This window comes from Erpetoichthys calabaricus, chromosome 12 (assembly GCF_900747795.2).
Source record: "Erpetoichthys calabaricus chromosome 12, fErpCal1.3, whole genome shotgun sequence".
Classification (NCBI taxonomy): domain Eukaryota; kingdom Metazoa; phylum Chordata; class Cladistia; order Polypteriformes; family Polypteridae; genus Erpetoichthys; species Erpetoichthys calabaricus.
The window spans coordinates 125,722,327-126,010,684 of NC_041405.2; the positions used below are offsets into that span (position 1 = coordinate 125,722,327).

The 288,358-nt window shown below is 37.9% G+C and overlaps 2 protein-coding genes across 5 annotated transcripts; both read right to left on the bottom strand.

Moving 5' to 3' along the window:
• Positions 1-5,304: 5,304 nt before the first annotated feature.
• ammecr1 (AMMECR nuclear protein 1) lies at positions 5,305-170,932 on the bottom strand. 2 transcript variants are annotated; one of them, XM_028816099.2, is made up of 6 exons: positions 169,660-170,932; positions 83,277-83,387; positions 62,451-62,565; positions 40,702-40,792; positions 25,561-25,657; positions 5,305-9,720 (listed from the first exon to the last, which is right to left on the bottom strand). In XM_028816099.2, exons 1-6 carry the CDS (start codon positions 170,475-170,477, stop codon positions 9,603-9,605), a joined length of 1,350 nt encoding a protein of 449 aa, XP_028671932.1. In that variant the 5' UTR covers positions 170,478-170,932; the 3' UTR covers positions 5,305-9,602. The 2 variants fall into 2 exon arrangements, with proteins under 2 accessions (XP_028671932.1, XP_028671933.1); XM_028816100.2 differs by lacking the exon at positions 83,277-83,387.
• A 27,343-nt stretch (positions 170,933-198,275) lies between these two features.
• kif4 (kinesin family member 4) lies at positions 198,276-267,970 on the bottom strand. Of its 3 annotated transcripts, none has more exons than XM_028816108.2 (31): positions 267,857-267,970; positions 264,180-264,312; positions 260,046-260,160; positions 258,176-258,366; positions 258,010-258,099; positions 257,377-257,543; positions 251,847-251,941; positions 251,638-251,757; positions 250,310-250,485; positions 248,637-248,698; positions 248,098-248,230; positions 247,491-247,549; positions 242,736-242,841; positions 241,552-241,680; positions 240,088-240,273; positions 239,698-239,801; positions 239,463-239,607; positions 235,038-235,148; positions 225,986-226,069; positions 225,058-225,171; positions 224,124-224,279; positions 223,260-223,357; positions 221,853-221,982; positions 220,960-221,130; positions 219,819-219,926; positions 210,165-210,242; positions 207,177-207,278; positions 205,086-205,244; positions 203,823-203,948; positions 200,497-200,625; positions 198,276-198,947 (listed from the first exon to the last, which is right to left on the bottom strand). In XM_028816108.2, the coding sequence occupies exons 2-31, from the start codon at positions 264,300-264,302 to the stop codon at positions 198,768-198,770; spliced, it is 3,747 nt and encodes a 1,248-aa protein (XP_028671941.1). In that variant the 5' UTR covers positions 264,303-264,312; positions 267,857-267,970; the 3' UTR covers positions 198,276-198,767. The 3 variants fall into 3 exon arrangements, with proteins under 3 accessions (XP_028671941.1, XP_028671940.1, XP_028671939.1); XM_028816107.2 differs by having other exon boundaries at positions 267,754-267,965; XM_028816106.2 differs by lacking the exon at positions 267,857-267,970 and adding an exon at positions 267,659-267,841.
• Between the last annotated feature and the right edge of the window lie 20,388 nt (positions 267,971-288,358).

The following is a 288,358-nucleotide window of genomic DNA, read 5'->3' on the forward strand; positions in this document are numbered from 1 at the left end:
CTGGTGAGGAAGGCTGGCTCTATTGTAGGCACGGAGTTGGACAGTTTGACATCCGTGGCAGAGCGACGGGCGCTGAGCAGGCTCCTGTCAATCATGGAGAATCCACTGCATCCATTAAACAGTATCATCTCCAGACAGAGGAGCAGCTTCAGTGACAGACTGCTGTCACTGTCCTGCTCCACTGACAGATTGAGGAGATCGTTCCTCCCCTACACTATGCGACTCTTTAATTCCACCCGGGGGGGGGGGGGGGGGAGGTGGGGGTAAATGTTAACACTATACAAAGTTATTGTCTGTTATACCTGCATATTTATTACTCTTTAATTTAATATTTTTTTTTTTATCAGTATGCTGCTGCTGGAGTATGTGAATATCCATCCATCCATCCAACCATTTTCCAACCCGCTGAATCCGAACACAGGGTCACGGGGGTCTGCTGGAGCCAATCCCAGCCAACACAGGGCACAAGGCAGGGAACCAATCCCGGGCAGGGCGCCAACCCACCGCAGGTCTCTCACACACACACACACTAGGGCCAATTTAGGATCGCCAATGCACCTAACCTGCATGTCTTTGGACTGTGGGGGGAAACCCACGCAGACACGGGGAGAACATGCAAACTCCACACAAGGAGGACCTGGGAAGTGAACCCAGGTCTCCTAACTGCGAGGCAGCAGCGCTACCACTGTGCCACTATGTGAATACCCCCTTAGATAGATAGATACTTCATTAATCCCATCTATCTCTTCTCTAGCACTGCTATGTCCTTTTTGTAGCTTGGAGACCAAAACTGCACCCACTACTCCAGATGAGGCCTCACCAGTATGCGAGTTTCACACTGACTGATAGTCTTCCTCGCCCTCTTACCATTCTAAGCTATAAAGGGTGTGCACGGTGGGAACTCGCTGCTCAGAACTTTGATGTAAGGTTCTCAGTCAGCATTAAAGATCTCCTTTTGTTAGATTAAAATATTGTGGCTTCTTTCGCTCCACCACCGGAGCTCGGTGTGTTTCTCTAGTCTATGTGCATATCTAGATTTATATTAGTGATGTAAGGCATACTGTTTCTGAAGAAGAACAGTGAAAAACAATTTTAAAGCAATGTGGTACCGACATTTCCTTAATTTTGGTAGAAGTGATAGTTTTCAATTACGTTGTGCTCAGTCATTTATTCGTTTGTTCACAACTCAAACCCACTTCGATGAAACGTACACACGACTTCTAGTCTGAATCAGCAGGGGGCCCACAAAACCCCAACCCAAGTCCTGATTTGTGGAATGCGGCAGGGGGGTCTGTTATCGGTCATTTGAGATCCAATAGCGGTTATCGATACCAAAAGGCCAAAGTTTTGTACCAATCCAACACTATATATGGCAACCGTCCCCGACCCCCCAAACTCCTGTTACCCCCTCACTCCTCGAGACGTGACTTCTGGTGACATTAAAACTTATCAGCCATGTACATTTTCAAAAGTGCCTCCCACAATTATTTTCAAATGCTCTCTTTTTTTGGAAAAATGTCTGGATTCAAAGAAGTGAAACGTGCGATAAGTTAGCCAAACTCCCCAGCACTCCTTACTGCACCCCCACACCCTCCTTTAAATGAGTTTTTTCATATCACATGTTAAAGGTCAATTTTGTGAAATGAAATACTGCTGGTTTGCTCATCGTTTAAAATCAAATAATTAACTCGCCAAAACACCTACAGCTATCATGAGGCGAAGTCCCACTGAGTCGACACAAAATGAATTCCTCTGATAAACACAGAGCCGTCATTTGGACAGACCGACTGTCTGACGGCACACTGAACCCTAAATTCACAACACTCCAGGCCTTCAGCTGGCGGACGTCTACCGGTTAAAAAATTCACACGGCTTTTGAAGACCCCCAGACCCCCCCAGCTCATGTAGACCCACATCACATACAGCCTCGGCCTGTGTGTTTCACGTCAATAGTTTGATTAGTAAACTAAACCTCAAGAAGTGAGTTTCTTGCAAAGGTTTCCATTACAAATGTCCAGAGATTTACCAAACTCAGGGAGTTTTGACTCTCCCTTACCCCAAATATTTAGGAGCAAAGAAAACTCGTGGAGTCACTCGGAGCTAAACGTGTGGACATGCAGTGGGTTCACAAAGACTTCTGACCCCTTCTTTTTTTAGAAGAATTAAGCAGCTAGGACTCGCGAGCTTTGCTGGGCTGAACGGCCCGTTCTTGTCTGGATTGTTCTACTCAACCTGCGACTGAACCTTCTACCTCAAAGTCAGTAAGACCAGTTTGCTGGTTCCTTCTTTTTGGAAGGCCTGTTCATCTGCTGCTACTTCACATTAGGTGAGAAGGTCTTGGACTCACCATCACATTAACTTCCATAATAATCAACTGCATCAGGTTTAATAACTGTACTGTTTAGGGAATCCATTCCCGGGAATTCAGGAATCCCGGGCATCTCACATGTGAACGGTTTTATAACGACCGACACTTATTTTTAATAAAACTACTGCAATAAAAGACTAACCTTAACTACAAGCAGTTCTTGCTGTCATATAAGTACACGTATCTAGTTATTTGCAGTAATAAGAGTGTAGAAAGCACAACGTGTCCAGCGTGCGGTCGTCCAGGCGAGAGCGCACCTTCATGCAGAGTACGCCAGCCGCTGAGAAAGCACGCTCTGCCTCCACTGAAGTAGGCGGCACAATCATCAGATACTGGTACACTTGTTCTAAACAATGCCCGCGCTTGCCGTTGCTCTGAAACACCGCCATTTCAGCTTTTACTGATGCATCCAGTTTCTTGTCATTATTCTGTGATGGCAAGTTTCTTGGCACAGATAATGCGGAAACAACAGACTGACGCATTGCAATTTCAAGTTGCTGTTCAAAGCTGTCAACAGCACAGACGTCAATGAACTCTGCCCCGTCCCGGCATTCGTGAGCTGCAGAGTGCAGACACCTCCCAGTCCACTGTGCTCAGTCTTAGTGGGAGCCGGGAGACTGACTGCTGCTGGTCTGTTGTTGACTGAATTAATGAGGAACACACTACACCGTGGGCCAAAAAACTGTGCCGCTTAATTATTTTCAACTATAACTGTTACTTCTTGATCGATTTTTACACGCTATACTGTATATGCAAGCTTGGCTGTTCCCATTTTCCTGGGAATTACAGCAGTTTCATTCCCGGGAATGCGAGAATGAAAGGGAATGGATTCAGTTTATATGAATCTTGTTCGTTATTATTCATATCACTACTATGGGATGTTCCAAGGTATTTATTGCATTAATATTTGATTCTACCTACTATACAATTTTACATATACTGTATAAATATTATTGTGAGCTTTTCTTGTTTTTTCTTTTACTTTGGAGACTTGTGTGTTATCTGCAGTGGTCCCTGATGGTGGATCATTTCAGGTGTTTGCTACAATATCATATATCAGAAGTGGAGATGCTCATGTCTATTATGACCAAGTATTTTGATTAACTATTAGGCTGACTTAGCCACTCGATGGACTCTCAAATGTGAAATAAATCCTCATGTTTAAATAAATAAAAAGGTGACACAAACTTCCCCAGAAAATAAACTGCACTTCACCTACAATGTTTGCTCTTTTTATTTTTATGTTTATATTGTTTATGTAGGAACTGTCTATACCAAACCAACAAGCGATAACGAATAAGACACCATGGGTTCCGTTTTCTGGACTTAAAGCCAGTGGCACAGCACATCACTTCTAGTTGGAGGGGATATCAAACTTGGTAAGTGCAGGTGCTGATCTTGTTTCCTGAAGATGTCAAATTACGTGATTAGAAATTGAAGGAGATGACAAATTACATGACTCCATGATGGCTTTTCAGCACAGTTTCACATTTCTAAAATATTGTGTGTTTGCCCCGTTTTTCTGACAGCCAATAAGATGCTGCCTGAAGAAACTGCTGCTGTACTAATGCCTTCCAGGAACAGTGACTTCAGCCACAGTCTCTGCCCATTTTCCCCATTCTGTTGTGGTACAAAAAACACAAAATATCAGACACACACAAACCTCTCTTCTATTTGTGAGTTCCAAAACACGTTACTTATTCCACGTCGATGCCTTATACGCACTGCACTTCCGCTAAACGCTCATTGGTTCGCTCAGCTCTCACACACCATTATGAACAGGAAGTCCACCTGAAGCTAAGCATGTTTTGATCTGGCCAATACTTGGATGGGAGACCAACCAGGAAAGCTTGGGATGCTGCTGGAAGAGGTGCTGGTGAGGTCACTGGGTGTACTTACCCTGTGGTCTGTGTGTGGATCCCAATGCCCCAGGTGCAGTAAAAATGGTGCCATCCTTCTGACGAGACGTAAAACAGAAGTCCTAGCTTTCTGTGGTCATAACATATTCCTAGGCTTTTTTTGGAAAGAGTAGGGTGTACCCTGATGTCCTGGCTAAACTGCCCATTACAGCCTCATCCATTTTGGTCTCTAACTGGCTTACTCTTTTCTCTCACCACTTCACCTCCAAAAAGGCAACAGGTGGCAAGTGTACTGTTGTCACTTCGTCATTTTGGTGGATGCTACACATCAGTGGTGATCCCTAGTGGCTCCCTACTGTCTATGTAATGCGCTTTGAGTAGGTTAGAAAACTTCTATATACAGTTGGGTCTTGCTTATTCGACATTCCGTATTATCCGACATCCCACCGCAAAAAAAAAAAAAAAACATCAATCGGCAACAAGAACTGCAAGTTGCGAGCGTGAGCGTAGTCTATTTTTTGTTGCCAAGTTCATTTTTTCAGTTAATTTTTTCTGTTGTTTTGTTGTAAAACATGATTATTAGGTTTGTAATGTGTAAAATTATAACATAGTTTGACGTTTAATAGGCTTTTTCTTAACACCTCCCATTATCCGACATCTTCGCATAGCCGGTATTCTGCCAGCCCGTTTATGTCGGATAAGCGAGACTCTACTGTACTGTATATGTACATTATTATTATCATCACTTAAGACAAAACGCAGACCCTTAACCTGACTTGGTACATAACAAATCAAAATGTCTTTTTTTGCTTGTTTTAGCAATCATAACCCCTTCTTTCCTTTGGCTATCAGCACTGACCTGTCTGTCTGAGTGACTCGTCCATCTCTGTGACTTTACTCCTCTTCTTTCTCCTTCTTCAAACGTAAAATAAACAAGTGACCTGATAGAAACCAAAGGTGTCTGAGAGGTTACTTGCCAACAACAACAAGAACCACCATTTCAGAGAAACTGAATACATCTTTGAATCCTTGACTGTGCAACATAAGCAGACAGAATAAAATAAGTAAACCCAAATGTTATCTTCCATTTTTGTTTTTCTTTTTTATTGGATAAATGGTTTTAGAAGGTAACAACAATAGTGTTTAAAATTACAATATCATTCGTACACACCCACTGATAACCTTTCATTATACGAGTTTTTCCATCATTTTTGAAGCATTTTTAATATCATAAAAACATCCATTCAGTTTTTTTTTTTTATATTTATTTTTTAACACTACCAGCATTTTAATGTGGAAGTAATAAGGATCTAGTTTTATAGGAAGTTCTTTTTTTTTGTTTCATTTCTATGTTTCGTTTAGGTTCAACTTACTATAAAGAAAAACAAAAGGCCAAAAGCTACACCAGGTAGCCTTGAACCCAAAGTATCACCACAGCTCCTTCTGTTGTGACTCATTCCAACATAGTTTAATTTTTCAAAATATAAAACCACTAAAATAACTTAGAAACTAGATCCAAAATATTCTGAAAAGAATCAGCTTGAATATAAAAACAGTCATATATTTAATAATTTCATGTATTTTTATTTTTTTTATACAAAAAAAGTTCCAAACAAGGTTATTTTGTAGGTTTTATTTCCTCTCAGTGCGATTGTGTATAGCTACTGGGTTTTTCCTTTAATGACAATAAAAATAATGATCAACACATCTTTAAATATAAAGTATCAATGCTGGTTTTTAGGAAAAAAAAAAAAAAAAAAGACATTAAGAAACCCATAATTCTAAGAGGCACACTATGGGGTTTTCTTTGTATATATATTTATATATAAAAAAAGAAAAAAGTAAAATAATTAAAAAATAAAAATAATCTAACAAATAAAACAGAATGCAACTTTTATTTAACTGCATGAAGCCAAGCATGATTTCGCCTGACTTTTAAAAAATTCTCTTCAGGTTGCTAGCAAAAAACAGTTGAAAATTGTACAAAATAACTCAATTTAAAGAAAAGTAAAACTTCTACTGTTTGACCCTGCAGGGCGTTTTGGAAGGACAGGAGGGCAGACTTGAAGAGCAGCATTTGGACATGGCTGGAGGCATCTTTGGTTCGATCTAACATGCAAAGGTATTGTAGCCTATATGCTCCAGACAAACCTGTCGAAGGGAACTTTAGGAATGTCAGTGTGAACCCTTTATTCTGTAAGGTTACGTAAACATTTCTTTTCTGCAGAAACTGCTTAAGCAAAGGATTGATGCATTTTTACAGAGCAGAAATTGCACAGCACTCTACATTTTCGATAAGACTAAAAGTCGCTCTGGGCTGGCGGTAGGCCTGGGATGGCCTGTGTGGGGCTTACAGCATAAACCCAACTCATTTCTGGGAATGATTCCATGCACTTGCTGTTCCGATGAGGAATTCTATCCACTTTAGGAAACCATTTTAAAGTCAGTTTTTAGGTATACCCCAACTCCAATGCAAATGGCAGGCTCACTACCATTCCAACTCTGTAAATGTAGAAAAACAACAAGGCACCATGCAAGAACACATCAGCTAAGATCCCACAAGGGGCAATCTGAAACTGTTCTGCTGCCATAATCAGCCTGAGCTGGAATTGCATATAGTAGCTTCACGCTCCTCCAGTGACTAAAGAATTCTGCTTTGCACGTGCAAGTTTTGACAAGACAGCTGGTAACTGTTGTGTAGGTTTGAACGATTCCTCGATCAGTACCTCAAGTCTCCTGATTTCATCTCATTCCCACTCATGTGCTTTGCATGGTTGTCTGAAGGTCTGGTGGGAAAATGAAAAGGGAAAAAAAAACCAAAACAAAATTCCCTCACACAAAACCTGCATGCTCCCTTATTTTGTAGTCAGCTTTAGTTAGAGCTAAACGTAAAAGTTAAGAACAAACTCGTTTGCTGCTATCCACAGTAGACAACTGGAAACTATGCCATTTCCCCCAGGCCATGGAGGGGAAGAACTGCTCTCCGTGTCCTTTCAAACCTGCAGGATTTTTTTCTGTCGTTTTTTTTTTCTCACACGATCATTGTTACACTGGTAAGAAACACCTGTAAAACAGATCTGCATATATCAAGGATTTTTTTTTTGATATGATTAATGAGTCCGCATGACCAGTCATGTGGGTCCCCCTCCCCACGCCCAACAGGAGGTCTATAGCACCATATAATTGTTTTCTATCATTTTTAGCAGAAGGATGAATATCCCGAGGCAAAACCAAAAAAAGTATACAAATTTGCTTTTAAAGGAATTAACCAAATACTAGTTATTTGATTTTTGCAGCAGACAAAATTGACTTTGTGCTAATTTTTGAAACGAGAACGGACCTATGCGTGAGTGCTTTATGACCATGAAAAACACAGTCTTTAAAGTCACCGTGTTTGGTACAAATCAAGTTATTAGACGTCAAAAGCATTCAGCATAGCCCTTCTGGCCTCAAAAGTATTTATTATTTCATGTTATATGAAAGATTAAGGCAAAACAACAGGTCCAAATTCAACTCTAGGATTGCTGTGGATGGAATCCCAAAAGCCCTTGCTACTTAAAAGACACTTTTTTGTTTAGAGGTGAATAAGCCATGTGCAAAGTGGTAAACATTTTAGGTGAGAATCTACTATGAGAACTGCCCTTTTGATAAAATCATTGTTCTCTAGGAATGGATTATTACTTTAAGTCTTCATCATTTGTTGTCAAGATGTTACAATGTTGACCGGACATATTCACCCCAAACCTAAATTCATGTGACGCATCAGTAACTGTTAAAAGCATTCTAGTTCTCTCTCTTGCCATATCTGGGTCACTGTGCCACTTGGTCTCTGGCCGACTTTCACTTGGAAAGTTTGTCAGGGCACACGTAATAGCTTACAGCGTGACAAGGATGCTCAAGGTAGCAGGACCACATTTTATTACTAGTGTTCATGTGGGGAAAAAAAGTTAAAAAAATATATATATATTTCTCATAATTTTGACAAAACAGTACATAGATGATCCAGTTTTCTCCAGTGATGTCAGTAATGTTCATCAAGTGCGTGTAGAAGCTGTCAAATGTCCTTAGCTTCTAGCATTCATTCCAGCTTATACACCTGCAGTCATTAAAGGTGGTGTATGTGCATAAAGACCTAAAACTTAAATGGGCTTTAAAATGCAGAACTAATTTAAACTGAATAACTATTAGCTTTCTAGTAAATGCCCGTCTGCAAATTCAATGACACAACTCAGTTGAAATTAAATCCTATGGTCCCAGATTCGGATGCTTACTCTGGTTGGTCACAATGTGGAAACAAATTTAAAATAAAACAAAGAACAAGATATTTGTTTTTAAAAAGGTGGAGGGATAAGACACTCACAGCCAACTCATGCTAACCGTAAACAGCAAACGCAAAAAGAAAATTGCTGGAAGCTCACACTTGTTTTGACAAATTCTGCACAACACAAAGAAATGTGTTGTTACATTGGTATTAGTAAAAGTATATCAGGATATTAAAAAGAAAAAAAATGAATGGAAATTATAACTATTTTCCCCCTTAAATATGATGTGGTGGGGTGGGGGGGGGGGAGAAGGCATAACGGTCCCATCATGTTTAAAATGTGACAAGATGGTATGAACAGTTCAAGCACTGGTGTTTTGAAGTAAAATGTTAAAGCTGGATAATCCAACCTGTGACAGACGGGCTTGTTAATTTGCTCTCCCGTAACATTATTTCTTGTTGGCAACCCTAAATGAAGATGGCATTTAAGCTTGGCTCATGCCATCTGGGTGAGGTTTTTTCTCCATCATGATGGATGAGGTACAGTGGGCAAACCTAGCACACAAAAACCAGACATTTACAATACGCTCCTAATTACACAGTAAGAGGAAATCAAATTTTAAATTGCAAAAACACACAAGAAAACAAGGCAAACTACATTGTTCTGCTAGGAGATTGCATATAGTATGGAAGATGGGTTAAAATTCCATGTGGTCAAGAAATAAAATTAAATGAGAGATCCTAACTAATACTTTCTAGCCTAAACTTACACACTAAAAACAAGTATTTTAACCTTATTCAACTTTCTTCCATCCACAGACATAATAACCTGATTCGGATTATAATAAATTTTTTTGTCTTTCCATGAAAGGGGATTATATATGCTGCAAAAACTCAGTACTTAAAAATAAAAAAAAGCAGCAACTTTTTTTTTCCATAATATATATGTCTGCGTTGCATCCGTTGCCATGCCGAGGTGCTGTAACTCATGCATGGCAACGGAAACAATCATCATAAAATTGTACAATAGTACAGATAACTAGACCAGGTAGGGGCAGGTTCTCCTGGAAAGAGGTCCGCGGAGAGGTCCAGTGATTGGTCATGCGGCTCACTGTCAGGAATAATGGTTGTAGGGTGGGAGAGGGTGCCCGATGCCATTCTGGTAGAGATGGTGGGGTTGGCGGTGTCCAAGATAATCGGAGTAGCTCATTGTCATCTTTTCGCTACGATATCTATAAAAAGAAACACAAAGGAAGGCATTAAGACTTTGTAGTATATTTTAAAGAATAAAAAAGCTGCAGCGTTAGGGGCAAACAGACAAGTTAAAGAGGGTATAAGAAAACCATTCCTTTAAAGCAAATCTGTCCAAAGCAAAAAATCTGTTTTGCCCTCTGCTTGTATTTTCTGATGTGATTAGCACCGACTATGATTCACCTAAAGTTGTTGTGCAAGAGCGGCCAAAAATACCATCACTGAGCAAACGCCAGTACAATGATTTAAATGAATAAAAGAGAACCGAACAATCAATCTCAAACCAAACTATTGTAACTCAAATTAAAATTGACTTTGTAAAATACATAACTGTATATAAAACACACACAGTAAAACTAGAAAAATTCTAAACCCAACTTTGAACATTAAACTCCTGAATATTTTCCAGTGTATACCTCAAGTATCTGAATATGAAGGATAGGTAGGCAAAGGTCAAGTATGGGGCAAACAGATTTCCTAGACCCCGGGGCACTGTTAACAAATTCAGGGTATTTAATCTGAAAAATGCAAGAGAAGTGTGTGAAAGGTAGTAGCTTGACAATGGAGAATCAAGGCTGAGATCAACTGGAGTCAATAGACCTGTCCAACTGCGCCTCATGACTCAGCATATGTAACAGCTATGTGGACACACTGGGTTATAAGGAACTCATTTTCTTGAACTTAATTTGCGTTCATTTTATTCTTTATTTTGGATGGGTACTTTCTCTTTAATAGTTTATACCTGTATTCCCTTTGTTTGATTCATCATTCAGCTCACTGATGACCCAGATTCTAATTTTAAAATTAACTAAGATGAAACAAAAATGTTTCTGAAGACAAATCTGTGTCAACCAGTTAATCATAATGACTCACAAATAACACTTGTTATTGTAGCCTGCATATAATCTAAATAAATAAATCCGAGATGGGTACACAGAGAAATTAGCACTTAAAACAAATTACGCTGCTAATAAGTTAACATTCAAAGTAGGGAAAATATTGCAATCACAATACAACTATTAAGCAAAGCAGCACATGTAGACTAGCACAGGTGCACTCCTACAGTTAACATTCATTGGCTAACTAGCTACATTAGGCCCACCCCATTTGGTCACAAAGTATCCATTTCCCTCTGTATCACAGAGGAACTCCAACTGGAACAAGCCTTCCCTCACTGCCACCATACCACCACCTCTTCTGCCCAACCAGACTAAAAGCAAAACCACCAAGCAAAAGAACAGCATCATTTAACCAGAAAAGCTTGAGGAATAAAGACTTGCAATTTCACAACTGACCAGAAGAGGGAGAAAAATTACCATTCATTAACCTTTTTTTATTTTTTTCTTGTGTTTCATGCATTAAACGGAGATCTCCTGGCCGGAGCCACAAACCTTTCTGTGACTAAAGGACTACTTAATTTACTGTACTGCCCAGTGGGGGCTGGGTGGTCTTGGAGCCCCAGCATTTTGGTTTTTTTTTTCTCCACCCCTATGGTGCTTTATTTGTTTTTTCAGTCCTCTAGGCCAGGGGTCCCCAACCCCCAGTCCGCGGCCCACTACCGGGCCGCAGCCGTCTGACAGCCGGGCCGCGAGAGAACTGCCGGCAACGGAGACTCACTCAGACTTTTCAGAACGCTTAGCGGGCGGGGCTTTGCAGCGGTGCAGAGAGAGGAGAGAGACCGAGGTGAGAGAGTATTACAACAAAGTATTGTTACAGTCCCGACAGTTTCCCCATATGACACGAGTCTATAGAAATCTCGTTACTACGAAGTACATTCAACAGATCCTTTCAGTACAACGAAGTGGCCTTGAAATGCTTGAATGAATCATCCACAGAGCAGTTAGTTCTGTGGTCGCAGCTCAGATGTGCACGTTTGTACAACGATCCCCAAACAGAAACAATGTAAAAAAAGTTCTTTCTTCGAACTTTCCTCGTACTGTTTTTTTTTTTTGCTGTTTTTGTTTTCTGTGGTTTTCAGTGATACCTTTTGCTTATTGCTTGTCAACATTTGAAAAACATCCATTGGAATTTAACTCAGTCACCCTCCTATAGAAACGGCAGACACGAAAAAAACGATAACAGTGTTAATGTTTGTGATGTGCAATCTGTTGGAATGACAAATGCAAAGCATATGTCTTTGTTATATGCAAAAAAAGAAGAAAAATCTCAGGTTGCAAATGTATGCGAACTGCTTAATAACTTAATAATAAAAGAAATGTTATGTAAATTGTGTATAAAATTGCCCCCCCACACCCACCACCCGCCCCCCCCCGACCGGTCCGTGGAAAAATTTGCATCTAATAAAGTGGTCCTTGCTGTCAAAAAGGTTGGGGACCACTGCTCTAGGCCATCAGACCTTACTTTATTCTTTGTTGTTAGTATTGCCTAATCTTATTTTTACTAGGGGGCTCCGCCCCCTGCTCGCTTCGCTCGCCAACCCCTGGCGTTGGGGCATGACAAAGAGTGAGATGTATGAATTAGATATAGAATAGTGTGCAGGTTTGGATGATGCCTATATAAATACAAAATAGAGTGTTTGGCATAGAGTAATGTTTTATTGGAATATTTCTCTGTATACAACATTAGTAGTAAAGATGGTGTCTTGTCTTTGAATGAGTCTTCCTTGGCATGGATCATTTTTAATTTTAACTTTATTGTGAGATGAACGTCGAACACATGAGAAGGCAAAATAAAGTTGTGCATGTCCAAAAACGGGTTCAGAGAGGTAGATGCCAACCTTGTCCATGGTTTGTTCTTGTGATTTTTTGCTGGTCATGGCAAATGCAGGTTTAATGGGGAACTGTCGGTGTTTCAATGTAAAAGGTAATTCTAGGTCAGAACTCGTAAGGTCAATTCCAAGAATGAGAACAGTATTGTTAGCATGTGAATCTGAAAGAACTGTTGCTTGAATAACATCGTGTGTTATGGTGTTGACGACTAACCGTGTGCCATTGCATAAACCCTGTTTAGTGTTAAGGTTTCTTAATAGCATGATTATTGTTCCGTTTTTAAGGGTAAGGTTGTGTTGTGGTCATCCATCCGGGTTAATAGTGTTCAAATATTCTAATGGGAAATTCAGATGTTCATTGTCGTCATCAGAGTCAACTTTGTCAGAGCTTAGAAAGAGCCGTATCTCTCCAGGAAGTAATGAAATGACCTGGTTAATAATGTGATTAATATTAATATTTTTTGGACATAATATAGTGCGTTGTGTTAACCACATATGCGAAAGCAGTATGGGCCATTGCCTTTTGGTGTCCTGTTATGTTCTCTGGTAGATGCAAAAGCAAATGAACTATTGTAGGATCTAATGTAGTTCATAAAGTTTTTACTTTCAGGCACATCCTTAGTTAGAAGCTTCTGTAGATATTCCGGATATGAATGTAAAGGAGGCAGTCTAATCTGCCCCTTTTGACAACAACGTGTAAATTCATTATTTGTATTGCCAGTTGTTTCTTCTGTGAAGTTAAGTGAATGACAATGATTGCAAATGACATTCATTAATCCCAATGAATTTTCCTCAATAGTGGACTCATTATTGAAAGCGTTGTCAGCCAACTGGCGTAAGAGTTTAGCAGACGTCTGGTGTTGATGTCTGCGACGGGCATGTTTTGCTTGTGGTGTTTGAGTGCCGCGTTGTTGCATGTCCATTATTTGTGACGCGCTATTTTTGAGTTTTAATTGATCCGCCTCCGCTTTGCGCAAAGTCCGTTTCACTCTACGTCGTGCATTGTTTGTATCGTGCCTTGTCCGTTTTTGTATGTCGGTCAGTTGAGCTTTCTGCTTTTTGAGTTCTGCTTGCTTGTTTTCTGGCCGGTCATATGCGCGTTGCTTTGCTCCCTTTTTTGTATGTCTGAGACGAAAGCTCTTTCTTTTGAAATCGTGCTTGTTTTGATGCAGCACTTTGAGACGCGCGCTGTATGCATCTACGTTCAATGTGTCTGTTCATTTGGGCACGTCTCTGTAACGGGGTTACTTGAGCTTTGCGTTTTTTGATCCGAGACATTTTTTCTCACGTATTTTCCGAAGCGCATTGTATGCGCCGCCGTGTACTCTTTTTGTTTCATTCGTGTTCGTGTGTTTTGTTCCGTTATCCGATCCGAATAGTTTTGTACCCGTGACCGTGTATGCATGACTTGTTTGTTCCTCAGCGTGCGAAACATGGATAAGTATTTAGTAGGATCGTACTCACTGTTAATATGGAGCCTTTTCTCCAGTTGAACGGTTAATAGTGCTTTATTTTAATGAGATCCACCTATGCTGCCTAGTGTGAAGGTTTTGAGATGACGTATGTTTAATATGGACGTTTCCTTTAGATATGTGGCTTTGGGTGTCACTTCTTATTGATTGGGGGGGGGGGTGTGTGGGTGAGGATTGTTGTTGAGCGAGCGTCTTCTTTCGTTTTGTGTTCCAGGGGCTTGTTGAATCCCCCTCTTTGTGTGTGTCCCGTCCGTTGCTTGTAGGGTGTGTGGGGCGGTTTTGTGTTCTTTTTTTTTTGTGTTCCAGGGGCTTGTTAAATCCCCCTCTTGGTGTGTATCCCGTCCGCCCTTTCTTGCGCCTGCGCAGTACGTCTTTTTGCAGCTACGGCCCATGGCCGGATGTGCCTGCGTCCATCATCCGGTTTAGCATTCTCGGTTAGTAATATGGATATTTTTCTTTTTTCTTTCTTCATCCTGTAAAGCACTTTGAGCTACATAATGTTTATAAAAACGTGCTATATAAATAAATGTTGTTGTTGTTGTTAATTTAGTGAATTGCATTCTCTGATGAGTACGGCTAACCACAACATAAAGAAGTCTCATCTATAAGCCTATTTTCAAATTGCTTGGGTTCTGCCAAAGCACAACCTTACCATATTGGAACTGACCTCATAATATAGTCAAACACTACTGTGAGCAGCAGATGTGGGGATAAGTGCGTGAAACAATGATACACGTAGGACTGGAACTGACTTCAGAAGAAAGGGTAGATTACAGTAAGGAGAAATAATGCAGCTGTGGATCTTGCAACAGCAGTACAGTACTTTAGTATGGTGGGAGAGATAAAGCAGCCACATTCCCAGTGCTTGTTTTTCTGGTCAAAAACAATGTCTGTATCTGCTATATCTGTACACAGTGATTGAGCGTGTTCAGCTGCAAGGAATATTGCAGAGAAGTCTCAGCTTCATACAGAGTGTCAATACTCATATTTTTCTAAAAAGGAAATATAACATTATAAACTTTTCATAGATCCAGTCAGCATCTGTAGTTAATGGATCAGCAAGGCATTCAAGCAGGAAATAAAAGGGCATTCATTGTTGAAGATTAATTTAAATTAATGGCTTTGCACTTGAGTAACTATATATTATAGGTTTAAAAGGGTTTTTACTGTAACATGTACAGTAGAATCCTTACTTGCGCGTGCTAATCAACATGCAACACATCTTACATTACTGCAGTGCAAATATTTTATGTTAATATTTGCTAGTATTTTAATAAAAAAAGCTTACAAAAAACATATGGTCAAATATTTGTATTTGTGCACTGATTTGAAGTTATTTTTTAATTTATGAATGTCTCTTAATAATGTTTTGTAAAGCCTGAATCAAAACATGAATTGCATTGTAGAATAAGTGTATTGTTCAATGCCTAATTCTCTGAGTCAAACAGGTGACGAATTAAACAAACCTTAGTGAAGATATCTGGGTCTGAAAATAAGCTGCAAAGATAGCAATACAAAAATCAAGTATGTATAAATGAAGTCAGAAAAGGAAGGATGAATGAAAAATATATTTCCCATAGGTAAAGCACACCCGAAATGTCACACCCTGTTGTAAGGTATTCATAGGAGACTATCATCATTTCTCAGTTCTCCATTCATAATGCATCAACAACATTCACAACATGTCCCTAGTCAGTCACCCCTTTATTTCCTTATCACGACTAACTTGGCATTTGCATTATTATTTACTCCTCACGTTATTTTAAACTGCATATCAATCCAAAACAATTGTCACTCAAACGATGCATTTGGGAATGTGTTTTATTACAGACTGCAATGTGTGTATCATTAATTCTTTCTGTCATTTCTAACTCACCACCAGACAAACTTTTAACATTTCCCATTCGCCCCTATTGTGTCTGTTGACAGGCCATGCTTATAAAGTCAGGAACAGGAGACAATTATGTGCCATCATTAGAGGCGCTGAGTCATCATTTAAGTAATGCATGTTATCAGTATATGCATAACAAAATCCATTCCAATAGATGTGTGCCACAAATCGTAGCACTGCTGTAAGCGGTTACCATGCCAAATGCTTTCATCATTTAAGTCGTTCATGTTCATTTGGATTTTCACAGTTACTACGAAGAAGAGCTTTGTATGAAACCTAAAATTTGTAAGCAGTGTCAAATTAAAATCAAATACTCCAAAAAAAAAAGTTAATACTAGTATGGCCTCTTCAGCTGCAGCTAGCAGAACTGGAAAAAAAAAAAAAAAAGACAGAAAAGAAGCTCAAAACCACCACTGAAATCTCTCCTTATATTCCATCTTCTGCAGACACTCTGCTTGCTCCTGTCCTGACTGGATAAAGCTCATCTCTGTGAGAGCTACAAGGGAGCTCTGAGAGCAAAACAGAAGGAATCAAACAGCCTTAAAACAAAAGTGGGGCATTACAAATCTAAATGTCCTGATGTTAGTTATTGCTTGACAGCTCTACTATACACCTAACAGCTCATCTAACTACTTACTTGTGCAGCATAAAGGACAGATTATGAATCTGTGTTTGTTCATAGTATGGTAACCAAATATTCCTCTGAAAAATGTGGAGATATTTAAAATTAATTTCTCCTATTTAAAGAAATATAAAGCAAGATGGTACGAGTCTAGGGTTTCTCTGATAAGGGTTTTCTCTAACAAACCAATTATTTTTTACCTTTAGTCAAACTATTACAATTCTAAACTGAGGTGATAAAGCAAACCCACCCAAAACTGCAATATATCACAAAATCAAATCACCATATTCTCTTATCATGACTCAGGTATCAAGTTATCATATTGTGTTGTCCCTAGCAATTCCCACCTGTATGACCTCTGAGCTACAGTAGCCTACTTATCTGACACCGAGTAAGGAGCTTGCATCTTTTCACATTTAAAAAGAAGACGACTACACTTGCTACACTGTTATTGGTACTAGCTAGCAAGCAAATGTCAACATCTAAGACGGCAGTAGTGTGCTGTAATTAATTTCTTGAACAGAAGGAGATTTCTATAATTTACTGATCTAGCTTGATCCAATTGTCTTTTGCCACTTTAGGCACACTCCAATAGAACTTAAAAAGATCTTGTAAGGAGCCTTTTTTCTCTGCTAAAAGAACTGCAGTCATGGTGTTACATAAAAAAAGATATTTCATCTCCCCTGGTGTTTTTCTTGCAGCTTTGTTGACGTAGTTTCCATAATAGGAGCTGGTTCACAGAACAGATGAAGGTGTAAATCACAAAGTGTCCTATACAGAAAACAATTGATTCACTGTCACACCTGTGCCTATTCACTGTAAAACGTCTATCCTTTTTCAACGTGTTATGAAAGAAAAAAAACAAAACACAAGAATGACTTTTAATGACCAAATATTACAACATTGCATATTTGATAAATTTCATAATGCTCCCTTGGCCTCACAAAAGTATCTGTATTTGGCAGAAACCACAAGCTGAAAGGTGCTGTTAGACAAGGGTTTAATTAAACCAGACATCCATAAAGACAGCACTGAGCATCTCATTTGCAGATTAGTTGTAGTCCCAAAGGTTTCTTCACTAGCCACCCTAAACATGCCAATCCCAGCTCAATAAGAACCATACAGACAACAAAAGGCCTATAATCAGTGGAAGGTACTAATTGATAATTGCACCTAATTAAAATGCAGAGAAGAGCACACAGAGCCTTCTGATTAGACAACTAAACAATTATAGTTTCAAACAGACAAGTCTGGCAGCATTCAAAGTCAGGCACTTAAGTAAAACTGTTTGATTTTTTTATATGCAATACTGAAATATGATGAGTATTTATAAAGTCTATATATTCCTAATGCTTTATACATGCATCTGTCTATCCATAATCAAACTCATTTATTCAGCTGAGGGCTGTGAAGGTGAAGGCCTTCTCTGGCAGCACTGAGCACGAGATACACTCCGGTCCATAGGTATTTGGACAGTGACACAATTTTCATAATTCTGGCTCTACACCACCACAATGGATTTTAAATAAAGCAATCCTTATACGATTTAAGTGTAGACCAAAACTATTGTATGAGCCATTTATTATTGACAAGATGTTTTCATACATGGCCCCCCTATTTTCAGGGGCTCAAAAGTATTTGGACATTTGACTGACAGGCTGTTCCATAGCCAGATGGGAGCAGTTCCCACATTATTTTATTAACTGTTAAGCAGGTAAAAGGTCTCAAATTGATTCCAAGTGTAGAATTTGCATTTGGAAGCTGTCACTGTGAACTGTCAATATGAGGTCCATGCAAGTAAAAACAATCCATCGTTAGGGAGAGAAAACAAAACAAACCCATTAGAAAGATAGCAGAAACACCAGGAGTGGTCAAATAAACCATCTTGAACATTCTTAAAAAGGAGGAATTCACTTATTAGCTAAGCAACTCGAGAAGGCCTGAATAGTCATGAAAGACAACTGTGCTGGATGACCGCAGATTTTTTTTCTTGGTGAAGAAAAATCCCTTCACAACATTTAGCCAAAAGAACACCACTCTCCAGGAGGTAGACTTATCATGGCCAAAGCCTACAATCAAGAGAAAACTTAATGAAAGTAAATATAGAGGGTTTAGCAGAAAGTGCAAATCACTGGTAAACGTCAAGCATAGGAAGGGCAGATTAGACTTTACTCGAAAACATTTTTTAAAACCTGTCCAGTTCTGGAACAATTTTCTTTGGACAAAGGAATCTTTGAGCAAAATATACCACAATGTTGGAATTAGAAGAGTACAGAGAAGAAACAGGTCATGATCCGATGAACACCACATCATCTGTGAAACATGGTTGAGGGAGATTTAGGGCATAATCATGCTTGGCTGGTAAATGGAAGTCAGTCACTAGTGTTTATTGATTACTGTATATGATTTCTGGCAGAAGTAACAGTATAGCTGTATACACTTCAGAATTCATTCTATCTGCTGAGATTCAGGCAAAAGCAGCAGAACTGATAGGATGATGCTTCACAGTACAGATGGACAATGAGCCAAAACATACTGTGAAAGCAAACCAAGTGCTTTTCAAAGCAAAGTAGTGGAAGATTCTTCTATGGCCAAGTCAATCAAATGACCTCAATCCATTAGGAATGCATTTCAATTGCTGAAGAAAAAACTGAATGCGGAAATTCTAACGAACAAGAAGCAACTGAAGCGAGCTGCAGTAAAGGCCTAGCAAAGCATCAGTGGGGTGGAAACCCAACACTTGGTGATGGTCATGTGTTCTAGACTTCGGCAGTCATTGAGTGTAAAGGATTTTCAACCAAACATTGAAAATGATCATTATATTTGATTATGTTAGTTTGTCCCAATACTTTTGAGCCCCTGAAAATAGGGGGACCATGTATAAAAATGGCCGTTACTCCTAAAATGCTCATATAATTTTGTTGGTAAACCCCTAAAATTAGGGCTGAAAGCTTACACTTCAATCACATAATGATTTATTTATTTCAAATCTATTGTGGTGATGTACAGAGTCAAAATTATGAAAATTGTGTCACTGTCCAAATACATATGGACCTGACTGTATATACCAATCTTAGACAAGAAACAAACCACTTAAAACGACAATTGCTCCAACTCCTCCTAAACCCCATACAAATGTTTTTTTGCAGGAACTTGTCTTGCATGGGATGGCAGCCTGTCGCAAACCACACATCCACTTATAAAAACACACATACACCCAAAAAGGAGGTCTCTAGGGCTATACAGTAAATATATATTTTTTTTTTTTTGGTTAAATAAGGCTTTGTTGTGCACTTTTAGGTTGTTTAATGGTATTACTATATGTGAACCTTTTACACTTTTCTCTCTCTCTCTCTCTATTAATATGACCAAACGTGATCAGATTTTGATGCAAGTCCTTAAATTAGACAGAACCTCGCAAAGCACAGAATTATTCAACTAAAAATTATATATCGAGCTCATCTGTCTCGCTTAAAACTGTCCAAAATGTTTCCAGGGCAGGATCCAACCTGCAAACGCTGCAATCAAGCTCCTGCCTCACTGGGTCTCATGTTCTGGGCCTTCACCAAACTAACATCATTTTGGACAAAAATTTTTAAGTGCCTTTCAGACAGCCTTGGGGTCACAATCCCTCCTAACCCATTAACAGCTGTGTTCGGTGTTCTTCCAGATGGACTTGAATTGGAGAAAGACAAGCAAGCGGTGATTGCATTCACTACACTTTTGGCACGCAGACTTATTTTGTTAAATTGGAAGAATCCTAACTCTCCTCTGATAAGTCAGTGGGAAACCGATGTTTTATATTATTTGAAATTGGAAAAAAATCAAATTCTCAGTTAGAGGATCTGTACAAAATTTTTTCAAAACCTGGCAGGATTTAATCAATATTATTTTAGAATAAGAGAAATAACTATTACTGCATTTAATTCTCTTCTCCATCTCTTATTTACATATATATTTACTTCTCCCTTTCTTTTGTTTAATGTTGCCTTATTAAAAAGCCTTAAGCAATTTTCCTTTAGCTAAGCTCTCCTTCTCAGGGGTGGGGTTTGATTTGTCTTCAATTTTGTTGGGTTATAAATTGATCTATTTGTATGGAATGATTACAATGAAAATTAATAAAATAAAAATATAAAAAAAAAAAAAAAAATTAGAACCCAATTAAACTAGTATTGCCAACATTTTATACTTGCTCATTTATTTATTGAGGAAAACAATTCAATGTTACATATTTGGGTATGAAGAAAGTATTTGAACCTGTAGGATTATCAGTTCATTGAAAGTGGAAATTCAAGTCAGGTGGTTCACACACTGAAATGACAATCAGATGTGAGTGTGGGAGGTCCTGTCCTATTTAACAAACATACATATGGGTCTTCACTTTCAAAGTCTGATTTTCACCACAAAGATTTGTGGAAGTTTGGCACGTCTAGATCAATGGAGATTTCTGAGGATCTCAGAAAAAAGATGGACAAGCTGGAAAAAGGTTACAAATCCATTTCTAAAGAGTTTGGACACCACCCGTTCACTGTCAGTGCAGAACATGTGCACATAGAGCAAAATAGCACCATTACCACCCACCTCAGGTGTGGTCAACCAACAAAGATCACTCTAGAGCAAGGGGTATAATATTCCAAGAGATCATAAAGAACTCAAGGGTAAAATATGACACACATCAATGGATCTTATGGTGTTCATCCATCTATAGCAGAGAAATATCAGATACTGTCACAAAGAATCTCCAATATCACTTTAAATGATCAGAACAATAACCTTTGCAGCCTGAATAAGGGATTATAGAAATTATAGCAGGAGAGGTACTACGTTCCAACAATTGTAGTAACCATAGAGTCTCTCTCTTAAAGAGGACTAAAAGAACATGGCAGCAACAAGATGCCGTTAAAGATGTGACACAGTGAGCTGTCAAGATCACCGGCTTGCAGATAGGCAAATCTTCCAGGCTTTCTAAGTTGCACAGAGCAGACTATTTATTCAATGAGACAGAAGGTTGTGGATTTGTGGGTTAGCCTCTCTCTGTTAAAACTCACTCTACACTCATTTGGATAATGTGTTGTCTGACATGCTACTTGAACACAAATGTAGGCTTAGTCAACCCAAAATGGATCACCAGGCCAAGGCTGACTGATGTTGAAAGGTATAGAATACTCACTGTCCACAGTGCTAAATGTGCCTGAAGATGCCTCAATGAGCAATTTCAAAATGAAACTAAGATTGTTCATTATGTATAATGCACACACACACATACACACACACACACGGGAACCCTCGTTACATTAAATAAAAAACTTTATTATACAACTTACAGAAATTCAATTTTAGTCACTGTCAAAATAATACCCTAGAGATGCAATACATTTGTCCCAGCACTTCATTCACATTTTGGAAACATTTCCTATTCTCATCTTATCTTACCATATCTACAGCCACTCTGCAATTATTTTACTGGATTTATTGCACAGTAGCAAATCATTTTCCCTTCAGTCTCAATTTTTTATTTCAGGAACCAAAAAAGTCACAAGAAGCAAGACGTGGTAAATTCAGAGGGGTACAAAGCAACTACAGATGCCTAAGCAGTTCAGTTTAATGTTGCTGATCAACAATTTGCTCACGGGGAACAGTTTATTAACATATCTGCCAATGCAGAAAAAAATGCAACCGTTGTTGTCTTGATGACATGCTTTTTATGTCTTGGAGAAGGTAAAAAAAATTGCCTAAAGCATGTTAAGAAAGAAAGAAAGAAAGAAAGAAAGAAAGAAAGAAAGAAAGAAAGAAAGAAAGAAAGAAAGAAAGAAAGAATGGTGGTCGGCTTTTATTATCACATAAAACAATCTGAGGCAAACAGGGGTAATTAGAGTTAACATAAGCTGTAAAGGATGAATCCCATGTAGACTCGCCTGGTAAAAATAATCTGTGAGGTTGTCTTTCTAAAATACTGTTCACATTTCTCAAAAAGAATTGAGCATAGTCACCTATATCTTAGCCTACTGCCTACATATTTTACTGAACTAAAGACAAGTCTGGCAATTAATTCAAGTGACTCGTAAGTAATAACAGAGCACATGTAAGGGGGTTTGGGGACGGACTCAAAACATCAAAAAGGGATTTCTCCCTGTCATTTGTGGTGTGACTGCTCTTGGAAAATCTATATAAATAAAAATGTAAATGTTCGTTTGTTCAAAACCTTAAATCTCCGAAACTTCTTCACTGATTGCTTTGAAATTTTGACACAACGTTGCATTTGAATACGCGCGTGTTTTTATATACCTATACAGTAATCCCTCGCTATATCGCACTTCGCCTTTCGTGGCTTCACTCCATCGCGGATTTTATATGTAAGCATATTTAAATATATAAATCGCAGATTTTTTGCTGGTTCGCGGATTTCTGCAGACAATGGGTCTTTTAATTTCTGGTACATGCTTCCTCAGTTGGTTTGCCCAGTTGATTTCATACAAGGGACGCTATTGGCAGATGGCTGAGAAGCTACCCAGCTTACTTTTCTCTCTCTCTTGCACTGACATTCTCTGATCCTGACGTAGGGGGATTGAGCAGGGGGGCTGTTCACACACCTAGACGATTCGGACACTCGTCTAAAAATGCTGAAAGATTATCTTCACGTTGCTATCTTTTGTGCAGCTGCTTCCTGAAACCGACATGCTGCATGCACGGTGCTTCGCATACTTAAAAAGCTCGAAGGGCACATATTGATTTTTGATTGAAAAACAAACTCTGTCTCTCTCTCTCTATCTCTGCTCCTGACGGAGGGGGGTGTGAGCTGCCGCCTTCAACAGCTTTGTGCCGCGGTGCTTCGCATACTTAAAAGCCAAACAGCCCTATTGATTTGTTTGCTTTTCTCTATCTCTGTGACATTATCTGCTCCTGACGCGCACTCCTTTGAAGAGGAAGATATGTTTGCATTCTTTTAATTGTGAGACGGAACTGTCATCTCTGTCTTGTCATGGAGCACAGTTTAAACTTTTTGAAAAAGACACAAATGTTTGTTTGCAGTGTTTTGAATAACGTTCCTGTCTCTCTACAACCTCCTGTGTTTCTGCGCAAATCTGTGACCCAAGCATGACAATATAAAAATAACCATATAAACAGATGGTTTCTGCTTCGCGGATTTTCTTATTTCGCGGGTGGCTCTGAAACGCAACCCCCGCGATGGAGGAGGGATTACTGTATTATATAGATGTCACACCTGTGACAGGTAAAAACATGCTTTTTTTGAAAAACAGCGCCATTTGTTGGACGTAAAAGCAACACACGCTATACTAAATATTTTACGATTCCATTTCAATGTTTCCGATTTACAATCCATTTACAATTTCCAAATTTCCAATTTTACGATTCCATTTCAATGTTTCCGATTCCATTGTTAAGCGCACATAAACGTGGAATACTGTAACTCCGTTAAATCGATCAAATACATTTGTAAGTACGTGAATAAAGTCAGCGACATGGCAGTTTTTGGCGTGCAACCAGAAAGAAGTGATAGGAATGCGGTCATACATATCAATGAAATCGCACAGTATTAGGCTGGAAGATACATTTCCCATACATGAACGAAGTCCAGCTGTTGTTCACTTAGCAGTACATCTAGAAAATGGACAACGCGTTTATTTCACAGCTGCAAATGTGCAACACATAGCCCTGAATCCACCGGCTACAACGTTAACGGCTTTCTTCACGTTATGTCAAAATGACGCGTTTGCGAAAACACTGCTGTATTCGGAAGTGCCTACGTATTACACATGGAATGCGAGTAGAAAATCATTTGAACGACGCTAACGAGGAGAGCGAGTCGACGGACAACCTGCCATATTCAAAGAAACTACGATAGGCAGACTGTACACCGTGCATCCCAATCAAGATGAATGCTTCTTTCTTCACATGCTGTTGGTAAATGTGCCCGGTCCAACGTCTTTCCAGCAATTCAGAATTGTCAACAGCGTTACACATGCCACTTTCCGCAGTACATGTCAAGCTCTGAATTTACTGGAGAACGACCGACACTGGGATGTATACATTAATGACGCGTGCAAACATGTCACATCCAAATTAAATTTGTGCATTGTTTGCAATCATATTGACCGCCTGCTCTCCTTCATCTCCAACACAGTTATGGGAGAAATATAAATCACACATGGCTGAAGATATTTTCCATTGAATACGCAAGTAAAATTCAAATATAAACATGGATTTCACAGCAGAAATCTACAACTAAGCATTAATAATGATTGAAGATTTGTGCTTAGAAATCGCAAACAAAGTTCTCAATCAATTGGGAATGCCACCACCGAATCGATCTGCTGCTGCCTTCGTTCGATGTAGAATTGCGTCGTGAACAAAATTACAACACAGGTGATCTTTTGTCGTATGTGCAATCAAATATTCCTAAGCTAACGCTTCAGCAAAAAGGCATTCATGATCAAATAATGCAAACTGTCAATAACGGGGTTGGAGATATCTGGAAATTGGGAACGGAAAGGGGCCAGTTGATCTAACCTCAGGACGAATTTCATTGCCTCATAACTTCTGCAATTTAGTGACGTCAAAAGAAGAATTGGTTGAAAAAGTATTTCCAAATATTCAAACCAATTATAAGAATCACGATTGGCTGAGTGAACAAGCTATTCTTGCAGCCAAAAACAAAGATGTCTACGAACTTAACAATATTATTCAGTCTAACATTCTGCACAGACAATGAAACAACAAAAAATATTGTATACCCACAAGCATTGTGAAATTAAACATATTAGAAACATGTGTTTTCTCTTTTCTTTCTTTTCCATTTAACCAGACTGAGCCACAGCAACGCGTGGCCGGGTACAGCTAGTGTATTAATAAATGAATTATTTGTTTATAGAAATAAAACTTTACATATTTTAGACAACAATAAATACAGTGGTGATCTTTCTATTTTGAAAAGACTGGTTTACGGTCCAAAGTCATTCTACTGACATTTTAAAGAGAAGCTACTGTATATTTCAAAAGCTCACTTAAGCACTTCTATATAAAGATGGATGGTACTGCTTTATGATGAAAACTGTATTTTCAAGTTTCACTTTTGCAGTCTTTTCCTACCTGGTCAGTTTAATGGTCTTCCTGAAATCGTTAGTGATGGGCGCTTTGTAACCTCCTTTTCTTAACAAAGAATCTATTGTCTGAATGTGGTCCCATCCTAGAAGGGAGAAAATAATTTGTTAATAATTAGGAAGAAGAAACTGCACATTTCACAAATAACCACCAATTCTTCCACCAATAAAATGACAACTTTTGTGATCACTTCTGAAAATAGTACACATGGTCAAAATGGATGTAAACCAGGTTTATATTGTTACAAGCTACTGCTATGCCTGACATTTTCTATAAAAAATGTCCAGTGTGAAAAAAAGATTACAGTTACAGGTTGTGTCTTTGGATATTTGCTAGATAGACTAACACCTTATTTAGCTAAAAAGTAGCATACTCTTGCCATCTCTATTTTAAAACCAACATGTCTTTGGAAGAGAGCATGAAATTCATATCTAGACTATCAATATCTTAATAACAACAGAGTCAAATGAAGTACTTTCAAGCACTGGAGAAAGAAGAGAAACATTATCAGAGATGCTGATGTCTACTTTATATTTCCTGGAGCTTGTTTCACTGAAATAATATTAAGATTCATTCATTTCCACTCTGTGCAATCAACATGAAATGAGAATGTCCATCTCACTAGTGTACCAAAATACCCTGCTCCCTTGTTTCCATGACTAAAATTAGCGCTTGTTAATACTACGATTTGACTGCTACACCAACAACATTGTTAGATAATTTCATTAAACTGATTCAGTCTACTTCTCAATTTTGTTAACATGCTTTACCCTTAAGAACCGATTCATGTAGGGCAAGATCACTCACATGCTCAGTAACAACTATTAATAATAATTCTTTACATTTCTAAAGTGCTTTTCTCACTACTCAGAACAGCTTTACATAATGAGTAGGAAGCCACTTCAACCACCAATGTACAGCTTTCACCAGAAAGATGGGACGGCAGCCATTCTTGCACAAGTACGCACACCACACCACTTCAGTAGCTGTTAGATACTGAAGGGGTGTGAGACAGTTAGCCAACTAGTGACCGGGGATAATTAGTGGGTTAGAATGACTAAGTCATGGTGGGCAATTTAGCCAGTACATCAGGATAGACCTTACTGTTTACAAAGGATGCCCAAGGATCTTAATTGATCAGAGAATCAGGACTTTGATTTTATATTTCTTCCTAAGGATGGGGCCATTTTGGTCATTGGAATCCACACTTGGACCACAGGATAAGTGCCCCCTGATGACATCATCAACACCTCTTCCAGCAGCAACCTCAGCTTTCTTAGATTGGTCTCCCACCTAAGTACTGGCCGGGCCAAAACATGCTTAGAGCTTTAGGTGGAAAGAGCATGTGGTATGGCTGCTGGAAATTAGATCAACAAGCTCTAGAGGCGAGAGGTTGGGAGTATGCACTGATATAAGCACGCACCACACAATGAACCATCTCAGGATCCCAGATTAGGGCGGAAGCACAGTTGTGCAACAGGTGACCCCTCAACACCACATTAGCTTGAACGGCGTGGAACAGTGCGAGTTTTTCTTTTTAACAGTTGCTGAAGTGCCAATCCTGCCACCAATCCCCGAGTTTTCCCTACATGTTGTAGGACATGTTTGTAGAGCAGGATGCAGGTTAACGTCATACCAGAACGGAGCAATTGCAGGTTAAGTGCCTTTCTCAAGGGCCCAACAGAGTGGAATTCTGGCATTTACGGGATTTGAAGCCTCAGAGCCACTACTCTGCCCAGCTTTAGAAATCGTCTTAAGTGTAGTTTGTTTTTGTCCTTGTTTTTGGCTAGAACTGACAAAGAGAATTTCAGTTTTTGGACAAAAATGAGAAATGCATGGATATTTCAGACCTTTCAATTGAAAATGTGCTTAAAGGATGTACACCTTATACAAATAAATCATGAGAATCAATTTTTTTTTTTGCCCCTTCCAGGGTGGTATAGTATTTTGAACTTGGTGATGTAATGCTGTCTAATAAAAGACTACTTGGAACTCCTGATCACCATTTGATTACTTGCGTGTCAGAATAACATCAGAAATAAATGGACAGAAATACTTAAATGACTGCAATGAGGTAAGGCCAACATTCAGAAACCACTAAGATGGGAAAGGACTAAAATAGTGGTAGCTGCTTCAAATCAATTGCATTTATACCACACTTCAAGTTAATATGGCAGGCATCTTAATGGTGTTTCAGCAGGGACTCTACAACATTCAGTCTAAAATGGTACAGCAATACACAAAAATCAACTAGATTTGATTATACAGCGGAATGAGATTGGATTCAAGGTCAGCACAATAATTTGGTCACTACACATATTTCTGCCAAGTTTAGATTTTGAAAATACTGGCAACCAGATTGTCTTTTTAATTTGATAAAAAAAATGAAAGAAAATGCCAGCTGAAACGTTTGCGTCTGATGCTGAATGACAGGAAGACAGTCCTTCACACACATACTGTCGTGTAATAAATGGCAAAATGACACTCCATAAACATTCTATTTTAAAAATGCAAACTTCAGCACTATATAAATCACAACAAGGTCAAGAGCAAAATTGCTAACAAAAGTAAAATATGCCACTTCTCTGGAAAACACATCTACAACTTTTTGAAGCCAAACACTGAGTGATGACTAGTATTAGTGCTGGGTGGTATGACCAGAATTCTATATCACGGTATTTTTCAAAATTATACCGGTTTCACTGTATTGGACGGTATTTTTTTTTCCCCATGCATGAGTGGATGTTAACCACATTTTCCACTGCAATTACTGGCTAAGAATAACCTATTCCACTTTCATGAGAATTTTACATTGTACAAAAAAACATTTTAATGTGCACACAAGTATTAATACAGGTTTGCATGGCCCCTTAAAGTAATGGGTTTTCAAGTGGGTGGCACTAATGAAGAGAAGGAATCACATTGCATGACAGATGCAGTTAAAATATAGAGCATTTTTATTGAACAAAGTTTGCAAACTTAAAATAAAATTTTGACAACATATTTTCAACCATCCAAAGAGGCATTTAGACTTAGTAAAATATCCAGAGGTGCTTGTGAAAAGTTGTATTGCAGTGAACATGTCTTGGAAAAGGAATAAAGAGTAAATATTTTTTGTAAACCAACTACACTTTGTTAATGTTAACAATCTCCGTCCACTGACAAGTTAAAGTGACTTTTTAAATAACTTTACCATCATTAAACTGCACAATATTTACACTAAAAAATAATAATAAAATAAATAATAGTGCAACTTCACCAAATTAAAATAAAATAAAACAAGTGCAACTTGGTGATGACATCTTTACCAACTGAACCATCATTAAGGCAAACTGCATTAATATGGACCTTGCTTCAAGCTAAGCTATATACAGTGCATCCGGAAAGTATTCACAGCACATCACTTTTTCCAAATTTTGTTATGTTACAGCCTTATTCCAAAATGGATTAAATTCATTTTTTTCCCCTCAGAATTCTACACACAACACCCCATAATGACAACGTGAAAAAAGTTTGAGATTTTTGCAAATTTATTAAAAATAAAAAAACTGAGAAATCACAAGTATTCACAGCCTTTGTTCAATACTTTGTTGATGCACCTTTGGCAGCAATTACTGCCTCAAGTCTTTTTGAATATGATGCCACAAGCTTGGCACACCTATCCTTGGCCAGTTTCACCCATTCCTCTTTGCAGCACCTCTCAAGCTCCATCAGGTTGGATGGGAAAGCATCGGTGCACAGCCATTTTAAGATCTCTCCAGAGATGTTCAATTGGATTCAAGTCTGGGCTATGGCTGGGCCACTCAAGGACATTCACAGAGTTGTCCTGAAGCCACTCCTTTGATATCTTGGCTGTGTGCTTAGGGTCGTTGTCCTGCTGAAAGATGAACCGTCGCCCCAGTCTGAGGTCAAGAGCGCTCTGGAGCAGGTTTTCATCCAGGATGTCTCTGTACATTGCTGCAGTCATCTTTCCCTTTATCCTGACTAGTCTCCCAGTCCCTGCCACTGAAAAACATCCCCACAGCATGATGCTGCCACCACCATGCCTTCACTGTAGGGATGGTATTGGTAATGAGCGGTGCCTGGTTTCCTCCAAACGTGACGCCTGGCATTCACACCAAAGAGTTCAATCTTTGTCTCATTAGAACAGAGAATTTTCTTTCTCATGCTCTGATAGTCCTTCAGGTGCCTGTTGGCAAACTCCAGGCAGGCTGCCATGTGCCTTTTACTAAGGAGTGGCTTCCGTCTGGCCACTCTACCATACAGGTCTGATTGGTGGATTGCTGCAGAGATGGTTGTCCTACTGGAAGGTTCTCCTCTCTCCACAGAGGACCTCTGGAGCTCTGACAGAGTGACCATCGGGTTCTTGGTCACCTCCCTGACTAAGGCCCTTCTCCCCCGATCGTTCAGTTTAGATGGCCGGCCAGCTATAGGAAGAGTCCTGGTGGTTTCAAACTTCTTCCACTTACGGATGATGGAGGCCACTGTGCTCATTGGGACCTTCAAAGCAGCAGAAATTTTTCTGTAACCTTCCCCAGATATGTGCCTCGAGACAATCCTGTCTTGGAGGTCTACAAACAATTCCTATGACTTCATGCTTGGTTTGTGCTCTGAAATGAACTGTCAACTGTGGGACCTTATATAGACAGGTGTGTGCCTTTCCAAATCATGTCCAATCAACTGAATTTATCACAGGTGGACTCCAATTAAGCTGCAGAAACATCTCAAGGATGATTAGGGGAAATAGGTTGCACCGGAGCTCAATTTTGAGCTTCATGGCAAAGACTGTGAATACTTATGTACATGTGCTTTCTCAATTTTTTTATTTTTAATAAATTTGCAAAAACCTCAACTAAACTTTTTTCACGTTGTCATTATGGGGTGTTGTGTGTAGAATTCTGAGGAAAAAAATGAATTTAATCTATTTTGGAATAAGGCTGTAACATAACAAAATGTGGAAAAAGTGATGCGCTGTGAATACTTTCCGGATGCACTGTACATAAATAATAAAACTGCAACTTGCATTTATAATGCTATTTGTGGTATAGCCCTACGGAAGCGTATTAGGGGCACGGTGAAGAAAAAAAAAATATGGACATATTAAAGAAAAAAAAAAAACTATATGTCGTGAATAAAGTCAACATGTTGACTTTATTCTCAACACTTCCACTTTAATCTCGACGTTTATGTTGAGATTAAAGTCGACATTTCTACTTTATTCTCGTAGTTTATTTTGTCATTAAAGTAGAATGTCGTAAACTAAACTTCATCCTAAAATCAATGTTTAATTTACTAGATTTTCTCAAACCCCATCATAAGTTAATGTAACACATTAAATGCTTTGTGTTAAGTATTCCCCAACCCAGTTGTTAATCGCTATGCGCTTCTTAAACTGACTTCCTCTTGCACTGAGAGGAGGCGCAGGCAGCGATTGCCGCACAGAATACATTCACTTCATGATATTCCTGCCCTCTGAAAATGTAGAATGCCAAGATAAATTTTCATGACGAAATGCATTAAAGCAGGTATTAAACATGCATTGTAGTGCTGCTCCCTTGTAGTAAGGGGTCCCCAAGTGTATGTTCAGTGTAGAGAACTTTATGGCAGGTGTGACGAGGCTCTAAAAAACTGGATGTATGGAATGGGTATCACACAGGTTTAACTTAAATATTGTGTAAATGTTGGATTCGTGATCTGGTGGTCGGAGACACGAACACAGAATTCAATGAATGTTCTTCTGAGCGGGCTTTCTTTATTGCTTGCATGCTGTCTCTGTCTGACGTACCAAACCCCCAGTTTTTATCCTTCTTTTTTCTTTCCCCACATAACCAATCACTACACGATAAACGTCTTTGTAAAATTAAAACTAGTTATAAACTTAGACCACGGAGTGTCAGAACTTTAAAAAAATCTTCATTATACATGTTTAATTATGCCATCCATTCAGGGTTGCACCCATCCCAGCAAGCATTGTGTGCGAGGCAGGAGCAAATCCTGAACAGGGCTCCAGCACATTGCAGGGTGAATACGAGCAATACATACACTAGCAGGGTCAATATAGCATAACAAAACTCCATATCCTACATGACTTTGAAAAAAAAAAAAAAAAAAGAAGAACGTCGAGTAAACTCATCAGAAAAACATGCAAATTCAAGGCAGGGAACACCTGGGACCCCCCTGCTGTGATGCAGCAGTGCACCATCCAAGCCACCGTGCCCCCACATGATTAATACACGCTTGATATCAAGTATTTATCTTAGCATTCTGAATGTTCAGGGAGCAGGAATATCATGAAATTAATGTATTCTGTATATAGTGCAAGAGGAAGTCAGTTTAAGAAGCACGTAGCGATTAACATGGCTCAGGGAACACTTAACACAAAGCATTTAATGTGCTACATAACTTATGACGGGGTTTAAGAAAATCTAGTAAAATATTCATTTTAAGATGAAGTTTAGTTTATGATGTTCTACTTTAATGACAAATTACGAGAATAAAGTCAACATGTCGTCACATTATTACACAGTACCCAGGTACATTACACAGTATTGAAAAGAAAAAAAAATGAAACAAGTACAGCTTGGCTTGCAGTATTATCCAGTAGTATAGAAACAGTATCGACACGTTTGAACATAATGGTCCATATCCAACCTTTTAAAACCAAAGTATATCCAGACAACAGACACGGCTCCTTTTTTCGGCAAAAGTTCTTCTGTGTCATCATGTTCAACTTTATCGTCTGCTACAGCTTCAGTTTCAGAATGTTCTCTGTCCATTTTCACCGTTCAATACCTCCATTAACGCATGTACTCCGTTGCATGCATGTTTAGCTGTGCAGCAGTGAAAAAGGTGCCCCCCTTAAACAGTTTCCCGCTGCGCCACGTTCTGAACATTGTTTAGGCTATTTAAACCAGTGTTGCAGTATAAGAAAAATCCATATCATAACAAAAATAAAAAACTTTTTGGTATGAACCAGAATACCGCCCAGCACTAACTAGTATTATAACCAATCGGCCCTAAAACTGAAAGCAAATCCAAAATGATTCAGTGGAAATATCTGGCAAATCAAAACCATCTACCAAAGAATTATGCTACCAATATTTTCTTCATCCTCAAGTGGAAATCTTTTAACATTTCATCCTTAGAGTTCTCTTACATTGTTATAAGGCTTTAGACTTTTCAAAGTTCCACATAATTAACCAAACACCTTCAGTGGACTCTCAAACAGAAGCTACAGCAATGGGAACCATTAGGACCCTTTTAATATTCCAAATCCATGTCAATGCTCCTACCAGTAGACCTCTAAAATAATAGTGCATGACTGTCAGCAGCCTCAAAAACATTGTGAAATTTGTTTTTTGCAACACTAAGTGCATCTGGAGAACCATAACATGTAGCATTCAAGAAGTACAATATGTTGATATACATAAAGGGGGCCAAGTGGCAACATCCGGTTTCGAAGTCTCAGGTATAGAGAGAACTAAACCATCCATCTAATTTCTGAAACTGTTTACAGTATTCAATAAAGTGCCTTAGGAAGTGAGGACATCAGGCACAATGTAGTCATAAACTTGATAGGATGACAGTACATTAACAAACACAGCCCTGCATACCTGCACACTATTCAGCAATCGAGCAAATGAAAATGGAAAAAGAAAAAAAAAAAAGCACAACTCTTCAAAAAATACAAATATACATGACAAAAGATTACCACAGTAATAGAATTTGACAGAATTTAAGACACTGCCTGCATGATGGAATCTCCCTCGCCAAAAAATCTACAATTAGCTGCCATTTCCAAGCTGAAAGGCTACTTGTAAAGGCATAGCTAGGGCAAAAAGAAAAAATCATGGAGAACAACTAACACAAGTCTTCACCTGGAGAATGCTAAGCAGTTAAGGGCAGATTACAGGAAAACTGTCCACACACACTAGAGGGGTTATCTAAAGTAATAAGTAAAAATATAAATGTTTTTGCATGACAATGAGGTAAAAATTCTAGAGTTTCACATTCTACTATGAAGTACTAATGTGCTGGTACTAAAATAACATAGTAGATTACTTACATTTGACAGGCTGTTGAACTGTGCTTAGACACATACAGTAGAACCTCTGGTCACGAACGTTTCTGAATACGTACAAATTGGGTTACGATCAAAAAGTTTGCCAAAACTTTGCATCTGTTCATGACCACACACTCTGGTGGCGAACAAAAACACTGGCGGCCAGTTTCCCTACATGCCAATGATTTCCCATTCTCCGTTTCCCATTTTCTTTTGTTTGCGTATACAGGGCCTAACAAAGCAGCTGATGTTGCAAAAGGAGTTATAATGTTAAACAAGCAGAGGCCTCAAGTACTGGAAGAGGTAGAAAAACTGTTGCTAGTGTGGTTGAACGAGAAGCAACTTGCAGGGGATAGCGTAAGTGACCTGATCATATGCGAGAAAACCAGGAAGATTAATGCAGATTTGCTGAAAAAAAAAAAAAATCCTTCTTCAAGTGGCGAAGGTGAAGAATTTAAAGCCAGTAGAGGATGGTTTGAAAAGTTTCACAAGTGGCATTTAATTTTTTTTCCCTGTGCTTAAAACTCATAAAAAAAGTGTTTACAGTGAGCGGTTCGTAAGGGTCTAGCGTGAACTCTTAACAATGTTAGTTTTCTCTGTTATTCAAGGTTTTCTCAGTGTTATTCAATGTTTTTACATTTAGTTTACTATTACACTGTGCATTCTATGGTATAATTAACTATTTTTGTGCTTAAGATATATTTACATGCAGTTCGTACAGTCTGGAATGGATTAATTGTATTTACATACAATCTTATGGGAAAATTACGTTCGGGTCACTTCCAGAGTTTTGGAACGAATTGTGGTCATGACCAGAGGTACCACTGTATAATGTGCTGAAGATGAAAGAACAAAAAACAAGCAACCTGTGACGGTCCAAATGCCTTTTTTCATGGATTTCACATTTACATTTTCTTGTGCTTTCAGATCACTGGGTCTTAGGCACCCGATTAGAAAGCACCATGTCATGCCAACAAGTTCCTTTAAATGACCGACAGAATGGCAAAATGTCACAACTGAACTATGCAAAGCAGCCTATATTGGAAATGGAAGAGGCTACTGCTCTTTGTCACAAACGTGATTGTTATAATGACAATGAAAGAGGCACATCAAAACAAAGTTATGTAAAGACTATTCCTCCAAGTCATTTGTGAATATGGCCACGTTAATTGTCAATGTGACAAACCCAATAATGTCACATTATCATGCTTCAAGTAAAATAAGGCAGCGTGAGATTGAAATGAATTTCAACTTTCAGAATATCCTTACTGTACAGTATATTCGACTAGCCGAAGTAGCCAGCTTTGCCTGGCTATAAATAAATGGCGAAAAAATGTTTTTTGGGAATTCAAAATATCTAAACACAACCTACAATGAGACAAAAAGATGTTCTCTTAGACAAATGCTGTAATCCACTGAGGCAACAAAACTGTTATAAGACAAGTATCTGCGGTCTTGGATTAGATTGTGCTTTAGCCACTTAAAAAACTTACGCATGCTGAAGGTGCTCCTCCCAAAGTTGACTGGTTAAGTTATACAGGCCTGTTTCTTCAAACACTGCACAGGCATAGGACTGCTTTTGTTTTAAAAATAAATCAATGAGCAGAAATGGAGAAGATGGGTTACTACAGCCTTTTGGAGCTATAAAACTTTGCTAAGCAAGGCAACAGTTAACTTACTGAATGTTAATTATGCCACACAGCATTAGTCCCATATCTCTCACTGCAACTAAATCACAATATTCAATTATTCCTATATTTAATAGGTGCAGGATTGTCTTTACTCAACAGTGTCTTAAACCAAGACTTGTATAATACAATCAAGATACACGTTTTTGAATACTTGACACAAGAAGTTTACATTACATGAAAACTAGATGACAAACGAACAACCAAAAAAACAAGAGTGCAGCTTGCCATCTTCTGCTAATCCTACAAAGACCCGAGTGGCTAAAAAGGGATGGGAGGCCCTATATACTTTTGTGTTCAGGAGGATATTAAAGAGGTTGCTGAAGGTTAGCCTGTAGACATAAAACAGTTCTGATTGTAAAAAGACGGTTGTTCCACCCTTATAAAGCTAGAGCACAGAATGAAAAGGTAGGGGTTGGTACGGGTGGTATGGGGCTCTGTAGAGATCTGACATACTGACAAGCAGCGCCATAAAAGCTGTAGGCCAGAGTAAAAGTTTTGAAATGGATCCTAGCAACAATAGGAAGCCAGTGGAGACAGCAGTCATCCAGAGAGCTTTGCCTCTGTGTGATTAGATTTACTTGCCACAAGCATATAAAGCCAAGGGTGACAAGGCTGACTGCGTTTATGGAAACTGGCTAGAAGCAGATAACTATTCGTGCTTTTTCCCCTACCTTGACAGCTGACTCTCATTATATAGCTATGCTTAATTCTGTGTGTTTGTAATTACATGTACCTTTTCTCTGGCTTTCACATACCCATCTTTTATTTGAATATGCTGTTCTTTGTTTAGAACATTTTAAAGACTTGTAAAACAAAATTATTTCCATTGAGCCCACTGTTACAGGAATATACTCTGGCACCCCCTCAGCAATCGCCAGGAAAAAGCGGATTAAAAAAAAAGATAGATGCAACTCTTGAAGTGATTCACTGTCGATAATACATAGTTACCATATGACAATTAATGCTCTACTACCCATTTTCTTTAAAGATTATTTATTTAAGGTGTCAAGTTGTGATTTAACTAATTTTTTGTTAGTTTTGCATGCATGTTTGTGCCTATCCTAAAAGCCCTCACTCATTAAATGGACATGTTATCTGTCCCTGCGGGACTTGCAGCAAGCAAGAACCAATCCTAAGCATGATGCCAGGCTAGCACATGGCATATTCTTGGGGTATAAAACAAAACACAATTTCAGTATGCCATTTAACTCTTGGAAGTTACGTTTATTGATTAAAGTTCTTTTTTGATAGCCAAATATTAATCACCAAGCACACACTTTAGTAAAACCAAGAAACTGTTAAGAGCTAAAAAGGCCACTGAACCCAGTGTATCTCCAGGCTTTAAAAATTAAAAAGTCCTCAATTGCAATAGTTGACACTACACTTACTGGGTAATTAGTTCCATGAAGCTATTATTGACTGTTGGCTTCTGGGAACTAAAATGTAAAGTAATTAAGCAGCAGGCAAAAAGCAACAACTCTAAGAAATAAAAAGTATGTTAAATGTGTCAACAACTGAACCACAGGAGGCAGATACTGAAAAAGTTACAGTGGAAGAATGTTCATGGAGGAGCCAAAAACCTGAAAAATACTTCAACTTAGAAACGACTGCCTCTGAAGAATAAAAAAGGCAAACATGGAGAGAGAGAGAGAGAGAGATGGAAACAGAATTTAAGAGGAGATAAATTTTAAAAAAGGAACAACATACAAATTAACAACTGCAGAGAGTGTTATCAGTTTAAAACAAATGCCCAGTAATTAAGGATGTGAAAAAACAATTACGATTGTTGGCCAAACAATAGTGGAAACTAGAAACACAGCTGAAAATGAGACTACCGATACTGAAAAGAACAAATGAAAAAATCCCCTAAAGAAAGGAAAGAGGAAATTTGTAAGAAAATTCTACAAGTGTATTCAAATAATTCACTTTAACAGACGTGACATATGTTAGCCTCTTTATAACAAACAAAGCATCTTAAGCACTGTATTTCAAACTCATAGGCATTTTCTCCTCTTCTGCAAAACAAAGGTGCAAACTAACTAATAATTACTTTGAAATCACTATATAATTTGGAATTTCCTAAGTAGTAAAGCTGGTAAAGGTGTCCCACTATATTACAAAATTAATCATCACAGGCCAGCTATCTTAAATGTACCACTGGCAATTTATTGAAAGTAATTAGAAAAGGTAAAATTAAGCATTCAGTGGTGTGGTCATGGACAGTAAGTGTTGATTTAGACCGAGTTTCACTAATATAACGGGGGTTATATAAAGAAGCAAGCAAAGTAGGGCTGCACGATTAATCTTTTTTTTCCTCATGATAACGATATTTATGACCCACGATCAGTTAATAAATATCGTCGCGATTTTACAGTATAAAGACAAAACTGTTTTTTATGGGCTGAGTTTACGGATTGGACTGCGTCACTATGACGTTACTGCGTCTAGATTGCAAGCGCTTTCTGAAGCAGTAGAAGTCAATAGCAGCAATAACAGTCAGTCAGAATAAACATATGATGACGGAGCAACGTGAGGAAGGTGCAGAAGTGCGATCGTTAGTTCCTAAAAAGGGGTCATACTCAGTTGTCTGGAACTATTTCGATTTCGAGGAATATGATGTTGATCAGGTACGAGTCTTGTGCAAACTTTGCTCAAGGTAACACAACAAACCTCATCAACCACCTTAAAAGCCACCACAAAGTACACTATCAAGAATTTCAACGACTGAAGGCACAAACAGCAACAACAAAAAATTACCAGCCATCCACAACACAGACAACAATATCAGGGACATTGTTCAACGCAATACCATATCTGCCTAGCTCGCAAAGACACCAGGAAATAACAGAGGCGATCACGTACCATATAGCCAAGGATATGTGTCCAATAACCACCGTGAGCAGTGAGGGGTTTAACAAAATGATCGCAACACTTGATAAAAGATATAGCATTCCCTCACGCAACCATTTTTCCAATGTTGCGCTGCCCTCGCTGTATGCGAAATGCCGAAAAGAAATAGAAAGAGAAATTCTCAGGCTCAGCCTTGAATATTTTGCTGCCACGACCGACTTATGGTCAAGCAGAACTGCGGAACCGTATTTGAGCTTGACAGTTCATTTTATTGACAGCGAGTTTGAGATGAAAAGCAAGCTTTTGCAAACTTCGTTTTTCCCACAAGACCATACAGCGGAGTTTATTGCAGTGGGCCTCAAAGAAGTGATGTCCGCTTGGGGCTTGGTGGAAGAAAGACTTGTGTGCATCACAATGGACAACGCAGCTAATATGATTAGGGCAGCATCTGTGAATAACTGGCCGAGGCTACACTGCTTTGGTCACAGACTTCATTTACCAAAGGAATAATCGTCATTATTAATCGTGATAAAAATTTTGAGCAAAATAATCGTGATAATCATTTTTTCTGTTATCGTGCAGCCCTAAAGCAAAGCATTTGACAGTTATGAGACACAAAATAATATTAATATTTCCATTTTCAAAAATCCTCTGATGAAACACTTCATAAAAGGCTGATTCTCCAACTACAAAAACCAAGGATTTAGGTCGCTGTGCGCACAAGCTTGCCCAACTGGCATAAGCACAGTGAACAACTTGTTAACAAATAAGGATCTGATGTCACAAGTGGCATTCAAGGTACACTGACTACCATATTTCATATAAATTATTTGGTTCAAAATTTAGCAGGACTTTTTCTTATATTTGAAGATTTCAAATTTTAAATTTGAATTGATTGAATTAATTTCCACATACTCTAGAATTAGTATAATTCCTTCTAGGGAACCTGGCAAAATTCAGAAAGGGGTAGTTAAATGTCAAATAATGTTTAATGTAAATAATTATCTACAGAAATTAAAAATAAATTTAATTGTGTAATGAGGTGGGGACAACTTGTATTGCACTAAGAAATAAGCCTTATGAAAGACATTTGGTAGTCCTAGTAGACTCATCCCAGAATGCTGGGTAATTTAATGCTCATTGAAGACCACAGTTTAAAGAAAAGTGTTATATATATAAGCTGTACAATGCATTTGTGGTGTTGTATCTGGAATAAAGTGTGCAGTTTGTTTTTTCCAACTACAGGGATGGCATGAAAACTCTAGAAAAAGCCCAGAGAAGAGCTAATAGAATTGTGGAGAATAAGCTATGAGGAAAGGCAAAAAGAGTATGTTCTCAGTTCACGCAAACAGACGATAAGGTGATATGACAGATGTAATTAAAGGAAGGACGGTTAATGCTAGAATGTACCTTAAAATCCGATGCTTCAATGAGAATGAGGTACTAAACCACCTAAGCAGCACAGTTAGCAGTAGCACCTTGGAGACTCTTCAGATCACGTTTTAATTATACTTTGTGTTGGGTTCACACGAACAGGCTAACGATGGATAGCTAAATGGTCTGGCATTGTCAAAACGTGTTTTCTTTTATAAGGACAGGAAAAATACTATGAAGCAGAATAAACTCAACATGTTCTGAAAGAATGCAATATTTTACAAGATTGGGTTTTATGTTGAAATATACAATCTATATTAAAATGAAAAATTCACATATCTTACTGTTTGTTATGATATCAAAATATATCATTAACCTGAATTCTAAGGAGTTCAGCTTACAATTCTATAAAAAACAAGTGGAACTATTAGAAGAGGTTGTTTTCAAGTTTATACCTGCATTTTTTCACTTAAAATTTAAATGCTTAATTTGATCTATCAGTGTTTCAATTTGATCCAAAAAAATGGGAGAAGCACAAGTTGGTAAAAGTGAAGCTGAAGACAAATATCAGTTTGATACAACAACAACATTTATTTATATAGCACATTTTCATACAAATAATGTAGCTCAAAGTGCTTTACGTGATGAAGAGAAAAAAGACAAAGGAAGAATTAAAATAAGACAACACTAACATAGAATAAGAGTAAGGTCCAATGGCCAGGGAGGACAGAAAAAACAAAAAACTCCAGACGGCTGGAGAAAAAAAATAAAATCTGCAGGGGTTCCAGGCCATGAGACCGCCCAGCCCCATCTGGGCATTCTACCTAACATAAATGATCAGTCCTCTTTGTATTTAGGGTTCTCTTGGAAGGAGACCAAGGGACAAACTTTCTTTATAGCTTTCTAGTTTCGTGTTAGATTTGTTGGGGTTGTATACACTAGATACTACTCTAATGGAAGGATAATTACCCAAATTAGCTCAACAATTAGTCAAAATTATAAAAGAATTAAACCAATACTCTTTCAAGCTATTTTAAAACTCAGTACAAAACTATGGCTCTGTTTATTCAGAAGATGAAACTTCAGAGTTGTAGCAAGTGATAAGTAACTGAAAACCTTTAAAACATTAAATGAGAAAATTAAAGGATAAACCTTGCTCTTTTGCAACCTCTGGCAGATAAGTGGCTGTGCGTTTTGATCCTTTTTCATTGAAAAATTCTATTCTAATGCCATGTACGCCAACCTGTAGAAAAATAAGAACAAACAACAAAGAATTATAGAGACCCAGATAAAGGTTTTGAGATTACTCTCAATGAAAAGATATAATGCAAATACAATATAAACCACTATCATTTAACTTTATATAAATCCATAATCTTAGAAATAACAAAAATACAATGATCAGAAGCAGCAATTATTGTCACCCGGCACATTTCTTTATGTTTAAAATAGAATTATAACAGAATTACAAATAGGTTAAATGGAGAAATAAAAATATTTATTAATATACAACAGAAAATGCACTCAAATAAGTGAACAGCAATAACACAAACTGAACAGACACATGATGTTGTAATAAAATGTCACCATGCCTCTGGGTTTTGACTGACAGATCCTGAGTGATTCCTGCTAAAAACCAAGTTAAGATCTGTTACTGCTTATCCAGAATTACATTGCCTAAACAAAGCATGTTGGGTAATTTGCCAACAAACGTCTCATCTGTGCTGGCATGTTAAATATTTGCAGCTGTTCTGCTTCAAGCAACCAAACCACATTTTAGTAATTAAGATTTTAAGTGACAAAGCATTGCCAAGAAAGAGTAATTAATGAAATTTAAGCACATAAAAAGCAGATGTCAAATGTTATGCTGTTGATGCAGCAATAGTCTAAATGCAACACAGTCCGATACTTTTTTGGCTCAAGTAAACTATGCATTCACTTCATATTAAGCAATAGAAGTTAAACAGATTTTACAACTTTAATAAAAAGTTACTTGGCCTAAATTAAGTTTTTGACAAGCAATGGATGATGTGATTGATGACTAGCATTCAAGTTGCTTTTACCCTTCGATTTACATTAAAACGTCAACTGGTAATGGATGATGTGATTGATAATTAATGGTAATGTAAATGACACCTTGGGAGATATATTAGAGAGATTGTTTGATTCATTCATATGGATTGTCATAAGTACTTAAGTACTCAATAAAAGATTTTAAGTTGAATAATTGAATGCTTTGTGCATATGGGGCTAGAGTGAATTCTGTGCATGGCTGCCTAACACTCCTTTTCTGAAATGTTGTGTGAGAGATCCTTTTCCCACTGTACTCTGGGATCTTTAAAAAGAAGGGACTTTAAAATGGTTTTATATATTATAGAAATACTGTCTGAGTCTTAAGTACTGGTCAATATTTCTTCTGGAATAGAAGTAGGTGGGAGGTGAGAAAAATTGGGCAGATCTTGTTTAGCAAAGTTCCTAATTTGGAGATAGTGGAAAAATTGTGTTGATGAGAAGCTAAATTTGGAGTGTAATTGTTCATAGGATGCAAATACATTATTTATATACAAATATCTGAATGATTTAATCCAAATACATTTTCCAAACATTAAAAACTGTTAGAGAAGGTGGAAAAAGGTGGTTATCACGTAGAGGTGCCACAGATAAAATATTCCCTAACTTGAAGTGCTTCCTACATTTTGTTCCATATTCTATGTGAATGAAGGACAATTAGGTTGTTAGTATACTGACAATACCTTGTATCACTGGTGTACAAAGCAGAGAATATAAAGTAGTACTGCAGGATTTCATTTCTATTGCGCTTCCTTCATAACCTAACAGGCCACAGTTCCACCGATATATTTCTTCACATGCAATTGATTTGCTTTTTGTTCAGCATTCATGAGATTTTATTTTCCCTGACAACTGTTTCCATATGAATTACTTTTATATGTCAACTTATTCATACTACAGTAGGTATATTACTCTGATTTTTCAAACGCAAAGTACACCAAGGGACAAACTTTCTTTTTAGCTTTCTAGTTTCGTGCTAGATTTGTTGAGGTTGCTGCATGTTATATATTCATACAGTACATATGTGCTGTCTTTTGGCAACTATTTGCATCAATAACTTACCTGCAGAAATCAGTCACAGGTGACTGACTTAAGTACGTAGGTACACAGAATTGTGCTGGGGCAATAAACAGGAGGTCCATGCTATGCCTTCAGACCAAGCAACCCTAAGACTGTATTAAGTTTGTTTTTTCTCTCTTTTTCAGATATACTAAATTATCACTTTTAGAACCATTTCCACATAAACCTGTCTAGAAGCCCTAAGTCAATTTCCTGTGTCCACAAAAGGACATTTCTAAGTAAGGTAACCAAAACAAAAATACTTGACCAAGGCCCACTGTATCTTAACTATAACCATTTTACTTTTTCTGGACTCTGCTAGACATATTTCTGCAGCTTGTGAACCACCAAGGAAATCTGAACTTGCTATGCATCACTGTGTTATTGAACTGTGCTGTGTTTCACACTCTGATCACGCCTGTGGTATTCACTGAAATAATGGCAAGTGTCTAACACTGTTTAACAAACAAACACTTTTTTTTGTTGTTTTGATGACCATAGAAATCCAGAAAAAAATAATCAAAATACATATGGGGATAAACTTAAGGTTTAGTGAAACAAATCACCATCTATATAGAGCCCAATGACCAATATTAAAATCCTATATATAATTTGTCAAGAATATTATACAAGAGCATGAACAGATCAAGCTAATCAAGAGACATTCAAACTCAATTCCTCTACTAAATGATCTTTAAAAATCTCAATGTATAGACAAAAACAAACAAGCTACAAGCTTTCCATCACATTACTTGAGGCAAAAGCTTCTAGTACTTTCAGTAGTGTCATTTTGTAAACCCAAACATGTGCTACTTACTGTAGTACATCAGCATAAAGCAATGTTTGGTGTCTGTCAGCAAAGGTGCAAAGCGTAGCAAGAATTTGTGAGTTCACCAGATGCAGAGCCATTTTTTATTTCTTGTTGACAAAGACTGATGGTGTTTCAGCACAGCCATCAATAGCTTAGCTCAGACATTTCTCACATGCTGCTGTCGCATGCGAGGGGAAAAAGGTAATTCCAGCTTTTTTAATGATGGTAAGCATGACTAGTTTTAAATTAGAAGCAGGCTCAGAAACCCAAAAATAAGGCCCAGAAACCCAAAATAAAATTGGGAAAGAATGTAATTTTTTACATCAAGAAGTATCAGTTAACACCATAAGACTCAAGGTTCACATACTGCAAGGTTTTAACATTTAATGTGTCACCCAAGCCATCTTTGTAATACAGACATTCATCAAGGCATTTTATTGTTTCCATACAGTTGTCGTCTTCTTCTTTCGGCTGCTCCTGTTAGGGGTTGCCACAGCGGATCATCTTCTTCCATATCTTTTGTTGGTCAGCAACACAGGAGCGCCGCAGGGGACTGTACTTTCTCCGGTCCTGTTCAGCCTATATACATCGGACTTCCAATATAACTCGGAGTCCTGCCACGTGCAAAAGTTTGCTGACGACACTGCTATCATGGGCTGCATCAGGAGTGGGCAGGAGGAGGAGTATAGTATAGTACAGAAACCTCATCAAGGACTTTGTTAAATGGTGCGACTTAAACCACCTACAACTGAACACCAGCAAAACCAAGGAACTGGTGGTGGATTTTAGGAGACCCAGGCCCCTCATGGACCCCGTGATCATCAGAGGTGACTGTGTGCAGAGGGTGCAGACCTATAAATACCTGGGAGTGAGTGCAGCTGGACGATAAATTGGACTGGACTGCCAATACTGATTCTCTGTGCAAGAAAGGACAGAGCCGCCTGTACTTCCTTAGAAGACTGGCATCCTTCAACATCTGCAGTAAGATGCTGCAGATGTTCTATCAGATGGTTGTGGTGAGTGCCCTCTTCTACTCAGTGGTGTGCTGGGGAGGCAGCATTAAGAAGAAGGATGCCTCACGCCTGGACAAACTGGTGAGGAAGGCAGGCTCTATTGTTGGCATAGAGCTGGACGGTTTGACATCCGTAGCAGAGCACTCAGCAGGCTCCTATCAATTATGGAGAATCCACTACATCCATTAAACAGTGTCATCTCCAGACAGAGGAGCAGTTTCAGCGACAGACTGCTGTCACTGTCCTGCTACACTGACAGACTGAGAAGATCATTCCTCCCCCAAACTATGCGACTCTTAAATTCCACCAGAGGGGGTAAACGTTGAAGATTATTCAAGTTATTGTCTGTTTTTTACCTGCATTTTTTATTACTCTTTAATATTTTTGCTGCTGGAGTATGTGAATTTCCCCCTGGGATTAATAAAGTATCTATCTATCTATCTATCTATCTATCTTGCTCTATTACACCCATCACCTGCATGTCCTCTCTCACCACATCCATAAACCTTCTCTTAGGACTTCCTCTTTTTCTCTTGCCTGGCAGTTCTATCCTTAGCCTCCTTCTCCCAATATACCCAGCATCTCTCCTCTGCACATGTCCAAACCAACGCAATCTCGCCTCTCTGACTTTGTCTCCCAACCATCCAACTTGAGCTGACCCTCTAATGTACTCATTTCTAATCCTATCCATCCTCGTTACACCCAGTGCAAATCTTAGCATCTTTAACTCTGCTACCTCCAGCTCTGTCTCCTGCTTTCTGGTCAGTGCCACCATCTCCAACTCATATAACATAGCTGGTCTCACTACCATCCTGTAGACCTTCCCTTTCACTCTTGCTGATACCTGTCTGTCACAAATTACTCCTGACACTCTTCTCCACCCATTCCACCCTGCCTGAACTCTTTTTCACCTCTCTTCCACAATCTCCATTACTCTGTACTATTGATCCCAAGTATTTAAACTCATCTACCTTCGCCAACTCTGCTCCCTGCATCCTCACCATTCCACTGACCTCCCTCTCATTTATACACATGTATTCTGTCTTGTTCCTACTGACCTTCATTCCTCTCCTCTCTAGAGCATATCTCTACCTCTCCAGGGTCTCCTCAACCTGCTCCCTACTATCGCTACAGATCACAATGTCTTCAGTAAACATCATAGTCCACGGGGACTCCTGTCTAATCTTGTCTGTCAACCTGTCCATCACCATTGCAAATAAGAAAGGGCTCAGAGCCGATCCCTGATGTAATCCCACCTCCAACTTGAATGCATCCATCACTCCTACCGCAGACCTCACCACTGTCACACTTCCCTCGTACATATCCTGTACAACTCTTACGTACTTCTCTGCCACTCCTGACTTCCTCATACAATACCACAGCTCCTCTCGAGGCAACCTGTCATATGCTTTCTCCAGGTCCACAATGACGCAATGCAACTCCTTCTGGCCTTCTCTAAACTTCTCCATCAACATCCTCAGAGCAAACATTGCATCTGTGGTGCTCTTTCTTGGCATGAAACCATACTGCTGTTCATAATCATCACCTCACTTCTTAACCTATCTTCCACTACTCTTTCCAATAACTTCATGTAGTGACTCATCGATTTTATTCCTCTGTAGTTACTGCAGTCCTGCACTTCCCCCTTATTCTTAAATATCGGCACCAGTACACTACTTCTCCACTCCTCAGGTATCCTCTCACTTAGATTCCATTAAACAATCTGGTTAAAAACTCCACTGCCATCTCTCCTAAACACTTCCATGCTTCCATAGGTATGTCATCTGGACCAACGGCCTTTCCATTGTTCATCCTCTTTATAGCTTTCCTTACTTCCTCCTTGCTAATCCGTTGCACTTTCTGATTCACTATCTCCACATCATCCAACCTCTTCTCTCTCTCATTCTCTTCATTCATCTGCCTCTCAAAGTAGTCTTTCCATCTGCTCAACACACTCTCCTTGCTTGCGAGTACATTTCCATCTTTATCCTTTATCATCCTAACCTGCTGCACATCTTTCCCAGCTCGGTCCCTCTGTCTAGCCAATTGGTACAGGTCCTTTTCTCCCTCCTTAGTGTCCAACCTCTCATACAACTCATCATACGCCTTTTCTTTAGCCTTCGCCACCTCTCTCTTCACCTTGCGCCTTATCTCCTTGTACTCTTGTCTACTTTCTGCATCTCTGACTATCCCACTTCTTCTTTGCCATCCTCTTCCTCTGTATACTCTCCTGTATTTCCTCATTCCACCACCAGGTTTCCTTTTCCTCCTCCCTCTTTCCAGATGTCACACCAAGCACCCTTCTTGCTGTCACCCTTACTACATCTGCTGTAGTTTCCCAGCTGTCTGATAACTCTTCACTGCCACCCAGTGCCTGTCTCACCTCCTCCCTAAAACTCAACCTTGCAGTCTTCCTTTTTCCAACTTTCACCATTTGATCCTTGGCTCTGCCCTCACTCTCTTCCTCTTCTTGATCTCCAACATCATCCTACAGACCACCATCCTTTGCTGCTTAACTACACTTTCCCCTGCCACCACTTTGCAGTCTTCAATCTCCTTCAGATCAACTCTTCTGCATAGGATGTAATCTACCTGTGTGCATCTTCCTCCACTCTTGTACGTAACCCTATGTTCCTCCCTAATCTTAATATACATATTCACTACAGCCATGTCCATCCTTTTGGCAAAATCCACTATCCTCTGACCTTCTTCATTCCTCTCCTTGACACCATACCTACCCATCACCTCCTCGTCTCCACTGTTCCCTTCACCAACATGCCCACTGAAATCCGCTCTAATCACCACTTTCTATCCCTTGATGACACTGTTCATCACTTCATCCAACTCACTCCAAAAATCTTCTTTCTCACCCACTGCACACCCAACTTGCGGTGCATATGCACTAACAACATTCATCATCACACTTCCAATTTCCAGCTTCATAATCATTACTCTGCCTAAAATTGTGACTTATAAATGCCTCTGCATACCCAAAAAACAAGTTACTGAACAAAGCTCTCAATCTATATATCAATTTTATGATAGTCAGTGCTAAGACAGTGAACTGTCAGGCAGGAAGCAGGGAACAACCACGTTCAAAAGACTGATGTACCAGGCAAACTTGGGTAGCCCCTCAGTACAGTTAAGACACATGACAAATCTATCATTGCATCAGGAAAACATTCTACTACGGTATGGTTCAAAAAGGCATTTAGCTTCTAAACAAAGATTACACTCTCTTTGCATGTCGAGTGTCCATGTTTACAAGGAAACAGTTACCCAACACTGTGCTACCCTGGCTTATGATAACTGATTAGGTGCCAAATGACAATGCCAGGTTGACTTTTAACATTTTGCCATGCTGCAATTTGGTCTGACTGCTGATGACTACAGTTTTTCCTTGATAGTGCTGCCAATATAGTAAGTTACCAACATTTCAATTCATAAGCAGTGGTGCACTCCTACAAGTACTAGGAGGTCCACATCAATGACAGGTTGGACTGATCTCATTACACAGCAAGCCCTTTTTTTTTTTTCTTACAAGACGGCATTTCTTTAATGTGGGTAGTGACAGGCTTTGCATCTTATAAAACTCGGGGATTGCCATTGTGAATTTCTATGCTGTGGTGTGCTGGGTTGGTAACATCACTTCAAGAGAGCTAGTTAAAAGGACAGGTTCGAATGCACTCTGGACCCCCAGAGGTAGCAGCAAAGGAGAGAATTAAAACAAAACTGTGTGTCACTATAAACAATGCTGCACATCCTCTCTCTGACACACTGAGACTGAGTACTTTCAGACAACGAATTATTCAGCAGAGGTGTCTCAAAATAATGCTACTGGGGCTCCTTTATACAAACAGTAAAATGCCTGCATAATGTCTCGCTGTGACTATGACTGGCAAGGCAGAAGTTTACTCTGTTGAATCTTCTCCCTTTTAATTAATTCTAGTACATGTGCAGACCATAATATGTGTGTGTGTGTGTGTGTGTGTGTATATAGTATATAAATTTATCTATTTATTAATTTATTTAATGCACTTCTATAAAAAGCCAAATTAACCCAGGAGACAAAAGAAGTTCTAGCTGTCTATCTACTTGTCTTGTATGTGGTTATGTACTGTCAGTGTTCTGGGTATGGCAAGGTTAGCAGCAATCTCTGCGCTTTTCTTTCCTTTCTCCATTCTGGCATTGCAACAGATACAAGAAAGATAATCCTCTTTTCTGTCTTTCCGCATTGTACTTAAAATGCTTGTCAAAAGTATAAAAATATAAAAAAGTACCAATTTTAACATTTTTAAAATGACTTTAGTACTTATTGTTCATGGTATCGATCCTACAAAATGCATTTCAAATGCACTTCTGGTTTGCTATGGCTACAGCTCCAGCCCTGTTTCTACTCACAGGTTTAGCAGAAAGGCTGACAAAGAGGGCAGCTGGAGTGTCGTTTGGAATTACTTCTGCTGTGAGGCAAATGGGGAAGGAAAACCACAAGATAGCATGCAAGCCTGTATGCAAGATTTGCTGCAGCACAATACCAACTAAAGGGCCTACTAAAATCAAATTAGCCAAACACTCAAATGTAGTGACAGTTGAAGCCAACATGGGGGCCTAGGTGGCAGCCAATATCACCTAATGGGTTGACTCTGTATAAATGACCATCACTCAAGTCAATTTACAAAGAATTTTGGGAGGTGTCTTATTTCTAAATTATGGACAAAAATAACAAGTATAAACCTATAAATGTTTATAAATGTTTGCATGTAAAGTAGGGATATGACATTTAATATAAAAAAAAAAGATAAAAGGTGTTTTTTGTAGTCAATTACGCATTTAACATATTAGAAAACAGATCTGCAATTATTTCTAATCTGCTGGCTAGTTTATTCTGTGATATTCATTCAGGGGCAACAATCTTTAGCACTTTTTAATGGTTGCCACGAAGTGTAATGTTGTAGCACTTTACTTGCTTTTATTGTATTACACATACTTTTAAAATTTAAGCCACTATAACTTTTCAGTACTCAATTGCATAATTGCAGTGGGACAATACCTTTGTGTGCTTTATAAGTTTTTAGCTGTGCTTCAGAGCGTGTATGTAGCAAGTACATCTCATGGAAGAATGTTGATATGCGTCTTTCTTGCAAAAAAATGTGGAAATTACAAAGACACTGTAGTTTATTTACACATAAATGAAAATTATGCAAACCCTTTAAACGTGTCCATCTGTTTATGTGTTACATTTCCAAACAATTGTTTACAAAAGGTAGCATTAATGCTCTTTTTACTTGAATGTTAAAAATATTAAAACAAATTTTGAATTAAGTATATTGTTTTAAAATACTTATTCAATTAACATTTAATGACAATTGTAACATTTCATTGCACTACCTCAGTAACAGCATTTGTTTTCATCAATGTAAAACAAAAAAAAAAAAAAAAAAAAAAGATTGCACTACTAGTAGTATTTGCATTTAATGCATAATTTACCATTATGTTTTCATAAATTTAAAGATTTTAATGCATACAGAATTGCAATTCTTTTAAAAAACATTTTTCATTGAGTTGCAAAATATACTTTATTAGGTATCGAAAAGAGTATCAAATGTCAATACTTAGTATTGTACCTTACGTGTGAGTGCTCATTGGTGGTCAGCAATCATACACACAAGAGTCTGTCTCCTGTGTCTTAAGACAAAATAATAAAACCTTTGGGATGCAGACAGGTCTGAGCGAGTCACTGGGGATGTCAAACTACATGAATGGTGGTCCAAGGAGTGCACTGTGACTGCCCCCTGACTGGCTATGATTAAGTAAATGAAGGCTATGACTGGAAATAGCTTGGAAAGATGTGTGAGTGTAATGGTGGCTTAAGTTATTCATACAATCGTTAATTAATGACATCTCTACTAACTAGAATGAATGCCTCAGAACTCGCCTGTAGAGTTCCCTCCCTCAGTCGGCCCATCTGCTAGTGCTGGAAACCACTGCCAGAGAAAGTAAAATCCATAGACCTATTAGCCTCTTAACAGTGTAACCCTCATGAGTAAAAGCTCACAAACAAACACATAAAAAAGATATTGTGTAAAATGGTCAGGGATTGTCTTCTTCTTTGCCTTTAGAAAGCTTAGAAGTATGAGAAGACAACATTTTTGAGGAAAACAGTTTAAAAGTATGGCTATATACCTTAAGTGTTTTCTTAAGCTTTAATTCTTATAGTACTATATACACACATTTACAGACACTTAAAGTACATTATTTAAAAAGCAAATAAAACACAGTATTGGGGCCTTTTTGTTCCATTGGTCAAAAGCCAAGGAGGAAGTGTTAGCTTCCCAACATAATCCGTTCACTGGTTATAGCATTTGTAAATATTACTGCTGGAGCTACATTAATATGAAACAAATGCAAATACTGTATAGGCTGCACTCGGTATTCATTCTCTTTCATGTTTATTTCATGGCAATATCAGTTCTCTCTTTATGCAAAAACATGCTCTTTTGCTTGTTACGGGCCAGGACTCCTGCAATTTGGTAAACTATTTGAGCATAAACATCAAATCTATATTGTAGTGACTTGTGCATTTATTATAATGCTAATGCATATTGAGTATTTTAATGTGTCTTGGTAAAAATAAATCATTTACGGATTCCACTTTACTATGTTCCACTATTCATTGTGATCTTACTTGAGCAAATACTTGGGTAAATAATACACCATTCACTATTATAATAAAACTTGCTTTTTTGGTACTATAGTTGTTTATCAACAGGGTTATGTCTTTACAGTAAGGTGGCACAGAACTCCCTATGTCAACCTTCACTCTCTGTTTTACTCATCTTTAATTGAAAAAATTGTAAAACAAACAAATAAATAAGGAGGTGGTGATTAGTTGGGCCCTGTTTGGTAGCTGTGCAATTTAACAAATACATTGAGTGTATTAAGTGATAGCTACAAATTCTCAGGTGTCCTGAGCTTTTTCAGGCTTTACAATTATCTATATAATGTCATGAGAACATGACAGTTCTCATTATTCTTTATTCCAAATACGAATGACTGCTTTTGAGTTGTTTTTTTTTTTTAAATCTGTTTTCGGCAGTCTGTGCTGGGCATTCTGTTGTGCTGCTGTCCGGTTAAAGTACACTGTAACTATGTTTAGTGTTTAAAAGGATGAAAGATACTAATGACTAACATGATACCTACTAAATCAAGTTTTCAAGACTGCTGCATCATACCTGGATATTAATAAATAACTCTGCCTCATTTAAGTACTACAGAATGCCGAGGTGGTGTGGTTAATTTCTTCCAGCATCAGTGCTACAGTTTGTTGCGCTCTCCTCCCTGGTCATATGACCACAGCATGCACTGTCAGATTGACCACTGACTTTAGCCATTATATAACCATCAGACTTTTTTCTATTCTAATTTGTCTTTTGTCATTTGTAAAGCAAACTAAGCTACACTTTTGAATAAAAATGTGTATATACTATGAATAAATGTGGTTGTTGATTCAAATGTAACCCATCTGAGTAAAATAGTAAGTACATTACATTTTGTCTCTAACTACGTACCAATGTTCAATAACTACAAGATACATTTATTTCTTCATAAATGTGTAAACTAGATTTCTTTCCTACACAGAGGGGTGAACTAAAAAGCATAACAGTAATCTCAAAATATAAAAAGGGGCAACAACAATAATTAGTACTGCTAAAACTTCAACAATGTCTTCCATATCCACAGCTTAGGATTGATGTAATTATTATACAATTAACACCTTTGTTAGTTACGGAAAACACCGGAAGGCAGGACACCAGTCTTTCTCTGTACATAAGTATCAGCAAAAACAAAAATAAAGAAGATGTTAACATTATTTTTTGCCACTATAGTAATCCCTCGCTATATCGCGCTTCGACTTTCGCGGCTTCCTTTTCTATAGTGGATTTTATATGTAAGCATATCTAAATATATAACGCGGATTTTTCGCTGCTTCGCGGGTTTCTGCGGACAATGGGTCTTTTTACTTCTGGTACTTGTTTCCTCAGTTGGTTTGCCCTGTTGATTTCATACAAGAGATGCTATTGGCGGATGGCTGAGAAGCTACCCAATCAGAGCACGCAGTTAAGTTCCTGTGTGCTACTGATTGGCTCAGCGACGGAGTGCTGCATTAACCAGGAAGTCTAATCTCACTCATTCAGCATTAACATGCTCCTGCTACTGCTTCAGGGGCCGTGTCCAAGCGCCAACAGAAGATGCAAATGATTGCAGAAAAGGTAAAAGTTTTGGATATGTTGAAGGAAGGGAACAGCTACACCGCTGCAGGACACCATTACAGCATCAATGAGTCCACGATTCTTTTTATTTAAAAAGGAGGAAAAGCATATAAGATCTATGGCCGCAGTGTCCTTTAACCAGGGCGCAAAACAAGTTGCAAGTGGACATGATACGGCAGTAGTCTGGATGGAATCTGCTTTAGGGATTTGGATTGAACAGTGCTGGAAGAAGAACAACGGCGGTGCTAAACAGTTGCCTGAAGAGGCTCCTTTAGAAGAGGTGTAACGCTATCCTTTGTTGTGCAGTAAAATTAAACTCATCGTTATCGGACAAGTCGTCGTGTCATTGTTGGTGAGTAACCATAATTAATTATCTACGTACAGTACTTATTACATGTACATAGTTTAGTGTCACTGTACACACATTTTATTGTATACAATTTTTCTTGCATTGTACGTATTTATTCCTGGTGGCCTGTCTGTCTTAATGGCTGTAACATATGTGATATCAGAGATGCTCGATATCTTTAAAATAATATTTAGGTTTTACTGTATGTAAACTGTGTTTACATACATAATTTCAACGAATCTTACCTAACATCTAAGAGAATACAAAGGGTTTATGCTGTATAATTGTGCGGGAAATGTTTATAATAGTGTGGGAGAGTTTATAAGGGCTTAAAATATATAAAAATAACCATATGAACATATGGTTTCTACTTCGCGGATTTTCACCTTTCACGGGGGGTTCTGGAATGCAACCCCCGCAATGGAGGAGGGATTACTGTAATATGTTCCTGTTCCATTACTCACATCACAAGGCTTTTATATTAATAACTACTGTAATATCTTGTTGGGCATTAACTACATTGGCACTGTGAAGTGTCACACTTGAGGACTGTGATGTGCAACAGATTTTTTTCCTGTTTTTATTTCTGGTTAGCTCAGTTCCTTTTGAGATATACAGGTGCTGGTCATAAAATCAGAATATCATGACAAAGTTGATTTATTTCAGTAATTCCATTCAAAAAGTGAAACTTGTATATTAGATTCATTCATTACACACAGACTGATGTATTTCAAATGTTTATTTCTTTTAATGTTGATGATTATAACTGACACACAGATCAAACTAAAAGAAAACAGTATGCTAGGAGAAAAACCTCTGCATAAATAAAAGTTTGACATCTATATATATAAAAATGGAATGGGTGGGTCGTCGGGTGGGCCTTTTTTTCATTCCGTCGTTTTTTCGACGTTTTGAAAATGTAGAATGATTATTTGATTTTTTTGTTTTTATTTGATCGTGTCTATGTAGCCGCCGTCGTAATAAAGTATCACTAAAATCGTCATTTATCGTAATTTATTTTTGACGTATAACGTCGCCGTCGTCAAGGTCAGTGATACCAGTGCAAAAAATCTGCTTACGGTTGAAAGACACGCCCTCCTCACTGGACAGTTAAAAACACCAATCAAACTAACGATGACATCAAGTATTACCCAATCAAAAGTAGGAAAGGAGGCATCTTCATAAAATGCGTGTGGGATGATTTGCATGAGACGCTGCTTTAAAAAAAAAATGATAAAAAAAAATACGGGATAAATCCCGTCCAGTATTGATTCAAAACGGGACGCGCAATTTCATTCTCAAACGCGGCACGATTCCGTATTTTAAAGGACGGGTGGCAACCCTACAGTGCCAGGTAACCACCCATACAATCACATTGTGATTCAGACTAGGAATGCAATGAATGTAATTACCCCGATCTACATACAAGGCGAAAGTCTTGCAACATTCAAAGATGATGGTTTGGGATAAGTACACCATACAACATAAAAGAGCTTATGAAGCCTTGAACCGAAAAAAGCAACATCTCAGAGATCGTAAAAAAAAAATAGGAGCTAATGTCGTTTTACTCGCTGTAGATTTTAGTCAAACATTACCAGTTATTTCACGAGGGAGACCAGCACATCAACTCAACGCGTGTTTAAAATCCATGCTTCTCCCACGCTTGGTTATATGTCGCGTGTTCTCGGGTAGGTGCACCAAAAAATGTATACATTTAAGCATGTAATGGGCAAACAAAAAATGAGGTATACCCGAAGGCACAGCAGTAGTACTTAATGTAACTTTACTTCTTAAATGTTAATGTTTTACTGTTTAATAATTTATACGCTTCTTATATGTTGTTCAAATTCTTTTATCAAAATACCACTGACAGCGCAATGCACGATAACATCGAGTGAATACACCATACGCATCCGCCCACGGCTGCCCTGCTGTGCGCAGATAGGACTTGATTGTACAATAAAATAAAATAAAGATAAAAAGACTAAAACAATCATCACCCATAAAGCGGATAGTAGACGTGACGTACTATATGTGTACCACATTTCAAGTGTATAGGTGCAACGGTTTGCGAGCTACAGGTCATTTAAAATCCTGGACAGAGACACAAATTGCCACGGTAGCAAATTACAGAAGAAGATTTTACTGTTTAATAATTTATATTTATATGAAATGTGCTTCTTATATATTACTTCATATTCTCATATGATAATGATGTTAATGTTTATATTGATTTCTGTGTTATTAAAACTGCATGTATGTGTGTATATATATATATATATATATATATATATATATATATATATATATATACTAGCAAAATACCCGCGCTTCGCAGCGGAGAAGTAGTGTGTTAAAGAGGTTATGAAAAAAAAAAGGAAACATTTTAAAAATAACGTAACATGATTGTCAATGAAAGCCCGTTTCACTCAGTAAGTCTTATGTGTGTGTTTATGTATGTGTGTGTATATATATGTACATGTGTATATGTAGATATGTATATATATGTATATGTATATAAATGTTTATGTGTGTGTGTATATTATATATATATATATATATATATATATATATATATATATATATATATATATATATATAAAAAGACAGCAACAGTTATAACAATGACAACACAATTACATTGACAATCATGTTACGTTATTTTTAAAATGTTTCCTTTTTTTTTCATAACCTCTTTAACACACTACTTCTCCGCTGCGAAGCGCGGGTATTTTGCTATATATATATACGAGCTGTATATACCCTGGCCTTGCCCGGGGCAGAAGTAACCTAATCGGTCAAACACTTACATATATACCAAAGTAAACCTAATCGGTCAAACAGCTTCATATATACAGAAGCGAACCTAATTGGTCAAACAGTTATGCATGTGCAGAATGATTTTACAAACATTATGTGTGTTAACAATCATTAAAAAGAAAAGATTGAGGAACTGTTCTTCTATATGTGATGAAGCCACTAAGACGACAGATTTTTTTCAGGACCCAGCTGTTTCATAACTAAACTACTGCCACCCCAAAGTAATGCCTAATAGTGGTTTTTGGGGTAGCTGTGGAATAAAAAGGGTGTTTTTTAGTCAGTAAGAATCTGACAGTACCCTTCAGTACGGGCTGAAGGGTGCCTATGTAAGGTTTTACATCCTTCCCGTATGGAAAAAAAAACATACTAAACTTTTTTTTCATCATTACAGATAATCTCAGTCAAATCGAAGTACGCATTCTCAATTTATTTTTATCTAATTTTTACTTTTTCACAAAGCCATCCCATGCCAATTTGTATGAATAAACTTTTGCTAGAGAGTTAGCAAAAGTTTATTCATGCACATATTTTAATACGGATAATCTATCTCTAATCAAGGTTCTCATTTTCATTCTAATTTAAAATAATAATAGATACTCATTTTTTTCTTCTGTTTTAGAAAAACCAATCTATGCCACCTACGTCTTCGTCAAGTCAGCTTCATCCAGCTTCATTACATATAGAAGAAGAGTTCCTCAATCTTTTCTTTTTAATGATTGTTAACACGCATAATCTTTGTAAAATTATTCTGCACATGCATAACTGTTTGACCAATTAGGTTCGCTTCTGTATATATGAAGCTGTTTCATCGATTAGGTTTGCTTTTGTATTTATGTAACTGTTTGACCAATTAGGTTTGCTTATGTATATAGATTAGCTGTTTGTCCGATTAGGTTCGCTTCTGTATATATGAAGCTGTTTATCCGATTAGGTTCGCTTTTTTTATATATGTAACTGTTTGACCGATTAGGTTTACTTTGGTATATATGTAAGTGTTTGACCGATTAGGTTACTTCTGCCCCGGGCAACGCCGGGTATATACAGCTCGTATTTAATAAAAGTAATGGCTGTTTTGAAATTTATGATTGAATCACTGTTGATTAATATCAGGGGTCTCCAATTGTTTAGGCTATCTTTAAACAAAAAACAGAAGTTTCAGAACTTACAGTATGTGTCAGACTACTACAATTATTTTAACAGTCTTACAGTGTAAGGTATTTACAGGGTGGAGGAATACTGTTGTCAGAGTTAATCATTATTCTCCTTATGCCACATGAAAATGTCAAGACAGTTACAAATTTTTATGCTAGCCTCCTTGTTCTTCCAAAAGGCTGTTAAACAAGTTTAAGTGTTTAATCTGTTACTCACTATAACCAGCAGACTAGGCTGACGTGTTCTTTATTAACATGATTATCTGGCAAGCTAGCCAATGCAGAGAGTGATAGATATGCACTTGGCACAGTACAGCATAGATATAAATAAAGCCATCTTTAAGAAAAATCCTTGCAGCATGTCCTGCAAGAGAGAATATTGTTATATGTCATTTATCTATGAATAGTTTACATTGTGCTTTTTATATCTAATATTGAGTGTTTCCACTCTTTCTACCATCTATTGTATGTTTATTTTCCTTAAAATAAAACTTCTAGAACGTGATTAAAAAAAAAAAAAAAAAAAAAAACAACAAGATGAAGGGGCAGAATATTTGCTTATTTGTCTGAGCCACACCCTAAATTCACAAAGACAATCCAGAATAGTCCAAATTTAACTAAAAGAAATGTATTTGCTGGTCAAGAATCCTGTCTTTAATTGAAAAGTTTGTCCTTGTGTGAATGTGTTTCCGCCATATGAACTGCTCTGATTTTCCAATTTAATATATAACAATATTTTAGTCAACAATGCAAACGTTGTGGGCATACAACTGAATAACTTGATGTGTGGATTATGTCACACAAATAACACTGGATTTTTTTTTTTTTATAAACATTTGTATATTGTTGGCTGTTATCCAGCATTGACATCAACAGACCCCCATTCTATTGTTATCTATGTTCTCCACGACAACATGAGATTAAAATTTTTTCTTGGCCACCACTACCAATGACCTGGAATGATATTAAAATATTGAAAAATATACTGTATATTTTTTATTTAATACAAGAAAAGCTTCTCTCCACCTCAAACACTTCTTACTTATACATAACTTTTTTCAATGTTGTTTGACAATCACTCTCTCAAAAAAAAAAAAAAAAAAAAAAAAAAACAGCAGCCTTGAAATTTTCTGAATAATTATTTACCAGTAATCAAAAAGGCATTTATAAATTACTTTTATAAATAACAGATGAAAATAGAATGTTTTTGAGTCACCTATATTAATAAAACTTTATGATGGACTGGTGTTATGTCCAAGCCCGTTTCCTGCCTAGATAGGCTCCAACAACAATCCCAAATTAGTCAGCTTCAGAATATTATAGAAAAAGTATAACTGAACACATTTTTTGCATGTTAATTGCAGGGAAACTGTTTGCAGTTGTGCCCATTATCAAATGTTCTGTGTATATAATTAGATTCATTATATTTCTTTGCTGAATCATAGCAAAATAACAGACCAGCTGCTACTCTCAGCCAGTGCTTACTTGGTTCTATACACAGATAGGGATGTAAATGTGGACTGCTTAAGAAACAACTGAAACTTAAAGCTGTGTCATACCAAGTGGTGAATCAAAACACAAATCATCCCTATAAAACCACACCTGAGATTTCATGAAAAGCAGCTGTGTGCATTTTTAAATGTACACTTAGAGGTGGACATAGCAATGCTAAAAATACACAAATTGAACTGTACCTGACAGATAGAATAACTTGGTGGATAAGGCTCTGAACTATACACCATGAATTTCTGCACGTATAAAAAGACCGTGAGATTTAGTCATTTTTTTTTTATTTTACCCAATCCTTACTTTAATTGTTTTTCTATAGTGATTAAACACACTACTATTTCATAGTCTCTATTATGGCAATCAAATAATTCACAAAATGTTTAGGAACTCCTTACAGAAATTTAACAAGTATAACTTCAGTTTAATTAGTAACTGTGGTGATCTGTGTGTATTAAAGTCCTTTGCTAGAACACTGCATAATCAGACAACAATTGTACAGAATAATTGTTCAATTACTGTATTATGTCTTGATATTCATAGTGATAGAAATACAAACAAATCTGAACGTAGATGTTGCACATTAATGCTTATTATAATCTTAAAACTTCAAAGTCAGAAACTTGCTTACAAATTTATAATTTATCACAGAATTCACTTACACGGCAGCTTTTTTTTTTTATGTTTTTACTCCATTAGGCGTATCTAAATAGTCTGAATTACCAAAAAAGTACACACAGGCATAAACTATGATAAATGACAAAAAGACATAGCTGCTTCACTCATACCTACATTTCTAACCACTGAACTAACCAAAGGCCCTTAACCTGAAAATTGCTCCAGGATGCTGTAGAATGACTGACCATGCATTCTGACCCTCAAAAGGTCATGCAAAAAGACAATTTCCCCTCGGGGATTTAGCGTATCAAATAAAAAATAAATAGATAAATACAAAATAAGTCCAGAAAATTTTAACAAAGCTTAATTAAGGGAAGAACCAATAATAGTTGTTTTCAGGCAAGTTATCTGTTCAGATAACAACAGGAGCTGGCTGGAATGAACACCTCCAACAAGTGTGACTCTACATCTAGATTATCTGCCAGGGTGTACAATATTCACGCATGTTGTAAATATGGGCAGACTAACAAAAAGTTTAAATGTCCCTTTTTGGTGTAACACCGAGTTAATGCTCATTCAGAGCACAGGGTTCTAGCAGTTACAGCTTACAGCTTAAAATAGTAACAGGAACAGAAAGTTTGGATAAAAGCGGAATACTTTATGGTGAAGTCTAAGATTAAAACATTGCTGTAGTAATTTAATCTATAAATATTGGTGATGCATTAAGGCTTAAAAGAAAAAGCCCATGTACATTATTAGCATGTACATTTTTCCTGAAAGGCAGCCATCCTAACACTGAATATTGAATATGTGTGTACATACTGTATCTTCCACTCCATACTTCAAGAGAATTTGGCAAAGTAGAAAACTGTTCTGTGGCCAGACAAATCAAAATTTGAAATTCTTTTTTGAAAACATGTAAACCATGTACACCGGTGTAAGGAGGAGAGGGACCATCCGGGTTGTTATCCACTGTGGCAGGCGGCCGGGATGACCCTGCACTCTAGCACTATATAAATGTAATGAATTATTATTATTATTATATTCAGGGGGAGCAGCCCTGGGTGGTGCAATACCTCCCCCTGGATGCTAGATGACCGCCAGGGCGTGCTGCAGCTGGGACTCCTGAGCCCGTATGGGCAGCATATTCACCATACCCGGAAGTGCAGCCAGAACTCAGCAATCAAGCACTTGGAGCACTTCCGGGTGAACTATAAAAGGGGCCAGCAGCCACCACTCCGGGAGACAGAATGAGGAGGAGGAGGTTGCCTGGGAGGAGTGGTGGAGGAAGAAAGGAATTAGTGTGGTTTTTATGTTGCTGTTTTTGGGACTGTGCTGTGGCTGCATTGGTGCCTATGGAATTGGCAATTTGCACATTTGGAAAGGCACCATCAATGCTGAAAGGTATATACAGGTTTTAGAGCAACATACACACATCGACGTCTTTTTCAGGGGTGGCCTTGCTTATTTCAGGAGGACAATGCTAAACCACATGCTGCATCTTTACAGCACGGTTTCGTAGTAGAAGAGTCCGGGTGCTGATGAACTAGCCTGCCTGCAGTCCAGGTTTTTCACCGATTGTAAACATTTGGTGCATCATGAAATGAAAAATAAGACAAAGATCATTCAGGACTGTTGAGCAACAGGAATCCAATGAATTTGTCGATTGTGATGGAGAATGGGATATAGCCACTGGTTCTTATAAACATCCCAAAACATGGAACAAGTTAAATGTGGATAAGTACAAATTACTAACACAAACAAATGTTCCTAGAATGTGAAAAATGTAACTGAGAATCTATTGTGTTAAAAACACAAGCTTCTACCAAGTACATGTTTTAATACTTGCAGAGAAAAGGCACATGTGCACATGCCCACCACAGCCTAGTTATTCTGGTCCCTATTCATTTCATCACTAAACTGGCTAACAATCTCTCACCCCTTCACCACCTAACAGCTAATGTGTAGTGAGTGGAATGGCACAAAATGGCTGCTGTCACATCATTCAGTGAGAAAAGTAGTGAGAAAAGCATGTGAAGAGTTCCCTCTGAGTGGACAGGGCAGAAGTGCAGTTGGAACACTACCCCTAAACACTGCAGTATTATGCAATCAAAGTGTATCAACTTCTACATTTAGGAATTCAAAATGTATGCAAGAAAGAGCACTCCAAAGTATGGCCTTACTCAAATGCAAAAACATGTTTCCATAATGACAATTACAACAAAACTGCAGAAGAGCCCTTAACAGCAATACTGATATGGTTTCTTTTTCATATAACACAAGCTGCAGGAATGTTCAGTGAAGGCTTGAAAATATGCATAATGAATACTATATGCATGTAAACATGCCTGTCTACTCTAATGTGGAAAACTCATTTTGCTTACTTGAAGAAAAAAGTTTAATGTTCAAGGAATTAAGTAATAATCAATGTGATGAAGAATTATGAACTGTCTTTCTGTTGGAAATGCTGCTCAGTGCACTAAAAACTTGGAAGCAGTACACAACAGAAATAAGACTAATGAATGTAACAAATATACACTTCAGCACATTCTAAAATTCCCTTTTTTTCCATTTCTTTCAATTCAAGTTGCTGGACCAGTTTTTGTTAACTCTTGATTTTCTTCTATAATAAATAATCATGGTTTTAAATTTTGAACAAATAACTATAAACATACAATGCATTGACTTATTTTGCTCACTTTTTGATAATGTGTTTAGTGGCAGGGCTTTCTCTTAAATGCACTCTGATAATTCAACTTTTTTCCAGTTTTCCTCCACAATTACAAAGCCTATTTGGTAGAACTGGTGAATGTAAATGTATCCAGGAAGATCAAGTGTTAAGAGTTGCTTCCTGCCTGGTCCCCAATGTTGCCAGAATAATACCATCTCTCCAGGACCACCAACTACAAGGATACATCTTTGGAGACTAAACTTTTTTTTTTTTTTTTTTAGCCATCTTAAACTGGAACCCACAAAGAATTTGCCACTACATCTCTAACCCTTTCACAAAACAAAACTGCCATAGTGTTGAGCTTAAAATCACAATGTTGGAGTTTCAAAACATAACTACTGAATTGCACATTTACCCTGTACAGGTCACTTAAACAGCCTGTATTCTACCATTAACATTGTCATTTGGTTTAAGTGATGTTGATTATAAAGCAAAATTAAAATCATTATCACATAACATATTTACATGGTTTTGATACAAGGCAGAAAATTACTTTTTCTTACCTCCCAGTCTAGATAATCAACGACATCTTCAAAGTTGGTGAGAAGAGACACTGAGCAGAAAAGCCGCGGCAACTCATCCCTCGTCATCGGAGGAAAGCGGCTGTCTTTAAGGGCACTGCAGAAACAAAAGTCTTCTTTTAATATACAACAGAAAACTCAATAGATTTAAATAAATATTAGTATCTTGTAAAGGGAAAAAGTTTGTTAAAACACCACATCCCATTCCTCAGTGAAAGCACTATTTATCTCTATTTCACTGGGATGCTAGCATGATTTTGATATGTTGAAGAGGCATTAAGGTGCTATATTCCTATGTGTAACATGTCCCTGTAGTTAATGTTGCTGCATTAGGTGTCTCTGTAGTTAATGTTGCAAATCCTAGCACAACCATCAAATGTATGAAATTTGGACATTCTTCTCATGTCATGTCAACATTGTCTTGTTCTTGGTACACAATTTTTCTCCCACACTCCAAAAATAGGTTGGATATACTGCTTGGGGACACCAGACTGTTGTTGTACTAGTGAAGATTTGTGTATGAGTGACTGTGCCCTATTATGCACTAACACCCAAACCATGGTGATGCCCAGTGGGGCCAGGACAGGCTTTCAGGACTATACTATCCTATACTAGAATAAGTAGAAAATGATTGAATGAATGCTGTAACATTTTTGTTGGAAGACAATTTTAGTGATGTGATGCAGCAAAATAATTTATTGCTATTAATGTTAAGGTATTGGTAACAATTAAAAATAAAAACCTCTTTGAAGCAACCTGACACGTGTTACTAACATACAAACTCTTCGGCTTCTGTCTAGTCCAGGCACTGACTGGACCGAAGCATAGGTATGAAGTAAAAGACACATTTAGCAAAGTGATGAAAGAGCTCAAGGTAACAAAAAGGTTTAAAACACTAATAGGCAAAATGAATAACAGTGATCCAAAGACTGAAATTTTGAATTCTAAGCTATGGGCCAGTTAACTATTTGATGAAATTAGGGAGTAATACCAGGCAATACAAATTAAAAGGCATAGCTAAAATGAAAACGACAACCATTTCATTTTATAACATTAAGGGAAAAACAAGCTACACAGCATAAGGCTGTCAAGAAACACTGATGATATCAGTAAATTATTGTAACACATCATTCCCCTTTCAAACCAATCAGGGTTGCCTATCCCAGCAGCAGTGGGCTCAAGTAACGAAACAGGTCCAGACAGAAGGCCATTGATCACCCCACTCGCACAAGGGACAATTTGGAATCCTGTTCATTATCTAGAATTTTATATCTTTGGAGATATGGGAGAAAAACTACACTGACATGCAACAGTTGGGCACAAGATTTTAATCCACAACATTAGGTTCAGCACTGTTAAGACTCAATAAAGTATTGGCAAATTGAAAATACTGGTTGAGACGGTCCAAATCCTAAATGGTCACACAAGGCCCAGAACTTGTATTTCAAAGGAAAAAAAGGCGAAGACATTTTGCAGCCCACATTAGAGCAAACATACTAACTCAAAAGGATTCAAGCTTTGAATCAGGATGCTGTAAGCCTGTGTAATGCAGCCAGCGGACAAACAGAGACATGAAGTATGAAGAAAACACAGTATGAAAGTTATGTAGGGGCAAACAAGTGCAAGGTAAATTACAGCATGAGCCGGAAGGAAGCTGTAGCTCAGAGACATTCAGCCATTTCAAAAGACCTCTATAACCCCCGCTGCCAGAAACCTTTGAGAATGATTAAAGAGATTCCAAAAGGACAGTTGTTTAGGTATTCATTGGTGATCTTTTATATAGGTTGAGCTCATATTACAATATGAAGCTATCTGACAATTACTGCATCTCCAAAAGTATATATGAGAACCTAAAAAGAAATACTTTGTTAACATTTTTTTTTGCCTTGTTTCAAACATGCATAATTGACACTGTGCTTCCTACTCATTCTGCACCACGGCTTAGCATCCATAATCTCTACATTTAATTAACTGCATCATTAAAAATGATGAGGCTAACCATTAAAAATGTGACTATGTCAACAGCATTGCTTTTTAATAAATATAAATTCCAACCCATTCAACCTAGAACTACAGGTTATTTATTTTGGGGCTTCACTCTTTAATAAAATATAATAAACATGTTTTTTCTGCATTTTTGTAGAACAGCTTCAGGAAACAGAATTGTATACAGATTGAAAATAGAACAGCAGTACCATCACAAGTTATTCTTTTTCTGCAAATCAGATAAACAGGAAAATCCTAAACTTGTGAATATAGTCTGCTTGGCTTTGGCTAAAGGTAATGGGATACAAAAATAATTTAGGAAGAGACATTCCATATTTATAAGCTGTAATGAATGTTGTTTATGGCTAAGCAATTTAGTAAAAACATTGCAATGCCCACTGGCCAAATCCTTTGTGAAATTTCATTACAATAAATCAACTACTAGAAAAATGACAGAGCATCAAGGCTGAGGTTGAATCTAATTAAGTTTAAAACAAAATTAAATGTAGAATGCACTAAAAAGTCAAATCTGACAGGGCTGAAATGGAGAAAAAACCAAAATAGTAAACCTAGACAAGAAAAGAAAACAATGTGCAGTCAGTCTTCACAACAGATGTAAACCAAGCAGACATTTATAATTCCAAAACCCTTAGCCTTCATTATAAGGCTTTAAAACTAAACAAATAAGAAGAGATCTATGTATCAATGCCACTCAAATTATGCAGGGTTGGATCATTAAATACAATAATAAGGCAACTTGTGTTAGTCTAAACATTTGAAAAACTAATGGATGAAAAGGCATTTTTAATTAATTGTCTCCATGGAGAAAAACACTCCTTCAAACTGTTTGTTATGATGATGTAAAGGTAATAAATACTGCAAGAATGGACCTTTCACAACAATACGCAAAATACTAAGGGGTAGCACTGGACCAAGAAAATTGTGCTTGCAAAATTAATCAACTGGAACAAAGGCTGCACAGCCACATATTCAAATTAAAAATAATACGGAAAGCTGGTGATGATATGGGTAAAATTCAAAACATGAAGGATTAATGACTTATATAATCCATATAACCAAAAATAAGGAAAGCTCTAACTCATTCAGCCAGCCAAAGTGTCAGCTATCACCAAAGAGGCCTTCAACACTGCTGCAAATTTTACACTGCTTAGAAATATTTTTTTCTTAATAAAAAATGCTAGTGGAATGAGCTCATGTTCTAAATATTTAGAATTGCAGAGAGAAAGTAAATCTCCACCATGTTTAATTACAAAAACATCAATAAAGCAACTGATTTTGCCAATTGGTGTGATGCGTATTTTCCGTGACTTAAAATGACAAAAAACAGAGATAATAATTGATTACAGAAGAAACAATTCACCACACGACTCAATAATCAAAGACGGGGGAGTAGACTGCTAAAAGTTATAAATACCTGGGGACAATCAGACTAAAGAATGACTTAATGAAAGCACGCAAGCAGTCGTCAAAAAAAAAAAAAAAAATGTGTCTACTGTCTAAGGAAGCGCATCCCTTTTAACAAGAATTCTAACATTATTTTATGATTTTTTTTTTCTTAACACAAATCTTGTATTGAGTCTCACTTATGGGGTCTTCTGCTTGCTTTGAAATATTAACATTAGTAACAAAAATGGTATAAAGTTAATTTTTAAATGGAGCAGTAAAATTGAGATCTCAACAGTCAAATCTGCCAGATCAGTTTAATAAGTAAATTTTGCAAAACACAGAGTGTATATTCTTAGAAATCTCTCACCCACTGCATTCACAATTCCAGTTGCTGCCATCAGGTTTCAGATTCCATTCCAGCTTGTAATAACTTTCTAAATATGTCTTACTTTATTAAACATCCTTAACTTGCTTGCTTGCTGAATAGTTATCATTCTTGTTTGTCACTGGCTGAGTCTCAATGGTGGTTTAATTTTTATATGTAATTGTGCCATCTGGTACTACTTCATAAGCATTATGTCTACTAATTTATTTGTTCACAGTTGTCTCTCTGTAAGAAATCTGCAGACAAACTAAATTTATCTTGTGGGACAATAAATGCGAATTGAACTTTATTAATGCAACAAAGAACTGCAAATAAACCACAGCCTTTAGCCTATTCTTTTAGAGCCAGTTAACCATTCTAACTAGACAAAATAGTCAATTCGGTGACTTCTTTAGTAGGTGTCCAGCTATTAAAATGGTTTAATAACAGAGTGCTATCTAATAAAAATGTGTCAACTTGTACCAGATTTGGACCTCTACCCAGAACAAGTCCCTCTGTTACAGCCAAGAACTGAACAATGGTCAAACTAACCCATACAGCTCTCTTTACCAGACACTCTTGCTCATGTTACTTTCATGACTTGAAAGCTCTTTGTTTCACTAAAAGTGGAGTGATGGCTTAGTCTATACTACAAAATCTGATCTTCCATTTTCTATCTTGTGGGAGTCAAAACACACTGATTTAACCAAAGTCTTGAAATGGCCATCACTTTGCAGGCAAAGACTTCTGCAAGATAAAATAACCGATTTTTCAGGTAGTGTACATTCTCTACAAAAAGTCATTGACATTTAGATTTGACTTTGAACATACTTATAGGAAAGCTTAGAAAGTTGTGTCTTTGTGGCGTGTGGATAAGAGTCAAAAGACACTGATTAACCAAAAAGTGTTGAAATAGCTATCACTTCACAGCTCAAGTGCCATGCCCATCTTTGGCACTACTGCAAATTTTTAAATGCTTTTAATGTAATGCAAATGGATTTTTAAGAGGACATTCAGGTAGAGGTAAGTCAAATTATTTCAAATTACAATCTGTCCTTTAATTTTAGATCACTGACTCAATATACCAACATCTCATTAATTTTGGATTAACTATCTCTTCATTGCTCAATATAGTTTAAATGCTTCCCTAAATGCAAGCGATGACTCTTGTAGTTTCTTTCTGTGAAAACTGCAAAATTACAGGTTTAGGAAACGCTTTCCAGTCAAATATTGTGAATACCCCATTGTTGTCAACAAAAAATAGCTATGTGAGTCACCAGAGCAACCTGAACAATGAAACAGACATGACGCTGCTTTTATTTTTGGTTGTTGTTCCTAAAAGTCTACAGCAAAATGTTATCCTATAATCTGAACAATTTTGTGGCAGACCCCATTCAAACTTCCAATAAACAAAATAGCAAACATAAAAAAGAAGTTAGGCTTTTATGGGCTTCATAGGAAAAATGATGTACATCAATGAAAAGGTAAGGGGTTATGAGTGTGGCAGGATGTACTCTAAAGGCGTGAAAATTAACTTTCAACCATTCTCCAGTTGTCCCTGGTGGCACAATCTGACAAGACAAAACACATATTGTAAAACATCTCCAGTATTCTCCTGCTTTATAAAGAGAAAAATTGAGGGGATTTTTTTTTCTGCTCTTCAAACAATGTCTTTACAGGGGCCAAATTCTGAAAATCAGGCTTAAATCAGTTGTGTGTGTCAATTCTAATGCAATACTCACAATAAGTGAACATACTGCTGTTTACAAATAAATTATTGATCCTCCACCTTTTGTTATTTGCTTAATCTAATCATAAGATAGACGCTCAAACCCAGTTAAAATAGCCTTGTGCTCATTTTGAAATGACTGAGAATTCTCAATTGACCTAACATACAGTATGTGAGGGATATATTTAAAATGTGAACTAAAAAGACATTAGCAGTGTAAACTTCACTCTGTAAAATGGCCTTTCTGGAGCTGTGAAGATCTCCAAACTTGCCACGCCCCTCAGTATCTCTTTGGTAATGGAAAATGCAAAAAGATGCAACTGCGCATCACCCCAGTAAGTTTCTTAATTAATCTGGTAACCATTTTATTTATTAAGGTCATGATTTAATTAACTTCTTTTCTATGGTTTCTGCACACTTAGGAAGAATTAAAATGCTGCAAGATTTCAAACAAAAGATTTGGACATCAAGAGCCAAGTTCAAAGCATATCATTAGCAGAACTTTATTGCAAGCCTTCACTGTGCTTGCTAAGCACTCTGTTTATGCCCAAGAGCTATAAGAAATATTGTTAGTAGCTCTGCAGAGGTGCTGCAAATGCAAATAAGCATGTCCTGCAGAGGAGGCACTAACTCGTCAGCATACATGTTCTTGTTTGTTATCTATCAATGGCTTCTTAAAAGCCATTTAACTGAATAAAGATCAGCTTATAACAGGCAGAATTAATGACAGTCTAGGAGTTCATATTCCCTAGACATGATCAGAGTTCACTTGAATACCTTTAGTTTGGTGACTTTGAATCTGGACCACTGTACCTTAGTCAATTTGTGAGGCTTCTAAATTAACTACAGTAATCCCTCGCTATAAAGCGCTTCGCCGTTCGCGGCTTCACTCCATCGCGGAATTTATATGTAAGCATATTTAAATATATATCGCGGATTTTTTGCTGGTTCGCGGATTTCTGCGGACAATGGATCTTTTAATTTCTGGTACATGCTTCCTCAGTTGGTTTGCCCAGTTGATTTCATACAAGGGACGCTATTGGCAGATGGCTGAGAAGCTACCCAACTTACTTTTCTCTCTCTCGTGCTGACTTTCTCTGATCCTGACGTAGGGGGATTGAGCAGGGGGGCTGTTCACACACCTAGACTATACGGACGCTCGTCTAAAAATGCTGAAAGATTATCTTCACGTTGCTACCTTCTGTGCAGCTGCTTCCTGAAGCGACATTCTGCAAGGTGTTTCGCATACTTAAAAGCTCGAAGGGCACGTATTGATTTTTGATTGAAAAACAAACTGTCTCTCTCTCTCTCTCTTTCTCTGCTCCTGACGGAGGGGGTGTGAGCTGCCGCCTTCAACAGCTTTGTGCCGCGGTGCTTCGCATACTTAAAAGCCAAACAGCCCTATTGATTTGTTTGCTTTTCTCTCTCTCTTTCTGACAGTCTGTGCTCCTGACGCACACTCCTTTGAAGAGGAAGATATGTTTGCATTCTTTAACTTGTGAGATGGAACTGTCATCTCTGTCTTGTCATGGAGCACAGTTTAAACTTTTGAAAAAGAGACAAATGTTTGTTTGCAGTGTTTGAATAACGCTCCTGTCTCTCTACAACCTCCTGTGTTTCGGCGCAAATCTGTGACCCAAGCATGACAATATAAAAATAACCATATAAACATATGGTTTCTACTTCGCGGATTTTCTTATTTCGCGGGAGTCTCTGGAAAGCAACCCCCGCGATGGAGGAGGGATTACTGTATTTCATTTAACAGGGAGACCCCATTTTTCTCTCACGTTAGAAACAAACTTCCTGCTTTACCTCTACAGTGCCTTGCTATTTGATCATTAAAATTACTTTGCCAGAACTAATTTACCAGATTTCAGAGTGCATTATTCTTTATTCTTTCATAGGACTCTCCTCATTACTGCAGTTTACATCCTACTTGTACTACATTCATTCCTAAATGTTATTCCATTTGCGAGTTTCCATCTGACAAAGTACAGTAATCCTGTTTGTTCTGTCAGACATTTTGTAAGGTGCAAGCTGTTAAATGAGCTAAATAATAATCTATTTACTGAACAAATAATACTGTAGGCCCTTCTCCAGTTAGACTTTAATCAGAAGTCTGATCTTGGATCTCAAGCCAGTGGTGTACTCAACCTTTCGTACTAATCCTTCTAAACAGAAATTGCCACAAACAGCCTTGCTGGGAAAATCACATTTCTGTAAGGAGCTTTACCATATATGCTTAAGAGCTTATTATTTTCAACTGTATATAACATATATTAACAAACAATACACAGCACATGCAAACATCTGAAGCCAAGACAAAAGGATAAAAATATGACCGGCAAGATCCAAACAATTAACAAAAGTAAAACCACACACATCTACATTTCTGGCATTAAGCAAACTGCCATGCATATCATCAAGCCTAATTTACTTATTAGCCATCATCAAGCCAAGCTGTATCTTAACTACAGTTCCAGGTATGGCCTGACGTCCTTACTGGTCAAATCTGTTTTCCATTATCACTGATAATATCTACACGCAGGGTTGTGACACGTGTAAAACATAGCGCAGGTTGAGAACTGGTACTGAAAGTGATACATATGGGCACCGAGAAGTTTTCCTTTGAGCAGGATGACCAAATTGTCTTCTAATCAACATGGGAAAGAGAGTTTGGGGTGGCTCACAGTAAAAGGGGCTACTGTTGCTGGACTGTGTGGCATGCAATGAAAATACAAAACAACACTCTCAAAACAGCTAACGTAATTTAGAGTTATGCTGGTTCAAAGACTACCCTGGCATCACTGGGCAAAAGGCAGAAACCAGTAATGGAGAGGGGATCATTTCATCAAGTTACCAATCAACCCATTGCAAAAACCTTTGAGAAGTGAGAGGAAAACTGGAATACCTGAAGAAAACTCGAGCGGTCCACAGGGAGAATGTGCAAACTTCACTTGGAGAACAAGTGGGCTGCACCCATGAGGCAACAGCACTAACTTCTAGGCCATCATGCTACTTTGGCTCAGAATGATGAATATATGTACGTTAAGTACAGTTTTTTCATGTTTATCAATTATATAATGACAGTAATTAGAATACATTTACTTACCTATTACATCATGCATTCAACAGTTCCAAATAACTAGGAGAGGGCCCTACAATAGCACTCAGATCACACAGTCTACATTATCAGCGCATTGCAGGCAAACTTTTTATGCACATTAACCTAACAGTGAGAATAAAAAAAAGTGGAAAAGGATTTAAATCACTACTCACAGTGTTTGATTTTAGAGCAAAACCAGGCAATGTTGTTGCTGCAATTTACTAAAGCAAAGGTGCTTGGCTGAATGTAGTCAGGTCAAAACGTGTTTTTCATGTATAATTTTTCAAGTTTGCATTCATGCACAGTGCACATTGTATGCACATTGTCATAGGTGTAAGCATCGCAACATAGACATCTCATTGATTGAATCAGGACTGTATTGAGTAGAACTGATGCAACTGGTGATCAAATGTATGATACAAATGCATCTACTGGAGCAGGGAACTACAGGTATATGCAAAAATCATGTACAGTCTAATCTCTACATAAGTTACACTAGTGAGAAACAGTAGTAGAAAAAGTAGTCAAGTCTAAAGTATGGAAAGAGTAAAGCTTTTAAAGAAAAATTTAGATTACCTAAGTTGCTGCTGAGATCTGGGTTTACCCCGGGAAATATGGGACATCTGGTTATTATACCTTATGGCTGCACATATTTTTTTTTTTAATATGCCTGAAGATAAAGGGAAAGAATCAAAACAAAAAATAGTGAATTCTGTTGGTCTCACATTCATTCACCTCAACCTGCAGTCTACAAAGAAACTGCAGTGCGAGATGGTTTCAGTATCCTACAAGTACAATGCAACGGCATGCAGTGTCAGCTCCACAGATGTGAGCTAGCATGACAAGCGGCAAAGAAGCGTATGTTTAATTATTTTCTTGGCAGCAAAAAAAAAAATTGCATTTGTCTTAAGGATATTCTTACTTATTTGGCCCGGCAAGCATCCATTTTTAATGTCAAAGTTAAAAGTTATACATCTAAGGAATTTACTAAAATTCATTAATTTATTTATACCAGAACCACCCCAGACTATTTCTTCTTGTTTGGTGAAAGAGAAAATATGTTGATATGTCATACATGGAAGAATTTCAAACTATTCTGTACATGTGGCAATACATATGAATTCTAACACTGTGTGCTGCCTTTGCTCTACTTATTTTTAACAATGTACTTGAAACACAGACATATTTGAGACTTAAAATACTACGGATGGGGCCACTGAACAATTCCCAGAGCTAAACACTTCGAAGATATAGTGATAAAGATATTATCTTTTTACTCCTCCTCCATAAAAGTCAATTTCCAACAAGCGGGCACCATGTGTCCAACTTCACCCACAGATGATCAGTGGATACTTGATGTTTGGTAGTAACCAAGATCAACATTATTCTCTTTGTGTCGAACGACTGTAGTTTCATATTTCAAAATATTTCCACTTTCTGGACACCTTCTTCATTAACTGAGCCTCTGAAGAATGGTTCATTCATACAGATGGGAGTGCGTTTCATACATGATGACTTAGTGAGGTTTGGTGTGCTTTACCAGATCTTTATTCACTCATACACGCTAACCTAAGGATTTTCCAAGAACTGTATCATGTCTTAACCAGGGAAAACTGCCAAGTCAATTTCTTGGGATTTTTTGACTCAAGCTTTTCACATAAGCACTCAAACCTCTCAATCTCTTGGCAAACTCCTGCAATAGCCTGTATTTGTGCAATACATACAACGGTTGCTACTTGCACAATTTAATCTTTTTTCAATAAAACAAATTATCATCACTCTGTTCTAAAAATGATACATTTAATAAAAAAAGAGCACTTACTGCAATAGTGGAAAAGGGCCTTTTGACAGTCTAAGAGCCACTTAAAGTAATAGGCCTTCTTAGAACAATGCATGTAGTACGTGTAGGGGGTTATTAATTACGAAAAGCAATATGCACAATAATTAAAAAGGGACTTTTATGTCTTAATCACAGAAATCAATGTGATCAGAGATTTTCATATGAAAATTAATAGGAGTTATGTAAGATTATTACTTGATGGTAAGTTACAATACAACCTTATTATTCCTCATGGGTCAGTGTGTTCCCAGCTATAGCACAGCACACAATGCTATAAACAAGCTAACGATAACTAATGGCAGTAGCATTATTCCAGCTATTATGAAACACATAACAAAATAATTGGGCCCCCTGGACTCAATAAATGGTTACTCGACTTTTACCATTAAAAAAAAAAAAAATAAAACAGCATTCAGACTTCTGTCATTACTAGGCAGCCACATAATACTGTGGAGAATTACTAGCCCACTGCTTTTTACAGAACTGCTTTAACTTAGACATTTGTGGGATTTCATGTATAAGCCACATGTTTGATGTGGTTCTGCCACATTATCACAATAGGAGTTGGATACAGACTTCCTTTCAGTTAATATACATTTTTTCCCTTAAATCATTTTATGTAGAATTGTTTTATTTAGGTCATTAATAAATGACCCAATAGACTTCTAAAGAATACTCTGATACATGTAATTCAAGTAATTCAAAGATTCTTAAAAGATGCCACATTACCCAAATCCCAAAGAAAAAAGCTCTTTCTTCTAACAGTATGGCCAAAATCTGAATTCTTGTACAGAAAATTTGCATCCTTCTTCAAAATATAAACAAAGACAAAACAGTATGTATAAAAGAACTAAACAGAACTTTTCAAAGTCCGTGTATTTTTATGAGGGTTAGCCAAAAATGGCCAAAAAACTGAACAATACAAATGATAAATAATTAAAGCAAAGCCAGATGCATAGCAAGAGCTACAAATGACAAGGCTAGCACTTAGAAAATTATGAAATAATGAAAATGCAAAGAAAAAAAATCCCTTGTTCAGCTTGACCACTGATGAGGAAAGCAAAAAAAACGTCTGTATGAGTAAGTGTGTGTGTGTGTGCAAGTGTGCTCTGTGACAAAACGGGTTCTTATTTTGTGTCCTGCGCTGCTGAGACAGACCACAACATCCCTGAACTGAACTAAGAGCTTGATAATGAGTGCATGGCTATTCATAGAAACTTTCTGTGGAGATGACATGGGGACTTTCCAAGTGCTTTCTCTAGAAACTCTGAATTAAACTGATTTACACACACTAGCACATTCAGCTTACATTCTAAAAATTTGAACAGTTTAATATTTTCACAGCTAAGACCTCCTCAAGTTTTTTTTTTTCCATTACCTAGACTCAAAAGATGGGGAGCGTTTATCCACTTTAAGCCACTGAAACTGGAAAACACACACACCATGTGCAATCAAACTTAATTGCCATATTCCCCAGTGCGTGTATCAGAAAGAAAAAAAAATCGTTTTTAAAAGGAAGAAACTCCTCTTAACTCATCTACATTTCAAATTTCAATCTACCTGTAAAGCTGCTAGAGAAGGAGCAATACATGAATTAGCCTGGTGTCAATTTAATGACATACAATACACTCAGCATAAGTTATTTAAAAACATTTGGGTTACTACTTTGAAAAACAGCCTTGTGTATAACAAACTGAAATGTATGTACTCGTTGGGACAGAAAAAAAAAAAAAAAAAAAAAAAAAGATTGGTTTTAAAAAGAGGGTAACGTTTACTGCCAAGTTTTAGTGGTTAGAGGTCAATGCCTTTAATTACATTTAAGTGGCGAATATTAGCTTTAAAAAATTGTCTTCAATTATAAATACTATAAGAAAATAATAAGGGCATAAGTGTTAAGATACAAGGTACAAGCTGCCAGTAGTAAAGACAAAAAAAAAAAAAAAAATTATTAATTTTTAAGCATACTATGTTTCAGCTTTTCATGCTAAACACAGAGAGGTGAGAATGTGAGCCAAACTGACCCAACATTATACCAACTTTCTCACATTTTGTCCACACCCTGGCTGGCTATCACTCTCTCATGCCATCTGTTACAATTATAGTTGACGGGGCAATTACAAAATTTATAAATAATAAATATGTTTACAGTACTACAGCACACATTTACTGTGCTCATTAGGTGGAAAAAACACTGTTCCTCATGGCTTTAAACTTCTATAGCAGACTAATATTCTTTTGAAAGTACTTTATCTATAAAGGCCACGACAATAACAGGGCCTTGGGTAAAACCAGATGATGCATAAAAGTCCAAAGATATTAACATATTTTAAATGTAACATTAATATAGTTGTGCTATTACATGAAATGAATGACAAAGCAATAAACTAAGTATCAAACCAATGTTTCATTAAAGGCATAGGAATAAAATATATATAGTCCAATTGTCGTTTTCAGTACTAAAATGCCATGGGGGAAAATCTAATGCAACACCTTATCCAGAAAATCTAAGTTAAAATAAATACCAAGATAATTAATTGAATAAAACACTTTGCCTGCATTAAAGGTAGTATCCAGACTGCTGTTTATTCTATAGTATGTGAGACAAAAGCTTTTGATATATCAAAAGGCAAAATGGAATCAAATATCTCAATTCTTCCATTTTCTGTCTGGGTTAAGATTTAAGGACGCCAGAGGCCCATAAACAAAACATCAATTATGCTATTAAGCATAACAAATTCTGCAAATATGAGTCAAAGGAAAAACTATACTTCATTCTAAGTGGCTTGTGATGTGGCTGTACTTCCACTGTTAAAACACACAGGGGCAGCAAAAACATCAAAATGAATTTAAAATTAAAATGAAACATTCATTTATTTGTATGCTGTGTTTCTTAAACTTATATTATTATGTTCTCTTTAACATAGAGATTACAGTTCACCTGTAAATACTACCCTAACACTGGAAAATCAATAAGAGATGGTTTAACACTCCCACCGCATTGTTGCTTCTAGAAAACTGCCAGCAAGTACTTCTACAATAGATTATCAATTACCTGAAAAAGAACACTACATTCATACTCATAAAATCTTTCAGTGGAAACAGGCTGCATTTAAACTATGACAAATAACTACAATGTAAGTGCACATATGCATTCACTATCTGGTGCCCAGCCCTTTTCCTCCCGAGAGATACAGACCTTATGGACCCATATGATTATGATGACTGAGAGCTATTAGCTGCCTCTGATAAGAGGAAACTGAAAAGTAACATGTTTTAAGATCGAAGCATTTCCCCATGCAGATCTGTAAATTTTGTGTAGATCTTGCAATTTTAAGTATAAGCAGACTATGAAAAAAGAAAATTCTGTTAAAATAGGGGCTGCACCTGTCTAGCATTGCCATAGACGTTAAGCCTTTCCCCGATTAAGAAGCAAAGGACCAAATACTAAAGTAACATGCTGGAGGAATCACAGAGAAAACAGTGACATTTACATAAATGGAGTAAATGAAAAAAAATTGTATCAAAGAACTGTACATTTCTGAACATCATAGCAGGATTTAAACAAGTGTTGAAACTGGAAGAAAAAGAAAACATGCCCACTGTATGACAATTTTTCCAACCTACAGCACAGACCAAGGTGTGCTAGAGGAAATGTTTTAACCGGAAATGGTAACAATGAAAAGAAGTTCTAATTTTTATTTTCAGGAAATACCAAGGGAGACAATGAAAGTATAGATGGCCAAAACCCAGAAAACAAAATAAATGAATCCCCCTTGCATTGTTTTGATCACACTAATTCAGAAACGCACAACCCAGGAAGGAAAACAAATGACTGCTATTTTCTTAATGAACAATCAAACACAACAAAAAATTAATTAACAATATGCCGTTATAGAATTTCAAACTACAACGTTGACTTGACGGAGGTCAGTCCCTTTCAACCATCACGTCACCATTAGGCCACCTTCATCTTAAAACAATTTCCAATGAAGCTATTAATAAGAAGAAAAGTCATATAATCAGAATGTTTCAGTGTTTCAATATGCTTAAAAAAGACAGCACACAGAATGGACAAAGCTTGCCAACACTTTATAACCCATTTGAATCGCATGAGCCATCCACTGGTGAAAGTTAAGCACTAAACACAAGGACACAGTACAAGCGACAGAATGTGTTATGTGATTGTTAAATGTAAACTACCATGTGGAGGCTTGTTTTTGAATCACAGCCCTACTGACCTCCCTTTAATTTCTATTATTATAGCTAACCTATTTAAAAGACTAAAAATTAACTTAACAATAAATGACCGCTATCAGCAACATTCAATTCTTAACAAGGCACATGAAATAAAAGACCTCAGCTTGATAATAAAGAGGACGGACTCATCAAAATGAGCAGAATTACACAAGCTACTTTACTCACAGACAATAATTCTAGTAATGAACTGCTTAAAATAAAACTTCTACCAGGATACTATTCTAGCTTTGTACAAATTTAGGTTGAATCCTCCTACTGGTTAATCACAGTCAGGCATATTCAATGTTTGGGAGTGATTAAAAGAGTAAAGGTTGCAGTTAATTATTACATGAGAACTAAAATCCAATAATATTCAAAATATTATTTATCCTGGATTTTGAGATTACAACTACTGATTTGCTGTTCAGAATACAATGTTTTTTATGCATTTCCACAAGCAACTGAGCCGTGTCAATCATTATGACCTGTTACTGACGTTTCTCTTCTCTTCTACTGATGTGGCACTAGATGCAACTACTACACTGAAAAGCTGCTACTCCTACCCATGTAAAGTGACACCAGAGCACATCTCTCCAGTTTTGATGTCACTACACTGGTTACCTGTGTCATTCAGAATTGACTTTAAAATTCTGCTTATGGTTTACAAAGCCTTAAATAATCTCATCCCATCTTATATATCGGAATGTCTGACGTCTTATATTCCAAATCGTAACCTCAGATCCTCAACTGAGTGTCTCCTTAGAATTCCAAGAGCAAAACTTAAAAGAAGTGGTGAGGCGGCCTTCTGCTGTTATGCACCTAAAATCTGGAAAAGCCTGCCAGTAGGAATTCGCCAGGCTAATATAGTGGAGCACTTTAAAAAACTGCTGAGAACACATTACTTTAACATGGTCTTTTCATAACTTTACTGTAATTTAAATCCTGATACTCTGTATATCCAATTCATTATAATAACTATTCATGGTGGCTCTAAAATCAGTACAAACCCCTACTCTCTCTTCTGTTTCCTTTTCCGGTGTCCTTTTGGTGGTGGCTTGCACCACCACCATCTACTCAAAGCACCATGATGTTCCAACATTGATGGATGGATGGATTAAAAGCCAGAAGTCTGTATGACCATCAGCATCAAGTGACTCCGTGAGAACCCTAACTACAAAGAGGACTATTTCATTTATGTTAGGTAGAATGCCCAGAGGGGACTGGGTGATCTCGTGGCCTGGAACACCTACAGATTTTATTTTTTTCTCCAGCTTTCTGGAGTTTTTTTTTTTTTTTTTTCCTGTCCACCCTGGCCATCGAACCTTACTCCTTTTCTATGTTAACTAATGTCTTATTTTAATGTCTTATTTTGTCTTTTATTTTTCATTTCTTCATTATGTAAAGCACTTTGAGCTACTTTATGTATGAAAATGTGCTATATAAATAAATGTTGTTGTTGTTGTTGTTGTTGCAGAGATATTTGGATCCAAAGGATTAAATGATTTAATCTTATTAGTCTGTTCAGCATCTGTGTCTAATATTGTAGACTAGGTTAGCAGAAAGCTAGCCTCAGTCATCTAAACTGTGACTGACTGTTAGGACAGATGGTGGATCCATACAAAGCTTCAACTTCTCCAGGAACTCTGATGAATGGAGATTTGTCTCCCTCTCCTCTGTGGTCAAATGATCTTGTCGCAATTAAAATGCAATGGACTTGTACGGTTATGGGAACCATTCTAGGGATATTATCTTGCCAAAGAAAAGAAAAGAAAGTCAGAGATACAGTTTTTTGGTTGTGTAACTGTGTCACCAAAGGAGTATGACAGACTGGTCACCACTTGTTTGTCAGACTTATTATGAAGGTTATGCTGCCAAAAATAGGGTCTCTAATAATTTTTTTTTCTTTGCCCTAGAATAGCCTTTACTTTTTCCATTTATAAATACACACTGATGCAGCCCCCTCAGTAACACTGTTAACTTGAGGTTTTAGCCCTATATATCCCTAAAATTAATTAATCAGGAAAGAAAAACAGCAAAAGAAACTGATGGAAGGATACCTGTATGGCTCAAAGTGGAGTTTATTTGTATTATACATCTTAAAAAGAATGTTTTTTTTATTTCATATTACAATAACGCTGCAATGATCAATGAAAACATTTTTGGAACTATATTTCTAGACATTTTCTCTTACTACAGCTATATAGTAGATCCTGAAGCATGGGGATAACCACCCTTACATGAAAACAAGAAAAACAAAGTCTGAATGGTCTTTCGCTTCTGGTCAGTGATACAAGGGTAATATGTAGCAGCACACAGAAGCAACACACACAGGCAAATGTTAGACCTAAATTTTAAATCTGCACCACTGCTTCTCCTTCTTTTGTTTTAAAGGCACACAGAAACTCTATAGGGGTTTAAGAAATGAGGAATAAGGTGTACCAAGCCTTAATTCAGTAAATAATGAAAATAAGCATGAATATTTCCACCATTAGAGTGACTGAGATGTTGAACATATACTTTACTTTTTTCAATCCAAAATTCTAAACACTGTGTGCCTCAAGTGTAGATAAGACTCTCTCTTACTAGTCTGCAAGTTTACCTTTAAATGCTATTCACTTCATGTTCATTTTGTAAGAAATGCTTCCTCAAACTCTGAAGCTTGTACTTTGATAACATTTTAGTTTGGAAAACTACACTATTTTTTTTCTGAGCAAAGATCACCTGCTGTAACAATGTACTTCTGCTATGTAACTTGATTTCCTGATGGCAGACTACACAGAAACTTTATAAGCCTTCATGTACAGTGAACAAATTGACCAATCAGGTGACCTTTCACTACCAGTGGAACACTATTTGAATAATTCATTACTTCTTTAGAACAAGCGAGTGATTATTTAATGTTTGTGGTAAATATCTCTATAAGAGAAAACTGAAAACATGAGAGAGCACCCAGAGTATTCAAAACCAAGAACTGGCAGAACTAAAAATCTGAGAAGGCATTGTAAACAATGCAGGAAAAATGAATGGGGGTTGAAAGGGTTTAAAAGTAACTTCAGGAAATGCTTGGGCAGAAAAATAACTTTGCAAAGCAGCAGGAGACTGCCTCTCTGCTTCAGTGCAGGTACACATTTTTTTTTTGTTTATTTTGAAGTTTTCAGGTGAATGTGAGTTACTACCCACACAGCAACATCGCTAGGGTGATCCTATTATGCGTAAGAAATAATTTTATCAATAAAAAAGCCTCACACTGGGTATTTTAATCCTAAACAAAGCACATGCAAATGGTACAGATGCCCATAACATATGCAGAACAATGATTTAGTTTTAGGTTTGATATTTCAATAGAAATACTGACACACAGTAAATCTAGCTTATATGTTTGAACAGAGTATAACAGAAGGAAAAAAGTTTTATAGTAAAATGGTTTGAAATGTATGGCGGAAACAGCAAGCATGTTGCTCTCATAATATAAAGGATCTTTGCCTAGACCATCAGAGCTCAACAATACCAAAAAGGCCAAGCTGAGAGCAGGCTGTAGTCTCTGCAGACCTGATAACAGATGGCTATAAATGAGAACCAAGATTCCCAAAACAAAAACAAATAATCCTTTTTTTGATAATAATTCTTTGCATTTATATAGCGCTTTTCTCACTACTCAAAGCGCTCAGCAATTGCAGGTTAAGGGCCTTGCTCAAGGGCCCAACAGAGCAGAGTCTGTTTTGGCATTTACGGGATTTGAACCGGCAACCTTCCGCTTGCCAGTGCAGATCCCTAGCCTCAGAGCCACCACTCGGCCTAACAAACACCTGAAGTGAGCAAAGTTTAGAAAAGCTTCAATACCAAGTGAAAGTGTATAATGCAAACAATCTGACTTATTTATTTTGCAGAATGTAGAATTCTTGCAGCAAATTTCAACTTAATAAATGACAAACTTCACAGAAACACTGAGTACTGGAAAGAGTCAGCAGGCACCTCAAGTATAAAGGCCACCTTCAAGTCCATTTTTTTCCAAAGATGCATGAATGCTTTTGAACTAACTATTGGGGGGGTCTGGTAACTGAGCATTGTAGTGTAAATAAACGGAATACAAGAAACAGCACTACAGGGTTGAAAATCCATTTAAATAAAAAAAATGGCATGAACGAGAAGAAATACAGGCCACTTTAAAGAACAGCTCAGACCAAATAAAACAGCCAAAAGATGCGATGCTTTGACTAAAATTCCAAAAGAAGTGAAATTTCATAGCAAGAGGAAGACAACCACCAGTGTCTACAGAATCAACAGAAAGCAGAAGGCTGAACCAAAAGCAAAAGATGAACAGCCTTAATAAAGCCTGCACTCACTGAAACTAAATCCTCTTATCTGTACTCGTCACTTCCTCTTACATACCGGGTGGAAGGGAATGTTTACACTTCCAGAAGCCGGTGATTGCACATCTGAGACTTAGATCATTCAGAAGTATTCTTCCATCAATAGGATACAGTCCATGAATAAACTGGTAAAAGAGAATAAGTTTCAGAGGGCACTGAATTCAAGTGTTTCAACTTATGAACGATTCAACAATTTAAACTGTTCTCTCTTTATAGTGCAACAACATATAAGACAGCTGATGAAGGACTGGCTTGTCATAGAGAAGGGAGATGCAGGGCAGATTAGACAATGAGTATGACATTTTTCTGACTAAAGTTGTCTTTGATAAGGTCCTCTGATTCTGGCAATCATGTTGTGCCCCACACTAAGCTACACTCCATGGGTGACAGGGCCTTCAGCTGTATAGCGCCCAGACTCTGGAATGACCTACCAAAATTAATCAGGTCAGCTGACTCCATGAATTCTTTTAAAAAAACAACTCAAAACTCATGTGTTCAGGAAGGCATATAGATCTACTTGACTTTATTACCCTTCTCTCAATTTACCTTTATGTCAAGATGCTCATGTAACCTGTGTGTGTGCTAGACCATCAATTATGTTGTCTGTTAGGCTTTTTTTCTCTGAATTTACTGTCTTAATCTTCTTTATTTATTTATCTTATTTGTACAATGCTATATACTGTATACCCTGCTGTTCTATCTTAAACTCTGTGAAGTGCCTTGAGCATGGGAAAGGCGCTATATAAATAAAATGTATTATTATTTGATAAAGAGGGCTCACTTTTAAGGTTTGTTTACCAGGGAAATTTTATTTATATTGTTTAGTATTTAAGATTTTCCCCTATGTGTAAGGCAAGATATTTGAAGAAAAGCAGCAGCAATTACAAGTTTGCACATGTAATTATTTTTATCATCTCACCCAAAGAAGCTGAATCTCTCTGCACAGAATATATTAAAGGTATCTGGTATCAAATGTACAGTTAATATAGACTAACAATCAATTCAGCGCCTCTTACAATAACTGGTGATGGTAGAATATGCAGAGATGGGTGGTATCTCCTTTACTTACAACTCACTGCCCTAGTACATGAAAATAATCAGTGCCCTTGCTCAAAATACTCCCACCATGTAACTTTATGGCTCCAAGAGTGCTTGGTTTCATGAAAATACTTTAAAAAAATCTGCATATTGCAAAGGATTTGAAGAGTCCCAAAAGAGGCATGGTATGTAATTATCGCTTCAAATTCCTTTTGAGGAAATGTGTTCCTGGAAAACATGTTTGATATACTTAACTACTGCAGTAGCTGCAACGGCTGACTGCTAAGCAGGTTGCCTTCTGAGCTTATAAAAAGGTGCACCTTCTGGGAGATCATGTCAAGACACACTCAATGACAATCGGGAAGATCAAAACTTAGCAAGAGCTAAAACAGTTTTGCATATTGAAAGATGCCATTTAAAAAGGTGGGCTCTGTGCCTTTAAAAACTTGAATACGAAACAATTATAAAATGTGAAACATATTTAATTTTATTGTGCTCACATGAAATGGTGTCATTATAGGTTGTGAGATCGTTTTTCACATATTTAAACTGTATTAAGTCTGCTCTGTAAACAGACAGATTTGACAAATGGATAAAAGTTACTTTCGGCATACACTTGTGAAATCTACACAGGCTTTACTAAACAGATGAGCAGTATCTTGACTCTCTCATGTCCCCCAAATCACTGTAGGATCCCACCATTATAAGCTAGAAACGTGACCAATTGCTTACCTGGTAAGTGTGTACTCCCTGAGTCCTGAGTGCAGATTCATAGCAGAAAAAGTACCTATACAACCTCTAAGCCGCTTTTCTCTACCAATCTTCCATGTGACAAATAGAGGGCTGTTAAAATAGCATAAAATGAAATTAATTAATCAAATCTTCATTTCAGCAAAAATCTTCCAATCTTAAAACAAAAAAAAAAGTCCATACCAAATGAAGCTGACATTAACCAAATTGGCAACGATTAGATGTTTATTTAACCAAGCATATAAAGTACGCCTGAAAACATATCAAAAAAAACACTCAAAAAAGTTTAAGAACAATTACTTCCAAAATGTGCCATAATACATGAGAACAAAGAACTTTGTTTTCCTGATAGGCTGTCTATGTTAACTAAACTCGACCAATCATTGAAGTTAACTAGTTAAATAGTTTTAACAAGGTGGCAGGTTTCTGAAAAAGATTGAATTAAGGTTTGAACAACAAACATTAGATGATGTTCCATTTAATCACTTTACTGTACCACTAAGGTGGCACAGTGGTAGCGCTGCTGCCTCACAATAAGCAGATCATGGGTTCAGTTCCCGGGTCTTCCCTGCATGGAGAGCGTTTTGGGTAGTGAAAAAAGCACTATATAAATGTAAGGAATTATTATTATTATTATTATTATTACTACTTATATGGAATACAAGTATTAACTAGTATTCATTTCTTAAAGCACCAAACAACATGCAAAATCCATTTTCAAGTCCTTTAATCAAATGGAAATTATTCAGTTAAACATTGCAACATTAAAAAGTAAGGCTACTGCTCATAGATAATAGTACGATAAACAGAAATCGGTGATACTGTAATTACAAAAACAATTATAATAATACAAGGAGTACATCATTGTAATCGTTTTAACATATATACTGTAAAATATATTATAATTAACCTATAAAAAGAATATTAGAAGTCTTAGGGCAGCCAAGAATTTTTTATAAAGCTAGTTATCTAGGCAATGAATGACTTGCCATAGTAGCTCCTCTCTTGACTTTGGCTGCTTTTTGTTCTTTTTCCTGTCCAAGAAATCCCATGCAACTTCCATCATGCAGATGTCAGGGCTCTGATGTGGCCAATCTATCACTGTTAGTGTTCGATCTGCAGACTTGTACTCCAAGAGGGTCTTAATTAATCTGCAGTGTTTTTGTGGCATTACTGGGATGAAAGATAAAAGTTTTTACTAATAGGTTATTTTCCACAAAGGACGAGCATGATAAATCAAAATATTTTTACATTTGTTAACAGTTATAATTGAATCAATATTTACCAGATCCCCTACAGAGATTATTGAAATGCACCCCTGACCATAATGTGTGCTGCACAAAAATTGGCAAACGGCCTTCAATCTACTTCTTGCCAACACTTCTTCTGACTTGCACTTTGTAAACCAAAATGTTCACATTTGTATTTATTGTCTCATAGGTCTTTCTGCCTCGGCTTGCCATTCCATGCTTTTATGTTCTTTGGCATACTGCTACCTTTTCTGCTTGTTGTTTTTCACCAAGTGTGGTTTCCACTTGAAGGCTTCAAGACAACTTGCAAACCCATTTCTTTTAACCTTTCGTTGCACAAAGTGAGTACTTTAGTGTAAGACACTTAGGAACCACATTTGGATATCTGATATCCTAAAGTTAGTGACATTTATTTTTTATTAGATGAAGACAGCTTTCTGTATCTTCCACTTTGTTTTCAGCCATCATCTTGCATACTTGCTAAAGCATGTTACTCTAATCCTTATCTATCTTCTCCCCAAGATACTTAAGGCTTTGTGGTTAATACCTAATACATATTTATTTGTTAAACTGCATCACTATCGTACATGGGTCAACCCACTACCTCATCCATTTCAATCAAGTGTGCTTCTGGAAGAATTCAGACATACTGCATGTGGAATGGCTGAGTGTGCCTTGTACAGTTTTTGGAATTTCTGCTATTTTAGCCATTTCAAGTTTTTGGAGAAAACACAAAATTCTGGTTACTTCTTAGTTTACCCATATGTATTCTGTTTATAATGTTTACACAAGTAAACACTAACTAGCTTTAAAAATATTTTGGTGGCCTTTTGCAGAGTACTGCATATAAACTAAAGCATACATTTGTTGTTTTTTTTTTTAATCTATCATATGATGGATAAAATTGTGATTTGAAATAGGTTAAAACTATTTTTAAGCTTCATATGTCAAAAAACAATGGTCATGGGATAGGTGCTCAACTAAAAGAGTTGGTGGCATCAGAGTAGGTAGGTGCTTCCAATAAAGGAGGATAACTCTTCCTATTTTTGTATAGTCATAACAGGTTACATCTGTACCATTTAGGTGGGTATGGCTCAGCAGTACTGATTTTTCACTGCTCCCAGTAATTTTTGTATGCAAGACTGCAGCCAACAAGAATTACATTGAAGGTGGCAATAAAGTTATAGCAAATCGGCCTAAAGGTCAATGCACTGTCAGTAATTATACATTGTAAAAGGTAACATTATCCATCAAAGAATCCAGTTCAGGGTCAAGTGGGAATCCAGAAGCCAAACCTAAACTGGGTGCCAAGCTATTGCAAGGAACATTTCATGCATCTACATTCACTCAAACACCACCAATGTAGAGTTGCAAATTTGTCAGATCTGCTTTAATTTTATGTATTAGTTGTGCAGAGATTTAGCAAGGAAAAACAGTCACTAGTACTCTCTAAAAACAGCAGGTGGTGTGACCTGCCATTACTCACAACTAAAAAATCTATGCTGGCTCAGGTAAATACTGCGAACAATCACAGGAACAGCAGCTGAATGTGGCTACTTATCTAAGTTTGTGATGATCTGCACTAAGTGGGGAGTGCATGAATGCCTTTGTATGTTAATGAAGAGGGTTTTTTGATTTTTTTTTTATTTTTTTTTAAATATATGTGCAGCACCGTTAGCTAAGGGAAATATTAAACTTCAGTTAATGAAAAGAAACAAACTGTGGTAGGAATGTTACTTAAGATTTTTTTTTTCAAAAGGAAACAGCATGAGACATACATCGTAGCACTTTAGTTGTAAGATAAAACAGGCTTGACAGCATAGAATCAAATATTTCTATTCTAAGGAACCTAGGCTTTATAATATATTTGCAATCAATGATGTGTCACTGTATTTGTCTGTCGTGTGCAAATCAGTTATGCAATTCTTGAACAGCTGTACCCTACAATGCTTGAAAACCCTCCAATACAAATACATTAAGATCCTAAAAAAGTGATAAGTATGTAGCACTAAAGGTTCGCTTCAAGTCAACATTTGCATTTTTCTCATGTTGGTCACCCATATGTTTCTAACTACAGTGTTAAAAGGAAAAAAAAAAAAAAAAGTCAGCCATTGTTGGATCCTGTTGACCATCTGCAGTAATTGGGTAATAATATATGAGCACATTTAGATTGTTTATTCCCGGTCTTTTCAGTCCCCTAAAAATGAAGAAGCCATCTGGTCTAATTTTTTAAGGCTGCTCACATTCCACCCACAATGTCACTGCAAGACGTGTCATTTTCTGCAGGCAGAAATTGCCAGGGATCCCACTGTATGAAGTTATCATGATAACTAAGATTTCAATTCTGCAATATATTGCAATGTATTTCATTTACAGGTATATGACTAAAGCCATGACTAACATCATCTTCCTACAGTAAAAAGATGTCTCAAACCATTAATCTTAATTAGAAATCAAACCCAGGCTCAAACAATCCCACTCAAGGTTTTATTTATTTTTATTTTTTTTTAAATTGTGGCAATTGATTTGAAGTATCCCAACATATTCAGCAGTAAAACAAGGAATATTCATTTAAAATATGTAACACACACATACCATAATTACTTCATCCAACCAATTCTGTGAGGTACTGTATATACATATATAATGTTAAAGTGGTGTTTTCACAATGAATATATTAATAAATTAAGCGTTCATATGAAAGAAAGCCTCTTGATCATGGCTTCACTTCAAATACTGATAACATTTCCAATGGTAATGGGTTTTGGAGGAAGGGCTTAAAAACAATCAGTGTACTGATACATAGCAATTTAAAATGCAACAATACTATATTATTAATTTTCCCTAATGATAATCATATCCTACTACATTTAGTTGGTTCACTCACTGTTGCCTACACTACGAACAGAGTATTGAACAATAACATTTTGAAAAGAATTAAAACATTTTTTCCAAAAATACTTTTTCATATTTTCTTTTCTTTTAAAGTCACAAGAAGCAACACAAAGCTGCATCTTTTCATATTGTTACTTGCAGATAAGAAACCAACACAGCAATATATGCATTGCTAAATCATCACATTCTACAGTATGCTGCAAAATGTGAACCACTAAAAACAGGACTACTTTATTTTAAACACAGTTTAGTCATGTATACAATTATTACTACATTACAAATATTTGCATTTCATTCTAAATCAATCTCAACACTCCTTCCCTATCCAATCTGGAAGCCTATGTGAACATACAAAACAAACCCTTTAGCAAGGTAGCAGAAACACTAGGAGTGGTCAAATCAGCCATCTGGTACATTCTTAAAGAGAAGGAATGCCAGAAGGCCTGGACATTTATGGAAGACAACTGTGCTGCTGAACACAGCATTCTTTCCTTAGCGAAATATAACCCCTTTCACAACAAACCAAGAATGTTCTCTGGGAGGTAAGCCTATTGCAAAAGTATACAATCTAGGGAAAACTTCCTGAAAAGTAAATATAGTGGGGTTACAACAAGATGCAAACCACTGGTAAGCCTCAAGTATAGGAAGGACAGATTAGACTTCACCAGAAAATATTTAAAAAAAAAAAAAAAAAAAAAGTCCACTTTTGGAACAGCTTTCTTTAGACAAATAAAACTAAGATCAATATGTTCCAGAATGATGCATTGAGAGGAGTATGGGGAAGAGAATGAGATCTGTAGCATACTACATCATCTGTGAAACATGGTGGAGGCAGTGTTATTGCAAAAGTATTCATGACTGCCAATGGAAGTGGGTCACTAGTGTTTATTGGTGATATGACTGCGGAGAAAAGTTGCAGGATGATTTCTGAAGTGCATAGGGCTATACTGTCTGCTCCGAGTCAGACACATGCTGCAAAACTGACAGGAAAGACACTTCACTGTACTGATGGTCAATAAGGCAAAACACACTGTGAAAGCAAGCTATTCAAGGCAAAGAAGGGGAATGTTCTTCAATGGCCAAGTCAATGAACTGACCACAACCCAAACAGACATGCATTTCACTTGCTGAAGATAAAACTGATGGCAGAAAGTCCAATGAACAAGCAGCAACTGTAGACAGCTGCAGAAAAGGCCTTGCAAAGTACCAGTAGAGTGAAAACCCAGCACTTGGAGATGGCCATGGGTTCCAGACTTCACCCAGCCATTGACTGTAAAGGATTTTCAATCAAATACTGAAAATGATCATAATATTCATGACTATATTAGTTTGCCCAAATAGATTTGGGCACTTAAAAATAGGGGAACCATGTACAAAATGAGTGTCTTTTCTAAATGTTTTGTTAAACCCCTTGAATTAAAAGTGTAAGTCTGCACTTCAATCACATCTGTGGAGGTGGACAAAGACAAAATTATGAAAATTGTCCAAATACTTGTGGACCTAGATGTATGATACATTGTGTGACGTTTTGTTATGGGGTACGTCAGATTTGCCAATCACACATATACAGTCAAATTACATGACTGTATATTGCAGCCCATGTATCATTTACCAACTGAGTGCTGGTCTTCCAGCACAGTCTTGCTTGTCCCTTTTTCTGACACCTAATAGCATGTTGCTGTGCTTCTCTTCTGTTTGTGAGGTTCACAGCTCCCATTCTGCCCAACAAAGCTATGGCTGTTGTGTATTCAGGCACAGTCTCTGCCCTTTCTCCCTCCATTCTGTTTTAGTACATAAAACACAAGACATCACACAGATGAGCTTTCTCTTCTATTTGTGAGGTTCAAAGCACACATGTCCCTTATTCCTCATTGCTACATTCTATGCATTTTACTTCCTAAAGAGCATTCATTGTTTGTTAGCTCTCCTGTGTGCACAGCCAACGCCTCCAACTACCAAGAAAAGGAAACAGTTTTGATTTTATTGTGGCCCATCACAGACTAGTTTGACTCAATCATTATGTATATCACATTAGGTGATAATCTCAACAGGAGAATGCCACAGACTGCCTCCAACTGGCAATTATATAAATGAGGGCTAAGACTGAAAATTGCAGGAAAAGTCATCTAAATTTTATATGTTAGGCTGTGAACATTTGCACAAATGTACACTGCAATAGACTATTGCCATGACCAGGGCTGCTTCCTACCTTGAAACTGACGCTGCCCTAGAACTGCCAACCATAAACTGAATTAAGTAGGTGAGAACCTGGTTTAAGGACGAATTCTCAGCAATAATTACATTTAACACAGTTTGGCTATCCAATCTTTTCAAACTGTATAAATCCAAAGGCTGTAAGGGTATGTGCTGAAAAAGGGTTGCCAATATTAAAAGTATGCAAAAATAACATTTTAACAATTCTACCTTTCATTTATTAAAAATCATTCAACCCACTTACAGTTTAGCCAGTTTTATGAATAAGCCAAACACAAGAATTAAACAAATAAAAACAATTCATTAAATACTAGAATATAACTAGACTCTGTATGAAAAGCAGTACTTTGTTAGCCTGTGTCAGTCAAATCCATATGCATCTCTCAGTAACCTAAAACCACATAGTTAAGGGGCTGAGATGTGACAGGTTAAGTTAGGGAAATCCAAAGTATTATTAAAAAAAAAAGTTGTTCAATAATAAAAAAAAATTCAGCCAGTGCTACAGTTATTTAGTGAGAAATGTTTAAATAAAAGCACTAAACTACACGTCTCTACACAATAATGTATTCCACCAGAAGATTGCAGTAAATCACAAACTTGGAAATACCTTAACTGTGCTGACAGAGTGTCAGTCATATATTACTAGATGGACGCATAGTGCTTAATTTCTCCTAAAGAGAAGTTTAGTTTTATCAGATGCTCAATACATACAGAAATATAACAAACAGCAACTGCCCCCCACAAACACTTAGAAGACTTGCAAAAAGAAATAATGTCTCAAATGCTTAATGATAAGAAAGCCATTATAAAGGCACAGTGCAGTAGGTATGAAGGAGCCCCTATAGCATTTCTTAACACGTTCCTGTTATGAATAGTTTGTTTGCTAATAGTACTTAATGACAGTGTGTCAGACAGGGAATGTAGATAGAAGGATATACTTTATACCTAAGGGGTAATTGAAACTGTAAAAAATGTGCAGCATGATGAAGAAGGTACACAAAATTTCTTTTGACTCAGTGCTCCTCAATATACAGTATAATTGTCATTTTGCAGGAATATTACCCAAATTTATCTATAGATGAATTCAGGGAAAGAATGGCTATAAATAATTAAATAACAAAAAACAGAAATGATCAATAACAGCAAACCTAAAGTTGAGCATTTTAATTGTTAAGGGTAGCACAGTGGTCAGGACTGTGTTCTCAACAGTCCTATAATTTACTATGTGCTCTTGTTTCCTTAAAACTTAAAATTGTAACCAATACAAGTTAATGAATGAGTGTGTTTGTGAATGAGCATGTCTGGTGTGACATAGGGGGCGCTATCGCTCACTTGAACCCTCGGACACCACGCCAGACACCAGGTAAAAGTCCAAATAATGGTTTATTTATAATAACAATGTGCACAAAGCACCTACACTCCACAATACTCCAATAAACACTGCAATAATCAATAATAAACACTAATCAATCCTCCACTCTCCCAGACGCGTTGCCACCCTTCCACCCAGCTCAGCTCGACGTCTGGGATTTCCCACAGTCCTTTTATAGTCCTTGACTCGGAAGTGTTTCGCTCTGTCAATGTGACTAGGAACACTTCCGGGACATATAAAAACGCTTCTTCTTCATCCCAGAAGCACGTCATTCCTCCCGTCGCTGTGACTAAGACATACTTCCGGGTTATAGGGCACGTAAGAGTCTCTGGGCCTCCCTGCAGCGTCCTCTAGCGGCCCCCATGGTATCCAGCAGGGCTGTGGATAAAAACTCCATTGTCCAGGATTCCCTGCTGGCCTTCGGGGCACCGCCATGCTGCAGGGAGGGCTCCATCTGGCGTCCTGGGGGTATTGGCTGGGATGAAAGGCCGGCCATATCCCACACTGGTAATAAGCTAAAACCTTTATCTTTAAAGGGTTTGATCTCATCTTGAGTCAGAGGTTCACACTGTGAATTTACAGTTAAATGTACATTTAATGTGAGTCTGTCCATTTTCTTAGTCTATCAGCGCTGTGTATAATCAAAAACCGATTTACAACAAAGACAAAAAAATTAAGCATTATTACTCATTAGGCTTTAAGAAACTCTTAAAAGGAACTATATGGCAAAAAATTCATGTCTCACTTACACTTTTTTCCCAGCACTCACCACATTTCTCTGTGGGCACAAGAACTTACCATTTGCCACCACCACTTAGGCATGCAGTCTGTTGTTACGCTGACATAACCAGCAAAAATAATGCAGCTGGCTCTGTGGTTAATAAAATAAGTACATGGTAATGAAAAGATCATCCATTCCTCTGACAGAAAATCATCTTTATAAAGTGCCCATTGTTTGAGTAGTCTCTTAGTTTGCAAAGCATCCTGATATCTACAAATGCAGAGTGCTATTTAAGCTGAAAGTTGTTATGGCAAACAATTTGACATCTTGAATACTGCCAAAGAAAAACTACATCTTAACATGGACTTGCTAATCTTGGACCCAAGCTACTCCCCCCTACACAAACTGTGACACAAGGCTCACATATTTAGAAAATCATATATAGGTACAAGAGAGCTGGACTAGCACACATTTTGAAATCTGCGTTATGTCCAGAAGAATGTCCCATGACACAGTTGGCATTATTGCGTTGTCAAAAGAATTTGGCCCACCATTTCAGTCCTGTCCTCTTCCCCTCTGCTTTGTTAAGATCATGCAATACTTTTGAGTATGACAAATGAACAAACAGAAACCCTAAGACCTTTCAATAACTAAGAAAATGCATTTAGAATCCTTGAGAAAATATATTCAAATTCATTATTGCATTTTATATACGATATTAAATTAAGAATGAGAAAAAGATTGCCTAGTATAAAATATTTCTTAAAGGGGTGTTCTTTTAATGATAAATGCTGTTAAAAATAGAAAAGAAAACTAACAAATTTTGCTCAGAAACTGTTAATTTAAGAGCAGGTGATTAATGTTATAGATGTTTATACTTTGAAGAGAGGACAGAAGCTTTGTAATAAGCGCTACTAGATTGTAACACCTATTCTCCTTATTTATATCAGGGGTCCCCCCAACTGCTGTCCTGGAATGCCGCAGTAGCTTCAGGTTTTCATTCTAACCCCTTTCTTAATTAGTGACCTGTTTTTGCTGCTAAGTGCCATCTTTTCCTTTAATTTTAATTGACTTGCAGGGATCTAGGGTATCTGGGGTGAACTTCTCCAGGCTGGTGGTAAGCCATCCTCCTGTCATTGCAAGGAATCTTTGCTTCCATTTGGGAGATTGGCGCCATCCCAACTGACTGGAAAAAGGGACTTGTCGTCCTTATGTGGAAAAAGAAGGATGATCGCCTGGATTGCGGCAAGTACAGGGGGAAAAACACTGCTCTCGGTACCAGGTAAGGTCCTTGCTATGGTCATCCTCAATAGGATCCGTGATCACTTGTTCACCTACCAACGACCGGAGCAGTCTGGTTTTACACACAGGAAGTCTACCATAGACCACATCCTGGAACTGAGGGTTCTCATTTTTTGCCGCCTTTGTCAATTTTCATAAAGTGTTCAACTGAGTTGATCGAGGTGTCCTGTGGGACATCCTGAAATTTGCGAAATTAACCTCAAAGTTGCTGGACATCATGGCCAGCCTGTACACTGGTACTGTGAATGCTGTGCAGAGTGGACACAGAAACTGCATTTTTTCCAGTTGATTTTGGGGTTCATCATGGGTGTGTTAAGAATTAAGAAAATTAAGAAGGGGGTTAGAATGAAAACCTGTAACCACTGTGTCCCTCCAGGAATGGAGTTGGGGACCCCTGATGTATATTTTAACTGTGGATTTAACGGAGGATTTATATTAGAAAATATCTTATATTTACACTTATAAACTGATTAAACACAACATTTAAAGTGCCTGTCTAATATTATAAAGTCCCCCTCGTGCCACCAAAACAGCTCTAACTTGTTAAAGCATGGACACCATAAGATTTTTGAAGCTGTCATGTACTTATCTGGTAGAAAGACGTTAGAAGCAGATCCTTTAAGTCCTGCAAGTTGTGGGGTGGGGCTTCCATGGATCGGACTTGTTAATTTAGCATATCCCTAGGATGCTCGATTGGATTGAGATCTAGGGAATTTGGAGACAAAGTCAACACCATGAACTCTGTCGTGCTCCTCAAACCATTCCTGAACATTTTTTACATTGAGGAAGGGCACATTATTCTGCTGCCTTTAGGGAATACTGTTGCCATGAAGGCAAAATCATGGTCAGTAACAATCTTTAGGCAGGTGGTATGTGTCAAAAAATGCCAGGACTCAGGTTTTCCCAGCAGACCACTGTCCAGAGCATTACACTTTGCCTTCTTCCCATTATACATCCAGATGCCACCTGCTGCTCAGGTAAATGACACACATGCACCTGGCAGTCTACATAATCTAAAACAAATCGTGATTCATCAGACCAGGGCACCTTCTTCCATTATTCTATGATCCAGTTGTGATACTCACATGCCCAATGTAGGCGCTTTCCGCAGTACACAGTGGTTAGTAAGTAGGCTGTTCTGACACCTTTCTCTTATATCCACCACTACATTTTTTCAGCAATTTGTGTTAGAGTAGCTCTTCTGTGGAATCAAACTGGGCAGTCGAGCCTTTGCTCCCCACATGCATCAGTGAGCCTTGGATGCTGATGCCCATGACCCTGTCACCAGTTCTCCTTCCTTAGACCACTTTTGGTAGGTACACCACTGCACACTACGAACACTCCACAAGACCTGCCATTTTAGAGATGCTCTGACCCAGTCAGCTAGCCATTACAATAGCTTCAAGGACTGACTGTCACTTGCTGCTTTAATATATCCCACCCCTTGATTTGTGCCACTGTAATGAGATAATCAGTGTTATTACTTTACCTGTGAGTAGTTTTAATGTCTGGCAAGTATAATCTTTGCTTGTACTTTGCTGTGCGTACTTATTTTTAAATACCAAGATAAAAGCTTTTCAACATTACTTTAGCCAATACTCACAAGTCTGGTCTCAAAGGCTCATATTATTAAAATTGATGCGTCGACCTAGAGATTTCATTGTTGGGTAAAGCAGGGGTAAGTAGAGTAACTACAGATCATCAGGGGCAGCAAGCACAACCACCTTAAATAAACACGTATCAATAAGAAAATAAATACGGATAAACAAGGAATTTCATAGGTCTGAATAAAGATACCCACGTCTGCAATATTTTCACATCTCCTGACAAACGCAGATGTCAAGAAGCGCCTTCTACTCCCCCACACTACAAACCATTACAGTGTACAGAGTAGTTTTCTAAAAATAACTTGTTAATTCAAGAAAATCCCTGTGTGGAGGCCCTGGCAGTTCCCACATGTGACTGGCAGCAGCCAATGATATTATTTACCTACTGGCACTTGTTATATTGTAAAGGGACTTATCTCCCACTTCATCATGATTCTACTGCACTGAATTGTCATTTATGTTCTGAAAAACCTTCTACCTGCCTTTTAGTGCGAGTATTCTTCTAACAGATGAATAAAATATACTATTACCATAGAAAATGGAAAAACATAACGCTGGAAATATCTGGACAAGCTGTAGTTGCTTATATCTTAGCTGTTTTTTTGCACAGTGCTTTTCCCAGTTTGTCAGTGTGGAGTAGAGACATTATTTCAATATTTACACAGGTTTAAAAGGTTACTCTAGTCTGTGTATGGAGCATGCACATTTCTCCATGTTTACCTGGGTATTCCTGGTTATTTTAGTCCTTCTGCATTAACTATTTAATGTAAATTAGGTTAACTAACAACTCTAAATTGACACAATGTGAGTACGAACAATTACTCCATCCTAGGTTGGATCTATGTGTTATGCTTTGAGCTGGTACAATCATCCACCTGCTTAATGCACTATTTTGTTTTTCAAGCAGCTTTGACCACACTGAAATAGTTATTAATAAATGCAGAATGGACAGACTTAAGTGACTTTCATCAGGTCATATAGTGCGATAGGGAGGAGGAGTGAGTCAGCACCTTGCAATAACCAGTCAAATGACTTAGCCGCTATGTTACACTTCCTTTTATTTAACAGTAGCTGACCATTAAAAATACGTCTTGTTGAGGCAGTACCTAGATCCATTTGACAGGATCACTCAACACCATTGGTTTCTTCTTAAAGCAAAACAAAAGTTCAGCCCAACACTGTTTCCTTTTCCATAAATGCATCTTTTTTGCTCCATACCAATAGACAGATAGACAGACAGAACCTTTGGAACTTTGTATTTATTAATCCCCAAGGGGAAACACTAAATACAGAAACGCTTTAATTTCTTCTTGAACTAAAAGCAGTATGAAGTGTTGTTTGATGTGGAGACAGGGGGAATGAACTTAAACGACTTAGCACAAGGATGCAACATAGCAAAAGTCTGAACACTTTCTCTATACATATACACATACATACATACATACATACATACATACATACATATACAGTATATACATCAATCATTAAAAAAATGTAATAATGTACCTTTGATACTCTTAATTCTTTAAGTGTTATTTGAAGAAACACTAGGTGGGACAAAATTATGTCACAAAAAGGATTTGGCGATATTGCATACTGAATTCTACACTCAGTTGTCATCTACTGGAGGAATCCTAAGCCTTCCACCAGAACTCAGTTTCAAAAGATTGGCTTATTTTAGTTACAATTGCAATAACAACAAAAAAGTTTCATAGGAGGTACTGAGATTATTTAAATTTCTGAGATGCAGTGTTGATATAATAGTCATTTGAACTGTGTCAAATTCATTGTAACGCAATTCTTTAAATTAGGACAGCAATCGATAAAATGAATTAATTTTTTTTTTCTGTTATTCTGTATTGCCCCTTGCCAATTAAAGGTTTTACCATCCATTTCTTCTACAAGGTTGGGAGCATGTGGGGTGAGTTGGGCAAATGAACTGTAGGGTATCATTCAAGTATGTCCATAACTGCATAACTGAGTTGTCTGTTCTGGGCTAAAAAGAGATGGGGGATTGGGGGCAAGGGGAAGTGGAAGTTGAGATGAAATAACATCTACTAAACAATAACATTAAAAACTGTGCCTTTTTTCATATAATCTGAATTTTTAAAAAGTTGTATGATACAATAATACTTAACAATTGTGTCACTTTTAAAGCATTATCCTTTGCTTCAAGATATTCTTCTTACCCTCTAACTTTAAAGGTTAACTAGATTTTTACCTTTTTATTCCGTCTGGGAGAAAAATAATTTTAAACCACACTAAGTAAGGTTCTGTCAGTCAGAGAGGGATTAAAAATTGTCAAATAATCCAGATTAAGAGCTTTTTACAAATTGCACTAAGAAGATGGGCAGTTTATTTTTCTGTCTCCCCTGGTGACAGACTGCTGACTCGTAACACCTTTTTCAATATTTATTGGCTTGCAGCCAAGTAAAAATGTAAGGGGATAGAAAACCAATTAGCAAAGCCAAGTTAAGTAAATTAACATACACACATTCACTGTTTGACAAAAAAAAAAAAAGATTTCTAGAGAAATGGGGGTAGGGGTGTACCTCTACTTCACAGAAATTGTCTGCCAAATAAGGCTGCAATCCCAAGCTTAGTCAATCCAATCACAAACAGTCTGAAATATCAGACGTTTCTCTGCTAATGACAGACAACTGGCTGACAACAGTCATTTATTATATATATCAGCGGCAAAGTACTGCCTTAAAATTTTTATTAAGAAGAAAAGTAAACCTTTTTAAACTGAGGGAAAATATACCAATAATTATTTGTTAAGGATCTGTTTGAATACCACGTTGTCAGTTCAGCCCTCCGGTTGTAATATGACCAAGCTGTGTGCTGACCTTACTCTTGAGCATGCAACGTACAGTTGGTTTTGTGAAAAGCAATCTTGCATCACATCAATGCCAACCTTTTGTAGTGTCTGTCCCTGAGACTTATTAATTGTCATTGAGAAGCAGAGCCTTACTGGAAATTGGAGGCGTTTGACTTGAAATGGGAGATCAGAGGGTATAACGGTGATGCGAGGAATAAAAACTCTCTCCCCTGAGCCACTGCCAGTAAAAATAGTTGCCTCAATTAGGTTCTTTTGCAGACACATGACCTGAAGTCTCGTGCCATTACAAAGTTTCGGTGGCTGTAAGTTTCTCAGTAACATTATTGGTGCCTCGACCTTCAAAATTAGATTATGCTCAGGAGTGCCTGGAGGATTCAGAGTGTGGAGAAACTCTACCAGATAGTGCACCACGTCTTCCACTTCTACAACTGAATCCACAGACTGATATGTTTTCGGTTGTGAAGGTAGTTCTTGAAGTAAAAATGTGGTTTATAGTCGTAGTCATGTCATTTCTTGGTGTCAGGATAGCTCTCTCCCTCAACCATGACACGTCGTTTTCGTGGAGATTTCATAGATGGGGGTAAACATTTTGAAGAAGGCTTTGTAAGAGGCATTGGCGGTTATCCAAAGGTGTAAAATATTTGGCCATTTCGGTACACATGAAAGTGACAACCAAACAATTCAGCGGCAGCCATCAACTCACATGCAGAACCATAGGTGAAGGGCTTAAGCATTTCACTCTTATAGTGCTCCTGTGTAGTATAATTATCTCCTGTACCGTCATCAGTCCACACCTTGAACCTGTCCCAGTCATTCAATACATAAGACACAATGTTCTTCTGGATATCAAGAGTGAGCCTGATATGGCTGTGCAATATGCAACACAGAGAATGGAAAAGGCAGGCGCCATCTCCGGGCATGGAAACCACTCAGTAAGTGACAGTTCTTTGATCGATGGTGATCACCTCGATAGACATGTTAATGGGGGTATGGTTGGAACAATAAAGGTAATGGGTACCTGAACAATGTAAACTAAGTCTAAAACACCTACACAATAACTATAATCGTAATAAACGAACAATAAAACAGCGGAGAAGCCGTGGATTAAATAAAAAGGCTGCAGTTATCAGCAGGGAGACGTGAATACCGTGGCGAAGCAAGGAAGGGAATGAAGAGAACGGAGCGACGGACAGCCTTATATAGGCAGGCAGCCAACTACGTGGGAGGCGTGGGGATGGGGGACCCAACGCCGCCTCACACAGCGACCAAGCTACAGGCTATGGACATATATATGTACGTAAGTAGGATTCAGTTAGCTTTGGGAACCCGTATACCAAATTTCTTGAAGATGGGCCCATAACTAACAAAGACCGTTGGAAAGTTCACTATGGTGGCTGACAGTGGCGTCATACCAGCAAAATAAGTACGTAGATCGTTTTCGGTTAGCACAGGGAAGCCGCCTACCAAATTTCGTGAAGATGGGACCATAAATAAGAAAGTTTAACATGGCGGACGTTGTCGACCGTTACGCGTAGAATTTCGAAATGAAACCTGCTTAACTTTTGTAAGCAAGCTGTAAGGAATGAGCCTGCCAAATTTCAGCCTACCTACACGGGAAGTTGGGAGAATTAGTGATGAGTGCGTCAGTAAGGGCTTTGCCTTTTATTAGTGTGTGTGTGTGTATATTATATATATATATATATATATATATATATATATATAACCTCCATCTACATTTAACCCTCCTGTTCTGCTGTGTTTATGTAAAAGTAAATGGACCACACAAATCAAGAGTGGTGCGTATGAGGCTTTGTGATCATAATTTTTACAGCTTCAGTGAAAAGCCAAATTTACCCCTTAGAGACAAAAAGTTCTATCTATAATATTATAATGTAATATATATAATATAAAATATATAATATCTACCTATAACTTTACTTTTTCTCAACCTTCAAAAACAGACCTTTACATATAAAATGAAGTTTCCTCAGAGAAGAGAAACCAAGTGCATTCCAGGATTAAAAGGACATGTCCTACTGTGCTACCTTGTGCCCTGTTTTGGCTGGGATTGGCTCCAGCAGACCCCCGTGACCCTGTGTTCGGAATCAGCGGGTTGGAAAATGGATGGATGTCCTACAAGCTAAGGGAATTAATTACACTTCTTTAGTTTTGAGTGAAGAAAGCCAAATGACTTCACCGTGCCAGTACTTGAATATTAAAATACACACATATGTACTACACATATGTATGCACGCACACACACACACCCCCACACACAATTATCCCCCAAACATGCAGTCACAGCTTTGTTTATTATTTAGCAAAGGAAAAAGGCTGACTTGCTGGTACTTTTATATCCTGAAATTGTAGCAGTGTCTGGTCCATCATTTCCAGGTGCCCATTAAAAGGCAGACTCACCTAACTGTTAAATCCAACCTGCTTGGCAGCATACCCTGAAAGTTGTTAGAGGATTCCCTTGAAGGATTTAGTGGTTTAAGAGGCTTTTCTATATTGTTTTAAAGTCACCACAGATTACTATTACATTAAAAAAAAAGCTAGGAACCTCCTTTGAATTCTTGTCTTTCTGGCACACTGAAAGGGAGCAAAGCCAGCTGCATGTGACATGAACAGAAAGGAAGAAAGCTAGAAAAGGCTCAAGTAGCCATAGTAATAAAAGAATCCATTTGTGTATGGAGCAACTCACCGTCTGCTTGTATAATTAGAGCTTATGAAATATCCAAGTAGGTCAGTGATTTTTGTAAATCTAGGCCTCAGTATCCATTATTTTGTAAAAGATGGGTTGTGAAATCAAAGTGGACGCACTAGTGGGAACACATTTCAGTTAGGTTCTGAAATTTTATTTAGATTATTACATGGTTCTTATTGCCAGACTGACACTGCACTGGGTTTTGGTCACTTAAACCAAAGAATATAATACCCTCCATGACCCTTAAATGATCGGTCACTCATTGTGTATTTATATCTTAAGTCCCTTTTAGAATGTTTTATAACCAAATTATTATGCTATCTGTGACTCTAGCAGGACAAGGAGGATCTTGGCAGCTGAAGTCAAACTCTACTCAAATTAAGCCTTTTTTCTGAACAAACACAAAGCTTCTTTTAAAGGTTCCTTTTATTTGCTGAGAATATTCCCTACAATTGCTTATCCTTTGTGGCTTTGTGGAGAAGACAGTTTTTTGGTCAATTTTACTAAGGACTCAGAAACTGTCTATATACAGAGTTGGTTTTGGCTAACTTCTGTATTTTATTTTAGATCAGGTTAGATAAAGTTTATTAAATCCAACTGGAAATTAAAATGTGTACAGCGGCAGAAACATAAAAAAACAACAGACTTACAGGACAAATAAAGCAACTGATCAAGAAATTAATGTATATTGCAAAGAAATAGCAAAATAAACTGAGTATAAGCATTTAGTGTGAGACATCAAGAGGAAACACTAAATTGTCTGAGAGAAGTAGGCAGAAAAAAATTACAAGAGATGTTTCTTAGCACACTATGGCAGAATGAGCCTATAGCTAAAACCTCCTGGAAATGATGGAGATTTTTCATAATGGCATTAAATTCTAACACCATTCTCGTTTTCAAAACAGCTTCCATAGTCTCCAAGGTTAGCCCTGTGATGGAGCAGAATTTTCTGATACATTTGTTCAAATAATGCAAATCTTTTGAACTCAAGCTGCTTTTCCAAGGAAACCACAGCAAAGAACAATACACTACCTACTACAGACTGGTAAACCTCTCATGCACCTTGCTGCACAACATCAAACAACCTAACTCTCATCAGGAAGTACCATCTGCTCTAGCCCTTTTGGTACAGTGCCACTGTGTTGTCAGACAAACCCAGTTTTTTGTTTGTGCTTGATGTCCACCACCAACTCTTATCATGCGGATGTTGAGCTGTAGGTGGTTCTCCCTGTATCATAAGACAAAGACTTATCCATTATTAATGTAGCCTATGATGGAGAAGTCATCGAAGAATTTCTGTAGAAGGCAAGTGCTGGTATTATACTGGAAATCTGTTGTGAAGAGGCTAAACAGGAAGGGGGATAGGACAGTTTCCTGAGGTGCACAAGTATTACACAGCACAATTTTTGAAACGGTTCTGGAGCCTCACAAACTGGTGTCTGTTAAAGCAATATACAGTATTTTAGTATAATGATGCCCATTTTGAAAGCCTCTTCTTATTTGAATTCAAGTGGCAATAAAGCTGACATTCATACCCAACTTAACATTGTTCTATAACTGTAAAGGATGCACATCACCGATGACACTCTTCTAGCTTTACCATAGTTTCCCCTCATTTGCCAGAAATATAATACATAGATTCTGATAATAGCCTCTTTCTCCAAAAAGTATTTTCAAGATTAACCATCTCAGGAGTTTACAGTGATCTACTTTTTCACCTGTCAAAATGTGATAATTTCCCAGGATAATAGTGTTAATGCTGTATAACAACCTCAAGTAAATAAATGGGCATAGGTTCTGAAATGTGAGCAAATGATCAATGACCATAATGTTTCATTTTCTAAAAGAAAATGTGCTGGCAAGCATAAATGGTCAAGCTCTGCATTGATTGTATTTATTCTTTCTTGCAGAATGTACTTCTATTGCAGGCACGCAGTCAAGTTATAAACAATAACAGTAAATGAGAAACCATTTCACTGTTTCTTCATTGCTGCTTGAAGGTGACTGTTTACTGCCTTCGAAAAAAAATTCTTGCTTGGATGAAGAGAGTAGCTCCTTTATTTTAGAATCTATCAGTAGCTGTCACATTAAAAAAAAAAAAAAAAAAGCTAAGGAAAACAGGCATATGAATGGAAACCTTTCAAAAAAATACTTTCCGCTAAAAGTCATAACCCTTGATTAATATTGGTTCATTTCTATCAATACCAGCCAGTCTTATACGAAGCTGTTTAGTGATTATTTATTTATTTATTTTATATTTGGCAATTTTCTGCAAAAAAGTCTATGTGGCCCCACTTATGTTTGTAAATATGTATTATTTCCACAGCAATCCATATTACTAACAGAGAATAAACCGGATATGGACGCAGGGACACGGCGATGGGACCATGAGACGTACTGCGCAGGTGCGCGTCTCATAAACCGCAAGCGAAGTCGTATCCACCGCGAACGAAGGAGTCACAGCCCAAGAATGAAAGAGCTCAACTAACGTGAATGAGAAATGAAGCAACAATGCGCCCATAGCTACCACTAACGACACAACCACACAAAAAAAAGGATTCTGCGCTGCACCCCAGAGTCAAACGTGAGAGGCAAAGGAGGCCCCACAGGTCCACAGAGATAGTACGAAAGGCGCAGGCGTCACCGCCATATTGTGAGTGGCACTACTGCGGAGTGAAGGCGCAGGCGTCACCGCCATATTGTGAGTGGCACTACTGCAGAGTGAAGTTAGGAATAATGTGCCGATTGGGATTGTACAAACCACTGAACGCTTTACACCAAATTCAAACACAATACAGCTCAACGATACAAACACGAGCCCACCTGGATAAGATCAATTAACGCAGGCTCCTACAATGCGCGTCTGAAACTGCGGAAGCAAAGCAGGCATGGGTTCAAAACGAAAGACCACAACTGACGGAGATAAATAATCTCTTTCAAATCTATTTCGGGTTACCCAAGACCAGGGTTTGGCGAGCGAAGCGAGCAGTGGGTGGAGCTCCCTAGTGAAAGATGAGAAAACATGAGATCAAGAGTGAACTGGATCCATGCACCGATACAGGGTGTACCCACAAGGCTGTCAGTTCAATTCCCAAGCAAGCCACCTAAAGGCCATGCCTTAGCCTTCATTTACATGATCTTAGTTACAGGAAGTTGCGTATGGATTGCCCAGAGATTCTGTCCAACAAGTCCCTGACTCACTATGACAAATTCAAATAGATGTGATTTTGTCTTTAGTCACTGATACTCTGATTGACTTTGATTTAGTCATGATATACTGATACATTGAACTTTGATAAAGGTTTCTGCTAAATATACAGTCACTGAGCAAATTATTAGAAACACCTGTACACCTGCTTACCCATGCAATTATGTATTCATCCAATTACAGGGCAGCAGTGCAATGCACAAAATCACACAGATACAGGTCACGATATTCAGTTAATGCTGACATCAAACACCTGAATGGAGGGGATGGGTGGGGGTGGTGTTTGTGGGTGAATTTGATCTTAGTCATTTGGCATGACTAGTGAACTAGGTGAGCTGGTTTGAGTATTGCTGTATCTGCTGATCTCCAGGAATTTTCAAAAACAACATCCTCTAGAGTTTAACCATAATGGTGAGAACAACAGGGGAAAAAAAAGAAAATCCACTGAGTAGCAGTTTTGCAAATGGAAATGCATTGTTGTAGAGAGAGGTCAGAGGAGAATGGCTATACTGGTTCGAGCTGACAAAAAGGCTACATACGATAACTCAGATAACCCCTCTGTACAACTAAAGTGAGCAGAACCTCAGCATGCATTAGTCAAACCTTGGGCTACAACAGCAGAAGACTACGTCAGGATCCATTCCCATCAGCCAAGAGGAGAAAGTTTAGGTTGCAGTGGGTACAAGCTCACAAAAACGGAACAATTGAACACTAGAAAAATATAGCCTGGCCTGATGAGTCTCAATTGCTGCTGATGCACACAGAATTTGGCACCAACAGAAAAAATCTGTGCACCCAACCTGCCTTGTGTCAACAGTCCAGGCTGCTGGTAGGTGTGTAATGCCTTGGAGAATGTTTTCTTGGCACACTTTGGGCCCCGTAACATAAATCATTGCTTGAATGCCAGAGCTTATTTAAGCATTGTTGCTAAAATGTGCATCCCTTTATGCCCAGAATTTACCCTTTTTAATGGCCACTTTCATGATAATGCACCATGAACATGACAATGAGTTCTGTGGTCTTCACTGGCCTTCGTAGCCACTGGATCTGTATCAAATCTGAATCTTTAGGATGTGGTAGAATGGCAGATTTGCAGCATGAATATGCAGCTGACAAATCTGCATAATGCAATCATGTCAACATGGACCACAATCCATGCCATGAAGAATGGAGGCTGTTTGAGAGCAAAAGGGGGCCTTACCCAGTATTTGTGTAGTGCTCCTAATAATTTGCTCACAAAGTGATTGCCAAGAATAACAAGAAAGAATCCTTTAATTCGCATCACACACCGTCTAAATCAACTTTCATACATGCAATTTAAAAGTAAAGGATGATTACGCATTGGAACCTTAGGAGCCCAGTATAAAATACACATACCAGTATATCTACAAACTCCTTAACCTATCCTGCTCTGTGGAAAAAAGTATAACGCTGCACTTAATTAATTCTCTAACGTTTCATTTTTATTTGCAAGAAAATCACATCACATCCATGTTTTTTTCCAATTCATTTTTTGTGTGTGGCACTCTTCACTTCACTGAGTGCAGACACAGAGTGCTGTGGCAAGTTTCCAAGTAAATATGAATGTAATCTTATTATAAAGTACATATAACGACATAGATTTGTTTAAACAGACAGGAAACAAAGATGTAAACCTAATTAGCATAAACAGAGATCAGAAATTAATCTGTTGAGCCTCAAATCACATCAATAATTTAGGGTTAACTGTTAGGAAAATGTTAAAAAAAAAAATATCTTGTGCAGATCTCTGGAAGAAAAAAAGGTTTCCATTTATTATTATAACATTAAGGAAAACAGACTACCTGGAGCGCAGATTTCAATTTTAATTTAGGTGGGTTTCGGTTACAACAACAGATTTTTAAATTTTTGTATCTTTTTTTTCTCCAACTTTTGCACTTTTACATTAACTCACCCATTTTCTCAATTTGCTTTTAAAGTTAAAAAAAAAAAAAAAAAAAAAAAAAACATACAGGGAGCCAGAGTTTAATCTATTAGTATAAGGTTCAAGATATGCAACACTAGACAAAATTCCAGTCTATCACAGAGCATACACCAATACAGCCAAAAATGCAAAATTCACCAAGTGACATAACGTCCGAGAATGAACAGGAAACTTAAGTAAAGGCACCACAGCTCAATGAACTGGTGTTTATTCTGACATTTTAAACAGGTAATAAAAAACCTACACTTTCTCTTTATTATTTATTTTCATCATACTTAAAGAAAAATTGAATCATTCCTGCTCAGCATATTGCTACCAAAAATTAAAACAGCATTTAAAAAAAATGGAGGGATAGACAAGTAAACGAACAAAAGCCTGCTACTTCACCTAAGATGGTGACATTCAAGTATTTTACTAACCGGAATGAACCGTTTCAATTTCAATATTGCATAAACAATCAAAATCGTCTCAAGACACAAGGGCATAGTAGAACTGAGATTACAACAAAAAGACTTTTGTCCTCAGTGGTGCTTTATACAAATTCTGGGTAAACCAGGTAATTCTACTGTTTGATCTGAGAACATGTGTGAATACAAAAAGCAATAAAACACTTCCATCTTTGTTTCCCAGGTGCCTTTTTCTCTCCTCAAATCGCCTGAACTCATGCTGTGCATCTGCTTGCCTATTCAGCCAACGTTTTCCATGCATCTGAAAGGAGCAGCACTGGGTTACAATCCGCAGACCCTCGCATAATTTAAATTCAAGCAGGCTTCAGTCACAAAGAATGCATAGCAGTTAAAGCTAAATTTGAACTGCTGTGTAAGCATCAATGAAAGAGTCAAAACTTTGGTTGAATTTTTGAGCAAATGACAAAATACACATTTATTCATAATAAACTACAAAAAAAGGCTTTCTGAAACTAGCATCATTAGTTGACCACATACCCCATTTAACCAGGTTAACCAACTCCAAACTGTTTTGATGTGGTCTCTCTTATATTCATAATACTTCTCTCTCTTTATCTCACCACCTGCTTAAAAGGAGAGATGGCTAGTAAATAAATCATTGTCAATACCATATTTTCCTCAATTCCAATGAGCCCATGAAGAAGATGATAGAAAAACTTCTATCCGGTCTCTGAAAACAGACATGTATATCACTTATTTAAGCTATTCAATTCAAGCTTTAAGGCTACAAATGTGGTGCAAACTACCAGAAAATCTAGAACATACAATTGTCTTATAGTTGAAGTACACACAACTATAGCATGACAAAATAAACTGATAAATAAGGGAGTAAAACAGGAATAATACAGCATGGAAAAACGGTGGTTTGGTCCTGTAACCTTACACCTCTGAAATCTTGGGTTCAGATTCTGAGCCAACCACTACATTGCCAGATGTTTAGTACTATAGCCAGAGTCCTGGGTTTGAATTTGGCTCAGTCATTCACTGGCCTGAGCTAACGTGTTCTCCTCGAGTCAGCAGGAGTTTTCTTTCCATTTCCAAATGATGTGGGTGCCACAATAATTGCCCACAGATGTGTGTATTTATCCTGAGAAGTATTGGTGTTTTGTGCTGAGATGATTTCCTCTTTTCTCCCAAGTGTTGCCAAGATACGCTACAATCTTCCCAAAGTCCTGTGGTTTAAATGAGTTTGAATGCATGTACAAACCTGACAGACTAAATGATTCAATTTCTTATTAAACCAACAATCTCTTGTTCCATACTAAGAACTGTTCATGAAACAAGTAACCAGGCAGAATGGCTCAAACAAGCACCCTGGACACCTTTACATTTTTACTCCACGTTCTGAAAACTTGAGACGAGTAGGAAACGACAAGTTACGGCATGCAGAGCTGAATGTGCTCACATCAAAATTGTTTGTGTTAGTAAAAGCAGCATGTGTATTTTAATCAGTAAAAAAAAATTGAAAATTCTATCTGTCCACCATTCTCCTTCTGTTCTGTTCTACAAATGGAAACATTAAGTAATAAAAAAAATACTACATATTTTTTTTAAACACACATAGCTGCAACAAGTATGCTGTACACTGAACTACAAGACAAAACTCCCCCTCCATCACTCCAACCAATCCATCTGAACTACTATCATAGCTATTATACTTATGCCTGTAAGCAAGAGGCTGTGATTGTTTTAAGGGAGGACGAGAGCTAAAACAATCACCAGAAGTTCACAGTGACCTTGGTTAACCTGCAATAGTAGGAACATCAATAGTTGAAAGCACTATGTTAATAACAGCACCTAAGTGCACCTTTAAACCATTTACAGCACAGATTTAAGCAACATTTGAATGGGGAGCTATTTCTAACATCCATCCATTTTCCAACCCGCTGAATCCGAACACAGGGTCACGGGGGTCTGCTGGAGCCAATCCCAGCCAACACAGGGCACAAGGCAGGAACCAATCCCGGGCAGGGTGCCAACCCACCGCAGGACACACTCAAACACACCCACACACCAAGCACACACTAGGGCCAATTTAGAATCGCCAATCCACCTAACCTGCATGTCTTTGGACTGTGGGAGGAAACCGGAGCGCCCGGAGGAAACCCACGCAGACACGGGGAGAACATGCAAACTCCACGCAGGGAGGACCCGGGAAGCGAACCCAGGTCCCCAGATCACCCAACTGCGAGGCAGCAGCGCTACCCACTGCGCCACCGTGCCGCCCCTGCTATTTCTAACAGTTAATACTATTTATCATAACAGCTACTTTACAAAAGCAGCTCACAAAGACTCGGGTTTCTGTAATAGCACAACAATACATGTGAAACCTCCAAAATCAACCACAACACAACACTCTAAGCAGACGGTGGATAAGTAAGCTTTTTCAGACGGGAAACAGAAAACTGCAGGCGACTAGGAAGTTTCTTTATTTGTCCTTTTTTTCTGATTACCTAATCAGTTGATTATTTTTCACTCATACAGTGGTGTGAAAAACTATTTGCCCCCTTCCTGATTTCTTATTCTTTTGCATGTTTGTCACACAAAATGTTTCTGATCATCAAACACATTTAACCATTAGTCAAATATAACACAAGTAAACACAAAATGCAGTTTGTAAATGGTGGTTTTTATTATTTAGGGAGAAAAAAAAATCCAAACCTACATGGCCCTGTGTGAAAAAGTAAGTGCCCCCCTGAACCTAATAACTGGTTGGGCCACCCTTAGCAGCAATAACTGCAATCAAGCGTTTGCGATAACTTGCAATGAGTCTTATACAGCGCTCTGGAGGAATTTTGACCCACTCATCTTTGCAAAATTGTTGTAATTCAGCTTTATTTGAGGGTTTTCTAGCATGAACCGCCTTTTTAAGGTCATGCCATAGCATCTCAATTGGATTCAGGTCAGGACTTTGACTAGGCCACTCCAAAGTCTTCATTTTGTTTTTCTTCAGCCATTCAGAGGTGGATTTGCTGGTGTGTTTTGGGTCATTGTCCTGTTGCAGCACCCAAGATCGCTTCAGCTTGAGTTGAACAGATGGCCGGACATTCTCCTTCAGGATTTTTTGGTAGACAGTAGAATTCATGGTTCCATCTATCACAGCAAGCCTTCCAGGTCCTGAAGCAGCAAAACAACCCCAGACCATCACACTACCACCACCATATTTTACTGTTGGTATGATGTTCTTTTTCTGAAATGCTGTGTTCCTTTTACGCCAGATGTAACGGGACATTTGCCTTCCAAAAAGTTCAACTTTTGTCTCATCAGTCCACAAGGTATTTTCCCAAAAGTCTTGGCAATCATTGAGATGTTTCTTAGCAAAATTGAGATGAGCACTAATGTTCTTTTTGATTAACAGTGGTTTGCGTCTTGGAAATCTGCCATGCAGGCCGTTTTTGCCCAGTCTCTTTCTTATGGTGGAGTCGTGAACACTGACCTAAATTGAGGCAAGTGAGGCCTGCAGTTCTTTAGACGTTGTCCTGGGGTCTTTTGTGACCTCTCGGATGAGTCGTCTCTGCGCTCTTGGGGTAATTTTGGTCGGCCGGCCACTCCTGGGAAGGTTCACCACTGTTCCATGTTTTTGCCATTTGTGGATAATGGCTCTCACTGTGGTTCGCTGGAGTCCCAAAGCTTTAGAAAGGGCTTTATAACCTTTACCAGACTGATAGATCTCAATTACTTCTGTTCTCATTTGTTCCTGAATTTCTTTGGATCTTGGCATGATGTCTAGCTTTTGAGGTGCTTTTGGTCTACTTCTCTGTGTCAGGCAGCTCCTATTTAAGTGATTTCTTGATTGAAACAGGTGTGGCAGTAATCAGGCCTGGGGGTGGCTACGGAAATTGAACTCAGGTGTGATACACCACAGTTAGGTTATTTTTTTAACAAGGGGGCAATTACTTTTTCACACAGGGCCATGTAGGTTTGGATTTTTTGTCTCCCTAAATAATAAAAATCATCATTTAAAAACTGCATTTTGTGTTTACTTGTGTTATATTTGACTAATGGTTAAATGTGTTTGATGATCAGAAACATTTTGTGTGACAAACATGCAAAAGAATAAGAAATCAGGAAGGGGGCAAATAGTTTTTCACACCACTGTAAATGCAACCCTTGTCTGTCAGAGTTTAAGAAGGCTAAATATAAGCAGATTGGATTTTTTGTTAGTTTTCAATCTGAAGTGCCATAAAAACGTTTCCACTAAACAGTGAATTATTGATTTATTACTATGACCTAAAGTAGAAATCAAAATCTTATAATCCCTAAACTACCACACAGCCACATTTGATGAATATAAATGACACAAAAATCAGAGACTATACTGTATAGAGCACTTTACAAAACACAGAAAATGAAATGCCTCCTACCACAACAAGCTCTGTGCCTGTAAATTAAATTAATCAAATAATTCCAAACATGTATAAAAATATCAAATCACTACCATCCAAAACTAATACTTATTTAACACCATGAATCCTTTTCAATAACAGAATATGACATGACACTTTTGCACTGTCACAACACTTGTGGTTTGTCCCATACCCATCCTTAAGGAGAACAGCTTATTAGCTCATACTCATCCAAGGGCAAACAGTTAGCAGAGTTAAACTCCTCACTGGAGATTTCACTGGTTAAGAGAACAAATAAGGCCAGACCTCCTAAACTAAATGATACTCTCACAAAAAGCAAATAAACATTATAAATATCTGATCTGATCTGTCAGAGTGAGTGTACTGTCAAGCCATATGAAAAAAAAAGTATAATGGATCATTAACAGCAAGAACTGGCTCCTAATTGTAAAACTGATTGCAGCAAAAAACTGAAGAAATTGTAGCCATCCAAGAACAGAGGTTGAGACCCCTGATCCAAATGTTATCTGACCTGACACAGTGGAGTACTTATTGTTGACTGACACCTAGTAAAGGAAAAAATAAGCTATTTAGGCTTCAGAAAAAAAGAAAATTATTTAAAGACAGCAAGGTATGTTCCAATAGTAGCAGTAATTAACTACTAATTGAGAAAGTGGCTAAAATTAAAAAACAAACTCCTATAGTCAGTGCAGCCCTCTGGGGCTTAAGACCTCCTAGATTAGGCTAGGCTCAAAACAAAGCAGTGAGACATCCAAAACAAGCTTGAAAAAGAACAGAAGTGACAGAAAAATCTGCCTCTAAACATGTCAAATTGCCAGTCAACATCGCGACATCAGCTGCATGCCACATGGAAATTCTTCATCTGAAAGTCTATTAACTGCCACCGTAACTAGAATTTTCAATCAAGTCAGACAACTTTACTGGTAAATCAATAACACTGGTACATACAAAACAAATTCACTGTGAGCTGCTTTTTCAGTCTGGCTCTAAATTGGTGAATCATCTTCCACATTACATTACATCAGAACAGGAAACAAATATCTTATTAATTTTATGTTCTGAAGCATTATAGCCCAATGTCCTCCAAAGTAATTGTACTTGTTTTCCTCCTTGCTTTTAACCTCCTGCCACACCTGTGACATATAAGGATGAGCAACTTTATAAGGCACATCTAGCAAATGGAGAATCACTTCCCATTTTAACACCAGGCCATTTGGCAGAGTGGCACAACTACAAAAGAGTTTAACGGTTGTGAAATAACTGGTCATGGAACTCTCATACCTGCTTCATCTGACAGGTAGGAGACTGGATTGAGTGTTGGCTACTGGGGAAGTCGCTGTACAAAGCTGAACCCGTCTTTGTGTTTCTGGACTATACAGGACTTTCCTGGCCTTATGGACATGCAGCATTGTGCTGCCCGAAAAAAAATCCCACGGAGAAATGGTCACACATCAACTAGGACGGGGTGCACCTCATTAGTAATTGTATCAATGTCCTCAAATTCAAACATTGTTCTGCTTAAAACAAGCAACATAATAAATGGCAAAAAACTGCATCTTCAACATCTTCCAGGGAGGATACTGTACATGGACTCTTATCACTACTGCCTACTATGGTAATCGGGAGTCCGGGATTCCCGGACATTTTTCATTCCCAGGAATGAAACTGCTGTAATGCCCTGGAAAACGGGAACGGCCAAGCTCGCATATATAGCATGTAAAAGTGTAAAAATCGATCAAGAGTTATAGTTGAAAATAATTAAGATGGCGCCACTGCTGCAGCTTGCACTTCATCAGACAACAGCTTTGAACAGCAACTTGAAATTGCAATGCGTCAGTCTGTTGTATCCACATTATCTGTGCCAAGAAGCTTGCCATCACAGAATGATGACAAGAAACTGGATGCATCAGTAAAAGCTGAAATGGCGGTGTTTCAGCGCAACGGCAAGCACGGGCGTTGTTTAGAACAAGTGTATCAGTATCTGATGATTGTGCCGCCTACTTCAGTGGAGGCAGAGCATGCTTTCTCAGCCGCTGGCATACTCCTGCACGAAGGTGCGCTCTCGCATGGACGACCGCACACTGGACAAGTTAATCCTCTTTAATAAAATCCCTGTGTGCGTCCAGGTTAAAGACACACAATACACGACGGCAGCCCACGAAGAACGGTCAGTTCAGCAAGTAAACCTCAACAAAAGAAAGGCTGAAAGAAAGTAAAATACGACCAACAAAAAGAATGAGGTCAAAGTCCCTTGTCATTTAATATAGACTGTCCCTACTAATGTTTATGCACTACTGTTCTAGCGCCCGTTATTGTAACGGGCTAAAATGACTAGTAATAATAATAATTCATTACATTTATATAGCGCCTTTTCTCAGTACTCAAAGCGCTATCCACACAGGGAGGAACCGGAAGCGAACCCACAATCTTCCACAGTCTCCTTACTACAAAGCAGCAGCACTATCACTGCGCCACCTGTGAGGATGTTGTGCTTTCTACGCTCTTATTACCACAACTAAAGATACATGTACTTCTATGACAGCATGAACTGCTTGTAGATAAGGTTAGTCTTTTATTTGTGTCAACATATTGCAATAGTTTTATTAAAAGTAAGTGTCAGTCGTTCTAAAACCATTCTCATGTGAGATCCCCGTGCACTGTGTCATCCCCGGGAGCCCGGGATTCCCAGGAATGAAATGTGGGATTCCTGAATTCCCGGGAATGGATAAACCCGTCCGGGAATGGATTCCCTATGCCTAGTGCCACCACAGATGTGCCTAATAAAAGAGACAGAGTTATTCAGCCTACCAATCTTGTAACGCCCTGTATTTATTCTCCTTAGTCCACACTTGCTAGAGCCTTACCAAGAGATGCCATGCCAATCTGATATTATGGTACTTTCTCACAATTACAGCTTTAGTAGCTGAGCAGCTAACATTTTGACAGTTTTATCTATTAAAACGTTTTCTTTGATCCATGTTGTTAAATACTTCTGAGTAACAACCTATGGTATGAAAACAAAAAATAGTCTAACTATTCAAGATGGCTCTCACACACCTATCCAATTAATTTTCCAGCTCCATTTCAAAACAGAATTTGAGATGGGACTATGGCTTTTATGGTTACACATGGGTAAGTAAGTAAAGTGCATGAAAATCTGACCAGTTGTTTGCCTATATTATTTTGTTTGGCATTATCTTGATTTAAAGGATCTTTTGTTTGCATGGAGGTCCAGTCACAGTAATTTACAATAAAAGAGACATTTCAAGTTCACTGGAAGGGTGTGGGACACTATTGAAGTATCACACTGTCAGGTCACATTCCAACAGGAGATGCACTATGAAAAGGTTAGGCAGCACTAGTATGCAGTCCTAGTTTTTAATTCTGACACGGTCACCATTTGTGTGACGTCTTCACATTCTTCCTGTTTGTGCATGGTTTGTTTTTACTCACTCATTCCAAAAACTTACATGTTAGGTTAGCTGGTGTCCCTGAACTGGTCTGGAGTGAGCAAGCGTCCAGTGTGTACGTGACTCCATCCTGTGATGGATTAGGCCCATCCAAGGGTTGGTTCTCACCTTGTGTCCAGTGCTGTGGAGATAGGCACCATTTACCCATGGACCTGACCGAGATAAACGGGTTACAAAATAAATGCAGGTATGAATACAATGCCATAGGTTTTCCTATAGTATATGTTAATAAAAGTAAATTAATAAAATGCATCTTTGATGTATTTGGGAATTTCATGTCTATGTTGCTGATGAAAAACAACGCTGTACTAGTGGGAAGAAAACGAAGAAAAAAAATTAAGATTCTACAAGTTCAATGTGCCTTAACTGAAAACAAATATTTAAAGGTTTCCAGGTCATATTTTTAAAATGAGTGTTTAGAAATTTTTATGTGAACAGTTAAATGCTCCATAAGACATGTTGCAAAATATTATGGCAATAGCTAGCACAGTTTTTTCTTTAAATTATTCAGGAGGGCAGCACCAAAAACTCAGCACTACCACAAGCCCACCTCCACTTTGTTTTAGCTGACCTGAGTTATCTCTTTTCATATCTCATCTATGTCAGAGTACGACAAGCTTTCTGTTGTGCCCCTTCTGTTGATGCTGCTCTATCAGTTATTGGGTGACTGACCTCATAACATCTATTACTCTGCCCATATGTCATGTTCTTGACACCTCATTGCTGTTTCCAGCCATGGAAACATTGCAGGTTGGAGAAATTGCATAAAAAAACAATAGTTGGGATGCTATTTCTGAAATACTCATGATGAAGTATCTATCATCCAGTATCATGCAATCCCCAAGATCATCTAATTTCTGTCTTGCCCCTTATCCCCTTCAATAACATTCATGCTATTTACTGGCACCTGTCTACCTAGTATAAACAAAACTGAGCAATCAATTTATATAGGAAGGTGTAAGGTACCCAATTAAGTGTTCTTTCAGTGCAATTTTGTATGACACTTCTATCTGTAAAACACTATTATCCAGTTTTACTAAAGTTGTACCCAAGTTTGCTATAATAAAACCAGAGCACTCACCCAGGGAAAAAACTGTTGTGAACTTCAACTAGACAAAGAGCAAATGAAAGCACTATTATTGATGGCTAATGTGCTTGTATTTCAATGGGTATTTCACACACGGTGTCTAATGTGCTTCATAAATGGAATTACTTAACGTATTATGCAACGTTTGGTGCATGCATTTGTACAGCTATGATCTTGAAGATACACTAACAAAAGTACCCACTAAATATGCCAATATTTCGAAACCTGGACAGACTACAGTGGGAAGGCAAACTTCAAATATGTGTAGCCAATTCAGGTTGTGTAAGCATACTCTGCAGCACTTGACTTCATGCATTTAAAGGTGAATAAGCAGGGCCCAGAAAATCATACTGAAGGAGCACCAGGTTGCTGACCTTTACTGTAGCTGTTAAAAATGACACTGCTGTCAATGTGTTCCAAATGGAAATAACTGCACAAATGTTTACATGAATCATGTTCACACTACTAAAAATGCCACAATTTAATCCTTAAGAGACACCCTCTAATTCTGCTGCTATCATCCAACCCATAAGGCTCTGTAAAAATTTAAATAAAATAACTGGTTTTTGACATAAATCAACTCATATGGCCTATAAAAGTAAATATTACATAAAGACTGAAGAGATTTAAAATGGGCTGGAGCTAAAGCAGTGCAAATGGTTTATCTGGCCCACAGGAATAAAAATATACTAAAAGGGATATTTATTAGGTATACCTTGTTCTCAAACTCAAGTTGCAGTTACAGCATTAGGTGTACACTTGGGAAAATCATCTGTTTTTGCCTGAAATTGATTACAGTTTATAGGTATACAATTTATTTAGTTTACAAAGAACAAATATTTCAGTTCTCCCAATGTAGCCACGCCATAAATTACAAACAACTGCTTTTATGAAATTATGTAAAACTCTTATGAGAAACAATGAAGGTGAATTTTTCATGGTTACAAAGACCAAGCGTCAGATGCTTTTTCAAATGTGTGCCACTAAACACCCGATTCATCTTTGCAGTCATTCCAAGTAATCCCTGTTGCAGCCTGCAGGACAGAGCAGGGCAGGATGCTGGTGACGCACAATCACAGTCATAATCACAGCTGATGCGGTGTTCATATGCTATGGTTCAGTAAATGTGTCGTGTGTGTTTGCTCACATCTTCTCACATCTTTAGATGTGCTCCAAAAAAGATTATAAAAGAGATAGAAAAGCCAATAAGGTCAAAAGACCACTCCTTTGAATGTGAAACTTGAAGTGACAAAGAGTAGGTAACCAGATTTATTAAACAATATTTAGTGAAGGGAAAGAGAATTACTCGATTTTGTTTTGATGACTAATGTTATCATTAAAATAATTCTGTCAGTTCCCTATATTTCACCATTATCTGAGCAAGGACAGTTATTTTTGGGGATGAGATGCTTAAAACAATTTTCCATTTAAAACAATGATAATTATGTGTTCATGGAATGAAAATTCATCATACGAAAGGATTTTTAGGAGTAGATTAGCTTTGCAAATCAGGGGAAGTCGGTATATATAAATATTCCAATAAATTAAAGTGCAAGTCAGAGAAAAGCAACCTGCCTTCATGTTCATCATACATTGAACTAAAACAAGTGAAGCAAAAAAAAGATCAATCAATTTTTATATTTAACTTTTGTGGTGAAAAGTAAACACAAATTTCACACCTGTTAAAGTAAGAATCTTAAATTGATACAGCTTTATTGTTTAATTTTAATGGTTGCTGCTAAGATTTCAAACCATGTAAGGCAAGAAACATTTTTTATTATAGACAGTGAAACTAAAATGAGTGGCACAAACATCTACAAAAATACTTTAGAGGATAAAAGTACACATACAAACCACCCCAAAAATATCCCAATAAAGATTGCATTTAAGATTTGGCATTTTTCAAAATAGAATGTTGCGGGTCGGTTACACAATCCCAGTTACTCTAGGGAGCTTCTTGAACCCGCCACCTCCTGTAACATAACTAAGGAATGAGCCTAGCAGATGAGGACACGAGAAGGGGTAGATGCAAAAGTGCTTTCGTGCTTTTATTAAAACAGGCAAATCAAACAGTGTTCAAGACAAACTGATGTGCTCAATCCACAATAAATAAATAATCCATAAAAACAGTGTAAAGTGGGAGGTTAAAAACAATCCAATAAATATTAAAATAAGGTTAAAAATTCCCAGGCAGGCAACAGTCCTTTCCAACTCAGTCCCAGTGCATCCCTTTTAAGAACTGAGGTCTCTTCAGTTAACCTGAAATGGGACCTTGCATGACGAAAAGATGCCAAATCAGCATTTCAGCCAACATCCTGTACTTGCCCCTAATCTCGGACCCCTGCTGCCATCTGTGGCCCCAGCAGGGCACAGGCTTGTGTCCCTGCGAGCCATGGCACCCTCTGCAGGACACCTCACCAAGCGTTCCAATTCCCATGCAGCCTCTGCTGCCTTACCCCCAGCCTTATGCGGAGTTGCTCTAACCAAGCAGCACATCAGTCACTCCAACTCCTAGATCACTCAGCTGGAGTGGCTTTCTTCTACCCCTGAGCACCGGCCGCACACTCCCTTTGGGACGTCCTTTCAGTTGCCTGCCTTCTCACTCTAGCTCACTTGCACCGGCACTCTCCCATCTTCGTGCCTGCTTCTCTCTCCTTAGTTTAACTTCCTTTCTTTCTTTTCAGTCCTTTTCTCTCCCTTTGCCATGCCGACTCATCCGTTATATGCCTCTGTGGGTGCAGCACCACAATCACGAACTGCGGAAAGCCAATGAAGCAACTAAGACAGAACACACCCTTCTGTGCAGGCCTGCTCCATTTCCATCACCACACCACCCTCCTGCAGACGTGCAAGCAAGCACTCACTCCCAAGGAGATGAAGCTGGCTTATTATATATTTATTTAAAAATGGACCGGCTGTTTAACAGCAGGCTCACTGCACCATAAACCCTAATACAGTGAACAGTTTTCCCAGGTACGTTTTAATCCAAAAAACAGACCATGTCAACCACAGTGACACATGAGGCCGGCCCTCTCAGGTGTACAGTCCTCATGCATTTCAACAAGAAAATTGAAATTAAATAAGCCAATTGCTTTTTAGCATGCATTATGTATGGTTTAACTAAACAAAGTTCAGCCATCAGAAGCTATGTGACCTAAAAACAGCATTTTGCTACCACAATCTAGAAGACTCTGTGAAAGACACAGCAGGCTGACAGATCAATTTTTGAAATAATAACATAGTGTCACAGTGGTACGTAAAAGAGAATGTCAGAATTCACTACTTGAACTTTGTCAACAATATAGCAGCAGATTGTGGACCATGATCCCTACTAAAGTCAAACAAAAACAAGATCTGTGGTGGGTGCTTAAAACACCAAGACCAAACAATGGAGGTATTGTAAATCATCAAACCAATCCAAGTAATTGTGGTTGTAGTCAGACAGTAGAGAAATAATGGGATCCATAAAATGCACACAAGCCCACTTCCATTACTGACCTGACCAACCCAGGCATCACAGCAAATCCTTATTCTGAAAAAAGAATCTCACCTTCTGTCTTACCTTGATTATATTGTCTGTGATTTACTACAGGCTGAAGGGTCACACATTACATCCTGTTCTAACTGCTCAATGAATTTTGACTGTTACAGCCATGTCGAATGTGATACTGTATGTTGCACTAAGCACTGTGCTGAAGTACTATGATGCACAAGTACTCTGTAAATAAAAATGATCATGTAAAAAAGTTGGTATTTTATTAATTACTATAATTCTGCCAGGCAATCAAGGTCTGTCATAGTGTTGTCTCTTTATTATAATCTTTCCACTACTTATAAATTCAACTATGGTCTGTAATCCGGCTAAACAATAAAATGTACTAACAGCTGAAGGAGCTAAACATTTGATATATTTTACTGCCTTCAATGAATATCATAAATTCACTGATTAAATTTAAGTCTGTGCTCTATGTCTGACAGCAGTAACTGTATAGTTTGCATGGTTTTATACCTTTTTTTTTTAATCCCACCCTTTTCTATTATCGTGGTTTAACCAACTAAAAAGAACTTTGCTTTCAAAGAATAATGTAGACAATAATGGAGGAGGCTCAGTGCAAGACTTCTATGGAAGCAAAACTGAACTCAAAAAAAGGACAGAAAGACAGATTTTTGTGGGAGAACAAAGTGGGGAATAAGTGGCAACATTTACCCAGAACCACACTTCTTAAGAGACTGACTCAATGATGTCTTTTATGATTAATTTTATGGAGATGTAACACACATAATTTAAAAACATAATAAAAATGCTCAAAACGACAAAACTTGTTATTTGAGATGGAAATTGCCAGGGAACTTTTCCTAGAATATTTTCCTAATAGTCTGCAATAATGATGATGTTTCAGTTTTTTGTTTTTAAAATATTTTAGAATAAAATTTTAGTACTACATCATTTTACATTTCAACCATTTATATAAGTGAATTTAAAGTTGAAATTATCTCAATAGGCAAAAAATGTGTCAATCAGTTTTAACTAAAGAGAAAATATTTTATTTGAGAAAGAGGATTTCAAATACAGAGATATGTTGCCCAGAATACCTGTAAAAAATTCACTGTTTTTAGCTATTTATTTATGCTTGTGGCATTGCCACTATGGAGCTATTTAACCAACACAGTGACGTCATACACAGAAATGGGCCAAACTAGATTCTATGTTTCTGGTACAGTCAGCTCCAAGATGAGTACACACATTTAGATCAGGATTTCCTTCAAGTACTCCTACCACCTCTCACTAAAAACCACAGTTGATAGCATCAGCCCACAAATTATATTTACTTACTCTTTATAAGTTGTCAAATGCATTGCCATTTGTACGTAATTCTTCACATATTTATCAAACTGTTCCCCAAAAAGGCTTTTGCAACAGCATTTGCTGTAGCCTGTACTTGTGGTTTAAAATTCCACCTATGGGGCACTGGTCCAAACATGAAAACTAAAACTTTAATAAAACTGTAAAATATAGCCATTTTGAAGTCAAGAATGTTGTCATGCATTGGCCCACCTCTTGAGATTTTACACATATTGTAAAGCAACACATTCATGTCATCATTTTAATAAAACTAAACATATTAATAAAAATATTAGGGATGCTCTGACCATTTTTTCTTTTTTTAGGGATGATACCAATCTCAGTTAATGCTACTAGAATTGGCCAATTTCTTTTACTTCTTTATCATTTTATTTGCATTTTGTCACTAAGCTCTTGCATAAAGTCAAATACATTGAAAATGCTTACCTTGGTATTTTTATTGTTAAACTACAGACCACAGGTGTTACCTGCTCATTGTTCAGTGACCAAAAAAAATACTAAAATAAAAACCCTATAAAATGCATACTTTTGTATCTGATAAAACATGTACACAAAAGTTTTATCCACAATACACATGGCATGTAACAAAATAAAATGTGTCATAATTAACAAGGCACAATTCTAACAAAATGGTCATAAGATGTTTAGCAAGAAGATGCAAGGCTAACAAGCTTAAATTTGCCTGTTGTGACTCTTCATTATATGTGATGTTACCTAAGGTGCAATACTAAATGCAGGTTCACTCAATATTTACACTTAGACAAAGGGAGCCTGTTTTAATTAAAGGACGAAATAAAAAGGTCAGAACATATTAAAGCAGCTCCTGTTCTAATTTTTTGCTGAAGACGTGATCGTCTCTTGGCTGGGCCCACTCGAAATTCAAAGGGACAACAAATGTTTGCTATTCCTCTCCATATACAGGAATCCTTGGATTCCTGTTTCCCAGTTTATCAGTTCACTTTCTATAATGTAAAGTCTAATATTCTGGGTTTTTTTAATCTGTTTACAGGATGCTTCAGCAGCAAAATGGCATAAGCATTTCCTCAAGTAATGTAATAGTTAGCGTAAAGGAGCACTACAATTTAATTAGAGTGACGCTCAGAAAAGCAGATGCAGGAAAAAAAGAATTTTTTTTCAGATTGGCAAATGTACTGATTACTGATCAAGTCATTTGGAGTGAAAAATCGGCCAATCAGAGCATCACTAAAAATAACACATATATACTGTATATTTACATACACACACGAGCACACTCAATTATTTAAAGATGTTTTGGATTTTAAAATTAGTCCAGCTCTACAGTACCCTTCCCTCATCACTGCTGGTCTCCCTCCACAACAACCATTTGCCCACTAGGACATGTTTCCCTGTAGCTCATGGTTTCCTGTATTTGCTCCCATTTTTGAGAATGATTCAAGCACTTAGGTCAAACCTTTCCAAACTAGGTGTCAAGAAGAATGGAGTAATTTTTAATTTATTCAAAAATTTGTTTTAAAATTTACATTTCAATTTCACCTTTAATATAAAACAGAAAAATCTAAAGTGGGTCTTCCAAAATACCATAAAATGTTTTAATAACAGCATTTGAAGTAGATACACAAATATATATGAACACAGCATAATATTTTGGGTGCAATATTTATGTTTTCATTACATGTACTTATTTTTAGGTACGTTCATTTATAATACATGAAGCATCTGTGGTGATACTTGTTGCATCCATCAATCCGCATGAAACAACTGAGCTACCGCAGATGAATTTTGTTGAGATGTGACACAATTATCCTTCAAGGAAATTTATCAGACTGTTCAGTTTTCATTGAGATATTAGATTGCACTATACAAAGTTTTAAAATTTCAAAAGTCACCCATTGAAGAGTATTAGTGAATTTGCAAACTAGTCTATCTTAAAACGAAGAAACATTTTGTGGTTCTTCAACTATGAATCAGTTTACGGTTTCATTTTTACATTGAAAGCTGTTATACAAAATATACAAGTTTGTGCCTTTTCCACAGTACAAGTTAATGTAGTGCCAGCAGACTGTGTGCATGGGTATGAAGCCACTGTTACTGATTAACTGAGAGTGCGCAGGACTGCAATCATCCATCGTCAAGCCCAGCAAGGCGAGCTCAGAAACCTCTACATCAGCAAGTTGTTTCTCCTTTATTAAGTCTGCCCAGCAGCTTGAGCGCAAGTAAATGAGAACAAGTGCATCAGCACCTCTGCCTTCTCAATGCTTTAAGTCATAACAGGCAAGTTAAATAATCTTTCTACAAGTATAAAATGCAAGCAAGGAACACAAAAGGTTATCTAGCTATGAATGATCTACCCTGTAACATTATGCACACGTATAAACAAACATTTACTCAGTATTAACCATATACTAATCCAATCTCACAGCACCACCATCAGTTTACAAATATTCACTATTTCAATGTCAGTACAACTTGCTAGATTGAACCAAATGTCAAGGTGACAGGAACAGCCCCGATTTTGGGCTATGCGTCCCATAAAATAACAGAAAAATATCAAAATGTCCCAGTTTTAACAGATTGTTCATTTAATAAAATACTACTCTGCCAAAACAAACATATTCAGAATATCATGTACAAAGTTCCAAGGGGTAACCCCATCAGCCCCCAGTACCTCCGCCACTAAACCCTCTTTTTGAAGTAATATACCTATAATAGCGTGGTCAAAATTCCCAAGGAGAAAATGTCAAGAACTTGTTTTAAATTTAAACAGCATTGCAACTAGGATCAAGAAGCAGACAAAAACAGACAGTACTTTCATTTGTTTCCACATCAACCACTGTGTGGAATCATACATAATCATTTAATAAAGTTTTTTTTTTCTCTGTATGCTTATATCTCTCTGATGATGAGATAAAACAAGCATTAAACTAATGAGGATGGGGGTTTATGTGTGGGCATATATGCTATACAAGGTTTGAGACTTTGAAAAATCATAGGTTACCCTATAATTTACCATCGGAGTGCCACATTCACTTGATATCCATAATGAACACTTACTGCAACAAAGTTTGCTTTTTACTTGCTATTCCCTAACATTTGTCATAATAGTTTTGCACGTACCTACTTCAAGCAAAGAAAATTAGTTTTTGTTTTTTTTTAATTTAGGTTATGTTAGTTCACAACTGCAAGTTGTGAGGGTGTGAAAGAGTTAGAGTTATCCCCTCATAGACTAGCCTGCCCCAGGCCTCTTTTCAGCCTTTTGCCCAATCAGGGCAAGAAAGTTTATGGTCCCCAAAACCCTAAAATGGACCGATAATATTCTAGAACCTATGTACTGAACTCAGCCTATTGAGGTCTACAGCAGCTACACAGTCCTCTAACTCAGCGGTCCCCAACCTTTTTGACAGCAAGGACCACTTTATTAGATGCAAATTTTTCCACGGACCGGTCGGGGGGGTGGGGGGGCAGTTTTATACACAATTTACATAACATTTCTATTATTATTAAGTTATTAAGTAGTTCGCATACGTTTGCAACTCGAGATTTTTCTTCTTTTTTTGCATATAACAAAGACATACAGTATGCTTTGCATTTGCCATTCCAACAGATTGCACATCACAAACATTAACACTGCTATCGTTTTTTCCGTGTATGCCGTTTCTATAGGAGGGTGACAATGAGTTACATTCCAATGGATGTTTTTCAAAAGTTGACAAGCAATAAGCAAAAGGTATCACTGAAAACCACAGAAAACAAAAACAGCAAAAAAAAAAAAAAAAAACAGTACGAGGAAAGTTCGAAGAAAGAATTTTTTTTTTTACAATGTTTCTGTTTGGGGATCGTTGTGTAAATGTGTACAACTGAGCTGTAAGCACAGATCTAACTGCTCTGTGGATGATTCATTCAAGCATTTCAAGGTCACTTCGTTGTAATGAAAGCATCTGCTGAATGTACTTCGTAGTAACAAGACTTCTATAGACTCGTGTCATATGGGGAAACTGTCGGGACCATAAAAATACTTTGTTGTAATACTCTCTCACCTCGGTCTCTCTCTTCTCTCTGTGCCGCTGCAAAGCCCCGTCCGTCAAGCGTTCTGAAAAGTCTGAGTGAGTCTCCGTTGCCGGCAGTTCTCTCGCGGCCCGGCTGTCAGACGGCTGTGGCCCGGTAGTGGGTCGCGGACCGGTGGTTGGGGACCCCTGCTCTAACTCACCTGAAAGTTATGCCACGTGTACATTTTTAACTTATTGTATTTCTTCTTCTCAAAAGTTTTTCTTTTTTTGCTCACAATGCATCTGCAAACTATGAAGCACTTATGAGTCAAGAATAGTTGCAAATGAAAGGTGCAGTTTTCAAAGAAATATGACACTTGAAAACACAGCCTTCACAAATACAGGATTCTCTGAGTTCACACAGTGACATTACTAAAGAGAAAGCAGAATGGAGCACAGTTCAGGCTGTCTCTTCAAATAGTACTCACTAACAAATGCAGACAAAATCAGAATTGTCCAAAAATGTTAAACACAGCCATTAATCAACACAAACCATATACTATAGCTGGTGCACAGTAGACAAGTTGTGAAGGACCCTGTCTGACATTCCGCACCACTGGACAACAGTAGCAGTTTGCAGACAGGAACAACAGACGACACTAAGCTAAACTCAGCGCAAAAATGTACTACAGATTACTTTAATATATTTTTCAGCCACATAAGACAAAGGCTTCATGAAACTGTGTTTTGGTGGCTGAGGTAGCTTACATACATTGAATAGGAACTTAAAAATTTTGATTTTAATGCTGTTGTAATAGCAAAAGGAAGATCAGAAAAATGTCAAGTTGTTTTTCATTAGTTAATGGGAAAGAAATCCAGCTTTTGTTGGTTATGATGGGTGCTTGATAATTCTGGAACAGCAGTCAGTCAAGAGATCTTTGGTTTAAGAATGAACCTGAACAGGTTCAGTGCATGAAGAATACTTTTAGAGTACCACACAAGTGTTTAAAAATTTGTTGTTTGCAGAACTTTACTTAAGAGCAGTAAGTGTTGTAGAATGCCACGAAATGGTGTGCTCACACATTAAAAAACATGAAATTTTAAACATCTTTGACAAGGAAGTGTGAATTAAATTTTCACATATTCAGCATCAAAGAAATTTGTAAAACTCACCAGCCACAAGAGACACACCAACTGCTGAAAATCTTTCTTTAGAAATGTGGTTGTAAATGGCTTTTCCTGCACTCTCCTTCTTAAATCTACGCTCATAACTATGTATGTAAATATACAGGCCTCTAATGTTGAGGTGTCAAGCATAACTTTTGTAGGTCATTAAGGTATTGCAATGGAAAAAGTTTGGAAACCCCAGGCTCACAGTAAGCATTTTCTCAGTATTTAGAAAAGTCAGCAGTCATTTATACCACCAATATGCTCCACTATGAAGATGAGGATACATTTAGCTTCATCACACAACAATATTGTCATAATGCAAGCCTTGGGATGCCTTTTTTCAATTTTACACTTTTATGGATTTACAGTTATACAGGTTCTATTTAACACTTTAAATAGACAGAATCAACAGAAGAAATGAGATTGAGAAAATAAAGGCAACTGCATCTCCTTTGGGCCTAAGATAGTTTTTTTGCTTGCTCATGAGGGCTCGTCCCTATACCCCCCACCCCCACAACAACCAAAGTTAATCTCCTTGTTATAGGCATTGGTTTTATTTTATGTCAATGACAAATGTTTTTCAAACAAATCTTTTTCAAAATGACTACTTTTTTCCTACAACACTCCTTCTAGGTTTCCAGGTATGTCCTTTGTCTATATCTAAATGTGTCAAATCAGAATAATATAAATCAAAAGACATTAATTCAAAAGATTACAAAGCGTGAAAGAGTCAGAACTGCAGGGCGTATTCCAAGTTTGAGTGTAACCAAGAAGAAAAATGAAAGCAAAACCTTTAGCCTCCTCATTGTCTTGCCTCATAAATACAAATAATGAGTAAGCCTACCTCCTACAAAATAGACAGATTTACCTACAGATATTCTTTTAAGCTTTTTAATAGGTGAAAATGAAGAGCAGAGGCTCATGTGTGGGGGACAAGAATGGAAATAGAATAATGAAGCGATGCAAATTTGTTCTGAAGTAGCATCCTCTGGCTTTTCAAGGTAGCCCTTTACCTACTCTGCATTCAACACTGTAATCAAAGTGCAGCATCCTCTGTGCAATCTCATCTTGTTAGAACCACTTTGCTCCTTTGTCCTAACTGCCTCGCATTATTGCTCTTTCATTTAGTTCTTTCAATTCCATGCATCAATCTCAATCAATAAAGGTAAACTATTAAGAGTAAACATTAAGTGCAAGTTACTTTCAATAACTATTTTTCTCTCTTTGTCTCCAGACGCTCGATACATTAAGTTACTTAGGACAAATAGAAAGGTTTAAGCGGATCTTAAACGCAGCCAACAAAGATCACATGCAAATCTGCCAAGCAACTCATCTGTTTAATTCAGAAAAACACTATTTTAACAGTTTATCAATTTATTATGCCAGCCTGTGTATGTACATTTCTATGATGCAGAAATTCTTATGACATCCAAGAAGAAAAAAAGGACAATGCCAAATCAAATGTTGATGTGGTTTCCAATTATGGATCAATATACAGATCAAGGCCTTTATTCAGGCATGATGAAAAACAACATTGAATTATCAACATGTACTTCCACATTATGTATATTGATAAAAATAATTAATTACTGGTGTGATCAAATGTCAGACATCAGACTGAAGGTAATAGGTCAAACCTTATCTAGGGCAAGGAAAGAACGTGAAACCGATAAATACTTATTATACAAAACTCCTCATTAGCAATAATCATATGGTGGGTCATTTTCAATGCAGTCTTCAGGCAGAGTAAAGGCCTGGGATGTTAAATTCCATTACCATCTACATTCTAAAGGTTTTCCTTTAATGTCACCTGTTTATGCAACACCAACTTCAATCCTATCTATGACAGTAGAAGTATGGCCCAGTTTGCCTTTATCAGAAGCACATAGTGTGATTGAATAATCCGACAAAACAAACCCCACATTTTTTTTTTGGTAGCTTGTTACTTTTGCATTCCTTATGGATGACAGCTTAGTTCATTGTTTGACAGCAGTACATGATGAGTGATGACTGAGAGCTGATGTTCCCGAGTTATGGCTTTCTACACTGAATCTTTTAAAGAGCTATCACTGCAAGCAAATAGCAACAACTTTCCACTCTCATCAGTGACAACAGAAAATATATACCATATGTCCGTTTTGCCTTATGTTATTTTAATAGATATAAATTCACCATTTTTCAGAGCTTTATTAAGGACACCTGCCAATAATACAGATGCAGTTTCCAAAGTGACAGGAGTACATTCCTGTTCATTTCATATACCCTGTACTCTAGCTTGTAAATAAATGCTTCAGATTCATGCAGTGACTAGAGGGAAAAAAGTGCTGTGCAAACCCTGTTATAGCAAACACTTTCAGGCCTAACATGTCATCCACAATTTTGTTTGCTAACTTGCTAGCAACAGGACACAAGTGAAGGTTAAGCGCAATAGCTTACCGAGTAATTATCACACAGTTTAATTCACATTTTGATGTGCTGATTTAACAAGAAAAACAAATGTGGCACAAAAAGCTGTCCAAGATGAAGAAATTATTGATAGAAAAAAAGTACAAGGCACCCTGCCATAAGGCAACACTGAGACAAGAAACCTTTGCTAAAGTTTTTTTTTTTTTTTATACTGTATGTGTTTTGTTTTTGTTTATTTTTTGTTTTTTTTACTACAAACCACTTTGAGTGTTATTTTCAGAAGAGTATGTAAGCTGCAAGAGTTAATATTGCTAAGGATTAAAACATATGTAAATGAATATTACAGATCTTTTGTTTTAAAAATGTTTATTCATATGTATTTGTTTTCATTTGCTCGTTTAAAACAAAATATAAGCAAGCTTAACTACACAATCAAATGCATAGTCTTCTAGAAAATCACCATTTAGGCATAAATAAAGGACTATTCAATTTATATAATGATATTGTTTAAAAAAAAAAAAACCATTTTTTGTCATTAATCTAATCACTTATCCCATTTTCACCCTTGTATTGTGACCACTCTGTAAAGTCACATCCCTCTCCCTCTAAATTTATATCTATATATAAAATCCAACGTCTGTCTGTATCTCTGTCCGCTTTTCACGAGAAAACTACCTAATGGATTTAAACTGGGTTTTTTCTTTTGCTTGAACGTTCTGGTTACCTTAATTCATGTCTTAGAGCGCACCTTGCCACCGCTTAGCTATCGATACCTGGGTGTCCAGCTGATATTATCATCTAGGGATTGTTAAAGAGTAACGTTTGAGGTTTTTACGAGAGAGACCGATCACAGCTACATCTGTTTTACTGCCACATGCTTTTCTCACCACGTGGGGAGGCTCTTCCATCAGAGCTCAACACGATCAGATACAGTGGCAACGTTTGACATTGGAGCATACCTACCTTCCGCTTGGCCAGAGATACCTTGTCAACTTTTTACATTTTTGGCAAAGAGATCACAGCTATATTCTTGCCCATGATAACAATACCAAAAATACTGAATAGGAACAGGCCCTTGGATACAAAATCTATCAATATAAATTCTTCTCAATTATTACTTTTTTTTTTTTTTTTAATTTTCCTTATTGATTTTTAAAGTTAGTCTTGTTTCACTACTACACAGGCAGAGGCGCGGGGGACAGCTAGTATAAAGAAAATAGAAGGCAATTCTTCCTATTAATACAAACCCAGGGCTTGAATTTCATTGCATCTTTTGAAAATCCAGCATGGTTTAAACACAGGGGTCCACAAAGCCTGTCCTGGAGGGTCATGGTGCCTGCAGATTTTTTCTTCCAACCCAATTTCTTGATAAGAAATCAATTAATGCAGCCAAAGTACCTACTGCTCAAGCAGCATTTTAATCCTTCATTTTAGATCTTATCGCTTGTAAAGATTCCCTACTCTTAATTGCTTATTTTGGTCTTAAACAGCTGAAGTCACTGTTTTAATTGCTCCTTATTAACAAGAACTTGCAAATGACAAAGGAACCAGCAGTTCTTCATCCAGCTTGCTTCCATTTACATCTGTGCTTATTCATCATGAATGGACTAATAAAATATGTGGAGGCAAATTGAAGGGAAAAAGTGAAGGACAAAGAATTACTCATCCATTACAAATCATTTGGATTATATCTTGGGAATACCTGGGTTCTAAGCACCTGGGTTTAGTACAAAAACCAGCAGCCAAGATGGCCCTCTAGAGCCAACTTTGTAGCATCATGGTTTAAGTTAATGAAATGGGAAAATTCCATTGTTTTCAAGGCAAAAAAACAGTTTTCACTGTTGCCATTTTTATCTATTGTCTCACACGTGCAAATGGGAGGCAGCTAAAGGGTTTGAGTAAGGGCAGTTCCTAGTCATACCGGGATGTGGCAGAGTGCACCGACTCTTTTTCTCCCTTTCCTGTAGACCATTCACGGGAGATTCCACCTGGCCCTCTTGACGTCACTTCCAGGACCGAGCCTATGGAAGAAGACCTTGCCGGCTCCGGCCCCTGTGATGTCACATCAGGGCTCAAACCTATGGCTGAAGACCTTCATGAGCCCGATCCCTTTGATCTCACTTCTTGTCTTCCCCTTTAAAAGCCTCCACCTTTTCCCTATTCCCTCGGTTCTGTTTTGGATTCGGTTTTCTTCACAGCAGTGCTATCATTTAAACGACAATTTGCAGCTAGGAAACCAAATATACAGGTGGCTGCCCAAAACCTCTTTGTGGCCTTTGTGACACTGTTTACAAAATTGGTTCACAAATAAAAATGTCTTATCGTTTCTTTGAGTGTGCTGTGGTATGACCAATTACCATTCATCTGTAGCCGTTTCAACTTGTAGTGGATTAAGATGGTATCCTTAATATTTGCATGTGAAAGTGGAGGTGTCCTTACTTATTAGACTTTTGGCTTGATTGCTGGTGGCTATGTTCTCAATTAATATGGATTACTGAAAACCCAGCATTACTTTTATACACAATCAAAATTACAGTTTTTATCTAAATTGCTTCGCTAAATGTGAGGAAACGTTATTTGAGGATCAGGAAGATGATATAGGCTCATAACCCTCTCCCCCAAAAGTACAGCCAAGACATAACATGGTGACTCTACCTTGGCTCACACCAATAAAACAGATAGCCATTAGCTTTAGGTGCCATATTTTTTGTTACGGTTGTGGTATAGGCATCATTTATTAAGAAGGCATTTGGGCAATGCTGTATTGTAAACATTCATGGTCCTAAAAATAAGTTAATTACTTTTGAATTGTTTGCTGTAATTTTCTAATAAGATTAGGATTACATAGAAAATGAGGAATCAATCCACTTTTCTGCTTACTTTACTAGTAACAGCCATGTAACTTGAATACTTATACCTCAGAGGATCCATGTATTTGTGAAACTACAGCAATGTGTTGCCAAATGAACACAAGAATTTAAAGAATGGATAATCTGACCACTGTTTCAGACATGATGAATGGGTTACTGTACATATGCCATTAAAAGAATATTTAGTTTTCTAATTCTTCATTTTACAGTTCACATAGAAATTTCATTATTGACAAGTGAATCAACTTATAATTTGTCCACACATGACAGGATCACATCTATTTTTCTCATCACTTCTTCCCTTGTCCTCTGTCTATTCATGGGGCTTAATTTTCAGGGTTTACAATGAATTCTGCTCCACTAATATTTCAAATCAGATTTTACTTTGTCCATGAAACTTTATTTACCAATCCTCAATTATGGTAAAGTGATTAATTCTTCTGTTTCACAGCTGCAGCTGAGCGTAAATCTTACATGATCATTTTGTGCAATGGATTCCTTCTCACATCTGAAAGAGACACAAATTAAACTGTTGTTGTTGGTGTGTGTGTGTGTATATATATATATATATATATAATTTTTCTGCAATAAAAAGATGGTGACTTCCAGGGTTGGTTTCAAGCTTACTAGGATAGATTTTGTTCTCACAAATCCTTGTAATAGGATGGGATAGTTTTGAAAATGGATACATTGCCCAACAACTTGTTTTAACTCAATGTTACAAATGTCAGAGATATTATGGCTATCCTCTGTCTTTTTAATAGCAAACATTGCTCAAGCACACTGTAACACATACACTATAGGTCAAAGGTTTTAGAACACCTCAGGTTTTCTTCCAAATTCAATCAGTTGAAATGTAATGAATTACCTAAAATGCTGAAAATGTAAGCAAACAGAGTTTTACATCTAATGTTGAGGTTAGAAAAAACCTGAAAAAAGGAAATTTCAGAATATTACAAATGGGCCTTCCTTCAGGGTACAACTAATAGGTTACAACCTACAGATGTTGTGCTGCAATTCAAGTAAATTAACCCTTGCTAGCTGAAGCAAACAATTGGCACACATGTCCCAACTTCTGTTGATTACTTATGAACCCTCCGTCTGTCTTAAAGCAGAGTTGGAACAGACTGTGTTACTACACCCTCTGAAGTACTACTTGGACGATATTCCAGTGATAATGGCAAGAAAACAATTAACAAATGAAATGAGACACAGCATTATTACTCTTAGCAGTGTAGGCCTTTCATTTAGAAATATTTCCAAAAAAAAAAATCTGAAGTGTCAGAGAGTATGGTGTCCTACACAATTGAAAGGCAATTAGAAACTGGAAGAAACTGATAAGAAGAGATCTGGAAGACCCAAAGCCACAACCCAATCAGAAGACCAGTTTCTGAGGGTCACCAGCTTAAATGCAGAAATAAAACTGTACACAACACAATTTAGCTACATACAGGTAAGCAACACAACAAGCACAAATGAAAGCAATGTCCACCATGTTTGAATATGAAGGGTGACGAATCAGGTAATGAATTACACTGTATTGAACAGGATCAAATCAGTAAAAGAGCACATAATATGTATGAATTATTCAGAGTGTGACTGAAATCTGTGTTTTCAAAAATCTGTGCTTTTGGCCCATCCGCAACATAATGCCAAGACTGTTTTCAGAACAATACAACTCTGGAGACCGTTTTAAAAAGTCTCCATTTTCATTAGTGACTCAGGCACCATCGAGAGTGGCAGCCTTTTCAGCAGCTCCGTGTACGACTTTATTTTTCTACTTTTATTTTTCTCTTTTTTAATGATCACTCCTATCACTTTATTTTATGTGGATTCGTTCCCTGGACACACTTACTTTTACAACGTGGGCATGGATTTTTACACGCCGAGACTCGTCTATTCAAGTACTCCACTTCGAGAGCTGAGAACAAATGGTGGTTCTCTATTTACCCGACGAGGTAAGAAGGCGGTATCGTGGCAGCAGAGCCGGCACTAAGCTAAAAATGAAGCGGCTTGCGAGAAAGTGCCGTTTTAAGCCTTTGGTGCCTTCTGTGATTCTAGGAAATGTGAACTCAATCTCAAATATGACCGACAAACTGGCTGCGCTGGTGAAAAATGTCAGAACCTACAGAGAATGCAGTTTGTTGTGCTTTTGCGAAACATGGCTAACTACCACCATCCCAGATGCTAACGTGGAGCTACCCGGGTTTAGCACAGTTAGAGCAGACAGAGATGCAAGTACCTGTGGGAAGCACAAAGGAGGAGGACTCGCTCTCTATGTTAATACATGGTGGCGTAACTCTGGACATGTTAACGTCAAAGTCTCCACTTGCTGCAGGGACATCGAACTGTTGGCCATACGTTTGCGTCCCTATTACTTGCCCAGAGAGTTTGGACACGTCATTGTTGTTATTGTATACATCCCTCCTCGGGCGGACATGGAGACAGCAACAGCAGAATGGATGATGTCACTCGCTAAGTTACAAACGCAGCACCCTGAGGCGCTGGTGCTAATCGCTGGAGACTTTAACTATGTGACGCTGGACAAAACATTACCTGCCTTCTCCCAGTATGTGGACTGTAACACCCGGGGAAATAAGACTATTGATTTACTGTATGCAAACGTTAAAGACACATACAGCGACACCCCGCTGCCTGCGCTTGGGAAAGCAGATCATAACCTGGTTCTGCTTCAGCCTCACTACAAACCAAGAGTGAAGGTCCTACCTACAACCACACGCTCATTCGGGAAGTGGTCCTCGGAGACAGAGAAGTCTCTGAGAGAATGCTTTGGAACGACAGACTGGGATATCCTGCAGGGATCACATAGTGAGAACATTGAGGAGGTTGGTGACTGCAATACTGACTACATCAACTTCTGTATGGACATTGTAGTTCCAGTAAAAACTGTACGCTGCTATGCTAACAACAAGCCATGGATTACAAGTGACATCAAGGGCCTTTTGAACCAGAAGAAAAGGGCTTTTAAAGGCGGTGATCAGCATGAGCTCAAGCGCGTGCAGAAGGAACTCCGAGTCCAGCTCAGGGCGGCAAAGGAGCAGTACAGAAGAAAGCTGGAGCAGAAGTTGCAGAATAACAGCATGAAGGAAGTGTGGGATGGGATGAAAATCATCACTGGCTGCAGCTCGAAGCAGAGTGCCACCATCGAGAGAGACGTGAAGAGAGCAAACCAAATGAACAACTTCTTTAACAGGTTTGACCACCCTAACCCACTCTCACCTCAGAGTACTGCACCCTCCACACATCCTTCTGCTGATACCAGCACAGGAGAGACACAATTACAACAGTGCAGGTGAGCAGAGAGCTGAGGAGACTTCGTGCCAGCAAAGCAGCGGGTCCAGATGGAGTATTGCCACAACTGCTGAAGGTCTGTCTGTGCATCGGAGCTGGGGGGTCCTCTACAGCGCATCTTCAACCTGAGCCTGGAACAGGGGAGAGTCCTGAGGCTTTGGAAAACATCTTGCATCACCCCAGTCCCAAAGGTATCACGTCCTAGTGAGCAGAATGACTTCCGGCCTGTTGCTCTGACATCACATGTGATGAAGACCATGGAGAGGCTACTGCTTCACCACCTGAGGCCACAGGTTCAACACGCCCTCGACCCTCTGCAGTTTGCATATCAGGAGAAGGTGGGAGCCATCATCTATATGCTACACCAATCCCTCTCCCACTTGGACAGAAGCAGTGGTGCTGTAAGAATTATGTTTCTAGACTTCTCTAGCACCTTCAACACAATCCAACCTCTGCTCCTTAGGGACAAGCTGACAGAGATGGGAGCAGATTCATACCTGGTGGCATGGATCGTGGACTATCTTAAAGACAGACCTCAGTATGTGCGTCTTGGGAACTGCACATCTGACATTGTGGTCAGCAACACAGGAGTGCCACAGGGGACTGTACTTTCTCCGGTCCTGTTCAGCCTATATACATCGGACTTCCAATACAAAAGTTCACTGACGACACTGCTATCGTGGGCTGCATCAGGAGTGGGCTGGAGGAGGAGTATAGGGACCTAATCAATGACTTTGTTAAATGGTGCGACTCAAACTACCTACACCTGAACACCAGCAAAACCAAGGGGCTAGTGGTGGATTTTAGGAGGCCAAGACCCCTCAAGGACCCTGTGATCATCAGAGGTGACTGTGTGCAGATGGTGCAGACCTATAAATACCTGGGAGTGCAGCTGGATGATAAATTAGATTGGACTGCCAATACTGATGCTCTGTGTAAGAGAGGACAGAACCGGTTATACTTCCTTAGAAGGCTCGCGTCCTTCAACAGCTGCAATAAAATTCTGCAGATGTTCTATCAGACAGTTGTGGCAAGCGCCCTCTTCTACGCGGTGGTGTGCTGGGGAGGCAGCATTAAGAAGAAAGACGCCTCACACCTGGACAAACTGGTGAGGAAGGCAGGCTCTATTGTTGGCATGGAGCTGGACAGTTTGACATCTGTGGCAGAGCGATGGGCGCTAAGCAGGCTCCTATCAATTATGGAGAATCCACTGCATCCACTAAACAGTGTCATCGCCGGACAGAAGAGCAGCTTCAGCGACAGACTGCTGTCAATGTCCTGCTCCACTGACAGACTGAGGAGATGGTTCCTCCCCCAAACTATGTGACTCTTCAATTCCACCCTTTGGTTGGGGGTAAACGTTAACATCATACAAAGTTATTGTCCGTTTTTACCTGCATTATTCTCAATCTTTAATTTTATTTATTTTTTTTTTTGTATCAGTATGCTGCTGCTGGAGTATGTGAATTTCCCCTTGGGATTAATAAAGTATCTATCTATCTATCTTTTCATTGGTGGAAAACCCTAGATATTGTAGAGAGACGATGTTATTAAAACAAAAATATAGTAGTGTGGATATAGGGCCTAACATTACACAGAGCACTATGCAGAGAAAGAAAACTCTGAACAAAGGGTGCTTTCAGAGAGACAAGCACTACAGAAATAATCAAGTGAGTAATGTAGAGTGATACAACCTCAAGGATAATGCATATATTTATACCCTTATAGGAGAGCCTTTTTAAGATGCAATGGGAAGATTTTATAGAATTATTTTGAGATGTTTCTGGGTAAATTCCGCATGCTTTGAGTCTGTAAAGCAGACTTGGCCTAGCCCTCATTTTCCTAAAATAACAGACCCCAAACCGTGAAACACATGGGTGACTTGGTATGTGCGCTGATCCTCATTAGAATAATATTTACAGAATGTGTCCAACTCCACTAATCTACCTGTTGCGACACTCTTCCCAATTTCACCGGGATCTGATGATCTGCAAAGATGGGTGTATGTTTTTGGACTTTTTGGTTACATAAGTCCAAAGAACCGAACTGTCATTTATGAGCTGTTCTCCTCTCCTCCTTCAGATTTATAAAAAAAATCTATAAAACAGGCTCAAAATGTGGGAACGCAACTTTTCACGCAACAGTTGGGATTCACAAAAGAAAACTTGACATGAAAACTTATGCATATTGACAGCAACTCTAACCTATCCATATGCATTTTGGAGAAACTGAGAAATGTCAATACAGTAATCCCTCCTCCATCGCGGGGGTTGCGTTCCAGACCCCCCTGCGAAAGGTGAAAATCCGCGAAGTAGAAACCATATGTTTATATGGTTATTTTTATATTGTCATGCTTGGGTCACAGATTTGCACAAAAACACAGGAGGTTGTAGAGAGACAGGAACGTTATTCAAATACTGCAAACAAACATTTGTCCCTTTTTCAAAAGTTTAAACTGTGCTCCTTGACAAGACAGAGATGACAGTTCCGTCTCACAATTAAAAGAATGCAAACATCTCTTCCTCTTCAAAGGAGTGCGCGTCAGGAGCAGAGACTGTCAGAAAGAGAGAGGAAAGCAAACAAATCAATAGGGCTGTTTGGCTTTTAAGTATGCGAAGCACCGCGGCACAAAGCTGTTGAAGGCGGCAGCTCACACCCCCTCCGTCAGGAGCAGAGAAAGAGAGAGAGAGAGAGAGAGAGAGAGAGAGACAGAGAAAAACAAACAATCAAAAATCAATACGTGCCCTTCGAGCTTTTAAGTATGCGAAGCACCGTGCAGCATGTCGCTTCACGAAGCAGCTGCACAGAAGGTAGCAATGTGAAGATAATCTTTCAGCATTTTTAGACGAGCATCCGTATCGTCTAGGTGTGTGAACAGCCCCCCTGCTCAATCCCCCTACGTCAGGATCAGAGAAAGTCAGCGCAAGAGAGAGAGAGAGAAAAGTAAGCCGGGTAGCTTCTCAGCCATCTGCCAATAGCATCCCTTGTATGAAATCAACTGGGCAAACCAACTGAGGAAGCATGTACCAGAAATTAAAAGGCCCACTGTCCGCAGAAATCTGCGAACCAACAAAAAATCCGCGATATATATTTAAATATGCTTACATATAAAATCCGCGATAGAGTGAAGCCGCGAAAGGCAAAGCACGATATAGCGAGGGATTACTGTACCCTTAATCAAGCTGGGAAATGCAGCCAAACCAGCTAAATGCCAACTGATGCGCAGACTCCGTAGAGTAATTTGTATCACCATATTACAATGTGCAATGACATGACAAAAAAATTAAAACTCAAAGTGATTAATATGATGTATAGGCTCTATTTTAGTCCTCATTAAGACGGCCAGAGCAGTGTATTTGCAATAAAAACAACTTTTTTGTCAGTTTATATAGCCTACCTGTTATCACTTCAAGATCAGAAAACAAACTGAAGTAAAAACATAGGCACGATTCACTCCCTGCATACACAAAGCTATAAATATCATGCCCTATAGCCTATTTATATATTGCACTATATCTATTTATATCTAGACTTTAACAACAGTTGGTTTTTTGGCAACAGGCACCAACCACAGGAAACTGGCCTACAGGTCAGGAATATCTCAGTCAAACTTCATCATGCCCGCTGTGGTGGAAGCCATAAACAGACTGACGAGATACATTCATTTTCTGTATGATGTGGTTGTAAATACCAACATAAAAAGGAAATGTGCAGTAGTGCCCAGTTTTTCTAATGCAAATGTGGCAGTTGACAGCGTTCATATTGCAATAAACACACACAACTTGAATGAAGATGCCTTTGTTAACAATAAGCAGCTTCACTCCATTAATGTACAAGCAATCTGTGATACCAAGATAAGACCGACCAACAAACATCATGGCTCGTTGGCCTGCATCAGCCCATGATTAATTTATTTTAAGGGAAAAATTGGCAGATGACTTGCTAAAGGTAATATACGTTATGGCTGGTTTGTTGGTAAGGTAACTGGCTGAACTTGCAGTGTTTCATTTGGCTTGCACTATTCATTGAGGCAGCAACCAAGTCATTACATCTGCCAAGTGTGACTACCTGCTGAGACCTTATGCCTTTCCCTGACCGCAGAGTGCAGAAGAGAGATGTTCCAATGCCAGGCAGAATGCTCCACAGGAATCCTTAAACATAGCTGGCAGAGGCTGGTTGCATCATATAGAAGAGGCTGCTCTGCCATCCAATGGAGTTCTGCAGCATCATGTTTGCATATGTACAAAGTTCATTAGCATAGTCCATACTGTATAAGGATGATTCAGGGCAGCAACTGGGTAGAGTTTGAGGTACGTTCAAGTATGTTTATAAATGGTAAATTGTGTAGAAATGAGAGTTCGCCAAGTTTTATAATTCTGATTTTTTGGGCATACGCATTCTTCCTGTTTTTTGCCATACACATTTTTACACGGTTTTATAAATTACACTCCAAGTAAAATCCACATCTATAAGATATATTGAATGACTGATACATCTTTTATTACTAAGCAGGAGGGTAACAATATTTCCCGATTCAAAAATATTTATATATCCATGATGCATATCATCATATGTACCACAATAGTGTGTAATCTGTTTCTCCTAACTCTAATAATAAATCAATTATTCACTCTTCTATATAAATACTCTGTTTTAACAATAGTGGGTGCAATCAATTTTACATGCCGCACATTAACAAGTCCTGGCCTTAGTTTCAGTATGTATGGTTAAGCAACCTAAATAAAAATGGGAGGCAGATCAAGTTGAAATTGAAGATGCCCCATCATCTTTTAAGTATGCAGTATGGCATTGTTTAGTGTTTCCTGTAAAAAAAAAGAAAACACTGAGAAAATAGTTGATATCACAAAGACCATTTGCATGTAATGTTTTTTAACAAGCGTTACAGCTAATAATACCAACCAGTTGCATGAAGTACAATGCTATCACAGAAACTAATACATGTCACCATCAAGCAAAGAAGTAATCGTCTAAAGGCCAAGCATATCCACCAAATTTATTTGCAGGCCAGCGGCCACAATTGAGTGCAAAGGCCAAAGCAATAACAAGGTGTATTGGGGTCTGTTTATTATGGACAGGAGACAATTTTCTGTTGTTGACAATGAAGGGGCTCCAGTTGAACTAAAAAGAGACTAAGGTTAGCATTCCCTCACACCTGCTTTAGTGGCATGGTTTTACAGGTCCTAGTCAGTACTAACCACTGTTTTTTATATCAAAACAACCTGGAATGTAAGCTCTGCTATTTGTAGATCCAGAAATCAGAAGGAACATAAGATAGGTAAGCAGGTGCTAGCACTGAAGCAGAAGGGGGGGGGGGGGGGAAGCTTGTTGAGCTGCTGATAGGCACAACACATGGTTCCAAGATGGAACAACAACCTACCTATAAGTCAGGAGTGGAAGATCTATTTGGAGATTATTTCCTTGAATCAGTGACTCAGCCCATGAGAGAGATAAAGCAAGAAATTCACATGTACGAAGAAAGTCCCCAATTGGACTTACTAACATCCCACTGAAATGGTGGAGAGAAAATGCTCCAAAATACCCACTGATTTCCCCACTGGCCAAAACCTATCGTTCAACACCAGTAACCTCTGTTCCAAGTACCGGTAAAGTTTTTTAAACTGCAGGAGACATGATGAATGCCCAAAGGTTGGAACTGCTACCTGAAAATGTGGATATGCTTGTATTTGTTTAAAAATAAAAAAAAGAATGTGTAGCATATTAAGTCTTGCCCTATCACAGACTTCCCTAGATGGTTTTTATATTCAGTTCAGTTATCAGATGTACTATATGGGCTATTTTTGGCACTATACATTTCTCTGGAGAGTAAAAAACATTCAAAATTTTAAGATGCTTTTAGAAGCAGAATATTAAGCAGAGTGTTAAGAGTGATTTGTGTATTACTAAGCAGAAGAGTCTGTTGTACAGAACATTTTTTGTATATATTGTGAGACCCTATTTTTCCATTGTTAGGATGCATAAAACAAAGCAGATATGCAGGCTTCTCTTCTATTTTATAAGATACATAGTCTATTCTATATTCCTTGTTTCTGAATTTTATGCATTATACTTCCAGATGAGCATTCATTGATTGAAAACTCTCATGCACACAAGTCTGACCCTATGATAAAACATAAAATCAAACAGATTTGAATTTTGCCTAAATGAATCATGGATTAATTGTACCGAGTTGTGGGGCATGTCACATTACAGGACCAGCTTCAAAGGAACATACTGCCAACTGTCTCTAACTTGCTAACATTACTTTAACGACAGCAGCTGCTAAAAATTGCTAGAAAAGCCATGCAATGGGACATGGCTTTAAAGCAACGAACTAGTTTCCCTTATTTATTTTTTAAAAAATGGGTCAAACCAATAAAAGTTGGATTTGTTTGATTAAACAAACAGAACAATTATTTTTTGCTTAAAAACCTAAATCAAGTAAACAAAACCTGCAGTTAATGCAGAGATACTGCAAACCAGATATTAAAAGGTGGATCAAATTAAAGAATTATTTAATGGCAAGGCATTTTTCTGTGATTATATTAGCATATCACATAAATTCTGCACAAGAATGTTTTCGTTATTTCACTTACACATGAAATTGTAGCAGTCACCATTTAAGTGGAAGACGGCGTTATTTTCATTTGGAAATCATGCACAACATGGAAGAGCCTTGTCCCTTCAGTAATTTTTATCCCTTTTAATCTCTTTAAACTATGCCATAAAATGTGATTTGTATTTCTACTGTGTGTTTGTACATGCTGTTGTATAAATACTGACACAGCTCCATCTACTAACATATATGTACTGAGAGCCAAAAGCTAAGGAGAATTAGGCCCACTGTCACAGCATTCCTGAACACTTCTATATCTGCCAACTCAAAAATGCACAATTGGTCCTCCTGTTTATAAATTCATCGGCTTCATTCATAAGCTAGAAAAGGTCAGTAGTTCTTTGAAGAATGTAGGACTGAGATGGAAACACATTATAAACTTGATGCAAGTCATTTTTTACACAGACACCGTAATCTACTTTCAGGCTTGGCAGCCAATGAGCATATGGTTTATTGGGAAAACTAGGATCTGTTCTGTAATGAATGACCTATACTTATTAGCTTTTTAAGGAACAATTTTATATGGCTGACTGGTTTCTGATCATCTCAATTTACATTGAAGGTCAAAATTAGTTGTATATTTATGATTGTAAAGGAAAAACAGACATATTATATAACAGCAGAAACCGGAGGGATATTTAATTACATACATAGCGCTGTTTTAGATAAGAGTGTTTGTCACTTCTGCTGATCAAAAGGACTACGAACTCCATATCTACCAGCTGAGAACTGCATGATCTGCACTCCCATTTGTAAATTCATTTGTTTCATATATAAACTAACAAATGAAAGCTGATTACGGGGTAATAAACAACTGCAATGGAAGCTTACTGAAAACATAATGTCAGGCATTTCTCACAGTGCTAAATAATAGACAATGACAGACAAAATCATTTCTTGATGTGCTGTGTGCTAGGAAATGTGTTTGTGCATATGAAGCTATTATTTATCAAAGTTCATTGTTAAAGAATCTTCTGCTGGTGAGTAGATATTACAACCAAGTATTAAAAAAACAAAATGACAAAATACTCTTAAATAGGTGAGTTAGTAGAAAGAAAACATGAAAGACAGAAAGGAAGACTGACCAACCAGGGTATAGACTTAAACAGAAAATAACGAGCCAACAGTCCAACTACATTGCACTTTTCAGGAAAAAAAGGACACAAACACAGACACACACAATTGTTCTGGTAAACTACTGGTCTAACTAAACTTGCTTAACAACAAAGCACAAGTACTGGAAAAATCCAAACCCACCCTTCATGACTCAATGGCAAAGTAATGTCTTTTATTGTGTAAAAGTGGAAAGTATCAGGTTTTCCTTGCAGTGAGCTGTGAGGGGCTTCTTAGGATTTTGGCAGGAATTCACTGATGGCCTTCTGGGATAGACTGCTGCCTTTTTTTGGTTTTCTTTTAACGTATTAATATTCTACATTTGAAGAAACATATCACTAAGGGTATTTGGTTTTTGAAGCTCCCTGAACTAGAGAGGTGCGGATTATATTTAATATACGTTAACCTACTTTAATGGTGTACTTTGTACTTTTAATAATACTGTGATTTGCATGTTGTGGTGTGTTTTTAAGATTAATGAAATGTATTTAAGAAAGGTGATTAAAGAATCAAATCACAAAGGTTCTGAGTAATGATGAAAGAAATTCTATATCAAGCAAGGTTGAGGTTTTAAGTCCACTAGATCATTATGTTTATATGCAGCAACCCTGCCTTTCCATTATCCACACCAAATGAATGCACCACATTAGAATCTTAAAATTAAGTGCAAGCATCTGTGTTATTTAGTTTATAACCCAATGGCTGGCACATGCTGAAAGCAAACACACTAATGGTTTATGGTGGTCTGCATAACACAATTAGTGTTTTCTGATGCATTTTAGATGATCTGCATTCTGAACTTACAAGATTCTCCACTATGCAACTTAGCTGTGTTCAGTCATGTATATTTTTTGATTGGAGGGTGTGTGACTGAAAGTAACTCAATGATAGACTTGAACAGCGTATCTCAGTAGTTCTTAAATTATGTTTCATACTATTTATTAATTGTTCTGGATTTCCTGTTACTCTAAAGTGGTTTAGTAGGATAACAGAATGGATAGATAGATGGATAAATCAATGAAAGGCTTCCATTGCCATTGATGAAACATAGCTTTCTTGTACAATGAGAAAGAGCACCTAATGAAGACTGCTCTGCAACAATTATGCAGTTTTATGAACTCTTTGTCAGGTACAGGAACACATCCTTGTGGGATGCGTTTTTCAAAAATCATCACACAGCTCCGTTGTTGCAAGCTAAAACAGACTTCTGATGATATTAAAATGAATATGAATTTTTAAGTTCAAATGTTTGAGCCTTGAATACTGACTCAAATAACAGACTTCAGGGCAGGGCCCATCAATTGGACAGTGGCTCTGCTATGCTGTTTATCAACCTGTCATCATTTTACCAATATATACAACTTGCTTTTTCAAAGTATGTACTCTATTCCTAATGTTATATTTATGTGCAATTTATTGTGTATTTAAATTATCTTGTTATTCATTGCTATTTTGATGCTCTAAAACACTTCCTTGAATAATTTATACAGAACTCTGTTGACATGTTCTGTGACTGACACTATATAAAGATTCAATGACTGCTTTTCTTGTCTGACAGTTCATCATGTAACCATTAGTCTCCTTTAAGATGACTTGGAGGGAAAAAAATGTTCAGATAATATACAAAGCTAACTAAATTCTCATGCATAAGGTCTGACAGTGTAAACAGCTGCAACTTAATGGCAAACTTCCATTGCTGATGTCTCGGTTACAGAGGGCAGCAGGTTTTCCTCAAGGACTTCTGTGTTTTGCTAAAATCCTTCTCCTGTCTTTCCTGACAAGTGCTCTTGCCCCTGCCACTGACAATCAGCATCATAATTTAATGTTGATGCCATCATTTTTCACATTGATGGTATTCTTAAGGTGATTTAGTTCACGGTTTTGTCCTTAAAATATACCACTTAAAACTTGCACTAAAATATTCAATTCACTTTAATCAAATTATTTTTTGGCACATGGAAAAGAATCCCCCCAATATTATGTTTACTTATGTCATATAGTGAGTGAATGCTTTATATACAACCTCCTGCTTGGCACCCTAACATACATGCCACATCTGTGTTGTTCTTATAACATGACTTCTATGACTGCTGATATGAAATGTTTTGGTCATAAATTCCTGCTGTTCTTTCATAATTGCTAATGATTAGTAAGTGTGAAATTGCAGTCCCAACAGCACAGGGTTTTGATGAAACCACTCCTTACACTAACAATCATTTCAATATTTTGTATACCTCTTCCTGGTTTAGTGCTTTTAAAGCTATGCTTAACAGTTCTTTAAAACTGTAACATTCTTTGTTCAGAATGTCCTTTAAAAAAAACAGATGCCCAATAATAAATTGACTGTCATACTGGTATCAACCAATGCACTATCACAGCAAAAATACCAAGATTACTTCTAATATGATCTCATAATTGCAAGAAAAGTGACATAGCTGACTGATTCATTGCTAACTTAAAATGTGCAGTATGAATGGCAGATACAAGGGCGGCGAGAGAACATTTCATCGATAATGGCAGTGACAACAAAACAGCAATGTGTAACATACGTTGCAAGAGTCTTATGTGCTGACAGAGCAAGATATAATTTTAAGGCAATGAATTCTCTCCCCTGCAGCTGACAAGAACACTTGGTTGCCGAGTTGCCGCACAACCTACTGCAATCAAAGAGAATGTAATGAAAGACAAACTTCACACTATAGGTCTCATTCTACAAGAACTATATAGAGGTTACAAGACACTTGTCCAGTGAATACTTTGTTTGCCCCAATCCTAACTAACTAAAGCATGTCTGTTGTTTAAATTTTAAACAAGCAGCAACTAAGTTCCACTAGCAGATGTCAAAAGTGACTCTCATCATCACAGAATGAACCCCCCATCAAGAAATACTAAAGGACTAGGTTAAGAGGTGGTCCATCACAAAAATAGATATTTTCAGCCCCTGCTTTTCTAAGTTTTATTGTAATTTAGATGCAGTGCACCTTTATGCAAGGTACTAGAGTCAGCATGTCTTCAGCAAACTTCCTACAGTGTAAATAAAGGGTAGTGAGTTGGCCTTTACATTAAAGAAATTGGAGTAATAAACTGAAATAAAAGTAATCAGAGAAATCATCCTGTGCAAATAGACAAACGGCAAGAAAAGCTTCTTTAATGAATTCAGACCTTTTTATTTTGTCCTTTAACTTGAATTGTTAAAAAATGCAGCAGCTTACACTTTTAATTGGAAACAACAGATAAAGATGAATTTGAAATTGCTGCTTAGTAAACAACTAGGGGGCTCTGCCACCTGCTCGCTTCGCTCGCCAACCCCTGGTCTTGGGTAACCCGCAATAGATTTGAAAGAGATTATTGTCTGTCTTGGTAATTGTTACATATGTATCATGTTCACCGTCACGACATCTGTAGGTCTATGAAATATATGTAAATGACAATAGCAGTTTAGTTGTTATGTAAGTATAGAATGTCTTTGAGTTTGCGCAGATCTATGTATGAGATATATTGGAGTGTAAAGGTGTAGATGACGCACAAAGGATATCTTCATACACCACATTTGTAGTAAAGATGGCGTGTTGTCCTTGAATGTGTTTTCCTTGGAATGGAGTTATTATAATCTTGACGTTAACATCACATGCATGCCGAACTCTTGAGAAGGCTACATAAAGTTGTCCATGTCTAAATACAGGCTCAGAGAGGTAAAGCCGACTCTGTCCATGGTCTGTCCTTGGGATTTGTTGATTAGGTATACGTTGTTTACGGTTAGTAATATGGATAATTGCACTTACTGTTAAAATTTTTGTACTCTCTTGAGAAGGCTACATAAAGTTGGTTAAGACTGTGTTGTGGTAATCCGGCCGGGTTAATGGTGTTTCTCGTTTTGGAGCCGTGACCGTGACTCCATTAGTTATACGTTGTTTACTGTTAGTAATATGGATAATTGCACGTACTGTTAAAATTACTTATTTCCGTTAGTTGAGCTGTTTTGTTTGAGCCGTGGCTCCTTCGCTTGCGGTGTATAGGCGCATGCGCCCTCCGTACTATGTCGGGTTTGACTTTGCTGTGTTTTGTGGACGTCTGGGGCCTCCGTACTTTCTCTGGTTTGACTGTGGGGCGGGACGCCGAAGCCTCTTCCGTTTGTTTTTTCTGTGAGTACTTATTATATTGTCTTACTGTAATGTGATTCACATATGCTGTGGAGTCCGGATCTGTGGGGTTTCTGTACCATCTCGGGTTTTTGCTTGCGGTGCTTTCGAAGCGCGTTGTAGGCACCTGCACCTTCCGTACTATGTCGGGTTTGACTATGCTGTGTAGTGTGGAAGTGTGTCAGTCGAGCTCTCTCTTTTTGGAGCCGTGCCTGCTTTGCTTGCAGCATTTCAGATGCACGTTGTAGGCGCCTGTGTTCATTGATTCTATCCAGGCGGGCTCATGGTTTACCATTCTCGGTTAGCCTGTGTTTTCTGTGGTTGTACTGTCAATATTGTATTACTGTAATGTGCTTAATATTGTATTACTGTAATGTGATTCACATATGTTGTGGAGTCCGGATCTGTGGGGTTTCTGTACCATCTCGTGTTTATGCTTGCGGTGTGTTAAAAGCACGTGGACCATGCTGTGTAGTGTGGACATTTAGTTCAGAAGCGCGTTGTAGGCGCCTGCAACTTTCGTACGTTCCCGCGCCTTCCGTTCTATCTTTGTGGACCTGTGGGGCCTCCGTAGCCTCTTCTGTTTGACTCTGAGGTGCAGCGCAGAATCCTCTTTTTTGTGTGACTGTGTCGTTAGTCGTTAGCTATGGGCACGTTGTTGCTTCATTTCTTATTCACGTTAGTTGAGCTCTTTCGGTTTTGGGCTGTGACTCCTTCGTTCGCAGTGGATCAGACTCCGCTTGCGGTTTATGAGACGCGCGCTGTAGGTGCCTGCGCACTATGTCTCCTGGTCCCATCGCCGTGTACCTGCGTCCGTGCCTTCCGGTTTACCATTCTCAGTTAGTAATATGGATAGGCTTTTTAAAGATTTGTACTGTTTATTATTTGTTGCAGTATGTCATACTGCACAAGTTTTGGTAAGAAACAAGTTCTACATAATTAAAATGGTAATCCACGTCTACATCATACAACTGAAGGAAAAAAAAAGAATACCTGTATAAATATAGTAAATGTATATTTGAACAGCAAAAAGCTGTAGTGCAATTAACAATTTAAAATGTTTAAAACATATTAGTGTGTGTGTGTGTGTATTTACATTTAAACTGCATTTAATTGCCAATATCAATTAACTGACTGTGTGAGAATATATATAATGTTTGTTAGAGAAATGGTGAAAAGTACAGTTTTTAATTAACCCTTGCTTAAGAAGTTAGGTACATTACAGAAAGAAAAAAAAACAGTGTGACAGCTTCTAATTATGAGAAGTATTTTATTTTATGCCATACGTATTATGGGTAAGTATTTTGTACACATTAGTATGAATTTTAACAAAATGTAATTTTAGTATTTTATGGTCACTGAACAATAAACATACAGAAATTCATTTTGTTAAAATATTGAACAGTTAACACATATGGTCTATAATTTAATTATAAAAATACACTTTAATATAGGACATAAAACTTCTATTTGTCTGGTTATGCAGGAGATTACCGTAAAAAGTTTTTACAGGGGTTGATTTAAAAAAAAAAAAATCCATTTTCAGTATCGGAATCAGCCGATCAAGTCATATGAAATCAGCCTTAAAAACACCTGATCAGAGCATCCAGAGTCTCATGTTTAATGTAACATACCAGAACAGAAAACAGAAAAAAATAAAGACTGTGGCTAAACTTGCTGTACCTATAAAGCATTTGTACAGAGCTGGTGCAGTCATTTAGCATGTCATTGGTTATCGGGGGAGAGCTTATGATACTTTGGAAATTTAAAACTGTGCTGGAAATGTGATCAGTGATTGGTAAATTAGCCTATCACAAAAAAAACTTTTTTTCAGTATCTGCTTTTCTAATCTTTACGGTAATTTAGTTACTGTGCTCCTTTACACAAGACATTATGGTAGTTGAGCCAGTGCACGTCTTTTTTTTGCTGTGAACTTCCTGTAAACAGGTCAGTAAGGCTGACTTTACATTAAAGAACATGGAGTCATAAACTGGGAAAAATTAATTGGAGGAATCGTCCTGTGCAATTAGAAAAACAGCAAGAAAACCACTAATAAATTCAGACTATTTCATTTTGTCCTTTAATTAAAAACGAACACTGCTTGTCCGAGTTTGGACAGTGAGCAAGCTTGCTTTAAGTACAGTATCTTACACTGTCAATTAGGAAAAGAAGAGATAATTAGCTTAACAGCAACATTTGTCTATTTTACTTGTAAATTTGCTAAGTGTGTTAGCCCTGTATTTGCATGATAAGCATCTAAAAAATTTGATGTGGACATTTTTAAAGGTTTGTACTGTATTTGTTGTTTGGGTGTGTCATACAGTATGTGTTCTGGGAAGAAACAAGTACTGCATAATTAAAACAGTAATCCATAATTTATAATCAAAACTTAATAATTAGGAATGTCTAGATGATGCACTGGAAAAACAAAAAAAAAAGTATAAAAATAGATGTATATTTTAACAGTAAAAAGTTGTAGTGTAATTAATGATTAAAATCTATAATTCAATTATATTTAAAGGTAAGCACTTTTTAACTGTCAATTCCAATTAACTGAATCAATGAGTGAGAATATAAATGTCTCAAAAAAATTAAAAATCTGAAAACACATCAGATCTCAATGGGGAAAAAAATCATGCTGGGTATCTATGAAATGGACCGGGTAATGTGTTAGGAACAAAAGGATGCCACATCGTTCGATAGAAAAGAAATATTATCATAGACAGATGAATTCAAAGACACCCCGAAAATCAAAGTGAAAAAAATCTAGGGTAGGCTAATCGATTTTGCCGAATTTTCATTGCAGCAACTCAAAAGTTTGTAGGCCCCCACGTGCTTGTATGCATGTCTGACAACGTCGGGGCATGTTCCTAATGAGATGATGGATGGTGACCTGGTTCGGGGTGGGTGGGGGGTCGGAGATCTCCTCCCAAATTTGGACCAGGGCATCACTGAGCTCCTGGGCGGATATACTGAAACAATATGTCCCAGAAATGTTCTATTGGATTTAGGTAAGTCAAGCGTGGGGGGCCAGTCAATGTTATCAATTCCTTTATCCTCCAGGAACTGCCTGCATACTCTTGCCACCTGAGGCCAGGCATTGTCGTGCACTAGGAGGAACCCAGGGCCCACTGCACCAGTGTAGGGTCTGAAAATGAGTCCAAGGATGCCTAATGTCAGTTAAGGTGCCGTTGTCTAGCCTGTAGGAGGTCTGTGCTTCCCTCCATGGATATGCCTCCCCCGACTATCACTGACCCACCACCAAACCAGTCATTCTGAATAATGTTACAGGAAGCAAAATGTTGTAGATGGCTTCTCCAGACCCTTTCACGTCTGTCACATGTGCTCAAGGTGAACCTGCTCTCACTTATGAAAAGTAAAGGGCGCCAGTGGTGAACCTGTCAATTCTGGTATTCTATGGCAAATGTCAATTGAGCTCCATGGTGCCAAGCAGTAAGCACAGGGTCCACTAGAGGACGTTGGGCCCTCAGGCCACCCTCATGAAGTGTGTTTCAGATTGTTTGGTCAGAGACATTCACACCAGTGGCCTGCTGGAGGTCATTTTGTAGGGCTCTGGCAGTGTTCATCCTGTTCCTCCTTGCCCAAAGGAGCAGATACTGGTCCTGCAGATGGGTTGAAGACCTTCTATGGCCCTGTCGTCCAGCTCTCCTAGAGTAACTGCCTGTCTCCTGGAATCTTCTCCATGCCTTTGAGACTGTGCTCTGAGACACAGCAAACCTTCTGGCAATGGCATGTATTGATTCAACATATGGATTTATAGTTGATGTTCTGGCGACTGTGTCATGTCTGCATTGAACATTAGAACAATCTAGATGAGTACAGGCCATTCAGCCCAACAAACCTCACCAGTCCTATCCACTTATTTCTTCCAAAAAAACAGAGTTTTGAAAGTCCCTAAAGTCTTACTGTCTACCTCACTACTTGGTAGCTTATTCCAAATGTCTATTGTTCTTTGGATAAAGAAAAACATCCTAATGTTTGTGCGAAATTTACCCTTAACAAGTTTTCAACTGTGTCCACGTGTTCTTGATTTATTTTAAAATAACAGTCTCGATCCACTGTACTAATTCTATTCATAATTTTAAGCACTTCAATCATGTCACCTCTTAATATTCTTTTGCTTAAAATATAAAGGCTCAGCTCTTTTAATCCTTCCTCATAATTCAACCGATGTAGCCCTGGAATCAGCCTAGTCGCTCTTCTCTGGGCCTTTTCTAGTGCTGCTATGTCCTTTTTGTAGCCTTGAGACCAAAACTGCACACAGTTCTCAATATGAGGCCTCACCAGTGCATTATAAAGCTTGAGCATAACCTCCTTGGACTTGTACTTCACACATCGTGCTATATAACCTAACATTCTGTTTGCCGCCTTAATGGGTTCTAAACACTGTCTGGAAGTCGATAGCTTAGAGTCCACTATGACTGCTAAATCCTTCTCATACGGTGTACTCTCGATTTTCTGACCGCCCATTGTGTATTTAAACCTATCATTTTTACTTCCTATGTGTAATACTTTACATTTACTGACATTAAATTTCATCTTCCACAAATCTGTCCAAGCTTGTATGCTATCCAAATCCTTCTGTAATGATAACACAGATTCCAAATGATCTGCTAATCAACCTAGCTTGGAAACATCTGCAAACTTAACCAGCTTGTTACTTATATTCCTATCCAAATCATTTTATATATTAAAAATTGCAGCGGACCTAGCGCTGACCCCTGTGAAACACCACTCTTAACATCAGCCTATTCTGATAAAGTTCCTCGCACCATCACTCTCTGCTTCCCGTGTCTGAGCCAATTCTGCACCAATCTAGAAACTTCCACTTCTTTTAGTCTGAACATTCTGAAAGTCAAGGTAAATAATATCATATGCTCCACTTTGATCGTATCTTTTTGTTGCCTCCTCACAGAATTCCAGCATGTTAGTAAAACACAACCTCCCTCTTCTGAACCCATGCTGACTGCTCAGAATAACTCCTGTCCTTGCAAGGTGTTGCTCAATCTTAACCTTAATAGTTCCTTACATTAATTTTCCTGTGATGCATGTTAAGCTTACTGGCCTATAGTTGCTTTGATCTGCCCTGTCACCATTTTAATATAATGGGATTATATTTGCCATTTTCCAGTCCTTTGGAATCTCTATATAAAGATGTGTGTCAAAGGTTTATATATGTACTCACAAGCCTCCTTAAGAACTCAAGGGTAAATATTATCTGGTTCTGGTGATTTGTTTGATTTCAGCCTATTTAATCTGAGCAGTACTTCGCCCTCTACAATTTCCAAATCCCTCAGTACCTCCTTAGTAGTCCCGTTTACCTCTGGGAGGTTATCCACTTCCTCAACTTGTAAACACCTCAGAAAAATGTAAGTTTAGGGCATTTGCTATTTCAGAGATGGAGGGAAAAATGTCAGTGGCCTCCACCTGTTAAACCATTCATGTTTTGGGAGTCATCTCATTGTTGCCCCTCTAGTGCACCTGTTGTTAATTTCATTAACACCAAAGCAGCTGAAACCGATTAACAAGCCCCTCTGCTACTTAACTGACCAGATCGGTAGTCCAGACGTTTCACTGACTTGATGCTACATTCTGATTAAAAAGTGTTCCTTTAATTTTTTTGAGCAGTATATTTTTGTTAGACAAATGGTGAAAACTACTTTTTTTTTTTTTTTAATTAAGCTTTGTTTTAGGTAAGTATATTACAGAACAAGTTTGACAATAACAGGATGTAATTATGAGAACCATTTTATTTTCTTTAATGTCATATGTATTATGAATAAATATTTTCTCTACATATTTCATTAGTTAAAAAGTATGTATTTTAAGGGAATTTGATTGGATTAAGTAATATTACGGTCACTGAAAAATATGGCTACAGAATAAAATTATTAATAAAAACAAAAAAAATGAACAGGTAACACCTGTGGTATAGAGTTTAATTATAAAGATACCAAAGATAACACTTTAATATAGAACATAAGATTTCTTCTTGTTATGAAGAAGCTTGGTGTAAAAGTTTTTTTGTTTTTAAATATGGGAGGGGAGGGAATCTGAATCGATACTGGAATCAGGCAACCCAGTAACATGATATCAGTGATTGGATTGGTCCTAAAAAACACTGATTAGAACAGCCCTAGTAGTTTGTCATTCCACGATTCCTGGGCATGTAATTTGATATACTCAGGCAACAATATCAGAAATTGCACTTAACAAGTTTGCCACCATTTCCAACCATAAGTCATGTTAACGTGACACTTGGCCTAAACTAAAAGAACATCTAACAAGCAAAAACCAACGTATGATTTCTGTTTTACCACATATGACGACAACATCAATCCCACACACACTGCTCAGTTGTTAAATTCTTCATGAGGAATTGAGGATGATTTTTGCATTACAGAAGAATTCCTTGACTGAAGGACTCTCACAGGCAAAAATAATAGGAGGGGACATTTTGTTTGCTTCCACAAACATATGTAATTAAACAAGGTAACAGAAAATCACCTCTGTGAAGTGAGTTGAATCTCCACGCCACTAACACCTCATTTAACAGCAATGCTTTTTGTCCAAGGCACAGCAGCACTTCACCTCATTATCATTACCAGTGAGTAGAAGTAGAGAAATCTTAAAGCTTAATAAAATTTTATAATTACTTTATATAGGTCATTTAAAGCTACATATATACATATTAGAATAGCCTGCTAAATTTAAAGGCGATGTTAATATTGAAATTCAATTACATATGGTATTATTTGTATATTTTTATTATTAGCAGTATTCTTTGGCTCACAACTCCATAGTTTTTCTCCATCTTGCCCCAAATAAAAAAAAAACTGGACTCTTTGCTTATAAGTAATCAATACTTTTCTGATGTTGAGACAAATAATGCCAGCCTTCCACATAAAAAGCCACTGTTTGCATTTTCTCAGATGTACCTTTAAGAAAGCGGGACCTTGTGGGAAGGGCTTGAATTTCAATTTCGCAGCCAATCTGAATAACACAGGGATACTTGCTCAAAGCAATCTGCTTATATCCTCCTTTCATTTTATTGAGTGCAAGCTACATTAATAAAGGAGGAGAATGAGTCAAATACCCAATGGCAAACGTGAAGTTTCTGCTCTTTTTTCATCCCCAACTATTTGTATGGGACAATGGTACCCAGAGGTTTTTTTTTTGTATTACATTTTAAGGTGTGATTCTAACTACTTTCTATTGATGCCTCATCCCTACTAGTTGCATGGATTTTCTTTTTCCACATCCAAACTAACTGAGGTATTGTATCTTACCCCTCAAAAATAACTACAGTATTAGGTTTTTAGAAAGCCTCAAGAGATGTACTAATTTATAGAAATATGTGTTTAAATTAATATATTTTGGTAACATAGAAAGCAGCTCCCTATCATAGTACATATATTTTGTTTTGCTCTGCCTCAATTACTGAGTTCATGTGCTATGAATTCAGCAAGAATTCATAGAAAATAACAGTTTCCAAGTGGGGAATCTCTAAGTGGCACCTCCCAGAGGGTCACTTCCTAGAAAAGAAAACTGTACAAATTAGCTAAGTTGTAAGACAACATTAACCTTTCACCTCATTTAATAACATAAAACAAAAATATCTGTCAGAAATGTCACCTTTATGTGCAAGCTATGTAGATTGATGCAATACATGCCTAAAATGTTGAATTTCTTTTTTATTTTTAAAACAATGTAAGCATATTTAGGTGAACTACACAGCAAAACAAAAGTCACCTTTTATTCCTCTCAAACTGGGACCAGAAGTTAACATGGAATCCACAAAGTTGGAAGGTGAGATGTCACAAAAGTTAACTCTTGAAATGTCACATAGTGTATCAACAAAGCATGTCTCCCTAGATGTCTTTTAATATAAGGTTTGCAGAAATAAACTTGTGTAAACTTAATGTGCAAATAATGTATCCATACCACTTGACTTGAAACGTTAATAGTTATTTAAACAGGATTTCTTTTTAAATTATGTTTATTCTCAGTTGAACATCTGCACTGTATTCAATACTGTACATTAGTGCACCACCCACTATTTAATAATAATCATTAGTGATTCTCCTATCTTCTGGCCTCCGATCTAAATAATGTCACCCCAAATGACTCGATCATTCATCTGCAAATTAGCTGATCTCATAAAATTATTTTTACAGAATTTGCTCTTTTAAGCTTTATAGTAATTTAGTTGTAGTGCTCCTTTACACAAGGTATTACAGTACTTGAGGAATCACATGTGTCATGTTGCTCCGGGAACTTCCAGTAAACAGAGCGAAAACTCAAATTTGACTAGAGTGTGAAATGAAAACTCAAATTTGACTAGAGTGTGAAAATAGGAATATTGGCTTGTACATTAAAAGAAAGTTTAGTAATAAGCTGAGGAACTAAACAATAGGGTGACAGAATTTCATTTTGTTAAAAAAATGAACAAATAATATTTGTGGTCTTCAGTTTAATTGAAGAAAATCACTTTAATATAGAACATAAGGCTTCTAAATTGCCAGTTCTGCATGAGCTTAGTATTAAAAACTTGTAAGGTTGGGAAAATGCACAGACAGCGTGTTGCTACACCCACCACACTCCAAACCACCTGGATGGGACCCATAAAAAACAAATAAAACAAAATCAGAATCAGCATCAGACAATTTTACTAACATGAAAGCAGTGATCTGTATTGGTTCTAAAAAAACAGATTGAAGCATCCCAATAAATCACAAATTTTTGGAGCTCTCAAGTTTTCTTACTGCTTCAGCAGCATTTGCATGAGTAAATAGAAATATAGCTATGTAAAAATAGAAACTCTATGGATACATTCACATTACCAGGCTGTATCTTAATGTGACACAAATCTGATGTTTTCAGAGCTGTGTGGACACAGAAATCCAATCTTTTCAAATCAGATTTAAATCACTTTCATACAAGGCCCTAGATCAGATATGTATCCGACTCATGGTCATGCAACTTGAATGAGAATCCTCAGATTGGAATTCATGCCCTTTGCTTATACGCTTGGGCTCAGCACTGCAGTCATAAGTCAGCACCAGCAACACGGTGAAACAACAATGGGGGACAGCCACTGTTGTGACAACTGTCACTGTGCCATCATTGCTGGATTCTTTCTGGTACAGCAGTGCCAGCAATAGTGGTGAAAACAGCAAAAGCTGGCTGTCTGGCTTCTTCTTTTTTTTTGCTTTCTCAGCCTAATTGTGAAAAGCTGACAAACTACTTGCTGACTTCCAGAGCAAAATTTGATGTATACGCTAGCTACTAGCTCGTTCATTTTGTCGGTTTTGATACCACAAGTCATCTCACAAATAAGGGTTTTTTTGTTGTTGGTAACACAGATGACTCGTGCACAAATGTATCAATATGTGCATGTATGCTGCCTCAGACGACGTAAATAAATTTACATTACAGTTAGATTACAGGTGACTTGTACTTATTAGTGTGAATCATCAAAATAGGCAAGAAAAAACAGAACTGAGCTAAGAGGCCTGTAATGTGAATGTAGCCAATGTCACAATCTAACTGTCTACCTGACATGCCAAGAGAAGCGGTGCACTCTGACATCATCCGTCTGGGCAGGATACTAAACCAGAGCTGGAGGTAAATTCAGCCTTGGATCAGTGGTAGCAAGTTTAAATAATGAACGACTGAATGTATTAAATCAATGCGTGCAGCACCAACTCAATGCATCTGTCTGATGCTACCAGGTCTTCTCTGATACACTGTGATCATGAAATGAAAAAGCAAAAAAGAATTTTTAACTTAAGGAATATGCAAATGTCTCAATAAATTAAAATTTGTCTAAAATTACTATTACTACCACAATATGAAATGTCCACTGACACTTTCAGGCAATAAAACTCCTTGAAATTAGTAAGCAGATTCAGTTTTATTATGAAAGAAATAAAATATTGAAACTGGCCCTAAAAATCATGATCAGTACAACTTTAATGTTAAAACTATTTAGTTTATTAAATGAGTGATAACCTGAAGAATGCATGAAATTTAAGTACATTTATTTTGAGAACAACACATTAACAGCAATATGTACATACACGTATATTTCTCCTGGAATTTTCAACAAACATTCAAATAAACCGAAATGAACATTCATCTTAATTGTAATTATTAATTCTATTCTCAGTTACTAGTTGACAGCTCCAGAATAAACATAATGGCTTATCTCACTGGGCATCACCCAGCGGCAAATTTAGATGATATAGAGACTTGCGTTATGCTCCATAACTGAGCACTCCCTGTCTTGCTGTGAACACTGGCCGGATACTTGAAATCCATTTCCACTATTAAAAAAAGACTTATGTGGGATGAACAGTCTCAAGAGTTTTTTCTTATTAGGCATGACAGATTGACACATTTTTCTATAAGGCTATGATGCTAGCTTTAATTCAACCAAATTATTACAAGAGATCATAATAGGTATTATACTGCACTGTGACTTAATTCTGCACTTTGAAATATGAAAAAAAAAAAAAAAAAGTTTAATATAAAAACTTCCATTTCATGACACAGGTCTCAGAATAATATCTTAGCACTGATTTCTTTAACACCTCAACTAACCACTGTGTCAAAAGGTTATACTGTACCAATTTTTGAGAAAGAGGATTATAGCAGCGGACAACCTATTTTCATCTTAAATTCAGCAACTACAATTTCCAATCACACAATTTCAAACGACTTCCTAATTTAAATTTCGTCATTAGCTAGAAAAGATCAGCAATGAAAAGAGAAATAAATCCAAGCTCTAATTCAACATCTAATCCATGATACTAGTGTTCAGTGGATCAAAGATCCAGAACAAACTGGGGCTTGTGTACAACAAAAAAGGCTAAGTAAAGTCAGTTACTTGTACTGCTTTAGAAACAAAGTCTAAGAAGAGACCGATACTGCGTAAATCCTTGTGTCTGCATAAATGAACACTAACAGATGAATCAGAAGAAAAAAGTAAGGAATTTTTAAAGGTAGTACAGCTGACTTAACCAGAGGCTATTCTAACAAAATACCAGAGCACAAGTGTAGCCCGTCTACTCTAACTGTGTGTAGAAAGGGGCCCTGAGTTCTTTACTCCAATGCCTAATTTATTATGATTCTAATTACTTTAATATTTTGAGTCTCGGGTCACTATGAATAAAACATTATCAAATAATTCTAGCAATACACTGGTTAGATAATAACAAATAATGGTAAAAGAAATTACCTGTTAACATTCGTTCCTAACCCAATAGTTTATTTTACACCAACTTATAATAAACACCAGGAAACTGGGTTATAAAACAATAATGAATTCCCCGTTTAATTATAAGTCAACCAACACAATTAATAAACTGAAAACAATCAGGAACTATATTACACTATCCATATTACTAAACGAGAATGGTAAACCAGATTTGGATGCAGGGACCTGCCCGTGGACGCAAAAGACATAGTGCGCAAGTGCCACACAAAGCCCCCCCCCCCCCAGAGTGAAACGGGAGAGACTACGCGCATGCGCAGGCGCCACACACAGACCGACCCCCCCCCACCCCCCACACCGCACCAGAGCAAAACGGGAGAGACTATGAACCGTCAGAGTAGGAAAGAAAGTAAAACGTCATAAAGAGGTTAAAGAACAGGGACAAACACATGGAGCAGGTTACAGAACAAAGCCCCCCTCCCACAGTAAAACGAGAGAGACTACGAACCGTCTGACATGCCGCAAGCAGGATAAAGCGAGGTCAGAAATAAAACACAGAGTGGGAAACAAAGTAAAACTTTATAAAGGGATTAAAGAACGGGGACGAACACATGGAGAGCGGGTTACAGATGAAGAAAAGTGGAATGCAACAGCTTCAAAAAAACCTAGGCACGAAACACATGCACACCGAGATACAGAATATAAAGGCAGAAACAACGACAGTTAAACGTCCACACCACACAGCGGAGGTGGACCCGGAAGGTGCAGGCGCCTATATCGTGCGTCGGAACGCGGTAAAGTACAAAAGGCAAAGGTGCCTACACAGCATGGTAAAAACCGACATAATACGGAAGGCGCAGGTGTCGCCGCCATATTGTGAGTGGCACTAATGCATGGTGAAGGCGCAGGAGGAGATATAGTAAAACAAGAGGAGTCAACGCCCCACCCCAGAGTGAAACGGGACACACTACGGAGTCCACAAAGGTTCATACATCAAACCCGAGATGGTACGGACACGCGTCTGAAACCGCGGAAGCAAAACTGTCTCGGCTCCAAAACCAAACAGCTCAACAACTTACACAGCTTCGACACCGAAGCTTCTGCCCGCGTGGACAGATCTAATGAACGTGGACGCCTACAACACGCGTCTCAAACTGCGTAGGCAAAGCAGGCATGGATTCAACACGACACAGCTCGAGTGACCGAGATACAAACACGCGCCTGCCTGGATATAATTAATGAACGCAGGCGCCTACAACGTGCGTCTGAAATGCCGCAGACTCAGCAGGCACTGCTCCAAAAAGAAAGAGCTCGACTAAACGAGATACGAAGTGAAACGGGAAACACTACAGAGTCTGCAGTGCTCCACAATGCACCGCATAATAGTTCGGAAAGAGCTTCATAGTAACAGTGGGGAGACCCAGAGTGACACGGGTGAACGCTCCATATTAAACATACGTCATCCTCACACGTCCAAACTATACAGCATAGGTGAATCACATTACAGTGATGCATTATTAACAGTACGATAAACATCACAGTATCGCAAACAAATGAAAATTATTACTCGAAAAAGGGAAAATAGATTCACCACGAACCAGGTGTCATTGAAACAAAAGCAGAATAAAGCGAGATCAGAAATGAAAGACAGAGTAGAAAGCAAAGTAAAATGTCATAAACAGGTTAAACGAGGGGGCCAAACACATGGACAGCAGGTTACAGATAATGAAGACCGGAATTCAAAAGCTTCAAAAACAAAAAGCTCGACTGACCGAGATACAAACTAAAACGGGAAACACTACGGGGTCCGCAGTAGTCCACAATCCACCACATAATAGTAAAGACGGAGCTCCGTATTAACAGTGGGGGGCCCCAGAGTGACACGGACGAACGCTCCGTATTAAACGTGCGTCATCCTCACACGTGGCTGCCCAGCGGGCACGGGTTCAAAACGTCGGGGGTAGGAGAGCGAAGCGAGCAGGGGGCAGAGCCCCCTTGTTAATACTAAAATAAAACACATTCAGTCTTGTCACTCTATTTGAAACAAAACGTTGCAGGCCTGATTCGTGGCTTGGGAGCATTGCGACCAAAAACTTATCGGTCCTTTCACTCCAACAGGAGCAACAAAATAAAATGAAAAAGGTACCTTACTTGGCAATGTTATCAGTCCAACAAATCCCTCTGACCTCTCTGCCTCTGTCTATGCGCAGGTAGCCGCTGTTTAGTAAATCCAAAAATGTCTCCGTCCTCCAAATAAGCAAACGTCCACCATTAACTTGTAGAGCTGAGTTAACTCCTGCCTCTGGTAGTTCACTCCATTACTCCCCTCGTTGAAATAACAAGTCGATCCTCACGAGATAGACCCTGCGAATATCTAATCGAACTTCTTCATCTATCTCAGCAGTTCGTATCCTGGTAAATTATCTGGTTGATAATTTATCTCTCAAACTTTCTGCTACACCACCTTGGCGTCACGTTCTCTCTTTCCTTTTTCTCTCTTCCTCCAGCCCTTCCGTTTTTACTGCCACTTCCGGTTATCAAAATAAAAGTCATCATAACTACGTAAACAAACTATTACACTAAAATTAACAGTTTACAACACAACATTTACATTTTTACATTAATTAGAGATTTAAACACATTTCTATCTGGGCTACACAAGTGTTTGCCGAGATCATGTGTTGTAAAAACTTGGCCTTTTATTTTATTTACTGGAGTTTATGCACAAGTAGAATGGAGAGGAAAGGGCACATTGTGAGGAGAAATAAGCTGTGGTGATTTAACAATGAAAAGCAAAAGATTTAAGATGATTGGCTGAAGAGGTGCACCATGAATAAAGTGGTAACGAGAATAATGGGAAGCCAAAATGACACAGATGAAGAGTTTCCAAATATCATTAGCTGAATATTGCAAGCAAACTGTCAGCACCTTTCAGGAGTCACTAACAGCATGGAAGCAAAGATGAAAGGCAACAAACTACAAAAAGCACAATGTACAACTTTTAGAATATCAAATAGAGGTTATTAGTCAATTTTTCAAAAATTCAAAGTTATGTGTTATTATGTATTTGTTGGAATTCAGGGTTATTTTTGAGTTAAATTTCTATCTTGGCAATAGTACAACAATCTGAGCCAACCTCTATGGTTTCAATAAAGATCTTGTAAATTGATTTCTACAAATAAATAGGATCAGAATGATGACGCAGAGATTAGCACTCTTGCCTTATGCTTCACTAATGTAGGTTCAATCTGTAGCCCAATCAATTTCCAAGAAAAGATTACTAATTCTCCAGGTGTATGTGTGGGTTCTTTTATGTTAGCCAAGTGGAATATCACATAACAAAAAAAAAAAGCTAATGTTAGGCCACATTAGTCATGTATGAATAAGCCAGACCTACAATGTGATGACATTTCACCCTCAGATGTACTTTAATGACACGTGTTACATCTCAGTATCACAATATTTAAAAAGAAAATGATACTATTACATGATCTGTGTTTAAAAATGCAGCTGACAACAAAAGGCTGCAAGGAAGTCCCTGTTTGTTTAAATACTCAAAGACCTGAACTACCAGTTAATTATCGGGCAGCCTAACGGGACACACAATGATTTGCACAAAAGAGCATTTTAAAATTAAAAGTGTCTTACACAATACCAGTTTAAGTATTTACACTGCTAGATAAAGCACCTTTAAAACAATTCACACATTGAACTGAATATATCTATAGAGTTTTCAAATCATTTTACCCCAAGTTATTCTCTACAATATTAATCTACAATAGTAATACTGATTCTATGACCTTTTTATTGAGGGGAGATGTAGCCAACTACTTTATTATTTTTCTTAAACCAATATACTCATGCCCCAAAATGTAAGGCCGGATTTATACTTCACACAACGCAACGCATGCTGCAGCGGACACTTGTAACGGAATTTGACCTGTATGGTAAAATTTATACAGAACATGTGCAAAATATATGGGGTGGTAGCAAGTCAGTGTGTACACAGAAGTTATGGTAGGTACAGATACAAAATAAAAGATCTCCCTTGACCCTCAAGTTTGTTCTTTCTGCAGACTCATGTCTCCTCCCACAGTAAAAATACTAAACCCTGGGCAAGTCTACAAGTCTTGTAAACTGTATAAATTAACCCAGTGAGAATAATTATGAGTGCAGGGTTTTCCTAATTGTTTCAGCTACTTCCCAACCCCAAAATAATTGCGGGATACATATGCAGGAAGTATGGTGTAGTGGTTAAGGCTTTGGACTTCAAACCCCGCTACTGACACTGTGTGACCTTGTGCAAGTCACATGACCTGCCTGTGCTCCAATTGGAAAACCAAAAGAAATGTAACCAATTGCATCATAAATGTCACAAGTCGCCTTGGGTAAAGACACATGTAAATATATGTACATTTAAATACACGGTAATGCATCTCGATTGTTCACTGGTGATCCTGGAATAGTCTTAATAAACAAAACTACAGAGCCTGTCCTAGTATAAATGTGCAAAATGCACAAGATACTGATTTTTATTGGTTTCACTTTAACTACAATGATAGGAAATGAGCAAAAACCAAACCTGAGAGTTGTCCTTTTCCGTGCATTCAGATTCAAATTGTGCTTCCTATAGAAATTTCAGAACTAAAAAAATACATAGTCACATATTTAAAATAAAGTTAACCATACCCTTCTGAAAATCTGCATGCTGGCATTATTAAACATCCATTCAGGTGTGACCAACAGTTCTAGCCACCAAATAAAATTCTTCTTTTATGCTGCATTTGTGCACACACAGATATGCTGTTGCCCCATGTATTTTGCTCGTGCTGCCTACTAATGATACCAACCTCTAATTTTTTGTATACCTCTTCTTTACATTTCCTACACTTTGGTTTTAATCAGATGTAATGACTCAAATTGCTACCTCTCAAATGTCCAGTCTGAGAAGCACTATAGTTTAATTGTTAATTATAAAAATTGTCAAAAAAAGACTTTAAAAACATATTACAACCATAAACCCAAAACCAAGGTACTCATTGGATTGTGTGATTTGTGTATAGCTATACCTCTAATCGTGGGTTACTTCCAGCCCGCTATGACCCATCAATCCATCTTTAAATGTGTTTTAGGATTCAGGGCTGCAACGTCACTATGAAACAGTCAAAGGAGAGGATTAAAAAAATGTAGGAAATAAATATGAGCTGAAACATGGGCAGATACAAATTCAACTCTTAAGTGACAGCATATTATAATTGATCTGTTCAAAATACATGAAACAATTCATTCTGCCCAGTGTTCTACTGTACACTTTAATAAACTTAATACCACTAACATATATTTTAACCTTACAGTGGAACCTCGGTTTGCGAGTAACTTGGTTTACGAGTGTTTTGCAAGACGAGCAAAAATTTTTAATAAATTTTGACTTGATAAACGAGCGAGGTCTTGCAGTACGAGCAGTATGCATACTCTTTGTCTGCTGAGCATCATGTGATCACAACTGAGCTGATGGTTCTTCTCTCTCTCGCTGCGGGATTGTGGGCAATCGTCTCCTATTCTCCGTCTGAGTCGGCGTGCTTCACTCATAGTAAACATCCGTACGAGCGTATAGTTTACTGCAGCATTAGCATTGTCACTGTGTCTGCGCGTGCGTGTGTGTGCTCACGCGTGTGTGTGTGTGTGTGCTGTAACGTGCGAGTCCCCGTCTTGCACACTAAAACACAAAGTTGAGTCTCAGTACTTCAGCAACACCAGCTTTATTCAGCTTGAAACAGACACAGCAGTCAGGCAGGGCCCTGTGCATTTATAATGTTCCTTGTATCACCCATCGACGGCAGGCGCTTATAGCATGTCCGCGATCTTTTTGGATTCACTTTTACGGCGAACTGCTACAGCGCTGGGAGACTGCGATTGCTTTGGGATGCTCTTCCGCGTGTCGTCCCGTTGGGTGCAATCCCACAAGAGTTTAGAAACTCACTCACACCAGCCATGATTCTTTTCAAAGGTAAAGTGCAGGTTAATTTGTTTTATGTATTTTTACTTTATATTTTGTATTAATCATTTTTATATGAATAGTTTTGGGTTGTGGAACAAATCATCTGAGTTTCCATTATTTCTTATGGGGAAATTCACTTTGATATACGAGTGCTTTGGACTACGAGCACGTTTCCGGAACGAATTATGCTCGCAAACCGAGGTTCAACTGTATTTGCTTTCAAAAAAACTTTATGACAGGGCTTGCATTTAATATTGTGAGAAAAAAATTTAAAATGATCAACAGATTTAAACTTGAAAGTCACCTAGTTACAATTAAGAGATCTACTGCCAAGCACCAGCCCACAGCAGAGGACATTATCTGCATAGGGGACCCTTGGTGGCTCCATGTTTTCCATCTTATCTTTTTCAATTTTAGTCAAATTCCATGTTTAATTGGTTATCTTTATTCTTTAAACACGTTGCAGTCATAAACTATGTTCACACTACAGCTAAAAGTTACTCAACCAGAATTTTTACATCATATCTGATTTTATGGCTGTTCAAAGTAAAGCTGCAAAATTATGTGTATATTAACTGCATTTATAATTTCAGCTGCCACAACATACTAATCGCGAAAGTGGAAATTATTATAGTCCATTTCATACTCTCACTCTATCAGAAATCAAATTGTAGGAATTCACAAATCATTTTTGGTCTATCCAGACACATGGGTATTGTAAATTCATCACCGATACATTTCTTAAGCATGAGCACATTGACAAATCAGAGGTACTCTCACCTTTGACTAACATCTCTTAAAAAGTGTGAATTTCTCGTGTTTGCAGCAACCTCCAAAAATATTGATGAGTATTACAGTGCAGAAAATTAAATGTAATCCTCCCTATTTGTAGGATTTATTGACTTAAAGAAATTTACATTCAAGATTATTCAACTTATTTTATGAAAATTTCATAGAAGTAAATTAAAAGTAAATTTTCAATTAAATTTTGCTAACCCCATAAGCAGATTGTTTCTAGTTTTTGCATATGCTTTTTTCAGGATATGTAGTGTTGAACTTAAATCATCTGACACTTTTTAAATGTTTTACTAACAAAGTGAAAAGAATGATCTGTAATGTAGCATTATTTTATTTTCAAAAATGATATGGCTGATCAAAAAAATGTAAAAAAAAAAAAAAAAACATGTAGCCAACCATCTAAAATCCAATCCCATAGTCCAGTATGTGAATGAAAGCAAAGGGAGCAGCAGCAAGTCCCACTGACATTAGGTCTGCAACACAGATAACTATTACCCGTTTACACTGTAATGCACGTCCAAGCCTAGGAGGCTATCAAAGGCAAAAAAACACATAATGGTAGTCATATTTTCAAAACACCACATTTTGATTAAAACTGCACAATTAACGTTTTAAAAAAATTACTTATTACCCCCTTCAACAATTATTCTTTGGTAGCTGTGCTGTCTTTATTGCAAATGTCAAACAAAAATTAAAATGGATCTGAAAAAACTGGGGCTTTATGCAATCACAACTGATTTGTGGTCGAGTAAAACTATGGAAACGTGCCCGAGCATAATGGTACATTACACTGACAAAGGATTTATGCTGAAAAGTGGATGCATGCAAACAGCACATTTTCCTCAAGACTGGAGACGTAACTGCTCAAGGACCAAGAGCTGCACTGGCTGTTATGAGCTTGCAGGAGAACAAGTAAGATTGCATGATTACAAGTAACAGGACAAAAGTAGAAGCATCGTTGCTACCAATAACTGAACCTGACTCAAGAGCTTTTGCCATAAGCTACATCTAGCAATTTGTGTGTACTGTATGATATACATGCTGAAAGTAAACACTGTGTATACCATGGTGGTTTTGGTGTTGCGGTATTTCCAAATCTTATATTGTTAAAAGATATTCAACTGATGATGTGCTGACACTTTGTAAGCATTAGCGAACTTCAAAAGTATAAAACAGAATGTTCTTTTTGGATTGGATGGAGCTGTATTTGTTTTCTATCATGCTATGTAACAAGGGCAGCAGCTTGTAATAGTGTGTTAACAAGTATGTAAGTGTGTTAGCATCTTAATACTTCTTGTGTTGTACAGGTACGTATAAGCATTAACTCCAACAATATTACATTGTATATGTAAAACATACACAAAAAATATACTCCAACAGTATATTACAACGAATATATAAAACATGCACAACTATCGGGTTGCATTTACATTAACTTCGTGATTTTAAATTACTGTCATTTAAGATTTTATCATCTGCTTTGATTTTACATACACATGCTACTTTTGTTTGATTTTCTTTAGACAGAAGGACCCCAATTTAGCATTCCCATATGTAATGTTTTCGACTGGTGAGAGGTGCTGATGACAGGTTTTCAAAAATTAACATTTGTTTTGAAAACAAAAAGGAATGTAGAGTTGTATTTCAATTTTATTTAAATTATTTTAATATCCATAATTTACTTATTTAATACAAAAACAGTGACAAATATTTAACAATAGTGCTGTATCTGTGTTAAACTACCGTTTTAATTTTTCAACTAATCCAGCATTTAACAATTGTACATTAACAATTTTTAAGTTGTTCCTTGCTAAAAATGGAGGTTGTACTGTTCTCTATATATATAGAATGCAGTATAATCACTCCATTGGCAATAAGGTAGTGTTACTCATCTTAAAATTATCAGAATTACAATATCAATTATATTAAATTTGCTAGCAAATCCGAGTGTAAAAAAAAAAAAAAAAATCTACACTGTCGGTGTCCCACATATGCAAAATTCATAAAGACAAATTCCTCAGATGTAACCAAATAAAGCACCAAGAATATCATCACCACGTTGGCTCCTACACTACTTATCATAGTTTTCAATGTAGGATATCTGCAAAATCACCAACTTATGAGGCAAAGAAGAAAAACAGAAACTGAAGGACTGTGTCTGTTGCTTTGAGCACATTTATCCCTGACATACAGCATCTGTATGCTGATACCTGAGAATAGGCAAGAGGAGCCAGGACTACTTGGAGCAAGATATGGGGGGGGTTTGACGCAAAGCAGTGGTTTGACAATCTCAGAATGTTAAAGATGTTCAGTTACTTAAGTTAATGTCTATTCACTAGACTCTTTCAGAAAAATACACTCACAATATGCACTGTCTCTATCAGACAACTAGTACGCACTGGGCTGTACTGGCAGCCAACAGTAGCCCCAAACACTAATTAAATCTGCCCCCTCACTTTCTTTCAAATGGCGCGCACAGTTCAATGCAGAATTATGACAAACCTGCATAAACAGTAAAGTAAATTAATCGAGGAATATAAATTTTGGGGCAATTCTGACTCAACCCTTCAAACCAGTTACATTCAAGTTGTGTATGTCTACAATTGACTTAATACCACAGAATAAAGTGTTCTAAATATGATCTGAATAGTTCCGATTCCAGTTTTATTTGTTTAATTTTTTTTATGCTGTTCACCCCATTCTAAAAAGATCAGATGTGTGTGAGACAGGAGCAGAGGAAAAAAATGGAATCAAGCCACAATGTGAGCAGGAGTGCATTACTGCCAATGGTATTAAAAAAACTAAAAAATGTTAAAATGTGCTTTTAACCGTTATCACTATTCAAAGAATTTCATAACTACACAAATGTTGTACAAGTTCCTTCTTCAAATGGAGTGTAGAAAGTTTTTTTGAAATACCTCAAAAGTAATCTGAGTGTCTGTTCATTTTGTTTTCATAATTTTAGATAAAAGTGTTGTCTCCCTTTCTTGCATTCAAACTGTAACAATCAATAGAAGATACAGGTGTAAATAATAGCAGGAAAGTGGTGTAGCTTCCTCAGTTTACTTTCCATCTACTTGCTGTATTTAAAAAAAACACAACAAAAAAAATAAGGAAATAAAGAACAGTAAAATTTTAACAAGATAAATCATAACACATTTATATCTGTGTTTAAAACAATTTCAAATTTCTTATTAAAAGTAAAAAAAAAATATTTTTTTCATATTATCATTATTCAGCTGCCCAACCATGAGCATAACAAGTCAAGCATTTGTAGTTACTTATTTTTTCCTTTCCCACTCTGTTTTCAAATAATTCATCACTGCTTGTTTTATTCTAAAAATATATAATAATAATAATAATAATAATAATAATAAGAATCAACATGTTTCTCAAAATTTTTGATGTCACAAACCATGTACGTGACCACCTTGGTGGGTATGGGGTGTTGGCCTTTGCAAAATGAGCATATCAGAGCTTGGAGCAAAGATGTATCACACGGCAATGCTGTTTTGGTAATCTGTCACAAGTCACTATAAGAAAAAAGGGACCCGCCACCCTCCAGCAGCAGGCCATGACTCAAAAATGTGTCATAACCCAGTGGTTGAAAAACACATATATCGTATATACATCAATGATGCACTTTAAACAATTATTTTTCTCAAATTATATTTAGCTACCTACTGTATATTGTTATCACAAGTTACCACTTAAGTCATAATTAATTTTATATGTCACACTTGATTCGCCATTTTTCTAATTTTGTGCTTCTCAAACAAAAGACTTCCATTCATTATCTGACACTTATCTGAGTCCAGGTCATAGGGGAGGCAGTCTAAACAAAGATGCCCAGGCTTTCATTTTTTCCCCCACCACTTCCTACAACTACTCCAGTGAAATTCCAATGGTCTGGGAACACCTTGGAAAGATATAACCTCTCCAGCAATTCTTGGGTCCTCCCAGTTGAACATGACCAAAACACCTCTCCAGGGAGGTGTTCAGGAAGGGTCCTAAACACATGCCCAAACCACCTTAACCCTTTGCTTTTGATGTGAAAGTGCAGAGGGTCTCATTTGAGCTCCTACACAATGTCTGCACTCCTCACCATCTCTCTGAGGCTAAGCCCAGACACCCAAAGTCTTACAAAAACAATTCTCAAATAATAGCTACAAGCGACTGGAGATGTGGCTATTTTAATCAAAAGCAAACTAGCAATTTAATGTAACAGATGGTTTATATTATATAAAAACTATATTCCTAATTCTGCATAATCCAATTTATGGTCACAGAGGCCACAGCCTTACCGGTTGATATTAAGCACAAAGCCCTAATAACATTAAATATATTGGTATTTAGAGTTGTCCACATTTGTTGCCACAAAATCAATTTCAGAGTTTTGGTATACATGTATTGCATTCCACTGTAAATGATTTGAAAATAAAAAAAACATTACTTTGATGGAAAAATATGAAGACTGAAAGAAAAAAGTGGACAGAGAAACAGTATGGAATACCCTTTACATTAAATAATAAAACACACATATCTTGCATGACATTTTATGAAGGTTATGAGGAGACTTCTGAAAAGTTGTTTTACCCAATCAAACTACATAACATACTTAAGTGAAACAGACCTTCAAAAAAAAAAAAAAAAAAAAAAGGCTCACAATGAATCACAATGGTTTGTTGGAAATGTATCTTACAGCATACTTAAAGCAGTGTCACACCACCACATGATTATCATTAGTTCTCAACAGAGGACAAGTCACATCCATCTTCTGGATCCAATGTAGGGGACCAGCCCTTGATGGAGTGCAACATTTACACGCGCCCTCACAGACCAACTGACAACAAAGACATGCAAACTGGATATACACACACATGCTAACTAGCTGGAACTCAACTCTAGCACTCTAGGTCACTAAATGAGTACTGCTAACCCTAGTGCCACCAAGCTTAGCGTGCATGACAAATGTGTAACAATCCAGATGAAATTACGTGACATCAGAGGAAATAAAAGATATAAAAGTTAATGATTGAAGAACTGTGATCAATAATAAAAATCAACTCATGTCTATGGTGTAATTTCAAGATTACCCAATTTCAAAAATTTTATACACATACAAAGATTCAAGGGATAATGTTGAACACTCCAGGTAAGAGGGAAAATATGAGGGCCTGGGCACTTCCTGATTGACAACAAATCTGGAAACTGGGAAATAACTTCAAAATAATATAATTTACTCCAAACTAACCAAGAGTTTGGGGGCAACACTATATTAGGAAATAAGCCACGAACCAAAAAAAAAAAACGGTGAGGAGAAAGTAGTCGTGGAGACTCGAGCATGGAGTGAAGCTGACTGAGCGCTCAATGACATAACCCCCAAGCAGTGCGGACCCACTACCAGCCATGTTTTGACTCGGAAGAGCCATTAAAACACAATACAGGGTGGACTTCACATGCGGTACTTCTTTAGGCTTTCGCTCCGACCTAACACAAAGAGCTGAACACCGCCCTTCTCTCATCAGCCCCTTGTCACCAGACTCACAAATGGATTTTTGTTGACACCGCACCTCTGTATACGAGACTCGATTTACAACGGACGAGCTTATTTATAAGCTAACGCGAGCATCCGCGACCAGTCCAGTTAGTTAGAACCTTAGATTCTCTCGGGAACACATTTCGTGATTTCTTTTTCTGTTTAATTGAGAAACACTAACGTTGAGCAGCCCCACTAGAAACACAAAGAGAGAGAGAGAGAGAGAGACAGAGAGAAGCAAAGCGCGAGTAACTTCTGTCACGCTCGTCGGCACCAGTAGAACAAAGGAGGGCGGGCGGCTTTTAAAGAGAAACGACAAGCGCACTGAACGAAGGTTCCTGCAAACTTCTTCGCTCGAGTGGTAGCCTCGCTTGCACCCGCGGAGCGGAGCCTCTTGCGCGTGTGCCGACCCGGAGAGCTACAAAGGGTGCCCTCCGTACGGAGTGACAACTCGTCTCCCTTTGTCTCACAAGTGTTTACTTCCTCTCTAGCCTATGCGTACCGTACACACCAGCACGATGGTGGGGAGGGGAGAACAAAACAGAATGGGACACAAAGTTTAGGCGAACAATCGATTCTATTACTTTTCAAAGTAAGAAAATAAACGGTGATACTGTGTTATTCAATTGAGATTAACACTGAAGGGATGAAAACTTTTTTACAGGTTACATTTGACTGTCCCGAGGTTAACTCATCCCCCGTAAAGCGCATGGCACTTTCCACTTTACAGAGGAATTACGAGAGCCCCTTTAGTCCTTCCCCACCCCGGACACCCCCACCCCGACTCACACACATGGTGCCCGTAACGCCACCCTTCAACAACAGCAATTATTTCGCTGTACTCACTAGGGATCGTTGGTAAACCTGGGTGTCCGAGGCGGCTGGTATCCGTAAAGATGACAATAAAGTACGTCGAAACAAAAGCAGCACATCTCCGCCGAAACCACCATCTTCCTGCCCCCGCTGCCAGAGCCGGGTCCGGGGCTGAGGTTGGGCGAGAGGCCGGCGGGGTTAAAGACTCCAGGGGTCGGGGACAGCGCGTTACTGCTGTTCGTGCTACTAGTGCTGCTATTGCTGCCTCCGGGACCCCCCAGGCCGTTCACCCGATTCACGTTGCCCACCGCCACCGCCGAGAAGGAGGAGGAGCCGATACCCAAGTCCGAGCCGCAATGTCCCGTCGCGGCTCCCCCACTTCCCGCTCCACCAGGACCCCCCGAGCCGGGGGACCCCGACAGTTTCTGCTTCTTCACCCCGCAGCACCCGGCCGCCATCTTGGAACAATCCGCACCGACACACCGCTTCCGACCCATCACCGTCACTGCGGGAGGGGCGGGGGTAAACGCTGACCAGACGTAGAAATCCCACTTCGTCAGCACGTACAGAGGATAGCGCTCCACCTTCCCTCTTTTCCCAAATTTAATACCCGGAGTAAGCGGCGAGGATTCCTTGTTGTGGTGAAAAATTGGCGTTGTGAAGGCTGATGAGCAACAAGAATGCCAAATAAGCCGCAGTGCCGGGCGATCCTGGTCTTGGTGTCTCATTCGATTGACCCTAGTCGTGTTCCCGTCACTGGACCGCTGACTCCTGTGCCAGCGTTTGATGTAAATTATTCCTTCTGCGCCAGACACATTAAAAAAAAGAAGAAAAAAGAAAATACCCCACATATAATAAATACAATCCAAATGGCGATTTCAGCAGCCGTGATATGAGAGCCGGCGTTCTTCGACGCCGGTATCTCGCTCCGTGTGTCGGGCGCAGAGCGAAAAGAAACGCATCCGTTCTGATCGCCACTTGCGAAGAGCCCGTGGCTAAGGTAGGCGAATAAGTGCACCGTCAGCAGGGCAGCCAGCGAGACGGTGGGGGTAGGGGATGGAAGGAGCGTACGTAGGAGCGAGCGGCACACGCTTCGGCTGGCTTGCGGCGCGCGCACATACACGGATGCTGGTTTTCGCCTTTCCCCCCTTTGTCATTTATTTCATTTTATCGATGTTCTTCGTCTTCGTCTGGTGTCAAGTCATGAGGCGTCCTACGGTGGTTTCAGGAGACACAACATCCGACTTTCACGCTCAGGCTTTCCTCCGAAGGAGATGCGGCTTCACGAAGCCTCGCACTTCCACTTGCTGAGGCGGCGTCAGTGCGCTTCAGACGTGCGGCTGCAAGGAGGGGGCTTGATGGTCTTAAAAAAAAAAAACACAATTTTTTGTGGTTGATTTTTTTTCTTGATGGTTACTTTGTGAATCTTTACATGGCACTCCGAGTTTGATCATGGAAAGCTGCACCCGATGTTACAAAGTACTAAAATTACATTTCTTTAAAATATGATCACTTTTCACTGTATTATCAGTATAAGCACTGTGATACCAAAATCACAATGGGCATCATTTACACAGGGCTTCCTTAAACAGAGTGAAGAACTCTAGATGACAGTTCTTTTTCTTGATCAAATTGTCTGTCATAGTCAAACTAAATGAAAAACCCAAGAATTATTTCCTAAATATATTTAAATATTACTTCTTATTGTGTTAAGAATGAATGGCAGCACTTTAGGTACTGTTAAGCATGCAGCACATTTACTCTTTATGTATGACGTATGACCCTCTGCAGTTTGCATATCAGGAGAAGGTGGGAGCGGAAGATGCCATCATCTATATGCTACACCGATCCCTCTCTCACTTGGACAGAGGCAGTGGTGCTGTAAGAATTATGTTTCTAGACTTCTCTAGCGCCTTCAACACAATCCAACCTCTGCTCCTTAGGGACAAGCTGACAGAGATGGGATTAGATTCATACCTAGTGGCATGGATCGTGGACTATCTTAAAGACAGACCTCAGTATGTGCGTCTTGGGAACTGCACGTCTGACATTGTGGTCAGCAACACAGGAGCGCCACAAGGGACTGTACTTTCTCCGGTCCTGTTCAGCCTATATACATCGGACTTCCAATACAACTCGGAGTCCTGCCTTGTGCAAAAGTTCGCTGATGACACTGCTATCGTGGGCTGTATCAGGAATGGGCTGGAGGAGGAGTATAGGGACCTAATCAATGACTTTGTTAAATGGTGCGACTCAAACCACCTACACCTGAACACCAGCAAAACCAAGGAGCTGGTGGTGGATTTTAGGAGGCCCAGACTCCTCATGGACCCTGTGATCATCAGAGGTGACTATGTGCAGATGGTGCAGACCTATAAATATCTGGGAGTGCAGCTGGATGATAAATTAGACTGGACTGCCAATACTGATGCGCTGTGCAAGAAAGGACAAAGCCGGTTATACTTCCTTAGAAGGCTGGCTTCCTTCAACATCTGCAATAAGATGCTGCAGATGTTCTATCAAACAGTTGTGGCGAGCGCCCTCTTCTACGCAGTGGTGTGCTGGGGAGGCAGCATTAAGAGGAAAGACGCCTCACGCCTGGACAAACTGGTGAGGAAGGCAGGCTCTATTGTTGGCATGGAGCTGGACAGTTTAACATCTGTGGCAGAGCGATGGGCGCTCAGCAGGCTCCTATCAATTATGGAGAATCCACTGCATCCACTAAATAATGTCATCTCCAGACAGAAGAGCAGCTTCAGCGACAGACTGCTGTCATTGTCCTGCTCCACAGACAGATTGAGGAGATCGTTCCTCCCCCAAACTATGCAACTCTTTAATTCCACCAGGGGGGGGGTAAACGTTAATATTTAACATTATACATAGTTATTGTCTGTTTTTTTCACCTGTATTATTATCATTCTTTAATTTAATATTATTTATTGTATCAGTATGCTGCTGCTGAAGAATGTGAATTTCCCATCGGGATTAATAAAGTATCTATCTATCTATCTATCTATCTATCTATCTATCTATCTATCTATATACTCTTATGTATAATGACAGGTTGGACTGGTCTCATAACACTGAGGAGCTACATGTATAGCTAGATAGATAGATAGATACTTTATTAATCCCAATGGGAAATTCACATTCTCCAGCAGCAGCATACTGATACAATAAACAATATTAAATTAAATATAATAAATATTTATTATATAATATAATATATATTTATTATATATAAATATATTAAATACATAGGGCAAGGCAGGCAGGCTCTTTCTTCTTAATCATCTCAGTTCCTTTAAATGAAGGTCAGTAGAAACAACACAGAATACATGTGTGTAAATGAGAGGGAGGTCAGTGAAATGGTGAGGATGCAGGGAGTAGAGTTGGCGAAGGTAGATGAGTTTAAATACTTGGGATCAACAGTACAGCATTTCCCCTTGGGATTAATAAAGTATCTATCTATCTATCTATCTATCTATCTATCTATCTATCTATCTATCTATCTATCTATCTATCTATCTCTACAGAGTAATGGGGATTGTGGAAGAGAGGTGAAAAAGAGAGTTCTGGCAGGGTGGAATGAGTGGAGAAGAGTGTCAGGAGTGATTCTTGACAGACGGTTATCAGCAAGAGTGAAAGGGAAGATCTACAGGACGATAGTGGCCCCAGCTGTTATATGGGTTGGAGACGGTGGCACTGACCAGAAAGCAGGAGACAGAGCTGGAGGTAGCAGAGTTAAAGATGCTAAGATTTGCACTGGGTGTGATGAGGATGGATAGGATTAGAAATGAGTACATTAGAGGCTCAGTTCAAGTTGAACAGTTGGGAGACAAACTCAGAGAGGCGAGGTTGCGTTGGTTTGAACATGTGCAAAGGAGAGATGCTGGGTATATTGGGAGAAGGATGCTAAGGATAGAGCTGCCAGGTAAAAGGAAAAGAGGAAGGCCTAAGAGAAAATTTATGGATGTGATGAGAGAGGACATGCAGGTGATGGGTGTAACAGATCAAGATGCAGAGGACAGGAAGATATGAAAAAAGATGATCCGCTGTGGCAAACCCTAACGGGAGCAGCTGAAAGAAGAAGAGTAGTCTGCGTTCCTTTAATGTGGGAAGTGACATCCTTCACATCTTCTACAACTCTGTGATGGGCAGTACGATGTTCTATGCTGTGGTCTGCCAGGCTGGTAATATCACTTCAAGAGAAGCCCACCGAATCAACAAACTAATGAACAGGATAGGTCCAGTTATGAGACACACTCTGGACCCCATGGCGGTAGGAGCAAAGAAGAGAATGAAAACAAAAGTGAGTGCCATTATGAACATTGCTCCACATCCTCTCTGTGACATACTAATACTGAGGACTTTCAGCCATCATTCAGCAGAAGTGTGTCAAGAAACACTGCGGGGGCTCCTTTATACCAGCAGCAATACGCCTGTGTAGCACCCCACAGGGGCTGCCAAGACAGAAGTTTTCTTTCTTTTTAATTTTCTTCCTTGTAAGTCATTCTGGTGTGTGTTCAGACCATATTATGTGTGTGTGTGTGTGTGTATTTATTTATGTACAACTTATATTTTTGTAAGAGCTTTTGTAAAAAAAAAGAAAAGAAAATTTCCCCCTGGGGAATGAATAAAGTTGTGTCTGTTTTATTGATCTAACAAGACTGTTATGAAACAACAGTAGATTCATTTGCATGCAGTGCAGCATATTGACATGATGGTAAAATTATTTGTTAATATGAAGGATCCGCTTGTCTTATACTAAATATGTAACATCAAGACCACCTCAGACCACTGCAAAGATATGTTTCGTTAGTAGGTGACATTGCAGAGATGAATATACACTTTATTGATGCCCTGTGTTATGAAGACCCAAAGAAATGCATGTTAAGTTCTTGTTACATCCGAGTGAATGAGTAATGGATGCATTATTGCAGCATCTAAACTAAAGGCTTACCAAATTACTTATGAATGGCTTCAAATCACTTCAGTTTTCTTTGTTTTGTTTTTTTTTTTTTTTTTGGTCTGGTGCCTCTTGACTCACCATCTTGAATGTCCAGTTACGTGAGGCATCCAGCTTCTTCTGCTTCTCCTGGTGAGATTTGCCCGCTGCCTCCATACTCTGATTCCTTGTGCTATGGCAGCAGGCTCCTTTTAAGCCTATCCCAGGAATGCTTCTAGTATTACGCCATTGCCTGTCCCAAGCACTTCTAGGACATATGGAAACTAGGGCTGTCCTCTTCCGGCAGCAATCACTAGCAGCATCCAAGGATCACTCTGCACTCCAAGTCCCATATAAAACACTATTGATGTCCTAACTATGATTAGCTAAGAGGAGCACTGCCACCTAACATGAGGGGGAATTAACTGTTCCTGGTACCTAGTTTCATCCAGTCCATCCATTTTCTTTGATCCTCTCGGGGATGAGGCATAAGGCATTCTGGCAGTGTTGTGCATCCATCAATGTAGTCCTTCCATTTCGGTCTCCTAGCTGGGCAAAGAATTTCCCTCCATCCTCGACAGGATGACCGTCCACCATCCATGGCAGTCACAGCCATGTATGTTCTTGTGTGCTCAGTTGTGGAGTGCACCTGAAGACTCCTGAAGTGTAGGAGGTGGGCACTCCATGAATCAGTTGGAAGCCAATGAAGCTCTGCCTCATTGTGATTGCTTATGTATGAGGTTGATTAGCATGCTCCATATACGGTTGTTTCAGGGTGGTAACAGGGCGGAGTTTGAGGCATGTTCATGAATCACATCTGTCTATTATATAAAAAAATCCTGGGACAAGACGAGACTTTTTCAGAGAGATAATTTCAAAATGCAACATAGAATCAAAAGAGTTAAACGATTGAACGTATTAGATATTCTACAGCCAATAATGTATACAAATCCATACATCCAAAAGTATGGCACTTTACACAAAATTTATCTGAAAAACACGGACAAAGAAGTTTTCTTGGATTTCTATATGAATCCAAAAGATCACACTTGCATCCTCTTATATAATACACTACCATGGCTGTCCCTTTGTCTGTCCAGGATTTTAAATCACCTGCAGCTCACAATCCGTTTGAACTATTGACCTGAAATTGGTACACACATACTACGTGACGTCTACTATCTTCTTTTGGGGTGATGATTGACATCCAAGGTTATTCCTCTTTTTATTTTCATTTTATTTTATTGTAGAATCAACTCTCGGCAACAGCCAGCATGGTGACCGTGCGGTGCATGCGTACGGGTGCCGTTCTCATCCCTACCACCTTCGCCTTCACTTCCCCTACCTCTTCATATCTTAAGTCATTCTTGAGGCAGGTTGAACACTTAAGTGCCAGCTTAAGTGAAAAATTAAGAAAAATGTACTAAATAATTGACTTAATTAGTTTTAATGCGAAAAGATGCAGACGGAAAAAGAGAAGGAGCGGGCTGCTGAGTGAAGAAAAGAAGAGCTTCTCAGGAAGCAGCAAGCAAATCAACCTCTGAGCAAACGAATGCTAAACGTACAGAGAAAGAGGATGAAAACTATAAGTCAAGTGTATTCACTGCACGTTATCATGCAGTACACCGTTACTGGTATATAATAAACCAAAATGTGACGAATTGTCAGCGATAATAGTTTTGAAAGATGGAGATATCAAAGACAGAGTTGATATTCCAAAAGCAAAACACAATTCCTCGCGAGTGACAGATCTGGGAAATGACTAGTGCGCAGGGCCCGCACGGGGGTTGGCAAGCGAAATGAGCAGTGGGCAGAGCCCCCTAGTTCACAAGATGAATGTGATTTACAAAGAGTAAATTGCACACAAATGTGCGTATACTACATTTTATAAATCAGATTTTTTTTTGGTGTACGCATTTCCCTTTTTTTTTTTTGTCATATGCATACTTGCATGCTCAAAGCCATGTCAAGTTTTATAAATGAGACCACAGGAAGGGGCAGTAGGTCCTTTCAGTGCAGGTTATGCATAGAAGAGAATCCTCCAAGTAAAAAAACCAAAGAGGAGCGCTGAATGACAGCATCAGAGGCAGCTTTTAATATTCTGCCAGGATGCTTGCACTGAGGCAACCGAGTTGATGTTATCTGTGTGTGATCTTCTAACCAAGAATGTAAGGACATAGCAGGCTGATCGGAGGCTAAAGCAATTTTTCCAAGGATAACATTGAGCAACTTTGTCATTGGATGTTAGATACGTGGAAGCCAGCTGTCCAACAACGAGTGCCCTTCAGATCTTTAAAGGCTACTTGAGGACACTGAGACTTACGGGGCTGCCAGACAATACTTTGTGTTTGGAGGGGTTTCAGCTTCTGAGTGCTACCCCTGACCATGAAGTAACTTCAAGATTTATTCTGAAGATTCACTTGCTTTTAATGGGTCATTGAAGCTGGAGCTGGGGGAATACACCGAAAGATCAGAGATGGAAAAATTGTGTTTATTGCAACTTATGGGGGTGGGAAATGGCGAAGCCCCCCATGAAACAGCCAGGGTGTGAGTTAGTTTGATTTTGTCTTTTCCTTTGCTACCTTATGTGTTGATTTGTGTTTGATTGAGAGTATACTATGCATTTTTGATGCGTTTTTTTGTCATTATTTCAAGTTTGGAGGAATACCCTGTGATATTATCTTGCAACATTAGCATTACATTAAATAAAACCTGATTCATGCATCACATGTACCATTAATTTTATATAGCGCCCTGAAGGGGATAAATCTGTACAAGGTACTGTATGGAAGAAATAAGCTTGGACAGAGAAATATCTGCCAGGAATCATTAAAAAAAGGATAGCTGCTGACTGCAGAATCATTAATTTGAACTTGCTTATCTATTAAAAAAAAAAAGGAAAACAGCAGGACAATCTGTTTCACGTTTCACATACAATCTGCACCCTGGGGGCTGCTAGTAAAGCACAAAATTCTTTTGCTTTGTTCAGGAGGCTGCACAATGAATGCAGTCATTTATTGTAACGAATGGCTTAACATGGCTTGTCAGGTATTTCTTTGAACATTTCTTTGAAGGCTAACAAAATAATTGGAAGCCAGGAGTTGAAAGATACAACATCATTTTATTATGCATTTGAGTTTAGGCACAATCAAGACATCCTGTCACAGTTTCCAAGGAAATGACATATTCCCCTCATCCATTCGGAAAAAAGTTAAAAAGTTACGTTTTAAAGCCCAGATCTAATGAAAAAAAATCACAAGTAAGATTTTATTTTGCCAAAACGGAAAGGCAGAGCACAACTCTAGGAAATGCTAAATATGTAGCTACAGTGGCAAGAAGATTTATGTGAACCTTTTGGGATGACCTGGTTCTCTGTACTAATTGGTCATAAAATGTGATTTGATTATCACAAGTCACAAGTACACACAAACACAATATATTTATGTTAATAACACACAATTATAATCTTTCATATTTTTATTTGAACTCACTCATCACATATTCATTGTGTGCTGTGGAAAAAAATAATCAAACCTTTGGATTTAATAGCTGCTTGAACATCCTTTGGCAGCAATAACCTGAAACAAGTGCTTCCAGTAGGTGTGGATCACACGTGCACAACGTTCAGGAGGAATTTTAGACCATTCTTCAATCCAGAACCGCTTCAGCTCAGCCATATTCTTAGGATGTCTGGTGTGAACGGCTCTCTAGAGGTCATTCCTCAGCATGTCTGTTGGGTGAAGGTCTGGGCTTTGACTGGGCCAATTCAAGCCATTCTGTATAGATTTACTTATGTTTGGAGTCATTGTCCTGCTGCATCGCTTAACTTCTACTGAGCTTCAGCTAGCAGGCAGTCACCCTGATATTATCCTGTAGTATCCCCTGATAAACCTGGGGATTCATTTGATGGCAAAATGTTCAGGTCCCAAGGCAGCAAACCAAATCATGATGCTGTTTTGTGATGTGAAAGTGTCCATGAAAGGTATTTTAACCTCTAAGGTTCTTTTTTTAATATTGGTGGACAAGTTAATACTGGAAATCCCTACAATATTAGCCTTGATTTACATGTATAACCAATGACCTCCAGTCATCACTCATATCTCGAGCACACAAATCAAATTCAAGCAATAAGGCCAAGGCTGGCAACCTTAGCTTCAAAACAGAGTAAGCAAGAATACCTTTACAGGTATAGCTATCGCTAACTCTGGTGTATGCCCTGACAGAACTACACTTCAGAACACCTTCAGCAGATGCCAGTAACCTACCTTGGAGAAGGCTGCACAAATCAAATAGAGCAATAGAGGCTGGCAACCTCAGTTTCAGAATACCTTAGCAGGCCCAGGGAGATGCTTACATCCTTCAGCTCACTCACCGTTATCCCTGGAAAGGGCTGCACAAGTCTAGCAGAACAAGCTGGGCTCGTACCTGAACCAACATAAAAGACCCTAACAAGGTCCATTTGCCACCTTTGAAAGAGCTGAACAAATTACGAAGCACATTGGGGCAGATAAAAACAATAAACAAGGTAAGATTCAGTGAGGAAATATTCAGACTTTAATTTAATCATTACTTATTTTATCTGAAGGCAGGCATCATATACTGGAAGTCAAAAGTAGAAGAAATGATACAACCTGAATGATTCAAATCAATGTCTGAAATATAACAGGTAACACTTCTTCCTACGTTTTGCTGTACATTTGCATATTTCTCCCAGAGTTTATTTGCATCTCAGAATCCAATGCTGTGTTAAAATACATTTTCAATCCCTTTAATTTATTTAATTAATTGTTCAAAAGAATAACAGATTTAGTGGTTTCCTTTTTTAAACCTATCTCATATTTGGTCCACAAACGTGATACTGTACCATATAAATTGGCAAAATGTTTTATATCCATAATTTTTAATTTGAAATGGCCATGGATATCCATTTTATTTGAGATTTTAGTTATCCGAGGTAGCATTAGTTCACATTACCTTGGATAGTCAGTGTTCTATTGTATTTAATTTTTTAGTGAACACTATTTCGTGGCCTGTATATTCAGGGCTGAGGGTTAATATCCCTGGTGGGGTCAGTCATTTTGTGAACATTCCTACTTTAACTTTCATTTGGAATTGTGGATTTTTCAAGATTTTTTGTAAGTTCCTCTTTTCTTGATTATTTCCAATTTTGTTCTACATTTGCTGCTGTTTAAAGGCTGATGATCATTGAGTTTTCCACTGGCCTTTGTTTTCTGTTTTGCCTGTTAGACATTACCCTTTCAGATTTACCCTTGCTTTAGTTAATGTTTATTTTTGTGAAATAAATGATCTAAAATATAAATGAATTTAGTTTTTTTTTTTGTTGACCAGAGGTTGGACAGTTCCCCTCATGCCATTTTGATAGTATTTTAAATCTTGAGTATTCTTTAGGCCTTTCCGTTTCATTGTCTATGTAGGCCAAAGCCTGGTTTTGAGTTTAGGAATTATTTGGTTGTGGTTTTTAGACATGAATCACGATATTATCAAGACAGCATAAGAAAGGAACCAAGCCAGGATGGAACCTTGGTCCATCACAGAGCATACTCACTCACATATGCACCTATACTCACTCAGACCAGGTCAAATTTGAGTAGCCAGTCAACGTAACATGCATGTCTTTAGGAGAATATCAAATCAAAATCAAATGAAATTTTATTTGTCATATACAATTATATACAATACAATATACAGTGAAATGCTTAGTTGCTGAACTCCAAAACTGCACATTAGAAGAAAATAAAAAGACAATAAATAGTAAATACTCAACTCAATAAATATCAATAAATATCCATATATACAGTTACAGTGTTATATTAATATTATAAAAATATATAATAAATGAATAACTTAATACAAGAGAATTAACAATAGGGCCTTATATAGCTCTAGACGTTGTCCTTATTTAGGATGTGAATGGACTGTGGACAGAAACTCCTCCACAGTCTGTCTGAACTGGTCTTCAGGCAGCAGTAGCGTTCAACTGATCACTGGAATCTTTGACAATTTCTTTCCTTCGTCTGACATCACTTGCTATAGATGTCTTGGAAGTCAGACAGTACACACCCAGTGAAGTGTTCAGCTGACTACCACTCACTGAAGAGCCTTGTGGTCCTGCTGTTTGTTGTTACCAAACCAGGCAGTGATACTATTGATGGTGGATTTATAAAAAATTTTCAATATCTGGAAGGTCAGCCTAAAATCCCTGAGCCGTGTGATGTGGTAAAGATGTTGTCATGTCCTCTTCACCAAGGTGTCAATGTGCTTGGACCAGGTCCACCCTCCCCACCTGAGTGTCGTTAATACTGAAGGGTTGGAAGTGCCTTTGCTCTTACTTTCATTCAGGTAATGGTTGTTCTGATACCAGTGTGACAGACACTCCTCTTCATCCTGGTAAGTCTGTTAATAGTTGTTAGAGATCAGGCCTACCACATCTGTCTCATCAGCAAACCTAACAATAATGTTAATCATGTGCAGCCATGCAGTCACATATATAGAGGGAGTACAGCAGAGGACTCAGATCACAGCCCTGTGGAGTCCCTATGTTGAGGGTGAAGAAAGATTAAGGGTGGCTGCCCATTCTAACTACCCGGGGTCTGCCTACCAAGAAGTTGAAAACCCAGCGGCACAGTGAAGTGTTCAGATACAAGTGATGCGCTTAGAGGAGGTTTATTGTGTTAAATGCTGAACTATTGTCTATAAATAGCATTCACACATAATTTCCTCTCCAGTTGTCCAGGTGGGCCAGTACTTTATGTAGGATTTAGGTGATGGCATCATCCATGGATCTGCTGGTGTAATATGCAAACTATAATGGATCTAGTTGTTTGAGCAGTGAAGAGCATGTGTAATTCTTGACTAACCTCTCAAAAAACTTTTCATTCAAGCAGGTTGGATGTGATTTCTTAGGTACAGGGACAGTAGTGGATCTGTTCAAGCATGTTGGTAAAAGAGACTAGTTAAAGACAAACTAAATATTATTGTGAACATACTCTACAAAGAGACTGATCAGGACCAGAATTCAAATCCTGCATTCTAATTGGCTGTGGCTTTACAACAAACAGCAAAGCATTTTCTAGACCCCAAAGACACCTTCTGTTTATAGCCATCTGGTCACCCAGTTCCATCCTGGACACTCCACAATGGTCAGAAATGTTGGTTACTAATACTAAAGGACTAAAGTTGGATATATCATTGATGAAGACATATCTATTTTAACACTTCATTCAAAGGTCAGAAGGAATAACTTGTTTGAGAAGTCAATGATGCCAAGTCACACCACCACAGGACACTGAAAAGAAAGATGTAAATGCTGAGAGACATCACAGAGCCCTGCCACCCTTCTTTGCTTCCCAAAGGTGCTACTGTCCACTAGTCACACACCACGGACTAGAAGGCAAGGACAATACTTCCCTTCCTGAGCTGTGCCTACATAATGCAGTCTACCATCTGGAAACACTAATTTTCCAAGTACAGTATTTAAATGTAAAAGTATTTACTTGCCTGCTGTAATATTTAAGAAAGAAGAGGCTGGTAAATGAAACTCATATATTATTGTGGATACCAAGGGGCACTCCAGTTCCCCAAACACCCAACACAAACAGGCGCGGACAGGAGTTAAAAGGCACAAAGAGTCTTTTATTGTGGGGAAATCTTTGAATCAAGCGTTTCCCACCACAACCACAAGTTCAATAAGTTCATTAACACACAATAATTCTTTTCTCCCTTCTCTCTCTTGGTTACTCTTCCACTGCCTCCTCCACTCTTCCTCACAAGCTTCACCCACCTTCCACCCAACTCTGGCTCGTCCAGGAAGCTCCTTTTATCTTATTCATGGGAGTGCTTCCAGTGTGACATGACACTGCAGCTCCAAAGCACTTGCAGGTGAGGTCGGAGCCCTACAGAGTAGGAACTCCCAAATCCTGCAGATCCCCCTGGCAGTCCCCACAGGACCCAGCAAGACTGTCCCCTGGGACTACAATACCTGGCATACCTTATGAGCACCCATGCAAGGATCTGAGCCTGGGATTGCTACCATCTAGCTTCCTGGGGGAGACAAAGCCATGTGTAAGCTGTCTCCCCCTGTCCTTTCACCTCATGGGAGTCCTGGCCAAGTAAGAACACACGCTGTCCCCCAGAATATTATATATATATTGTGGTAAATCAGCCCAGACACCAACAGACACCAAGACACACAAGTGCAAATTATAGTTCTTGCCCTTCAGCACACAAATCACCACAAATAGTCTCAGTCCCTTCTCTCTCTTTCTTTTCTTTCTTTTTTTTCTCTCTTCTGCCGCCTCTACTACTCCCTTTGCAAGCTCTGTCCTCCACCTCCTGACTTCGGCACTCTGAATGGAGTGAGGCGGCTCCATTCATGTTACATCCAGAGGTGCTCCAGGTGCTCCCTGACGATCTTCCTGCAGCACTTCCTGGAATGGTGGAAGTGCTGCATACCACAGCTCCAGAACCGTCCAGGTGCCCTCTGGCGGTAATCATGGGCCACAACATGGTTGAGCTTCCAAGCTTCAATCCCATGGCCTGATGTGAATCAGGGGGGGGCTTCCCTCTTGTGTCCTGGGGGAGGTATTGTCTCTCTCCAGGTCCTTCCATCCTCCAGGTGTCCCAGCCATCCGCCACAATATATATTTTTGTATATATATATATATATATCATCACCAAATGAGTCACAAAGATTTATGGTTCTTGCTCTCCCGTGAGGAAGTGACAATAACTATGTACCTTTAGGAGAGGAAGATTGGTTGACAAGGTAGCTAGACTGATGGTAGTTTTTTTTTTTCTTTTATGGTTACTCATAAGCTGTAAATCTCATTATGGGTGCCTTTCATTCAACCCAGCCCTGCTCCACATGATGGTCACACCACTTTGCCTAACATTTTTAGTTTGAACTCTTCTCGTAATGCTCCTCAGCAGCTGTTGTAACATGATAATGTGTTACGTCTTGGACAAGGCAGTTACAAGAAATGTGACAGGCAGCTGCTGTGTGTATTTAAACTACCAGCACTACGGTAGCACCACAAACAAATCAGGGAAACATTGACAACTGGGTTAGCCACAGGCAGCTTTCATTCAGTCAGCTCAGGTCACGATGCCTGTGGGGGATTGAGAGGCCATCTTAACAAGCCATCACCTGAAGCTGCTTCATCCAATTCCAGCGTGTACACGCACTGGAGCTTACCCTGGCAGTGTCAGACATAAGACACAAAGAGGCGAGGCACTGGGTGAGATGCCAGGCCATTGTGGGATATACCCATCCATTCTGAGCCAATCTGGGTTAAGAATTAACCCTAAGAGAAGTCACCATTAGTGAGGAGCCCACAAACACATGCCACCTCTACACTGATAGTCACCAGACAGGGATTCACACCCAGCTTTCTATACTTGTGTGGCGGTAGTACTAACCACTATGGCACCATGACACCCATAGCCTTTCATTGTCAAAATGTACAGAACACGGTGTGATATCTGTGATTATTTCATGAACCAACATCAGGGTGATGTGTCCCTGGAAACTGCATAAATGATCTAAGCCAGTGGCCAGTTATTATCTCTGCAGCCCAGAAATGATGATGCTTCCTAGGCAGCACATATGGAGTATGCTATAGACCAGCCCTGACCATAAAGGGCCTTATTGAGCTTCAACATCCACATCCAACCTGAGAATGTGGAGATGTGTCTCCTTCCAATTCTATTTATTACTTTTTGAAAATCTAAATGGATGCACATAGAGAATGGGAAACTGTTGCTTGATGTAGATCTGTATGGGGCACTCAGCATACCAAGATGCACGCTCAGCTCCTGAAGTCCATTTTTCACACATGCCCTCTTTTTGATGTTTACAAATGTAGCCATGATTTGAGACCAATAATTTAATTTAGCTAACCCTTCATCCAGAACTCGTGGGGTTGGTGGCAGGATTGGCACTCCAGCCACTGTAAAAAAAACCTCATACTGTTTCAGTGTGGTGCTGAGGTGTTACCCGTTGCATGGCTGCACTCAGATCCCAATCTGGGTGATTGTTGTGTGGTGGGTGCAGCAACGTGCAGCTCCCAATCTCCTCCTCCTCTGATCTCCTCGCTTCAAAAATGAGAATCCAAATAAAGCTTTGGATGGAATGAGTCGCCTCCATTATACATAAAAATTAAAGTTTACTTATTCCCTGAACACCAAGGACTAAGCTGTCCATTAAACAGAAAGAGTAGCATAAGAATAATAGCACACATAAAGGTTATTGCACAGTACCATCCATTGTGTCTTTGTTTTTTTTATTTTTGTATTGTCACAAAAAAGAGATGCAAGAGTCATAAAATGGTTTGGGGCAGCCACCCGTATAATATTTCCTGGCTGCAAAAGGATAAATTGTTCACACTGATGTGCTCAGAACAGAGTCCAAAACAGAGCTGATGAATTAGGGTAAATATGGCAGCTTTAAAGGCCAGCAAGGGAAGTGAGGTCATCCAGGGCGGAAGCGGAAGGGTCCTCTTCCATAGGTTCGGACCCAGACATGATGTCATCAAAAGGGCTGAGGACCGGAAGGCTCTTCATTCATAGGTTCTACACTGGAAGTGACGTGATCAGCAGGACCGGGACCGGAAGTGACATCATCAGCAGGTCCAGAACCGGAAGTGACGTCATCAGGACCAGACAGAATTTCCCATGAACGGTCTGCTGGAAAGCAAGAAAAACGGTCAGCACACTCCGCCACCCCCTTGGTCTGGAATGGAATTACTCTCATTTAGACCCTCATTTTAGCTGCCTCCCATACGCATGTGTGTGACAATATTCATTCCAGATCTAAGACCTGACTCAGGAAGCACAATGCTGCCTGATGGATCTGGGGGTCCTTGGGTTGAGTCTTGTGCCTTCTGTCCAAATGAATTGTCATACTGGTATTTAAGAGGGCGCACTGATAATGCAAAACATGTTGCCATCCAAAACTATCTTCCTTGGCATCTGGCAGCAGCATAATGTTTCCAGGAATTGTGACATGGTGGCACCCATATGCAAAACAAAAAATACAAAAACACTGCGGCACCATGAAATAAATAATCACTATGATCAGGAAACATTACACTGCAAAAATAATTGCACAGAAATTTTCTAGAAATCAAGAAATACATATTTCCACATATACTTTTTTCTTGGAAAAATCTGTTCTAAGAGAAATATATTTTTGAAGTCATATTCCCAAAAACATGCAGGTAAGCTTAACAGGGGCCTCTCAATTGGCCCAAGAGTGAGAGTGGATGTGTGTACGGACCTTATGATGGTCTCATGCCCTGGACCCTTAGTGCAACACCGAGCACATCATTCACATCAGGGGCTGCCTACTAACCGCCGATAAACACGTGCGAATAATGGAAGATTATTCATGCCAAAACAAAATGTAATCCAACGTGTTAACTACGTGGAAATGCAATACATATGCAAGTGGGACATTTCATTTTGGTACAGTTTTATCATGTCATAATTAAAAACATATCAATTAAACGATTGATTGCTTTTCACTGAGACACTCAATTTTCATGTCAGTTTATAATGCAGTACAAAAGCATACTGCCTTTCAATTCATGTCCCTAGATGGCAAGTTATAACTAAAAGAAAAGCAGACATACTGCATTCTGCTTAGCTGCAGCTCTGTGTTTGCATTTCGATATGAGACCAGGCTTTAATCGTGGCAACAGCAAATGACCAATCAGCATCAAAAGGTGGGGCAAGGGGTGTCAACAGTTGGAGAAAGAGGCATTCCAATCACAGGTGTGTTTTACTTGGAAAGAATGTGAACAGGGAGCAGGGGATCCATTGACTTCTTGAACGGGTGGAAGCTTTTGGTGTAAATGACGATTTTATTGTCTTGCGTGGCAAAAAATGAAATCTAAGCAAGTGAAAAGTATTTATAGCATGGCATTAAATCTTGTTGTCTTTATTGTAAGAATTGAGTTATCAAAAAATTCATACCTACGATTATTTAGCATACTTTAGGAAATCTTGCCAAGTAAATTTTGCTTACCCCACTGGCAGATTTGTTTGCTAAATAAAAATAATAAAAAGCAAAAACAACTCCCATTTGAAGTTTTTTTTGTCTAGTTTTTTTGCATATGCATTTTTTGCAGTGTGATACTGATATCAGGATTGGTAAGGAGAGAGCTGGAGAATATTCCAGAGTCATGAACTCATTATTAATTAAAGTACAGCGTTTGTCTTTGCTTTATATGCATTATTAATTTTTATCATTATTTTTTGCCATTTTGTCTATTTTTGCAACCCATTTTGCAAATCATCCGTGACCCATTACCACAAATACAACCCAACGATGGTAGTCACAACCCCTATTTTAAGAAACCCGATAGATAGATAGATAGATAGATAGATAGATAGATAGATAGATAGATAGATAGATAGATAGATAGATGTGAACGGCATTATATAATAGATAGATAGATAGATAGATAGATAGATAGATAGATAGATAGATAGATAGATAGATAGATAGATGTGAAAGGCATTATTTAACAGATAGATAGATAGATAGATAGATAGATAGATAGATAGATAGATAGATAGATAGATAGATAGATAGATAGATAGATGTGAACGGCATTATATAATAGATAGATAGATAGATAGATAGATAGATAGATAGATAGATAGATAGATAGATAGATAGATGTGAAAGGCATTATTTAACAGATAGATAGATAGATAGATAGATAGATAGATAGATAGATAGATAGATAGATAGATAGATAGATAGATAGATAGATAGATAGATACTTTATTGATGCAGAGGAAAATTCAGTACTAAAAATTAATTCTAACAAGTTAAATACATACATTTAAGAACACTTACTAAATAAATAACCAATACTGTAGAAATAGTTCAATCACAGCACAGTAGACGATAATACAATAATGCCAGCGCAGTGAGAATTGTGTAAATAATACTACTACCAAAGTGACAGGTGGCACATAATATCAAAGTGACAGATACTAAAGTGACTTAATGGTAAACTAAAATAAAGTTCAGCGCTCAGACTGCCCCCCTGCCAATGTTGTAAAGAGTTAAAGAGTCTAATGGCTCTGTGGACAAAAGATCTCTTGTATCTGTCCGAACTGCAGTTCTGTGATAGCAGCCGACTACTAAACAAACTCCTCTGCTTAATTATGGTGGTGTATAGTGGGTGATGTTGATTGTCCATAATAGATAGCAGCTTGCCTAGTGTCCTCCTCTCTGCCACTGTCACCATAGAGTCCTTTTTTATACCAACCACAGATCCTGGTTGCCTGATGAGCTTGTCAATACACTCAGCTTCTCTTTTCTACAAGTTACCCCAAAAGCACACCACAGCATAGAGACTACTGGCAACCACTGACTGATAGAACATCTGTAGGAGTTTCTTACATACGTTAAAGGAGCCCAGCCTCCTCAGAAAATAGTGCAGGCTTTGCCCCTTCCTGAGCAGAGTCTTTGTGTTCTCTGACCAGTCCAGCCTGTCATCCAGCTGCACTCCAAGGGATTTGTACGTCTTGACCCATTCAATGTCAACCCCTTCAGAGGTGACAGGTCTCAGTGGAGGTCTAGCCCTACAGTAGTCCTTGACCATCTTGGTTTTAGAAATGTTCAGCAGCAGTTGGTTTGACAGACACTGTCCCACAGAGTCACTCAGCAGACCCCTGTTTTAATAATAACATGTACCCAATTTATGAAATGTACTGACTGGTATGGGGTGAGACATGGGTGTAACGGTGTCTCCCACCTCACAATCACTTCACGTCTTATAGCTCATCAAGTCAACTCTTGTTTACTCTGAGTCACCGCTATTAGAGCGCTGGACGTTTGTTTTGGGGTTATTAGTACAATGGCTTGAGGACAGAGCTTTACTTTTGTAGGAGGAGATCATATTTGTAGTGTGACGGTAAAGCTAATGAGATAGATGTCGCTTCTAGCTAGGATTAATGGGACTGTTTAGCTTCTTTCCTTGCTGTCTTTATTCATTTTTACGTGTGCCTTCAGCCACAAACTGTAATAATAAGGATTTTAATGATCTGTTGGGGGATTTCTATCTTACCTGGGGTTATCACTTGGTCCTAATCCCCATACAGGCAGACAAACATGACACACATTGACAGACAGGTTTAGCCTTGTGGAACAAACTTTAGTTGTGCAATAACAGAAGCAGGAACAAACTCCTCCAATGGCCAGAGAAGCAGAGCACCAAGGACAAGGTGACCCTTCATCCATCAATGATGCCAGGATGCCTGGAATCAGCAAAAAAATAAGCAAAGCATGACCTATGCCAGTAACAGCTGAAAAATGAGGTGTACAATGAAATAGTGTGACATACTATGTAATAAAACACCATAATGCCCCCTCGATCAACTGAAGGCAGCAGACTCCAACTTGTTATTGATTGTGGACTTCCTGTTAAATGAACTTTTTGCTCTGAAATATGGATACTGCTGTTTGGTGTGGTGTACCACGAGAATGATGGACTTTAACATTCAACCAAGTCATTTTTGTTTTCTTTTATTACAGTGTAAGGTGGACATTGACGGGCCTTGCAGGATTTAAGACCTTGATTTGTCATAAAGCAGTCTGGCTGCATCCTGGGCCTTGATAGACAACTTCCACTGACAAAAGCAAGCAACAAGAGCATCTTCATCTTCAGAAATGTGTTAATTGTGGTGGCCATTTATATTTATTTAAGTTATTTACATGTATAAGTGCTTTTCAAGACACTAAAGGTTGCCGTGCAATCAAAGTTAAAAAAATCTAACAATTTATAAAAAGTAATACATTTATACAACAATATACAGGGTTGTGCACAAGTAGGTTTTCAGTTGTTCATATGGGAAAAAGACATGCAGGTTATGATTATTACAATAGCTTTATACTCAATAGCTTTAAGAAGGAGACAATGACAAATAAGACAAATAATACAATAAATAATAAATTATAATACAAGTATAAACTCCTGTACTTACAACACTTTTGCCCACCACTGTATTTATAAAACTACTAGCCATCCCCCGTGGCAAACTTTAAAAATCAATAAACAAACTGGTATTGCTAGCTAAACAGAGGCAAAGAACGCTCCAACACTTCATGAGAGGTAGAGCGATTCGAACAGAGGCTGGCACGTGAGTGAGGAGGGCACTGCCCAGCTCCCCACTCCTGACGTCCCACGTAGTAGTGAAATAGGACAAACTTTAAAAATCAATGAATAAACAGGTATCCCTAGCTAAGCGGTGGCAAGGTACGCTCCAAAACGTGGCCAGAAGTAGAGTGACTCAAACGGAGGCTGGCACATGAGTGAAGAGGGTCCTGCCCGGCTCCCCACTCCTGATATCACACTTCCCCCTCTGCTCGGCCTGCAGCCTCTGTCTTCGATTAGCATGAACATATTGCTCCTGCAAGTGAACTATGATACTCAGTGTGATGAGAGAAGTCGCAAAATCAACCGGACTGTTCAAGCAAATTATAGAAAAAAAAACCGATCTAAATCCATTAAGTAGTTCTCTCGTAAAAAGCGGACAGACATAGACAGACAGACATTGGATTTTATATATATAGAGATGAGAATGCTGTCCTAAAGAGATGAGTTTTGTTTTTTTACCATTTCTTAAATGTTGGAAGCAAAATGCATATCAGCAGGGGCAGACGTAGAGCACTCCATATTGCGGGACCAGCTTCACTGAGTAAGAGTGTTAAATGGATGAAGGTACACAAAGCACTCGAGATGGAATGTAGAGACATGGAAGGTAATGGAGATACAGATGAGCCAGGTCATGAAGACATGCGACTCCCATTCAGAGTACTGAACACAATATTGTGCAGGGAGCCATTGCAGGGTGGTGAAGAATGGGAGTAATATGGTTTCATTATTTAGTATGGGTAAGAACACTTGCAGCTGAATTCTGGATATGCAGCAATTTCTTCATTGCATGACTAGACACTCTTGAGGTGAGGTACATTGCAATAGTTGTGGTAGAAATCAACATCTTAATTAAAGAAAGAAACATCCTCTAACAGGACCAATCAATAATCATGCAGGACACAAACGCTTGTCCATTGCAACATTTATTTTCACTTGCAGCCTCATCTTTCACAGCAGTCTGTTTACAGCATGGTGAGAACAAAGGATAGACTAAACTATTGAATTCACATACAGTTTCAATTAATGCATAGATCTTACTCGGGTTGGCTCTACGATCTATATAAAATAAAAGTCTATACTTTTACTATATTCTTATTCTTGTTATACCTTTTGGGTTGATCCACCAGCCCTAGAAATATCTATGTTATGTAACAACTGTCCGATCTTCTTGTCCACAGAACATCTGCTGATTTCTTAGTCATCTCTTAGTCATCTTTCAGTACATTTTGTTGTTCGCTTGACCTTTATGTGGTTTCTTGAAATGCAAGAACAAGTTTCTCACATGTATTAACCCTTTATGTTATTTCTTTAAGATGAATGCTATATTTTATTATGGAGATCATATCAAAACACTTTCTCCTAATTGACTATGTGAACCCTATCTCTAATCTTTCTTCCACACAGTCCACTTGTGAGGTCTCAGCAGCTGCATGATGAAGAAAATGACATAACCAATGTTTTTTTCTTCTTTCTCTTCATCGTTTCCTACTTCTATGTGGGGTTGATCAGCCTTCTCCATACTGCTTGTTCCTGCACCTCCTTCCCAGTCAGAGGCTTTTCCTTCAGCCTTCACCTCCACTTTGGCCTCCCTTATTTTCTTTTCCCATGTACTTGAATATGTGGGCAGAAAAGTGATGGGAATGCATTATCTTTCCTCATCACATGTCCATACTACTTCAATCTACTTCGATGTACTTTTTTAGATATCTCTCCCACTTTGTTGTATCTCCGATTGTCTCATTTCTTATTCTGTCCTTTTTTGTAACTCTCCACATCCATCTCAACATTCTCATTTCTGCCACATCTAACTTCTCCTGTGCTCCCTTTACTGCTAATAGCTCAGCTCCATACATCATTAGTGGTCTTACCACTGTCTTAAAAACCTTTCCCTTAATTCTTTGATCACACAATCCTCCTGATACCTTCTTGCAATTGTACTACCCTCACTGCACTCTATGGGTTATCTCTGAATCTAGTTTTCTATCTTGGGCTACCACTGACCTTAGATATTTAAAAGTATCTACTCTTTGTAATGGCTCTCCCTGTAGGCGAGCTTATGAATTCTGATCATCATTAAACCTCATACATTCAGTCTCTTTCCTACTTATCTTCAATCATCTATCTTCCAAAGAACTTCACTATTCTTCCAACTTCCCCTTCTCTTCCTTTTTTCCGGTGCTACACAAAACAATGTCATCAGCAAAAATCATGACCCAGGGGTATTAGTCTTTTATCCCATGACTCAACACATCCATAACCAGATCAAAAAGGGAAGGACTTAAAGAAGATGCCTGGCCTCCTCTAACTGGAATCTTGTCTCTTACCCCAACACTGCTTTTAACCCGAGTCCTCACTCCATCATACATATCCTGAGAAATCCTCACATACTTCTCTGGCACTCCTTTTTCTCTCATGACCCTCCAGAGCTCTTGACATGGCACTTTATCATAAGCCTTCTCCAAATCAATAAATACTATATGTGTAGTCCTTTCTTCTTTTCTATCAGCTGTCTCAATGTAAAGACAGTCATTCCCCTAACCAGGCATAAAACCAAACCAAACTACTTCCTCTATGGTTTTTAAGCCAAATAAATGCAGTCTCAGTTATGTTTTTAATATGTAAAAGAAAAGAAAGAGTAGAAACCAAAGTAACAGCAAGGGTTTTCACCTCACCTGTGTGTTGACTGTTTGAAAACTGTGAACTCATTTCATACAATTGTCATGTAAAGTGTTAGGTCCGTGGCGACGCACTGTTTAAATCAAAATAGTTCAGCTCTGGCTCTGAGTGTGTGTTTGTGTGGCCCGAGATGTTTAATAAGGAGAATGGGTTTGATTGTGCTTGAACACGAGGTCTGCAGTTGGAACCAGTTCCCTCATTCACTCTGCGCAAGTTGGAGGTAGTGCAGAGGGGCAGATCGGGAAGTTCCTCCTAGTGATCCGCAGATGCCTGGGGTCTCATTTATAAAACTATGAATGGATTTGAGGGTGAAAACATATGTATGCTGAAAAAAACAAAAAAAAAAAGAAAAACAGGAAAAATGCACACGCCAAAAAAACAATCCGGTTTATAAAACCTGGCGAACGCACATTTCTACGCAATTTACCTTTTATAAATCATAATCCAATCACCTTGCGCATGTGATACAGCTGACAAACACCACCCTGAAACATCCATGGAGCGTGCTAATCAACCTCTTACATATGCAATGACAATGCTGCAGAATTTCATTGGCTCAGCCTCACTCCTGACGTGTTGACCCCCCACATTCAAGAGTATCAGACTGCGCTCCAAAACTGAGAGCGCAAGATCATGCACAGCATTATAATGCCTTTCCTCTGTGTTCTGGGGGTCCGGGAAACGCATACGGCGCCAGTGTCGGAGCGGTTAGCAGTTATCACCTGGCACAGCACCGATGTTACAAGGAATAGTACAGGCCATATGGAAAACTGAGGGTTCACTAGTTACCTTACGAATAAGTCAGCCACCACGTACAGCATCATCACGTCTGTCAAAGCTACTTTGACTCAAACTAAATGAATCATCGGCTGACCCAGGCCACAGGAGCACAATGTTTCTCTGCCACCTCATGGCATCACAGATGACTTCTGCATTAGTGGAATGTAACTGCTTACAGTTAACAAATGAAGCTTCATTCTCGCTAGTTGCCCTAATTTCAATGAGTGTAGTAAACTATCGATTCTGCCGCAAAGTACCTTTTTTATGTTGACAAAAACCTATTATGTTTTATGTATGCGCAGCATACCCAGACAATACGAAAAATGGATGTTCTTCAATGCAAAAACGTAGCATTGGCCTCATTTAAAAGGGAACTAACATAGCCTGTACATCCTAATCATCGCTTTTGAGGTGTAATATGCTTGTCAAGTCAACACACATTTTATTAACGGTTCAGCAACATGAATCATTATGCATGCGAGTCGTCATTCAGCCGGTTTGGCTGCATTTCCCTACTTGATCAAGGGGGTCGTCACTTCCCACTTTATCTGAGAGCTGAGAATACGGAAAGTGAAAGATGTGCTGGATATGGGAAGAACCCGATATCTGCATGGTTTTAGTTGTTTTTTTTATTCATTGATTTATTTATTGATTGATGTTTCTTGTCATGGATGAGCACTTGTTTTTCTGAAAGTATTTATTTGATCATTTATTGAAGCACTGCAGTTTGCACTTTGGGAATTTGAACCATGTTTTGTTTGATTTTTGTTGAATTAAAGCACAACTGGCTTTGTACTATACACTTGTTGGTGTTGGGTCCTCATTGCATGACTCAGCCCGGTCCTATTATTGATGGTCCCGGGTTCTAGGACATTAAGGCAACTGCAGTCAATCCAAGATATCACAATGCTGCAGCAATAAGAGCTTGAGATTTATTGAAATTCAGCTGCAGAAAGTATTCAAACATCCATGCATTAATAACATATACAATGTGTTCCAAACTATTATGAAAGTGACGTATTGTTAGTTTTTCAATGAAAGCTCTTGCTTGTTGTGTCTCCTGTTTTTGATGAATCTCAGACAGGTTTGTTAATTAGTTTCCCAGATGGTCTGCTGGGATGGTGCGGGTCAGCTCCACACTCCCTGCTGCTTGAATGTTACAATATCCAGAATCAGCAGCAACCAATAAATCAGGGTTCACCAACTCCGGTCCTGGAGGGCCGCATTGGCTGCAAGTTTTCATTCTAACCCTTAATTGGTGACCAGTTTTTTGCTGCTAATTAACTGCTTTTCCTTTCATTTTAAATTGACTTTGTTTTTTTTAAGATTTGTTTCCCTGAATTTCTTCATTCCTCTGAATTGCATGATTTCTTTCCATAAATGGCATCCAAAAAAGAAATCAAATGTGAAGTGAGTGAGCCAACAGAAGACCAGAACAGAAGTTAGGGCTTCAAACTCCAATCAGTTGCTTAATTAGGCACAGAATCTTGGGTGTTAATTAAGGCCGTTCTTTAATTACATGACTTGTTACTGCTCTCATTGTGCAAGAAATTATTCTTTTCACCTGCTACCTGAGCAGATCAACATTCCTGAGACCTTTATCTTTATTTATTTTCAGATATTGTATGATGGACACAGGTTGCTGGTCATGTTTTGGCTCATTTTGTATTTCATTATTGTTTGACTGCTAATTAAGAAAAAAGAAACCACTAAAGGGTCTGAGACTTCAAGAGCAAGTTAATTAAAAAGAAGTTAATTAGCAGCAAAAAGAGGTCACTTATTAAGAAAAGGGCCAGAATGAAAACCTGCAGCCATTGTGGCCCTCCAGGACCGGAGTTGGAGACCCCTGGAATAAAACAGTTAAAAATAGTTATTTTAAAAAGTGCAGTCTCCGTTCTTTGACCTGAAGCCAAACTGAAATTCCTCAAACAAATTATTATTAGATCCATGAAATTGTAATTGTCGAGCAAGCAGGTGTGCAAGTAATTTGGACAAGTTTGAAAAAGGTCAGAAGTTGTCATAATCCAAGGGATCTTTTGCAGGTTTTTTTTTTTTTTTATAAAAAAGGTACTCAAGTAAATCGCTGCAATTTCAAATAAGCAGCATTGTACCAGGGAGGCTGGCTTCATTTTAGATATCAATGGGAATGAACTTGACCTAGTAGGCCTTTACCAGAAATGTAGGTTCAAGAATAGAAGTAAAAGATCAAGACACAAGCTCAGCAATTGCTCACTCCTTCACAAGTGAAAAGTCAGACAGCTCGGAGTACAAGTAAAGGAGGACAAAACAGAAGGCTGCACACAGAACTCTGAATAGCAGCCACAACATTAAAGCCACTGACAGGTGAAGTGAGTAACACCAACTATCATGTTGCAATGGCACCAGTCATGGGGTGGGATATGTTAGGCAGAAAGTGAGTAGTCAGTTCTTGAAGGCAGCCCAAGATAAAGGCCAAACCGTGAAGGTTAGACAACTGGATCAGGGTCTATCCAAAATGGTAGGGGTGTTCAGAGGATCCAGTGTTTAGTACATTCCAAAAGCACCTCTCCCCCCCCCCCCCCCAAAAAGGGACAACCAGGAACCAGCGACACAGTCATGGGCACACAACGCTCAAGATGCAGGTGGGGAGTAAAGCTAGCTGGTCTGATCCCACGAAGAGCTACTAGTACAGTAATCCCTCGCTATATTGCGCTTCGCGGCTTCACTCCATTGCGGATTTTATATGTAAGCATATTTAAATATATATCGCGGATTTTTTGCTGGTTCGCGGATTTCTGCGGACAATGGGTCTTTTAATTTCTGGTACATGCTTCCTCAGTTGGTTTGCCCAGTTGATTTCATACAAGGGACGCTATTGGCAGATGGCCGAGAAGCTACCCAGCTTACTTTTCTCTCTGTCTTGCGCGGAGTTTCTCTGATCCTGACGTAGGGGGATTGAGCAGGGGGGCTGTTCGCACACCTAGACGATACGGACGCTCGTCTAAAAATGCTGAAAGATTATCTTCACATTGCTATCTTTTGTGCAGCTGCTTCCTGAAACGACATGCTGCACGGTGCTTCGCATACTTAAAAGCTCGAAAGGCACGTATTGATTTTTGATTGAAAAACAAACTCGGTCTCTGTCTCTCCCTCTTTGTCTGCTCCTGACAGAGGGGGTGTGAGCTGCCGCCTTCAACAGCTTTGTGCCGCGGTGCTTCGCATACTTAAAAGCCAAACAGCCCTATTGATTTGTTTGCTTTTCTCTCTATCTCTGTGACAGTCACTGCTCCTGATGCGCACTCCTTTGAAGATGAAGATATGTTTGTATTCTTTTAATTGTGAGACTGAACTGTCATCTCTGTCTTGTCATGGAGCACAGTTTAAACTTTTGAAAAAGAGACAAATGTTTGTTTGCAGTGTTTGAATAACGTTCCTGTCTCTCTACAACCTCCTGTGTTTCTGCGCAAATCTGTGACCCAAGCATGACAATATAAAAATAACCATATAAACATATGGTTTCTACTTCGCGGATTTTCTTATTTCGCAGGTGGCTCTGGAACGCAACCCCCGCGATGGAGGAGGGATTACTGTAATACGGATTGCTGAAAAACTTGATGCAGGCCATGAGAGGAAATGCATTGCAGCTTGCTGTGTAGCCTCATACTGATCAGAGTGCCCATACAGACCCCTGTCCACCACCAAAAGCACAAAAGTAATGGATATGCAAGCATCACAGCTGGACTGTGGAGCAATGGAAGATGTTTGCCTGATCCAAATGAATCACGTTTTATTTTTAGATAATGTGGACAGCCACATGAGTGTGCATCATTTACCTGAGGAAGAGGTGGCAGCAGTATGCACTACTGGAAGAATGCAAGCTAGCAGAGGCGGTGTGATGCTCTATGCCATACTGCAAAAACTGTTGAGGAATGGCTCAAGGAACAGAAGTTCGACTTGTGTTGACCTGGCCTCCAAATTCCACAGATCTCTCTATCCAACTGACCATCTCTGGGATGTGCTGGAAAGACAGGTCTGATCTATGGAGGTTCCACCTTGCAATTTACGGGACTTAAAAGATCAGCTATTAATGTGCCAGATACCACAAGACACCTCAGGCCTACACAATAATAGACCGGTGGATTTAATGTTGTGGCTGATTGGTGTAAAGATTTGACCTTATCCTGGGAAAAAAAAAAATCCATAAATTACAAATCTCTGAAGATGCAGAATTCAAGTGTAATGTTGTTCAGATCTGTCAGGTTTAACAGCTGGCATTTATTCTGTGGTCTTACTGGTTTCTAGTTGGGCGATAATATCACTGTGGCCAATGTTACTGCTACAGCCTTGTGGAACACAAGCACACTTGCCTGTAAATGGTGGTCACATATAAGAATGTCACAGCAGTCATTTTCACAATATAAAATCTCAAACACAGAAAACTTCACCAGCCTTTCTTCGTAGTTCTAGAGAGCCACAGACTAAGAAATGGTTATTGGGATTTTGTTACCAATTGCATTGTTTTCTGGAAGGCTTTTTAAAATATGTTTGTTTTCATAGACAGGAAAAGTACATATTAAAAGGGCATCTTAAATCTACACAGAAAGAATATAATCTAATAGAAAAGTTCACAAGACTTCCAATACTAAAAATGGAGAAGCTTTGCTATTCTCTACTGTATATTATACTCAGCTCTGTGAATTAAGGGGGAAAGGAGGTCCTTATTGGGTTTCTTCAACTTCATTTAGAACCCTAAACCTGTGCAGGTTAAGTCAACGGGTGACTCAGATTTGGTTCAAGGTGACTGTGTCCACATATACAGTATTTATTCAATGGCATGTCCTGTGATGTACGTGTGCCCCATTCAAATTTGGCTCCAACCTTATCCTAGACCCAGGTAGTACATGCTCTACATGACCCTATTCTGGAAGAAGCAAGTTCAGAAAAATGAGGGAGACTAAAAGAAATCTCTGGAATTATCAGTCCTTGTACTTTAGATTGAATAGAAAAATTTTAAATAAAGGGCCAGTGGTTAACAAAGATAAAAATCTAAACTTCAATTTCACAAAAAAAAAAAACAGACAAGTTTCCATTTAATTCATTATTGGCTGTTCAGGTAATATGTACAACACAAATTCTTTAACAGTACAAGGTTGAAATCAATGAGACAAAGAAAGGAAAGCATGATACTTTACACACAACTATTATTTACAAACTTTGTCAATACTGCAACGTATGAATTTCTACATCAAGTTATTCCATTTCTCTATCAGCAGTTTACCTTGTAAAACTTGGGTGTCCCATGCTTCAAGAAGTTTCAAAGCTAAAGGTATTTAAGCAGATTTTGACTGAAGACACTGTAGCATCACAAATAAATTCTTTGACTCAAAGGAGATGTAGAAGAAAGCCATGCTAAAATAATCTAAAAGATTTTATTATTTATTTCATAGTGTATCTAAAACAAAGACAACAGAAAAAAAAAACAAAACATTTTACAGGTCACAGTAAAAAAGACCACCATTTTTTGTACAACAAGAAACAGACAAACATAAAAATCAGTAAGACAATTATTCACAGATTGGAGTGCATCCAGAAAAGAAACTGTTGTTGCTGTTGAGAGTGCGTTTCTTTTTCTTTAAAATACTTGCTGTGCTGGTTTCAAACACTTCATTTTCAACTATAGAGGGCTTTCTTTCAAGTTTAATGCTAGGAGCAATCTGTCCAATATCACTTAACTCCTTGAGAACCTGAAAATGTTCAACAAAACAAAAGCAGTTACCTTCTCATCCGAGGTAGTCACCCTAGAACACATGCAACACTTCTGATGGTCACTCAATAGACACAATACATGGCTGGAGATTTCTGAGAACATGTTGTTATACTGCATCTCTACATAGTGAAAAAAAACTGCCTAGGGCAGAGAATGGATCCTGTGTCGAGCTGCTCAATTTAATGCCTTTGATTTTGAAAAGTCTATATTGATGTACTGTAGGTCAATGAAATGAAGAAAGCAAATGAAAGTAAATTGTCTCAAAGAAATCCCTGATTTGTGACATAGAAACAAAAATGCTACGTAGAAATTAACCAGACTGATTTTTCTTTTGTGCCTCAAGAATTAAATACAGGTGATGTAGCTCTAGTTTCTGTCAGAGACCAGGGAATACATCATCTCTTGCGTTCAAATAGAGGATTCTCTCAGGTCAAAATGCTTTCTTCACTATAAAGATAGGCAGTGCTATGTTCATGTGAATAAAAGTACATACAGGTAACACGTTGTACTCATTGTTCTAGCTGAAAAATATTTTGTTGAGAAGCTTATGGGGACAAAACAGTAACAACTTAACAGTTCTGGACACTGAGATCTTAAGCTACACTGTACCAGCACCAACTGTTCCTATCAATTGCAAAGTTGACACAAAAGTTAAAACCAAAAGTATCCTTCTTAAAGTATAGCACTATTAAATAAGGAGTTGGAATTACAAAGTGTTTCATGGCACAGCTCCATTCTTTGAACACTTAGTAGTATGAGGATGCACATCACAGTTCTCTGTCGCTATTTGGACATTCATAGCTTGAATATTTTTCAAAGAATTTACCGTTGTCAGTCAGTTTCTAACCCGCTTCATCCTGAACAGGGTCATGCGGTGCTGGAGCCTATCCCAGCTAGTATAAAGGCAGTAATAAACCCCGGACAGAGCGACAGTTCATCGCAGGGCAAATACACACACACCCACACACTAGGGCCAATTTAGTATCACCAGTCCAACTAAATTGCATGTCTTTGGACTCAGAGGATACCAGAACACCTGGAGAAAACCCACACAGGGAGAACCTGGGACATGAACCCTGGTCTCTTTACTGTGAGGCAGCAGTGCTGAATTACTAAAACAGACAGAAGGGAACTGCACAAGGCACAGTGTAATAGAAGTTATTATTCAGAAAGCAATGAAAAGAATTGCAAACTACTTGCCATTGATTAAGGTACAGTATTTTTGGCTTGATTTGCAAAGAAAGCAAATTGAAAAACCTTGAATTCTTCAGTATAATAAAGCTTGATAAACACAATTAAAATTTCGAGATGATATATATAAGAAATGGGAAAATAAATATCCCTACTATGATGCAGGTATACATTGCAGCCAATTTATTTACAGGGATTAAAAAGTCAGTAATGAACTATTTGCCAATTCAATCATTTTGTCTTCTTATTAAATTAGTCAGATGTTTTCACATTATCTACTTGTCCTATGTTCCTGTTTAGCATTCATTTTCAACTTATTATACAATTCTGAATACCTTTTTAGTTGGAAGAAAATCAGGAGTCTTAAAGTAGGTAGAATCATCATGACTGTCACTTATTAAATTGTCCAGTTTAAACGAACCCTCTGCATCCTTTGACTGTTCATTAGGTGACAGCTCCTTCAACTGAGGGGGAAAAAGAAAGTGTTCAAATATATTACAAAGAATAAAAGGACTATTCAGCTAATGTATATAAATTACATATTGGTTTACTCAGTAACAAAGAATACATGGACGCTAGAATATGTGTTATAGCAGGTAAAGCTGCATCACTATCTCAGACACACCATAAAGTCATCATTTTGTTGAAAGTTTTTTTTTTGCTCTTATTTAAATACAGTAAATAGTTAAGCAATGAATGTGAAGAACAAGGGGGTTGTAGATGGAAACAAAGGGACGGGAACTATGGAACAATACAAGTACACGGTCATACAGCAAGAGCGCTAAAGATGCTGAAAGAGAATAAGTGCTCTTTTGAGCAGCCTTTTTTCCTGCTTTATTATAATAAACTAGACAAAGAGCCCGTTTCGACAACGTAAAATGAAACGGGCACAAGTTTGTGTCAGCAGTGTATGAAGAACAAATGATAAGTAACGAAGAACTTGTTTTGTAATGATTGCAGTCCGCTTTAGTCATTACTGTACAGGCTTGTACTGTTAGTTGATGAATTTTACAGGCCTATAGTATAATATTGAATGATGAATGTTCCAGTACAATATGGAATAGTAGTAAGTATAAGCACCACAAACCTGATATAGGTGTATTGAATGAATGCGTAATTGAATCAGAATACGTAATTAGGCCTTGAGCTGTAGTCGAAATCGCCTTTCAGGCCTCTAGAGCTTTAATCGAAGTCGCCTTTCTCTTTGAATTTTTGCGGCCATAAATCCGCCGCCTGCCGCGATGTTGGGGTTGGATGTCGGTCTCGTAAGGTTTTTCGGGCAGCTACACAGAAGGTGACTGCGCATTCTGCTTCAGACGGACATGAGTGAGTGAGTGAGGAGGCAGGCGAATTATGTATTAGGATGAGGATGGTGCTGCACCTCCTGCTGCAGTATCAACTGTGAAAAGTGTTAAGAATATATTTTAATGGGCCAACTGACTTTTTTTTTTTTTTTTTTAAAAACAGGCCTCTGCAATTTTAAAGGTAAAAGTATATTTAAACTTTATAAGTAGCTGTGTATTGTATTGGAGATAAACGGACACGGAATATAACAAAGTATCAGATGCACAATTTCAGTGATTGGAAGAGAACTGTAGAGTTTAGAAAAAGTGGAACTATATTAGCATATGTTATAGTAAGCTGAGCATGTGGAAAATGCCTGTAAGTTTAAAAGGCTTCATTTTAATAATTTAAAAGCGGTATTAACAAGTGGCTAATGCCTAAATGGGAGACGAAAAAGAATTGGCATAAATGGCATAAGAATGGACATTATATGTGAACTGCACTTTCATAACTTAGATTTAAAATGATTATGGAGCTAGCAGCAGCACTAAACACTTTATCCTTAATGCCTTACTATTTAACATTTTAATAAGCTAGTTCTACTAGAAGGATATATACTATATAAAGCTGTACTTTTGAAAGTTTTTACTCTTGCCATATGCTCCATCATATGTTCTACAGAACTTTCATTACTGTTTTAATATAAATTTTTAATAAAAACAGATTTTGTCGTCATCTTAGTGCAAAGGGGAAACATACGTTTACAGCAGTTAATTTTTTTTTTTTCAACAGGAATACAAATTCTGTAAGAGTGCACTATATAAAGAAATCATTTGGGTGCTTTAATATATTTAAAAATTTTAACTCCCTTTGTATTGACAGAATCCTTTAAAATAAATGACAGTTGTCATTTAATCAACTTTCTGTGGAAATGTAAGGTGTAATTATAGGTTCAACATATAAAGAGAGTCATAATGGTTGCCAAAACATGTAAATATTGTATGAGCACTGTCAGCTTGACTTTAAAGGCTTACAAGAGAGCCCTCTTGTGTTAGTTATTTAGAATATTGGCTTGAGTAACTGTTACTATTGCCTCTGTCTCACTGATGCATAAATACTGCTTTTATAAACTACTATATTACTACAGAATAAAAACTATATTACCGGTATTATAATATCTCGAACCACACAGAATGTACTTCTCAAATGATTCTTGTTATAAGATATTGACAAATATATGTATGAAAACAATAGAGAAAGAGCTGCTTTCCATAATACCACAGAATAAATCTTAATTTGTTAAACTTAAACATCTATTGTCTAACTGTCAAAAAATATTTGATGTACTATACAACCTTTCAACATTCAACTGTCCAAAGTTTTAATCTCTCCATATGCAGAAAAGGCACTTAAATACAATAGAATAAGGATACATCTTTACGGTACTGAGTAAAAGTGGGTTTGCACCTTATCTGTGCTTGGATCAAGCTACTTTATAAAATGTCTAATGTTAAAGGTTCATCCAACACATTTCTGTACAGAAAAATCATACAGCTCAAATCCTAATTGTGAACTGCGCCATGTAGGTCTAGCCTTGCCAAGTCAGATTTTAGAGGCTTTCCTAACTTAAGACCATTTTGGGGATGGTGATTGCTTATTTGTTATATAATTCTGAAATTATAACTCCTGTACTCCTGCTCCTACTAAAATCTGACTGGATTGGACTATTTAGCAATAAACTCAAGGCCATCTCGTCTATATTACAGTGTTAGTGAGCCAAATGATTTTGCTTAACTGGATGACACCCTTCACAATTTTATGGGAAAACTAATGTGTTATATAAACTAAGACGAGAAAAAAAAATCTGCATGAAAAAAAGTGTGTGTGTTTTTAAAGAAATTGGCAGGAATCTATTAATGGTATTCTAAAACATGCCTGTCAGGCAACTGCCTATATTTAACTTTTGGGATTTATTTGATATGAAAAAATATAATGAATGGCTTTACAATATCACGTGGCTGTCAAATTTTGATTGTGATTAGGTATCTCTTAAGAAACAGTGTATTTATGATTGGACTTTTTATATAGCAGTGTGTCTGTTTTAATGAAAATGAATAGATTAAAAAAATTATATATATCTATCACGTTTAGTTTCTAAAAGAGTATGGTGATGAACATGACAATGTAATTCATCACTTTTTCATAACTGGATACATTTATGAATTTTGTCACACTTTCCATGTCTAGAAGTATATAAATTAATTCTTTCTAATTTCTAGACTCTCGCAAGACCTGGGATCATTTGAGAAACATAAAGTTTGTTACTTAAACATAAATTTATCAGGATTAAAATAAATAAAAAAATTATGCAGCTTACTATATTGGTTTGAAGAATTTCAGCATTTCTACATTTTGCAGGATCACAGTGGCAGGTCTCACTGCAGCTGGATTTTCTTTTACGGCAACGGCAGAGTTTGTTCCCACAATGTCCTTTACATGAACACTGCAAGTTAAAATTTGGGAGGGGGGTGGGGGGGTTGTTGGTGGGAGAAAAAAAATACATAGAACATTAGAGCAATCTAGGAAAGAACAGGCCATTCAGACAACAAAGCTCACCAGTCCTATCCACTTAATAATTCCAAAATAACATCAAGTCTAGTCTTGAAAGCCCCTAGACTCCTACTGTCTACCACACTACTTGGTAACTTATTACATGTAGCTATGGTTCTCTTTGTAAAGAAGCAATACTCTGATTGGGCACTGATCAAAGTCAGCCAATTTTCATTTGTAAATAACTATCGGAAGATCAGATTTTTCTTCTTTCTAACCATCATGGTAATGGAGTTTTAGTGCTCCCATTGTCCAATTATTAGTGTATTTCAGAAAATTAGTATGTACTTGCATAGTTAGAAGAGGCTTGTAATACTAAAGCAGTTAGGTAATGTTTAGGAGAGAGAAGACCGAAATATTGGCTTGTGTTAAAGTGGAGTTGGAAACTAGAACTCTGAGAAGGGGCAGACAAATGTGTACAGCTAAACAGAGAGGAAGAAAAGGGCCCTACTACTGACTTGGAAAAGAATACCAAAAGAAACTCTTTAGTGTGACTCATTCGACTGCCAGAGTTTGTCAATGGGGACTGCATGGCTATATGCTTGATTTTACGCACCTGATAATGATGGGTGCGGCTGAATACTTTTGTTAATTAGTGCAGCTCACTACTAAACATAAGGAGACACTCAAACCACTGTAAGACATCCTAGCTCTTTGAATATTATTATTTATGATACATCAAAAATTACAATAGGCATGCAAGCTTGTCCAGTTGAAAGTAGTAAGCCCATAATATGGACTTACATTTGGATAGTTTTTTGGTTTACACCATAATTACTAATGTGTCTATTTTTAAGTTCATTAAGCTTAAAGACAGCATAATGTAAAAAACAAACTCCATTAAAAAGTCCAATCAATACAACTTTACCAAACATATGAGATACAAGAGTTAAGATGCATTAAATCATAATCATATGTGTAACAAAACACTAACAGGAAGAAATACATTTAAAAAAACAAAATGAAAATCACTTTCCATTGTGTGTTAATATTTCAGGAGAGAGTAAAATGTAGCTTTAGTGACACTTACACCAGAAACAGTAGTCTTCTTACTCTTGGAAGATTTCCCTGGAATCCACTCATCCACATCACCCTCTTCCTCCTCGGATGCAGACTCCAAATCTTCCATTTTCAAGTTCTCATCCAGATATGTAGGTACCTTAGCAGTGAAGCGTCTACGAGCACGAGGCTACGGGGGGGAATAGTGACAAAAAGGCGTAACCCCAAATTTTTGAGAATTAAAAAAATAATAATAATAAATTGGAATATAAAAACACAACACAACCCCCCAAAAAACTAATTATAAATGTGAAAACTATTTTTTTAGCTACAAGAAATATCAAATAGATGCCTTCAAATTCAGAAGAGTAACATTAAGATCCTTAATGTTTCTGGATGTTGTTCTAAATAAATCACTAAGCTGACTACCACAAGTAGAACCCTAATCTGCCTAAACTGCTGCTTTTTATTTTATTTCTGTTTCAACTTGAGATCACTTAGTGACAGAGTTCACTACAAAAGGTACTGTATGAAACAGACTGACTCAGACATTTCAAGACTTCAGCGGAGTAGAGACTTAAGGACTGTGGAACAGTCCAGAACAGAACTGACTAATGTACTATTGCAACAAATTGGGATTCTCCGACATAATTTGGAAAAAAAACAACATTATTTACTAAACAAGCAGAGCTACATGAAACAAATAATCAGCAACTTTTTATCCTCCCCAACAGAAACTATATTTAACACAAAAAAGTAATAAGCAACTGGAATAGTTCTATTTTGAATAAGTAAATATATAAATCAAACAATTCAGATGTCAACATTGTTTTCAGAAATGTATAAATTAATTATAATTGTTTTGATAAATTTAAAATGTAAGTGCACATTCTGAAATGCAACCACTGTGCAAACTAAAACTGTGTCATTTTAAAAGAAAGAAGAAAACTGCAGAAGTTCCGATTTGTTTAACCACATTGGGCAAAGAAGCTCTTTTAAAATAGATTTTTTTCCTGCTTTCCCTATATGTAATTAAATTTCTACTATACAATACTCATTGTATATTGAGCCTTGAGATTTATATTATAAAGTAACTCAAAACAATGCAATTTATTGTTACATGCGTGCACCTGGGGAACAACTTGCAGACTTAGTGATAACAATACTACCACAGGCCACCTGAGGGCATTGTGCAATAATGGTGTCTCTTCTTCTTTCCCCTCTGTAAAAACGGAAGTCTGACGTGCCACCATCCATGACGTCACTTCAGGGTAATGCCCAACTGTACTTGCCTCTTCCTCTCAGAAACCATGTTATCCAAAGCCACCGCCATCTTTGAGCAGACTATCTCCACAAGGGACTAGTCACCATTTAAGTGTTTTTACCACACATTTTCTTTTGCACCTTTTACACTCCCTTCAATATATGGGGTTTGCCTACAGGTGCCCCAGACCATTTGAGCTTCGTTTGTGTTTTTCTCTTTACATTATTAATAAATGTAATTATTGAAAATAACTAAACAAAAACACACAAATGAATACATAGTCGTACACACCAATCAAGCCATACATACAGTATGTGTCTACTATATCTCTTATGCTCATTTTTCAGTTATAGAAAACCACCATAACCTTCAGCTACTGTCTCACTTCTGTACATTCAATGCATACTTGTCTTCTAGCCTCCATCTGATGAAAACTACTGCTTAGAGCTTAGCTTTATTTTTTAACATGGAATTTCACATATTTCCTGATTTATAATTAAACCACAAATGAACACAAAAGCAATAAAGTGAACAGACAACCACTAAACCAATTTAAAATTATTAACAAGCAAGATCACTGAAGGAAAAAGGAAAACTAGACTCCTGTGCACTGCTGTCTCTTTCCAAATACCAATTTAATCTAGAAGTCACTAAGTTGTAACAGTTCAGACAAAAAATAGACAAGGTGTTTTATTAAAACCAGAAAGCGGATAGCAAGAACTCAATGTATATTAGAAAACTGGTTACATTAAAGCTTGTAGCCACTGTAATGATTCAATAATAGAAATTGACTCTCCTGCTCTAACCACAATGACCAATTCAACTCTGACCAAATAAATAAAAATATTAACTATTTACCTTAGGAGGAAGATACTCAAATGAGGAATCTGGAGAGTCTTTTGTTTTAGATAGAATGTTAGTCATTTTCTTTTGACTAGCAATTTGTAGCAAAGCCAGTTTCTACAAGAAAAAATGAAAATCCCAATAAGTAAATCAGACAGGCAGAACATACTGTATTAAATAAACTCATTCTTGTGAGATTACAGTTTAAAACTTATCTAGCATATCTTTACTATGTAAATTTCCAAAGAATCAAACTCTTTCCTAAACTATTTTTAATTAATGGTGCAACTCTGGACATGTAAACGTTAAAATCTCCAGTTGCTGCAAGGACATCGAACTGTTGGCCATAAGTTTGCGTCCCTATTACTTGCCCAGAGAGTTTGGACACGTCATTGTTGTTATTGTATATATCTCTCCTCGGGCGGATATGGAGATAGCGGGTGACATCATCCATTCTGCTGTTGCTAAACTGCAAACGCAGCACCCCGAGGCGCTTGTGCTAATCGCTGGAGACTTTAACCATGTGACGCTGGACCAAACATTACCTGCCTTCTCCCACTATGTGTATTGTAACAACCAGGGAAATAGGACTATTGACCTACTGTATGCAAACGTTAAAGACACATACAGTGCCACCCATCTGCCTGCACTTGGGAAAGCAAATCACAACCTGGTTCTGCTTCAGCCTCACTATAAATCAAGGATGAGGAAGCTACCTACAACCACGTGCTCATTCAGGAAGTGGTCCCCTGAGGCAGAGCAGGCTCTGAGAGACTGCTTTGGAACTACAGACTGGGATATCCTACAGGGATCATATAGTGAGAACATTGAGGAGGTTGTTGACTGCACTACTGACTACATCAACTTCTGTATGGACATTGTAGTTCCAGTAAGAACAGTACACTGCTATGCTAACAAGCCATGGATTACATGTGACATCACGGGCTTTTTGAACCAGAAGAAAAGGGCTTTTAAAGGCGGTGATCTGCATGAACTCAAGCGCGTGCAGAAGGAACTCCGAGTCCAGCTCAGGGCGGCAAAGGAGCAGTACAGGAGAAAGCTGGAGCAGAAGTTGCAGAATAACAGCATGAAGGAAGTGTGGGATGGGATGAAAATCATCACTGGCTGCCACCGTCGAGAAAGACATGGAGAGAGCAAACCAGATGAACAACTTCTTTAACAGGTTTGACCACCCTAACCCACTCTCACCTTGGAGTACTGCACCCTCCTTCCATCCTTCTGCTGACACCAGCATAGGAGAGAGTTTCCCCCCACCCATAATTACAGCAGCCCAGGTAAGCTGAGAACTGAGAAGAGTTCGTGCCAGCAAAGCAGTGGGTCCAGATGGAGTATCGCCACGACTGTTGAAGGCCTGTGCGTTGGAGGTGGGGAGTCCTCTACAGCACATCTTCAACCTGAGCCTGGAACAGGGGAGAGTCCCGAGGCTTTGGAAAACATCTTGCATCACCCCAGTCCCAAAGGTATCACGTCCTAGTAAGATGAATGACTTCCGGCCTGTTGCTCTGATGTCACGTGATGAAGACCATGGAGCGGCTGCTGCTTCACCACCTGAGGCCACAGGTCCACCACACCCTCGACCCTCTGCAGTTCGCATACCAGGAGAAGGTGGGAGCGGAGGATGCCATCATCTACATGCTACACCGATCCCTCTCCCACTTGGACAGAGGCAGTGGTGCTGTAAAAATTATGGTTTCTGGACTTCTCTAGCACCTTCAACACCATCCAACCTCTGCTCCTTAGGGACAACCTGACAGATGGGAGTAGATTCATACCTGGTGGCATGGATCGTGGACTATCTTACAGACAGACCTCAGTATGTGCGTCTCGGGAACTGCAGGTCTGACATTGTGGTCAGCAACACAGGAGCACCACAGGGGACTGTACTTTCTCCGGTCCTATTCAGCATATATACATCAGACTTCCAACATAACTTGGAGTCCTGCCACGTGCAAAAGTTCGCTGACGACACTGCTATCGTGGGCTGCATCAGGAGTGGGCAGGAGGAGGAGTATAGGAATCTAATCAAGGACTTTGTTAAATGGTGTGACTCAAACCACCTACACCTGAACACCAGCAAAACCAAGGAGCTGGTGGTGGATTTTAGGAGACCCAGGCCCCTCCTGGACCCCGTGATCATCAGAGGTGACTGTGTGCAGAGGGTGCAGACCTATAAATACCTGGGAGTGCAGCTGGATGATAAATTGGACTGGACTGCCAATACTGATGCTCTGTGTAAGAGAGGACAGAGCTGACTACACTTCCTTAGAAGGCTGGTGTCCTTCAACATCTGCAATAAGATGCTGCAGATGTTCTATCAGACGGTTGTGGTGAGTGCCCTCTTCTACGCAGTGGTGTGCTGGGGAGGCAGCATAAAGAAGGACGCCTCACGCCTAGACAAACTGGTGAGGAAGGCAGGCTCTATTGTAGCCATGGAGCTGGACAGTTTGACATCTGTGGAAGAGCGACGGGCACTGAGCAGGCTCCTGTCAATCATGGAGAATCCACTAAACAGTATCACTTCCAAACGGAGGAGCCGCTTCAGCGACAGACTGCTGTCACTGTCCTGCTCCACTGACAGACTGAGGAGATTGTTCCTCCCCCACACTATGCGACTCTTCAATTCCACCCGGGGTCGGGGGATGTAAACGTTAACATTATACAAAGTTATTGTGTGTTTCACCTGCATTTTTTATCACTCTAATTTAATATTGTTTCTTTATCAGTATGCTGCTGCTGGAGTATGTGAATTTCCTCTTGGGGATTAATAAAGTATCTATCTATCTAAAGGTTGTCCAAAGTAATGCTGACTCTTAAAAGTAGTAATGGGCATTTAATCAATTTCATTCTTTTCCTCAATTTGTTGTTCCTTTATGAAATTTTTAAGCTTGTTGGCAATTACTGAAAGAAATGCACATCTCCATCTATCTAAAAACCTAATCAAGTGTCTTTGCATCCCAAAATACTCATTTATTAATACTCAACCTGCTTGTAGACATCGTTCTCTTCTGTCAACTTCTGATTTTGTTCACTTAGATCCTTCATTTTCTCAATCTCTTGCTCCTAGACAATAAAAAAAAGCAGTAAATCTAATTTTCATAAGTAATAGTTAACACTCTAAACACTTAACAATAAAAGATCTAATTGCAATTTCAAATTTGTCCGCAAAAGCATTTTGGAAAACAGGTCTATAATGTACCATAAAAAAAATGTATTTGATGACATAAGACAACTATTGCCCTCATCTTAATGCAATACTGTAACTGGAAAAAAGGCAAAAGGTCATCATGGATGGTAAAAATCTCTACAAGAATGACAATACGTCTTATTTACTCATTGTTGGTTAGTATTTTAGGATTGCAAATTTCACTTTAGTTTTTTTTTTTTTTTTACTCTGTTGTGGTTTCATTATTAATAAGGACAAAAACTTGAAAAATGTGTGCATAAATAACTAATAAAGACATATCAACTCTTTGTAATGGTCTTCACACATTAAGAATTAACAGGTTACAAGATAAACAAAACACCATCCAGTCCAATCCTGAACCATTCTCAAAACTCCACAAAACCCAATCAAGCAGCTTATGCTATAAAAGTTGAGATCTTCCAAAACAAGGCTTTTTGAGGCTCTAAAATACTATTAAGAAACTGGGGGCAAAAGCCTTTCAACTGATTCTACTGTGATGCCTCAATGGTCCACACTAAAACACCTACTTTTTTCTTCTATCATTTGTCAGCACTTTGTTTTCAAGTTAAACAAAACCTCTTTTACACTGTGACAGTACTATCATGGTGTACACTGTACTGTATACTATACCTGTCAGGGACAACCAACAGGTGAAGTGAATAACATGTCTCATCACAATGGCACCTGTCAAGGGGTGGGACATATCAGACAGCAAGTGAACAGTCAGTTCTTGAAGGCGATTGTTGGAAGCAGGAAAAAAAACGGGCAAGCATAAGGATCCAAGCGACTTTGACCAGAGCCAAATTGTGATGGGTAGACGACTCAGTCACAGCATCTGTAAAATGGCAGGACTTGTACCAGTGCATGCTGGGAACACCCCTACCTGTCAGAAGTGGCCCAAGGAAGGAAGAACTGTTGACAAGATCATTGGCACTCAAGGCTCACTGATGCACATGGGGAGCGAAGGCTAGGCCATCTGGTCTTGTGCCCACATAAGAGCTACTGTAGCACAAAACGCTGAAAAAACTTCAATACTGGCAATGAGAGAGAAGTGTCAGAACACACAGTGCATTGCAGCTTGCTGCATATGAAGCTGGGTAACTGCAGTTTAATCAGAGTGTCCATGTTGACTACGATCTACTGCCAAAAGCACCTAAAAAGGGCATCCGAGTGTCAGAACTAGACAAAGCAATGGAAGGTGTCCTGGTCTGATGAGTAATGTTTATTTAGATCATGTGAACAGCTGGGTATATGTTAGTCTTTTAACTGGGGAAGAGATGGCTGCAGATTGCACTATGGGAAGCAGCCAAGCCGGTGGAGGCATTCATGTGGATGTTTGACACGTACTACCTATGTAAAGATTGTTGCAGACCATATACATGCCTTCATGGTAACAGCATTCCCTGAAAGCAGTTAGATAATTTGCCCTGCCACACTGCGCAAAAAAAACACATTTTGGAGTTGTTTGAGAAACATGACAAACACTTCAAAGTGTTGACATGGCCCCCACATCCTCCAGGATCTCAGTCCAATCTCGCATCTGTAGGATGTGCTAAAAAACACATGCTTCACTTGAAACATACACAACCTGCTGCTACTGTCTTGGTGCCAGATAGCACAGGACACTTGTCTTGTGGAATTCATATTTCAACAGGTCAGAGCTGTTTTGGTGGCATGAGAGGGACCTACACAATATTTGACGGGTGGTTTTAATGTTGAGACTGATCTGTGTATTCTGTTGGCACTATGTAAAGAATGCTTCACCTCCATAAGCAAGGAAAAACGATGCATAACAGCAAGGAAGGCATTAGACTTTTAAAGTGAAAGCTAAAAGCAAGTGAACGCGAAAAGAATGTAAATAAATATCAGTGGCCAAGTTTTTGCTGGTGCCACATTATTAGAGAAGTGCTGCGTAAGCCTCTGTGATCAAGACTGACTTGCAACTGTAGGGATGCTGAGATTGACCAATCGAAATCTGACTATTTTCACAAAAGACTATATGATCGGTAAAAAGGCTGATCAAAATAGACAACATTTTTAGCCCCTGCTTTTCTACGCTTTATGGTAATTTAGTTGTAGTACTCCTTTACACAAGGTGTTATGGTAGCTAAGCCAATGTGGGTTTTTTTTTTCTTTCTTCTTCTTTTGCAACAAACTTCCTGCAGTGTAAACGTGAGTGGAAGCTTGTTTTATCAGGGTATGAGAAGCGATTGGTATATTAGCCTTTATGTTAAAGAAAGCGGAGTAATAAACTGAAAAAAAAAGTAATCTGAGAAGTTATCCTGTAAAACTAGACCTGTGAAAGACAACTTTTTTCGAGTTGCGGCACACTAAGTCCAAAAATTTTCTTTCGTGGCGCACCTGAGGGACTGCCCATAAATAAAGTCGTGATGACACAAATCTATGGACAATCGCCAATAAAAACAGTTAATTTTACAAGTTTGAAAGACATTCTATTAATAAAGGAATCAAAGGATAAATCTTAAATTTAATTAATGTGAACGTTGAGACTGTTTTTCAGCACATATGAGATTGATGCGAGGATCAATTTTCAAAAGACAGACACGCATTTCCTTGTCGATCATTTGAAGTCTCTCACGTTTCTTAGACTTCATTTGCATAAGTGTTGAAAAACCTTGCTCACAGAGATAACAGCTTCCAAATGGTAACAGTGATTCAACGGATTTGTTACTGAGTTTAGGAAATTTGCTGCTCAAACACAACCAAAACTCAGACAGCTCCTTTTCAGCGAATAATCCTTTGAAAACCAAATCGTTTCTTAAATCAATTAAATTTTCTTCCTCCTCTCCTTCAAGATTTTTAATTTCACAGTCCATGACTGGGTTGACTACCCTTTCCATTTCCGAAGCATCCAGATTAGGAAAATACTTCACAAAAGATGCTGATAAAAACTTCAAAGTTTCTTTGATTTCTTGCTTGATAAGGAATTTTAAAGGATTCTGGTCAACTGTCGGAAAAGATGCAAAGTTTGAGTTGCTGATTTTTAAATTCCATAAGCCAAGTTTTTCCTTAAACGCTTTTAACTTGCCAGAGAGATAGTAATAATGTTTTCCTGAGCGCCTTGTAAACTTAAATTAACTTTATCTAGTTTGTCGAAAAAATCACTCAAGAATGCAACTTGCAACCACCAAACATCACTCATCAGGAAAGGAAAATCAATTTCTTCGGTATCAATGAATGAGATAATTTCAATTTTCATGAAAACAAACTGATTTAAAACTTTTCCTTTCGATAGCCATCGGACTTCAGTGTGATAAAGCAAAGTCTTGTAAATCGGGATCCATTGCTTCGCAAAGAGCTGAAAAAATCCTCGATCGAAGAGCGTTCGTTTTAATCAACCAAAAGTTCAAAAACACTAGCAATTTTAAATATTTTACAAAGTTTTTGCAGCGCCCTTAGAAAATTCCACAGCGCACCGGTGAACTAGACCAATGGCAAGAAAAGCTACTTTAAGTAATTCAGACCTTTATTTTGCTCATTAAATTGAAACTTTTTAAACAGCTTGATGTTTAACAGTGTGGTTGTTTAAAATGCTCCAGCTTACATTTTTAACCAGAAAAAGACAGACAAATTTGAAATTACTTCTTAGTAAGCAATAGGGTTTTTTAAAGATTTGCACTGTGTTTCTTTGTAGTTGTGTATCATACAGCAAGTTTTGGTAAGAAACAAGTACTACATAATTAAAATGGAAATCCATATTTTATAATAAAACCTCAAGAATTACAAATGTCTATGTGATACACTGAAGAGAAAAAAAAACACTTGTATAAATATAGTAAATGTATATTTAAACAGCAAAAAGCTGTAGTGCACTTTATGATTTTGAATGATTAAAACATAAGTGCATTTCCAATATCAATTGACTAAGAACATACATACAGTATATATTGTTAGAGAAATTGTGAAAACTACAGTAACACTTTACATTAAGTGTCCATGATTACACTTGCCCAGACCATGGAACATCTGTTACATAGATGTAATTACATACCCTGTTTTTATTACATTTTGAATGTACAGTTACATCATAACTATGTAAGAACACTTGTTTTTGGATCAGTGATAAATTGTTACATTGTAATTATATAAACGTTGAATAATGACAATTGAGTAATTAACTATAGCGTTATTTTGTATTACACAGTAAGTACAGAGTAATAACTCAGTTACACTGTAACTACTATGTAATTACTTGTATAAGTACAGTGTAATTATAGGACTCTTAATGTAAAGTGTTATCAAAACTGTTTTTAATTAACCCTGGTTTCAAATAGGTACATTAAAGAAAAACAAACTAAATATGACAGCCTGTAATTCTATTTCTTTTGTGCCATATGTATTCTGGATAAATATTTCTGTACACATTTTATTAGTTAAAGTATGTATTTAAGGGAAATTTTACTTATTTTAGTATTTTATGGTCACTGAACAATAAGCCTGTACAATTTAATAAAATTTTGTTAATAAAAAAAGAACAGTTTAATTATAAAAATACACTTTAATATAGGACATAAAACTTCAACATGTCTCATTATGCAGGAGAGTAGTGTAAAGTTTTTTTTAAAGGGATAAAGAAAAAACAGAATTGGCTGATCAATTAACATGAAATTGTTGACTGGTATCAGCCTTCAAAATCCTCATTGGAGCATCCCTATGCAACTGTCTAAGATAAAAGCATTAGGGCTTGCAAAAGAAATTACCCTGAATTTGGGAATATCAATTGGTTTTAAATGGGGCAGATTTTACCAAATGATAACCCTATAAATCTACATACTGTAGATGACGAGAAAGTTCATAAACATGCCTGATCTGAAATGTTGCCAATTGGGCTTTTATTTGTTAATGTAACTATTGGCTATCTCAACAAAAGAAAGCTCATCCCACTGGCTCCACTTTACTCTTCCCCATTTACTGCTTTACCTAACTTAATTTGAATATAATTTAGGCAATTAAAATGTACTACAGTATCAGCAGGTTTATAGCTGAAATCAAGCATTTTTTATTACTTCAGCTATTAAATAATTAATCAAATTTCAATAAGCAATACATTTGTACTGTATATGATGCAGAATAGTATTTGGGAATGATATCTAGTATCTTTTCATAAACAAATGTACCACAAATGCATAATAGCAAACAGGACAGTGCTTAAAGCCACACTTCCATCATTTTCCATAGGTCCCAAAACCTGATTGTTTTTAATAAATAGTAAAATAGAGAATTAACAGTTGATAAGTACCTTTGTACAGGTCTGCTTTGTGTGTTCATGGAAAATTTTTCAAAATTAAGACTTATTTTAAAAATGAGGAAACAACACCACCTTAAAAGGACACAACCATCAACATTACCCTTGCTCTTAGTTGTTAGAGATGTCAGTGGGAATATGTCAGTTTGCAAAAAAGAACAAAAGCCAATGCTTAAAAAGGGAAATAAATGCTCATTCTGCTATGGATGTTTTCAGTTTCCTCATACAGTGGAACCTCGGTTCACGACCATAATTCGTTCCAAGCCTCTGGTTGTAAACCGATTTGGTCGTGAACCAAAGCAATTTCCCCCATAGGATTGTATGTAAATACAATTAATCCGTTTTAGACCGTACGAACTGTATGTGACTATATTCTTTTAAAGATTTTTAAGCACAAATATAGTTAATTACACCATAGAATGCACAGTGTAATAGTAAACTAATGTAAAAACATTGAATAACACTGACACAAACACCCAGGCTCCCTGCTCAGCTGCACGCGCAGTCAGTCGCGAGCCCCCTCCATCTCTCAGAAGCACGCGAGCCCTCTCTCTCTCTGTGTAACATTGCAGCAGTTCGCGCTATAGCCTTACAATCCTATCGTTGTATAAACACTTTTTTTTTTAAATGAGTTTTAAGCACAGGGGGGAAAAAAGGAACATTTGAACAAATACGAAATTTAAAAGCCAACCAAGACAGTAACATTGCAGGAGTTCATGCTAATAGCATTACAGCCCGATCGCTGTAAACACTCTTTTTAAATGAGTTTTAAGCACAGGGGGAAAAAAGGAACATTTGGAAAAAAAAAAGAGAAAAGTAACATTGCAACACTTTCTTCTCACCACTTTTGCAGTTAACCATGGCTTCTAAGCAAGTGAAAAGCACATGAAATACTGTAGAGCACAAAGAGTTCACAGGTAAAGCACGCACGTCTGACTGAGAACAATGAACAGGGAGAGGCTGAACACGTGCTTAAATACAGTAATCGGCGCGCTAAAACCAAAAGGGAAATGAAATAGAGCTCAAAAGAGTTCAGAGCGAAAGCACGCACGCATGTGCAAGCACGCACGTCTGACCGAGAACAATGCAACAGGTGCGGAAATCATCGGCGCACACAAACCGAAAGGGAAACTGGCTTGTTCGTATACCAAGTGTGTGGTCGTGAACCGAGGCAAAAATTTGGCAAACGTTTTGGTCGTAAACCGAGTTGTACGTGTACCGAGACGTTCGTGAACCGAGGTTCCACTGTATATGTTTTCTTGTGCCCCTTTATATGTTTTGAATGCATGATCAATTTACTTATTAAACCACATATATGAAAAGTGAAGTTGGTAGAGAGAAGTACATTTTTTTCACCTGGAAGTACATTTTTTGATCTAGTCCATGAAAAAAGGTATTTCAAGAGATATGGTCAACCCAAACCCCGTTTAACTCTTAGATTATAGACTTTTTTGTATGTAGTAAACGGAAAAGGTGTGCAGGTTATATAAGGATACAGATTATATAAATCCATCCATCCATTTTCCAACCCGCTGAATCCAAACAGGGTCACGGGGGTCTGCTGGAGCCAATCCCAGCCAACACAGGGCACAAGGCAGGGAACCAATCCCGGGCAGGGTGCCAACCCACCGCAGGACACACACAAACACACCCACACACCAAGCACACACTAGGGCCAATTTAGAATCGCCAATCCACCTAACCTGCATGTCTTTGGATTGTGGGAGGAAACCGGAGCGCCCGGAGGAAACCCACGCAGACACGGGGAGAACATGCAAACTCCACGCAGGGAGGACCCGGGAATCGAACCCAGGTCCCCAGGTCTCCCAACTGCGAGGCAGCAGCGCTACCCACTGCGCCACCGTGCCGCCCAGATTATATAAATATTTTTTGTAATGAAGGAGTACCAGATGAACTATACAAGACTCCATTTTGTGCTGTACAGATCCACAATCTATTACATGCAACTCTGAATCAGAAATTGAAAGACCTCAACTTTGTCTCAGTAAGCCAGTTGAGTGCCTGCTGGTGCTGTGGGCGTGAGCAAGTATTCAAGAATTGACTTACAAAACTAACAAACTGTTTGTCCTTTATTGCCTTATAGCTGATGCAAAATAATACTATGCCATGTTACCTTAGGTAATGCATGTGAGAAGACAGCTATAGAATAGACTGTGTGCAAAACTGCGTGTTGGCAAAAGTAATTAAAAAGTGCATACCTGAAAAAGACTCTTTAAAAAGTTAATGTCATTATAACAAAATGAGAATCAAAATACAATCATTTATTACCCATTGTGTTTAATGTGGAAAACAAGTCCGACATTTAAAACACAAAAAGCAGCAAATCTGAGATTGAGAGTAAGAAAGACTTTCAGAATTTCATTATCCTAGAACAGAGCAGCGAGGGTAGGAGAAATCAGTCCCAAATGCTCTGAATGAATATATTTAAGAGGCATGTCTCTTTTTACTAATGATTGACTCCACAAGTTAACCACTCAAAAATGCGAATAGTGAGTCTAAAATAAGGCGGAAATTAGTATGAGAGGGAAAAACTAAATTCTGTTATCAGTTTTAGCATTTGGGTCTGCTCTCTCTAAACATGAATATATACACATCTAGTGTCATCTCTTTGGTTTAACCAGGTTTGCACACAGTAGGCAACAGATCGAGAGCCTTTGCTTGTGCTCACATGAGCTTCTAAACTTATTTTTTTTAATAAAGAAAGGCCTGCCTGTCGCTTTGATGTCCTTTCTTTCTATTCACTGGATCAGGATGGGATATAGAATTTCAGTTTAGAAATGCCTCAGCCTTGTATCACAGAAAAATTAGTTCTTAGGGTAGTTTGAACACAATGTCTCCTTTAAGGAGCTGGCTGCCGAATAAAGTCTTATCCTAAGATCAACGATTTCAACTCATAATCCACTTTGATGCCTTTGCATGCAACACTATCCAAACTGGACTCAAACTTACAATACAATTACATTCACCTGTAAGTAATAACATTCAAAGAGCGTGCAGTAGATGAAGGCAGAGAGAAATGCTTTGTACCCTGAAGCAAGTCATCTACATGTTAGGAGCCATTTCAGCATCTGGATAAGGAGGCTGTTTAATAATGTGAAGTGTGCTGTTTCGTGACTTGCTTGCAGCAGTATTGCTGAGCTTCAAACATAACGGAACAAAATGCATCAGCAGTGAAAGCATCAGTTAGATGGAAAATATAGTTTATTTGCATGATCTTGTCCTGTAATTAATAAGTTAGGGTGAGCAACACAACAATTGCAAACGGTGCAATAATGTGGCTTGCAGGTTAATTTGTTCAGGATGTTATGATTATGTACAGTATATTCTTTTTAATGAAAGAATGCAAACATGCAGGTTAAACAGTTTTTTTTTTTTTTACTGGAAAATATTGCAAGCCAGCCATTGTTTTTTTAAAATATTGAGAACTTTAGATATGAAAAGAAAATCTAATCAAATTTGATTTAACTTTTCAAAATTTTAATTAACAGTATATTTTTGCAATGCACTTCAATGGCCTTAAAATGAGTTGATGTGCAGGTTTCTAAACTAGCAATAACTGAGCCTTATCAAGAACATCAAAAAATGAAGCTTTTTGAATGTAAGCTGCTCTGTTCTATTGCACTACTATAAAGTCCATAGATGAAGGGACAAAGGCAACTTATGACTGTAAATAGCATTGTCCGAGTTGATGACATGATTAAAGCCAGTGTTGATTCAAGTAACTTTACTTTAGACACTACAGATGTTTGTGAAGATCTGATGGCAGAAGAATATTACTACAAGTATCACCAAACACCACTGACCTTATTTAAGGCAGGATTATACATTGTTCTCCAGAAATTTAAGCATGTTTATATAAACATTGCCGTACTACACACTATTGGGCAAACCTACTATGGTTTTCCTTCCACATTCCAAAGACATGCATGGTTAGGTTAACTGTCTGCTATAAACCCAGGTCAGAAGAATGAATATGGGTGTGCCCAACAAAGGACTGATGCCCCATCCAGGGTTGATTCCAGACTTTTGCCCAATTATCCTGGGACTAGCACCTCACCACTGATACAAGGAAAGGAAAAAGTAAAAAAAAAAAAAAAAAAAATCATAGCATATACAAATATTGTACACACACTTAAACAAAATGGCAGAATGTTTATCTGCTCACCTGGAATTTTAAACGCTCCAAAAGCTCTTTTTCTCGCTCAGATACAGTGTCGTTTGGATTTTCTTCCTCTTTAGGTTTGTTTTGAAGCTGACTCAGAAGATACAATACCTAAAGAAATACATTTTAAAAAATGGTATTTAAGAGTGTACATAGTCAATCCAAAAATCCTCAGCATATGCTGGAACAACGTTGCTAGAAAATGATGTGAAAGTTAATACATTGAGCTCTTTTATAAGATAGTAACCACCATACAATGCAGCACGTAAAATAGTTAACATGCAAAACAGTGTCTCACGAGAGTTATTTCCTAGAATTCTGTGACCATTTGTACTTAAAAAAAAAAAAAAAAAAAACAACAACAAAACAAAACAAAAAAAAAAAACCTTCAATCTCTGCTATTGGAATTTCAGTAGGTTTCGTGTTGTACTGTGTCAGCTTCTATCCACTGTGGTTCCTGCGAAATTTTCAAATTGCCTTTCCTTTTCGATTTACCCTTATATATTAAAGTGTGCATTTATATATTTTTTTTCACTGTGTGAAAAACTTTCCTTTGATTTTTTTCTTTAACTTATTATTAATTAATAATAAATTTATATAGCGCCTTTCCCATGCTCAAAGCACTTAAATTGATTACATGACAAATGCCCCTTAAAACATCAGAATGGATGAAGTCTCTTCCTGTATTGCTTATTAGTTTGTGTGACTTGCAGCTGTACAATTTAGATGAAAATTTAAAAACCTCATCCCAGTCTTTAAGTATGCCATTAGTATTTAATAAATTTCTCTGTTCGTGTATGTTCTATCATAACTACTATCGATTACATGGAAAAAAATGAAACAACTTGCAGAATACAAGCTTTAAATTACTTTTAGCACAATATATACCAACTGCATATGCAGAGAAAGTAAAGTTGCCTATAGTAAAGAGAAAGATGTAAAACACTGCCTGAGGTACAACGTAAAAAAAGATTTCAGTCAAATACCATAAACTCCAATGACGTCTGGAAATTAATAAAATCTAAGTATTACAAATAATTCCGACAGTGAAACTAATGTTCTTTTCTAATCTCTCTTTAATCTGATCTATTTAAAAGAAAAAATATAAAAATGAACTATTTTCTCTCTCTAAAAACACACCCACCTTTTCTTGATGTCTTTGTTCCAGTTCTACTAACTGAGCCTGGTGCTGAGTTTCCATTTCAGCCATTATTGTTCGCTCTTCAAATAACATCCTTTGCATGTCTGAGTAGTTGTTCTTCTCCTGTGTTAAACTATTTTCCAACTTTGTAGTTTTAACCTTGGCAGATACAAGCTGAAATGAAACAAGTGAACAAAAAAAAAAAAATGAATTACTGAATAGCTAAAACATAAGTAAATGTCATTATGAAAGCATGACATGTATATAATAACTTTGTGATTTCTAAACAAGTTATTTTTTGAAATCTATAAAATTAGTCAAAATTAGAAATAAACACTTACAGTATTATTTGCATACAAGCACACAACACTGTGCATTGGAAATCATCCAGTCTTGACACATACACACAACGTACACATAAAGAAAAACTAATTTCCTCTCAATGATCAACAAATTTAACATTACATAAAGTCAAACCAAAAACAAAAATATACAATATATTGGTGAAAATGAACGAAAAAAACAAAAAAATTCCTTTTGTAACTGCGGGGTTAAAATACATTCAGGTGTTTTATTTATTTATCTGGGAAGATTTGCACCTTCTCTCACTAAAGTTCCAAAATAAAGTGAATACTTTTAAAAGAGGAACTCATAACCAAGACAAAAATCTTGCTAAAGAGAAGCATAAGACTATAGGAGGATTCAATACCATTACACCAACTCTACTATAAAACCAACCAGACGGACTTACAAAAGTCAATGGCTACAATTAAAAAAGACGTTTATTAACCAAGACACTCCAATAACAAAATCAATATTATGGAACTGCACTCAAATTCTTCAAAAAAAAAAAAAAAAAAAAAAAAAAAAAAAAAAATTTGGCTAACTGGTTTTACCTCTGACATCAAGTACTTGAGAGCACACTTTGCTTCTACTATGGTGGTTATATTATCCCACCGCTGTTTAACTCGTTCTTCATTATCTGCATCCATCAGTTTCTGTTGCAAGTCAGCAATCTGAGCACTCCTGTGTGAAGAAGAGTGTGTTAATCAGTAGGCAGAATTAATGGTATTTTTAATGAAGGATCGGAAAAGAGAGACACACAATCGGAGAGTTTAATGTCAAAGAGAAATCAGTGTTTCCAGCATAAACATGTAATTCCACAGCAATGTTTCTGTCAGACTTCCTGCATTACCACTTATTTCACTGCTGTAATTTTAAAAAGTTCAGAAAAATTTTAAAAGGAGCACCTAAGTATTAAAATTGGGCTATTATTGTTTGTTAATTTTACACAAAATCTAATGCACTATGGCCAAAAAAAAAAAAAAAACCACCACCACAACTTCTCACTGGGACTGACTATATAATAATAATTATATAATTTCAGCTATACGATTCTGGCAGTTACTGTACATTTTCTCACAGTTCTTAAGTGGAACTACAATACAGTTTACTCAGCATGGACTGGAGTTTTAAGAACTGTCAGAACATTTCAGTGGGATACTTTAGGAAAGTCAAAGTTGACTACTGTATTTTGTGTTTGTGTTTTCAAATACAATTTATTATAGCCCAAAATCACACAAGAAGTGCCACAATGGGCTTTAACAGGCCCTGCCTCTTGACAGCCCCCCAGCCTCGACTCTCTAAGACAAGGAACCCCCCCCCCCCCCCCCCAAAAATGGAAGAATCCTTGGGAAAGGCAGTTCAAAAAGAGACCCCTTTCCAGGTAGGTTGGGCGTGCAGTGGGTGTCAAAAAGAAGGGAGTCAATACACAGAACAGAACAAATCCTCAATACAGTATAAAAATTTTACAAATACTGTTTTGAAAGACGACCCAGATGAACTTGAGAGCTTTAGCTCAGAACAAGATGTCTTTTCATTTGCCTGATAAATTTTGACCAAACAAAAAAACAAAACAGAATTCATGATTACTTTGATGAAACATGGATCTACACACAACACCACCAATACCAATTCCAAGCCTAAACAATGATGTAATTCTGTATTATTTCTTCTTCCAACATAAACAGTTTTAATCTTGGCTGAAAAGTTACACACATTAACTCATCTGTTCTAAAATTTGTCTTGTAAAAAAAAAAAAAAAAAAAAGGATGACATAACCTGAGTCACAAACAATGTTCCAATGGAGTATGGGAAATCAGTCAATTCAGCTCCAAAACTAATACAAATTTATTTGGAACTGAGAGAACATCCTAATTGACCTAAGGTCTTAAGGGATCACTTTTGTTTTTTTTTTTTTTTGCACGTGACCACTACTCTAATAGTAGTGATTACTGGCTTACCTGAGCTCCATTTCAGTTTCCAAGTGTTCTATTTGTTTTCCAATAGAAGCCTCCAGTTGTCCTTTTCCCTCTAACTCAGCAACAGTAAATGTGCGTCTCTGAGAGTAATAAAGGCAATTCATAAAAACTATGTCAATGTTTAACATTATAAAATGCAAAACAGAAATTAGGTAGATAAAAGTAAAAGAAAAATTCAGTCTTATACCAAAACAACCAATATACATTTTTTACTCCCATTTTAATATGAATTTCCTTTATTTTTGTAATTGTACATCTAATGACTGGCGTGTTTCCGTGTCAAATACTGTCTGCAATTAAAAGTTATCATAAGCCAATATTTAAATATGAACAATAAAAATTACTACTTATTGGTGACCGTCAACACTATCACATCAAATGCCTATTATCAAAACAAGGAAAGTTCCACTGTAGGGCTCAAAAGTGGGAATGTTAAACATTGTTCAGGATGCAAATACCAGAATACCTTTCTGTATAAGCTTAACATGAGCGTGTTTTTAAAATAAAAAGCTTCAGTAACGGTTCCATTTCAGGATATTGCTCTTGTGACATTTTTTTACCCCATCAGTGTATGCATAGTTGTCAAAAGTGCTTCAGGTCCAACCCACCCCTGCCCCCAAAGAAATGTGTTAAGAATAGTTAGACTAAATTGTATTCAAATGAATTATAGCAGTCAATATGACAAAGCACATTCTGTTTCATATTTTTATCAGTTGTTGCTGGACAATTGTATAACTTAACCTTCTATTAGTAGAAGTATAAAATGAAAGTACAGAATGAAACATGGTACAACATTTTTATATGTTAACAAATAGCCGCAGGCCATATATGTAACAATCAGCTTACCCTTATTTTTGGTGGCAATCTTTCTCCCGAATTCATCTGTTGTTTGAGTTGTGACTTTTCTTCAGCAAGAATTTTCCTGTCTTCTAACAGGTCATTAAGATGACGCCGAGCCTCTTCTGTACTTACCAACACTTCAACCTCATTCAGTAACCAATTCTTTTGGCAAAATAGAAAGTAAAACAAATAGGTATTACTGACAAAACAGATTACATGCGTGCATTTTTTTTCACTGGAATACACAGTAAACTATACTATTATTGTGAAAGTTGGGCTTTAATAAAATTCTCACCCATAGCTACACAATTCTCAATATATTTCTATCAGGAAAATGTAAAACTTATGCTAATAATCAGAATGGTCATAAAGATGTCATTAATTTCAGTTAATGTTCTGGTATTGCAATTATTTTTAATTGTGGTCTTGCTCAAAGTATATGTGTTGGCACAAAAATAAATGCTCCTGCTAAGTCTTTACCTAACTGTTACCATATTATAGTTCATTTGGCATGTCTACTCTAGTAACCTGAAATTTGCAGAATCTTCTACAAAGTTGGTAGTAACATGTAGCATTCAGCGTTTCATATTACTACCAACACATCACAATAATAGTCTACACCAAGTATGCTACAGAAACCAGTTAAACACTTGGAAAATGTTCCTTCAGTTTTATGTAAACGTTCTACTATCATAAATTTGAATAGTCCGTTTTATTCACCAATAATGCACTGTCACTATCACATGGCACACTACATTAACCTGGGCAGCTACTTCAGAAACACACACACCTAAGAGAATCTTGGTATGCAGTTCAGTATTGTTAGAGTTATAAATTCATAGGAATTTACGATGTTTAGTTGTGTATACTTACTGTAACTACTCCATTGAATTAGGCCTAATTATTGTATAAACAAACAATGCTCTTAATCAACCAATACCTTTACTCTAGCAGCTGCTCCTTCAAATCCTCGGTTTTGACCATCTTTCCTTTTCTCTGCAGCCTCACTTCTTTTCTGCAAAGCATCTTTTAGTCGTTTGTTTGCAGCTGCAGCCTTAAAGACAATTTAAAAGACCATTAAAAATTCTTAACTACAGTATGTGCTTACCCCAGTGCTAGCCTACTGTGTCATTACATTCCCTGCATTTTGAAATTAAAGAGCCAGTGTTTTTACAACATTTGGCATCTTTAAAATAAAATGTGACAAGTTACAGTTTTCATACCAAATTTCTAGTAATAAGCCTCGGATATTGCAGGGCTAATACAATAATAAAAAGCATTTGTTGTTTTTGTCTGATAAAATAGACTTTTAATTTTAGTTATAACAATGTCAGGATAAAAGCTGTGCTTCCCAATCACTACAATAACACATCCCCATTACCTTGAATACAGGAGATTTAGTTTGGGGCACTAGCAATCACTGTATTTATTTTAGGTTAAAGTTCAAGACAAACTAATATGGCAAATAAGCAGTTCTCCTTTCCAACTAAAAGTACTGTGAAACAAAATGAATGGAATCCTTTGATATTGCTTTGTAATAAAGCATACTGACCATAAACTAATCAGCACAAACGGACCCAATATATCTTAAGGGCATTTGATACACCTTGTATCAAAAAAAGATGAGGACAGCAAGATATACAAGAAATATAAAAAAAACAAAAAAAACACAACCATCACCAACAGAACCCACACGCAAACAATCTGTTAGTTCTTTGTTCCTTAGCAACAATAAACCAAGAATATTGTTGGCATTTACAGGATAACACAAAAGAATGGGAAGCAGGAGACTTGCACACAAAATTAAACCTATGGAAAATACTCAGATTTGTAAAAACATTACAGAATGAAAAGCATTATAATCTCACCTCTTCAGTCTTTCTTCTTAGAACATTGGCTTGTTTCTGAAAATCTCTTTCTAGCTTCAGCATCTCATACTGCCTCTTTCGATCCTACAGGTTATAGTAAAAACTAAAATTAGCAAAGAAGCTGGAGAAAGAGGAAGAGCGTTAGAAAGAAAAAAAAATCTGCAAACCACCACTGAATAAGGTTGCATATTTGTTTCAAGTTTTACGATTTGCTTCCAGGCTACCGTTTGTCTTTTTGCTAATAAAAAAGAATAATTCAGAGTTCATACTTAAGTTGTGTTAAATATTGAAAATTATTCTGATAATGGTTTATCTCATATCAGCACACATTAAAAAATATTTACCTAGTTCCAGAAGGACTTGCCAATAAATGCTTATTGACAGTATATATTCCATGTGATGGGTGCAGTGGTTCTCTCTCACTAATAGACATCGCTCAAATCTCAAAATAAGTCACAAACTTTTAAAGACAAATTAAGCCAATGTTTAACTAAAACCTACTATAGTACTTAGTGTTATTGCACTTAAAACAGCAAATACTCAAAGTGTATGGGGAACACTCAAGAATGCACTATGTGACTTTGTGGAAACAGACACAATATGTTGAAAATTGTTAAAGAAAAAAAAAAAGCTGCTTATTTGTTTTACTTGTTCAGAATTAGAATGCGCTTAAAGGACAAAAAATATTCTTGATTTTACCTCTGGTTTTCTTATGTTTTGTATGATATCAAATATTTTATATCAGAAAAAACAATTATTAAAGGATTTGGTATTTTTCAAGTCAAAGTGACTCTTTACAATCAAGGTATATAGTAGTTGGCCACATGAAATAGTATTTTAAAGTGAAGCATTGTTTATAAAATTAAAATAAAAAAAATAAAAAAACCTGACCTACACTTGCATAATGGAGGCTGATGATACCAGGGTCTCAAAGTGAAAACAAATGCTTCAAAATGTGCTTAATACCCCCAATTTGAAGCAGGAAATTTTTCAACTTAAGCAAATTAGCTTTCTGCATTTGAGGTGCGCTTGTGACAAAAAAAATAAAACTGGGAATATTACATTTTAATAATAGTACTACTTTACATTTACATAGAGCTTTTGTCAATATTCAAAGTGCTACCACGCAGGGAGGACCTGGGATATGAACCCATGATTTCTTTACTGCATATTATCACTGAATTTTGGTACAGTTTTCTTGAAGTAAGGATACATTTTTTGCTCACAGCAGGTGGTGTGGGTGAAGTTTTGCAAATCACCTGCACATCAATGCTACGTTTCCAGGGCCAATCAACACTCAGCATCAAGCTTATTGTAGTTTTCCTTTAACTTGTATTTTTAGTTTTTATTTAAAAAACACGTTTCTATTTTACACACACACATATTATATATATCTCTATATATACATATATACAGTGGAACCTCGGTTTGCGAGCATAATTCGTTCCGGAAACGTGCTCGTGGTCCAAAGCACTCGTATATCAAAGTGAATTTCCCCATAAAAAATAATGGAAACTCAGATGATTTGTTCCACAACCCAAAACTATTCATATAAAAATGATTAATACAAAATATAAAGTAAAAATACATAAAACAAATTAACCTGCACTTTACCTTTGAAAAGAATCATGGCTGGTATGAGTGAGTTTCTAAACTCTTGTGGGATTGCACCCGACGGGACGACACGCGGAAGAGCATTCCAAAGCAATCGCAGTCTCCCAGCGCTGTAGCAGTTCGCCGTAAAAGCGAATCCGAAAAGATCGCGGACATGCTATAAGCGCCTGCTGTCGATGGGTGATACAAGGAACAAGAAACATTATAAATGTACAGGGCCCTGCCTGACTGCTGTGTCTGTGTATAAATAAACGCGCTGTTGCTGTTTCAAGCTGAATAAAGCTGGTGTTGCTAAAGTACTGAGACTCAGCTTCGTGTTTTAGGTTGTAAGATGGGGACTCGCACGTCACAGCACACACGTGCGCGCGAGCACATACACACACACGAGTGTGTGCGAGCACACAGAGTCACAATGCTAATGCTGTAGTAAACAGTATGCGCTTGTATGGATGTTTATTATGAGTGAGGCACGCCGACTCTGACGGAGAATAGGAGACGATTGCCCACAATCCCGCAGCGAGAGAGAGAAGAACCATCAGCTCAGTTGTGATCACATGACGCTCAGCAGACAAAGCGTATACATACTACTCGTACTGCAAGACCTCGCTCGTTTATCAAGTTAATATTTATTAAAAATTTTTGCTCGTCTTGCAAAACACTCATAAACCAAGTTACTCGCAAACCGAGGTTCCACTGTATATATACACACACACACACAGTATATATACATATATATTATATATACATTAATATTTTCAGTTTTAGTAATAATGATATGGCAAAAAAGTGACTACAGGAGCTTAGTTTTGTGTCACAATCAGACAGGACTGTACACTTAACGGGTTTGGATAGGAGTTTAATGTTAGTGGGAGCTTACTACACTACATAGTTTACTATCTGGGATTGTTTCCGTCTGATACAAACAAGCACAATCAAAACCACATACTGAATATGAACAATTTCGTAATTTTTACAATATTTTCTATGTCATTTGTGCTGAACAAATGTGCGTTGACTGTTGGCACATTTCATATTTTCCTTTTCTTGCCCAGAATGGGCCAATTTGTGAGGAAATTTAGGCGAATATTAAGGTTTGAGGATTTTTTACTCTAAATAGCACACACTATATCCTGCACCAAGACAATGTGCTTACAATTAATGTCTTCAGTATTATATTCAAAAATCTCTCATACTGTTCTTTGTTTCTACCAGCCGTATTGATCTCCGATTCCATCTCAGACCCATACAAATTATAGGCAGACTTTTGCCACCTGCAGGACTGAAGATATACTAAAAAAAATAAAAGATTCTATTATGTTCTGACATATGTGATTATGGAAATCATGTTGGCATAGGAAGAACAATGCACTTAGGCTTGAATCAGTTTGCAGACCCCACCTAGCTGTATTAAGGGAAACAAAGAAAATACAGGGTAAGCCAAAAAGAAGTTCAACAATTCAAACATTTATTCTACAAAAATGGTACAAGATAAAATAAATTTCATTACGAAACAAGAAAGGGTGTACAAAATACATTTTTTTCCACTGTGTTTTAAAAATATCTTTAAGGTGGTGGCCATCATTAACAATACACTCTTCAAGAGGATTCTGAATGCTCACATGACTCGTTCGTCCATTTCAAGGGGAATAGCAGTGATTTCGTGGTGAATAGCATCCTTGAGGACTTCAAGGATTTGGGGTCGTGTGTGTGTAAACCTTCGACTTGAGATTGCCCCACAAGAAGAAATCACACAGAGCAAGATCAGGCAAACGTGAAAGCCACTCAACATCACTGCACAGGGAGATCAGCTTGCATGGATCTCAGCGCCATATGAGCTGTTGCTCCATCCTGCTGAAACCAGGCATCCACCAGATCCATTTCTTCCAGTTGTGGCCGCAAAAAGTTCTAACATTACAATGTAACATTCCGAAGTGACTGTGACCATTGCTCCTTCTGCCTCAAATAAGTAAGGGCCGACAATGCGAAGTTCCACAACGGCACACCAAACTGTAACACACTCACTATGTGGGGGTCCCAGATGAAGTTCATGAGGGCTGGTTTCAGCCCGATAGCTAAAGTTTTGCTTATTTACACAACCATTCAAATGAAAATGTACCGATGGCAGCTTGAGCTGTTTGCAGAACATTTGTGTACAACTCTCTATGGCTCTCCCACTCTCTCTCATTGAGTTCCTGCACTACCATTATTTTCTATGGATGGAAATTGTGGCCCTCATGTAAAATCCTCCTCAAAGACGTGTTGGAAATGCCTAAAGTAGAAACATGTTTGCACACTGAAGGAGACTGCAAAATTGATGCCCTTACAGCTTGGATGTTTTAGGCATTTGTACAGTCTGAGGACGGCCTGGAGATTTTCTGCTCAGTGTTTTACCCGTCTGTCTAAATTTAGGTGGAAACAATTTATTCACAAAACATACTTCAAATGTGCAAGAGGATTTACAAGAATGTCAAAACCTGTTTGCCATAATATTCAACACATGTACCATATGTGGCACATAAACTGACCACAAAAAATGGTATACAAGTATATAACATAGCAGTGCCATTAGTGTTAACATAATTTTGACTCACCCTGTATATACAGTATATGCAATATATATGACATGGCTGATATTAAGAACAAAAAAAGGGATATTTAAACTATTTTGAGAGAGAGAGATTGAAAAGAAGGAGACAAAGGCTTTAAAACATACAGTTAGGTCCATAAATATTTGGACAACTTTTTCTAAATTTTGGTTCTGTACATTACCACAATGAATTTTAAATGAAACCACTCCGATGCAGTCGAAGTGCAGACTTTCAGGTTTAATTCAGTGGGGTGAACAAAACGATTGCATAAAAATGTGAGGCAACTAAAGCTTTTTTTTTTTTTATATAAACACAATCCCTTCATTTCAGGGGCTCAAAAGTAATTGGACAATTGACTCAAAGCCTATTTCATGGGCAGGTGTGGGCAAGTCCATCGTTATGTCATTATCAGTTAAGCAGATAAAAGGCCTGGAGTTGATTTGAGGTGTGGTGCTTGCATGTGGAAGATTTTGCTGTGGACAGACAACATGCGGTCAAAGGAGCTCTCCATGCAGGTGAAAGAAGCCATCCTTCAGCTGCGAAAACACAAAAAACCCATCCGAGAAATTGCTACAATATTACGAGTGGCAAAATCTAGTTTGGTACATCCCGAGAAAGAAAGCAAGCACTGGTGAACTCAGCAACGCAAAAAGACCTGGACGTCCACGGAAGACAACAGTGGTGGATGATCGCAGAATCATTTCCATGGTGAAGAGAAACCACTTCACAACAGCCAACCAAGTGAACAACACTCTCCAGGGGGTAGGCGTATCGATATCCAAGTCAACCATAAAGAGAAGACAGCATGAAAGTAAATACACAGGGTGCAAGCCACTCATAAGCCTCAAGAATAGAAAGGTTAGATTGGACTTTGCTAAAGAACATCTAAAAAAGCTAGCACAGTTCTGGAAAAACATTCTTTTGACAGATGAAACCAAGATCAACCTCTACCAGAATGATGGCAAGAAAAAAAGTATGGAGAAGGCGTGGAGCAGCTCATTATCCAAAGCATACCACATTATCTGTAAAACACAGTGGAGGCAGTGTGATGGCTTGGGCGTGCATGGCTGCCAGTGGCACTGGGACACTAGTGATTACTGATGATGTGACACAGGACAGAAGCAGCCGAATTAATTCTGAGGTGTTCAGAGACATACTGTCTGCTCAAATCCAGCTAAATGCAGTCGAACTGATTGGGCGGCGTTTCATGATACAGATGGACAATGACCCAAAACATACAGCCAAAGCAACCCAGGAGTTTATTAAAGCAAAGAAGTGGAAAATTCTTGAATGGCCAAGTCAGTCACCTGATCTTAACCCAATTGAGCATGCATTTCACTTGTTGAAGACTAAACTTCAGACAGAAAGGCCCACAAACAAACAGCAACTGAAAGCCGCTGCAGTAAAGGCCTGGCAGAGCATTAAAAAGGAGGAAACCCAGCATCTGGTGATGTCCATGAGTTCAAGACTTCAGGCTGTCATTGCCAGCAAAGGGTTTTCAACCAAGTATTAGAAATAAACATTTTATTTCCAGTTATTTCATTTGTCCAATTACTTTTGAGTCCCTGAACTTAATGGATTGTGTTAAAAAAATGCTTTAGTTGCCTCACATTTTTATGCAAACTATTTTGTTTACCCAACTGAATTAAAGCTGAAAGTCTACACTTCAACTCCATCTGAGTGGTTTCATTTAAAATTCATTGTGGTAATGTACAGAACCAAAAATAGAAAAAAGTTGTCTGTCCAAATATTTATGGACCCAATTGTAATTCTGACACCAGATTATTTTGACAGTATAAGGTATTTTGAGCTGTGAATGTTAAATACAGTAATCCCTCGCTATATCGCGCTTCAACTTTCGCGGATTTTATATGTAAGCATATCTAAATATATAACGCAGATTTTTTCACTGATTCGCGGGTTTCTGTGGACAATGGGTCTTTTTACTTCTGGTACATGCTTCCTCAGTTGGTTTGCCCAGTTGATTTCATACAAGGGACGCTATTGGCAGATGGCTGAGAAGCTACCCAATCAGAGCATGCAGTTAAGTTCCTGTGTGCTGATTGGCTCAGCGACGGTGCACCGAATTAGATTCCGCTGTGTTAACCAGGAAGTCTCGTCTCGCTCATTCAACATCAATGTGTTTCGCTGTGTAAAGAGTTAACTTTTGTGCTCTTTTGTGTTTATCTTTGTGCATAGTCAAGCTCTTCGTTATGACTCCAAAATGATCTGCTCCTGCTTCAGGGGCTGTGCCCAAGCGCCAATGGAAGATGCGAACGATTGCTGAAAAGGTAAAAGGTTTGGATATGTTGAAAGAAAGGAACAGCTACACCGCTGTAGGATGCCATTACGGCATCAATGAGTCCACTGTTCTTTTTATTTAAAAAGGAGGAAGAAAAGAATATAAGCCACAGTGTCCTTTAACCAGGGTGCAAAATGAGTTGTAACTGGGCATAATAAGGCGGTAAGGTTTATAAGACTGTGGGAAGGGTTTATAAAGCCTTAAAATATTATATATATATATAATATATATATATATATATATATGTATAAATAATAAAATATAAGGTCGCTACTTCGCGGATTTTCACCTATCGCTGGGGGCTCTGGAACGTAACCCCCACGATAGGTGAGGGATGACTCTACAGAATAAATATAAAAACACATTAGTAGGTTTAGTTTTTTACCCACTGTTTCCAACGCAGGAATTTTAGAAGGTTTGTACTGCTTCGCTGTTAAACGACCTTTTTAAAGCAAAGGTTATTGTTCAGCAACAATATGCTGATCTTTTATGTTGACCTAGTCAGTCTCTCAATCAGTGCTGTTTTATTTTCAAAAAGGATTTCTCCTGTGCGAAGTGACAGGTCAATTATTGTCAACAAACAGACACCTGAGAAATAAACTGAAACACTGCTCACTCATGCTTTTTCTGGCCATACGGTAAAGGTTTTGTTGCCCAGTACATTCCGACTTCAGGCGTTTGTGCTTCTAGTATATCAAGATATAATTCAAAGAAATGTGGCAGCTCATTTCATTTTTTCAGCTCATGTCATAACAGACATCCTACTCATGCAGCCTGGAATTTAGTTTAGTGTGTGCTGCTGAATTAATTGCTGTCTACATACTATATCTAAGGGCTCAGTCAGACAGCTAACATGCCATCATTTATGAACAGACTGAAATTCTGTAAGGGATTACCTGTACCTAATACTTCTCTCTTCACCCCCAGAGATCCAGTAAACGGCAGCTTTGAAAGTTGCCGAACACATTCAAAACAAAATCCTGGATGCTTCATTAACACTTGGAACAGAATGTATCATGCTGTCACGATCAGCTCCTGAAGAAATGTTATCATCATCACAGAATAAATAACTTTCTTCGTCACACGATTTACACAGCCATATTCAGCTTGCTCTGTCACCGCAAATGTTGCGTGAACACCCACCCTCCATGACCAACCGCCGTTTACTGGATGAATATATGGTGGATTACTTTTTGCTTTAGAGTTAAAAGTTACAAGGATTAAAGACTAACGGTAGAAATGTTTATTCAGAAACCACATATGAAATTTTTAACATATTTTGATTAATTTCGGGACCCCTGCAGCTCAGGTTAGCCCTTTGTACAAGTCCAGTTATTATGAAAACTAAAAACATTTTTGTAAGTAATTATTTTATTTCAGTTACTTTAATAGTTCTGTTTAGTTTTACATTTCGGGTTTGTTATTTTATTTAAGTTTCAAAAATGTTTTTTTATTAATAGTTTAAGTTTTGATTTTAGTTTTCGTTAACTATATTAACCTTGCTCAGCATTACACATCTTCTATGTCATGTGCACGCAAGATCCAAAATAACTAGCTTTGGGACAAAAAAACAACCCAAAGACTCCCCAACAGATTTTACCATACTGGTGAACTTGCAGAGGTCTTATCTTGTTCAAGATAGATGTGTAGTCGAGTGCAGCTGTGGCACAAATTTAGCGGGACAGGATGGAACTTGTGTCAGCCAAACGCATGTGGGCATCTACCACAAAGTTTGTCTGCTTTGGTTGAAAGATTAGTGAGGTGCATGCAAGTGTCGAAAATAAATTTAAAAGTGCATAGACGTGCCATCTAACCAAGTGTAACTCACACTTGTATAAGCTTCTACATCTTCTGTAGAATTCACAATAACTGCCGTGGGTGTGGTTGAGCGTGAGCAGAGTGGACTACTCCATACATAAACACACACAAACACACATCTTTTGTAGTGAGAACTGAGGTATATACAAGCACTGAAAAGTATTTAAAGTGCATGCATGTGCCATCTAGTGGCTGTGGATGAGTGTAAGCAGAGTGGACTGCTTTTGTTTATACATGTCTAATGAGAAAATGAAAATGACAGTGTATGAGGTAGAACCAGACCGCAATGAAACCAGGTGATGCAGCACAAACCAAATATCAAACTACACAGCATATACCAAGTCGCTCTTGAGGAGGATATAACAAAAACTAAGAACAATGTTTAGTGAGTGAACCCACAGGCACTGTCCAAGATGCGGATCAAGACTTGGTAACACTTCTGGCAAAAAAATGAACAAGTTGTGATGCTTTTTTTTTTTTTTTACATTAGGACCGTGGTATCATTTAACACAAGAGCAGGCTATCATTTATAAACACTTTCATATGCAATTTCAAGTGGCAAATTAATATATAGCATGATTCTGAAGGACCTAAAAATACCAAAGTTATCCTTTAAATGGGGGTGGAGAATAGTGAATATCAATGGATATTCATTCACTCCTACAATATACAAATGCATCATAGTTTCACTATATTTATCAATATCATAAATGAACATAGCCAGACTCACTTTTTCTTTTAGCTGTAATACTTCTTTATCTTTTTTCTGCTTCCACAAGCGGAACTTTTCAGCATCTTCTTTCATTTGCTTCATCAGCTGGACTCGCTGAGTTTTCATCAACTATAATAGAAAAATAACTTGAATAGAAAAGAATTAAGGTCTCCCTAACTAACTCTTACTCATTCAACAGGTTTCAACCAACACTCCTAAAAAAGCTATCAGTTCTTTCCTACTAAGTGTTAGTTTGTTCTCTAAAAACAAAGAAATTATATTTGCTCACAATAAAAACGCAAATTGTAAATCATTAAACTGGCCCAAAGTATTGTCGCCCTGAAGCAACCTTTACAACATATATCAGGACAATATGTGTTCTGGGCAACATTTTACATTTTAATGTCTTTGTAGTTGACAAAGATGAAACAGGAATGCAGCGGGAAACTAATTTGGCATTTGCTTATGTGGTTGATTATTATTTTAACAGTAGGGTTAAAATGCAATGTGCAAATGCACAAAAATGTATTCAGGAATGAGTCTTATTTTTCAAACATTGCTCTTATTCATAACATTAGTGCAAGTACTCTCCATAGTTGCATTTGCCAAAAAAAAGGCATGGCAACAACTCTTAAATGTATGCTTAACACTTTCAAATTGTATTAATGATGACAGGGGGTTGGGGGTTGTTCTAACACCAATATTAAGCATAGACTAAAGCCCCATTATGTGCATAGTTTGATTTCTGAAATCAAAGAATGTGGAATGAACAATAATTTCTCTACTATAACTTTCATCCAGTTCCAATTGGCTTTAACAAAAAAAATAAAATCTTGTTCTTATTGATAGTGTACTGTACATACAGTAGTTAACTGATCATTAGATAAGGGGTCTTACCAGATTTTCTAAAGACAACAGTTGTTAAACCCCTGCTCAAGAAAAATAATTTAGACTCCTTGTCTTTTACAACTTTAGGAAATGTAGGTTAGAAAATTCTAAGTAAAAAAAGCAGTTTTTAGCAATTAAAAGATTACTTGAACATTCTATTTCCAATGACTTCCAGTCAGGTTTCAGAACAAATCATAGTTGAGAAACTGCAATGGTTAAAGTAGTAGGGGACTTCCAGGTTAATGCTGACAGAGGCCACATGTCTTTTCTTGTTCTTTAAGACAGGAGTGTAGAATTTGACACCATGGACCACAGTTTTCTTATAAACCACCTTAGACAAAGAGTTGGTCTCACTGGTAGCATCTTTAAATTGGTTTCAGTTTTATTTAACAAGTAGAAAATTCTGTTAGTTATGACTACAGTTTGGAGGTCCATAATATTGTATATGGTATAAAACAAAGATTTGCTCTGGGCCTGCTGTTGTTTTCAAGCTGCATGTTTCTATAATGCCAGATAATGTCAAAAAACAAGGTGAGCTACCACAGTTCTACAGATAAGCAGCTATAAGGCCCTTTCATGCTTAAGTGTTTTTCTAGCATTTTAGAAATATATTAGAATGCTCCTAAACTTCTATTGTTTTCAGTGACACTATTCATAGCTGAGCTTTTTCGACCAAACGCTTGTTCCACTCAAATCAACAGTAACACTCAAAATGCTAGCAGAAAAAAAAAAAAGGTTTTGGAAATGTTTTTACAGGAAGTATGGATGAGTAGCTCATTAAAATTAGAGAAAGAGAAAAAAAAGTCATGTATGTACTTGCATCAGTCTTCTAGTAATACCTATTAAGGGACAGATCAAGGTACATAGCTTGCAATCAACAGACAAAATTTCAACAAATGTTATGAACATGTATTTAGTTTTAAATCGGGTTAAAGTTTAGTACAGATGTTTTTAAAAAAAATAGGCACTGTGGTAGCAAACAGCTCTTCCTTACAGCGAGCGCCATGTGGGATTTGCATGTGCCCATGCATTTCTGGATTGTTGAGTATTACCCATATTAAGTACTTAAAATGTCAATGATGTTTTTCAATTAGGAAAATACATTAAGTCCTTTGTAAAGTAAATGAAATCCATTCCCTGTCCGAACCCCAGATGAACACCAGTCACCACACCACCAGATCACACTGTTTCAAAATATCTTTATCAAACAACTGGATTAAACTAAACAGAAACTTTGATATGTTTATGTCATAGGATTGCATATAGCCCAATCATTTCTGCTTGGTTGAGTGACATGTGTGCTTTGTGACTTACACCCAGTGCTTCTGCAATAAGCATTGAATCCCACTGACACTAAAATGGGCAGATTAAAATTTATCCCTAACCATATGCAGGATTAAATGTATATCAATACAATGTATACTCAGTTTTTTTTTGGTTACAGCTGTGCACAATAGCCCCTTCCTCAATAGCTGTTACAGTTGAGCGGATCCCACGCTTGTAGCAGGTAATATTTTTTTGGGAAAATTACAGAAATTGGGCTATTGGCCTCTGAGAAACGTGGTTAACAGAGGAAGATTTCTTTGTGAATAATCCAATTATGTGGCCATGTAAAACCATAACCATGTTATTGTGTGTTGTTTAGTCTGTACATGTCAGTTGTACTCTTTTAGTCTATGCACATTATTTGCTTTGCACACACTTTCTGCAGCCACAGGTAGCAGCCAGGAAAAGGAATAATGCATCTCAATATTTCAGAGATTGATACATTTATGATGATGCGCTAAACACACGGTGCTAAATTCAGCAACTCAATCTCAACAGCAGTAGATTGTCATGTTAAAAGTAACATGCATTATGTAGTCCCATTACTTTTTAAAATTAATAAGTAACCTAATAATAATTCTTTACATTTATATAGCACTTTTTCTCACTACTTAGTGCTCCACACAGGGAGGACCCGAAACACATACCCATAATCTCCTTACTGCGAGGAAGTAGCACAACCATTGTGCCACCTAATGCAATACTTATTTTACAGAAGTAAAAAATACCCGTGTTATTGTTATTCCAGCTGGCAAGAACATATACCCTAAGTTCTTGTCTATAAGCCGCGGCTTATCTAAGGAAAAAAGTTGTGAAAATGAAAAAATAGAATATCGGTTTATACGTAAGTCCGGCTTATACAGTAATCCCTCCTCCATCGCGGGGGTTGCGTTCCAGAGCCACCTGCGAAATAAGAAAATCCGCGAAGTAGAAACCATATGTTTATATGGTTATTTTTATATTGTCATGCTTGGGTCACAGATTTGCGCAGAAACACAGGAGGTTGTAGAGAGACAGGAACGTTATTCAAACACTGCAAACAAACATTTGTCTCTTTTTCAAAAGTTTAAACTGTGCTCCATGACAAGACAGAGATGACAGTTCTGTCTCACAATTAAAAGAATGCAAACATATCTTCCTCTTCAAAGGAGTGCGTGTCAGGAGCACAGAATGTCACATAGATAGAGAAAACAATCTCTAGCAAACAAATCAATAGGGCTGTTTGGCTTTTAAGTATGCGAAGCACCACGGCACAAAGCTGTTGAAGGCGGCAGCTCACACCCCCTCTGTCAGGAGCAGGGAGAGGGAGAGAGAGAGAGAGAGACAGAGTTTGTTTTCAAGTCAAAAATCAATACGTGCCCTTCGAGCTTTTAAGTATGCGAAGCACCGTGCAGCATGTCGTTTCAGGAAGCAGCTGCACAAAAGATAGCAATGTGAAGATAATCTTTCAGCATTTTTAGACGAGCGTCCATATCGTCTAGGTGTGCGAACAGCCCCCCTGCTCAATCCCCATACGTCAGGATCACAGATAGTCAGCGCAAGAGAGAGAGAAGTAAGCAATCTAGCTTCTCAGCCATCTGCCAATAGCGTCCCTTGTATGAAATCACCTGGGCAAACCAACTGAGGAAGCATGTACCAGAAATTAAAAGACCCATTGTCCGCAGAAATCCGTGATCCAGCAAAAAATCCGCGATATATATTTAAATATGCTTACATATAAAATCACAATTTAAATGACCGCTACGCGCGCGTGTTGACTCGGCGACGCCCAGAGCAGAAAGAACGCGCTCCGGCCGCTCCAACCGTGCCATGCGGGGAGTGAGAGAGACGCCAATCTCTCACACTCTCTCCCCCCTTAAAGAAATTAAATGGGTGCGAGTGAGGCCACTGACCTCCCTCCCTTCTATTAGTTATAGGTTATAGTACGTTCGGCTTATCCATGAGTCCGGCTTATCTATGATAAGATTTTATTTTAAAAATTCGTATGATTTTTGGTCTCCGGCTTATACACGAGTCCGGCTTATAGACAAGAACCTAGGGTACTAGGCCCTCTGCAGGGCTTTCACTAAACAGGTAAACATTACTACTGGAAGATAGTTTAAAACTCCCAATTTTGGATGTTATGTGAAGTGATCAATATAAAAATGTTCACGTTTTATTTCCTCTCCCGCGCTAAAAAGTAATGCTTCTGTGTTAGTCAAACACTGATGCATACCAGAGTTTAATTACCTGTATTTCTTGATTCAGTTTGGTCACATTCTGCAGCGAAGTCTCCCTCAGCTTCAGTAGTTTGGACTGATCCAAAAGTTTCTTCTTTAGCTCATTCATTTGATTTTCTAACTCCTGAAGCCTCTTACGTCTCTGTTCACTTAACCTGCAAATAAAATGCTCAATTACACGCGTTTTGAAGTAAAAAGGTTTGACATTTGATCAACTAAAACATTCAAAACTAATCACATCATACTTTGCCTGGTTAGTGTCTTTCTTAGCAGAGTGAAGGGCAAGTATTAAATCTTCTTTTTCTTTCTGAAGAGCACCAACTTCTTCTTGCAGGTGTTTTACATTTTCCTGTACAATTAATAAAATAAACTTTTCACAAAACAGGAACCATAGTCTACTACCTTGCAAGACAGAATGGAATCCATAAGAATGCAGTTTTAAACCCCACCACGGATTCATTGTGCTTCTATGAGCAAGAACCCTTAACCTAGCTATTTGTGCCGTTGCTAAAAATTGTAATTTACATCCTGGTAAAGCACTCTGGCTTCAAAGTCCTTATTAAAAATGATCTGTGGCAAACACCAGTTGAATCACTTGTTCAGGACCATGGTAATACAGAATATGAATTACTAACCTGGTAATCAGACTGTATAGGTTCCAAATGTCTGTCATTTTGACTCATTTTCTTGGCTAGGGTCTCCTTCAGGGCTAAAGCTCTGTTTAGTTCTATCAGTTCTTTTGACATCATTGCTTGTCTCAAGGCATGCTGGGTAGTAAAGGCATCTGATGAACGTTTATCTGTCTCAGAGGAATTCAGAGCCTGTAGAGTGGAAAATTATTGATTAGGTATAATAAATTTGAGTAGATAAAGAGACCTTGGCATATTCATTTTAATGTGAATAGAATCAAGGCAAGCCTTGTAAACAAATTTTGTGTTTTCTCCACCCACACGTTAGACTTTCAAACAAATCTAATTCGTTTGGGGTAAATTTTTTCCCCCTTTTGTCCCAGGGCTGAATATTCTTCCTAAAAGCACACAAAGCAATGGTTTCTCACATAGATCAACATAAAATATGCATTTATGACAAATGTCACTATTTTATGTTCCATAAGCCTCTACAGTAGATTCACATACTTCTTACATACCTTTTTTGTCTCATCACTCATATGGCGAAAGTCACTTTTTGGTGAGGGGGGGGGGGGGGGGGGGGGTTTAGATTGTGGGGAAACAGTTGTCGAGCGGCTGGTAATCCGTAATCCACTAGCATGATGGGGCGTTTGATATAGTCCGGCAGCCAGTCCCACAGATCTATGTCTTTGTAGTCCTCCCAATGTGAACATTGCCTTAAGCATGTTCAGCTGGAAACTAATCAGCTGATGGAGGTGCCTATCATTTCCCCCCCCCCCCCCGATTTCTAGATTACTTGCATCAAAATTAGAGTCTGATAAGTGTCTGTGTAGTCCTCCAAGGCAAACATTGTCGTAGGTGTATCAGCTGTACAATCAGCTGGGGACCAATCATCTGATGCAAGTTCCTGACTCTAAATAATATGCACCGAGTATATTTAATTTGCTTTCTCACCCGATGTCGATGTCTTTCTAGATGTTTATTCTATGCTATTCACACACACGCAACGATTAGATGTCAAGTTAACATGTCTAACAGTTCTCTTAGCAAAGGTGGTCTACTTATAAAGGCAACCTCGAGTTTTATTGATGTTTATAGCTTTTATCTCCCTTTCCTTAAGCTTGTGTCGATAAATGTCAACATCCACCCTAAGAGTGTTATTCACTTACTTCAACAGGATGCCAGAGTTAAATAAAATTACAATATTTAAATATTTAAAGTGGTTAGTTTTAAGATACAGATGTAAATTTAGCCTTAATAGAAATAGACTTTCAGAGCGACCACATTATTTTACGATAGACTAAGAATTAGCAATGAAACGTAAACACTTGTCATTTACTTTTTTTTTTTTTAATTAAAATTCAGTGGAAGTAGATTTACAGACAAAAGTATTAAAAACAATGCATTAATAGTCCAGCCAGATTGTAAATATAATTATTAATGGGCTTCAAACTCAGAATAAGCACTTACTGCTGATGAAAGATTTTTTGGACTGTCACCACAATCTTGAGAAATCTTGTGCTCTTCGACACTCTCTACTGGGTTGCAGTCCGCATATGTTATAGCCTCAATTGTAGCAGCTATTCCAGCACCTTCATCCTGATGATGACCCAAAAAAAAAAAAAGAAAAAAAAGTGAAGTATTTAGACAACAAGGAAACATTATTTCTTGCAGGACCATCTTATATTTCATTGTAAAAATGTGCTGATTTAATAATTTGAGTTGATAAAAATGGATGCTTTGTCATACAGCAAAGCATGCAGCAGTTGGAAGCTCAAAATGACCAAAATTGAACACCCGGACCACTTGTTTATCATCTATTCTTATCAAGACAGAGAAACTGAAGAGTTTCATTTATGTTATAGTTGGGACATAATTAGCATCTTCCACAGGGGCAAGGACTGATCCTGTTGAAATACAGTGGTACCTCGGTATACGTCCTTAATCTGTTCCAGATCCTTGGACTTATACCAAACAAATTTTTCCCATAAGAAATAAAGGGAAAATGATTAATCCGTTCCTATGAAAAAAAAAATCCTATTGTTATTGGCATATTATACATTGATGGGGTTGTATAAAATAATTTAAACACTGCTTAATACTATTTAATAACGTCTTTGTCTTCTGTGTTTTTCACAATTGTAGATACCGTCATTCTCGGCATATGGTATGCAGCAGCCAAGTCCCAGATACGCAAACACAAAATCACATGAAAATTCAGAATTATAGCGCGGGTTGTTCACTGAATGCTAGCAACTGGCGTACGGACACTCATGGGTAGTTGTGGCTTTGTCTCGAGAGAGGTAAACAAGGGTAGCATGCGGTCGTATTCCAAACAAAGGTTGTATACCAAGCAAAATATTTTGCGTCCAAACAAGATGTATACCAAGTTGGACTTATTCCAAAGCGGACATATACAGAGGTACCACTGTAATACTTTGCACTATTATGATTTAGCAGTTGTCGCATCAATTGCCAATCCCCATGGTGTTGGCTTCAACACTTCTAATGGCTACAGTTAAACCGGAAGCAAATTGACAAAATAAGGAACATAAAAATATAGTTGAATCTTCCATGTGACACTTAGGCTGGTGGAGGGAAAAAAAAAATTGGACAAGTAGAAGATCCAAAACATCCTTATACATTACCCATACCTGAAGTTGCATAATAACTTTCTGTAGGTTACGGATCACCTCTACATTCTCTTTCAATTCTTGATCTTGCAAAGTTGACACAATTCGCTGGAGATCAATCTTGCAGCTAAGAACATTCAGAAGCAGTGTTAGTGTATATAACACAAGATCTTTGCTTTATTCAAATATATGATAAGAAACTGCACTGATTCAGCAGGTGTGAACAACTGACTGACTATACAGGGGTACAAACTTCATTCTCACAATTAGTAATTAATAAACCCTGCTGAATTAGGTTCTTCTTGAGTTTGGCAAAAATTATGTCAAGTTTCAAGAATTTTGCTAAATTTGGTGAAATGCAGTGATGTCAATGAAAAGGAGAAAATTAACCGTCTTTGATTGGATTATGATGGGGCAAAGGTCTTTTAAGTGTCCCTGAGCACTAGGGAAGCATCTGCAAATTATGCTGGACCAATTGTTGTGGCCAAAAATATAACCAGAGATGTAGCAGTGCTAAACACCGTTTCTTAGAGATAAAAATTTTGTCATGCATTGGACTACATTATTGCTTTCTAAAGCTGATTCAGATACAGAGATAAAGATTCACACAGACAGAAGTCAGGGAAACACGATCTGCTATGGTTACATTCAAGTCTTATCTCTCATAAAAATAAAACCTTTTTAAGTGATTGATGGTGTAATGCAATAGGCTTAACCCTATTGCATCATGTATCATGCAGCCTCATCCCACTGCAGGAAGAAAGCCCTCTACAGGATGCCTTGGAATTCTTTTATTCTCAGAAAAGCCGGTAGGAGAGAGTTTGTGGAGGAAGAAGAGCTAGATACTGGTTGCCTTTGGGTATTAGCCTCTGCTCTCTGTACTGCAGTCAAGGAATGGTTTCCACTGGCAGACTGAGCCTATGATGTAAGGGATCAATGTTATATACTGGAGGGTTTGCCCCATCTGAAATTGGCTGCTACAGCTTTGTGATATCATGCTGGTCTCACAAAGAAAGGTTTGCAAATCTATTAAAAACCAAAAACAAATCACTAATTTATAAATTTAGACCCACTGCTGTGGCACTCCAAATCATGGTTAAACTGTTCAAAGTTTGCTTTAATTATCCTTGACATGTGTCTAGAACTTGACTGAAGTTCATCTGTGCAAACTAAAATAGACTGGACATAGTTCATAGTGTGTGTCAGTGAGTTTACTCAAACATGTTGTACTAAGTTCTTTAATTGCCATAATGTTAGTAACCGTGATTGATCATGCAATTAAAAAGTTGATAATTGGTTTGTGTTGCTTCAATCTGCTCTATCACAAATTCTGCATTTTTCTTTGTGCATAAGCAGAACAAAACACTGAAACTATGACATATCTTTACATTCCCTGCTCTGTGCCTCAGTAAATACAAATTATCTTCAATACGCTAACAATCCAATTGACCTTCATTCACTCAGAATATGGAACCAGTGTAGGAAGCACTTTAAGACAGAAAAGCTCTTATCTTTTGCACCTCTACATGGCAACCACTCTTTTCTACCCTCTCAAGCATACACAGTATTTAATGCTTGGAAAATGTTTTGAATTAAAACATTTAGAGACTTGTACATCGAGAATGTTTTTGCATCCTATGAGCAGTTAGGCTTCAAATTTAAGTTCTCATCAATACAATTTTCCCACAAATTTCAAGATAGAAAACTTTGCTAAACTAAACCTGCCTAATCTTCAACTTCCACCTATTTCTATTTCAGAAGAAATATTGATCAGTCTTAAAGACTCAGATAGCATCTCCATAATTTAGAAAAACATTTTAAAGTCCGTTCCTTTCAAAGATCACAAGGAAAGTGAAAGGATCTTTCACTTAACATTTCAGAAAATGAGTTGAAAGCAGCTATGCACAGAATACATTCTAGCTAATTAAGTATAACTCACTTAATTATTCAACTTAAAATTTTCTAATGAGCACATTTACCCTGATTAAAACTATCCAAAATGTTTCCAGACTCAGGCCTCATCCGATAGCCCATGTATCTAGGGATGCTCCGACAGATCGGCATGACAATCTAAATCTGCCAATTTTCACTACTGAAGACTTGGTCATTGATAGGTACATTGGACATTCACAAAAAAACAGTCTTTTCAGCCCCTGCCTTTCTAAGCTTTTGGTAATTTAGTTGCAGTGTTCCTTTATGTTTAAACCAAGGGAAGAGAGGAATAACATTCTCGCTTTGCTTGCCACTTTGCAGATTTGCCTCTCACATATAGGGAGGTGGACGTACAATTTAAACAGATTGTTATTTTCATGGGAATTGTTACATATGCATAATAGAACTATTTTACTTTACAGCGAGTAATTAACCATAGCAAAAATAGTAAAATGTAATAAATTGAAAGAAAATTGTTTCATGATGCGTTAGAAGTATTCGTTGCATTATATGTTTTCATTCTGTTTGGCTCTGAAATTAACATGCAAATACTTTTTAAAATTTACACTTGTACTGTAAAACTTCAGTAAAAAATTTTTTAATTAACTTTTCGTCAATATCACATTGAATTTTGATTCTGTGTTTGGACTTACATTGTGACAACGCAACATACAACTGCCCGTGAGTGAATATCGCTTCTTTCTCTTTAATAAACCAACTTTTTCGAATGTTTTTCCCTGTGATTTGTTAACTGTCATAGCAAAAGCTATTCTAACGGGGAACTGTAAACGTTTTACTACGAATGGCATATCAAGATCTCCTTTGGTGTCTAATGTTATCCACGGAAGATGTACTACATTACCTTTCGTGTCGCCTGTAAAAATTTTACAAGTCAAAATTGTTCAACCAATTTTGAATACAACTAATCTTGTCCTATTGCATAGCCCATCACTCAGACATAAATTATGCAACAACATTACGAGACATCCTTCTTTCAACAGTAATTCAGTCGGTGGAAGACAAGACGGTGTTAACGGTTGCGGACTCTACGGGATATTGTAAGTTGACGTTTTCATCTTGCGCACCATCACCACCAACTGCATCAGCATAGTCTATGGATACGCATTTAATCAATTTGCCATGTAGCCGATCGACAATTTGAGTTAATTCGTTTGACTTCATCGTTTCTCGGTGCTAGGAGAGCATGTACTTATTTCTTCTGTTGATAACCCTTTGGGATGAAATTCAATCAATCAGATTTGGACAAAAGTTTTCTTTTATTAGGAACTTAAAGTGAGGAAAACGTAAAAGTTTATAAGAGCCAAGAGCGCAGGAATTGCACCTGACAAAAGTATTCACACGAATGAAAGGTGAGAGGACCGTGGGTGTGGTTGAAAATGGTTGAGAGTAGGATGGGACTTGAACAAATCTCTTGGCAATAATCTCATCAAGATTTTCTTTTATAATAGAGAGATAAGTACTGTTATATGTTTGAGTGTATCATACAGTAGAAATTTTGTTAAGAAACAAGCATTACACAATTAAAATGGAAATCCATATTTATAAATACACTAAGAATTACGACTGTCTAGGTGGCACACTGAAGGGTAAAAAAAATAAATAAATAAATAAAAATACACATCTGTACAAGTAAATGTATATTTTAACAGCAAAAGAAAAAATGTTGTAGTGCAATTAATGATTACAAATTTAAACCTACAAGTACACTTATATTTACATTTAAGCAATGTTTAATTGCCAATATTACTTGATTTTGCAAAAAAAATGTAGCTTTGTTTCAGAAATTACAAAAGAAAAAATAGGACAGCTTGTAATTATGAGCAGCATTTAATTTTCTTTTATATCATATGTATTATGAATAAATATTTTTATACATATTTTATCAGTAAAAGTATGTACTCTAAGCAAATTTTATTTTAGTATTTTTATGGTTACTGAACAATAAGCCTACAGAATGTCATTTTGTCCAAAAAATGAGCAGTTATTACCTTTGATCTATAGTTTAATTACAAAAATACCAAAGTTAACACTTTATTAGGACATAAGACTTCTATGTTATGCTGGAGCTTAGTATAAAGTTTTTAAAGGGTTTTAGAAAACATTCTGAATTGCAATTGGCTGATCCAGTAACATAAAATCGGTACAGGCCTTAAAATAACCACCTGATTGGAACATCCCTACCTATATGCATTAGTCAATATGTAAAACTACAAGTACAGATTTTTTAAATTTATAGAAAAAAAACCTTCATTTTAGAATACAATTTAATTTGGTAAATGAATATACAGTATATAATTATGAATAAATAATTTTGACTTGAAAAATGCCAAACGTATCCCTTAAGGGGACTCTGGTCTAATGAGACAAAAACTGAACTCGCTGGGTAGAATTCCAAGCACCATGTCTGAGGAACATTTGGTATGGTTCATCGCCTGCCTAATATCATTCCTACAGTGAAACATGTTACCAACAGCAAAGTTTCAATGGGGTGCCTCTCAGTTGCCTGGACAGGAGTATGGTCAGAACTGAGGTAAGGATGAATTTAGTCAAATACAGAAAGGCCCTTAAAGAACACCTGCTCTAGAGCATACATGACCTGAGACCGGGGTAATGGTTCACCATCCAAATGGTGAATGACTTTATAAAAATGAAGAAAAATGATAAAGAATAAAATTCAGTTAAAAGGTTTAAAAATGAATAAACTAAACCTAAACATAGCCTTACAAGTAATCATGTTAAACCCTTTAATCATCATTGGGAGGACAAAACTAACTGCTGGGCACTACATTACAACAGGGTCAAAAAAAATAAAAAAACACTTACGCAGCATGCTGACGAAGCTCTGCCAGTTTAGTCTGTAACTTTTCATTGACCTGTTCAGTCTATATAAGGAGAAAATATTTAATGAACCAAAAAAGAATATATACCATAAATTGATGTTCCTTAGTGTGCGACAGGCATGTGCTTTATCTGTAAGCCAATCATATAATATGGTCTTGACAATAAATCTGAACTATAATAAAAGCTATTTATATATTTGGTTATTATGGAAGATGCCTTAAATCAGGCAAAAGTCATTTAGTGAATTAGGAGAAGCCACAATTCCACTAACAAAATTACTCATTTAAACCCCATTGAGAAGGCATTAAGACAGCAGATAGATTAAATGCATTAAATTAGATATTTTTTTTTTTTTTTTTTAAACCTTAATACAATATATAACAAAAGAGCCAAAACCTGGAAAGCAAATATGATCCTAGACACCAAGAACTCATACTATGTAAAAGAAACCACTGATATTAATTTAAAAGGCAACTATATCTGTTAAACCATTTTGGCAAACAAGAAACTTATGGAGGATGTTTATTGAACACTACAAAAAAAAATAAAAATGTATTAAGAGAAAGAATCTATAAATATTTTCACTTACAATAATTATTTTTTCAAACATCTGCGCTGTCTGTCCAATAGCTTCACTTAGTTCCCGACTAAGTTTAATATTCTCATCCTGCAAACAGCGATTCTTTTCAAGTATATCAGTCACATTTCCTGCAGGCTCTGAACTGTGAAGTAAATCAATTTCTAATTTAAAATTAATAAACTTTACTAATAGTAATAAACAAAATCTCGTCTAAACTTAGGGAGAAGAGGAAACTGGTTAACTATTCTGTCATAATAAAACCTCTCTCTGCCACTTTGACATTTTCCAAGTACCCTGGTTGGCCAATTACCCGTTCCAAACTTTAGATTTGTAGAGCTCACTTTGACAGAACTTAAACTATAAGAGTAGCAGATTTTAATCACTGCACTACACAATTCTGTTCAGTTAACTGAATACCTTATATATCTTAAATCTCATTATAAATATGGCAAAACACGTTCTAAAGGAATCATGAACACAAGAACAAAAGACACTGTTCACTGATCTCAGTTTAAAAAAACAGCCTTGATATAATAAAGCATGCTTACCTGCTCAATACTGCTGGAACACCTCCCCGAGCATGAAGCAACAATACCTGCAACTCCTGAACCTTTAAGAAATGACAAAAATCGCTCTTAGAAAGAAGCATAATCTTGAGTTAATAATAACACAAGACAAAGTAAAACTTCTTTGCTGGAATTTCAAGTCAAAAGAAAAGTAAACTGAAAATACATTTTAATCACAATCTTTGTACTAGGTGCAGTTATGACAACCTCCTCTTCACCAAGCTGTATTTTGTTTATTCTTCTAGTTTTGCATCAGCAATTCTGCTTTTTCAGCAGCTATGTTCTGCCAAGACTTGCAATATCAGACAGATGTCTGCTAAGATCACTAGTGTGATCAAAACATGCATACAGAACAACTTGATACTAACAACAAAATAACTAAAGAACTGATTACTGATTTCAGGAAGAAACAGAATGACCACTGGCCACAGTATATAAACAGTGACAGAATGGACAGACTCTAGTTTTATGTTCCTGGGTACCTACATCTCAGAAGATCTTACATGGTCAATAAACACAAAGTCACTGGTTAAAAACATAACAGCAACTTTACTTCCAGAGAAATTTCATGCACGATAAAAAGAAAAAAAAATCCTGAGAAAATTAAAAAAAGCAGAATGCATTATATAACCATAACACAGATTGAAGTGCCACAAACCAATTATCAAATATTTTTAAACACATGATGAGTTGATCTTGCTGAGAACATGGTAATAAAAGAACTTCTAACAGTGCTTTTGAGGGAGAAATATTACCAATACCAATCAATCCGTAAATACTAAAAGAAAACAAAATTTAACACAGACTCGCTGTTCTTTGTGATGGGATCCAGCTGCTGAAACTGCTTTTAATGAGGATGCTTTTAAGTAAAACACAGGTCTACAGATGGTTTTTGAGTTTCAGATGAGGGGAAATGTCAATTTTTCTTCTTCCCGCATATGAAAAAAAATTCAAAAAGGAAAGCATTTTTGTACCATGGAGGAAGTCAAAGAAAAAAAAATTCGCTGCAGGCATTGGACAATGCTCCTCTTAAGCGATTCCAAAAATTTTTCTATCAGTGGGAAAGCAGTTGGGATAAATGCATTCATTCACATGGAGAGTACTTTGAAGTAGACTAAAGTTTCAGTAAGTAAAAATGATTTAAAACAATTTTTTCCCCCCAGTTATTTTTGGGTATCCCCTCGTACATGTAGAAAAATAAACATGCAAATTTACAAAAAATGCATTAAATTATTTAATGTTTTTGAATGCCAGATTCAAGACTGAAAGCACACATTTAATGCAATATAGCCAACAAAGCATGATTGAAGAGAATGTTAGAGATGAATTAGTAACAATAAGAAACCTTTGGTTTCGATCACTACTACTGACACTGTTACTGAATAAAAAGGTTAAATTTTTATAAATACTGTACCAATTTTTCTATGAATGGATTATCTATTGCAAAAACTACACAAAATATGTAAATATTCCTTTTCTTTTAGAAAATTGTGAGTTTGAACTACAAATGGAGTTTATTTATATAAACATTTTAATGTCTATAATATACATTTATATACACACACAATCAAATAAATGTAAATAAAGCACTTAAAATTCAAATAAAGCTGGCAACAGTGAAATAAAATGTCAAACAAGAATAAAAGTCATAATACCTGCTGCTTTAGACGCTGCATTTCTGCAGCCCGAGGATCAACATTAACAACTGGCTTATTTTTTATTTTTCTTGCTCGATCTGCGTAACGCATGGTGTTAATGGTCTCCTCCATATTTGAATCTGCAGGACTCACACATGCAATCATTAAGGTGTGGCTATTACCACCCAGTGAATCTATTAGAGAGAGAGAGAGAGAGAGAGAGAGAGAGAGAGAGAGAGAGAGAGAGAGAGAGAGAGAGAGAGAGAGAGAGAGAATGTATTAACAATTGTAGTCATATTGTCAGTTTGCAAAAAGTAGCTGCCATGCAGTGGTCTCACTTTACACTTGGCACAAATATGTAAACTGTACCATGCTAAATTCTTACTAACATTAGTAAAACATTTTTTGTCATAATTTTTCACAATAAAATGTGTAACATTTTCACAGGTTTCAAAGCCATGTTAAACTTTGTTTCAAATCCTGATGCAACCTTTGAAGTTTTAACTAAGATCTTTTCACTTCACTCTAAATGGTGCCAAGTATTCTTTGAAGGTAAGATCTGTTCACTTCATATACAACATCAACTCAAACTATATCGTAGTTTTCTGCTTCCTTCAGTAATTTATCCCCTCCACCATGATACACGTCGGAAATCATCTTCTGCCTTTCGCGCCATGTCTAAAACACCATAATGAGTTTCTCCAACTCAATGCACAAAATCCATCAGTGCCTCAGTCTTTCTCTTAATTCAACATTCATATTCTTTCACTCTGCGACACTTCACACGTTCACCCAATCATTCTCATCTGTTCTTTCCAACCGCTATTGGCCATCTCTCATTTCCATATAACATTCTACTATTCCTCATATACTTATTCTTCTAGTGGCAAAAATTTAATTTATCCCTCTATTATATGATATAAAATTGTCAACATTTAGGGGCAAATAAAAGCTTCTCAAGTGCTTACAGGGGAGATTTTTAGAAATTCAAATAAGGAATGGAGAAAACTTTTTTTTGGTCATTGATGTGGTTACTTGTGGATGTTACCAACTAACTTTCATAGACTTTGAAGGCCACATTTGTTAAACATGGAATAATCTGAATGAAGAATAATAAACACCCATTTAAACGCATAAGAAAACGATTTTACTATTGCTCTGCTTCTTAAGAACTGGGTAAATACTGTCGGTACGAAGAAATCTTCCACACAGACTAAAAGCTCAGTTTATACACTCACCTAAAATAAATAATTGATATTCTGTTTGTAATTAGGCATCTTGCAAATACTTTATATCACCACCTCTTGTACCTTAATCCTCATTTATAAAGAGCTAAGGATGTGTACCTTGTAATAGACGAGTTAGTTTAGAATCTCTGTAAGGCACAAAACTTCCTTTTTTACTTTCATCACCAAGAGCACTGATCACATTCCCCAATGACAGCAAACCACGGTTGATATTAATTCCTGAAAATCACCAGTAAGAGAAAAAATAAAATATAATAAATGAATTAAGTACATTGCAGGTTCAAACTTAAAGTAAAATTTGCTTCTACCTTCTTTTAAACGATCCCCTTCAGCTTTTGTTTTTTTTTGTCTCTCAGAACCAGCCAGATCCACTAAGTGCAGCTTGGAGCGGCATATAATACTTCTGTAGTAAATCCAAATTAAACAAAGTTAAACAAGTATTTATTTCATTAATTTAAATGAAACTAATAAAATACTGGTTTTAATTCACAGTATAAAGAGTCAAACTAGTTTCAATGATGGGAAAGTATCACAGCTGTATATCCCAATTAAAACAGATTTTCTTCATTTTCCTTAAAACCATAGTTATGCAACTACAGTAGATCCCCGCAAAGTCGCAGTTCAGAGTTCGCGGATTTTTCCTTAGATCTAATAACCGTTAGCGGAAACCGCAAATATCCTCCGCAATTATGTTTTTTTCCGCAGTACTGCTGTACTGTACAGAGAACAGGAAGCAACTGTATAGGAAAACACGTCTTGGGATGGTGAAAGTAGCCAATAGAATTTGAAACTGCAACTCCCAGCAGTCCATGCAATGGCTCGGATTGGGCTTCTGCTGAGGGTGCTGGGGTTATTGGGGTCAAAGGATGTCAGCGTGGCTTTTAAAAAGGGGGCCGGTGACCAAATGCAAAAAAAAAAAAAAAAAAAAAAAAGTTTTTGTAATTTCTGTTTCAAGTTCATGTCTGTCTGCCTTCTGTTGGGTTACCTGTATTTATTCATTTTGTCCTGGATCATTTAGTGGTTGGCGTCTGGATTGCCTGCCGTCTGCCTGTGTACATGAGGACTGTAAGTGGATTCATGGCCATCCTGCCAAGAAAGGAGTGCTCCTGAACCCATCCACCCGTCTTCACCATTTCAGGAACTAGCAGTAGGTGCAATTCTGTGACTCAAGCGTGACACCCTGCAGCCTCACTGTCCCTGGGATTGAGCTGCTGCACTAGACTAGCCTGCAAGCATTAGCGCTTACCTCTGTGTGCTTGCGTGCGGCCAGTTCAAGCGCAGTTGGCTCGGTAATTTACTGAATTTCATCCATGGTATCAGTTGCACCTTGTACATATTGTTCCAGTAGGTTTTTTAAATAGTTTTTATAGTTCATTAGCAGTGTGTAAAATAATCAGTGTTGCAGTAATTGACGCTCTTTGCATATGGGGGGAAAAAAAAAAAAAAAAAGTGTTCCATTAAAATTTCACTTTTTCTTTGTGAACTGTGACGTTTACTTAAAAAGTGCGGCAAAAAAGTATTTGGCGTCCAGGGATGCATTAACCCCCAAGTATGTGGCAGTTTAAGGGTTAAAGCCTCAAGATGCTGCTGAAAACGCCCTGCACCTTCTAAGGCTTCTGGCAATGAAAACACAATTGCATGAATTACAGTACATATAGCGGTAACATCAGTATTTTACATTCTAGCACTGTGGGAGACCTAGAAGTACAATATACAGGTTTATCTTTACATTCTTTATTTTTAGGTAATGTATTAAGCTGAGCTTGAAATTAAACTAAAGTGTTTTGGGGGCATATTTATGGTTTAAACTATAAAAATAGGCTTTTTTTTTTTTTAACCACATCCAAAATTCGTGTTTTATCCACAATTCGGGGGTTCTCTAGGAACGTAACCACCGCGAATTCTGGGTGTGTACTGTATTAGTCTTTTTTGTTATGGTTTCCAATTGTAAGCTCAACTTCACATGAAGCTTGCCAATAAATAAATACACACACATATACACATATATACATGTAAATTAGAACAATCTAGAAGAGAATAGACCATTCACCCCAATAAAGCTTGTCAGTCCTATCCAGTTAATTCTTCTATATACAGTAATGCATAAATATATACACATATATATATATATATATATATATACATACACACACACACACACACACACATATACACATACATACATACATACATACATGTATGTATACATATACACATATACACACACACAGTGCATCCGGAAAGTATTCACAGCGCATCACTTTTTCCACATTTTGTTATGTTACAGCCTTATTCCAAAATGGATTAATTTTTTTCCTCAGAATTCTACACACAATACCCCATAATGAAAACGTGAAAAAAGTTTACTTGAGGTTTTTGCAAATTTATTACAAACTAGTCATTTAGCCCATTATAATAACGGGCGCTAGAACAGTAGTGCATACACATTAGTAGGAACAGTCTATATTAAATGGCAAGGGACTTTGACCTCATTCTTTTTGTTGGTCGTATTTTTCTCTCTTTCAGCCTTTCTTTTGTTGATGTTTACTTGCTGAGCTGACCGTTCTTCGTGGGCTGCCGCCGTGTATTGTGTGTCTTTAATTTTCTGTGACAGTGATACTGTCTTGTACGGCTGAATTCAATAAGGGCGCGCACAAAAAGGCGAGCTTCAAAAAGGTGACCTCAATTGAGCGCGCCTTTATTCGCTGCACCCAATTGAGGTCGCCCTTTTGAGGCTCGTCTTTTTGTGCGCACCCTTATTGAAGGATACCGTCTTGTACGTCCGTAATATACCTTTAATTTTTTCTGGCGGTAATACAGGCGTGTGCGTCGGTAATATGCCTTTAATCTCCTCGGACAGTAATACTGGCTTGTATGTGGCTGTAATATGCGTCACTGTATTGTGTACCTTTAATTTCCTCTCGCAGTAATACTGGTTTGTATTTCCGTAAAACGCCTCTAACTTTCTCTGACAGTAATATCGCACCGTGCCCCGCGCATGCGCACTTCATCAGAAGACACCCACACACGGACTCCTGGAAGCACATAGGGATTTTATATATATACAGTAGATAAAAAAAACTGAGAAATCACATGTATGTAAGTATTCACAGCCTTTGTTCAATACTTTGTTGATGCACCTTTGGCAGCAATTACTGCCTCAAGTCTTTTTGAATATGATGCCACAAGCTTGGCACACCTATCCTTGGCCAGTTTCGCCCATTCCTCTTTGCAGCACCTCTCAAGCTCCATCAGGCTGGATGGGAAGCGTCGGTGCACAGCCATTTTCAGATCCCTCCAGAGATGTTCAATCGGATTCAAGTCTGGGCTCTGGCTGGGCCACTCAAGGACATTCACAGAGTTGTCCTGAAGCCACTCCTTTGATATCTTGGCTGTGTGCTTAGGGTCATTGTCCTGCTGAAAGATGAACCGTCGCCCCAGTCTGAGGTCAAGAGTGCTCTGGAGCAGGTTTTCATCCAGGATGTCTCTGTACATTGCTGCAGTCATCTTTCCCTTTATCCTGACTAGTCTCCCAGTTCCTGCCACTGAAAAACATCCCCACAGCATGATGCTGCCACCACCATGCTTCACTGTAGGGATGGTATTGACCTGGTGACGCCTGGCATTCACACCAAAGAGTTCAATCTTTGTCTCATCAGACCAGAGAATTTTCTTTCTCATGGTCTGAGAGTCCTTCAGGTGCCTTTTCGCAAACTCCAGGCGGGCTGCCATGTGCCTTTTACTAAGGAGTGGCTTCCGTCTGGCCACTCTACCATACAGGCCTGATTGGTGGATTGCTGCAGAGATGGTTGTCCTTCTGGAAGGTTCTCCTCTCTCCACAGAGGACCTCTGGAGCTCTGACAGAGTGACCATCAGGTTCTTGGTCACCTCCCTGACTAAGGTCCTTCTCCCCCGATCGCTCAGTTTAGATGGCCGGCCAGCTCTAGGAAGAGTCCTGGTGGTTTTGAACTTCTTCCACTTACGGATGATGGAGGCCACCGCGCTCATTGGGACCTTCAAAGCAGCAGAAATTTTTCTGTAACCTTCCCCAGATATGTGCCTCGAGACAATCCTGTCTCAGAGGTCTACAGACAATTCCTTTGACTTCATGCTTAGCTTGTGCTCTGACATGAACTGTCAACTGTGGGACCTTATATAGACAGGTGTGTGCCTTTCCAAATCATGTCCACCTGTGGTAAATTCAGTTGGTTGGACTCCAATTAAGCTGCAGAAACATCTCGAGGATGATCAGGGGAAACAGGATGCACCTGAGCTCAATTTTGAGCTTCATGGCAAAGGCTGTGAATACTTGTGTACATGTGCTCTCTCAATTATTTTATTTTTAATAAATTTGCAAAAATCTCAAGTAAACTTTTTTCATGTTGTCATTATGGGGTGTTGGGTGTAGAATTCTGAGGAAAAAAATGAATTTAATCCATTTTGGAATAAGGCTGTAACATAAAATGTGGAAAAAGTGATGCGCTGTGAAGGGGGAGAGGTCAGTACTGAACAGAAAAAAGTGAATATACATTCTAGTATTAATTCAATTACAGCTAATATATTAATTTAACACATTATTACATATTATTAAAAAAAACAACATGTATATACCTTCGTCAAAGTTATGCACAGAAACTTCACAAAAGCACTGTATGACAATAGTGGCTGTTTGCAAGGTCCTCTATGTTCACATACTGTATACAGTGATCCCTCGCTATATCGCGCTTCACCTTTCGCGGCTTCACTCCATCGCGGATTTTATATGTAAGCATATTTAAATATATATCGCAGATTTTTTGCTGGTTCGCGGATTTCTGCGGACAATGGGTCTTTTAATTTCTGGTACATGCTTCCTCAGTTGGTTTGCCCAGTTGATTTCATACAAGGGACGCTACTGGCAGATGGCTGAGAAGCTAGATTGCTTACTTTTCTCTCTCTCTTGCGCTGACTATCTGTGATCCTGACGTATGGGGATTGAGCAGGGGGGCTGTTCGCACACCTAGACGATATGGACGCTCGTCTAAAAATGCTGAAAGATTATCTTCACGTTGCTATCTTTTGTGCAGCTGCTTCCTGAAACGACATGCTGCACAGTGCTTCTCATACTTAAAAGCTCGAAGGGCACGTATTGATTTTTGACTGAAAAACAGACTCTCTCTCTCTCTCTCCCTCTCTCTGCTCCTGACGGAGGGGGTGTGAGCTGCCGCCTTCAACAGCTTTGTGCCGCAGTGCTTCGCATACTTAAAAGCCAAACAGCCCTATTGATTTGTTTGCTAGAGATTGTTTTCTCTATCTATGTGACATTCTGTGCTCCTGACACGCACTCCTTTGAAGAGGACGATATGTTTGCATTCTTTTAATTGTGAGACAGAACTGTCATCTCTGTCTTGTCATGGAGCACAGTTTAAACTTTTGAAAAAGAGACAAATGTTTGTTTGCAGTGTTTGAATAACGTTCCTGTCTCTCTACAACCTCCTGTGTTTCTGCGCAAATCTGTGACCCAAGCATGACAATATAAAAATAACCATATAAACACATGGTTTCTACTTCGCAGATTTTCTTATTTCGCGGGTGGCTCTGGAACACAACCCCCGCGATGGAGGAGGGATTACTGTATAGCACTGCACCTAGTTCTTTCATCCCAGATCTTAATATGCACTAAATTGGCAAATTTCTATGCTTACATAAAGTCATACAGAGACCATACACAGTATTTTTCTACAGCACATCAAACCGGTTTTAAACTAGTTCATTGGTACATTTAGCAGTGTTGATGTGCATTGAAAAACAGAATCAATGGATAACCAAAGTTAATATAGAAATGCAGTATATACTCACTTGTCCTGTCCCTTTCTCAGTTCAATAGTAATAGTAAATATTGCATGGGAGCGTGAAGACGCAGAATTCATAGCAGTAGATGCAACTGTGCGAGCAGCATTTCCCTGTTCCAAGCAACCCACCATTTCAGGAGCACTACACACATCTTTTTCTGTCAACCCAACAATCTAAGGAAAAGTATAATTGAATGGGTATAAAAAAAATTAACTGGAAGAGGTCAAAAATCTAAGTGAAGCAAAAAACAAAAACAAAAAAACCCCCTCAATTTCATATAAATATCTTTTGCAATGAAAATCATCACTAAGCAAGCAGTAAGACATTTTATACAATACAAATATCCTTTGCTCCAACCACAGTCGCCGAGAGTATTTCAGATACTAGAAAATTCTAAATGAATGTTTCCCAAAATTACAAAGACCTGTGACGATGGCCTCAAATACTATTTTGAAGTTAGAAGAGGTGTCACAACTTTGCCAGGTATTGTTTGTACCAGGTAGTCTAGAACATAAGGCTTGGCCTATTTTTAATACTGTTGCTTAAATGTCAGGTATTTAATTAAAAAAATATACATAAAACTGTATACAATACACACAATGCACACACCACAGCTCACCTACACCATTATATAAATACCTTTATGCCTTCCTTAGGATCCTCCCGAATATTAATGCTTGGCTTTTCCTTGGCAGTACATAACAGATCTAAAATTTCTTCATTATAAATCTGAAATATATATATATAAAATTTCAGCATGAAACTAAAATGAGTTACTACATGACTGCAAATAACTGTCCCTTACCTCTAGATAGGAAACACTGAATGTGGTCTCACAGTCTTGCCTCTTTGACTTTTCTTGGAATAGCCTGTTGATCACTCTGGGGATAACTCCTACAGAAGGTTCATTTTCTTGGGCTGAAGTGTATGTACCTCCCATAGAAAAGGTTTTTCCTGACCCAGTCTGTCCATATGCCAGCACTGTTGCATTATAACCTAAAGTGTAAAGAGAGAAACAATTCACTTTATAAAAAAATACATAAAAAAATAAATTAGGATGCACTGTAATTTTGTCTGTATTTTGCAAATAGTAAGAGGGATGTAATCATATGGATGTTATGATATTTCTGTAAGAATATAAATTTCACAATTTAGGCACATTATTTTGTTATTCAAGGTGGGAACCACCGGTTATGCCATGATATATTATCACATTACTTGAGTCATGACACAAATACTGTACATTGCAATTTATGTTTTAAAACCATAAAAAAAAAAAAATAAAAAAAATTACGATTTCACCCCAAAAAGATTACATGGGCAAGCAGAAAAGTGCAGCAAAGTTTGCATCTGTATAATGAAAAAGGTGCCAAATATTACTGATCCCAGTTATAATTTTTCAACTGTAGAAACTGATTTCAAGCATGTACATCATCTACATATCATTAAAAGCACATTATCTAGATTTAGCTTCGGGGCAATGCCACAAGTTTGAAGCAGGGGTTTCAATCAATATGAGACCATAGTGGTGTGTTGCCACAATGAAAGTGCTGCTGCCTTGCAGCAAGGAGGCAGGAGCTCAAGTACTGGGTGCTCCAAATGGGGAGTTTGCACATTCTCCTATTTGTGTGGGTTGGAGATCCTAAATTGACCCGATATATAACAGGGTGTATGTGTTTTCACTCTGTGATGGGCTGCTGTCCTACATGCATGTTTCTATGAAGCAAAAGTATACTATTAAAAGGGCATATGCACAGTCAATTATGAAACTAACACACAGGTTCAGCACATTTTGCAGTTTAATGTTAAATAATTATGATACAATTATTTCTAGTAACTTTACGGCGAGGAGGAAAACCCTGGAAGGCTTTGGATTAGCCTACCATATTATTTTACAGCTTTTAATAATATTATTAAAAGGACAATGGCTAGAGCGGACACCTGATGGATACAAGGCATTCAAATTGTGCAGAGTGTGAATGGTCTGGTGTCTGGTTGGAACTTCTCGAACATCTCTAAAGACATGCTGATTAGGTTAACTGGCAAGTACAAAATTAGTCTTGTATATATGTGTGGGCATAAGCATGAACTAGCCTTGTAATGGGCTGGCATTCCATACAGAATAGTTTTTAGACTTGCTAAACCTTGCTACCAGAATAACCATGAATGCAAGTTATCAATTTACCCCTTTAAATTTTTTTTTTAATCTAAAACCTGTAGTTATTAGATAATGCAAACATGTCTGAATTAGAGGTACTAGGATTTCTCCAGGACTGCAGACTAAATTGAAAGAATCAAGGAAATGAATTCTTAAGCAAGCATCACCTAATTGAAAACAAAGCATATGTGTTAAAACTACAAAACTGACTAAAGGAAAGGGAATCCAGTTATTCAACAATGATAAAAAGATGCAAACTAAAAGATTGTTAAAAGAATATTTAACACAAATACTAAGCAGTGTTTTACAACACAAAACATATTTAAATACATGCACCAACTTACCAAGTATTGCACTTTAAGTAGCCTGTTAATGTGTGACGGGCTGAGCTCCACTACACATTGTTAGTAGTGTTGCTTATTAAATAAGAAAAACAAAAAACTTTGCCAAATATTATAATACTAGAAGTAGAAACTGTTAAAGTGCTATCAGAGAAGCAAAAGATACTCTTAATTACCTTTGAACAGGCCAGTCAGTAGTGGTACAACTGAAGTGTTAAACACTTCCTCCTGTTCAGTCATGGGATCATATACATAGTCATAAGTAAAAGGTTTATTATTGCCAACAATCACCTGCAAAGGCAGAAAAAAAAAACAATGGGTTATCCTCCACTAACTAAATGAAAGCAACCCAACCTCAAAAACAATCTTACAACTTCTATCTGAGAGTGCAATAGACCTTGAAAATGCAGGATTGGCATAATCACCCCAACATTTTAGTAGTTCAATGAAAATATATTTTCAGTTTACATTTTAAAAAATGTAAAAAGCAACAAGACACCAATAAGCGACTTCAAGTATGGTTATATTCTCTGAGCCAGACAAACCTATCAATTTCTGCAATACTATTTTGCCTTCTTACATCTGGCCAAGATGCTACTTTGATCTGCCTACTTAAAGTAAGAAAGGAGTAACTATAGGTGTATTAGACAAGTGCTAGCACAAAGTAGATCTTTGCGTGCGATATTTTGGGAGTAACATCGAACAAAAAATTTAAACTTTCATCAGACCTTAAATTACTTTAACAATATGCAGAAGACAAAAATGTTAGGAATAGCAATGGGGAAAGATCTGAGCAAGAAGAAAAAGAAATATCGGGGTTGGAGATTAAAATGCATAAAGAAGATTGTATTTGTAAATCATCAGCATGCAACAATACTAACCCTTATCTTAGATTTAAGGCCCTACAGACCCCACAGTCTCTTTAATTACTCCAGAAAATATATCTGCCATTTCTTTAACACATTGATACTTCATGAAATCTCCAAGTTTTTGTAAGAAAGTTCAGAGAAAAAAATGATACACTTGTATTGTTTGGAATTTTGGAGATGTAGGCTATAAAATATGGTTATATGTAATGCATTTTAATAATCTTGCCCATGCTGAGCACAACGCACAAGGACATACCTGTGAGCAACACAGAGAACCAAACACCTGAAATGGTACTAGAGTATAATGAGAAGTAAAGATGTATGAGAAAACGTGGATATGTTCATTACCATATACAGCTGCAAACAAAAGACTGACAATGCTTTTGGTTGTTTATTTTTTTTTTTTACTTGTTAATAACATCACTCATGTGAACACTAACAATGCTTGTGTTATATGGAATGTTTGAAGTGAAATAATCAATAACTTAAATTGCTAAACTGAACCACAGAAGAGTTTTAATGTGGAAGTTAGGTAATGCTCTGATGAAGATCCACATTAAGAACTGGGAGCATCCTCCCCTCATATCCTGACCCTGTTGCATGCACTGTAAAGTAGATTCAAAAAATTTGCTCCAACACTTCAGAAGCATTTGGGAAATGTGTAAAACAAATTTTACACTTTTACACAGAGCATTCGGCCTCTAAGACCCGAAGCAATAAGTAACAAAAACATGAGGATTAATGTACAGTATACACATTTTTGCTTAGCAATTGAACAGTACAAATTATACTTATGTATGCTTTGGACTGTCAACAGTTACATGTATTCTACATACTGTAAAATAAAGGTTGTAACAAAACATTCTCGCTCATTTAGTTCAGTATCCTAGTGAGATCATAATTCTTTCTGGCAGCCTCAAGTGCAGGACAGGAACCAATCTTGGACAAAGTGCCATTCACTCGGAGTACCTTTTCACAAAACCAAATGGAGCAAATTTAGAAGTAACAATTAGCCTAACAGACATGTCTTTGAACATTTAATACACAGTAATGAAAGCCAAAACAGTACTTTTGTAAAACAAACAGTAAGCACTGCACTACTGTGTCCACATAAAAATTATGAAAAGCACAATAATTTGGAGACACTGAGAAGCAATATAGAAAAAGCAGATTTAACGAATGTCCTCACTAATTAACAAATGTGGACTTGTGTTACCTGTGGCTAGTGCTGGGCGGTATACCGGTTCATACCGAAAACCGTTGTTTATTTATTTATTTTTTTTATGATATGGATTTTTCTTATACCGCAACACCGGTTTAAATTGCCTAAACGACGCTCGGAAAGTGGCGCAGCGGGAAACTGTTCAAGTGAGGACCTTTTTCATTGCTACACCGCTAAACACAGATTTGTTGCACTAGGGCTCTTTTTCACTGCTACACCACCAAATAGTGGGCGGTAGCATAGGTATGCCGCGTGGTGAAAATGGACAGAGAGCCGAAAAAAAGCAGTCACATCTGTCGCCTGGAGATGCTTTAGTTTTAAAAGGTCAGATGTGTAAATACTGTTTCTATACTACTGGATAATACTGCAAGCCAAGTTGTACTTGTTTTATTTGTTTTCAATACAGTGTAATGTACCTGGGTACTGTGTAATAGTGTGATGACATTTTGACTTTATTCTCGACATTTCCACTTTAATCTTGACGCTTATGACGAGAATATATTCTTTTGACTTTATTCTCGTAATTTGTCATTAAAGTAGAACATCGTAAACTAAACCTCATCATAAAATGAATATTTAATTTACTAGATTTTCTCAAACACCGTCATAAGTTATATAGCACATTAAATGCTTTGTGTTAAGTGATTCGTTCAGAGATGGGCGCAACTCTGAGTGGATGGCATAATTAAACATGTATAACGAAGATATTTTTAAAATTCTGAACACTCCGTGGGCTAAGTTTATAACTAGTTTTAATTTCACAAAGACGTTCATCGTGTGGTGATTGGTTATGTGGTGAAAGAAAAAGGAAGGATAGGAACTGGGGTTTTGGTAGCCTACGTCAGATAGAGACAGCATGCATGCAATAAAGATAGCCCGCTCAGAAGAACATGCATTGAATTCTGTGTTCGTGTCTCCGACCAGTAGATCACAAACCCAACATTTACACAATATTTAAGTTAAACCCATGCGATAGGTATTCATACATCCAGTTTTTTGGAGCCTCGTCACACCTGCCATAAAGTTCTCTACACTGAACATACACCTGGGGACCCCTTACTGCGAGGGAGCAGCACTACCGCCTCACTACCGTGCATGTGTAATACCTGCTTTAATGCATTTCATCATGAAAATGATATCAAGTATTTATCTTAGCATTCTAAATTTTCAGAAAGCAGGAATATCATGAAGTGAATGGATTCTGTATGGTGATCGCTTAAGAAGCGTAGTGATTAACCACTGGGTTGGGGAACGTAACACAAAGCATTTAATGTGCTGCATTAATTTATGACGGGGTAAATTAAGTAATTGATTAAACATTGATTTTAGGAAGAAGTTTAGTTTACGACATTCTACTTTAATTATGAAGTAAACTATGAGAATAAAGTGGAAATGTTGACTTTGTTCTCGACATATAGTTTGTTTTTTTCTTCCCAGTATAGCTTAGCTTGAAGCAAGGTCCATATTAATGCAGTTTGCCTAAATGATGGTTCAGCTGGTAAAGATGTCATCGCCAAGTTGCACTTGTTGTATTTTATTTTAATTTGGTGAATACTGTGTAATGCACCTGGGCTTGAAGTAATAGTGCAACTATCAGTAATAATACTATTATTTTTTTTATTGTTATTATTTATTAGTTTAAATATTATGCAGTTTAATGATGATAAAGTTGTTTAGAAAGTCACTTTAACGTGTCAGTGGACAGAGATTGTTAACATTAACAGAAAGTGTAGTTGGTTTACAAAAAATATTTACTATTTATTCCTTTTCTAAGACATATTCGGTGCAATACAATTTTTGACAAGCACTTCTGGATATTTTACTAAGTCTAAATGCCTCTTTGTATGGTTGAAAATATGTTGTCAAAATTATAGTTTGTTTTTGCAAAATTTGTTCAATAAAAAGGTTCTATATTTTGACTGCATCAGTCATGCAATGTGATACCTTCTCCATTAGTGCCACCCCCTTGAAAACTATCACTTTATGGGGCAATGCAAAACTGTATTAATACTTGTGTGCACATTAAAATGTTTTTTTTTTTGTACAATGTACAATACTCTTGACAGTGGAATAGGTTATTCTTAGCCAGTAATTGCAGTGGAAAATGTGGTTAACATCCACTCATGCATGGGGAAAAAAATACCGTCGAATACCATGAAACCGGGATAATTTAGAAAAATACCATGATATAGAATTTTGGTCATACCGCCCACCCCTACCTGTGGCTCTCCTGGCACAAATGTAAGGCAGGATAGACAGCCTTCATCAATTTCCTTGGGCACTAAGGGTCGACAACGCAATGCAACCCTGACGGGAATCATTTTTTCTTCCTCCTTCACCATTCTGGAAATTCTGTGGAAAGAAAATGTCACAAATCAAACAAAAAAGTAGCAAAACAATCTTGCACATACCAACTAGTGTATATACTATAAAATAATGGGTGTCACTTCCACATTAAATCAGATATGGTTTGTCTTGGTACATTACATTTATATGGATAATGCAAGTCATTGTACCCATTAGCACCACTTACAATCATGATGCACATGAACTATTTTCAGGTCATCAGTGAAGGAGAGAATGGCATCATTTTAGTTTTAAAGTTTTCATTGGTTAACCCCAAAATTTGTGTTTGTATAAAAAAAAATAATTATATTTATATAACACCTCTTGCCAATGTTTGGAATAAATTACTTTTAGCTTCTTTTCCCTGCTCTGGTGGAGTTATTGTATGGCCATCTGCTAAACTTTGTTATCTCAACTTCCTCCAAAAATGTATTAAAATGTCAAAAACAAACCTTCACATCCTATGTATAATGTTTACTTGATTTAAAAAAAAAAACCTAAACACTTATCTATTTTTGTTGAATCATCTCAGAAACTATTTCCTTATTTAAAAAGTGAAAGCCAAACACAAAACATACCTTCAATGTCTAAAGTACATTTATGATAACAAAAACAAACTGGAAGTAATAGATTTTAATCAAAAAATGTTGAAAATTTCCCTGCAATAAGGATACATTACTATAAGTCTGTTCTCAGAGACCATTGTGAAACCAGCCAGGAGACTGAAGCCATTTAGGGTAATAATGTTTTTTGACTAAAATGCTTGAAATGTGCATATCTGTGATTTGAAAATTAATCATTGAACCATTCAGGTTAATTGCAAAAACCTGAAGATATGGCTGGCAGCATTTAAGCCTGATGTGAACAACCAACTTGAAGACCAATAGAAAGCTAATCTATGAATCAATGGTGCTCACTTTTACAAAGGACAATTACTTGCAGCCTAAGAGAAAAAGAAAGTTTTCCCCAGTTGCCAGTTTCTGAAACCTACTGGAGTGCCAAGTTTCTGAAACCTACTGGAGTGCCAAATATTATCCAGGCGATTCATTGCAAAGTTGCTTAAAGTTTGGTGGAAAAGAGAGACAAATAGTATTAGCAAGCTTTATAGATGAGTAAACTCAAACTACATCTCAACATGGTTGCATATTCATTAGCACTGCTGCTTTATGGGTCTAGCATCCTGGGTTTACACCTTACACCCGTTCATTGTCCACGTGACGTTTGTACTTTCTCCTCAAGTGAGTATGGGATTCCTTTCACAACCTCAGATATGCTCAGATTGGGTGAATTGGGAGTGTGGATGGACGTGTGTGCGCATGTGAGGGGTATAAAACAACAACTAATTTGTCTTAATCCTAAAGGGGAGTGAGTATACTAAGCATTCAAATCACTCTTAAAACAACCGCAATAATCATGAAACATGCTACAGAAAATCACGTCAATGGAAATGAATAGATGCTGCAAAGAGAAAGACAGGCAAGGAGAAGAACAGCACAGCCGACTGGTATGTGTAATGCTACAATCTCACCAGAAAAAAAGGAGTGAAATCTAATGAGGTGACCCATGCTCGAAAATGGCCATATCGAATATGTTTTAAGGGAACACTCCAACAAAAAATCATTTTTTTCCTGTGACTTACCCAATGTTGTTTGAGGTGATGGTTAACAAATATTAATAGAGATAGTTTCTAATAGAATGGGCTACAAAGAGAGTGAATGCTAAAGAGCACACACGATTAAAACATCCAAGGGGGGAAAAAAAAAATCTGTATCTCTTGTGTGACATAATCCAATTATTCAGTTGTAAGTTCACAATGAGCAAAATACTTATATGTTTGCTAAAAAATATTGTTAAAGCACTACTTAAGAGAAAACCAGTAGAAGTCAAGAGGGAAGGACATTGAAGAGAATTCCATGTTTTGTGTATTAAAGCAAAACTTTCAACCAATGAAGGGGCGTGCAGGTGTACAAATTCCTTGTAATTTTGGTAGGTTAGTATTATCTTGGATGCAGTATTCCTTTAAGGCTTTCTGTGTTCACATTTGGAAAAGTGTCAAACATGTATCATTTTAAACAGCTGAAACAACAGTATATCTATCTATCTATCTATCTATAGCCTATCCTATACTTTTTAAACAATCCAAACAAGTAAATGATTAATCACAAAAATCACTTGAATGCATACAACACAAAACAGACCAGTATTTAAAAATAAATAAATAAATAAAAATAACGGTTTTTCAAAACAGTACATTATTCAACACTGAAAACTGACAAATGGATAATATTGGCCATTGTGAAAATTATGACATTTTCTTCAACCCAGCTCTGATTTTTGCTTTATGTGGCAGTCTTCACAAAACATTAATCGAGTCCTTACCCTGTCTGAATTTATTCAGGGTAGAAATCTATTCGTCACTATTCAGTCCAAAGTTAATGGTTTTGTAACATTTTCAGCCCTGACAAATTTTTAACGACTAAAATGCTCTCTACTTTACAACAGACCTCGTCAAGTGGAAAAAAAAATGAAAGATTGATGAAAGATGAACTGGTCAACAAAATATGGGAACCATTTGAGATACATTTTTCAACTTGCCAAATATTGTTTAACATACTGTACATGCAAAAATAAAATTGCATCAAACTACACACACCCTTACACAGTAATATATTTTTTTTTTGCGGTGTCCTTACAAAATCTAAAAGAGTTCTAATAAACACAAACCTTCACAACACAGCTAGAGACTCATTCGGTAGAGAAAACACGCTTTTAACAATGACAGCTGCGCCACTGGATATTAAGGGACAATTAATTGGGTGTCATTCGACTAAAAAGTTATCCGACATCAATGTGCACTAAACAGATATTAAGAAAAGTGACCGCATATTTAAATGCGCAAAGTTCTTGCTTTGACAGGACTATAACAACAACTGGGAAATAAGTTATTTCCATACCAAAAAATAATTCGGCCGCTTAGCAGTACAGTGCATTTGAGTTGTCTATAAAATAAACTCCCCAACAGCGCCTCGGTCATCAAAACAAATCATTCCCAAAAAAACCAAACTCACATAAAAAGGGGTGAGTGAAAACGGTTCAAAATAAAGCAAGTCCAAATTTATTATTTTAACAACAGGCAATGTACTGCTCATAGCCGCGATGAACACGTTCTCAGTCAGAACTGTGCACTTAGACAAGTCAATTAATGACACTCCTTTAACGTGAAAATGCAGTCCCTGGAAAATAACATCACAAGAAAAGCATATGCAAGAAGAAATAATCCAGTTCACATCATTTCGCTGCACATATCATTCGGGTTTGTGCTCACAATGTCATTAATAAAGCGATCGCTCACCCAGAAACCGTTCTCCTTAAGAACTTGGACTCGGAAAGGCCTGTCTGGAAAGAAAGTTAAAATTTCCGTGGAGGTACGAACTTCAGATAACGTACCAGGTACTCCGCACAGTACGTTTCCCGAAATTGACAAAAACAAGCCACTGTTATTTTGTATTAGTTTTGGGTTTGGTTTTTTTATTTTTTTTTGCCTCTTTACCGAATTAGACTCCTATTACGGCGCCTTATGTAGGAGCGCCTTCTTTCTTCTACTTCAACTGCCCGCTAGTTTCAAATGTTCAGCTTCCAGCTCAACGGCCAATCACGGTGTGACCCATTCCGCCCACCCTCCAAGCAAGGGAGCGAATCCTGGCAACGTCCCGCCCTAAAGTTTACGTACTTCCGGTAATGGGATGGGCCCGTCCTGCAGCCAGGTACTCTTCTGCGCAGGCGTTTTGTAAAAGCATATTACCTGAAAAGTATGCATTAACTGGTTTCGTTCATTACAAGAACCTTGACGTGATTGTTTTCGTTAAGAAACAGCTGATGTATACAGTGGTCAGTACAATGTATTTAACCACCCTTTGTTCAGAATTTAAGAAATCGTATTTTGATTATAATTATGCATTAATTTCTGAATATGTATTATATTAGAAATGACGGTAATGCAAATACAGTGAATGAAGTAAAAAGGGTTTAATAGACAAATACTGAGTTTATGTTTGAAGTATTAAATATTCTTATTGGTGAAAAGGCGTGGCTACTGTTCACTTTTGATACCACGCCCTGTTTTATATATATATGTATATTTGCAGCTGGAGATCCAGAGGGAGAAAAAATGAATCACGTATCATAAAGTAGTTTTTATTCCTGAGCTTTCAACCCCTACCAGGGGTCTTCATCAGAGTATAATGCTTAGACTTACAAGAATCAAAGGCAATATATAGCAACACATTAAGGGGTGGGGGGTGGGGGAAGTGACTAAGTCAGTATGATCAAGGTGGTGGGGGGGGGGGGGGGGGTTGTATAGTTTATTTATTATGTACATGTTCTTCTTAAATTAGCATATGCTGGATTTATGTCCAAGTGTCTGTTGATGGCGTTTTCATTTGATAGCCAAGACTCGGCCAAAGCTCTAGCACTTTTAGTACTGGCCTTAAATTTTACTTTTACATTGTCCCAGTTGAATGTGTGTCCTGTTGATTTAGTATGTGCTTAGATCAATGATAGTACGTCCTTTCTTCTGACGGCGTTGCGATGTTCCTGTACACGTGTTGAGATTCTTTTTGAAGTTTGTCCTATGTATACCGCTGAGCAAGAATTGCATGGGATACTATAAACTGCGTTTCGTGTTTCTACTGTCGATTTCTTGTTTTTGGCATTAAAGAGGACTGTGTGCAGATTGTTCGTGGGTTTGTGTGCTATTCTGACGCCCCACTTGGTCAGGATGCGCGCTGTACCTTCTGACACCTTGTGCTGATAAGGGAGTGAGTGCCAGGTGGGGTGGGGGTTCTGATTTAAGTCAATTGTTTGCTGATTTATTTGGCGTCTCCTGTGTAAGCTACGATTAATCAATGTTTTTGAGTATCCGTTTGAGGTGAAAAGGTGGAAGAGATAGCGTCTCTCATTAATTTTTGTTTCCTTAGTATTACAATGAGTATGGACTCGTCTGAATAGGGTTTTCACACAGCTCCGTTTATGAGATACCGGGTGGTTGCTGGTGAAGTGTAAAATCTTGTCTGCGTAGCATTCTTTGCGGTAAACACTTGTGGTCAGGGTGGCCTCATTATTTCTTTTGATGTAGATGTTCAGGAAGATGATGTATCGGTTAATTTCTTTTTCCATTGTGAACTGGATTGCGGGGAATATTGTGTTGATATGATTGTAGAACTCGTTCAGCTGGTCTTTTTTCAGTATGACGAATGTGTCGTCTACATAGCGTATACAAATTTTGGGTGTGATCTGGGATAAAGCCATGTTTTCAAATCGCTGCATTACCAGTTCCGCTAGGAGTCCTGATAACGGCGATCCCATTGGCATGCCTTCTTTCTGAGTATAATACTTGCCGTTGAAATGAAAGTGAGTTTTTTGGCAAAGTGATATTAGGTGCATTATGTCTTTGATGGACAGTTTGGTTCTTGTCTCTGTGGTGGGGTCGCTATCCAGTCTCATTAATAGTGTTTCTGTGGCCAGATGAATCGGAATCATGGTATATAGCGATACAACGTCAAACGAGACCATGATCTCGTCCTCGGCGATGGATACGTCTTTCAAGCGCTGTAATGCCGACTCCGCGCTGTTAACAGAATAATCCGAGTCGTAACTTAAATGTTTGAGTAGTTGGAAAAGATGAAGACCCCTGGTAGGGGTTGAAAGCTCAGGAATAAAAACTACTTTATGATACGTGATTCATTTTTCTCCCTTTGCGGATCCCCAGCTGCAAATATGCAAACCGTATCACAGACCTTCTCTTCCATATTTGTATACTGTATGTATATACAGGGTGAGTCACGATTTTGTTAACATTTGAATGGCGGAAACAATTTATTCACAAAACCTACTTCATATGTGAAAGATGATTTACAGGAATGTCTCAACCTATTCGCCATCATGTTCAACACATGTACCATTTGTGGCACATAAATTGTCCACAAACATTGTATATAAACTTATATATGTATATATAAGTATATACATGGCAGTACCATTAGTGTTAACATAATTCTGTCTCACCCTATTTTTTTGCCGATCACACCCTGCTCACATTTTAAGGACGGCTTCTCTGGTGCACCTTTTTTGAATTGCCTTTCGTCTCTTATTAAAAGTAAGCAGTACAGTCTCCGAATACGCATGTGTCATCAACGGAGCGTTTCGGAGTTCATTTTTAATCAGAATCTGCGGTTATTTTCCGCTGTCTATAGAGAGTTTGCTACTCTCTATACTGCTGTAAAGAATTAATACGCTATGATTTGAAAGAGCGCAGTTGCTGTAAATTGATCAATAGGCGGCAATACCATTACTGGAAATCAGAAATTGTCAAACGGTTTCTGAAACCATTTAAAGCGAGCAGACAGTTTTCAGATCTCGCCATATTTAATCTGCCAGACGGGAATAGCGGCTCGAAGATCCCTCCGACATCAGCCAAGCAGATTATAGTGACAGAGGCCAATCAGAATTTTGGGGGTTGGGGGATAATCTTTTGTGTTAGTTTACTGGGTGATGCGATCGTGACCTTTTGTTAATGATGCTGCACATATGGGGTGTATTGATAAGAGGTACAGAAAGAATCGTCTGTCACATAACATCAGCAAAACTAAGGATCTGGTTATTAACTTTTGCCATGCCAAAAAGACTCTACGCGCTAACATTATGTTGGAAGTGGATGTTGAGGTTGTGCATTGCCTCATGTACTTTAGGGTCCATTAAAATGACAGGCTGGACTGGTCTCATAATATAGCGGAACTATTTAAGAAAGGGCAGAACACACACCTTTAATATGGGTAATGCCATCCTTTACACATTCTCTAACTCTGATGGCATATGCAGTTTTCTATGCTGTAGTGTGCTAGGCCTTATGATCACTTCAAAAGAGAATTACTGAATCAGTAAGCTAATTCAAATGGAAGGGTCAGTTGTGGGACACATTTTTGACATTCTGGGGGTATTAGCAAAGGAGATAATGAAGACAAAATTGACAGCCATCATGAGCATTGCTGCACACCCTTCTATGACACACTAACATTGAAGCCAACAAATTATTCAGAAGAAGTGTGTCTTCTCTAGTTTTGTGTTTTGCTAGTATCATTTTCACTATTGGTAGCATGAGGTGGTACTTGCAGCTAATTCAGGTTGCACAGGTGGATCAGCTCCTCCAGGCTGGCACATTCATATGTGCCGTCAAAAGAAGGTTTGTTGTGTCTCACAACACAGTCTCAAGACATTGGAGGAGATATCTGGAGACAGGCCATTACACAAGGACAGCTGGACAGGGCCATAGGAGGGCATCAACCCATCAGCATGTCCGATATCTGCTCCTTTGAACGTGGAGGAACAGGAGGAGCACTGCCAGAGTCATACAGAATCACCACCAGCTGGGTACAGGTGTGTAAGGGCATCAACCCAGCAGCAGGTCTGTTATCTGCTTCTTTGAGCGTGCAGGAACAGGAGGAGCACTGCCAGAACCTTACAGAATCACCACCAGCTGGGTACAGGTGTGCATATTTCTGACCAAACTGTACAGATTGATATTCCTGAAGCTTAATTGACTTGGTGTTAGACTGTGATGACTAAGTGTTCCCTTTATTTTTTGAGCAGTGTATAATACTTAAGTATTTTATTACTGAGTTTCTGTAAAAAAAAAAAACATTTTCCCTTGGGGACAAATAAAGTTCTATTTATTCATCACTGCTCAGTAGTAATGAATTCATGTTTCTGGGCCAAACGCTGTGAATGAAGAGCTTTCACATGCAGAAATGTGCAGGTTAGCTTAACTGGCAACACTGAATTGGCCTCGTATGATTGTAGGCTTGCCCCATTGTTGAGGCCCAATCTAGGTTTTCTGGGGGAAGAATATGGAAAAACTAGTAGGTGATGTCAAAGATTAGGAGTTGCATTAACTCAAATAGGTGCTGCATAAGAACAGTAAGTTGTGTAAAAGTATACAACAGGGGTATGTATAGCATCAAAATCCACAATGACAGAAAAACAGAGTGACAGAGTATGCAATACCAATGATCTAAATTATACTTGATACTCGTCAGAAGACAGTATGCCATGGCAGATATAAAAAACAAAGACAGTCTGATCCATTTCCGCTATCTGTTGTGTGACAGAAAGTCAGAAGGAGAGAGGGAGGAAAAACTATTTAAAATTATTAATCTGGCAGTAGTTATTTTCACCGTAGTGCAGTGGGTAGCGCTGCTGCCTCGCAGTTAGGAGACCTGGGTTCGCTTCCCGGGTTCTCCCTGTATGGAGTTTGCATGTTCTCCCCGTGTCTACGTGGATTTCCTCCAGGTGCTCCGGTTTCCTCCCACAGTCCAAAGACATGCAGGTTAGGTGCATTGGCAATCCTAAATTGTCCGTAGTGTGTGCTTGGTGTGTGTGTGTGTGCACCCTGCGGTGGGCTGGTACCCTGCCTGGGGTTTGTTTCCTGCCTTGCACCCTGTGTTGGCTGGGATTGGCTCCAGCAGACCCCCGTGACCCTGTAGTTAGGATACAGCGGGTTGGATAATGGATGGAGGTTTAGTTTTTCACTATTTTGCAGACTCTGGCCAGTTTTGTCCAGCTATACCAATAAAGTTTATTTGTTCAATAGAGATATGACCAGATCAGTAACAGTAAAAAAGGTCCAGTTTGTATTGCTTTATTGTCAAATGGTCTTTCCAAACTTTATGAATTGTCCACCATAACATTCTCATCAGGTTTGTAAAGTGTAGAGACTAATTTTAGTTTCAAAAAGGACCTCATGCTACTGTGAGAAGTGACAGGTAAGTTGTCAATAAAGTGCAAAAACCTGACAAGTAATTGAAATGTTTTTTTACCTGTGATCCTTATCTAGAATGGTCCATAAGCGTGTTTCAAATAAAGGTTTTGTTGATGATTACACTTTAGCACAAGGCTTTTGAAATTATTATATACAGTAAATGCAAAGAAAACCAGCAGCTCTGTATACCTGACATAAGACCACATGAGCGTTTTGATATGCAGTGCTGATGAGTTGCTGTCTATGTGCGTTGTTCTTGTTTGTGAATTTCCCCTTGGGATTAATAAACTATATCTATCTATCTATCTATCTATCTATCTATCTATCTATCTATCTATCTATCTATCTATCTATCTATCTATCTATCTATCTATCTATCTATCTATCTATCTATCTATCTATCTATCTACCTATCTTCTCAGTCACAATTACATTTAATATGCTGGCACTTATGAACACTGAAATTCTTCAGTGGATAATCTGTGCTTGATACATCAGCCTTGCACTTTGGACATTGAAGGACAACGTCAGTTCTGAAAGTTACCCAAAGTTCTTGTTACACTGTGCATATTCAGAGGGGGTGCTAGAGTTTACCATTTATGCAAAATCATCACCATCATATGCTTTTAACATGACAAATCGCTTTATTCTACACACGCTTTCTGAAAGCCTGCATTCTGCTCTACTGTGTCTACAGCTGCCCTCTGCCACTCACTGATGTTCACTGGACATGTGTAGCCTCAGGGATGATGAAGTGACTAGCCGTGGACTAGTTAACTCACAAATACAGTACTAGTAAATGGGTTAAAGAGGACTGGATCAGGGATGGCAGTTAGATGTCTGGCACCTTTAAACTGACCCAGTATGCTTGATATTGGGTCTGTGCATGACTGTGTACCACTGACAGGCTCCCTATCTATGGCTGCTTTCAGCCTAGTGCCTAAAACCGCCATTAAATGCATCAGCCATAACAACCCTGAATTAGTTAAAGCAGGTACAAGAAATGAGGGAACATATTCAGCAAGTTGTCAAAATTATAGAGCAGTGATGCTGACCAATGACCACTTCCAGCATATCCTTTAGTTTGTGGCAAATGATTGGTGGGGGATGTCAGTTTGAAATAACTCAGCCAATCTCATTGCACGCAAGGATGTTTTCTAAGATTAGATCTAACATTTGTGTAAGTCAGTAAGTTTACCTAATTTTACTATTCTTGAGCTATGGAGTATTATTCTACCAAAAGGTACAAATGATGTACTTGGTCAGCAGTGACGTTTAGATATTATGTGATATTCAGACAGTGATCTGTTTTTTTTAATGTAACAAAACGTGCAATGTATCCTCACTAACACCATCACACAGGCAACACATCTCTGTGTTGTTGTTGACAACTGGCTTATGGGGTTTATGCCATATCTCATTTCTTAATGTGGCTTAAAAGAAACTCATATTCAGTTCCCATGTCGATGTTTTTCAGATTTTTGGTGTCCAGTATTTGTGTTTCTTAACCTACTGCAATAATATTATTTTATTTGTTATTGACAGGTGTGGAACTTGGTTGGGTTGCCAGCTGTTATACTGCACCACACCCGGTAAGCACCACATTCTGATATGCTTCTTTTGACACTAATGTTGTATTGAATTTTTACTTGAATTATTATAGCTTGCCTGTTACTCTGCATGTTTTGTCAGCCAGTATATAAGTTCCTTTTATCAGTGGTCTGCTTCTAACCACAGGACTGCCGTTGGGTGGATGTTTTTTGCTGGTGGCTATGTAAGACACTGTCATGTAAATCATGTCTGTAAATCGCATTCATTGTGTTCGACGCATTTCTAGTGATGTGTTTGATGTCCCCTGCCATGCTGCATTCAAAACCATTTAAAACTTTATTCAAGTCCTTTCTCCTTGGAAACATGCACACATAATCCTTTGCTACCTGACTACAGGTTTTACATAGCATTGTCAGTATAGATTATGCTGTCAGTATTTGAATATTCATTTACCTGTGAATTGATTCCTCCAAGGGTGGCAATTTACTTTAAATTTAAGAGTAGAAAATTAAGATTATAGAAAGTTAATTGTTTTTTAAATGTTGGTAAAGCACAATTTATCAAGGTTTCATAAAGTGGAGCCCATCAGAAGGCACTTATTATCATCAGAGCCTTTCAGTTCCATATCTCAAAAGCCACAAGTCGTTCAAAGGTTGGTTGCAATGCCATTTCACAAATTTCCTCTTTTTTGATCCTGCTCACTACATAGCATAATATAACATTCTCCAAATCGCTTAATCCAGTTGAGGACTGTGGGGAGTTAATGCATATCCTATCAGATCTCCAGAACAAAATGCCAGTCCATTGTAGAGCCCACTAATGTTCACAGCATTATGGTTACTATTGCTGCCCTTATAGCTCCTGAAATCTGGGCTTAGAGTTTTGTGTAGCTGCTGTCTATGTCTAGTTTATATGCGCTCCCCATGTCTGTGTGGATTTTTCTCTTGGCATGGGGTTTTCAAGTTACATCCCAAATGTGGGTTAGATTATTTAGTAAGTCTAAATTGGTGTTGTGTTTGTGTGTGCGTGAATGAGTGAGTGTGTCCTTTGATGAAATAGCACCCTGTTCAAGGTTGATTAATGTCTTACATTCAGTTTTTTTCTTCAGAGGCTCCATTTTTATGTATTTTATGTAAGTGTATGAACTATCCTGCCCACCCCATTCTTCAATTTTACATCTGTTTAGCTAGATGAGCCTAAGACCCTGATACCATTGTAACAGAGGCACTGTATTGTGTCTGAGCCGGCACAGACTCACACGGAGGCACGTGTGAAAATAAATAAACTTTATTTTCTTTACCTGTGGGGCACGTCTTCCCTGTGAACCCCACAGGCACAACACAGTCCCAAAAGCACAATCCACCAACACAAAACACTCCCTTCTGATGCCACCACCACTCCTCCCATCAAGAGTCATCCTCCTCCTCCCGACTCTGGCCACTGAGTGGTGGTTGCTGGCCCCTTTTATAGGCCACCCAGAAGCAATCCAGGTGCTTGATCACCTGTTTCTGGTTGCACTTCCGGATGGGGCTGAAGATTCGTCCAGCCAGGCTCCGGGCCCCATGCAGCGCCCCCTGGCAGCCACCCCAGATCCCAACAGGGATTTTCATGAGAGAACTACAGTGGAACCTCAGTTCACGAATGTCTCAGTACACGTACAAATCGGTTTACGACCAAAAAGTTCGCCAAACTTTTGTCTCGGTTCACGACCACACACTCGGTATACGAACAAGCCAGGTTCCCTTTCGGTTTGTACATATTCAGTCTCTCCCTGGGCATTTTCTGTGCAGCGAGCAAGAGAGAGAGAGCGAGAGAGCGCGACACACACACACACACACACACACAGGCAGCACGAGAGAGCGCGACACACACACACACACAGGCAGCGCGAGAGAGAGAGAGCCGCGCACTCACACAGGCAGCGCAAGAGATAGACAGAGGCACACACACACAGGCAGCGTGAGAGAGAGAGGGCTGGACGCATAAGGTAGGAAGGAAGTTAAAGAATGCACTGGGCTTGATTTTGTTTTCACTTCTGTTTACAGTGATCGGTTCGTAGTGTGCATTGTTGCAATGTTACTTTTCTTGGTGGTTTATTAAATTACGGATTTTTTTCAAATGTTCATTTTTTTTCCCTGTGCTTAAAACTCATTTAAAAAAAAAAGTGTTTTTAGCCAGCGTTTAGTAGCGCTATAGCGCGAACTATTGCAGTGTTAGTTTTCTCTGTTGTTCAAGGTTTTCTCAGTGTTTTTCAATATTTTTACATTTAGTTTACTATTACACTGTGCATTCTATGGTTTACTTAACTATATTTGTGCTTAAAAACTTAAAAAAATATATATTTACATACAGCTCGTATGGTCTGGAATGGATTAATTGTATTTACATACAATCCTATGGGGGAAATTGCTTCGGTTCACGACCAAATCGGTTTACAACCAGAGTTTTGGAACGAATTATGGTCGTGAACCGAGGTTCCACTGTACTTAACGGATTTAGATCGGGGTTTTTTTCTATAATTTGCTTGAACATTCTGGTTGATTTTGTGACTTCTCTCATTTCGCTATGTATCACAGTTCGCTTGCGGTACCGATTTATTTGTGTGAATCTGAGAAACATGCAGCAGGCCGAGTGGGGGGTGTTGGCTCTCCCTATTCACTCGCCAATTTCGGGACGTGTACCTTAACTCCGCTTAGCTAGCGAACGAGAGAACAATTGAATTCAACTCTGCTTGATATTTAAAATAAAGTGTTACTTAGATCTTTTTTTTTTTTTTGTATTTTTATTTTATTAATTTTCATTGTAATCATTCCATACAAACAGATCAATTTATAACCCAACAAATTTGAAGACAAATCAAACCCCACCCCTGAGAAGGAGAGCTTAGCTAAAGGAAAATTGCTTAAGGCTTTTTAATAAGGCAACATTAAACAAAAGAAAGGGAGAAGTAAATATATATGTAAATAAGAGATGGAGAAGGGAGTTATATGCGGTATAGTCACAAAAGACCCCAGGACAACGTCTAAAGAACTGCAGGCCTCACTTGCCTCAATTAAGGTCAGTGTTCACGACTCCACCATAAGAAAGAGACTGGGCAAAAACAGCCTGCATGGCAGATTTCCAAGACGCAAACCACTGTTAAGCAAAAAGAACATTAGGGCTCATCTCAATTTTGCTAAGAAACATCTCAATGATTGCCAAGACTTTTGGGAAAATACCTTGTGGACTGATGAGTCAAAAGTTGAACTTTTTAGAAGGCAAATGTCCCGTTACATCTGGCGCAAAAGGAACACAGCATTTCAGAAAAAGAACATCATACCAACAGTAAAATATGGTGGTGGTAGTGTGATGGTCTGGGGTTGTTTTGCTGCTTCAGGACCTGGAAGGCTTGCTGTGATAGATGGAACCATGAATTCTACTGTCTACCAAAAAATCCTGAAGGAGAATGTCCGGCCATCTGTTCGTCAACTCAAGCTGAAGCGATCTTGGGTGCTGCAACAGGACAATGACCCAAAACACACCAGCAAATCCACCTCTGAATGGCTGAAGAAAAACAAAATGAAGACTTTGGAGTGGCCTAGTCAAAGTCCTGACCTGAATCCAATTGAGATGCTATGGCATGACCTTAAAAAGGCGGTTCATGCTAGAAAACCCTCAAATAAAGCTGAATTACAACAATTTTGCAAAGATGAGTGGGCCAAAGTTCCTCCAGAGCGCTGTAAAAGACTCATTGCAAGTTATCGCAAACGCTTGATTGCAGTTATTGCTGCTAAGGGTGGCCCAACCAGTTATTAGGTTCAGGGGGCAATTACTTTTTCACACAGGGCCATGTAGGTTTGGATTTTTTTTTCTCCCTAAATAATAAAAACCACCATTTACAAACTGCATTTTGTGTTTACTTGTGTTATATTTGACTAATGGTTAAATGTGTTTGATGATCAGAAACATTTTGTGTGACAAACATGCAAAAGAATAAGAAATCAGGAAGGGGGCAAATAGTTTTTCACACCACTGTAGAACTCGAGTGAATTCTCTGCTTTGCTACCTTCCACTCCTTTTCTGATATATTGATTAAGAGATCTTCTTCCCAATGTCCTCTTGGATCTTTGAAAGGTAGGGACTCTAATAAGATTTTATATATTGCGGAAATAGTGTTTATTTCCTCGAAATTGAGCAGTATTTTTTCCAGGATTGTGGAGGGTGCAAGGTGGGGTGTTACTTAGGTCTTAAGTGTATGCCACATTGAAAAGATAGATTGCAATTCAGATTGTGGATCATGATTTTGTGTTAAAAGGATCATGATATGATTTTTTGGAAAGATCGCCCACCCTTAATTTGACTAATCAAGTTTTCAAATTTATGTAGGATTCATTAACCCTTTGGCAAGCTACTTGGAAAGGGGTTGTGAGCTACTGGTAGCTCGCGAGCGACGTGTTGGAGACCCCTGATTTAAACTAATGGTCCAGGGCAAAGCCCATTCTAATTGAGAAGCCAGTCTGTCACATTCCTTATAGTATGCCAAATTGAAGATGTCAATAGCTATCATAAATGTCTTTGGGAAGTGAGAGTACATCTAAATGCAAGATCAGAAGAAGAATATAGAACCTCCACATAGTCAGATGCACACAACAAATTTAATTGAGCATGGTGTCATGGCATTTTTAGGCAGGTTTTCATTTCACTGCTCCATCTGTACAATATGTGCTTGAGGTCCTCACAAGGTAAGTAGATTATTTTTACAGTGGCAGAGAGATTCCTTTTCCTATATAATGCAATGTGCTGCTATAAACCTGAAACTAATAAGGGTCAGTATACAACAAAGTCATAATGTTTCTGCCACACTGTTGATTTGATCTGAAAACAATCTGACATCCTAAATGGCTCAGTTTCCTTCTTAGTGTGAATTTTGTATCCCTAAAACTGTAACGAGGATCAGCCAGTGAGAAAATTATTGGATTGATAAAAGGAAGGATAATTTTTGTCTGTTCCTTTCTGATGAGCAGATGTTCTGTTCTGCAGGCACTGCCTGTTTTGTTTTTCCTACACATACTTCAGAGTATCTTTAATTAAAGAATTATTTTGATTACAGTGAATTGTATCTGAAGGTCAGACGTGGTTTTGTCCTTTTCACAGGGGTATTCTTCAACAGTCCAAAGACAATTTGTCAGGTTAATTGACTGCTAAGCTGCCCTTCTGTGCACGTGTCAGAATATGCATACATGCAGTGTGCACTCTGACATCCCATTCAGAGTGATTTCCTACCTTGGATCACTTACTGTACAGATTAGATCTGTCTTCCTCAGAGTCCTTCATAAATTAAAGAAACATTTTTGAAAAGAGATACATAAAAATATTTGGCTGGAATATTGCTGTTATTTTTATTGTTCTAATTTGATGGTTCACTGGGCTGAGTTTTGCTAGTTGATCACTCCCTTCCACTGTTCTGTTGATCCCCTTGAGACTCTTCTAGAAGAGCAAAGCTGCTCTGTTTGACCTCAAGCAATATCCTGGTGATTAAAATCCTTGCTGTTTCAAATGATCTAGGGGAAGGGGGGTGCAATTTTATCAACCGTTACAAAGGAATCCATAACTGAGAAGATCAGGCACAGTTTGTAGACGAAAAACACAGAAAAGCAACGGGTTATGGTTTGAGAAACTGTTTATAAAGTAGGTGATGTCAAAAGTGAAGTGTCTCAGTACTGGTGCCACTCTACTTTTTAAATTATGTAAGTGATCTCAATGAAGAAAATAACTAACAGTATGGTCAGATTTGTGGATGACACTAAACTTGGGAGATTGTTGGGTATTGTAGAATCAGAGGAATCATTATAGCTTGATCTGAGCAAAATTCAGAATATACAGTATGTGTCAGATAAGTTTAATGTAAGCAGATTTAAAGTATTGCACATAGGAAGTGAAAATGTTTAATATAATTGCACAATACAGGATCTAAAAACCAAAGGTACACCTTATAAGAAAGCTGTATGAGATACAGTCCATATTGTCCAAACCTATCAGGAAAGCCTCCTCCATCACAGGGCTAACCCTGGACATACTGGAAGTTGTTGTGGAAAAAGGATGATAGCAAAACCAGATGCCATCATTAAAAATCTCCTCCATCTCCCCCAGGAGGAGCTCTCATGGAGCACTTTTAGCCACAAGTTCATTCATCCACAGTGGGATAAGGAGCACCTTTGGGGATCTTTTTTGCCGGCTGCTGCTGGGTAGCTCAGTGTTTCCTCCTGTCTTCCCAGATTAAGGTCATTTTGCAATTCTGGCAAAATATTTATTTATCTGTCTACTGTATTGTCATAAACAACACAGAATGGCTGGCATCACAGCCAGGGTGGATAGTTCCTCACCTGGCCTGTAAGCATTTATAATGGAAGGAGAAGGGTGGACTGGCATCCTGACCAGGTTAGTTAATAATACCTTTTCGGATCCAGAGGCCATTCTAAAGGAAGGCTGGAAAGAGACTGCCTCCCAGGGTCATATGTTGTCCTAATACACTAGGTGTAGTAGCATAGTTAGTAGGTAGCCCTGTAGTGGCCCACCCAGGAGCTATGCCAGTGAGATACCACCACCTAGTGTACTGGGAAAACATACTGCCCTAGGAAGCGGTCTCAGTGGAGAAAGCTGAAGGGTAGCTGTCCTGTCATGAGGAGGTTCCTCTTGGCCTAGAAGTGCTTCCTGAGTGCAATGTGGTGGCACTGGAAGTACTCCAGAATCCGGCATAAAGGAAGCTGCTGCACTTCACCCGGTGAGTCAGAGTCTGTAGGTGGTGGACAAAACTCTCTGAAGAAAAACGGAGGAGGATGAGAAATAACGAATAAGAAAGGAAATTATGACTGGAACTATGCTGTTTGGAGAGAAACCCATAAAGTGGTATTTTCTGTAATAAAATTACTCTTTATGTGACCGTGTGGCTTAGTTGTGTCTGGGTGTTTAGGGTGCTGTTATGCCCCCTACAGGTCACACTGTCTATTGGTTAATTGTATTACAGTATTTGTTCTGTGAGTCTGTATCTTTGTTTTTTTATGTTTCTGCTGCTGTATGTATCTAAATTTCCCCTTGGGATTATTAAAGTTTATCTAATCTAATCTAACCTAATCTAATTCAGACAGTGTACAGAACTTTATTTGGTTAAGGTGTGCAACAAGATTGCAGATTTAGATAAAATATAACAGGGATCGCAACAAGAATGCTTCTACTGTAACCATGATCTACCCGCTGGGGGTGACCTAGACTGGCCAACATGGAAAAACCTTAACTGCCTGCGCACCAGGACTGGTAGATCCAAAGTCAACATGACCAAGTGGGGATACTCTGATGACAGCGACCTGTGTGACTGTGTGGAAAGACAGACCATGGAACACCTCCTTATCTGCCGATTCCTGGACAAACCATGCACCATGGAGGACCTCACTGTGGCCGCGACAGAGCATAGCCTGTGCTCACCATTGGAATGGCATATGAAACATTTGGTTTTAAGGACTCGAGAAGAAGAAGAAATGTACAGAAGGGATTAAGAAGACTGATGAGATTCTGCAATATATAGCACTCACACTATATTAAGTACAAGTGAGAGAAGGTAATTTTTTGTTTTTTACAAAAATAAGATTGTAAACAAATCAACCCCCACCCCTGAGAAAGAGAGCTAAGCCAGCAGAGTATAACTTAAAGCTAGTAAAAATAAGTAAATAGATTAATTAATAAGTTAATAAAAATAAATTGATAAGAAAAAAAAGAAAAAGTGGAGAGAATCTGCTTTCTCGGTGCTTTAAAAACTTATTCTAAAATGTTATTGATTAGATCCTACCAGGTTTTGAAAAAGTTCTGCACAGATCCTCTTATTACAAATTAGATTTTTTCCAGTTTCAAATAGTATATAGCATCAGTTTCCCGAGACAAGGTAATCGGGTGGTCCAGATCTAATTATGCAACTGTTCGACAACCGTCTCCCGGCCATTTTGGAATGCAGGGCAGGTGCTGCCATCTGTCGGCAAAAAAAAGAATTTTAAGTGAAATCTCTATGTGCCGGGCAGGTGCTGTGAATTCTCTATGTAATAAACTTGAGTTATAGCGTAATAAAAATTGCATCATTAGATCTGGACCACCCTATATATAATGCACTTGTAAGGTCTGATCTGGAATATTTTGTGTAGTCTTGATCTCTGTAGTACAAAAAGAGCAGATTTGGTTCAGCTGGAGTGGTGCTTCAAACTGCATAAGCTATGCATCTGTCTGCTACTTCAGTGGCTCCAGTGCTGCTGATCTGGTAAAAGTGACCTACAATCAACTCTGCCTTGCTGTACACCCTTAAAAGGGCCCTGGACCTTTCACAATAATCTGACAACTATATAGATGAAAGCATAGAATAATAAAAAGATCATATGTGAACGCAAAGAATAGCATATTGGCTGCTGGCAACACACTTGCACATTTCTTTCCTTCCATTTTCAATTCATTAGATAAAAAAGGAGAATTTCTGGGTCTCCAACTATTTTTCTCTTTTCCCCTACAGATTTATTAACAAAGAGCTAGAGAACGTACAGAGAAGAGTGACTAGACTAATTCCAGCACTGTAAGATATGAACTGTGAAGCAAGGATGATGGAGTCGAATCTGTTCATCTTAAACCCATGAAGATTAGGAAGTGACATGTTCAAAGTGTTTGTAATTGTAAAGAGAATAAATATGGTAGATGCCAGGTGTAAGTATAAAATTTATTTTTCAACAAGAATATGGGGATACAGAACAAAAATGACTAAGGGTAAATTTTGCACAGACAATAGAAAGTGTTTTCTTCACCCAGGGAAATAAGTCACCAACTACTGCAGCATACAATAAAGCTCTGGGTGCCTTCAAATGTCAGCTTTCTGATAATTTACAAAAGTGTGGTAAAATACAGATTGGCAAGCCTTTTCTCTTCAAATCAATTTTTTTATGTTTTATTAGTACAATACTTCATGTAACTAATCTTTATTTTAGACAATATCATCCCATTCATATAGAAGTCTTTCTATCATTTTACCACACAATTCACATTGCAGTGTTATACAAGATTTTAGTGATCATTAATTTAATTTGTATGTAGTCCCTTTTATTATAAGTACTATCACATAGTGAAAGCTAAATAAACCCAGTTACTTTCTCGACTTTTACACATAGTTTTAGTGCCTTTTATAAGGAGTGGTATCACAGGGAGCTTCATGACATGGTCCAATTTACAGCATAATAAACTCTTTGTTTTATTTTATATTGAATCTTTGTTAGAGAACACTAAAATGCTTTATAACCATAGTACAGTATAAAAAATTATTTAGAGAAGTTTAATATTTGGGTGTTTGTAGTAGTATAGTTGTTAATACTATTGCTTCAGAACCACTGGAGCCTAGCTTTGATTCCTGGCTCTGTTACTGTCCATGTTTTCTCAGTGTTCCTGTAGATTTTTTTCTGGCACTTGAGCTTACTTTTAACAACATGTACTTTAAGTTCATTGGCAGCTTTAAATTGTCTAGGTAAGTAAATGTGTATGTGTATGTGTGTGAACATGACTCGTGATAGGCTTATGTCTTGACCAGGGTTGGTTGTTGCCTTGTGTTCAGTGCTGCCAGCATAGGAAGCTAGCTATTAACCTGTAATGAAGAAAGCAGATCCAGAATATTAATGGATGTTTAACTTTTTTTATTGCATAATGAGCATTAATAAAAACATTATGAGCTACATGACAAGATGCTTAAATCTATTCATTAAATATTAAGTAACTCTTTCCATAGTGACCCCTTTCATGCTCTGAAATTAAGATTATAGACTTAAAGTTGTGGTACAAGGAACAGGATATAAATATATTCCTTTCATAATGAAGTCTATCTCAAAGCACTTGACTGTGTAATTCAAATAATAAAATTTTTAAACATATTTAAATGAATATATATATATATATATATATATATATATATATATATATATATATATATATATATATATATACTGTATATATAAAATCTTTCATAAAACGTAGTTTCACAATGCATTTTGTGACCTGGTACCAAATCAAGTTACTTTACCAAATACCAATCAAAGCACTAGAGTAAAAGATCATTAAAGCTGTTAGTTGTTTAGCATAAAGTCTTTCATAATGAGTATTACTACAAAGAGCTTTATAGCCAATTCAAGTTACAATAAAATATATTTAACTCCATTTTTAATTTAGCATCCTTGCCACTAAGCTTGGAAAGGGAATTAACAAAAAGAATGCAAATGCATTAAATGTACTCCATTTGACTGTTATTCTTTCATCACAAAACATTATACAGTACATAAGAAATGCATGTGTTAAGAAATGTTAAAGATTTTAATTTGTGTAAGTGTCCAGTGTAAAGAAGCCTAAAAATATGTTCTTTCTCTATGTTTGGCTTTGTTTGCACCTGCAGCGTCCTTCTGTACAATAAACCCACAAAGGTTCCCTCATGGCACTTAAACAGCTACGTGAGATATATTGCACAGCACGTCCTAACTGTATAATTCCCTATAAGTGAACACGATTCACGAACAAGCTTATTAGTCTCCGAAGAGGAACTGACATTATAAGTGTTGTCACGACAACCAGCCCTGATTCAAAGCTGATGTGATAGGTCTCTACTTCAGGCAAGCAACCGGCCTTGAGATCCAAGCAGATGCTGGCTAGGCCAGCCAATCACAGGTAAGCTACAGAAAGCATGACATCATAGGCAAATTAGGGCAAACAGAGACAATGCTCTGCTTAAAGTCTCCGCTCACTCTAGTTTTCATAAATGACACAGACCAGCTGAGAAGCTGCCTGTCTCTGCCCGGACGCATTGTTGAATGACTTTTCTAGGGTTTAAAATGCCCACATCTAAAATTACTGGCAGCTTTATTCAGCTCTTAGTATCGTATTGCTATGTTTTTCAGTTAGTAGCAGGAAACAAAATCTCATCTTAAATGTTTTATGCTGCTAATTAATAATATAATAATGAGTACTGATAATGAATGAAAGGACATACACAAGAGCCCTCTGCGTTTTGGTTGAAATCTAATTCTGATGCTAGTTGCAGGGCTGGCAAAATGTCTGAACTGTTAGGTAGCTGAATTCTGAAGAATAAGAGCTATAAAGTCAGCACTTGAAATGTGAAATCAATAGCTATTTGAATGTCACTGGTTGAGATTTAGTTGAGAATCTAAAACCTGTAATTGGGATTTAGGAATTAGTGAGGAAGAAATAAGGGGAAATAATTGTGATCAGGAAATCATTCAGAGAGATATGGGAATACATGACTGCACATTTGAAATTTAATTTGAAAGGATCAGTTAATGTAATCTGTGGATTAGAATATGATGATTTCAGAGTTAGTGCAGCTTGTGGATCAATAATTTTAATTTGAGTAAGATTTAAGTATATTAGTGGGCCATTTTCTAGAGCTAAAAGAATGATTAATTGAAATGTAGCGATTGTTATTGGCAATCAAGGAATAATAGCTACTGTGCAGTAGCTGTAAAAATTAGATTACCAAATGTGATTTTGGGTGATACGTTGGTGTAGTGGTTATCACTGCTGTCCAACATCTCCAGGAGAAAGCATTTACAGTAAATTATAGTTTAGTCACTATCTTATTTTCTCCTCATGTTTTTGTTTTTCACGTGTTAGACTGAATGATAAATTATAAATTGGCCTAGTGTGACTGAGGACTTGTGTGCATTTATGAGCATGTCCGTCAATGGACTTTCCTTGTGAGTAATGCTTTTGGAATAGGCTTCAGTTCCTCCTCAACCCAGAAATTAAGTTAAGTAGGTTTGAATATGGATGTGTGATTATTTGTATGCATTCCTGGGAATACAAGGTACTGGAGAGTGCAACAATGGGAATGTGTTTTCAAAAAGAAAGATCTCGCCAATTAGAATTGACAAATGTGCCTCATTGGTTCAATAACAGGAGAGGTGCCAATAGCACCCAATGTGTGATGCAGACTCTAGATGATGTTTTCCAGGATTTGAAACAAAATTAAACTCAGATGAGAAAGTAATATCCAAAACAATACAAACAATCTAGATCTTGACATATGGCTAATGATTGTAATGTAAGACTAATTTGTGGAGACTGAAGTCCAGTAAGTCAAATTTGTCAGTGCATATCTTATATTTTGGATATATCAACAGGTATCTGAATGGCAGTAAAAAGTAAAACAAGTATCGTTCAAGGCACAGTGTGTAGATAGGTACAAAACCATCATAAATGCAGACAGCAAAGGATTGTGTGGTTTTATAAGCGGGGTCCCTCATTCCTGGAGCTGCTGCTCTTTTTAAAATTTATAATGAACTATGTGAAACAGCAGATATCCTAGAGTCAGCTAAATCATAACAAATGAACTTGTATAGAATTCAGACAAGGGTGAATATGTAGAAGGTAAAATTCAATGCAAGTGGATGTTAAGTATTATACATAGGAAGAAAAAACTCTTACATTTGTATACACAATGGGGTGCTCTAAAACTTCAAAGTACACCTTATGAGAAGGACATAGCAGATGTAGTGGACTTGTCTCTGGCCACATCGAGACAGTTTACAGTAGCATTTAAGAAGGCTAATGGGATGTTAGGTCATATATCACGATGGGTGGAGTACATGTTAAGGGAGATTATGCTTAAATTATATAACACACTAGTGAGGCCTCATCTCGAGCGCTGTATACAGTTTTAACCCTTATAATACAAAAATACATAACAGCACCAGAGAAAGTCCAAAGAAGAGCGACTAGACTGATTACCGAATTGAATGGTATGAGTTACGATGAAAGATTGAAGGAATTGAATATTTTCAGTTTAAGCAAATGGAAGTTAAGAGGTAACATAATTGAAGAATTCAGGACAGTGAAGGTAGAGAAAAGCCAAGCAAAATGACACCTTTTATTGGCTAACTAAACAGATTACAATATGCAAGCTTTCGAGGCAAATCAGGCCCCTTCTTCAGGCAAGATGTTGTCATTTTGCTTGGTTTTTCTCTACATTCATAATGGCTAACACGGTACAACACACTAGTACTAAGGACAGTGAAGGGAATTACAACAGTGTATTCCAGCAGAGGTCTTCAACATGAACATGGGGGAAAACAGATGAGAGATGGTTAAGAGTGAAGTTTGCACAAATGTTAGAAAGTTTTTGTTCACTTAGAAAACCATAGATACAGTGGTGTGAAAAACTATTTGCCCCCTTCCTGATTTCTTATTCTTTTGCATGTTTGTCACACAAAATGTTTCTGATCATCAAACACATTTAACCATTAGTCAAATATAACACATGTAAACACAAAATGCAGTTTTTAAATGATGGTTTTTATTATTTAGGGAGAAAAAAAATCCAAACCTACATGGCCCTGTGTGAAAAAGTAATTGCCCCCTTGTTAAAAAATAACCTAACTGTGGTGTATCACACTTGAGTTCAATTTCCGTAGCCACCCCCAGGCCTGATTACTGCCACACCTGTTTCAATCAAGAAATCACTTAAATAGGAGCTGCCTGACACAGAGAAGTAGACCAAAAGCACCTCAAAAGCTAGACATCATGCCAAGATCCAAAGAAATTCAGGAACAAATGAGAACAGAAGTAATTGAGATCTATCAGTCTGGTAAAGGTTATAAAGCCATTTCTAAAGCTTTGGGACTCCAGCGAACCACA

What these genes read in the sequence shown, in the direction of transcription:
- kif4 (XM_028816108.2), bottom strand. Translation starts at nt 264,302, where the DNA reads ATGGTGAAGGAGGAAGAAAAAATGATTCCCGTCAGGGTTGCATTGCGT. An exon ending in TGCAGCGTCTAAAGCAGCAG is followed by an intron (nt 248,699 to 250,309) that starts GTATTATGACTT and finishes CATTTCTTAAAG; the next exon opens with GTTCAGGAGTTGCAGGTATT. An exon ending in TATTACAGCTAAAAGAAAAA is followed by an intron (nt 226,070 to 235,037) that starts GTGAGTCTGGCT and finishes TATAACCTGTAG; the next exon opens with GATCGAAAGAGGCAGTATGA.
- ammecr1 (XM_028816099.2), bottom strand. Translation starts at nt 170,477, where the DNA reads ATGTGGGGTATTTTCTTTTTTCTTCTTTTTTTTAATGTGTCTGGCGCA. An exon ending in AGGTTTACCAACGATCCCTA is followed by an intron (nt 83,388 to 169,659) that starts GTGAGTACAGCG and finishes CTATTTTAACAG; the next exon opens with CCCTCTATTTGTCACATGGA. An exon ending in AGAGGTTGCAAAAGAGCAAG is followed by an intron (nt 25,658 to 40,701) that starts GTTTATCCTTTA and finishes TCTCCCTTCTAG; the next exon opens with GATGGGACCACATTCAGACA.